This window comes from Bos taurus, chromosome 18 (genome assembly GCF_002263795.3).
Source record: "Bos taurus isolate L1 Dominette 01449 registration number 42190680 breed Hereford chromosome 18, ARS-UCD2.0, whole genome shotgun sequence".
Classification (NCBI taxonomy): domain Eukaryota; kingdom Metazoa; phylum Chordata; class Mammalia; order Artiodactyla; family Bovidae; genus Bos; species Bos taurus.
Genome location: NC_037345.1, coordinates 13,885,226 through 14,159,078, shown reverse-complemented (window position 1 = coordinate 14,159,078; position 273,853 = coordinate 13,885,226). Strand labels below are relative to the sequence as shown.

At 59.1% G+C, this 273,853-nt stretch overlaps 12 protein-coding genes, 2 long non-coding RNA genes and 1 other non-coding gene across 31 annotated transcripts; 10 read left to right on the top strand and 5 right to left on the bottom strand.

Annotated features, from left to right (window-relative positions):
- The first annotated feature begins 31,389 nt into the window (after positions 1–31,389).
- CBFA2T3 (CBFA2/RUNX1 partner transcriptional co-repressor 3) lies at positions 31,390–109,424 on the top strand. 4 transcript variants are annotated; one of them, XM_005218771.5, is made up of 12 exons: positions 31,390–31,673; positions 88,466–88,612; positions 91,569–91,646; positions 95,915–96,156; positions 96,251–96,340; positions 100,498–100,679; positions 101,291–101,514; positions 104,046–104,131; positions 104,678–104,876; positions 105,325–105,393; positions 105,639–105,829; positions 107,192–109,424. In XM_005218771.5, exons 1-12 carry the CDS (start codon positions 31,586–31,588, stop codon positions 107,489–107,491), a joined length of 1,896 nt encoding a protein of 631 aa, XP_005218828.1. In that variant the 5' UTR covers positions 31,390–31,585; the 3' UTR covers positions 107,492–109,424. The 4 variants fall into 4 exon arrangements, with proteins under 4 accessions (XP_005218828.1, XP_010812893.1, XP_005218833.1 ...); XM_005218776.5 differs by lacking the exon at positions 31,390–31,673 and adding an exon at positions 57,091–57,491; XM_005218773.5 differs by lacking the exon at positions 31,390–31,673 and adding an exon at positions 57,409–57,491 and having other exon boundaries at positions 88,469–88,612.
- On the bottom strand, positions 80,104–83,008 carry LOC132342793 (uncharacterized). Its single transcript, XR_009491286.1, has 3 exons — positions 82,704–83,008; positions 81,127–81,229; positions 80,104–80,828 (listed from the first exon to the last, which is right to left on the bottom strand). It is a non-coding gene; the product is annotated as an uncharacterized lncRNA (long non-coding RNA).
- Positions 109,425–112,822: 3,398 nt separating the features above from the next.
- Positions 112,823–118,890, top strand: PABPN1L (PABPN1 like, cytoplasmic). Its single transcript, XM_059877666.1, is given in 7 exon segments — positions 112,823–115,398; positions 115,756–115,960; positions 116,225–116,277; positions 116,683–116,902; positions 117,006–117,125; positions 117,525–117,667; positions 117,767–118,890. Coding segments are annotated over 7 exon segments (1,095 nt in total). The 5' UTR covers positions 112,823–115,149; the 3' UTR covers positions 117,872–118,890.
- A 1,631-nt stretch (positions 118,891–120,521) lies between these two features.
- TRAPPC2L (trafficking protein particle complex subunit 2L) lies at positions 120,522–126,509 on the bottom strand. 3 transcript variants are annotated; one of them, XM_024978098.2, is made up of 5 exons: positions 126,453–126,509; positions 124,180–124,352; positions 123,145–123,232; positions 122,949–123,028; positions 120,522–121,702 (listed from the first exon to the last, which is right to left on the bottom strand). In XM_024978098.2, the coding sequence occupies exons 1-5, from the start codon at positions 126,483–126,485 to the stop codon at positions 121,567–121,569; spliced, it is 510 nt and encodes a 169-aa protein (XP_024833866.1). In that variant the 5' UTR covers positions 126,486–126,509; the 3' UTR covers positions 120,522–121,566.
- Positions 126,510–126,696: 187 nt separating this feature from the next.
- GALNS (galactosamine (N-acetyl)-6-sulfatase) lies at positions 126,697–142,733 on the top strand. Of its 6 annotated transcripts, XM_059876701.1 has the most exons (15): positions 126,790–126,922; positions 127,038–127,381; positions 130,056–130,179; positions 130,764–130,838; positions 131,118–131,220; positions 133,094–133,237; positions 133,869–133,935; positions 134,177–134,304; positions 134,594–134,733; positions 135,816–135,919; positions 136,152–136,288; positions 136,794–136,896; positions 138,509–138,630; positions 139,954–140,071; positions 141,848–142,719. In XM_059876701.1, exons 3-15 carry the CDS (start codon positions 130,056–130,058, stop codon positions 141,932–141,934), a joined length of 1,452 nt encoding a protein of 483 aa, XP_059732684.1. In that variant the 5' UTR covers positions 126,790–126,922; positions 127,038–127,381; the 3' UTR covers positions 141,935–142,719.
- A 679-nt stretch (positions 142,734–143,412) lies between these two features.
- APRT (adenine phosphoribosyltransferase) lies at positions 143,413–146,188 on the top strand. Its single transcript, NM_001025334.2, is given in 5 exon segments — positions 143,413–143,532; positions 143,639–143,745; positions 145,082–145,215; positions 145,470–145,548; positions 145,651–146,188. Coding segments are annotated over 5 exon segments (543 nt in total). The 5' UTR covers positions 143,413–143,452; the 3' UTR covers positions 145,794–146,188.
- Positions 146,174–150,530, bottom strand: CDT1 (chromatin licensing and DNA replication factor 1). The gene is made up of 10 exons (XM_005218769.5): positions 150,204–150,530; positions 149,599–149,724; positions 149,369–149,520; positions 148,702–148,899; positions 148,465–148,610; positions 148,207–148,307; positions 147,661–147,849; positions 147,256–147,408; positions 146,967–147,168; positions 146,174–146,727 (listed from the first exon to the last, which is right to left on the bottom strand). Exons 1-10 carry the CDS (start codon positions 150,432–150,434, stop codon positions 146,564–146,566), a joined length of 1,662 nt encoding a protein of 553 aa, XP_005218826.1. The 5' UTR covers positions 150,435–150,530; the 3' UTR covers positions 146,174–146,563.
- A 12,666-nt stretch (positions 150,531–163,196) lies between these two features.
- On the top strand, positions 163,197–219,303 carry PIEZO1 (piezo type mechanosensitive ion channel component 1). Of its 5 annotated transcripts, none has more exons than XM_059877395.1 (51): positions 163,197–163,643; positions 192,731–192,826; positions 197,300–197,422; positions 198,432–198,489; positions 198,611–198,749; positions 201,451–201,619; positions 201,766–201,979; positions 202,081–202,252; positions 202,336–202,449; positions 202,528–202,618; positions 203,444–203,544; positions 203,816–204,076; positions 204,654–204,765; positions 204,849–205,027; positions 205,133–205,281; positions 205,369–205,551; positions 205,819–205,931; positions 206,032–206,186; positions 206,290–206,466; positions 206,558–206,683; positions 206,759–206,959; positions 207,344–207,548; positions 209,051–209,155; positions 209,734–209,887; positions 209,985–210,228; positions 210,327–210,423; positions 210,514–210,685; positions 211,007–211,096; positions 211,167–211,261; positions 211,561–211,632; positions 212,176–212,276; positions 212,711–212,792; positions 212,863–212,919; positions 213,007–213,179; positions 213,336–213,421; positions 213,617–213,808; positions 213,922–214,180; positions 214,249–214,437; positions 214,627–214,888; positions 215,106–215,244; positions 215,318–215,465; positions 215,545–215,759; positions 215,873–216,031; positions 216,117–216,264; positions 217,512–217,700; positions 217,794–217,886; positions 217,967–218,139; positions 218,255–218,377; positions 218,454–218,533; positions 218,625–218,814; positions 218,904–219,303. In XM_059877395.1, exons 1-51 carry the CDS (start codon positions 163,580–163,582, stop codon positions 219,151–219,153), a joined length of 7,539 nt encoding a protein of 2,512 aa, XP_059733378.1. In that variant the 5' UTR covers positions 163,197–163,579; the 3' UTR covers positions 219,154–219,303. The 5 variants fall into 5 exon arrangements, with proteins under 5 accessions (XP_059733378.1, XP_059733380.1, XP_015331270.2 ...); XM_059877397.1 differs by having other exon boundaries at positions 215,103–215,244; positions 218,625–218,776; XM_015475784.3 differs by having other exon boundaries at positions 215,103–215,244.
- Positions 196,910–196,979, top strand: MIR2327 (microRNA mir-2327). Its single transcript, NR_031122.1, has one exon. It is a non-coding gene; the product is annotated as a microRNA mir-2327 (primary transcript).
- On the bottom strand, positions 219,272–226,620 carry CTU2 (cytosolic thiouridylase subunit 2). The gene is given in 15 exon segments (NM_001035444.2): positions 219,272–219,462; positions 219,541–219,599; positions 219,694–219,760; positions 219,892–220,021; positions 220,119–220,213; positions 220,301–220,392; positions 220,653–220,784; positions 220,899–221,034; positions 221,113–221,378; positions 221,488–221,597; positions 222,002–222,062; positions 223,119–223,178; positions 223,350–223,428; positions 225,379–225,456; positions 226,107–226,620. Coding segments are annotated over 15 exon segments (1,506 nt in total). The 5' UTR covers positions 226,172–226,620; the 3' UTR covers positions 219,272–219,386.
- Positions 226,372–234,705, top strand: RNF166 (ring finger protein 166). Of its 2 annotated transcripts, XM_005218712.4 has the most exons (7): positions 226,501–226,564; positions 230,169–230,398; positions 230,772–230,928; positions 232,232–232,344; positions 232,723–232,837; positions 232,928–233,035; positions 233,710–234,705. In XM_005218712.4, exons 4-7 carry the CDS (start codon positions 232,247–232,249, stop codon positions 233,773–233,775), a joined length of 387 nt encoding a protein of 128 aa, XP_005218769.1. In that variant the 5' UTR covers positions 226,501–226,564; positions 230,169–230,398; positions 230,772–230,928; positions 232,232–232,246; the 3' UTR covers positions 233,776–234,705. The 2 variants fall into 2 exon arrangements, with proteins under 2 accessions (NP_001092604.1, XP_005218769.1); NM_001099134.1 differs by lacking the exon at positions 230,169–230,398 and having other exon boundaries at positions 226,372–226,564.
- Positions 234,706–239,331: 4,626 nt separating this feature from the next.
- Positions 239,332–250,872, top strand: SNAI3 (snail family transcriptional repressor 3). Of its 2 annotated transcripts, XM_005218623.5 has the most exons (4): positions 239,332–239,459; positions 242,760–243,380; positions 244,833–245,057; positions 245,707–250,872. In XM_005218623.5, the coding sequence occupies exons 1-3, from the start codon at positions 239,384–239,386 to the stop codon at positions 245,009–245,011; spliced, it is 876 nt and encodes a 291-aa protein (XP_005218680.1). In that variant the 5' UTR covers positions 239,332–239,383; the 3' UTR covers positions 245,012–245,057; positions 245,707–250,872. The 2 variants fall into 2 exon arrangements, with proteins under 2 accessions (XP_005218680.1, NP_001179562.1); NM_001192633.1 differs by lacking the exon at positions 245,707–250,872 and having other exon boundaries at positions 239,384–239,459; positions 244,833–245,011.
- A 383-nt stretch (positions 250,873–251,255) lies between these two features.
- On the bottom strand, positions 251,256–258,427 carry LOC132342792 (uncharacterized). The gene is made up of 2 exons (XR_009491285.1): positions 257,965–258,427; positions 251,256–257,107 (listed from the first exon to the last, which is right to left on the bottom strand). It is a non-coding gene; the product is annotated as an uncharacterized lncRNA (long non-coding RNA).
- Positions 258,428–258,514: 87 nt separating this feature from the next.
- On the top strand, positions 258,515–265,178 carry MVD (mevalonate diphosphate decarboxylase). Its single transcript, NM_001075424.1, has 10 exons — positions 258,515–258,628; positions 260,576–260,646; positions 261,050–261,164; positions 261,429–261,575; positions 262,274–262,473; positions 262,562–262,636; positions 262,737–262,955; positions 263,139–263,254; positions 264,014–264,122; positions 264,555–265,178. The coding sequence occupies exons 1-10, from the start codon at positions 258,559–258,561 to the stop codon at positions 264,633–264,635; spliced, it is 1,203 nt and encodes a 400-aa protein (NP_001068892.1). The 5' UTR covers positions 258,515–258,558; the 3' UTR covers positions 264,636–265,178.
- A 752-nt stretch (positions 265,179–265,930) lies between these two features.
- CYBA (cytochrome b-245 alpha chain) lies at positions 265,931–272,897 on the top strand. Its single transcript, NM_174034.2, is given in 6 exon segments — positions 265,931–266,022; positions 269,547–269,616; positions 270,049–270,123; positions 270,348–270,431; positions 270,924–271,005; positions 272,588–272,897. Coding segments are annotated over 6 exon segments (576 nt in total). The 5' UTR covers positions 265,931–265,964; the 3' UTR covers positions 272,795–272,897.
- The last annotated feature ends 956 nt before the right edge of the window (positions 272,898–273,853 follow it).

Below are 273,853 nucleotides of genomic sequence, written 5' to 3'. Positions count from 1 at the left end.
TCTCGTGTCATCCTGCCTGAACCCTGTGAGCTAGGGACATACCTGTGCCCTGGGCAGCACCCAGGTATGGGCACCACAGCCTCCTCCTCCCTGCACAGTGAAGGATGGGAGGCCTGCAGACCCAGGCCCACCACCCTGGCTGGCATGTGGTATCTGAGTGGGTCAGTGCAGCCAGGACCTGAAGGCTACTCGGGAGGCTCCACCCCTGGCCTCCTCACCCCGCCTCGAGTGTCTGCTATTTTGTTATTGTTGGTAATTCCTCGCCAGGTGGACCCTGGCGTGCTGTGGGGCTTCATTAAGCTCAGCCAGCTGTCGTGGAGCTCAGGGGACGTGACGCGTGGCAGAGCCAGCCTCAGGCGGGGTGGGGGAGGGGCTGAGGAGGAGGGGTGCCCTGAGCCCCTGGGGAGGGGCCCCAGGATGCTCGCTGGAGGGCTCAGTGTGGGTGTGTGTGTGTGTGTTGTGTGTGCGTGTGTGCGTGCTGTGTCTGTGGTGTGTGCATGTGTATTTGTGTGTGTGGTGGGTGACGTACACATGAGCCTGTCCATGAGTCCTGCTCCAGGTAGGACCAGGCTGGGTCAGCATTTCCCACTCATTTCTCAGAACATACCTCATAGCCTTCTGAGGACGCTCACAGATTCCCTACAGCTGGTCAGTGAGAGCGCGGAGCACCGGGTGGAGCACGGCTGAGCCGGTCTGTTCCCCCAGGACATGTCAGAGCCCCTCTTGTGATCAACAGCTCTGTGTGGTCCCCTGCTCGCTGCGTATGTAGGAGAGGCTGGTGCACAGTGACCTGTGTTGCCTCCTGCCCCATTGCTATGAAATAAGCTGTCTCCTCAGATACATGAAGAACCCTGACACGTCAGTAGGAAAAGAGGCAACGGATCAGACAGACTCTATACAAGGAAGATCTGCAAATGGGTGACACTCAAACAGAAGCCTTGGGGATGCCGCTGTGCCCACCAAGATAGTGCTAGTTAGCCCTGCGGGGCTCACCCTCTTGCCACTGCTCAGCAAAACCCTGCATCACCTGCCAGTGGTGAACACAAATGTGCCCAGGATGGTCTTCACTTCTCTCCTACCCAGCACCCCCACCCCATCCCCTGTTTTAGCCCCTATGACAAGAATACGGCAGACTGGGGGCCTCAAACAACCATCATGGAGCTCCCCCAGTTCTGCAGGCTGGAAGTCCACTCCGGGTCTGGTGAAAGCCCCTTCCTGGCTTGAGGACAGCACCTTCTGTCCGTGCCCTCACCTGCAGGAAGTGGGGAGGGAGCCCATGTGGGGCTCCTCCCCCATGACCTCATCAACCCAAAGGCCCCCTTAATGCCATCACACCAGGGGTCGAGTCTCAAAACGTGAATCTGGGAAGACAGTGTTCAGTCTCCGGCAGCACATTTATTCTCTGCCTGCACGGCCACATTCAGCCTCTGCCTTGGCTGGGCCAAGGGTTGCTCTGACAGACATCTACCAAGGGTAGGGGGGATGGCGGGAAAGGAGGGGCTCCTCCCTCTGATTGTGCACTTATCTCAGCTGTTGGAACAAAGCACCCAGGAAATGAATCCAGATCCCAATCTTTGACCAGAAGGAAAAGAAGAAATGGAGACACTCACGTGTCTCCTGACACAATCTGTAGTTTTCTAAATGCTTTTGCCAACAAAATTCCACTGGACTCTAGGCACCCCTTAGCATGGTAAGCAGAGTTTTCATTACTTGCCCAGGTCACACTGTCAAGAGCAGGTAAGACTAACTGAATGGAGAGAAAATCAGATCCCTGCCGATGTTGATGGTTGCGGAAACACGTTGAGACAATAAGGAAAAGTCTCCTCCCAAATGGAAGCCCACGAACGGGCTGGGTAGCAGAGTCCCCATTCCCTCTCAGCCTTGGCCCTGCACACATCTGCACATCTCACCAGCACAGCTACGGGCATGGGCATCAAACAGGATGCCTGTTTGGCCCATCAAGCGGCCTTGACAGAGAAATCACCCCTCCAAGTGGAGGGCAGGGTGATTTGTTCTCTGAGGTAAGAACAGGCCCATTTACCTGCAGCCCACACGATGCTCTCAGGTTTCCTTGGCTCACCATTCTTAAGGCACCCCGGCATGCACAACACCTACCTGCACCACGTCCAGGGAGGGAAATCAGGGCCGCGAGGAAAGTCCAGCTCCCACTGTGCCGTGGGTGACACAGCCCTCTGGCTCTGGTCCAGGATGCTAGTGTCCTGCCAGCATCTTCGAAACCAGGGTGGAGTAACTGATGACCCTCAGACCCTTTGCAGGTCCCCACAGTGGTTGGGGCTGGTCTGAGAAGCCTCAGCAATCCAGGCATCACATGCAAACATGGGTGACTCACATAGAAAGATGGTGGTCCTCCCAGGACCTCCCTGAAGAGCCAGAAGCACGTTTCCCAGGAGTCTCCCTCTAAAGGATCTCATGCCCGTTTCTGAACCTGCTGTCGAAGACATCCATCCGGAGGGCCCGTGAGCCCCTCAGGACAAAGCAGCTCGCACTTCAGCCCGTGAAAGCCCTCTTTGCTGGCTCTGCCACCTCCCCTCACCACCGTGTCCCAGCAGCCAGACCCTCCTTCTCGAGGGAGCCTCAAGCAGCTCCCGGAACGTCACGAAGCCAGTGGCCCGGCCCCAAGGAGGCGGGAACCCCCAGGCCATTTCTGCTTGCTGGAGACAGAAGGCATCTGACTGGAGGGCGGCGGAGGGGGGCGGGGGGCATCTCCCCAGGGAAGCAGTCAGCCCTGACTCAGGCTGCCCCTGTGCTGAGGAGCCGCTGGGGCTGGGCGCCCCTGCCAGCAGGGCCTGACCTCCCTGTCCCTGTTTTTCCAGCTGTCACCAGCTGGCGGCCCTAGAGCCTTCCTCCGTGGCCCCCTCGCCAGGACGCGCCCTGCACCACCAGGGATGTCTCTGTCAGGCAGCGCTAGCGCGGCAGCTGGACCCCCAGTCGCTTCCCGGAGTCCATCTGAGCCCCTCCCCCACGAAGCTCCTGTGGGGAAAGGAATAGGGTGAGGGCAGGAGTGACTGAAGGACCAGCCCCTCACGTGGCCCAGACCAGGGAGGCCAGTCCCTCTGGGTCCTAACCTTGCTCTGACCACTGGACTCATCTGCCTCGACAACCTGAGGAGATGGGCTCCGTCAGACCTCTCAGCCAATGGCAGCCAGCCCAACTTCCGGTCAGCTTAAGCTCCTCCTCTACCATGTAGATGATTGACACGTGCTGGACCCAATGGGCATCAGGAGACACTGGGCCTGCGCAGGAGTTGCCGTCGCACCTTTCGGGAAATTGTTGCGCAGGTGGAAGAGGGAGATCCAGAGCAACCAGCCATGTGTCCACAGATCTACCTCGGGAGGGCCGCCTCCCTCATAGTCTAGCAAGATGCCTGCATTGTGTTGGGAAGGAAGGCTTGCAGGCGGGGTTGGAAGGCAGGACGTTGGGGAGGTCGGGGTCCACCGGGGGTGCTAGTGGGATCCCAGGTGGCGAGAGGAAGGAAGAGACAGGTGGGAAGAGGGACCCAGAACCCAGAGACCCTCGGCACCGATAACCTGGCCGTCTGGAGACCCGGAGCCAAGCCCCAGTTCCTTTAACCTCCGGGGTGTGAGCTGCCTGCAGAATGGTGGGCAGGGGTCTGAGCATCCTTCCAACACGTGGCAGGGGTGCCATGGAGGCCGGCTTCTCCTCCATGGCCAGCCCTTCGGCTGGAGGAACAGGTCATGAGCCCCAAAACTTAAGTGACCCCGTTCACAGGGTTCTGGCCATTCTGCCCTTGGCTCTGGAGCTCCATTCCTCCACTGGGTCGGTCTTCTCTGGGGGTCTCCTGGAGGGTTAGGGATAAGGGACGCCTTGGGAGCTGCCTGACTTTGCTGGTCATTTGCTTTTGTTCTGGCACTAGTGGTAAAGAACCCACCTGCCAATGCAGGAGATGTAAGAGACATGGGTTCGATCCCTGGTTGGGAAGATCCCCTGGAGAAGGGCATGGCAACCCACTCCAGTTTTCTTCTATGGAGAACCCCATGGAGAGAGGAGTCTGGTGGGCTATAATCCATGGGGTCGCACAGAGTCAGACACGACTGAAACGACAGACACACACACATGTTGCTTTTGGCACATATGTGTTCTCCACTTGCATTACATTTTTTAACAAGAAGGATACCTTCTCCAGACTCTGTCCTCCCTCCAAGCCTGGGATTTCTGGTCAGTGACGGCCTTGGAGCATTATTTGGGGGCAGACAGGCCTCCTCAGCCACCCTCTATGGGATTTCCACCTTGGTCCCCAGGTCTCTAGGGACAGAGGTTCCAGATGTCCCCTCCACAGCCTGTCCTACTGATGACTCTGAGCAGTTCAGTCTCACAGACTGCTGGGCCCCTGGGGAGACAGCCTCGTGGACTCTTGGCCTGGGACTCAGCCCCCACCTGGCAAACAGCTGTGGCCCTGCCTGGAATGCATGAGGCAGGGGAGGGATTCATCAGATTCCTGAGAAAGCCCATCACAGCTGGCTGTTTCCTAGGTGGGGTGTACAGATATAAAGGGCACCCTTGCTCTCCTCACCTGCCCCCACTGGCCGATGCCCTCGATCTCTCCAAATGCATCCTCCCAGACCCACATGCTTCCTGAGAGCCTCAGCCAGGCCCCCTCTCTGGGCCACCAACAAATCTGCTCTGAAGGGAAGGCCCTGGACTAGGGCCACAGTCCAGCACAATCCCTGAGGCTTGGTGTAAACTCAGAGCCCTGAGATTCACCAGCCTGGGCAGGGTGGGGCCGGTGAATCTGCATTTCACCACACTGGGTGGCTCTGAGGATCACAAACCCCGAGAGGCTGGGGCAGCGCTGAACAAATACACTTCTGACACTTCCTTGATGGGCTCCTGACTCGGGAGAAACAGGCTGACCAGGTGGCCAGCAAGAGGCGGGGTGGGCTTTGGGAAGCCAGAGAGGCAGGGAAGGACCAGGCGCATCCTGGGCCCCTGTGAATGTTGGGGGCAGGGGCTTACTTGCTCCTTGGCATGTGGGATCTCAGCTTCTTCCTTCCACCTTAAAACCCAGCCCGGTGAGCACCGGGAAGGCTGCCAAGATAGGGTGGAGGTGGTCTGGGCCTTCACTCGGAAAACAGCCAACAGCAGTGGCAGGAGTCCCCCCAAGGTTCATTTTTAATTGGATTTAATTATTTTCCATTTAATTGCATTTTTTAAAGCTCTCCCTGGTGGTTTCTGGATCTGAGGATATTTCCTCTCTGGGCTGGATGCGTGGCTCATGTGGGAGTGAAGAGACAGAATCGGGTCTCCCTCAGGACCTGGGAAGACCCCATGGGCCAGGAGCAGAGAGAGTTGGAAACACAGTAGGAGACCAGAGCCAGGAGCTGTCCTGCATCCCTCCCTCAGCCAGATGGGTGGATGTCAGCCTTCCCTAAGGCCCCTTACTCTCCCTCCATGGCTCTCCCCAACCTCACTACCCCTCCCACATTAGACTTCCCCCATTGCTCACCTGGCCAGCTCCTAACTGACCACCTTCCCAAATCCACCTCCATCCGCAGCTCCAGCTCACAGAGCCCCTCCAGGTTCCCTTGACCTGTCCTTTCACACCTCTGCACTTCTGCAGGTGTGCGCCTCTCCCCTCTCCCTTCCTGCAACATCCCAGAGCCAGATACTCAGCAAACACCTGTGAGCACTTAGCATACACAGTCCTCGGCACAGAGATACCTGATGATGAAATGTGCCTGCAAAGGATGTGTGGAAACTCCCATGAAGTGGTGCATCTCCCCCACCCTCAGGCCTGGGTGGGCCTCTAATTTGCTTTAGCCAATAGATCGTAGCAAAAGTGATGTTATGTGAGTTTGGAGCCTGGGCCCTAAGAGGTCACACGGCCTCCACTTCACCCTCTTGGAATGCCACTGTGAGCCCACGTGGGAGAAGGCTGGGCAGCGCATGGGGGCTGAGACCCTGGATAGCTGACTCCACCTGCCAGCGTGTAAGCAATACTGTCATGGCCTGTCAAGCCCAGAGATCCTTTACCTGAAGTGATTGCAGCATAAACCCAGGCAGAAGCCACCAACCCACAGTCACAAGAAACAATCAGTTGCCGTTGTCGGAAGCCACTTAGATGAGGGGTGCTTTTGCTACACAGGAAGATTCTGATAGTGACTTCCCTGGTGGTTCAATGGTTGAGAGTCTGTCTTGCAAAGCAGGAGACGTGGGTTTGACCCCTGGCCAGGGAACTAAGATCCCGCATGCAGGGGAGCAAATAAGCCCACACGCCACAACTAGAGGGCATGCACTGCAACAAAAGATCCTGCATGATGCAATGAAGTCCTCACATCCACAACTAAGACCCAACAGCCAAATAAATAATTTTTAAAATAAAGAATCAGCTGATACACAACACAAGCAGACCTGACTCCCCAGACATGGCCTGATCCCCCATCTCCCCCAGCAGGGCCAGCCTCGCTGTCCTCTTGGGGCCCCACAGAGCTTCATGCACATGCTGACGTGGGAGATCTGATTCTGAGGTCCTCGTTAGCAGCTTCTGTCACCCGCTAGGGTGGAGTTCTAGTTGCCTGGCCAACCAGCATCAAAGGCTGAACTGACCCTACCCTGCCCCCTGCTGCTCCCCGGCCCCACACTCAGTAGCCCAAGCAGCTGCCCACTCTGCAGTCCTGTGGTGCCTGCCAGTGTCCAGCCCCTGCTGTGCTGGTTCTGCCTGTGGAACGTTCTTCATCAATTTCTCCACCCCACAGACTCCTCCTCCAAGACCCACGCTTCCTCACCTCCTCTTAGGAGAGCTCCTAGATCTCTGGACACCGCATGTCCTGCAGCTTCACAGCCCTCTCTAGAGGCTCTTCCAGGCTGAGCTGCTGAGTTCATGCTTATCTGGCTGAGTCGCTACTCCCTTGACTGCAGTCCCTGGAGGAGACATGGGCTGAGCACCACCCTCCCTGCAAACAGAGGCACAGACGGAGTTGTTTAAATAATGGGATGGGGACTTCTCTGGTGGTTCAGTGATAAAGAATCCACCTGCCTATGCAGGAGACAAAGGTTCAATCCCTGGTCCAGGAAGATTCCACATGCCACAGGGCAACTAAACCTGTGTGCCACAACTACTGAGCCCGAGCTCACAACTAGAGAAAGCCCACATGCAGCAAGGAAGACCCAGCACAACCAAAAATAAAAGAAGAAAATGTTTTATAAAATAATAATAATGGGATGAGCTCAGATTCATGCAAACAGAGGTGCCTACATCTCCCTCCTTGCAGCCCCCAGGGTGTGTGCACCCCTGCCTGGAGCCCCAACTTAGATTGGGAGATTGATGGTTGGTACCTGGTATTGTCATTGCTCTGCTTCCCAACAGCTGGCACAGCAGCTCACATGGTCCAGCCGGGTGAATGTGGGTGGGTGAGTGAGTGGGTGGGTTGGTGGGTGGGTGAAAGGCTGGATGGGTGGGTATGAGGGTAGATGGATGGCTGGAGATCCATGAGAACAAAGTAGAGGCTTGGCTTCCCACAAGATGTGTTGCTGCAGAGATGGCATCCTCTGACTGACCCTCTCTGTCTGTCTGCCACTGTCTGTGTCTTTCTTCCTCTTCTCTCTCTCCTTACTCTGCTAACTCACTTTTCCTGACACTTTCTTGCCCCTCACCTGGCACAGACTGCATTGGGGAGGTTGGACAGGGTGCCTGGATCTTGAGGTGGAGGAAGCAACTTTTCACACAAGACCTTGGTTCAGGACCACGGACAGAGCAGCACTTCCAGAAGGACCAGTGCAGGCTCATCCGGGGGAGTTTGGGGCTGTGGCCACAATACCAAAAGCTGTGGCTCCATTCGTGCTTGGGTGTGCAGTGTGCACCACCTGTGTCAACTCTTTTAATCTCCACAACTGCCTGTGAGGGCAGCCTTGTCATGTCCACTTTACAGATAAGGAATCTCAGATTCAGAGCAGGAAGTGATTTGCCCCGAGTCTCACAGCTTGAAAGAAGAGGAGTCAGACCCAGACATAGGACCCACAATTTCATGCATTCTCCTTGCAAGGCTGGTGGGATGCCGACTACACCTGGGAACACTGAGGTTACTTGTGCATTGGAGCCAGAAAGAGGAGCTACAGAAGAGGTCAGATCACCATTGACAGCCACAACCCCCAGAAGCAGCCCACAGCTTGGCCTGGGTGCAAGAGTCAGAGCTGGTGACAGGGAGTCAGGGAGAGCCAGGTGCATCAGCCAAGGCTCCCTGTGCCTCCCTGGGTACTGACTATTGAGAAAGACCTTCCTATTATAATTCTCATTTATTTATAGTTCTCATCAGTGATTATTAATGATGCTGAAATTTGCACAGAGCTTTCCAGCTGACTAGCAGCTCTGGATCTGGGTGACTTGGCATTTGCTCATGAATGAAGCCAGATGCGGAAGCAGCCTGGACTTGAGGGAAGGGAAGCAATGGCACTGGCGTTGCCATTGCTCCCTTCAGGAGGTGAAGGGCAACTCTGAGCACAGACGCTGGAGGAGGCAGTGCCTCGGCCCAGAGGATAACTGCCCTCACATGCAGGACTGATGCTTCCCAGACCTGGAGGCTCGCAAGACTAAATATACACTTTGTTGACTAGAAAAATTAGGAGTTTGGCTATTCTTGTGCCCTTGGACTTTCTAAAATATTTCCTCTCTGCATTTCGTACATTTTACTTTGGATGTGCTGGCTGCTATGACCTCAACCAGGAGGTGAGGCCTCGTCCCTTCTGCCTCTGGCACCAGAGGAGGCAGGGGGAGTGGGGATGAGCTGTGTGCAGTGACAGCAGCAGCGCCTATTTACAGATGAGGAAATGGACGCTCAGAGAGGAGAGGAGACTGATCTGGGGGCATCCCACCAGAAGCACACACCCAGCACACCTGCCTCGTCTGTCCACTGCGAAGTTGAGCTGCCCTCATGCAGGCTAACTGCTCCGCACCTCAGTTTCCTTGGCTGTGGACCGGGGTCAGTGAAGGCAGGCTATGAGCCTGGACCAGTGCACATGTGCAAAGCAGAACAGTCCAGGGTGGATGCAAGCAGTCTTGGGCATCCCCAAACTTGGGCATATCTCCCCAAAACCAGCTCTCACAGTGTTTGCTTTTTCCATGAGTGGTGTGTCCTAATTATACTTAGAATAGTGGTCTTCGCCCACAGAGGTAACCCACAGACCTCGGCTCCAGGAAACACTGCTGCTGACATGGGCAGGACCCCTCCTGGAAGGAGACTGTGCCGGGACACAGCCTCCCTCCAGGGTCCTGCTTCATTTTGGGGAAAGGTGCTCCCTCCTGTTGGTGCGCCCCCATGGAAACCTGGTTATGATAAGACTTGATGGAAGAATCCATCCAGATTCTTCCCTGCATGGGCAGGAGAGGGCACTGAGCAGGGGCCGCAGCCCCAGATGGTCAGCCTTGGGGGAGGGGTGCAGGGCAGCTTGAGGCCTCTCCTGAGGTTAGTCAGTAGGACTGGGATTCCACCAGAATCACTGATTCGGAGATGCAGTAGTACCTGGCCAGGTGCAGAGGTGCTGTGTGTGTGCTGGATATGGGTGCAGGGGTGCAGGGTGCCCAGAGGAGCTGGACAAGCTTTCTTGTTGATATTGGGAAGAACCCACCCCTCCGAGTCTTCTCAGCCCGAGGCATGTCTCCTGGCCCACCTGCATCCTCCGCCTCAGCAACCCCCCAACGGCATCAGATTCTACCTCGAGGTCTTCACACAGGGCAGTCCCTCTGCCTGGAGGTCTTTCCTCCTACTCTCCGTTTGTCTACCACTGACGCGTCCATCCACATTCCCACACCCATCTCCCTCCCAGCGTCTGAACCAGGTGCCCCACTTGGCCTCCCTCCTTCTCTCAGTGAGCACCAGCGGACACTCGCTGCATGCCAGCACCGCTCTAGCTCCAGGGTCGGCAGGGTCACAGTGGCACACACACCTGTGCCTGTGACTGTGAGTGCAGTGGGGGAGGGGCACTGAGGCTCAGGGTGGTCAGGAGGGCCTCTGTGAGCGGGCCCAGTGGACATCTCGGGGAGGCAGGTGCACGAGCAGAAACCCTGAGCTCAGTGAGCCCAGCATGCTGAGGACCGGGAAGGAGCCAGGCCTCTGGAGCCCCGGCGGTATGAGCACAAGCCTGGCCGGGTGTCCTCCCAGCTCCTGTCACGCCCAAGTGCCCCTTTCCCGTCATTGTCATCATGTTGCCTGTGTTCCTCTGCTGGCCTGGGTCCCTGCCGGCTGCTGACAGCTTGGGAGGAAAGGGTGGCTCCAGCACACAAAAGACCAGGAGGTGCGGAGCCCTGCCACCGGCTCGCTCTGCGGAACCAACAGGAGTCATTTCCTTCCGGAATCACTGCAGCCCCCCAAGGCTGGGGCAGGTGGGGGGCTACCCTTGCCTGCTCCCTGAAGGTGTGCAGGCGCAGGGACCCCCTTCCCCGCCCCTCTTGGTCCCTCCCCTGCAGCTGAAAACTTCACTTCCCAGTGAACTGCTGTCTCAGAGGCGACACGAAGGAGGGTGGGAGGAGGGACGAGATGGACTCAGGCACTCTCCACCGAGTCTAAACGCCTGTGAGCGGATTAATAGGGGCTTGGCGGCAGGCAGCCGTCTCTGCTCTATCTGAGCGCCAGCGGCCGCGTGTGAATACTGATGGCCGGGCAGGATTGAGCCAGGCAGCACCACGGCTTTATCTCATGGGCACAGGCGGCGGGCCCTTATCAGGCCAGCCCGGCTGTGCAGCTGCGTCTTCAAGGGCCCGCGCCGCCCGCCGCCTGCTTTGTAATCAGAAGAGAAGAAGTTGCTGCCTTGATATTTCCATTTTTATCTCTTTTATTTACTTCATTTTAATGTCTTTCAGGGAATATTTTCTCTGCAACGAGGCAGGGCTGTCGGTGGCTGACATCTTTTTGCTGCCCGTTGGCTGAGTGGGGAGGAGGGCTGAGGATGGGGTGAGGGGCTCCTGACCCCCCACTCTCCACCTGTGCACCCCCATCCTCTCTCCCACCTTCTCCTCCTGCCATGGGATCCTTCCCCAGTGATCTGCACCCTCCAGATCCAAGTCCTCATGCCTCATGCAGCCCAGCTTGATGAGGGGTTCCTGATGAAGAACTCCACCCACAGCCCCTGGGGACCCTGGGCTTTGGTGGGGGTGCCATCCGAGACACGGTCGTCACAGTTGGGGAGCTGGCAGTTCAAGCCTCCCTCCCTTCACGTCCCCACTGATCTGGAGGGACATTGTCTCCCTCTCCCAGACAAGGAAGCAGAGGTTCCGAGAGGTTATCACTGGCTGTCACCTGGCTCCGTGCTGGCGACGCGTGACAGAGACAGGAAGTGCAAAGCCAGAGCCAGAGCATCTGAGCGGCACAGGAAGGCACGGAGGATGCCCACTTGCGGCCTCCCTGTATCCGTGGCACATGCGATCACACCCCTGTCACAACAACTCACCAAGACGGCGCGTGGAACAGCTCGCGGAAATGGCTGGCAGCGGGAGGGCAGAGGGGCTGAGCTCCCTCCAGTCCCTGCTTTAGTCTCACAGATGCCTCTGTCTGTGTTGAAGCGTCTCCCAAAAAGGCACGTCCACATCCGAAGCCTGGGAATGTGACACGTCTGGATCAAGGGCCTTTGCAGGTGGACTGAGTGAAGACTCTCAGGATGAGACCAGCCTGGGCTGAGGGGGTTCTGCACCCAAAGACTGAAATCTTTACAAGACAGATTCAGACACACAGGTGGCAACCACGTGGGGACAGACTGAGATGGGAGGGAGGCGGCCACCAGCCAAGGATGCCTGGAGCCTCAGGAACCAGAAGAGGCAGGAGGGACTTTCCCCAGAACCAACAGAGAGAGAGGTGGACCTGAGCTTCAGACTCTGGCCCCCAGAATGGGGAGGAAGTAGATCTCTGTTGTCTCAGGCCCCTCTCTCTGCCCCCGCCGAACACACACACCATCCCCACCTGGATGAGAGCCCCTTGGGGCATCAAGGCATCAGGGCCCCCTCCCTCCCTCCAGGACACACACCGTCTTCACCTGGACAAGAGCCCCTCGGGGCATGAGGCCTTCAGACACCCCACCCCCCAGGACAAACACACTGTCCCCACCTGGACAAGAGCTCCTAGGGGCATGAGGGCAGCGACCTCTCTCCCAATCCTCAGGAGTTGGCTCCTACAGATGTTTATAAAGAAACCTGAGAGCTCCGGGACTGCCCTGGTGGTCCAATGGCTAAGACTCCATGCTGTCAATGCAGGAGGCCTCGGGTTCAATCCCTGGTCGGGGAACTAGATCCCACATACTACAACTAAAGATCCTGCACATAACAACAGAGATTGATAATCTGTGTGCCACAGCTAAGACCTAGCACAGAAAAAGACATAAAACAAATTAAAATGAATATTAAAAAGGAACTCAACAGCTCCATAATAAAAATACAAACAACCCAACAAAATGTGGCCCTGATACTTAGACACGTCAATAAAAGAAGACACACAAAAATGGCCAATAAGCACACGAAAAGATGCTCAACACCACTGGTCACCAGAGAAAGTATCCAGCGGACTCACAGGCCATCACTGCTCACCTACTAGAAAGACTAAAATTTTTAAAAAACCAAGACACAGATGCCCTCAGCAGCTCCATTCATCCACAGTAGTGACCATGCCGAGTGTAGGTGGTGGACAGTCGTGATGTGGTGTGTCTACACTCGGGGCATTGCTGGTTACTCCACAGCCCCACCAACAGCTGATATTTTCAGTTTTTTGAGTGTGAACTGACAGGTAAACTGTTTCTCCAATGAGGATATATTTCCATCATGTTGCCCCTCCTTAAAATCAACACCCCCCACCCCCAATTCAATCACTGCCCTCCTCCTATTGTTACAACATTGGTTTGGCTGCTTGTGGAACTTTGTCTAAATAGAGCATGCTCTTTGTACCTGCCTTCTCGGGCTCTTACCAGTTCAGGGACACACTGTGTGTGTGTGTGTGTGTGTGTGTGTGTGTGTGTGTGTGTTGGGCTCCCTCTGGTTGCTGAGTGATGCCCCAAGTGTACATACTGAGGGGTAATCCCATCAGAGGAAGGCCTGGGAGGGGATCATCAGAGTTGCACCACCTGCCACACCCCAGGACTCCAGGCTGGACCTGGGTGGCCAGGAGAGAGGGGATCAGACAAGCGAAGCCAAGGGGTGAGGGGCCTTGGGCTGGGGACAGTGGTGGTCACAGCACCTCTTGCCCTGGGCGTTCATTGTGTTTTAACTCCCCAGACCCTTGCCCGGGCCCTTGGGGTGGGCGCTGCCAGGTGAAGGAGCAGGAAACACAGACCAGACAGGCCCTAGGACCTGTCCAAGGTGTGCAGTGAGCAGAAGGGCCAGCGTGAGGCCCAGGGCCTGCCAGTGTGGGACACACTCCACGACAGGTGCTTGGGGTGTAGAAGGCAGAGGTGAGCCGGAGCCAGCCTGGGGGCCCACACACCATGTTGCCAGCCTCCCCTGCCACTTGGGGACGCACTGGACCATGCGGGAGCCACTGGGGCCTGCCCGGCCCACTGCCAGCTGAGGGAGCTGCCAAGCCAGCCAGCTGTGTGCCAGGATGCTGATGGCGGGGCCACCGCTTCCCATCTGTCTCCACTCCCAGGTGGCACCTATTTTTAGAGCCAAGGCTTTGCAGCCGGGATGTAAGCAAGGCTTTGGAGCAGTGGAGTGGGCTCACTTTGGGGAGCCCGCCGCAGGGGAGCAGGCCAGGGCCGCCTGGCCAAAAGGCCAGCAGGCTGGTGAGGATGGGCCTCTGGGCTGGGGCTGGCTCTGGAGGAGGAGGGCCACTAGGGCTGTGCCAGGCGCCTGTGAGACTGCTGTGCCCCTCTTTCCACCAAGCACCCCGCTCTGTGCCTCCCCCACCCTTGCTCCTACCTCTTTCTCTGGAGATGCTTGGCCACCTGGCCTTCCGGCAGGGCCTCTGCTGCACCCACAGCTCTGGTCTCTTTCTCTCATCTGCGGCCACTCCCTCTACGGATCCCCTCTCCCCTCTGGTTCCAAACCTGCAGACTAAACTCCTTCATCTCCTTCGTCTCCTTCCCCGTCGCCTGTCTCTCCTCTGAGAAGCCTACCCTCCCGCACAGTTGGCATCGTCCTATACCAGCTCCCGCCCTTCTGTCAGCAGAATCAGCCTCTCCCCACTGCCTGGCACCAATGGTTTCACCGTGGCCAGCCCTGAGACCCCATGTGACCTCTGACCCTGCGCCCCCAGCCTCCCTCCTCTGCTCTGGCCAGACTGGCCTTGAACACCAAGGCCTTTGCACCTGCCATGCCCCTGCCTGGGCCCCTGATCCCTCCCTTCCTTCGAGTCTGCTCTAAGGAGTCCCCACTAAGAGCCCCTGCACCCCCAGCCCATTCCTGGCTGAATTTCCTCAGGTGGCACACTTCAGAGATGTCCCCAGGGCCTGAAAAAACGCTGACACAGTAGGTGCTCAGTGAGGTGGGTGAGTCACCGTCACGCAGACCAAGGGGGTCACTTCCTCTTAATTTCCCACAAGGCAGGTCTGCTGAGATGAGCTCTCGGTTTCTGCAAAGAAGTCTTTGCTTTTTCTTCACCTTGAAGGATAATTTGCTGATTTCTAGGTGCGGGTCTTCTTGTTTTAACTCCTGAAACGTTCTCTCCACGCCCCTCTGGCTTGTTTGGAGCCTGACAAGAAATCGCTGTGATGCTCGCTCTTGCTCTTCTGTAGGTAAGGTCTCCTCTTCACTGCTTTCGAGATTTCCTCGTTGTCCTTGGCTTCCTGAGGTTGGAATAGAATGTCCCCAGACGTGGGGTTTGCCACACTGCTGTTATCCTGCTGGGTGTCCTCGGATTTCCAGGACCTCTGGTTTGGTGTCGGGCGTTAATTCTTGACAGTTCTTTGTCGTGATTACGTCACGTGGCTCTCCAGCTCTGTTCTCCCTGCCTCTTCCTCCTGGTTCAATCCTGCGTGCTCTACACTTTTCGACACTGTACCACAGTTCTTGGATGTTCTGAGGTTGATTTCTCCCTTTTCCCCTCCTTTTGTTTCAGTTTAGGAATTTTCTGTCGACCTGCCTTTAAGTTGGCAGATTCTCCTTGACCACGTTGGGCTGACTAACCTGCCTGCAGAAGGACATTTTCATCTCTGTTGCACGTTCGTTTCTCACGTTTCCTTTTTCTTCTTTCAGGAAGTTTGCATCTCTCTGCTCACATCACCCATCTGTCCTTCACGCAGTCTGCCTTTCCCATTAGATCCCTTAATGTATTAATCACTGTTGTTTTAAACTTCCTGTGATGACCCCTGTCTCTGCTTCACATTGCACCCCTCCTGTGTCCAGTTTTCACAGGGGTGATGGGCAGCCTCGCCAGGAAGAGCCTGGCAACCGCGGGCCCAGTCCCCCAGGAAGACTCGTGGTGAGGGATCCAGAGTGAGTGGTGTCCTGTGACGGACACAGTCTTCACTTCTCTTAAAATTTCCCTCGAAAACACAACCAACTGCAACTCAATCAGGGAAGATTTTCTGTAAGAAGCAAGTGGACTCAGCAACTCACGGGACAGAAGCTCTGTGCGTCCTCAAAGCCCATCCTCAGCGGTGACACACTCGTCCTCCTGGGGGGACGTTCCTGTTGACACTGCCACAGCATGGAGTGTGTGAGGGTAGGTGACAAAGCCGGGTGTCAGTCCCAGCTCTGAGACCAAGCTAAATGGGCCCTGGGCAGCTGCCTCCACTGTCCAGGCCTCAGTCTTCTCACTGTTAACTGGGCACAACCATGACAGTGCCGCCCACAGGCCCTGAAGATGCACAAACACTCGGAGGCTTTCGAGGGGAGATTTCTCTTATAATCATGAGAGAGAGTTGGCTGAGGAATGATGGCCTGCCTGAGTGACAAGGAATAGAAGGTACTGTAGGGGGCTGGGAGGGGGAGAGAGACAGAAACAGAGAGGGAGAGAGACAGAGTGAGAGAGACAGACAGAGAGAGGGAGAGACAGAGACAGAGGAAGAGAGAGAGACGAGAGAGAGAGGGAGAGAGACAGAGAGAGAGGGAGAGAGAGAGAGGGAGAGACAGAGGGGAAGAGAGAGAGAGACAGAGAGAGAGCGAGAGACAGAGAGAGAGGGAGAGACAGAGACAGAGGGAGAGAGAGAGAGGGAGAGACAGAGAGACAGAGAGACAGAGACAGAGGAAGAGAGAGACAGAGAGAGGGAGAGACAGAGGGAGAGCGAGAGACAAAGAGAGAGAGACAGAGAGAGAGAGGGAGAGACAGAGACAGAGGGAGAGAGACAGAGAGAGAGAGACAGAGAGGGAGAGATACAGAGAGAGAGGGAGAGACACAGAGAGAGAGATACAGAGAGAGAGGGAGAGACAGAGAGAGAGACAGAGGGAGAGTGAGAGACAGAGAGAGAGACAGAGAGAGAGAGGGAGAGACAGGGACAGAGGAAGAGAGAGAGAGGGAGAGACAGAGAGACAGAGACAGAGGGAGAGAGAGACATAGAGAGGGAGAGACAGAGGGAGAGGGAGAGACAGAGAGAGAGGGAGATACAGAGACAGAGGGAGAGAGAGAGGGAGAGACAGAGAGAAAGAGACAGAGGGAGAGAGAGACAGAGAGAGGGACAGACAGAGGGAGAGAGCGAGAGACAGAGAGACAGAGACAGAGGGAGAGAGAGGGAGAGAGACAGAGAGAGAGGGAGATACAGAGGGGGAGAGAGAGACAGACAGAGAGACAGAGACAGAGGGGGAGAGAGAGAGAGGGGGGGAGAGACAGAGAGACAGAGACAGAGAGAAAGGGAGAGACAGAGAGAAAGGGAGAGACAGAGAGAAAGGGAGAGACAGAGAGAAAGAGACAGAGAGAGGGAGAGAGACAGAGAGAGGGAGAGAGACAGAGAGAGAGGGACAGAGAGAGAGAGACAGAGAGAGAGGGACAGAGACAGAGAGAGAGGGACAGAGAGAGAGAGACAGAGAGAGAGCGAGAGACAGAGAGAAAGAGACAGAGAGAGAGAGGGAGAGACAGAGACAGAGGAAGAGAGAGAGAGGGAGAGACAGAGAGAAAGAGACAGAGGGAGAGAGAGAGACAGAGAGAGGGAGAGACAGAGACAGAGGGAGAAAGAGAGACAGAGACAGAGGGAGAGAAAGGGAGAGACAGAGAGAGAGGGAGACAGAGAGGGAGAGACAGAGAGACAGAGACAGAGACAGAGGGAGAGAGAGAGGAAGTGAGAGAGGGCAGGAGGGCTGGGCCACAGCTCACAGGGACTCCAGTCCCCTCCTGCTTGTGGACAGGGGTCTCAACACCCCTGTGAGGCTTTCAGAGAGACTCAGAGGTAGGGAGGCCAGCCTGCCCTCCCAGTTCTTGATCAAGGGCATAAACTCAGGCTGGAGGTCTGTCCCGCAGCAGCCTGTCCACCTCTCTGCTGACTGTGGAGCCTCCTGGGCAGCCTCGGCTAGTCAGGGGAACCTGACTGACACCCTCTCAAATCCTGCCTGCCTGAGCTCCATCTCAGACCCCAGAAGGCCTTGGAAATCAGTCCTTAAACTGAGTGCAAGCAGCCCCAGTAACAGAGAGAAAATTCATCCCCACACGGCCCAGGTGGATCCCACAGGAGGCTGGGCCGCTGGCCCTTCCCACGCTTACAACGGAGAAGAATCATGGTGGCTTGGGGCTGGAGTCTGCCAGGCATGGGCACTGCTGTTGGGGACCGTGTGTGCTGGGCAGCCCGGATGAGCAGCCTGTACAGGGCACCAGTGGGGTGGAAGCAATCAGAGCTCCGCTGACTCAGGCTCAGAGCCCGTATTACTGGCCCAGTGGAGTGTGACCAGCTCCTCCAGGGTCTGTCCAAGCCACCCGAGTGAGACTCACAGGAAAGTTGCAAGCAGGAAGCCACGGCAGGGGGTGGGGACAGGGGCCTCAGGGTGCCCGAGGTGCAGCCCCACCACCCAAGAGCCCAAGCCCCTCACCCCTCAAGATCCTGCTGTATCCCCACACCGTTGACTCTGGGAAGTCGGGTTGGTCTGCGGGAAATTCAGGGAACTTGACAACTCTGGGCTGAACTGAGTCCTCCTGGCACCTGTGAAACAGGGTCCCTGCAGGTGCAGTCAGTTAACCTGAGGTCCTCACAGTGGGTCCTCACCCAGTCTGACTGGTGTCCTTATAAAGAAGGGGAAATCTGGACACAGAGGCAGACATGCACACAGTGAGCTGTAGAACATCAGAGGTGCCAGCAAATGCATGTAACACACAGGAGCAAGTAAGCCTTGGGCAGCATACAAACTGTATTCTCACAATAGATCATACTCAAAAAGGCTTGAAAACCAGGACTTCTCTGGTGGTCCAGTGGTTAAGACTCCATGCTCCCAATGCAGAGGGTCCAGGAAGTCAGGGCACTAAGATCTCTGTGCTACTTACCAAAAAAAAGAAAAAAAGGCTTTAAAGACACAGATCTGGGCAATTCTCAGTAAAACACCAGGACCATTGTTCTGATTCCCATTTGACAGGTGAGGAAACCTAGACTTCTGAGGGGTTGGGGACAGATGGAGCTCCCGGGTCCCTGGGTGGGGAGTCCTTGCTCTGGGTCCCTCCAAGGGAAGTGAGTGACCAGCTGTGAAGGCAGGGCCTCTGGCTTGCAGCTCTGATGTCTGGTCCCCTGCTCAGCGAGGCAGGGCTGGCCTGTGTCCCACATCTCGGCCACCTGGGGACCAGAGGGTGTGGATGTCTGGAGCTTTGAGGAGGCACTGAGTTTGAACTCCAGCTCTGTTGTCTCTGGCCTAGGAGATCATGGCCCTCAGGGACAGAGGAAAGAGCCTTAAAAGATGGCCCTCCTGCCGGCCCACAGCGGAGGGATGGTGGACAGCAGATGGCCTGCCACGCTCTCCCCTACCTAGACCTAGGTCTCCCGCCTGTCCAGTGGGGGACAGATGCCCAGGACTTGGCCTCAACGGCCCATCTCTCTCTGGGCAGGCCCTGGCTCTGACCAGCCATTCAGACCCCTGGGCCTGGGGCTGCCGCTCACCTGGCTGTCGCCTAGCAGGTGTGGACCACAGGGGCACTCGGGATGGGGGCACCACCTCTCATTCCTCAGCTTTCTCCCTGGGCAGTCTTGTTGCTTCTTCCTCTGGCTACATTCCGACTCCAGCACCTTCTCCACCTCTGACACCTCTGCCTCCTGGTCAAGCCCCGTCCTCCAACTTCTGAATCATAGCCTTCTTGCTGGTCCCCCCCGTGTCTGCCACTGTCTTGGGGAGAAGACCTGTGCCTTTCCTGTTCTCGTCCCCTCTTGTGATAAGACCAGTAGAGATGTTCACAATGTGAGGCAGACAGTCTTGATGTGAGTCTCAAAGCAAGACAGAAGCAGTCATACTCATCTGTCTCAGTCCTGTCTGAGCAAAGACCTGCGGGAGGTGGGGAGCGGGCATGCAGCCCCCTGGGGAGAGCTCCGGGGAGAGGCCCTGCAGGTGCATACGCCCTGAGGTAGCCTGCCTGGCGCTTGGCTGCGGCCACCGCCTCTCGGAGGAGCCCTGGGCCTGTCCCTGCTTTAACCCCGCAGTCGGGCTTGCAGGGGCTCAGGGCAAAGGGGCCCAGCTGCACCTGGGGGTCCCTGCTCCCGCTGGTGGGTGAGGCTCTTTGTGGGTTCTGCCCTGGGATGCTCCTCCTGCTCGGTGGGGAGAGCCAGCCCCTTCTGGGAGGGGTTGTTTTGGGCACAGGTTCCTGGGCCCGGGAGGGGCAGCGGAAGGGGGGAACAGGCAGCAGGTGCCACTTCTAACAGCCTTGATGGGCTGCCAGTCGCCTCTGAAATCCAGAGCACATCTGCGCTCATCAGTTGGCCAACAGATGGGTCCCGGTTTAATATTTTTGGATTCGGTTACACTGAGGGGCTGATGTGAACCATACAGAGTGCAGGTGTGCGAGCAAAACATCGTCCTGCAGCAGGCAGGGTGGGAGGAGATTGTCCCAGGGGCGGGGGACGGGGACTGGCTCCAGGCAAGACCCCAGAGCCTGGCTGGAGAGGCTCCAGGTGCCCGTGGGCAAGGAGCCTCATTCTGCACCTTGGGTTTGGTCGCAGATTTTGTTATAAGCTTCTTGCAAACCGCAGGATGCAGTAATTCCCCTGTCCATCCTGGGAGTGAGAGCGGGTGGTCAGCAGGCAGAGAGGGGCCAGGCAGGGCCAGATGGCAGTGTGGTGGCTCATGTTCCCACCAGCAACTGCTTTTGTTACTTAATCATGTCACAGGCAGGAAAGCACCCACCCCCCATGCTGAGTATCTCTGGGGCCACCTTTGCGGCTGGCCCCGGGGGAAGTTCCCAGGGACCCAGATAAGTCTGCCGGATGCAGCCTTGGACTTGGAGCTCCAACCGGGACCCTGCAGACAGTGACCCCATGGCGATGTGATTGTTGCCATGGAGAGACAGTGCTGTCCCGGGTCCTGGGGGACCCTGCAGGAAGATGTCCATCCCGTGGCTGAAGTCCTGAGCCAGGTAGCAGCCACCCACCTGCCCCGCCCGAGCTCTTCCTGCAGAGAACAGCTTGCTTCCTCTGACAACACCTGTTCTCTCGGCTGACCCTGGGGAAACTGAGGCCCAGGGCAGCCAGGGAGCCTGCCCAAACAACAGCTGAGCAGGCCGGGGCTGCAGACCCTGTGGGCTGAGAGCAAAGCTGTGTGCTTCATTGGCTTGTGGTGTTGTGTCCCTCTCAGGCCTGATGGTCTTACAAGAACCAGCTCACTCTGTGCAGATTCCCTTGTCCATAGGCATCAGTCACCTGCCTCCTGGGGCCCCCGAGACTGCAGCTGGGTGTGAGGTCCTCAAGGGGTGGTGCTCAGAGAGGACTCCCTGTCCTCGGGCTCTGTCCAGCTGGGAAGGAAGACTGATATGTTGTACACACATATATACACACAGACATAACGAGAACGAGTGCACGCAGGCCTCCCAGACCTGGTACAGGGGAGGCTGCGGTTGACATGTTCCTTCCTTCATTCATTCAGCGAGCACTTATCGATCACATACTGTATGCCAGACCCAGTTCCAGGGGCATGGGACATCAGTGAAGAGACAGATGCTTGCCCTCCATAGACACAACGTCCCTATGTGGTACGTGAATTAATAGCTAAAGGAATCAGAGGACTCTTCATTTGAAAAGGAAGAATTGAGATTTTCAGGGCAAATAATAAAAGCTAATCTCTTTGGGGCTCTTAGTAGGTGGCAGGCAATAGGAGGAAGGCATCCTTCTGTTGGTCTGAGGGTCCTCATTGTACTGAGAAGGAGCAGGGTCTCCCGAGGATGCCCAGCGGCAGGCAGTGTCCAGCTGGGCAGAGGGAAACACCCCCGGGCATCAGTCAGGGGTGTGCCTCCTCTGGCCCCTTGGCCAGGACAAGAAGAACATGTCTGCTCTGCAGCTGTGAGTTTGCTCCTCGGCCCCTGGAAACAAGAAGCAACTCACATTTTGTCTACATCCCAGCGGAGCTGTCCTGAGCCACTTGCCAGGACAGGGCCCTCGTCAGTTCAGCTGTGTTGTTCACGCCCAGGTCCAGAGAAGGGACCATGCACTGTTGTTGAGGCACCCCTCTACACACCTTTGGCCCCACACAGGCCTGAGTGCTGAGCACCAGCAGGGCCAGCCCTCCTCCCTGCCCTCCTAAACCCACCTCTGTCCCACCCTCGGGGAAGCTCCTCCTCTCCACCCGGTCCTCCGGTCCTGCGAGTCCTGCCTCCTCTGGCCCCTGGCTGCTTTCCCCTCCCTCTCAAGTGCACATGGCCAGATCTTCCCCTCCCAAAGGCAGGGACCTCATGGGATGCTCTCAGCCTCCTTTGCATCTAGGCACAGCCACAGTTTAACCAATAAGCTGGAAGGGAGAACTCTGAAAATTTCTGAAAAAGATTTTTCTCCCTGGCTCCTTTTCTTCTTTGAATGCAGTGTTCACAAGTTGTGATGGTTGGAGCCACAACCACCATTGTAGAACCACGAGGCAGCAAGCCAGAAGCCAACAAGCCAACACTCAGGATGGCAAAGCATGAGGACTGGGAGAGCCGGGGTCCCTGATGATGACATCAACTCACTGCACCTAATCCAGCATCACTTTCTCCAAGTTTCCAGAGAACTAGTGAGTGCGTCTGTTAAACCTCTGTTAGCTGGGCCTCCTGTTACTTGAAGCTGAAAGCATCCCCAGGAAATGCAAAGCATAGTAACTGAATTCCCAGGCTCGACCTGGTCCACTGCCAGCCCTGCTTGGAGGCCAGTGGAGAAGACATAGAACCTGGAGATGAGGCCAGGACAGCCCCGCCACTCACTGCCTGGTGACCTTGGGCCAATACTGAAACCACCCCCACCGGGCTCGCCCATTTTTTAAAAAATTATTTTTGGCTGTGCTGGGTCTTCATTGATCCATGAGGGCTTTAGCTGTGGCGAGTGGGGGCTACTCTCTAGCTGTGGTGCACAAGCTTCTCATTCTGGTGGCTTCTCTCGTTGCAGAGCACAAGTCCTAGGTACATGGGCTTCAGCAGTTGTGGTGCTCAGGCCAGTAGCTGTGGCACACGAGCTTAACTGCCTCGTGTCATGTGGAATCTTCCTGGACCAGGGATTGAATCTTTGTCCCCTGCACTGGCAGGCGGATTCTTAACCACTGGACCACCAGGGAAGTCCTGCTTCCCCATTTGAAACTGGAGGGGGGCCAGCACCCACCCCCTGACCCCAAGCCCCCTCCAGTGTACCCCTGCCTGGAACCACTGCCCTGAGCCTTCTCCAAGGGCTTTGCCAGCTTGAATCAGCCATGACCCCACAACTGTAGCAGAAGAGAGCTGAGCTGGCCATGGGGAGGCAGGTGGTGGCCCCTCTAGGGGAGTGGACTTCCTAAAGACTTCCCAGAGCCATCCTGGAGACAAGCACTAGGCGGCTTAATCAGGGTTGAGAAGGGAGGGGGAGCCAGGGATGAGTCATGAGTGGACACCCCCACCCCCAGTCCAGGCTGAATCCTGGGAGCTCCCTGACTCCCAGGCTGCCCTCGAGCTTTGCTGGAGGAGTCTGCTCTGGTGGTGGGGAGGAGTGTGAATCCCGGGGTCCTCCCTGCAGCCAAGGAGGCAGCCAAGCCCGCCTGCTCCCACGACAGGCCATCTGGTTTACCCACAAGGCTACACCTGGCCGTTCCCCTGTACTAGGTCAGATCCATGAGCGAGGAAAGGTAACCAGGCTGCTGCCCCATCTCACCCTCAGGCCCCCACTGGACAGATGGGGAAAGTGAGGCCGGGGAGGCTCAGATGCCCCGGAGCCAGGTGGAGCCTCCCTCCCCACCGAGTGAGGGAGGGGGGCAGCTGAAGAGGCGCCAGATGGCCCGGATTCCCGGCTTCTGCAGAGACGCCGGGAACAAGACCTCATCTCTCAGCTACTCTCGCAGCTGAAAATATTTACATCCAAATACGTCCCAATGCGTCATATTTTTGCCTCAAGCCAGTCTGGGAGTCTGTCCCCACCACCTGGGAGGCTGTGAGGCCTGCTGAGGAAGGGTCTTGCCTTTCAGGGGAGCTGATGAGTCTTACCAGAGGCCGGCATTAAGGAACAGGGGCCTGGGAGGGGACCCAGAAAGGACCTCAGGGTTCTGAAAAGATGACCTGCCAAGTGCCTTGGCCTCAGGGTCTTTAGAAGCAGCTGGCTCTGCTCGAGAGCACTCCCCACAGAAAAGGTGGGAAGAGCCCATGTGGGTTCGAGGGTCTGCAAAGCTCTTGACTTCCTCCCAGGAGACTTGCCATTCTCGAGACTTCCCTCCCACGAGATTTCCCTCCTGCGAGACAGCCCTTCCCTGAGATTTGTCAACCTCAAGACTTCGAACCCTCGAAGCAAGACTGTTCTCCTCCATGCCTCGCTACATATGACATGTTACTTTTACTGTGGTTTCTTGTTTTGCTGACCTTCCTCTTGAGGTGTCCTCAGACCTGTAAGGGTGGGACCTGGCCTCATTCGCCCCAGCGCAGAGAGCAGCATCCAGCTGCAGTCGGTGCTCGGGAGGTGCGTGTGCAACACGTGGACCACCGAATGTGGGGCAAGCTCCTGCAGACCCTTGGCCTCTGGCTGCAGGGATGACCAATGAGACGGCCTCGCCTTCTAGGCTGTGCAGAAGACTGAGAGTGGCAGAACGCTGTCTCCTCTGAGTGCTGGAGGCAGGGAGGCCAGAATCAAAGTGTCCACAGGCTGCGCTCCACCTAAAGGCTCCAAGAGGCTTCTGGGCCACACTGTGTCCCCCCGCATATTGGTAGGTTGAAGCCCTGAGCCTCAATGATTCAGAATGTGACTGTATTTGAAGATGAGGCTGCTGGGATGGTCCTGATCCAGTCTGACCAGTGTTGTTTTAAGAAGAGGGGACTTGGATGCACAGAGAGACGTGGGGCCTGCAGACACACAAACATGCACCTGGATGGTTACAGCAGCTTTATTCAGTCCCCAAAACTTGGAAGCAACCAAGACATCCTTCAAGGAGAATGGATAAAAAGTCTATGCTTCATCCAGACAGTGCAATATTACTCAACACTAAAAAGAAATGATCTGTCAAGCCGTGAAAAGGCAGGGAGGAGCCTTAAATGCAAGTTACTGAGTGAAGCAGCCAATGTGAAAAGGCTACAGACTGTGTGATTCCAACTCTAAGACACTGTGGACAAGGCAGAACTATGAGACTGTGAAAGGATCAGTGGTGGCTAGGACTTGGGGGAGGTGGGGATGAACAGGTGGAGCACAGAAGATTTCTAGGGCAGTGAAGCTGCTCTGCATGCGACTATAATGGTGCGTACAGGTCATTATCCACTTGTCCAAACCCATGGAATGTACACTACCGGGAGGGACGCTGGTGTAGACTGTGGGCTCTGGGTGATTGTGGTGCAAGTCCATCTGTTGTAATCAAAGTACCACCTGGTGGGATTGATAATGGGAGAGGCTGTGAGTGTGGAGGGACAGGTGCTTGATTTTTCTGTGAACTGAAAATGACTTTAAAAAGTAGTCTATTTTAGAGAAAAAGACCCAGCCCCACAGAGCTGGCCTTCTAGTGGAGGGACAGGCAATAAACAACATGAGTGAGAAAATCTCCTCACCCGGAGATGGTGCCAACCCCAAGGCTGGAGGGAGAGGAGAAAAGGGGGCAAAGGGAGGAAAAATGACATCTGTGCCCAGTGGAGTAAGTTTGATCCCAGAGGAGTAAGGACGCCGCTTCACTGAGGATCCCAGCCCTCCCCGCCCTACCCCTGGTCTCTGCTCCTCACCAGCCCCAACCCTACCTAACGGGGTTGAGCCTGGACAAGGTTGTTCATCTCTAGGGATGGGAAACTGAGGCTCAGAAGGGAAGACTGTCACCTCTGTGTGACCCCAACCCTCCCGGGGACCCGCCCACCTGCCTGCAGAGTGCATCCTCTGAGTCGTGGGGAGCTGCCCACGACTTTAATTCTTTCTGGATCAAACACAGCACCAGATTTGCTGCCTCATGTCTGGTGGGCTCAGAGGAAATGCAGTATGAGCTGAGTGCTGAAATGGGGGCAGACACGGCTTCTCTGTAGGCAGGCAGCTCGGGGCATGGGGCTGAGTGGTGCCCAGGACGCGGGAAACCTCAGCCCACAGTCAGAGAGAAACCAAGACCGGACAGGGCCGACCCCACCCTCCACCTGGGACTCCTCAAAGGGAAAGTGGCCTCCTCAGGGAGGGGCCTTCCCCTTTGCAGCTTGGCTGCTCAAGGGAGCAGAGTGGGCAGCTCCCCATGACTCAGAGGATGCACTCTGCAGGCAGGTGGGCGGGTCCCCAGGAGGGTTGGGGTCACGCAGAGGTGACAGTCTTCCCTTCTGAGCCTCAGTTTCCCATCCCCAGAGATGGACAACCTTGTCCAGGCTCGACCCCATTGGGAAGGATGGGGGCTGATGAGGAGCAGAGACCAGGGGTGGGGCAGGGAGGCTGGGGTCCTTAGTGAAGCGGGTCCTTACCCAACCCGCCCGGCTTCCCCAGCCCCTCTCTGGGTCTGACTGGACCCAGCCTGGTACCAGACCCCAGACTCGTGCACTGCCTGGTGACGTGAGCAGGCTGCTGAGCCTCTGGGTGACAGTGGTGGTGAGGGTGTTTGGGTCAGGTGCGGAGCACACCGGGGAACCATCTCAGCACCAGGTCAGGGGAGCTTGGCTATCACTGCTAGCATCTTATTTCCATCCTCACACTCTGTCCTCACTGAGCTCAGCCCAAAGCCCCCGTCCTGCTTGTTGAGTAGGCAACGGTCAGGGCAAGAGGAGCGGCATGGCTTCCCCCACTCCACACCCACCTCTGAGCTCGGGAGGCCCACGCTGACCCAGCACAGGCTACCGAGCCCTGGTCCCCAAACTCAGGGGACGCTACCCCATGCCTCTACCTCCCGGAACCTGAGCCTGGAGCACCCCTCTAGGGGCCAGGTCTCCAGAGGCAACCCACTCAGGTTCTTGGGCCTCGGGACCCACTTCCCCTGAACTGGTTGGACCACTGGGGTTGGAGGTTGAGGAGAGGTGGTCATTCCTTCTGTCTTCTTCATGAAGGTGGGGAGTGGAGTCCTGAGGGCAGAATTCATGCCTGGGAGGTTATAGAAGGGTGGGGGGCATCCAGAGATGGTGTGTGTGCACACACTCGGCCTTCCACCACACTCAGGTGGATCCTGGGCTGCACGCCAAGGACGCAGCCATCGCCAAGAAGGGTGAGGTCTCCACCCTGGGGCTGCTCTCCTGCTGTCCATGGAGGCTGGCTCACAGCAACCACAATCCAAGGTGCTAATGCTGTGATGGGGCATCCAGGACTGTGGAGGCACAGGAGAGGCGCTTCCTGAGGGCTCTGAGGGACGTGTAGGAGTTTGCCAGGTGAGGACCCGTCTGTGGGAGGAGCTGCGAAAGGTCAGACATAACGAAGGCACTTTGGGGAGAGAAGCAGTTCCTATGAGAGAGACAGCTGTTGAGCGGAGAGGAGTAGAGCAAGGTGGTATCCAGGGTCGCCTTTGGCATCCGTCCTGGGGCCTTGGGCAGCCCCTGAAGGTTTATGAAGAGGAGTTGGTGATGACTGTGTAATTTGGGCAGATGTTTCTGCTGTGGGTGGGGGTAGGGGGCAGGAGCCAGGGGGCTGAGAGGAGGGAGGAGGTCTCTGCAGACAGTGAAAGGGGGGGACAGAGGGAGGGGGAGTAGGGGAGGGGAGCCCTCACTCCCAAAGGGCTTCCCTGGGCAGGGTCCTGAGCTGGACAAGCAGAATTCTCAGGGAATCTGACTGGAACTCTGTTCAGGATGAGCTTTCTGGCGACAGCATGCCCACAGAGACCACAGCCAGCCTCGGCAGAGCAGGATCTCCGCGGAGTGGTTTCACTGAACATGCACCGCACCCTGTGAGGTGTGCCGTGCGGTCCTCTTATTTTCTAGTTGAGGAAACTGAGGCCCAGGGAGGTTCAGTAGCCAGCCCAAGAGTATCCAGCAAAGACAGCTAACGTGACAGTGTGACCCCAGGGGTCTCTGACTCGAGGCCTCCACGTGGCAGGTTCTCCAGGGATGGAAGGCCCTGACTGAAGCACTGGAAGGGAGGGGTCTTCAACATGAGCTAGAACAGTGGTTCTTTATTGAGGGAGAGGGGTCCATGAACTTGGATAAGGAAAAGATTACAGGGACTTCCCTGGTGGTCCAGTGGTTAAGAATCCATATTCAATGAATGGGATGTGTGTTTGATCCCTGTTCGGGAAACTAAGATTCCACCCACCTGCCGTAGATCAATTAAGCCCATGCTCTACATCAAAAGACCTTGTGTGATGCAATGAAGATCCTGCATGCTGCAGCTAAGACCCGGCACAGCCAAGTAAATAAATATTAAAAAAAAAAAAAAGATTACACCTGTACTTCACTAACCTCTAACCAAAGTGTAGCATTTCCTTTTACCACGAACACAGGTGTGTCAGCCATTCCTGTGAGCTCAGCACAGACAGACTCAGCTGCGTTTGTCACATTTGTAGGTCAGCAGCAGTCAAGGAGCAGGAATTTCATGGGGTTCAACCTAGCGTCTTGTATTTCGGCTGTTGTGACATTTGATGTCACAGTTCTCACTCACATCTATGGTAAATAGAGAAGCATGTATATTGCTACATCAGAAAGATCTTAACAGTTTGGCATCTGTATTTGGATGAAAGGAGTTTCCTTTGTACTTCTGTGAATGTATTCGTGTTCCCAACATTGCTTTGAGTCGAGGCTCATGGGTTTCACCAGACACCAGAGGTGCCCGCAGCACCAGAGGGTCGGGACACCTGCTATCAGCTCAGTGTCCTCCTGCTTGTCTGCGTGGGCTCCAGCCTCTGGCCCCAAAAGACAGAACTCCTGCTGCCAGTAAGTGTGCCAACTTCCTCCAGGAGCCCCGGAGCCCTGCCTCATGTGAGGGATTCCCACGTATCAAACCAGGATGCAAGTGGCCCTTCCCTGTGACCCTGAGTTTGCTCTGTGACACTCTGACTGGGGAGTGGTGGGCCAGGAGTCCAGCCCTGGACTGGCTTCGCCTGTCAGTCCTGAGCGAGCACACTATGATCATCAGACAACTTCATTCCAGACCTGGAAGCAGAGGTTAGCCACCCGCCAGGCTGTGGGTTGAAGAGTGCTGGGCTGTCCTGGCTCCCCTGTAGTTCACATCTCCCCATCGGACCTTCTCTGGGGCTGTCCTGTGTCTCATATCCCTCTTTGGGGGGCTGCTTTGTGGTTGGGAATGTCACCCCTGTGAGTCGCAGTCCCTGCTCTCTAAAGCACAGCTTACCTAAGATTTGCATAGAATTGTGTTTCCACTGGTCCATCCACCAGTCACCCATCCCTCTCTCCACCCATCCTCCTGTGAGCCATCCATGCACCACCCACCCATCCCTCCATCCACCCAACCATCCTCCTGTGATCCATTCATCTACCCATCTATACACCTATCCATCATTTATCCACCCCACCCATTCATCCATCCACCCATTAATCCATCTATCCACCTCCATCGAGTCAGTCATTCACTCAGCAATCATGGGGCTCCTACAGAACAGGAAAGGAGGCAGAAATAAGACACCTATCCTAGTGACTTCCCTGCCCCTCTCCGCCTAGTGGCCTCTCACCACTGGCCTCCACTAGCCTCCCTCCAGCACCCTGGCTGTCCTACAGAATCCTGAAAGCCTGGAGCTGTGACCACCTCAGGGCCCTTCTATCTGGAAAGCACTTGCTCTCACCTCCCCAGGGGCAGCTCTGATCCCTGAGACACAGCTTCCAAATCACCTCCCCTGATTGCCCCATGGGCCACATCTCTTAGGGGCTTATTGGTTGAATGTCTGCCTCCCGTGGGAGAAAAGGCCCCTCGCCCCCTCCCCGCCACACGGGGTGCTGGCAGCCGTGGCCTCTGGAGAGAGCGGCCCCACCCCTCCTACTGCAGCCGCTTCCTCCTGGGCGCCTTATCTCCTGGGCCTCCCAGCTCCGAAAGCCACAACCAACGTCTGCTTCCCCACAAGCCCCAACTGCCCGGCCCGGGGGGAGTGGGGAGCAGGCAAACACTCCAGAGATGGCCACCAAGAGCAGTGTGGCACCCGCTCCCCATTCGTGGACAACTTTCTTCTATTTCAACTCAACCTCTGTCAGCCCCGCTGATCAGAAAACCAGGCAGGATGAGAGGCCTCTCACGAAAGTGGAAGTGTCCCATCTGGGGTGCCCCGCAGGTGCAAGGTGCCCTGAACATCTGCCCAGAGCCAGGGTGGGGACTGCCTTCACAGGGGAGGGGCCTGCGCCTCCCTAAGACCCTTTCACTCCCCAGCTTAGAGAGGTCCCATCTGCAGCCTGGAAAATGGGGTGACCCAGGGCTCCAGTAGCAGTGGGGGTCACAGCTGCCCCACGGACCCTGATGCAGGCCGTGCCCGACATCTTCCATAGTCTCCACCCTGAGCGGCCTGGGAGCTGGGACCACGGTGATCAGGGCATCACACACACCGAGGAAACTGGGTTGGGGGGTGGGGGAGCTGGTGGCCAGTGTGACCCTGGATCCCACCCTAACCTGGAGCAGGGCAGACCAGGAGGGGCCGTGAGGAGAGCAGAGACACCGGGGACTGGGCCCTGGCTCCCGTGACCGTCCTCTCCATCTGAACCCTGGGGACTCAGGGCAGCCTGGCCCGCAGGGGACGTGCACGTGGCGGCCCCTTCCAGGAACAGACAGGGTCTGTGCTGCACAGGCTCTAGAAGGATGCCCACCTGTGGAGGCAGTGCCTCTGGGGAAAGACAGAGGCAGGGGCATGGACGGGGTTCTCCCTGGGTGCCCTGCGCCCTCTGCACTGCTGGGACTGCTCCCCACGGGCAGGAATTACCTAGAAATTCAATTCAGCTTGTCAAAATTTATGAGCTCTGGGGCTGCAGGCTGCACACCTCTGGCCAGTCTGAGGCCCTGAGCCTACACCAAGTTTGGGTCCCCAGGGCCTGATTGACAGGCCAGTGGAGGGCAAGGGGCACGCTGTCTCCTTCAAGGGGTCTTCCCATGGTGGTCACCACCTTCACCAAGTGACTGTGTGCCTGTGCACAGCCTCACCTCCTCTGTGCTGGGTGAGGGGTCTCGGACGCCCGTGTCTAGTCTGAGAGGTGACCGAGGGCCCTGGCATGCTTTCTGTCATCCCTCAGACTAGGGAGCAGCCTCAAGCTCAGCAAATTCCACCTGTGAGTCTGAATTGACTGTTCCCCAAGGTGTCCATCAGGAAATGGGATGAGGATCTCCAAGGAGACCCCAGCCAGGAGGACAAGCTCAGAGAGGGGGTTTCCTTGTCCAGCCCAGTGGGCAGCACTTTTCAGGATGGTTGGGGGCCAGGACCTCCAGGCTGCAGGGGAAAGCCTGAGTACAGGGGCTGGCCAGAGTGGCAGGACCAGGATCAGACCAGGGCTGACCCAGAAGTCAGGTTCAAGGTTACGAGTGAGGCCAAGAACAGCTGGCCCTGGGAGGAGGGCCCTGGGAGAAGTCTGGCTGAGGTCAGGAGAGGGTGGAGACCCCCGGACCACCCCAGGCTGCAGGATGAGCCAAGCCAAAGAGGAGATAGGCAGGCGCAACTGGGCTGGGAGGCTTGGCCAGGGTGGACATTGTCCCTCTGTTGTTGATCTGTGCCCTCACGTCCCCCCTGCACCACCCCAGGTCAAGGAAGCACGCCCAGTGGGCCAGGCTCAGGGTGGGTGGAGTGTCACCGGTTGGGCTGGAGGAGGAAGTTGTTGGGAAGTCAGAACGGAATTGCCGTGAGGGGAGGCCGGGCAGGGCCGGGCCCAGATGGTTCCTGTTGAGGAAGCAGTGGGCACAGCTGCACGGCTGCTCCCCGGCCGGCCGCACTATCACGGTGACACAGCTGGCTGCCTCGCCGCAGGCTGCAGGCGACCTCCCCCACCGGCGCCTCCCCAGGCCCGCCCCGCATCACATGAGCCCCTGCGGCTGCCCGCCCCTTCCCCAGGCAGCTGCAAGAAGGCCTGAAGCAGTCTGGGGGACGGAGACCTCTAGTTCAGAGGAGCCTAGGCTGGCTGAGGCCTGTGTCTTTCCCTCGAGGGCCCACGAGGTTGAGAAGGGCACTTAGTGTGCGGCTCACCAGGCTCCACGCTGCTGCCCACCACAGGGCTGCCCACCTCCCACCTCAGCAGGATTCAGATTCCTGAACCCACCCTCCGGCTCCATGTCCCGGGCGTCCCCCGTGCTGGACAGTGGGCCCTCAGCATCCACCAGCTGTTCAACGCCCCGGGGTCCCAGGAAGGGCGGTCCAGGTAAGGGGATGGAACCGGTTTGGGGCGGAAGTGGCGCTGAGCAGGTGGCATGAGGCAGTGACATCTCCTTGCTGTGCTTCCCGGCCTGTTGACTCATGTCCAACATCAGCACAGCCTCCCACCAGGCACAGACCTGTGCAGCTGGGGCAGGTGGCCGGGGAGGGCCAGCAGGTGCCAGGCCTACGGGTGGGCCCCACCCGTGGGCCCCACCCAGAGGCAGACGCTGGAGGTGGAGGCTGCTCAGTGAGCAGGGCCCCAGGAGTCGGCGAGAAAGGTGGTGTGCAGAGCGCTGGGGACCCCTAAGACTTGGAGGTCAGAGGAGGAAACTGAGGCCAGATGGAGAGGGGCTGGTCCAGGGCCCCAGGAGCGAGTGGTGGTCCAGGACCTGCTCCGCCCTCAATGAGGAGTAACCCTCCAGGGCTCCCACCAGCGGAGCCAGTGCCAGGGAGAGGTGGTCGCACAGGGAAGACCTCCAGGGGCTGCTGACTAGGGGGTGCAGGAGGCTGTGGGCCCAAGCTGCAGGATCACCTGCCCGGCTCTCCCGGGACTCAGGGGCCCACAGAACTGCACACAGGAGGCCCCGCTCACCAGCCATAGCCACGTGGCCATGGATTAGGAACACAGATCCGCAAGTCTCATTGCAGTAGCCTGCAGAGTGCAAGCAGGCCTGAGTCACCCCAGCACCCCAACCCCAGACAGCCCATCTCCCCTGCAGAGGGACCACCTGCCCTAAGCGGGTTCCCACCTGCCCCAGCCAGGGACCCGAGGGCCAGCTCCACCTGGCACTCAGCACATCCAGGACTGGGGCCCCAGGGTGTGCAAAGCCTGCCTCTCCACAGTCACTAGCGTGCTGCTGATGATTCTAAGACGTTGCCAGGGAGGCTCCAGTCACTGGCCTGGGATATGGCTGCCCTGCGCTCGGGCTGACCACAGTCTCTGGTCCCGTCCAGCTCTAGCTGCGACCACACAGCTGTTCCTTCTTCCCCAGGGTGGCCCTGCCTGAACCCCACTGTCCTGGGACCACTCATTGCTCCTCACCTGGGACCAGTCCCTCTTCACCTGGGCCTCAGGTTCCTTGTGTGTCAGGCCCCATCCTTCGGCTCCATGAAAGGGTCAAGAAGCTGCTTCTCAAGGCCAGGGGTGGGCAGGGGGTAGCGGGTGAGGGTGTGTGAGCTGCCGGCCGTGGCCGTGTTCAGATGGATGGTGGCATGTCCGCGTGGAAGGGGTCTGAGGCCGGGAAACGTGATGCACCTGAGGCGCTCACAATGTCACTCCAGGGGTTGGGCTGCGGGCCTCTGGAGCTTCCTGGGGCGCTTCACGGACAGGAGGGAAAGCAGTGGGCATTTCACTCATGCATCAAGCTGGGGGCTTGCCTGGGCACGGGGTCCCCGTCCTGGGACTGCGGCTTTTAGGAACTTATGGCCCATCTTCTCTAAATCACCTGGCTCCATGGGACAGACACAGACACGTGGGGAGACGTCCAGCTCCCCATGCCCCCGCAAAGGGGCAGAGGGTCCCCAGGTGCCAGACATCTCCACCATGGGAAGTGGCAGGTGGGGCTGTGCTGGAGTCCATGGGAGCCGGGGGGTCCAGGACAGGCCTTGGGTCAGTGGGTCTGTCCTGCAGCCTTCCCAAGAGTCTGTGAAAAGCTTTGAGATTCCAAACGTCAAGTAGCACCTAAACCACTAAAAGAATAGTTAGTAGTATCTTGTAAAGTTGAGTCTGTCTATCTGAGAACGTGTGTGAACCCTGCGCTGCCCTCCTGCTGGTAGGAAGCGGGGGCAGTGCTGAGGGTGGGGGGACGACAGACCCGTGGACAGACCCACCCCTGCTGGTGCATCCCCGAGGGGTGTGCAGCCGCGGCAGCAGACAGAAAGGAACAGTGCTGGTTAGAGGGTGTTCACTGTACTCAGGCTTATTAGGTGCCCAGCTTCCCTGGCAGCCCAGTGGTAAGACTCTATATTCCACTGTGGGGGCTACGACCTCGCATGCCACAAGGTGTGGGCAAAAATAAAGTGCCAGTCGTGTGTGCTAGGAGCTGAACCCCACAAACAAGAGGTGGAGCCAGCACATTGGCAGGGGTGCCTCGGGCAAAGGAGGCTCAGGGGCAGTGCCTGAAGGGGAAACTGAGTCAGGCCTGTTCAGTGTCACCTGAGAGGGACAGGGGAGTGACAGGGAGACAGGGAGTGTCCCATCACTGGAGGGTCCAAGCGAGACAGCTTCGTGGAGGGCGCCATCTTGCGAACCTTGGGTCACCTGGCCACAGGGGTGGGGTTCAGAGGTCACCACTGTTACCAAGTGGCCTTGACCTCCCTCCCCTGTCCCCCTCCTCCTATCCCCACCCCCCCACCCCCTCCCCACTCCAGCCACAAACATTCTTTGTCTGGAATGCCGATCCCTGCTGTATTAATTTCCTGGGAAGGGTGTAACAAATCACCACAAATGGGTGAATTACAACAGAAATCTCCTTCCGATTCTGGAGGCCAGAGTCTGAAATCAGGAGGGTCGCAGGGCCAGGCTCCCTGCAGAGGCTCCGAGGAAGGGTCCCACCTGCCTCTTCCAGCTCCTGGGGGCTCCAGGCATCCTTGGCTTGTGGCTGCATCCCTCCCATCTCTGCCCCCATCTTAATGCGGCCTCTCCTCCTCTTCTAAAAAGCGGTTTTGGAATCTAGGGCCACCCCATTCCAGGTGACCGAGCTCCAACCATCCTGTCTGCGTTCCAGGTGGCAGGATTGGGGCAAAGGAGCCCATGGCCTGCACAGCTGCCTCCGGCACAGCCAGGCCCAGGGCTTGGGCTCATGGCCTCCAGCTGCCATGGGGGTCACGGAGCCTCAAGGGCTGCACCCTGCAAGAGGGGAGCCAGGTTATCAGAATCCAGTGTGTTCTCTGCCCCACTGCCCGCCTGCCACCCCACTTTCCGATCAGCCGAGGCCCTTGGCCACGCTTTCAGGGCTGTCAGGAGACAGTCAGCTATGGATACTGGGGAGTTCATACTGGGAGGGCCCAGGGCGTCTGGGATTGGCATGTGCCTGGGCGGACGGCAAAGTCCACAGCCCCTCTCTGTAGTGTGGGACTGAGAACCGAGCCCCACAGTGACCGTCCATCTGCATCTCTGTGCAAAGTACTGCAAGCGATTTGTCCTTTGACTCGTGTACCGTTGCCTCACGTGGGACGGCTGTCCTGTCCCTGCTCTGCTCACATCCTGCAAGGCTTCCTTCCCTTCCCCAGGCCCATCTCCACTGCTTGTTGACCACATGGTGCTGGGGGCTCCTGTGTCAGGATATCGGCTCAGGGCTGCCGAGCCCCATGTGAGGTTGTGACTGCCATCTCAGAAGAAGATACCAAGGTTCCGAGGGGCACACAGCAGTCAAGAGCAGAGGCAGGCTTGGACCCGGCTCTACTGACCCTACAGGATGGATGAAGGGCCAGATGGGAGTGGGGGCCCATTACAGTGGAAGGAGCCCTGGACACCTGCCAGATCAGTTGGTCCTGGCAGGAAACTGCTCGCATGACCACTGGGCAACAGTGTGGACAGTTTGAAGAGAAACCACTGACACAGATCAAACAGAGTCGCCCGGCCAGCACAGAAGTCTGGGGGACACTCCTTGACCTGAGGGGTGGGAAGGGAGGAGAGGAATGAGCTAAGAGAGGGGCCAGGAGAGGAACGGAGTGGGAGAACCCTGGAGAGAGGACGGCAGGACAAACGCCCGTGTGTTCCCTCCATGCCCATCTCCTAGGGTCTCCTGACCTGCCCCAGGCCAGCCTTCAGGGGAGCAGGGGTGCAGCTTGCCCCCATCCCCCCATGTCCAGGGTCAGGACCCAGCGTAAGTCTGGGGAGGGAGGGCTGCAGTCCACCCCAGGTCCTGGGAGGAGTGCATTACCCCCGGGGTACATGTGGAGCACTCTTTCCCTGAGACCTGCAGTTTCCACGCTGTCCCATCCCACAGTCCTGGGAGAAAGACTTCCGGGGGCAGCCAGCAGGACTCCAGCCACCCACGTCCTCCCCACCTGTTAGACAACAAATCCAAACTTCAGAAGACAGAGCTGGGGGCAGGAGTGATGCCCAGGGGACAGGGTGCAATCCAGGCCAGCTTCCTGAAGGAAGTGGTCCCTTGGCGGGTAGCTAGAGGAGGCAAAGACTTTCACTTCTCAAAGTGTCTTGACTGAGAAGAAAGGCATTGGTGTTAACCTCTCACATCTTCACTTCCACAACTGCAGTGGCAGAGGAGAGGCCAAGGAAAGGGAAAGAGGGGCCACTGCTGGACTCGGGCTCATTCACACAGGTGATGGGGCCAGAGGTAGGGCTGCAATGACGCTAATCAAAGTCTCAGCATTAAAACCCCTCGTACAGTCTCACCGGCACAGCCAGGGCAGGCAGACATCCTGGGGCAGGCAGTGATCGGCAAAGGGTGGCCCAGAATGGAGGTGGCATCCATGGGGACCCCATCCAAGGGTCTTCTGGGGGTGGGGTGCTGACAGGCTCTTTTCATGGGACTTTGGGGAGTCAATTTGCCATTCCATTGTTTACAAGACTGAATTCAAGAAAAGTCAGGCCGGATCACCTCTCCACTGTGTGCACGCCCTCTGGGGGCTTCCCCTGCCCACCTCCCATGCCCACCCTTCTCCCTCTATCCAGCTGGTACATGGCCACCCCACCAACACCCCAGACACCCTCCCGCCCTGGCACTGTTCCCTCCCCATGGGCTCGTCTTCCGTTTGGCTCCCTCCCACCCCCTCTTTAAGTCTTTGCTCTGGTTACCCTCCCCTCCCCTCCAACTTGTGTGCCCAGTCCTCCTTTCCTGCTGTTTCCCCTTCACTTTTTACTCTATCTGACAAAGGAAGCAGTTCCGTGTCTACTTAACCTGTCTCCCTGGTGTGCTGGCTCCGCTGTCTGCTTGCCATGGCACTCTCAGCACCTGGAGCGGCACTGCCAGGGTGCCCAGCACTGGGTGGAGAGTGCACCCCGTGTCCAGGCGACTCGACCACCCGCAGACAGCGAGTGCGCTGATCAGCACAGGGGCCCTGGTGAGTGGCTTGTGTTGGTCTCTAGATGCTAGATCACAGCTGCTGTCAGACGGGAGCTGAGGCCCAGAGATGGGAGTGACCTGCCAGGGGTCAGACAGCATGTGGCCCCAGGGCTGAGTCGGACCCAGGCCTGGGGGTGAGACCGGGGCAGCCCGTCCCAGCCTCTCCCCACGGGCACCAGCGTTCCCTCCCCCGCAGCCAGAGGCGTGGATGGTGCTGGGCCACCTGCCCTCCCGTCTTCCCTCCCCGTGTCCTCTACAGGGGGGCACAGGGCCCAGAAAGGGAAAGGGACTGCCAAGCCACAGAACACCCAGGCAGGCGGCTTATAAACAGCAGATGAGGAGGCTGGCCATCCAAGATCACGTGCCAGCAGGTTTGATGTGTGATAAGAGCTCCCTGGTCCACTGTGCCCCACCACCACCAAGCAGCACTTCCAGGAAAGGCCCAGGGAGGGATGAGAAGGGACAGTGGCCAGATGGGGATGCTTACTGCAGGGAGGGCAGGCACCTCCCGCCATCCTGGTGGGTCCTGTTGCCTTGCAAACACTGACCTGCTAACCATCCTACATCCCAGGGATGGAGGAACCTTTTTGCTGACCCCCATCCCAGCACCTACTCAGCCACAGAGCCCACCCAGGCCCATTCGTACCTCACCTATCTGGCCCTGGAGGACTGGGTCAGACACCCAGGGTGCACACATTCCTCCCCCAGTTCCTAAGTGGGAGCAGGGTGGGTCAGATGTGGACTCACCCACCCAGGCCAGCGTCTGAGCGGAGAATCCCTCAGTCGTGGCCACCTCTGCTCCGGATGGGAGGGCTTGGGTGACACTGCTGGGGTCTGGGTGATCCTTGGGTGATGACTAGGTTGTGTATTGTAGGCCTGCTCCTTGGACAGCAGAGGCTCAGGGCCTCTGCAGGGACAGAGGAGGGACTGCCAAGGTTGTTCCCCAAGGACAGGCTGCTCCCTGGAGGAGGGGGCAGGGTGGAGGCAGAGGAGAGGGCTGCTCCATTCCAGAGTCCTTCCTGGCCCTGGGCATGGCTTCTGCCCAGTAACCCTTCAAAGGCACCATTGACCTGGCTGCACACATGAAGGCAAATCTGAGGGGCCAAGAAACCTACCCAAGGTCACACAGCAGTCCCCAGGAGGGCTGGAGCTTCCCTGTCTGCCCAGCACCCTCCCTGGGAGGAAATGCACTTGGGTGGGGCCTCAGGAAAGGGACCCCCTTGGCACCCAGCACTCCAGTGTGGGAGCCACACCTGGCAGCCTAGCACCTGGGCTGAGCCCTCTGAAAGCCCATGGTGGGGTCTGCTGGCTCTATGCCAGGGAGCTCCGAGCAGATGCTGCCGGCACCCCAGTTGACAGCTGGACAGAGCACCGCCCCCGCTGATGCCCGAGGGCCGCCCACCCCAGGCCTCAGGGCAAAGCCCTGTGCTCCTTGCTACTCTGCAACTTTTAGAAAACCAGGCCCGGCCAGGTTCCTGCCTGCCCTTGAAATGAGCTTGGGCTTTCTGAGGGCCACTCCATGCAACTGAGGGCTCATGGGGCAAGGGGGACTCTGACTGTGGCTTTCACTCTGTGGGTGCAGCAAGGGGTCCCTTCCTGAGAGGAAGCTCCAGGGGGCTCACAGCCTGGGGGGCTTACGGCCTGGGGGGGCTGGTGGACGAAGGCGCACATGTCAGATGGCAGAGAGTTGGGCCCCACCGGCTCACAGCTGCAGGAGCCACACTGATGGACTGTTGTTGCCCTAGAGAAGTGACCAGTGTCCTTGGTGCCCTTGGTCCGGTGGACAGGGAACCAAGGCCTGGCCCTCATGCTGGCCAGGAGTCAGGGAGGCCACCCTGAAGATGCGCCCTCCAGACCTGTCTGCTCAGGTTGGACCAGGTCAGAACCAGGAGGGGAGGGCCGGGCTGGAAACCAGCTCCATCACTTGCCCAGGACCCCACAGGCCTGTCTTCTCGTCTATGATGTGGGGGTGGCAGCCAGCCCCCGAAAAGCTGGGGATGGAGAGGGAGGACCCCGGCACCCACCCGGCCCAACCCACCCTTCTCAGCCCTTGCAGGATCCTGGCTGTGACCCCCTGTCTGTACCCCCTCCCCGGCCAAGGCCCCTGGTGGGAGTGAAGAAGGGGCCCCGTGGAAGGAAGTAGGGATTCGCCCGCCCTGGGACTCCCAGCGCTTCCTCCTTTCCTCCCAAATCAGGGTGCATTTTGAGTGCATGGAAAGCCCCAACCTCACAGGCCCTGGGAGGGGGCAGCATGGCAGTGGGGAGGCCAAGCAGGAGGGGCACTGGGACGCTTGCCTCCCAGGCCGACAGGGCCCCTCAGAAAGCTCAGGGGCTGTGGCTGTGGGGGTCTCCCCACACCCGGGTCCTCTTTTTAAGACAAAAGGTCTAAGGTTCCAGCCTCGCTGTGAGCAGAGCGACAGCACAGACACAGGAACCCCAACACCCATACCCTAGACCTCAGAGAGATCACCCTTTACTGAGTGGTCCCAGGGCCCACCTCCCCAGGACACTGCCCGCCACCCCAGCCCCACTGCTGACCGCACACCCACTCCTGCCAGGCAGCGCCTCAGCCTCTGGGCCAGGAGCCTCCCCAAGAGGCTCCGTGTGCACAACCCTCGCTTCTCCGCTCCTGTTTCTTAGGAGGCCTGGACAGACGGATGCACGGACAGGCGCCGTTCCACCCCTCCACCACCACAGTGTTTTCTAGACCCAGGGTCAGGACTTGATATTCTAAAGCAGGTGACAAAAAACTGCAAGTCAGAACAGTATCGTTCCAGTTCGCAGCCCCCAGGTGCGTCGCACCCTGCTCCATCCTCTGAGGCCCAGGAGGGAGGGACTCTGCTCAGCTCTGGCCCCTCGACCCGGGCTTCCTCGTCTGCAGCTCGAGGGGCTGTCCCCACCTGGGGGGCTCTCCGGGGGGGCCGCCACTCGAAGCTGCAGGGCAGAGAGCACAGCTGGCTGGAGGGGAGACGGGAGCAGGCAGCTTCCTGTGGAAACTGAAACTGCCAGGTGCTTCCCTCCCTCCCGCGGGGACCAGAGACAGCTGGACGAGGTCCTGCAGCCCTGCCCTGCCCAGCCGCCTCCCTTTCAGGCAAATGTCCGCGGTCCAGACTCTGCTTCTCACCCGTCACTATGGCGACGCACCTCCCTGAGCCCCTGACCCAACCCTCAGCACAGATGAGACCAGCCAGCCCTGAGGCTCTGCCACCCCCTGGGGCTGCCCGTCCAGCCGGAGATACCCTGGCATGGGATTTCAAAGTCTTTGGGCAAAAGCAGGATGCAACAGATACCTGAATAATTTCTAACTTGAATACAAGTGAAAATGATAACGTTTCAGGTAGACCAGATTTAACAGACGATTTAAAGCCGATTTCTCTGCCAGAATATGAAACATTTCACACGCAGGCCACGTCCAGTTTCTACCACACAGGCTGCTGAGCCTGCAGGACCTGGGAGACAGAGGGACCAGCCTGGTCGGCATCTGCGGGGGGCCCCTGACATGCTGCCCGCTCCTGCCATTGGGCCACCTTTCATTTAAATTATGAAATAATCTGCCCACATCAGGAAAGCCCCATCCCAAGCAGGGGAAACAAGCTGTCACTTCGACCCAGAGCTGCTCCCTCATCGCACTTCTTCATAAAAAGGAGTTGCTCATAGATCCAGTGCCCACTGCCCTGGAGGCTGCCCCCCTGCCCCAACCTGGGGATCACTGAAAGCCAGGCTGCAGGTCCCAGACCCAGTTCAGGATGCCCTGTGAGGTCGGTCCCCCAAACTCGGCTCTGAATCCTCAATGTAAAATGGGGCTTGTGTCGCATGTCAACACCAGAGTCGCCCACCTGTGGAACTGTCCAAGGAACTGTTTTATCTGTGTGTCTTTCCCAGATACGTTGTAATTGTCTGTGTTTTAAATTGCTACATAGAAGTGTTGAGTCCGGCGATCTTCCTTTTTCTCCCCATGATGATAGATAACACGGCATCAGCACCGGCGTGGCCATGTTGCCTGGTGGCCCCTTGAGCCAGGCAGCTGGAGGGTGGGGCTGCGAGGTGACCCCTTATAGCTCCTGTTGAGAAGGCCTTTTGTACAGTCACGTGTCCAGCGCAATGTTGGGCATTTCTGTAGGTTGTGAATCCCCGTGGCTGCTGGGGAGGCCCCACCCACGGAAACTAGCGTGGGTGGAGGTGGGGTGGCATCTGAGCACCGAGCCGGTGGAGGCCTCAGCCCACCTGATCCGACCTTTTCTGAACGTGAGCTCAGCGGTCATCTGGGTGAGGCTGTGGCAGGGAGTCTGGCTGTGATGAATAGAGGAGAGGCTGGTGTGGTCTCTCTCGCTCTGCACCTTCCCCTCCCCAACTCAAGCTCTGCTCCAGACCTTCAGTGTGAGGCTTGGGTGGTGGAAAGTCCTGGTGGTGTGGCTGCCAAGCAGCAGGCTTGAGGTCTCCAAGCTGGGAAACCCCACTCCAGGAAGCCAGAAATGGCACTCTGAGTGGCCCCTTGATGATGCTAGAAGGAAGAGGTGGCCAAGGGGACTTTGGTATCTGCCCGTTGGCTGCCTAAGCACCCCTCCCCAGGCCTCCCCCAGACAGCACTGCACAGAGGTGGCCATGGCCAGTCCTGGAGGAGTCAGGAGACTGCTCTACTGAGCAGACACACCCGTGCACCCCTCAGCAAGGCCAGGAATACATGACAGGCTGTGCTGGAGCCCGGGCCTGGCAGGACAGCCCCTGCTGCGGAGGGTGTGCAGATGGGGTATTGCCGTCAGGACAGAGCCCAGAGGCAGGGGGTGGGGCATTTGTAATAGTAGTGGCACCTCGCCGAGCTCTCCCTGTTCCCACAAAGGAGACATGTGAGCACCCCATTTCACTCCCATGGCCCTGCCATGTACTGGATGCCAGGATCTGGCTTCCAAGCCAGGGGATCTGAGGCTGGCTCCGTGACTTTTGGCTGGCATGTTCCTTAAAATGACTTTTAAAAATCAAGTCCCCTGTAAGGTGCTGTTTCTCACAAAGCGGCCTCACCCAGCTCAGTCACACCAGCCCTGGGCTGCTGCTTTTGTGTTGGGTATGACAGGAGCCGTTGCCGCTGCAGAAGCTTTGGACGGTGATGGCTGGCTTCACCCCACATGCTGGCCGCGAAAAGAGTGACCTTAACACTCCTGCTGGCTAATATGTGTGAGATGTGCGGTAGCGAGCAGGTGCCCCAGCCCCTCGGAAGAAAGCAAGATGAGGTCGCAGAGGCCCAACTGGGGCCTCCGAGTGGGCATCTTGCTGCCATTGTTACTGAACCAACTCAGGTCCCCTTGCCCGCAGGCTGCAGAGCCCGTCCCCTGATGCCGCATTGTGATGAAGGAAAGTACCATGTTTATTACAGGTGGCAAGCAAGGAGAGCGAGCAGCGCAAGCTCAAAAGACCCAGACTCGCCAATGGCTTTCAGGGAAGGGGCTTCAGAGGCCAGGTGAGGGAGGGGCTGCAGGATGTCTGCACAGCTGGTGCACAGTTCTCAGATTGGTTGGCATCAAGGTGAAGTTTCGAGCATCATCAGCCTTCTGCTTTCCACCTGGTCTGGGATCTACATGCTTGTATCGGGAGTTTTCACCTAGCGGAGGTCTTGAAAACAACTTCAGAATGTGTGTCAGCGTGCGGTTGTGCATGTGTGTGTGCTCAGTCGTGTTCGACTTTTTGTGACCCTATGGACTGTAGCCCACCCAGCTTCTCTGACCACGGGATTTCCCAGGCAAGAATACTGGAGCGGGTTGCCATTTTCTTCTTCAGGGGATCTTCCCGACCCAGAGATCGAACGTGCCTCTCCTGAATTGGCAGGCGGGTTCTTTACCACTGAGCCACTGGTGAAGCCCACGTGTGTCAGACCTTTATCCAGATTTTTCAGGGAAGTGGGAGTTCAGTGACTCTGCTCTGTGGCTGGTTTATAGTCTAAATTGTAATCGATTTCCAAGCCCAACATGAATTCTTTTCCTCTACATCTTCATATTTCATAATCATTCACTCTTGAGTCAGACTTTTGAGACTCAGGGCGGCCTGGGAGACTAAAGTAAAAGCCGATTATTTCAAGGAGCAGAGATCTTGGGTGATTAGGAAAATGCAGTGATTTCACCAGCATCTTCCTAAGACTGGGCGATGATGCCAACAGTCTGGCTTGCAACATCTAACACTGTGTTTACCATCTAACAGGTCATGTGGTCTAGCGTGTCATATGTTTTATGCTGCACATATGCTCGGGGCTTATTTTCATGGAAACCCTGAGGTTGCAGTTGCAGGTTTACACCTGGATTAGTGGAAGCATTGCCCCAAAACCAAACTTTCCAGGCCCAGACAGGGAAGCCTGGTGTTCTGCAGTCCGTGGGGTCACAAAGGGTCAGACACGACTTAGCAACTGAACAACAAGACTGACATTTGTTAGCTTTAATTCAAATAAGTATGTTATTAAATGACTCAGCTCATCTCACTTTGGAATTCCACTGCTGATGTACATGGATGGATGGCAGACGGGTGGGTGGATGGGGAGAAAACGAAGGAAGCTGGAAGGCAGGTGAAAGCAAACTCTTGAAAAGCTAAAAACACCACTCTTCTATGAAGAGTGTGTCTGTGTTTGTGTGATTGCTGAGGTAGCCAGCTGGGAGGCAAAGGTGACTCAAGGGAGAATGTGGGCGACATTCCATCCCAAGAAGAGAGAATGCCACCCTGAGACCCCTAAACACAGTCGGTAAAGCACAGTCTTCACTGTGAGCATAAATGGTTTGCAACTTGTCGGTTTCCTGCTGCTGCTGCTGCTAAGTCACTTCAGCCATGTCCGACTCTGTGCGACCCCACAGACGGCAGCTCACCAGGTTCCCCCGTCCCTGGGATTCTCCTGCTGCTGCTGCTGCTGCTGAGTCGCTTCAGTCGTGTCCGGTTCTGTGCGACCCCATAGACGGCAGCTCACCAGGCTTCCCCGTCCCTGGGATTCTCCAGGCAAGAACACTGGAGTGGGTTGCCATTTCTCAACTTGTAGCGTCTGGGGCCCAATCAGCGTCAACAGAAAGACATCCAGGCCCGTGGTGGGATGCCCACTGACCGTGGAAGCCTGACTGGACACAGGGACACGAGACTGGCGTTTCTATCAGAGGAAGGTGAGGAGGAGAGGAGTCTGGCTGGGTCTTTATGCCCTGAGGCAGAGCCTCGGGTGTGGTCCAGCCTGCGAAAGAGACTCACTGTTCACTGGAGGAGGGGCTCAGGAGAGGAGAGGTGAGAGGAGGGGGCAGACCACAGGCCTGGAAGGCAAGGACCCCAGGCCTCCGTCACACACCTTTGGCCAGGTCTCTGGAGAATCTTAGACGCCTGCCAGTTGGGAAGACCCCAGCCACAGACCAGACCAGATTGCCTGCTGTTGTGACATCAGGCTCTGCCAGGCGCCCCCAGGGCTAAAGGGCATGCTGAGGGCAACCATGCTCCGTGGGGCCCAGTGAGTGTGATCCCTGAAAGGTGGGTCCTGGAACCTGGACATGTTTCAGTCCTGGCGTGTGGACTTTCGGCAGCTTGGTCCCCTGGCTGACCTGGTTGCAGGTCACCTGGGAGCCTGCGCCCCTCTGTCAGCTCGGGGCAGGCCTGGCTCATCAATCCCAGTAGTTTTCTGTGGAGCATGGATGAGGTCTCGGCATCACTCACAGCAGAGTGCTCCCAGGGCTAGTCCTGACTAGTGGTCACACACTGTCCATGGGGAACAACTGTCCCCTCATCCACAGCTGGCACTTTAGTCAAATGGGATGAAAATGTCATGACCACGTAAAACTGGGGCAGAGGCTTCCACCACCGATCATCGCTTTCTCTTCGAGTCTTGTCTTCGGACCACACTTGGTTTGGATTGCTCTGTCCTGGGCAATGAGTCTCCTTTGTGCATGGTTTTACGGCAGGTTTTAGGAAGTCCTTCGTTAGAAAAGACTCTGATGCTGGGAAAGATTGAGGGCAAAAGGAGAAGAGGGCGGCAGAGGACGAGATGGTTGGATGGCATCATTGACTCAATGGACATGAGCTTGACCAAACACCAGGAGGTGGTGAGGGACAGGGAAGCCTGGCGTGCTGCAGTTCATGGGGTCACAAAGAGTTGGACAGGACTGAGCGACTGAACAACAACAGAATTAGGAAGCCCTAGCGTCCCCAGAGCACAAGGATACAGCTATGTCCCCACCCCCACACCGCTCAGGACAAGCTCTCAGACAAGATGTGAAAGCTCTCTGGGATCCGTTACTTCATCCATGAAAAGTCAAATTTCAGATAAACAATATTTTCACATAAGTATATCCCAAATAATTCCTGGGAGACACTTATACTGATAACTATTCACTGCTTATCTAAAATTCAAATTTAACTGAGTATTAATCTGGCAACCCTCCCCACGAAGGATTTCAACCCTGTCTCCAACAGGATTGCATTCAACTACAAATAGCAGAAAACCCAACAGCAGTAGAAACCGGGTTTGTTCGTCTTTGTCCACGTAACAGAAGCTCAGAAGCAGGTGGTCGAGGCTGGTGTGGCCATCCAGGACACAGGCTGCTTTGCTCTTTCTATTCCACCTCCATTTACTAGTGGCTTCCTAGCTGCAAAGTGGCTGCACCACCTCCAGGCATCACGTCTGCCTTCCAAGCAAGAAGAAAGAGGAAGAGAGAAGATGCAGAGAACAAAACTGGACCAGCCCCTTCATATAAGGAAAAGCAGGCTTCTGCAGAAGCCCCAGGCAGCAGACTTCTGGTTTCGCCCAGGACAGGGGTCCAATCCCCAGTCTGAAGTGCCTTCCCAAACCAGGACTTTTTGACTTCTCATTTCGCACCTTCTCTGCAGTTTTCAAACGGTCTCCGCACTCAAGGCTCCACCCTTTCACAGCCTGTCCGAGTTCACAGCACCTGCCGTGTGCCCTTGGGGCCTGGCACAGAGTCTGCCGCTTTACAGATGGAAAAGGGTGGGCCTCCTTCTCCTCTGGGGCTGCACTGGTCTCTCCCCCAGCCCCCACCCTGGTCTCAGATCTGAGGAATGGAACTCCCCCCTACTCTCTCCGGGTCCTTCCACAAACAAACTAGTGAGTGGTGCCCAGGGGCTCTGGAAATGTGAGTGTTCCCACGAGAGAATCCTTGCTTGTCTACCTCTGCCACCCTCCCCTGCCTCTTCGTTCCAACACCCCCCCAGTAGAACTTCTCCTTTCCCTCGGAGCAGCCCAGTTCCCCATTCACGGCCACCACACTGCCCTCAGCTTCTCCCCGGAGTTTCAGGTTCTGAGAGCTATTTCAGGTCTTCCTCCCACCCGCCTGCACCCCGGCCCTGCCTCTCTGCATGGACCGGCCACATGGAACTCCCTTCCCCGAGCCTCCAGACCCATGGCTGCCTGCCCCACCCGCCATGGTGGAGAGAGGCTGGACCGCGGCCCTCACCTGCCCCCTCTCCTGGGAGCCAGGGGTGACTGTGGTTCAGAAGGTGCCTTAAATCTGGGTCTGCTTTGATTTAAAAACAGCTTTCTTGAGATAACTCACATAGTATACAGTTCACCCATGCAAGGTGCCCAATTGCAGTGGCTTTTAGTCTGGTCACAGAGCTGTGCAACCGTCACTGCCGTCTAATTTTAGAACATTTTCATCTCCCCTAAAAGAACCCCTGTGCCCCTCAGCAGTCACCCTCACCCACCCCTGTCTCCTCCTGTCTCTCCATCCGCCCGCTCTGGACGGTTCACATCAATGGGATGCTGTGATGTGCTGCCTTTGTGTCTGGCTCCTTCACTGAGCGTGATGCTTTCAGGGCTCATCATTCCTCTTTCCGGAGAATCCTATTCCGTTGTTCAGAGTGTGTGGCAGCCTGGTGAGATCCAGCCCACGCCTACACGCTGTGTGTCTCGGGTGGGGAGTGGCTGCCCCTCTCTGGGCCTCAGCTCAGGTGAGGTCTGCTGCCTGGGCCTGGTGTGAGGAATCCGTGGGGGTCACAGGTGAAGTGCCCCATGTGGGTGGGAAATGACCGGCCTGCCCTGCAGTGAGCATCTGTGTTCCGCCCACTGCATTCAGATCCTGCCCACATCCTCCCCTCCCCCAACACCCAACTGTGTCCAGACTCCAGGGTGTGGGTGGGAGGGGGGCTGTCTCTGGAATTTGGCCCATCCTGAGCAGGGGTGTCAAGTAGACTGTGGCTGGGGTTGGGGAGAGGTCTGTGAAGGTTGGGGAGCACTGGTCAGCGCCCCACACGCTAGCTCCAGGGGCTCATCAATCCCCAGCCGGCCTGGGCCCACGCGGGAATGTGGGGACAGTGGCGTGTCCCTGGGCCTGGGCATGGGTTTGCCCCCTTCGCGAGCTGAGGTTTCGTCTCTTACACAAGAGGAGGGGGTGGGGCTGACTGGGGGACCAGGCATGGCCACCTTTGTCTTCCGGCTTCCCCAGGGCAGACCAGGGAGGAGGCAACGTCCCCTCATCTTTGTCAAGAAAGCCCAGCTCTCCCGCAGAGCTAGGGCAGACCTGGCTCCAGCTCCATCCAGCCTCAGAGCTGCTCCCAGACTAGCCCCATGGGCAGGAGAAAAGGTCAGCCACACACCACTCCCCGTCAGACCCCTGCTGGGCTGGCCTCTTGGCAGGAAAAGGCCTTTGGGGGTTACATCCCCGTCAGACTCCTGCAGTCCCAGAAATGAGATGGCCTGGGAAGAAACGGCCAACAACCTGGCCTGGGCATGGTTGTTAAATCAGTGAAATCAGAGCTGTGAAATCAGCTCCGAGGTCTGTCACCTGTATGGGGAGCCCCCCCCCAAGAAGGTCACAAACCGAGGACAATGGGGGGTATCCCCAGACAGACTGAAGGACAGAGAAGATGAAGGGGGATCTGGGGCACCCGGCGGGGGGAACCCCGTCTCCAGACACACCCTCCCTGCCTCCTGCCTCATCTTCTGTTAGTGCCCCTGGGGGAAGGAGGGATTGTTCAAGGGATATTTGAGGCACAAATGGGGAACCAGTAGGGTTTTCTCTGTGGGTGAGGGTGGTCCTCTGTCAGCTGCTCATTCAAGGGCGACACAGAAAAGCAGTGTTGGCAGAGCCCGTGTGCGGGTCCTGCACACTCGTACCCTGGGACAAGCGGGCGCAGGAAGCCACAGCCACGAGTCGAGGGGCACCCTGCCTCCTTGAACACGTGAGCAGCTGCGATGGGACTGTCATGGGGGTACAGCAGGGCATCCCCCTGACTCGGGAAGGCTTCTCGGCAGATTCTGAGGCAGAGAGAAGCTTCAGGCAAGAGGGTCCACGTGGAGGGAGCTGCGGGTATCTGAGGGGCCGCGCAGGAGGTGGACTTGGTCTCTGTCGGGGGTGATGGCACCAGGCCCCCTGCAGGAGAAGGCCTGCGGATGCCCCTGCCCCAGGGGTAATAAACACCCGTTTCAGTGGGAGATGTGTGTGGGCTTGAGATGGCCCAGCTGGGCCTGCCCCGGGTGTGGAGCTGCCGTGGGCGGGCTGTTCTCACCCTGTCAGGCACGGAGTGTGGCTGCCGCCAGCTGCTCCCAAAACAACTCCCAGTGTGCGTGGCCAGGGGCCAGGACCAGTGGAAGCCAGGGCGTGCAGCAAGGGTGCCAGGCTTGCAGGTGACAGAGACCCCGTCCTGGAGCTCAGGCAGGACCCAGGTGTGTTGGCTCAATAACAGGCTTCAGGAAGGATGGGGTGGAACTGGCCTCAGGGGCCCTGGTCCAGCCAGCACACGATCAGGGCAGGCCCTCTTGCCTCTCAGAGCAGATGGCCCTGGGCAGCTCTGAGGGAGCCTCCTGAGCAGAGCAAAGAGAAAGTCCCCTTCTCTGGTCCAGTTCAAAACATCCCAGACAAGGATCGTGACTGGCCCGGCCAGGTCACATGCCTTCCTCGTGGCCCAGTCTGTGCTGCCCACAGGCCTTCTGAGCTGGGTGCAGCCCTGGGGCCTAAGACCAGAGCCAGCAGCGGGGTGGAGGGGTGAGCTGAGAAGCCACAGGCCTGGCATGGGGCAGCCATCCTGATCATGCCCTGAAAGTGCACTGTCAGAACTGCTATTTTCCCCGACTTAACATGCTAAGATAAAATGATAAATCCAAACATGCAGATAAGAGAAAGGAAGGTGAAGATGAAGTGAGAATAATGAAACCTCTCAGAGACTGGCATAAAAGTTAAACAAGGTCACGCAGTCGTTCAACAAATACTCTTTGAGGGTGTGGGCCTTTCGAGGCCCTGGGGACTTGATGGGGAATAGACAGACACTCCCTGCCCCGGGGGAGAGAGACCAGGGAACAGGTAAACCACAGGTAAACATCTGAAAGCGGTAATGAAGGACAGGTGCCTCGCGAGTTCACAGGAGGTCCACGGTGCTCCTGACGGAGGCTGGGCCTGGGCACAGGCCTGAGAGCGGGTAGCAGGGGCGCTGAGACGCAGGCGCGCCCAGTGCAGGGTGCATGCCCCGCAACCTGATGGCTATTCCTGTTTTACTGTGGTCAGACCCTGGGCGATGGAATCTAGTGCTTGGGGAGGGTTAGCAGGAAAACCCTGAAAGTGGAGAAAGTTATTACATGTGCGTATGCTTCTTTCAGGTGGGCTTGGTAACCACTTCTGACTTTCACTGTTGCACTGCGACATTCACGGCGGAAATATCCTCTGGTACACCAATATGCATGTAGGGATTGCTGGGTCTGTTTACAGCTCTGGGTCATTATGGCTGAAATGTCACATGGCCTGTTTACCGGCACCCTCACCCACACTGAACATGTTTTTTTAATACTTTTAAAATTTATTTGTTTGGCTGCACCAGGTCTTAGTAGCGGCATGTGTGTTCAAGTTCCCTGACAAGGGATTGAACCAGGCCCCCTGCATTGGGAGGAGGGAGTCTTAGCCACTAGACCACAGGGGAGTCCCTGGACACCTTCATTTTTCAATGTGGCCCTTTCTCTGGGTGGGGAGCTTATCTGTCTCTTTAGCCAGCAGTCCTGAGGTCACCAGTGAGGGTCCGTGTTTTCCTACAGCCTTGGGGTCTGGGGCACTTCAGAGAAAGTCTATGAAAACCTTCCTTTTCTGACTTCATCGAGAATCGCTCAGAGAACCGGGTGCAGGAAACAAACTGCTGCCGTGACCGGGTCTGACCCCCACAGCAAGAGCCCGCCTTGCAGCTGTGTGGCTATGCTGCGCCCCTGGGCAGGAGCCACATCTGGGTCTTCCTGGGCCTCCCTCAGTGCCCAGCCCTCAAGAGCCACCTCTGTCTTGGTTCCTCCCCACAATCTGGAGGCCCGTGGACTGCCCTTCTACAGCCTCCTTTCCTATGGCTGTCGCCCATGGCATGGCCAGGCTGCTAGATGGGCAGGCCAGGAGGTGGCAGGGTGTGACCAGCCAGATAACAGGGCAGAAGTGAGCAAGGTAGGGCAGTGCAGCAAAGAGGGGCCTAGGCTGGAGTTGGGAGGACCACTCTACCCCAGCCCCACCACCACCTTTGTGGGTTCTCAGCCTCCCTGGGTCTCCTCCTCTGCAGAAAGCTGCCACGGGGGTTGTTCCAGGGTTTGGATGAAAGCGCTTTTGAAGCGCCCAGTACTGCCCTGCACAGGTGGGACACCAGGTGGCTTCTCCCCCGCCATGAGAGAGTGCCTCTGGGGCCACCTAGCCCAGGCTGCACTTGGCCCAGCCAGGAACTGGGGATTTAGCTGCCTGGCTCTGCACACAGAATAATTAATGGCTTTGCCTGGAGAACATGTCTTCCCAATTCTCACAAGGTGGCCACCATCCTGATTTCTGACAAAGGTTGATGTAGATAAAAACAGTGACCTGGAGTCAGTGCTTGCGAGTCCCCAGAGGCATCTCCCAGGACTCCAGGACTCTGAGGAGCTCTGGGCCAAGTGAAGGGAGACCCATGGAAGAGTATGGAGTCCATCCAGCCTGGTAGGGGTCCATCCAGCCTCTCTGCTCAGCAGGCAGCTGTCCTTGCGCCCCGCCCACGTCGTCAGTCCCTGCTCGGCCCCGCCCACTCCCAGCCACGCCCACATCGCCTTATCCCCCGCTTCTGCGCATACCAACTTGCTTGCGACCATCAGCTTTCACCACCCTCATCTGTGTTCCCTCTGAGCCTGCCAGGGAGGACGCAGGCGGGGTGAGGGTCCCTGGAACAACCCCGCAAGAAGGGGCAGGAGCTGCTGCATAAATCTGTGTCCTCCCACCTCTTTGACCCTGGGTGGACTGCTGCTGGTTCCCTCCCTCCCACTCCCCTGCCCTGCCTCCTGGCCTTGACCAGACACCCTCTGGGGGAACCAAATAAGACAGTGCCCCATTTCCCAAAGCCTGTCTCTCATTCCCAGAATCCAGGGAGGAGTTGGTTTAGACAGCCCACCTGCCAAGCTGACTCCACCTAAAGGGAAGGCCTGATCCATGGGAAGCCTGCCTGTGCATGACTTGAGACTGCTTTGGGGTCCTGTTTCCCACAGTGTGGCCTTAGCCCACCCCCAGCCCCCCAGCATCACATGGTGGGAATGGTGGGTTGGTAATTGATTAATGCCCCGCCCTTCTAATCCCACCTTGGGGAAGGAGCCAGCCATGGGGGCTCTGGAGCCTGACCCAAAGGGAGACATGAGTAATGGTGATCTCATCTTTATTTAAAGTTTTGATACTTTGCTCACATGGATTTTGTCATTATTTCTAATATTTTAAAATATTGGGTTAGAATGTGACTTATCGCAACCACTGAGGGGAGTCTTTTGATGCCTCTCAGGTCCCCATCCCAGGAGACTGCGTTTTCACAGTCACTCCAGGTGATCCTAATGTACATTAAATTTCAGACCCTCTGCATCAAGGGTGATACTTAATAAGCCAAAGCAGCCCTCAGATGGCTGAGATCAAGACTGCCTAAAAAGTAAGGCATAAAGTCAGGTGCGTTTCATTGCAAGAAGCAGACTCAGTAAAACCAGCTTAAACAATAGGAAGTGTATTATTGCACTAGAGTTCCAGAACAAGGGTGGGTTTCAGGGACAAAACAGGTTGCAGGTTGATTCAGCAGGTGAACAATGCTCTGACGGGCCCCATCCCCTCCATCTGTCTGCCCCACTCCTGCATCAGCATCACCCTCGGTGCTGGCCACAGGCCCCCTCCAGACACAGCAGTGCCTGGAGCAAGGACACAGCAGCTTCCTCTTGGCACGTGAGAGCCAGGACAGTCCCCAGAACCCCTTCTCTGCACATCCCATTGACTGGAGTGCGTCATAGACTCACATCTGAGCCAAGAATGAGCTTCTTTCTGAACCTGCAGAAAGGCTGGGGCTGGCTGGGCAGGGTCCAGTGCTGGGTGGTATCCTGGAGTCCTGGAGGGATCGTGGGCATGTCAGGATGGAGACCTAAAGCGGGGGCGGGGGAGTTGGTGCTGTGCCTGGAAGGTGGAAGAGGAGGTGAGAGACAGTGGGGTGGTGGGCCAAAGGCCCAGGCAGGCAGTGTTCTCCATGGACACCCCAAGAAGGTGTTTCAGATGTGGTTGACAGAGCCCCTTGGTGATAGGCAGAGCTGTCTTTGGGGTCGTGAAGTCAGGCACCTCTGCCCCCTAATACAGCCTCACCTGCCTTCCCTGCCTGTCTGCTGGGACCCTGCACAGCTGCACTCTGCAGCCCTGATGCCAGGCACACAGGATGACCTCCACGGCGCTCCTGCTTGGCCCTCCTGCTGTGTCTGCCTGGCGCTCTAAGTGAGCCTCCCCTTCTGCAGGAGGAGCCACCCCTAGATCCGGGTGGGTTGGGGAACCGAGAGATGCCCCCGGGTCCAGGCAGCTTCCTGCTGGAGCCTAAGACTCTTTCTGTTTAGGCTCTTTCCCTGCCTTTGTGGTTGACTTAAAGCCACAGAATCTGGTGCCCACACCAGCTCAGTTGATGGCCAGGGCAGGACGCTGCCCACCTGGGCCCTGGTGCAGCCCCTCTTCCCAGCTTTCTTTGCATAGTCACCCCTCTCTCACTTCCCCAAAAAAGGTCAGTACCCCCTGCTGGGCTTACCCATGATGCCTCTCTGTCTCCCAGCTTGCAGCAAACATATCTTCTTGCAATTCAGACCGTTTCCACTCCTTGCCACAAAATTGACAGAGGCCCATGAATTTGTCAGCTGACAGTCCTTAAAAATCATTCTTGTGACTGGTCACCCTGAGGTCCGGGGCAGAAAACTAATGGAAGGAGGCCACGGTGGTGTCACGAGAGCACACGAACCTTTCATTGTTGTTCAGTGGCTCAGTCGTGTCTGACTCTGCTCCCCATGGACTGCAGCACGCCAGGCTTCCCTGTCCTTCACCATCTCCCAGAGTTTGCTTGGATTCATGTCCGCTGTGTCAATGATGCTATCTAACCATCTCATCCTCTGCTGATCTGTTTACTTGTGTAACTGGGACTTCTTACAGTTGCACGGTAAAAATCCGTATAGGAATGGGATTTGTGTTGTACTCCTTCTTTTCTTGGAAATAAGGAATATGTATGGGTGGATACACAAACTACTCCAAAAAACCTGCCCATTTATTAGGAATTTCTAATTAAAAAATTACCTTTTATGTTTAATAATTCTCAAAATGTGTAATAAATTCACATTATTTGTATCAGCTACATACCACTTGTAATTAAAACAATAACCCAATCTAGAAGACAAACTTGAACACAAGAGAATGTTTAAATCTTGAGATCCCGATGTCTTTACATCGTTTTGTGTGATACAGGAATCTAAATAATTTCAAACTGAAACTAGGGCAAAATTCTGTTGGGCAGAATGGAAACACACAGTGAGGGGGAAGGGGCTATGTGAAGTCAGGTGTCAGAGAAGCAGAGGCTTTATACATTTTGGAAAACAGTTCTTTATCCGGTGTGTGTCTTGCAAATATCTTCTCCCATTCTGTGGCTTGTCTTTTCATTCTAATAGTATCTTTCACAGAAGTTTTAAATTTTAATGAAGTCCAACTGACCCAATTTTTCTTTCCTGGATCATGCTTTTGATATTGTATCTAAAAAGCTCATTGTGTCAGCTTGGAAGTTGGTGAAAATTCAGATGTTAAAGAAGATTTAGTTTGTGGATTTTTAAATGGACAAGGATGGCTATCAAAAGGCTATCACTACTAGACCAGCATATTCTCTTTTATTTTGAAATATCCGTGCTTAACGGTGCGGCAGATTTTATCCTCTTGGCAACTATTTAAACTCCTGATGAAGATTTCTACGTACAACAGAAATGTATTTGAGGAAGTCCGTCATCACTCAGAATTACTTTGTCTTCTTCTAATATGTATTTATCTGGCTGCGCGGGGTCTCGGTTGCCACACATGGGATCTTCTATCTTCCTTGTGGCATTCAGGATTTTAGCTGCAGCATGTGGGATCTAGTTCCCTGACCAGGGATGGAACATGGGCCCTCTGCATTGGGAGTGTGGAGTTTTACCCACTGGACTACCAGGGAAGTCCCAGAATTATTTTTACAGACAAGTGGTCTGCAGTGGCTGGACGCCCAGGTTGAACTGGCATGGTGGGACTTCAGCTTTGCCAAAGACCCAGGGGTTGTGCTGAGGCCACTTCCAGCCTGAGAAACCAGCCCAGGGGAGGCAACAGGGAGCCCAAAGGGTAGAGGCTGTAAAGCATTCAGCTTCCCCCCATGCAGCCGCTCGGAGCCTCTGTCCCTCCACCTGTAATATGGGGGCTCCAGGAGCATCTGCCTGATAGCTGAGGGAGAGTTAAGTACTCAGCTCAGTGCCCACCGTCAGCAAACCCTCCTCAGTGTGACAGCTCCTGCCATGACTCACCATGACTGTTGACGAGGTCAAACTGGCCTGGCTGTCCCTGTGACCACTCAGCGCAGGCCTCAATCCTCCCAGGCAGGAACTCAGGAGCCTTTGGGCTGGCTCGGGGCCTGAGCGTGTGGTCGCTGACGATTGCTGTTTTATTCCTGGTGTTTTGAGATCTGCCACATCTCCAGTGGTGTTCAATACCCTGCTTAAATCAGTGACGTTGCAACTGGCAATTTAACACAAAGAACTGACAACCATGTGCTGTTTGCAGGGGATGAGATGCAGCGGGCCCCAGGCTGGGCCCGGCTTCTGCTAATGCTCTGTGAGAATTTGGTGCTTGTCAGTCAGTCCACCTCCCTGCCCCGTTGGGAGCACCAAGGTGGGCTTCAGGGTGTCTGCTTGCTGCTCAGTGCCCCACCTGGTCCACTGGTGGCTTGCTAACATCTCTGAAATCTAGAGGCGTCTTAGGATTATAACCAGGAGAGCATTCTCTTTTCTTAGTGGTGCATGACATGAGGAGAATCTTAACATCAGTGGTGCTTCAGAGTCCATGAAGTAAGGGAGCTGGTATCAATGAACCCTGGTGTGTAAAGTCTGGGACGCTTACTTTTAAATCCACATTCTTCTGTGACCCATCTTTGCATGAAATGTTCCCTCGGTATCTCCAATCTTCTTGAAGAGATCTCTAGTCTTTCCCATTCTATTGTTTTCCTCTGTTACTTTGCATTGTTCACTCGAGAAGGCTTTATCTTTCCTTGCTGTTCTCTGGAACTCTGCATCCCTTTCTCCTTTGCCTTTCCCTTCTCTTCTTTCCTCATCTATTTGTAAGGCCTCCTCAGACAACTACTTTGCCTTCTTGCATTTCATTTTTTGGGGGATGGTTTTGGTCACTGCCTCCTGTACAGTGTTATGAACCTCCGTCCATAGTTCTTCAGGCATTCTGTCTACCAGATCTAATCTCTTAAATCTATTTGTCATCTCCACACACAAGTTCAGGACCGTCTGCTCTCCCCTGGGACAGGAGGGGTCCACACCTGATCACATTCGGAAAGTCAGGGGAAGGGAGATGCCAGAAACTTGTGTTCCAAGTAATCCTTCACCACACTTCTCTTATTTCCACAAGGATAGAGACGCAGGAGGTCAGGGACTGGCAGGGGCCACACACCCAGAGACTCTGTCCAGTGCCCCTGGGAGTGGCCACGAGGGTGAGGCAGGGATGACCCCCTGCCCAGAGCCTTGCATTGTGTTTCCACTGGCTTCCTTTGCCCAACTCGCCCCAGTGACGGGAGTGGGGGTGGGGGTGGGGCTCATTCAAAGAGAAAGGTGTTTTTTGGTATACTGCTGTATTTTTGAACTTGGGAATTGGGGACCTTGGACTTTCACATGCAGATTTATGCCAAATGAGATGTAGATCAGGGCTCTGCTGTTCCGAGGTCTGGACCCTCTGTCTCCTAAGACCCGACCCTGGGACCCCCAGCTTGTCTCGAGGAAACAGTCTGTGTGGGTTGGGGAAGGCGAAAAGGGGGAGTGGCACCGATTTAACCAAAATGTACTAACCGGGTAGATGCATCAGATATACTGCAAAGCACTTTAGGGAAAGAGGCAAACAGGTGCGGGGGATGAGGTACGGTGAGGGCTGCAAGGCAGAGAGAAGGGGGCGCACAGAGGCCAGGGCAGCGGCTGGGGAAGTCCTGCAGACTGAAATTAAGCGAATGGGATGCAGATAACGCAGAGCACATGCAAACGCCCCGGGCCAGAGGCTGTGGGCCCGGGTCCAGTGTCCCCGCACTCCTGCGGGTAACTGGGTCAGCATGGGCCCGAGGCCACAGGCACTGAGAACAGGGCGCGGCGGGAGGACGCCCCCTGCCGGCAGCGCGCGGAGGCGGCCCCGGCTCGGCCCACGCTGCGGGGGTGGAGGGGGTGCGGCGGCCGGAGGAGGGGCGCCTGCTGCTCTCCTCCCTCCCGGACTCCAGACGCCGCGGCCGTAAAACTGCGAGGCGGGCGCCGCCGACTGCTCCGAGGTGGGTGTGCGCGGCGGCGCGCTCTGCTCCGGGCCCCCACCCGGCCGCCCAGGGCGCGGCTTGAAGAGCCGGCGGGGGTGGGCACGGGCGAGGGGCCCGCCGGCGCGCCTCCCGCGCTCCCTGCAAGGCACCCTCACGGCTTTCCTCACGGCACCCCGCGCTCCCCGCCCACGGCACCCACACTAACACCCACCCCCCGCCCCGGCGCCCGTGCGTCCCAGCACGCCACCGCGCTTTCCCGCACCCTCTGCGCTCCCGGCTCCGCGGCCCCCACGCTCCCTTCACGGGCATCCCTCCCCACCGAGCGGCGCGCGTCTCTCTCCACACAGCACAGCGCGCCCACCCCGGCACCCCGCGCACCCGCGCTCTCCCGACTCACACCCGCCCGCGCGGCCCTCACACTCGCACCGGAGCTGCTGGCCGCCGGCTGCGCCCTAGAGCCTCCGGCCCCCGCGGCTGGCCCGCGCCTTCGGCTGAGTTCTCAGGGCGCGCCCCGGGGTCCGCGACCGCCCGAGTGGCTGGGGCGGCGGCGGGCGGAGCCACTCTCCCGCGCCGGCCCCGCACGGAGCCCGGCGCCCCGGGGCGGAGCTGAGCGCGATGGGCGCCGGGCGGGAGGCAGGTGGCGCAGCGGCGGCGGCGGGGGACAGGAGGCGGAGGCGGGGCGCGCGGGGCGGGGGCCGCGGAGCCCCGTGAGACGCTCGGGCGAGCGCGCGGCAGCCGGAGCCGGCGCCCTCGAGCCAAAGGCACGGCGGCTGGACCCGGAGCGGGCAGCGGAGGCCGGAGACCGCCCGGGGCGGCGTGCGCGCTTTGTTCCCGCGCGGGCGGCCGGCGGGCGGAGCGAGCGGCCGGAGACCCGCCTGGGGATGGCCCGAGCGGCCGCCCCGCGCGCCGCGGCCCCGCCTCGCGCCTGAGTGCGGTCGGCGCCAGAAGACAGCGCGCGGATTGCCCCCAAGTTACGGAGGCAGGGACCGAGTTCGAAGGAAAAGCCACTACAAGAACCGGGTCGCGAGAGTGCAATCGCCTCCGGTCTACCAGACCTCTGGACCGTAAGTGCCTCCTCCGTCCGTCCGCGCTGCCGCCGCTGTCACTCGACTCCATCCGTGGCTGCTGTCCCGGGGTCTCCTTGAAGCTGCACAGAGTGCATAGGCCTCCCGGGGACCCCCTCCCCACTTTGCAAAGTTGGAGCCCACAGCGGGGTGGGGCCAGCCCACTCAGCGCCCGCCCACTGACCACCCCCCAGGTGAGCCGGAGCTTGACCTGCTGGGGGTGTGGTCAGACCTAAGGTGGGACCTGCGCGTGGAAGGTGGGGAGTCTTGAAGGTTCCCCTGCTTTGCCTGCGCTTCCTGACAAAGAGGGCCTGGGCCAGGTGTCAGGGGACCAGTCGGGGGGTACAGGAGGTGACCCTAGAAGAGATGGACGTGCCTGTGGCCTGGCTGGGGAGGCGGGCCAGAGCTCCCTCTAGCCCCTCCCCTTCTTGTTTTGGTCCCTGGACATGCCGCCCAGCGCAGAGGCATTGAACATTTTTGGGGGTGAAGACTGCCCTAGGGGATGTCCTGCCCCGGCTCCCAGGGTGGGGAGAAGATCTTAAATAACAGCCCCTGGATCCTGTCAGCTCCCGGGCCTCGGGCAAAGCCCGGTGGCAGCGGTCCCACTCACAGGCTTTGGGAACCGTCCATCTGCATGTTGGGCAGGCCCAGAGCCAGGCTGTGGGAACGGCGGGGAGGGAGGTGTGAGCCGACGTGGAGGGACAGATGGCTGGAAATTCAGCCCTAGACGGGCTTACGTGGAGCAGAAGGCAGCAGGGCTGGTGGCAAGCCACACTCTGAGCCGCCGGCTCTGAACACACAGCCTCAGGCTGTCCCTCCTTCCGGCCCCCCGCAAACTGTGTGTGTGCTCAGAGGAATGCCAGACCCCCCGACCTCCCCTCCAGGATAACTGTATTCCCCAACATCGGAGCTGAGGCTGGCTGACCTCTGGCCTGTTCTAGAGGCCGGGGAGAAAAATATTTCCTTTGAGAACAGAGATCTTGTGCTTCTGTCTGGGGTGATCTGAGCAACGGTCAGGCCCCCACTTTGACCGGCAGCCAGGATGCCAAATCATTATGTCTAACTGGGCGTGTGTTTCCTCCCTGGACCCAGAAACAGGAGGTTCCCAGGGCGGCCGCCCTCAAAGGACAGGGGTTGGCCAGGGGCAGAGGATGGGCAGCTGTTTTGGGTTCCTGCGTTGCTCTCCCAAGTTGTCACAAGGTTTGAGAAACTTCTTCAGGCTGGGGCCCTGGGGGCATCCTTTCTGGGGCAGGGCACATCCACAGAGAGCTGGCACTGTGATGGACAGGAGGGTCTTGTGTGTCACCCAACCCCCACCTCTGTCCTCTGCTTGGAGACCCCCAGGAGGCAGAGAGTTCTGCTCTGTGCAGCCAACAGCCCGGTCCGTAAAGAGCCGGGCTGCGTGGGGCTGTGTGGCTGAGCCACCCTCGTACGTGCGAGGGACAAGGAGGGGAGGGGTGCTGAGTGCAGGAACAGATGTGGCACTCGGGGCTCCCGAGAGCTAGGCGGACTTGGGTGGGAGGGAATGTCACATTAGGACCAGTTTTCTGGCAGAATCTGGCTCTCTCTCGAGCTGCCTCGATCTGTGTGTGACTGGGGGAGGGGACATTTCTCACAGGCCCACCCAGGGCACCTCCCCCCCAGGCCAGCGAGCTGGCGGATGCGGGGCGGAGGTCCTCCTCTGGGACCCCCTGGGGGTGCCCAGGCCACCTGCCAGCCCTCCCTCTGTCACCAGGTGATCCACGTAACTGAGTTACCACCTCCAGGAAATCTCTCTGATTTGGCTGCACATATTTTCATTTCTGCATGACTGGAAGAAATTAATTTTCCTTCCTACGCAAGGATCTGGAGACGCCGGCAGGCTGGGTCAGTAATCCGCAGGATCCAAGCCCGTGAGGCTGCCCTAGGGGCAGAGGGGGCTGGCTCTGAGCGCTACTGGTTCCTGGGCAGTCAAGGAGGGCCGCTGGCATCCAAGGAGGCATTTCCCTACTACCTGGAAGTGCCCTGGCACTCTCGGCGGCCTCCCTCCTCTGTCCAGTTGTGTTTGGGTTGGCTGATTCCTCCCGGGCCTGCGGGATGGTGGTTGAATTCAGCTCTTCTGAATTTCTTCACCAATCAGTGTGTGTGTGTGTGTGTGTGTGTGTGTGTGTGTGTGTGTGCAGACACGTGTGTGCTCAGAATCCAAAACGGGTGTGCTGGAGAGCTCGCACACAGTAGGTGCTAAATGAGTGCTGTTCTGAGGAGGGAACAGGCGCTTCCATGGGGCAGCTCCATCTTGCCTGTGGCGTGGCTCTCAGGCGCATGGTTCCTCTCCAGCCCCCAGCAGCAGAAGTCACCCCGGGGCATTGTCTAGCCAGGCTCTGCGCTTGAACTCACCACCCCGAGTCTGCAGGACAGCCCATGGGGGGACTTCCCTGTTTCACAGATGCCCAGGGAGGTGCAGGCTGTTGATCCCACGAGAGGAGCCCCGGTGCTCCCTCCAGACAGCAGCCTCCTGGCATCCGTGCCTGTGGGCCTGGCCCCCTGCCTGCCTGTAAGGATTCCTCCCACGCCTGCTGGGCACTGACAAGGGGTTAGTGCCCCAGATGTCAGCACTGTCACCTGGACACAGACTCTGGCACGTGGGCACAGTAACTGACACCTAGGGTACTCCCTGGGGCTAGGGACCACGGGGATCAGGGCCAGGAGGATGAACACCTTCTGCCTTGTTTGGGTTGCAGAGGCCTGAGGCCAGCCCCCTCCCCTTCCCACCACCCAGTGTAGGAGCTTAGGGGGTTGGTGTCCTTTCAAGGACCTCTCGTCGGCATTGGCCATTGTCTGGCTGTTTCAGCAGGGTATCCAGGCATAACAGTCTGTTGGGCAGCTAGTGTCACTTCCCAGACCTGGAGGCGTTGGGGTGGGAGGTGGAGGAGGATCCTGAACTCTGAAACTGGTAAATGCAGGAATGTGGCCACGATCAGACTTACTGGACAGGACTGACCTGGAAGGCGCTTGTCACTCATGGCTGTGTCACTGGACACAGGGTCACCCAGGCAGGGGGCAGAGTCATTGTCACGCAGCCCCAACAACAGCTCCCAGGCTGGCTGCAGGCTTTGCCCCTCATTTGACCTCAGGACAACTCTGAAGGTGGGCACCCTTGCCGTCCCATTCTCCACATGGGAACACTGAGGCCAGGAGAGGCTCACGAGAGGTGGGTGCTGCTCCCATGGCACAGGGGGTGGACAGACCCCTGGAGCTGTCTGCTGTGTTCAGAAGGCAGCCTGGCCCTGTTCCAGGACCACAATGGCAGCAAGAGCTTGGTTTCTGGAAGCAAACTCTGGGCTGGTGTCACCCTTGTAGCCTCAGTGGAAAGACCTAGGCAGAGGCCTGGTGCTCAGGATGGAAACTCGGGACAAGGAAAGTGAGTCGTGGGTTCCCAGTTCTTGCTTCTGAGTTCACAGCACGCACGGGGCACGGGCTGATGGCTGAGTGGGGCCTCCGATGACCTTTGGCAATAAAACAGACGTTGGGACTTCTGCTCGCTGTAACCGGGGACGCGCCGGGGGCCAGATGTCGGCAGGAAGGAAAGCAAAGATGCATTTGGCTGTGATAAGAAAGCCGCCTCCTGGGGCCGGGGCGTCCGCAGCCCTGATCGACTGTCCACCCACAGGCTCCCAGCCACCGCTGTCCATCCCACTCCCTGTCCACGGATGCGCCTATCCTCCCCAGGGCCTGGGTTCTCAGACCCCCCACTGCCCCTGAGGCTGGAGCATGGTGGACGTGGCGGGAGGAGGTTTGGGAGGATGTCCGGCCCTGGGTGCCTTCTGTTTACTTGGGCAGAGAAAAGTCCACAGCGGGGGTAGGGCAGGAGTCACAGCTGCCAGGGCAGGGCTGTGGAGCTCCCTATGCACCTGAAGGCCCCAGGCCATGCGTGGGGCCCACAGGAAGTGTTCACCTGGTGGTCCCGACCCGGGAGGACCCAGAAAATCCAGAGTGAAGCCAGGGAGGAAAGGAGAGGCTTCCGGCTGCAGTGGCCCCTCTGACAGGCGGGCGGGGAGCATATTGAGAGGCTGGAGAAGTGGGGGTGTTCAGGACCAGAGGAGGCTGTAGCTCGCATGCAGTTTGGGGAGCTTCTGCCCTGTGTATCCAGGCTGTGGGCAGGGGGAGGGGGAGGGACACCACCTGGCTTCTATGAGCTACTGGGATTTGAAGCCTGATTCCCCTCCTGGTGGTGGCTGTGTGACCCTCAGCACACCACTCACCCTCTCTGAATCTATTTCGATGCTAAACACAGTCTCACTGGCTCCTCCCTCTTGGGGTTGTGAGGAGGGTGGATGGTCCTGTGTATCTGACTGACGGGTGGCTCTAGATGTGGTTGTCACAGGCCTTCTCTGGGGGACACTCAGTGCATCCTGGGTTTCACTGGTGGGTGTGAGTGTCGGGCAGCTCCATGTCACACCCTGTTGCTCTGATTCCAGCCTACCCCCGTGTCCTCCTGCCCCAGGTCCAGAGAGACAGGCTGTGTCCTCAGTGGAGCCCAGACCCCTGTGCCTGCTGACCCCATCCCCATGCTGGGGACACAGCTCAGAGCACAGGACCTGAGTGTCCCCAGGGACCATGCTCCACTCCGCCCCTCCCAGTGGGAAACCGCATCCCACGGCTACTTGGTGGCAGAGGTGGGATTCTGACTCGGGAACCTCTGTCTTCTCCCTATACCTGAGTCCCCAGGTGGCTGTTGTGACTTCTTCTGGGGGCCTTGGGCTTCCCCAGCCTCACCCAGCCCTGCCAGACTCGTGAGCGGAGTGAACCAGGGGCTTTCCTCCCCACCTCCCTGCCTCTGAGGAGTCAGAGTGGGCTGGAGGGCAGCATTCCGCATCCAAGCTGGCTGTGTGCAGGGTGGTGGGAAGGGCAGCGGTTCGTGTGCTGACACTTGCATGCCTGGCTGTGCAAGAGAGGCCCTTCTGCCGCGTGGAGAACATCGGAGGAGAGCGAAGGGCATGCGGTCCCTTTCACTCCCACGAAGAGCACTGCCTTACCCCACCAGGCGCCTGTCTCCAGGCAGGGGACAGGACGACACTGCCCTGCAGTGACCCCGTCTGCCACGCCCCTGGGAGCCCGAACTGGACCGGGCAGCCCTGCAGGTATTACTCTTACCCACGGCAGATCCCCACTTGTGAAGGCTCAGGTTGGGGGTCTGAGACCCTCTCCATATGGCCCACTGACCGCTGGTCTTGTCCCCCCATGTGGTCTTTGCCCAGATAGCTCCCTGGAGTCCAACTGTGTGTAGACAGGGAGTCCCCGTGCTCTGAGACAGACTCTTTACACACGGTGTCATCTTGAACCGTTCAGAGGCTTTCAGCAGTTTGCAGCTTGTTTGCTTGGCTTGTGATCCGAGTAGCTATTACTGGGTGGGACTTGCCATGTGCACCCTGGGACCCTCAAGACTGTGACCACAGGAGATGCTCTGAAGGGCAGCTTCTCCCGGGATGCATCAGCCTACATGGCCTGGTGAGCCGTGCCCATGCAGAGCAGACATGTGCCACTTAGGGTTGTGGCCACGTGGAGAAAAAGGAGAAAAGAAGGAAACCCACATGATTCTAGTGATATGTGTTATTTAACCTGGTGTCTCCAAAATGTTGTTATCTCAGCATGTAGTTGATTTTTTTTAAAGTATTGAGATCTTTTTAAAAAAACTCTTTGAAATTCCACATGTGTTTACATTTGCTTTGAGTCTGAGTTCCGAACAGTCTTGTTGGTTAGCTGGTGACTACTGTGTCAGACAGAGCAGGGTGAGGACACAGGGAGTTCCCCAATGGCGGCTCTGCTGAGGGGCGCTGTGGTGGCCCTGGTGGTGCAGGTGTGCGGCTCTGAGACGTGTAGTTGGGGACGACTGTGTAGAGGTGACCAACCACAAAGAGGAGGGGCCGGGACCAAACCGGAGGACTGTGGGGCTGATGGACCTGGACAGGACTCTGGCCTTCGTCCCTGGAGTCTCCAGGGCCCAGGGAAGGCCCCTAAGTGGAGCTGAGTGGTGGGAGCTAATCAGGTTTGCATTTTGAGAAGATGGTTCTGGGGGACAGGTGAAGGGGGACAGGGCCAGGAAGGCGACATCCAGACACAGGTAGCTCGGAGGGCAAGGCCATGTCTAGGAGAAGCAGGCGCCCCCAGCTCTGAAGACTGAGCCTGAGCCCCCAGGACAGGTGGAGAAGCCCCCCACTGTGTCCAAAGGTCTGGGTGTTGGTAGAATGGTCTGAAGCAAGGGCGCTTAATCATGAAAAGCTGTTCTTCCCAGTGCCCTGCCTTTCCCTCTGCTTGGTGGCAGAGAGGGGGCAGGGCAACTGCAGGGAGGTCCCTGGGAGGAGGGGAGCAGCTCACTCCAGGGACCACAGTGGATATCACCTTCTATGGGAGCCCTGTGTGTGAGTGTGCACGTGAGGGGGTGTACACGGGGCAGGTAAGTATGTGTGCAAGGCTGTGAAAACCAGGCAGAAGGAGGATGTGTGATCTCCCTGACTGTCCCTAGGGCAGCTGCCCAGGACACTCATAGAGGAGCCATGTGACCCGTCTAGATGTCTACACTCTGACGGCTGCAGCAGTGCGTGTTGTACCAGATCCCACCTACGCGTCCCAGCCCAGCTTCACGGTGACCCTGTGAGCACTTGTGAAGGGTGACCCAGCTCACGCATACATAGACAAAGACTATCCCTGAATGCCTGTCACTACACACAGACAAGGACTGTCCCTGGTCACCTGTCTCTACACACAGACAAGGACTGTCCCTGGTCACCTGTCTCTACACACAAACAAGGACTGTCCTTGGCCACCTGTCTCTACACACAGACAAGGACTGTCCCTGATCACCTGTCACTACACACAGACAAGGACTGTCCCTGGTCACCTGTCACTACACACGGACAAGGACTGTCCCTGATCACCTGTCACTACACACAGACAAGGACTGTCCCAGCCACCTGTCACTACACACAGATGAGGACTGTCCCTGGCCACCTGTCTCTACACACAGACAAGGACTGTCCCTGGCCACCTGTCTCTACACACAGACAAGGACTGTCCCTGGCCACCTGTCACTACACACAGACGAGGACTATCCCTGGTCACCTGTCTCTGCACACAGACGAGGACTGTTCCTGGCCACCTGTCTCTGCACACAGACAAGGACTGTTCCTGGTCACCTGTCTCTGCACACAGATGAGGACTGTCCCTGGCCACCTGTCACTACACACAGACAAGGACTTCCCCTGGCCACCTGTTACTATACACAGACAAGGTTGTCCCAGGGCACTTGTCACCACCACCTGCATGGACTGTCCCAGAACACTTGTCAACACCATCTGCACAACTATCCCAGGAAGCCTGTCACTGCACACAGGTAAGGACTGTCCCAGGACACTTGTCACCATCTGCATGGATTGTCCCAGGATGCCTGTCACTACCATCTATAAGGACTTTCCCAGGATGCCTGTAACTTCACACCTGTGTGGCTTTGTCATAGGAGAGCCTCATTTGGGTGTCAGGCACCCAGGTGGAATCTCGGCCCACAGGCTCACCCCCAGCTGCAGTACATTGTGTGGTTTCTTGGAGCCTCGGTTTCCTCTCTGTTAATGTGAAAACTCCTTTTTGAAATCTCCACAATCGTAATCATTCAATCCCTGGTAAGGTACCAGCACAGCTCCTGGCCCTGCTGATCAGCATGGTCCTGGGGGCTTCAGAGTGGAGGGGACAGGTCGGGGTGGTCATGAGGTCCTGGGCCTGACCCTGCGTTCAGGAGGCTTTTCTCTGAGTCTAAAAGTGGCTGAGGTCCCTTCATTGCCGCCCGGACCTCTTTCTGGCTAATAATCCTCACATTACACAGAACATCATCCCAGTTAGACTCCTGGTTCAGGACTTTATTAGGGGAGACCATCTTAAGGTTCCTCTTGGCCTCTGAAGGGTGCACATCTGGATGTGGGGCATGCCTTGGAAGGTAGCGGGTCACCAACCGGTAGGGCTTGTCCTCACCATCTTCCTTCCTGGGCCTGCCAGCCCAGCTGGATTGGGGTCAGCAAGGGAGAAGCTGTCCTGCCCGCTTGTCAGGTGGGGCCCCCAGGTGAACAGATCACCACGCCTGGGAAGACGGGCAGGACCCTTGTAGTTAGCGCTGCCGCAGGCTGGTCCCATGTTTCTGAGGTCCGTCCATGTTGTCACATGTGTCACTGCTCTCCTTCTTTTTAATGACTGAGATTCAGTGACTCAGATCTGCACATTTTGTGTGTCCATCATCAGTCAATGGACGCTGGGCCACTTCACCTTTGGTGAGAGTGGATGATCTGGAGTGAACCTTCCCAAGCACCTTCTTGGGTGGGTGTGTGTTTTCAGTTCTCTTGGGGTCACTCCTGGGACAGCATCTGCTGTGCTGAGCGGTCATCAGTTTAGGTCACTGTCCTCCGGGTTTCAAGGAATGAATTCACATGAAAAGCCTCCTGCCCTGGTCACCTGGCTTCCCTGCATCACGTCCCTGGGTCAGCTCACCCCTTCCACAGGTGACCACACCCTTGCCTGGAGGTGGGGGTGGGGAGCATGCAGTTGTCCAAGTCACTGGCTGGCAGGACGCCCTGCCAGGAGCCTGAGGGTGGTTGGGACAGCAGGGCTCGTCTGCCTACAAGCTGTCCTTGTGTTTGGTTCTACAAACACTTACTGAATCTCCCTGGCACCCGCGTCCCAGGTCCTTGGCATGAACAAGATTCTGCACCTGTTCTCTGGTTTCATTCTCCCCACCCTCCCAAACTCAGAGGAAGTAGTTTGGGGCCACCATGTGTCAACCAGAGAGGCCCCCTCCAGGGACAGAGGCAGATTGCCAGTGACTTCAAGACCACATAGCCCTCCCCCTAACTGTTCATCCTGACCCACCTGCCTTGCTGCGTCCCCAGCACCCCAGGGACTGGAGGGTCCCTCTGCCTGTGTGTCCCGCCCCACATCCACATGGCTCCCACCATACTGCTCCAACCCACCTAGAAGTCCCCTCTGCTCTGAGTGCCCCCCATCCCCACCCCCACCCGTGTCCCCACAGCCCTCAGCGCCCCCTCTTCTTTGCACATTACCACATTTCCTCCCCAGAAGGTCAGCTCTGTGAGGGCAAGACTGCTGTCTGTTGGCCCTGCTGCCTCAGAGCCCAGGCAGGCACCTGACACACAGGAGGCCCGGGGCGGGCAGGAACGTGTGTCACCTGTGAGCGCCCCATCTCCAGGCAGTGATGCCAGGGTCACGGCTGCAGGGACGCCCTCGCTGGGTGCTGGGAGAGTGCTGTTTGAACAGCAGGGCCCGCCTGCCTGCAAGCTGTCGCTGTATTTGGTTCCACAAACAGCTATCTCATCTGCTCTCCAGCCCTGGAGTCGGGTCGTGCATCCTGCCTTCGTAGGGGCACGGAGGGATGGACAGCCAGGGTCCTGCCTATGTGAGGGCATATAGGGAGGCAGCCAGGGTTGTGCCCTCATGGGAGCACAGAGGAGGTGGCCAGGGTTCTGCAGGGCCATTCGCTGAAACCTGACCCCACTCACTCGCAAACAAAAGCTCCTTGAGGGCCCACTCCATGGGCAGCTCGGAGACAGGAGAGGGCACAGCCCTGACTGCCGTGGCCAGGACACCCCAAACTCCACGGCACAGACCACCAGGTGCCGGCTGTCAGATTCTGCCCCTCCATCTGGCTGCCCAGGACTGGGAACTCCTCGTGCATGAGGAGCCCGTGTGGTGGGGCCGGAGCCCCGGTCCTGCAGGAAGAATTATGGAAGGCTTCAGGGTGGAGGGGTCAGGACAGGCCCCTGGGAAAGGAGACCCCACAGAACTGGTCTGGGGCAGAGGAGGGGAGGGCAGTGGAGGTCACCCTGGGTCACCTTTGCTTCAGTCTCCCAAGTTGAGACGTTTCTCCCACCCCCGTGGAGCCGCTAAGAAATTAGGTGTTTCCTTCCCAGCATGCCAGGGAAACCGAGGCTTTGGGGTCACCGCTGAGCCTGGACGGAACCAGGTTGGCACCTGGTGGTGTGCCCATCCCCCATCAGCTGACACAGCTGTTGTCCCCCTGGGCATCCCAGCTGTCACCTCATGGGGGGCCAGGGGACCAGGTAGGGAGGTCCCTGGAGAAGGATAGGTGGACCTGCCCCTCCCCCAGCCTGTCTGGACACAGGCCAGAATTCGAATACCCAGGCGCTGGTGAGGGTATGTGAAATAATCATTTTCCATTTTTCTGCACATCAGAAGACCATGTAGCTCTCGATGTATGGCAGAAATTCAGTTCCTCGCTCTTCCTCTGAGCTCCCTGCTGGTGGGGGTGGGGTGGGACTGATGGAAGCCACACGACCCTCAGCTGCACAGGGCCTGGGGGACCTGCATTCTGACTCCAGAGGCACTGGCCACGCCCCCACACCACTCACATCTGCCCATGGGTGCCCCTCCCAGGATGACCCTCCTTTCCAACTGTTGTTTCCTTCCCGGATGAAGCCCAGGAGGCTGACCCCAGGGTAGGAGTCACTGCTGCCTGGCACAGTGCATGCCCAGCGGCTGTGAGGCACCAGCTCAGAGCTGGGTGACACTTAGATGAGATAAACTGTTGATGAGAACGTAGTTGGTTTAGGCGCTTGTTCCTTTGACAAATAGCGACTGAGGGCCTGCCATGTGTCGGCCGCTATTCCGGAATCCAGCAGATGGACCCGCCCTCGTGTGGCTGCTACTCTGTTTGGGGAGAGATGGACAATAAACGAAGGAAACAAGGAATGGACAGGGCCTGGGTCTGGGAGGTGGGGCCTGTCCTTGCCAGATGCAGCTTTTCTGAGTAGGTGACATTGAGCTGAGGCCTGGAAGGGAGGCAGCCAGGGGGCCACCAGGGCACAGCCCTCTAGCATAGGGGACAGCCAGTGCAAAGGCCCTGGGGCAGGAGCACGCCTGGCACATTTGCGGGCCAGCAAGGCGGCCTTGCAGGTGGAGAGGAGAAGCACAAGGGAGGAGGGCAAGGGGATGGAGGATGGCCTGGGAGCTGCCTGTGGGCATTGAGGGCTTCAGCTGGTGGAGGTGGTGGCATAAATACTAAGGCATGAAAACATCGTGCATTTCCTGTGCACCAGGGGTTTGCACTGAAGACTCGTAGAGCTGATCCAGCAGGCATCCTGGCTTCCCCTGGGGGTCTGCCTGATGCCTCCTCACGACTGCACGGCAGTGGCCAGTTTGTCCCTGGGGGAGATCTCCGCCCGGAGCTGTGCCTTTGTGGCCAGCAGCCAAAGCCTTTGTGTGGGAGCCCAGGGTGAGGGACCCAAAACCGGTCCTGCCGTTCTGCCGGCTATTATGTGGTTCCACCACTGGTGGGCTTGGCGCTCACTCCACCCTCCTGATTGAGCTGACCACCGGTGCTCCAGCTCCATCTGTCCCGAGGCCTCGGGGGTCCCTCATGCGGGAGGAGAGGAAGGAGAGTCGCTTATTCCCTGAACCCTGTGCTGCCTGGAGAGGGTCAGAAGATGGACATTTCAGAGACTAGGAGGCCCCATGGGCATCCTGAGGGGTTTGGCAACCAAGGGGGTGGAGCTGGAATAGCCCACAACTGAGCCTGGTTGCCGCTCGGGTCAAGCCTGCTGGCTCCCTGGAAGCTTGCTGTGCTGGAGAGTTGCAAGTCTGAACTGCCTGAGCTCACACACCTGCACCGCCGTGGGGTATCCCTGGTCAAAGAGGAGCAAGCGAGTCCCGCACACCCTTCTCCACTACTAGGCACGCAGAGGCCGCCCACAGCCTATGGGTGTGGTTGGGGTGAGGCCTCTGGACACGGAGAGATTTTCCATCCAAGGCACCAGGACCTCCTTTGTCGTTCTGTTTTACAATAAATATCCCTGTGAAAATGTTCACACTGACCAGGCAGAAGGTGTCATGTGACTTTGGGCACTCCCCGCGGCCTCTGAAGCCACCATGGTCTCCCCATTTCTATGCCTTGGGAAGATTCCCCCCAGGGGAACACGGGAGATGAGGTGCAGCCCTGGATGAAGTGCTGTGGACTCCACGTGTGCCCCAGGGCTCAGGACAGGCCTGACGGAGCCTCCCTGGGTCAGAAGGGAAACCCCAGGCGCCAGCAGTGGCCTCGGTTTTCCCTGCTGTCAAATGGGGAGATGGCCTTGGAGCTTTCTCAGAGACAAGAGGGGAGACTCCAGGCAGAGCAGGAGGATGCCACGCCCCTCTGCCAAAAACCCCCAAGGCTGTTTTGACTCAGCAGGGCCCCACCCCCAGATCTCCTTGGGGTTCTGGGAGACCATGTGGTGGAATGAGTCAAAACATCCAGAAGGTTCCGCCGGGGAGGGAGGCATGGAGCCGGCTTCCCGCTCGCCTCCCCCAGAGCAGCTGCCACCGCGGCTGCACCAGCGCCGGCCCATCTGCCTGCCTTGGGCCGTCCAAGGCGGGGAGGAGGGGCTGGAAACAGACCCTCTGTCCACCAGGGACACAGCCTGTTCTCCGGGTCAGGGCTGAGGGCTGGCGGGTGAGGCTGCCGCTGTGTGATTCCACTGCTGTGTGACCCCGGGCTGGCTCCCGCTCTCTCTGTGCCCCTCAGAAGTGGCACAGTGATTCCCCCTTGGGGCTGGTGTTGCATGTGGACACTCTGAACCTTGGACTTGATTGACCAGTGAGCTGGCTGGTGGTTTCTGGTTTCTGCGGGACAGCCCCTTGTTATAACTGCCACACACGGCCTTTGTCACCTCTGAGGGGGTGGGTCTTCCATTCGCACAGAGAGGAGGTCACTAAGGTTTAAACTCTGAAGTGCAGCCCTCCCTGGGAAGATACAGCCTCTGGGGTGCAGAGTCCCTGCCCTTGACTCTGGTCATTGTGTGCCCTTGCCACAGACCTGGGTTGGGGGCTGTACCCGAGGATTCCTGTGGCCCTCTTCCTGTGGCCCTTTTCCTGTGGCCACCACCATTCTGAACTCCTGACCGGTGAGTCTGGGCTCCTCCCCACAGCTTGGCGGGCCCTCTCAACCACACAGGGGCTGCCAAGGAGCCCTGGAGCTGGCTTTGCTCCTGGCTGCTCCTCAGTGAGCCCCAGGTGTGGAGACGTGGTCAGGTGGGCCAGCACGCGGCTCCCCACACCAGTCCCAGCTGCCCAGCACGCTGCAGGAGCTACTATTAGACATGTCTTATGGCTGAAAGTGGCTAAAAGGCCCCAGAGAGAATGGCCCAGTATCTGGATGACTGATGGATGTTGAAAGGGACCCCCACCGGGCAAGGCTGAGGTGCAGGCTCCCCAACAGCCTGCAGGGCAGGCCCTGACCCACGCTGGCCTCGGCCTCTAGCAGCTCAGGAGACTGCCCAGCTACATGCTGGTGTTCAGCCTGGTGGCTTGCCTGGAAGGAGAGGCAGGAGGGGAGCGGTGGGCAGAGAGGCTGGCAGGAAAGCCCCAGTATGCTCATGCCAGTGCTGCGAGGCAGGGTGAGCGTCCCCCGTCTTCCAGGGGAAAATGCTGAGACCAAGCCAAGTGGAGGCACTTGCTCACAGCCTATGGCCAGAAACTGGACAATGCCCAACTCAAACCTGGAGGCTATGCCTGCCCCTGGTCGCTTGTCTGGGAGACTGGAAATCTGGAGGGAGTGGGTTGGGTCCAGGCAGCAGGGTGAATTCAGGCCAGACCTGTGCATGTCTGCACGATGGGGTCAGACTCACAGCCCTGCCCTTTCCAGCCATGCGCCCTGCAGTTACTGAACCTGTGAGTTGTTCCACCTGTAACATGGGTGTAATAACATGTTTTACATTTCACTGTTACTATTAAATAACAGAAAAGCCTCATGGGGCTGTTGGAAGGATTAAATGGGCTAATAAACTGTGGATCACTTGGTACTTGCTGTTCCCCAGCCCTGCTCCAAGGTTGGGACAGGATTCTGGGTGGGGACTGTGAGCTGGGACCTGGCCTGGAAGGGGTTGGCCCCTGGACTCTGGCCTGTCCATCTGTGGACTGTTGACCCATGTCTTAGTGAAGGCTGGTGCAGGCAGCCCCCTGAGCAGGTGCCCACAGGCAGTAGGAGAGGCAGACTGTTCTCTGTTCTGGAGCACTGTTTGTGAAAGTGGACTGGATCCTGGTACCTCCCTATTACTCCATATGTGATGCGACTGGCAGACATGGCGAGTCAATCTGCACACTCCAATGGCTGTGGCAGACATCACCAATCAATGTCAGGCACACCTTTCCCTTTGAGCCCACCTCAGGCAGTGGCATCATTCTCACAGAGATGCTCTGCTGCCTACCTCTGATGGGCCAAGTGGAAACCCACCAACCACACCAGCTGGGCAACTGTGAGGGCCAGCCAGCTCTGACCACCTCTGCTTCTGTAAGCCGTGTAACCTGGGAGGGGGTGGGGAGAGCATCTGTGGGAGGTGGGGGAGGGGGCACCCCAGGGCCCAGCAGCTCCAGCCCCTGGAGACAGCATGACTCCTAGCTTGGCCTTGGTGATGTTGACAGTGCAGTAAACGCATCCTGGAAGTAGGGCTCCTGCTGGGTTCAAGTCCAGCCCCTCATGAAGGCTGGTGCAACCATGTGACACTTCAGAGGGTCCTCTCCCAAGCCAACCCCATCTATAGGAATAATGACACCTCCTCTGTGAGCACCCCTGGATAAGGTTCACTCAGAGACTTATGTTCGGGCGCCTCCTGCCTGCCTGCCCTGGGCCGGGTTCAGGGAAGCAAGCAGGAGAGGGGAGAGAAATTACAAACCATGGTGAAGGCTATGGACAAGGAGAGTGGGTGATGGGTCGGCGAGGGGTGCTCCGGGGGTGGCTCCCAGTCCTGGTGCTCAGGGTGCCACCAGGCAGCATTTGTCAGAGCAGTATTCCCCTCCCCCAGCCCCAGGCAGGCCTTCCTGGAGGGGGTGCAGGCCTCCATCTCCAGCTGCCCCCTTTCCCCCAACAAATATGGCCAAGACATGACGGGCCCCCTTAAGGCCCTTCCTTCCTCTCCAGTGATGGGAGGAGAGTGGCTGGAGGAGGTGAGAGTGGGAAGGGGGAGGGCAGAAGGGCCTGCAGGAGGGGGCTCCTCACTCCCTAGAGTGAGCTGGGAGCCCTGGCCGGCCCCCATCCAGGGCCCTTGGAGGAGGTGCCCACCCGGCAGCCCCAGATCAGGGAATCCCGGCTGGCACCGCGCCACCACCTCCCTGCCACCCTCATCCACCAGGAGCCAGACACAGTCCGGATCCTTGCCAACTGGGGGGAGGGCGTGCACTCGACTTCGCCTACTCCCAGCCATCCTTTCTGCTGCCTGCGTGTAATTAACAGAGTAATTAAAAACAGGATGAGTTAATTGGTATTCATTTATGTGGCAGATGTTTTTAATTGAGGCAGGAAACAATTTACCTGTTTACATAAACAATGGCAAAAGCAGGCTTGTAAAACACATTTTTTAAAATATTTTCCTCCCCCTTCCTAAAAAGAAGAATTGAAATCACTCGGTCTCCCCTGTGCCTCCATGTGAGAGCAGTAGGCCCCGCCCGGAGGTGCGTGCCAAGAGGAAACATCTGCTTAAAAGGTTTGCTTCCAGAGGACTCTGTTTGCCTTATATCCAGAGGAAGGAGGTTGTTCCCAGGTTGTGGGGACACCAGCTTAGAGGGATGCCTCTCCAGGGGGTTGCTGTGGTGTCATCCCCAGGGCCCAAGGGGGCTCTGACCTCCTGGGTGGGTGGGCCAAGGCCGGGGAGACCACCCAGCAGGATGGGAGGCAGGGCTGGGAAATAGCAGGGGACCCTGTCCAGCCAAGCCAGGGGCTCCTCTGGGCAGGGAGGGGGGCTTCCTTTCCACCTGCATTTGTGGCAGCTCCATGTTCCTCCATCACGTGGCCAGCTTGGGGACTGTGGTGTCCGGCCAGCAGCCCCTGTCTTCCCGGAGTCCAACCCTTTGGCCATTTTAGGGGATGTCCCTGGGTGGAAGAGCAGAGTCAGCCTTAGAGGGCTCCAAGGAGGACCTCCAAGAAGCGAGTGCTCAGAGTGACTCCTGTCTATAGATTGGCACTCATTTGGCACTTGCTGTATGCCTGGCTGCTGTGTATGCTGGTTATTACTCTCCAGCTCCTATTAACCCTGGGGGGGTGGGGCTCATCTCCCCATTTCACAGATGAGGAACCTGAGGCTGGACTGAGCACACAGCTTCCAGGTCTCGTCGGAAAAACTCGCAGCTTGTAGAGCTGACAGGTATGCGTCGTGGCTGCCCCTTCCTTGCGAGTACACGTACCGAGGGTTATATTCACACGGAAATATCTAGAGGGGTCCATAGACCCGTCAACAGTGGTTACCATGGGTGGGGGCTGGGCGGTTGGGAACATGCCTTTCCCGCGTGACTAAAACCCCAAGCTGGGCCAGCTGCCATGCTCACCACGGGACATGTCGCTGACTCTGAAAGTAGGAAATAGTGGGGTTCCAGGAGTTGTGTGAGGTGACGCGGGTGAAGCACATGGCCCGTGGAACTCAACAAACGTACAGATAGCTCTCTGCAGTGAAAACGGGCAGACCCCAGAGGTCTGGGACCCCAGGGTCCCAGAAAACGTGGGACCCCAGAGGCTCCTGGCCTCCCCTGCAGGGGAGGGTCTGGGCCGTGCCATTGGGGTGACATACGATTGGAATTTCTGGAACATTTCGATGGTTCCTGGGAATATGGATTGTTTGGAATCCTTCTGGGAGAAGGGCCCTGGGAAGATGGCACCCAGAGCTTGGCACCCAGAGCTCCGCACCCAGGACACTAGAGAGGCTGGGGCTTAGTGTTCTCCTTCCACACTGCCAGGCCTCTCTGGCATGGCTGTGATTCAGTCATAAGAGTAACCGCAGGTATCTGAGGTGAGCAGCAGACAGAGTTGCTGCAGCCAGAGGTGCCAGTGGTATTCTCAGGAGCTTCCAGCCTGCACCAGTGCTGTGTGACCTCAGGTGCAGACCTCAACCTCTCTGAGCATCTGGGAAGGGAGGCAGTGATGGTCTCCCCAGTGTTGTGAGCTTTGACTACAATTATGACAATGACATAAATGTAAACATCCGTACAGCCTCCCCTCCCACCTTTACCACGTTCTCTGCCAAAAGAAGCACAAGTTTTTCAGGGGCCCCAGCCTCGCCCATGAAGACAGAGGCAGGAGGATGGGAGGGTCTGGGGCCCTGCAGCGATGAAGTCTCTCCTGGGCCAGTTTTGGTCCCTGGGTATGCGGGTTGGGAGGGCCCTGGGCAGGGCCTTCCATGTCCAGGAACTGAGAGCATAGAAGAGGGGTTGGGTGTCTCTGGGCATCTCGCCAGATCCACGGGGGTCCCGCAGTGGGCACCAAGACACACCACGTCAGGCTGACACTCATCACAGCTGAGCCAAACCAGCTCTCATGTCATCCTTATGAAAGCGGGGCGTGAGAATCGGAGACGCCCCTGGTCCCCTGAGCAAAGCCTGCCCAGACCACCTACTCAGCCCCAACCTCAAACCTGCTCCAGCTGGTGCCTCTCACCACTTGGGGTCCCTCCAGCTTGGGGGCAGCATCCTGCATTGATGTCTCCCATCATGGGTCATCGGGGCCTTCACAGGCCGTGTGTACCGAGGGTGGCGGTTCTGTGGCTTGGAGCTGGTGGGAGGATCATCTCGCTCTCAGGGATGCGCTCAGAGGGGTGTGCATGTGGGATGAACCACCAGCCCTAAATACTGCTTAGTGTTCGCAGGGGCAGCGCAATGAGTTTATATTTTGGCAACATTCCTCTGGGAGTTCAAGGTGACATGCAGCAAGTCTGCATGCTTTCCAACAATGAACATGCTCTGGGACTCAGGTCAGCCTTCCGTGGCGCCTCGATGCCAGCAGGGGAACCCCTAACCATGCGGCCTGGGTCTCCAGAGCCCCCAGCCTCCCCGATCGCTGCCCACCTTCGTGCACAGAGTTCCCGCTGCCCCGACTTCCCCAAGCTGTGCCTCTGCTAGACGCCCTTCCTGGCTTCAGGCGTGCACACAAGTGCAGGTTCTCCTCCTCTCGGGAGGCTCCCTGACTCCGGAGCACCTGATCCAGATGTGTGAGCGCTGACGCGGGACTTTCTGCTTCATGCGAATCTGAGCACTGACTGGCCTCAGAGGCGTCCTGGCCGAGCAGTTCCTTGAGTTTTGTCAATTCCTTCTTGAAAACAAGTGATCTGGATGAGTGTATCTGTTAAGTGAAACTTTGTAGTTGTCTGTCTTGGTCAGAGTTGGGGTGGGCACAGTGCTGGTGGGCAGCAGGCAGTTTAACAATAAATCAGGAATTACTTTAGAAGTGCTGCTGGTACAAGAGGCAGGCCGAGAGGAGGGGGTCCTGCTGCCCCTCTCCAGGGGCTGTTTCTTTTTCCTTCTAGAGACACTCTGTACATATTGGATCATCTTGTATTCCAGGGGCTCCTGTGGTCTTTTTTGGGGTCGCACCCCTCCCCCAGGAAATGCGCTTGCCCACACTCTGCCCCATGTTGCCACAACCCCTCGGGGGACATGTCTTCTGTTCAGACTAACTGTAGGTGGTCCTTGGCTCTAGGAGGACCTCCCCCCAACCCCCATCTGCTGGGGCGCCTCCTGGGGTCTCAGGGTCCCCCGCCCCTCACGTCCCTGCCAGGTGTGTATGTGAGCAAAGCAGAGAGCTGGCTTAACAGGCACTGGCCTGATCCTGACAGTGACGTCAGCCCGAGTGTACAGTTGAGGAGACTCAGAGGAGGAAGCCTGGCCAAGGCCACCCGAGTGATGAGGCTGCGGCTGGACTCAGGCCTGCCAGACCCCAAAGCTGGGTTTTTCCCACTACTACTCGACTTCCTGGGCTGGCCTGTGTACCCACCACTGAGCTCCAGGAGGGGGCTCTGTGTCATGCTTTGGTCAGGATGCAACCCCCCCAACTCATCCACCTACCCATCCACCATCCACCCACCTCCGCTCAGTCACTCGTGACTCTCTCTGTCCACATGCCCACACCCCTCAAGCCCACCCAGGGTCCACCATGTTTCTTGTCACAGCCCATTCACACTCGCTGGGTGTGCCAGCCTGCAGCTGAGCCACGCCCCCTTGGTGGCAGGTGTGCATGGGGGAACAGGAGAGGGCCCCAGAGTGCTGGTCCCAGGTGCTGGGAGAGGGCGGCCCTCCCCTCCACTGGTACCCCACACACACACACACGGCAGGCGGCCCAGATGGTGGGTGCCCCCCGCCCCCCGCCAGCTCTCGGGAGCTGCTCTTGGCAGCGTAGCCCCAGCAGCTGGGTGAGGAATGTGCTCCCTCCGTGCGCCAGCCGCGGGGCGAGCAGGGGACATCTGGATCACGTTTGCGGCCGGCAGAGAGCAGGGAGGGTTTCCATTCCAGCCGCTAAGCGCGCTCCACCCTCCCCACCTCGGAACTCTGCTCAGCACCAGGGCATCCCGGACCCAGCTCCATGACCATCCCAGCTCGTCTGAGAAGGAAGTCCCACCCCTGCCCCACTCGTTTGGAGCGTCTGTACGTGGCTGCAGCTCTGGGCTTCTCGGCCCAACCAAACCCTCAGACCCCTTCTGCAAACACAGGCACAGACATAATGGCTCTGACCGGCCTTCTACCAGGAGCTGTGGTCACCTTTCATTTCTTGTCATTTTCTGCACGTATGTTCATTTGCAAGATGGAGTTACATGTGTTTCTACTTCTTTTGATTTTTCTTTATTTGAAGTACAACACATCACACAGAAAAGTGTTGTGTGCATGAAGGTTCAGAGTGTGCAGGTTAACAGACAGCATTCCCTGACCTGCCCCAGGCCCTGAGCCCCTCTCCCGGGTCACTGCCGGTCGTGGGCCCACCACCTTGACTGTAATGCCCGTAAGTAGAGGCATGTGGCCCATCCTCTCTGGGGTCTGGTGTCATTCACTCAGCCACATGTTGGTGACATTTGACAAATTGGTGTGTGGGGTTGTGTGTGTGCTTTTTCCTTGCTGTGTAGTATTCTGCTGTGTGGATCTGCCCCTTGACCTCCTAATGGACCTCTGTGACAGTGGCCAGTGAGTATTCTTATCCTTTGCTGCCGATGCTGGGCTCTTTGCTCTTCTGTTGATTCCCTGCCTCAGAGCAAATCACTGAGCCATGGGTGCACAATATTTCAGGCTGGTGGGTGCTGAAAAGCAGTTTCCAAAGTGAAGGTACCCACCACGTGATTTCAGGCTCCATAGGGTCCCACTGGGTGGCTCATCTGGGCAGTCCCAGCAGGGCTTGCTCTTGGGTTGAGGTCGGCAGCTCTGCTGAGTGTGGCCGGGCCCTCACACTCCTGGATCCCTAGCTAGGGCAGCTGGGCCAACTCGCCCAAGTGAGCTTTCCCATTCAGCAGGCTCAGCAGGACAGCCAGAGGTACTGACTGCCTCATGTCCAGCTCAGAGCTGACTGCCATCATCCTGCCTCATCCTAATGGCCAGAGCAAGTCCCTGGCCAGCCCGGATCCAAGGGCAGGGAATTGAGCCCATTTCTGAGTGGGAAGCAGAGAAAGCAATGGCACCCCACTCCAGTACTCTTGCCTGGAAAATCCCATGGACGGAGGAGCCTGGAAGGCCACAGTCCATGGGGTCACTGAGGGTCGGACACGACTGAGCGACTTCACTTTCACTTTTCACTTTCATGCATTGGAGAAGGAAATGGCAACCCACTCCAGTGTTCTTGCCTGGAGAATCCCAGGGACAGGGGAGCCTGGTGGGCTGCAGTCTATGGGGTCACACAGAGTCAGACACTATTGAAGTGACTTAGCAGCAGCAACAGCAGCTGGGCGGGAAGAGCTGCAGTCACATTAGAAGGGGTGTATGTGGTTGGGGAGGAGAACTGAGGCCATTTTGTGATGCATCCACCCCCAGGTGAAGGATATCTTAATCCGCCATAACCGAACTTTACTGATGATGGGTAGGCTCAGAGTAGCTCCTTGGTCCCCACGCCCTACACATGGGGGAGCTGCCCACTGAGGCCACCGGGCAGGGGGCAGCTCCTGACCCAAGCTCTGCCCAGGCTCCCGCCACAGCCTCCAAGGCAACAGGCCAGGGTCCCAGACGGCACAGGGGCAGGCGGGGCCTCTCTGGGTTTCTCACAGGCCGGTCAGCACACCTGCATGCAGCGTCTCGATGACCACCAGGTGTCGGCGCTGGTCTGGACTTCGCAGTGCACAGAAAGACAAGGCCCATGTCCTCGGGGAGACAGGACCCACACAGACCGCGATGGCAGGTGCTGACAAGTGCTCCCCAAGAAATTAAGTGGGTGATGCAGTGGGAAGGGCAGGGGTCCTCTGAGGGGGGACATTTGGGCTCGATCCTGAGTGAGGAGGGAACAACCTTGTGGAGCACAGGGGAGCATCCCAGCAGGTGGAGACGCCCCAAGCCCGCCCGGGAGAGTCTAGCCGGGCCTCCCAGACTGGAGGCACAGTCAGGTCAGGAGAGTATGGGCCCTTTCTGAGGGGACCCTGGGCTGGAGGATGGTGGTGAGACTGGGTCTGGCTCACTTTCACCGCACCTCGGTGGCATCTCGATGGTAGGGACCTTCCTGTCCAGGAGGGTGGCTCCCTCCCAGCACTGGCGAGATTCGCAATCCGCTCCTGGTACAGGGGGCAGCCCAGCCACCGCGATGTCCCCTCTGGGGCTGCGAGGGTCTTCCCTGTGCTGCAGGACATCCTCTTGTGGACCCTCCCGGCCACCCTTCTGGCCAGGCTCTGAGGGTCCACAGTGATGACCCTGCCTGAGCCCAGCAGTGGGTCAGCCAGAATGCTGGACACGCATGGGAGCTGCCACGTGACAGCCGTGTGACCCAGGCTTGCATCTTGTGAGCCTCAGTTCCCTGTCTGTAACCCAGGTCTTACTTGTCTGGGCTTTATCAGAATGAGGAGGTCTCAGCACCCAGGCATATACACCACTCCCGGCAGAAGGCAGCCCATCTCAATCAGAGCTGGGCCCCGCTCAGCACCCAGGTCTTTCAGAGGAGCCTCTCGCTGGCTTGTCCCATCCCTCTGTGCCACTGCAGGGGCTCTGCTCTTGTCCCCATCTCACAGGTGACAAAACTGAGTCCTGGGTAGAAAAGTCAGTGACATTCAGGCCAAGAGGCTGAGATAGGGTGGAGGGAGGCCAGTCAGAAGCTCTGTGTCATGGGCACCATGGTGGCCTTTCCCCTTCTGGTCCTTTGTCTAAGACTACCCCCGTCACCTGCCCCCAACCTTGAGAAGCAGGAGTTACGGGCCCATTTTATCAGTGGGTATACTGAGGCTTGGGCCATGCTGGGGTGATTTCCCCAGTTCACAGTCTGTCACAGAGCAGGTTTCCTGGCTTTTGGTCCAGTGATGTTGCCACGGCAACCAGCATCCTTGGTGTTGTCACCCGCAGGCCCAGGGGATCATGGGGTCCCTGGGGGAAGGAGGACCAGAGAGGCCTAGCACTGTGTAGTGGGAAGGGTCACAGCGTTAACAGGCAGAGGAACAGCAGCCCGGTCAGACCCCAGGACTGGGAAGGGCTGGGCAGAGGATCCAGGGGACGTGGCTGGAGCACTCGTGGGGGTGGGAGGGCCGCCTGGACCAAGGGAGGGAAACACTAATCCTTGTGTGTATTATCACTGATTCATCAGGCGGCGGAGGCTGATTGAAACCAGATGTGGGCAGCGGTCCAAGTTCCAGCGCCTGGAACTCGTTAGGGCTGTGGCCCCCCTGAAAATTCTCATTGCTTTGCAGAGCATTGGGGATCAAAGACAAGCCATCCCTGACCTTGGCCTTGGAGGCTGAGGGAGGGGTCAGCCTCCTGGCCAGACCCACCCATCTTGATGTGGGGGGTCAACCCCATGTCCTCAGGGCTCCCTGAGTCCCTCTGCCTCAGCCTGGGAGCCCTGTCCGTCCCTTCTGAGTCATGGCTGCTTCCTGGGGTGCATGCCTGGTTTTTCCCTCCATCCCCAACACACCCACTGGGAGGCTCCAGGAGAGTCCGTGCCCCTCCTTGCCCCAGGAATTTGGCCCTTGGTTGGGGAGATTGCCTGGCTTGCTCCAGATCCCCAGGGTCCAGGAGTACAAGTCCCCATCTACCCTCCAAGAAGCCTTGAGGGGAAGGGAGGGTATTCTGGGGGCAGAAGCTCCCCAAGCAGCGATATGGAGGCTCAGATGCCCCCCAAAATATCTGCCCCGCCTCCTGCTAGCCCCTGTGTGCTGGCAGTGGACCTGTCCCACCTTGCCCAGGCCCTGCAGTGGCTGGTGTGCAGTGTGCGGTGGTCAGTGGCTCAGAGGAGGTGAATCTGTCACCGGGGGTAGGGGTGGAGGCAGTGTAGGGAGGTACTTGGGCTGGGCTGGCCTTCAGGAAAGACTTGCTGCACTACCCACATCTGCTGTGTTGCTCATGACTTCCAAGGTTGGCCCAACAGTTACACCGCCAGAAACCTGCCTGGGACCACATGAGAAGAACAATGTCCACCCCTCACGTGGACGCAGGAGGATCCCATTGACGCTCAGAGCTCAGGAGGGCCATCTGCGAGCCAGGGGAGCCGGCTCCTGCCTCCACGTGCTGTCACTGCCAGGGGACCACGCCCATGCTGGAGCGCACTGCGCTGGGGTCCAAGGGCCCCACAGGGTCCACCCCTGACATGTGGGGGTGTCTTCCAGCGGGTCCTGCCCAGGAGGGATGCCCTGAAGCTGCCCCTCCCTGAGCGCTGTGAGGCCTGAATCCCCTCAGACACACCCACCTTCTGTCTCTTCCACAAATGTGGCATTGGGCTTCTGGAGGTTCCGGAGCTGTCGTAATTAGGAGGGGGCTCTGGGGCTCATGGCAGTGCTGTAATAGAAGGTCTTGGAAGAAAGAGTGGGAGAAAAGAGGAAATCTGTAGTCAGGGCTCTGCAGCCTCACCGAGCTGCGGCCTTGGAGGAAGCCTGACCTCTGCCCCCTCGATCTCCTCACTGCTTCAGTGGGCAGTCATGCCCACCTGGCCTGGGGCTTGGACCCATGGAGGAGCCTGGAAGGTGCTGGCTCTGGAGGCCATTGTGGAGGACATGGGATGAGGCTGTGTGAGGCCCCGAGTACCGCACAGGGAGCTGGGACACTGTGGGAGGCACGGTGGTCTCTGGACCCTGGAGGCCCGTAGCTCTCTGCGACTCTCAGTGTTGGGGTCCCATCTGTAAACCCAGTGGTAGTGCGTCTTCCTCCAGGACCGGCGAGGGCTGCCAGCGGAGTCCCCGATCATGGTCAGGATCCTAGAAGCCCAGGTGCGGCCTTCACAGAGGGGCACCTCCCACGGGCAGCTGTACCCTGCCCCGGGCAGAGTGTCTGCAGGCCAGGACGCCGCGATCCTCCCGGGAGAGTCTGGCCTGAGCAGGACAGAGTGTGCCTGGAGGCGCCGGGGACAGGTGGTGCCTGCCGTCGCTCCCGACACCTGACACCAGCCCGCTGCTGTCCCACCCCCGGACCTTTGGAGGACGGGGACGGGGCTCCAGGGGACACCTGACCTGACCAGGGAGGTTCCCTCCAGTCCCTGGCCGATGTACAGGGCAGAGGAATCGGGGCTGTCCTCGGCGAAAGAGCGCCTGTGGAGCTGGGAGGCGGGACTGTCCTGCCATCCACGGGCCATCTCCCTTCTTGGTCCTGACTCCACAGCGTTTATGCAGCACCTGCTGTGTGCCTGGCCCTGCCCTGCACACTGTTTCACTGAGGAAGACAGTCACATTCAGACAAAGACGTGGGAGATGAGGGCAGGGAGGGGACGGCCAGTCACAAAAGTCCCTGAGGGCACTCAGGATGCCCGCCAAGAGGCAGGGGCCACCCGGTAATGGTTTCAGGTGACGTGTCTTAGGGGCCAGCTCGCCCCTCTGCCTCCAGGAAAGTCCAGCGTTCTGCCCGCCTTGGTAGGAGCTTCTGGACCTCGGCCTGCTCCCCAGCACGGGGCGGAGGCCAGGACGTCAGGGCCTGGGCCACTGGTGCTCTGTCCTCGTCCCCACCTGCAGCTGTGGAAGCTGCGGCTGGGCAGTGTGCCCAGGGGCACCCGCTCACTGGGGCCGGGGAGCAGGGCCCCTCCTTGGGGTGCAGGGCTCCCTGCCAAGCCTCCACGGGCCTGGGGAACCCTGCCTGCCTGCAGGTCAGTGCCAGGAACAGGGTCTGGGCATGTCACAGGTCACAGCCCGAGACTCCGCAGAGAGTGGCCTCTGGGCCCTGGGCTTCCTTGTTGGCCACCTAGCAGGCTAGGGGCTGTGTGGGGTGCACAGGTCGAGGCCGGGCTCACAGTCAGGGCCCTGCCCCTGGAGCAGGGTTACCTGTTGGTACTGGGCCTACCTGGCCACTTCTGTGAGGGTCAGATGAGATGAAGGAAGAGTCAGACCACGAGAGGCCAAAGTGAGCCCTGATTCCGCAACAGCACCAGTGGGGGATGGGCTGTGTTGATGCTAAGGGCCCCCTCCCATGGAGGGTTCTAGAACCCCAGGGCTGGGAGCGCGGGGCTGTGGTCAGTTCTCAGCCGCGCAGGGCGGGCTGGGAACACAGGCGGACAGGGACAATGATGGATGGGGTGGCTTGTTCCGGCACATTCCGTGTTCTTTCCCACCGGCTCCGCCCGGCCCCGGAGAGCGGCTTCCTCTGACGATGGGTTAGTGACATTTAGTGGGAACTGGAGCCACTGTCTGGGAAACACGCAGGGTCCCCAGGGACCTGGGGAGCACCGCCCAGGTCTGGGAATGTTCTCGAGGGCTTGGAGCCGGGGCCAGTGGTGGGGCTGCGACCAAGTAGGCTGTCCCCTCTCACCCTCTGGCTCCTGCACTGCAGCCAGACATCAGGACACCATGGGGGCCCCCACCCTCCAGGATTGAGGGATGGACAGTTCAAAGAGGAGCGAATGAGGGAGCAGCAGGCCTCGGGTGGGTAGGACTCTGGGCCACCTCCAGCCCCCTGTCAGCTGTGTGAGCTCGGCGGGTCACCCATCCTCTCTGTGCCTGTTTCCTGTGTGTCAGATGGAGCAGAGCCGGGCTGCCTGCCATGTTGTGGGACGGTCAGACTCCTGGCTGGGCCCCCGGCACACTCCTGCCCCCTGAGCACACGGGGAGGGGACCACAGGGAAGGGGCCAGCACCCCGAGAGTTCCCCCCACCACACACCAGCATAAGGGCCGCTGTTCTGGCAAGGCACTCTACGGGCTCCAGGGGAGCTGACAGGGACCCTGGTCAGGGAGAAGCCCAGACATGTCTTCTCCAATTCCGCCCCATCTCCCACTTTTTTCTCCATGGGGTCCTGTGGACGCCATGGCCCCTGACTGCTGATGGGGCCAGCGGAGGCCCAGGGATGCCAAGGCTGCTCCAATTTCCCCCCTCCCCCGGAACATCTAGGAAGAGCCCAGGGAGTTGGGAAGATGGTCCTCGCACTTAACCTGCTGCAAAGCTGGGGCACCCAGGGCATCACCCACTGACTCAGAGCAGCAAACCCACCCTAGCCTCAAACCCCAGGCAGCCACCCTTTCTATGTCTGGTCAGCCCACATGATGTTCCCCAGGGAGCATGAGGTGGCTACAGAACTTTCTAATCTCCCAGGTGGTGGTGGGGCCTGGTGCTTGAGGCACCCCTGGAGAGTCCCGGGCTCAGGCCCTGCTGTCTGTCAGGCTCTGAGACCCTGAACACTTGTCCTCCCCGAGCCTCAGTTTCCCCATCCACAAATGGGCCTGATGGGGGCCCCTGTGGAGACGCATTGAATCCTCCCTCAGGGCGTGGCATTCCGGGTCACAGTCGTGCCTGGGACCCTCAGTGGGCACACTGATGTGCATGGGACACGTGCCAAGCCCTCGCCTGGGGAGCTGTTATTTATATGTTAATCTTATAAAAGTGAAAGAACTTAAAGCTAGACATAGGTTCAGCTGCCAGGGCCCCCTCACTGACCTGCTAAGTCAGAGCTCCCTAAAAGGGGGCTTGTGCAGGGGATATCCTGATTTTGGGTGGGGGCATATGTGGGACTGAGGGTCCCCAATGACTTCAGAATCAGGAGTCGGGAAACAGACCCAGAGTGGGTATGGGGGGACCATTCGAGCTGGGGGGGTGTCCCACAGACGTGTCTAATGTCTCTCACAGGCAGGCACAGGGACTGACGGCGCTTTCTGGGGAGGGCATGAGGGTGTAATGAGAGGTTGCGTGGACGTGCAGGGCACAGGACCCAGCTCCCCCGGGGCTGGGACACCTGGGAGTGGACCCCGGAGGGCAGAGGACCTAAGAATGGGGGAGGGGAGAGAGCGGCCCCACACGGCCAGCTCAGGCTTCTGGGTGGAGTCTGGACCTCACCGGGAGCTGTGCCCAGCTGACCATGCTGGCACCCTCAGGAGTCTTCACGGCGGTGGGAGCTGCCCCCCTCCTGGCCCTCAGCACCACTCAGTGGGCCCCTCCCCAGCCCCCACGACCTGGCCAGCTCCTGCTCACGCTGGTTTGTGAGCTCAGGGTCCCCCCTGGGTGGCCCTATAGGGCGGCCAGACAGGCAGTCAGGTTGTGCCAGAACCCTTGGGGGTTGTGGGCCTTAGAAGGAGCTAGGGGCTGGTCAGGAGGCCGGTGCTCAGGAGACTGAGGCTGCCCATCTGGCAGCTTGTTAGCCATGTGCCCTCAGACCATGCAGGCTGGCAGACGGGCAGGCCTGGCCTCCACACGCAGGCAGGGCTGCAGAGGTGGAGAGAGGGCAGTAATTAATAACAGCAATTAACAGCTGCCACCATGATGGTGCGACCATGGTGGGTGCCCTGCCCTCTGCTAAGCACACTTCTCCATCTCATTTGACCCATGTTGCACCCCGGGAGGTGGGTGACAAGTGTGCCCATGTAGACACGAGGAGCCCAGCTTAGAGGCGGCCGCTCGTCTGGAGGGTGGGCCTCTAGCCCCCTCACACCCTACTGTCCTCGCTTGGCCAGCCCTGAGGAGGCAAGTGTCCAGGGTGAGCTATGGTTGCATCCACAGCCCCCCAGGTCGGTCCACCTTGGGGCTGGGGCAGCCAGGACCCTTGACCTGCCCCATCCAGGCTCTGAGCAGGGAGCCCCTCCTCTCAGAGGGCTGCCCAGCAGTGACCTCACTCTTGAGTCCTCCCCTGGCCTCCGGCATGTGCACGGGCAGCCTTCTGGAAGTGCCAGCCCAGCCAGAGACCCTGGGCCCGGGGGGCAGCGGTCAGGAAGCAGGGTCGTCTCAGAGGGGATCACGTTCCAGGGGAGCCAAAGACCCTCATATGGGGCACCTCTCCTGAGGACGTGAGGTCAGAGCTGAAGACCCAGGAGGGAAGGGGAGATGGGGGGAGGTGGGGGCTCGGAACCACAGCTCTGGGTGTAGGGGTGGGTGAGGAGATGGGTGTGGTGGGAGGAGGGCTGGGGGTAGGCCCCGGGGAGCCCCATGTGCAGTGGAAGCTGCTGAGGGTTCAGGCGGCAGAGGCGATGCCTGTGCACACCCTCACGGGCTCCCTACTACCCGCCAGCTTCGTCTGGATTCTTTGCACGACTAGAGAGAGGCCCGTGCACTCTGTTCCTTGCAGTCGTCACACCACCCTTGCTCTTCCCTGAGGCCTCCGGCACGCTCTGCTTTGGATCTAGGCCGAGGCCAACCTCAAGAGCAGGGTTCTAGCACTTGCATTGCTTCATAAACTGTTCTTGATTGCATTGAGAGCTCACCATCATCCATTACAGAGGAGTAGAAAGGCTCAGAGAGGTGAAGTGACTTGCCCTACATCACACAGCCAGCAGGCAATAGAGCCAGACTCAAACAAGATTCAACATATGTGAGGCTTCCTGCACCCGTGGCCCCACTGTGTGCAGCCCAGGGACCCAAGGCCCAGTGTGGGAGGTGGGGATGCACCCCCACTAACCTGCAGCCTCCATCCACCTGGGTTTGATTCCTCTCCTGCAAGGAGAGTTCGCATTGATGCAAACCAGTCCTTGAAACCCTGCGGACTTGCATGCCCTGCAGGGACGCACCCATACATGCTGTGTGCCCTTAGCAGATGGCTGCACCTCTCTGTGCCTGTAAAATGGGGCTGGAAGCAGCATTCCCCGTGCTGGGTTTCCTGAGGATAACAGGAGCCATGACTCATCTGCCAAGTGCAGGCATGTCTCCTCCATAGGTAGGCAGCCTGGAGCTTCGCCCTCAGGGTCCGTGGACACCTGAGGGATGGGTGAGAGGCTCCATGAGACACAGGCACACTCAGTCCACCCCTCCCCTATGCCCCCTGAGCCAGGGTCTCTGGTCTGCTTCACCTGTGACACTCCAGCGAAGCCCCAGTGTGGAAGGGCTTGGAAAGGTCAAAACAGGCCATGTCCCCAGCGTCCCAGCCTGGCGTCCTGAGTACCCTCCCTGGACAGCCTGCTGGCGGGACTGCCTGCCCCAGGGTGGCCTGGTCAGATGAAGGGCTGGCCAGGACAGGCAGGACTGCACCCCACAGGGGTGGCCCAGGGCCTGTGGCGCTGGCCACGTTTGCCTTCTTTGGTTGTCACTGGGGACTGGCCACCGGCCCTGCAGCCAGGCATGGTGTTGACAGGCCCGCACAGCTGCAGCGCACGTGTGCCCGGCCGTCAGCTCTTGACAGGCGGCGGCGGGGGGCAGGGCGCCTGGCGGCGGGGGGACAGCTGAGGGCACAGCAGGTGCTGTGCGGCCCGGTGGCTGCCGGTGACCGCCTGCTTCCCCCTCTGTGGGGCCAGCGAGGAGGGGGCTTTCTGCTCCAACCCCAGGGGCCCCGGGGTGCTGTGGGTGTCTCCTTCCGGTATGGAGGATGTGGGGGCAATGAAGGAGGTCTGCTCAGTCTGGGACACAAACATTTTATTGTTGCAGTCACTGTCCATGGAGGCAGGTGGCCCAGATCACATGGGGCCCCTGGGAGGAGGAGGGGAAGAAGTGAATGGGTTGACAGGTGTCCAGCCCAGCCCCGTCACCCCCTGGCTCCCGGTGAGACCCCATCAGGGTTAGCAGGATGGGCAGTGGCGGGGGTGAAGGGCGGGCAGCACAGGCTTGGCCAGTTTGTAATGGGCGGGGACGCCCACCTGTAGTCCCAGCTGCCCTCCCAGGTCTCTGTGGTCGCCTGATGCTGGCTGACGCTGAGCTGGGGTGGGAGCGGGTAGGGTGGGGGGCGGCCCAGAGGCTCGCTCCCTCCCCCAGCTGAGAATACCTAGGCAGCTGCTGCCTCGGGATCGTGTGGACGGTCAGTCACCCAGAGGCCTTTTCCCAGGGCCTGCTCTGTGGGCCCAGGGGCTCGGGGGCACGTCAGGCCGGGGTCTTTCCATGTCTCCACCCTGTCTCCACACCCCTGACTCCTAGCAGAGCATCCGAATCTTTGACACAGCGGGATTCTGTGGAATCTTTGACACAGCGTCCGGGGCAGGACCTGCTGCTCTGTGGACCACACTTGGATGGCCAGGCCTAGAATGGCCTGAAACCGAATGTGTCCTTGGCCTGGCTGGTCCCCAGGGGTTGCCTGGGCCAGGAAATGGTGAAAATACAGGTTCCCGCCTCCCAGTCTTCTCCCCGGGGAAGACCCCCAGACGTGCCTTTTAGCCTCTGCTCTAGAATGGATAATGCTAGGGTGTCTCTGAGCGGGGGTTCCCCTGGGATCCTATTAGGAATGCAGAGTCTCAGGCCAGCCCCGCACCTGCAAAATCAGAAATGGGGGTGGGGAGGTCGTCCACACAGGCCCTCCAGGAGCTTCTAATTGAGGAAGTGGGGGCACCACAGCCTCAGGGGGTGCCCCCAACTCCCTGGTCTGCAGTTGAGAAAACCCAAGCTCCCAAGGGCCACCCCCACAATGAGAACCCCAGGCCTGTTCTAGCTGCCCGGGTTCTTGAAGCTATGCCCTCCAGTGCCTGAAATCGGCTGACCCATCCTGCTGTCTGATCCCAGGTGGGTGGGATGCCAGCCACCTGTGAGCACACCTGAGGCTTCTCCAGGGCGGGCTGTGGGCAGAGTGTCCCCTGCCCGGTCTCCAGCTGCTTGAGGCCTCACCCACGAACCAGGTGGGCCTGGGCTGTGCCAACCCCTCTACCCCTTGGCCTGACTAACCTGTTCTCTGTCTCTTTCTTCCGTCCCCCACCCCCGGTGGTGCCCACAGCAGACAGGAAGGAGAAGGCCACCGCGATGCCCGACTCCCCGGCCGAGGTGAAGACGCAGCCCCGGGCCACGCCCCCCAGCATGCCGCCCCCACCGCCTGCCGCATCCCAGGGGGCCACACGACACCCCTCCTTCACGCCCCACACAAGTGAGTAACCCCAGGGCTGGGTCTCAAGGGGGCACTGGGGTGAGTCACCTCTGGGGGATCCCTTGAGTCGTTTGAGGTCCGACCTTTCACCTGGACCTGTAAACGCCCCCTCGTTGGGCCTTTGAGAGGGAGGATCTCATTATGGTTCAGACCCAGCTCTTCTACTTGGTAGCTGTATGGCTTTGGGCAAAGTTCTTAACCTCTCTGGGCCTGGCGTTTCTCACTGGGAAAGCAGGGCTGGCTGTGGCCCTGCCTCACTGAGCTGCTGTGAGGATGAGTGAGTTAATAGTTCTCAGCAGGGTGGGCACACAGTAAACCTTCCATCAAGGTTAGCTGCTATACCGGTGCTCAGACAGGGACGAGGACTTCTCCGTGGTCACACAGCAGACTACTTGCATGTGGGCGAATCCTGTTTGGCCTGCACCCCCTGAAGGGGCAATTGGAGGCATCTCTGGCCTTGGAAGAGCTCTGCGGCCAGTCCTGAGCCAGGTGTGTGGGTGGGCCAGGAACTGGGTCTGCAGGGCCTTAGCTGCCAGCAACATGATAGGCAGACCATACCCCAAGGTGGTGCCTCACTGGCACTGGGCCATGGTTGAGCATCTTGGTGCATACAGCAGGTATAGGTGGGCTTGCGGAGTCCACAGCCACCCCTGAAGCCCTGGGCCTTTGAGTCGGAGCAGTTGGGAAGGAGACCCCCGGCTTGTGCTTGTGTGGGGGACAATGTTCCCTGTCCCTAAGACCAGGGGCTCAGCAATGTGTCCTAAGTGTTTCTGGGCGTTCCGCGTGCCTTCCCACCCACACATTCAGAGGACAGAAAGCCCTGCACTGGGGCTCCCTTCCCCAGGCTTTGGACCCAAATGAAGCCCCTCCCTGGAGCAGGAATCTCAGTTCCTCAGCCTGGTGGCCCCTGGCCACCCCCAGGTTCCTCAGGCCCCACCCCGCTCACTGGGGTCCATGTCTCTTCCCAGAGCCCAGGCCCTGGCCTGGCTCCATCTGTTCCTGGTTGTGAATGGTGCTGGTCCTGCCATCAGAGGCTGGGCAGTGGCCCCCATCTGGACGAGGGGTCCAGCTAGGTCCCTTGCTGCAGGATGCTGGTCTCTGCTGGTAAACAGGAAAATGCCACCTGCTCCCAGGTGCGGCCAGCTGAACACAGGACTGTCTGGCACAAACAGTTCCAGCACCTCTCCCCAGTGGGGTCAGTCTGAGCCAGGGGCCCCACACATGATGGACACTGGGATGAGCCCGTGTCCCCACACTTGCCTCCTGCCTCAAGACAGGGCCCTGCCATCCACCCCTAGGTGCCCGGCCTGCACTGGCCACACAGGAGGGGCCAGAGGTGGCCAGACTTGGCTCACTCACTGTTCTCACCTGGGGACTCTGGCCATCCGGTCACCCCTCCCTCTTCTTCAGAAGAGTCAGTCCTCACCTCGGGCTGAACTGCGGGCCGATCTCTGTCTACTGACTACAGCTGCCCTGTCCAGCCTCACTGGTAGAGAGGTGAGGCTCCGGCCTGGCCGAGTTTCACCCGCATCCATGCAGCCCAGGGTGTCCGTGCAGCCCAGGCGGGAAAAGGAATTTTCCTGACGGGGCAGCAGCAGGTCCCTCTGGGATGATGACGCCCCACTCTGTTGTCTGGTTCCAAGTGGGAGAGACCAGTGGACCCTTGGAGGGTCTGGCCAAGGGCTCTGAGCCAGGGTCTCCGATCCTCATGGGCGTGGCTCTGTGGCCTGCTTTTCTTCTCAGTCCAGGAGCCCATGTTCCGGAAGGCGCTGGTCTGGGAACCAGATGTTCCAGGTTGTGGATGGGGCTGGGGTGGGCTGCCACCGGGCTTGGTGAACAGATATGCAGTGGCAGGCCCGTGTGTGGCGTGGGGTCCATCCCCTCTGGCCGGGGTCCTGGCTCTGTTCAGAACATGCAGGTTGTGAGAGAACGGGTCTTTCTTCTCTAAGCCGACACCTAGTTCCCTCTGGCCGCTGGGAGCTTTTGTCTGAGTGTCAGGCTGCCTCTGGGGTGGCCTCAGGTTTGTTCCCTAACCCTTGGAATTCCCTGAAAGCAGGATGTTAACGTGAGGTTAACATCTCATCTCATCTGTGCACCTGGCTGGTGGTGCCCAGCGTAGATGGATCCTCTGCACTCCGCGTAGATTCCTGCCAAGAACCTCCCCCGCTGCCCCAGGACCGACCTGCAAGCCAAGCTGACCAGGGACTGACTGGGAGCCACAGCTTGAGGGCTGTGGTTTTTTTCTTGCCCAGTGACTGCCCTGGGCACAAATTTATTTTGGAGTTGAAGCTGTGGCGTGGCCACAGGAAGGTGGCAGGAGTGCCAAGAGAACTCTGGGGAGGGATGTGAGGAGCCATTCTGCAGCTGGGAGGACCCTTAAGGGGCAAACACTCCATCTTGCCCTTACCCCCTGCGACAGGGGGCACACTCTCTGTTTTTGGTGGTACGGCTTTTCTCCTTGTGGCTTTTGTCCACTGACCTCAGCTCAGACAAATCAAATCTCTCTTCCTGTTTGGTGCTTCCACCCTTCACGGCAGCTCAGACCTGGCCTTTGTTTTGGAACCACCATTGGCTTGTCTGTCGATGGAAACCCCAAGCCCCTCAGCCTGGGCTCCAGGTCCCTGAGGATGGTGCCAAGTGGGATCACCAGGCACCTTCCAGAAACAGATGTTTAAGAGCCAGGGTGTCCCCTCATGCCCACGAGGAGCCAGAATTCCGGTTGAGCCCCAGAAGTTCCCACCAAAAGTGGCCCCAGGAGATCCCTGATCCACCCATTTCACAGATGAGGAAGCTGAGGCCCAGAGAAGGGAGTGGACTGGCCCTAGGTGATGACAGAGGCCCAACCCCCAAAACGCTGTCGAGAAGCAGGGGAGGGGCTGGCTGCAGACACCCCCCCGGGCAGGGTCTGGAGCCCAGCCTCCTTCCTCACAGCGTGTTTTTCTTATTTTGCTTACAGATCGAGAGGACGGGCCTGCGATGTCTCTGCCCCATGGCCGTTTTCATGGCTGCTTAAAATGGTCTATGGTCTGTCTCTGTAAGTAAAATAACAAAAACCACTGGTCTCCCAGAGGTCCTTGCCCAGTGCCCACTGCCCTGTCTGCGCCCCCTGCATCTGCCATGCTAGGCCTGCCTCCCTTAGGGAACAAGGGCCCAGGGGCAGACCAGGAGGACTGAGCAGTGGGGTCTGCAGCCCACAGACCGGGTTCACACCCAGCCCTGCCGCCCACACACTGTGACCTTGGGCAGGTGGATGGCCTCTCTGAGCCCCCATCTCCCTGACTCAGAACTGGGCGAATCAGGCGGGTCCCAGAGTTGCAGAATGGTTGAATGCCAGTAGCAAGTCTGCACCCTCTCCCAGGGTGGACCCCGCTCTTACCCTTCCAGGCACTATGTCCTCGGGCAGGGAACCCCACCTGTAGAAAAGGAGTCATGGGCCCAGCGCTGAGGCAATGACACGGAGCCCCAGGGTGCTGCTGGTCATGTCATGGGAGTCCCTGGCACATGCAGGGTGCTCCACGGGTATTGGTCACCAGTGGACATTCCCATCACAGAGCTTGGGCTGCAGCTGGTGCCATAGGGGAGGCTCGTGCAGGGTGATGCTGGGAGTGTATCAGCCTGCACGTGCAGCTATGTAAGCCCAGGTGTGTGACCTCATTTGGGGCCCGGCGCGTCCATGCAGCTGCGGTACTGCCAGGCCTGGGTGCTTTGTGTGGCCAGGAGGATGGTGCCCGAAGGAGGGTGGGGGGCTGGCGGGAGGGGCTGTTTTCGATGCCTCATCCTAAGCTCCCCCTCACCCCGCCCAGGCTCTGGGCCTGGGGGAGCCATGGGGGTGCTGCTCCATGCCCCCAAAAACCTCGGCTGGGACACGTGTGGTCTATCTTAGTAACACACCTGTTGTGGGAATGAAAGCACTTGTGGCCGGGGGTTATTTTCGGCGTCTCTTTAGCAAGCTGCTGAGACTGCCCGGCAGCCCGGGAGGGAACTCGGCGAGCGAGGGCAGGCCAGCCACGGGAGGACCAGGCACCGAAGGCCAGCGGGTAAGGGCGCCACAGAGAGGCTGGGCCAGGGGCCACCGGGGGGGTGCCCAGGCGGCGGGGCCAGCCACAGGTCTTTGAAGCCCCTGGAAGGCCAGACCCCAAGTGACGGCCCAGCTCTGCTGCGACTGACCAGGAGGCCCTGCTGCGGTGAGGTCCCCATGCAGCAGGCCACCCCCAGCCTGTCTGGGTGACCGCCAGTGGCTGTCATCAGTCCCAGTCGGGGTGTGTGTGTGTCTTGGTGTCCACCAAGGGGATCAGTGGAGCTCTGAAGGGACAGAGAAAAGTAGCACAACTGTGGGGTCTTCTGGTCCCCGGATCCTGGGAGAGGATGAGGGACGGGGCCCTTCTTGTCTGTGTCTGGAGCTTACCCATCCCCGGGCAAGAGGGACCCCCGGAATGAGGCACAATGTCCTCAGGGTTGTCCCCGAGCCAGGGTGTCACCTGTGGGTTCTAGAAAGGGCTCCTAGGGTCCCCCAGCCCATCGGGAGCAAACAGAGTTCAACCCGTACTGCATCTCCAGGGGAGGGAGCAGCAGCACCAAGGGCCAAGTGGAAGATGGGGCCGAGGGGTAGAGCAGGCCCCCTGCCTACAGCCAGCCCTCCTCAGGACATGCAGGGGGCACGTCTGTTTTGGTGCTGAACCTGGCCTTCAATCAGTGGTTCCCAGACATCTGTCAAGTGGGGGCCAGTTCTGGATGAGCGATCACCCAGCACGTGAAAGCAGTCAGGTCAAGCATTTCCAGCCCCTTCTGGTGGGAGAAGGATGACCTGTGTTCTACAAGCAGGGGCATGAGACAGAGGAGGCCAGAAACCGTCCTCCCGGCCCCGAGACCCCACCTCTGGCTCGGGCCAAGGGCCATTTGCAGATGAAGAAACTGAGGCCAGGACCAAGTCTCACCCCCACAGCACATCTGGGCTGGTTCGGGACGTCCACTCCTGACCAGGGCACTTGGGGGGCAGGGCCATGTCAGCCTGCCGCTGAGGAGCGGCACGGTGCCGGGGCACCTGAGGGCAAAAGGCAACCTTAAACAACGCATTCAGGGTGCAGGGACCGTGAGGCCCACCGTCTGTGGATTAGGGGGTGGTCCCTGACCTGCTGCTCAGTGAGGGGAGGAGGGTGTTTGCGGGTGTCGCTGCAGGCAAGGGGTCATGGAAGCTGGAGATGTGGGCAGAGCCAACCAGACAGCAGACTCGGGGTTAACAGGGTGGGCCAGTTCCAGAGCCCAGGGGGGCTGGAGACAGCGGGAACTCTGTCCCCTGGGCCTGCAGGGGCGGTTGGAGCCGGTAACAGGGACCTGGAGAGCCAAGCCCTGGGAGAGCCGAGGCCCGGGGCAGGGGGGCAGGCGTGTGGCCCCACCTCACGTGCTCCCGCCCTTCCAGGCTGGCAAGGCCAAGACGGTCCGCAGAGGTCACCCCCAGAGCCAGGGCAGGATGGCAGGGCTGTGTGGTCTGGAGGGGCAAACTGACACTCCTGCCATCCAAGGTGGCCAAGTAAACAATGATTGTAGGTGGTTGTTCTGGAGGGGCCACTTCCCAGAGCCCAGCTCAGCAACGTCCCAATCGTGAAGGAAAGGGTTCCTGCTCCCTCATCACCAGGGGATGCTGGAGCCTCAGAGAAATGCAGCCCTGAGGGAGCAGCGGCTCTGAGCACCCCCAGAATCCCCGCCATGAGGTGTGAGCGCACGGCCTCTGCACAGACCCAGCCAGACAAGGCCCGGGGAGGGTTGGGGACAGGGTAGGGGCAGGGCCAGCCTGGGAACCACAGCAGAGCGAGTGAGAGGTATGCGTGTGCACATATACGTGTGCTGTGTAGGCACGCACATGCGTGCACTCTGTGGGCATGTATGTGTGTGTGCACCATGCGGGTGCATGTGTACTGTGTTGGTGCATGTGTGTGCACCATGTGGGTGTGTGTGCATCATGTTGGTGCATGTGTGTGTGCTGTGCAGGTGTGTGCATGTATGCATCATGCTGACATGCACGTGTTCACTGTGCAGGTGTGCACAGGTGTGTGCTGTGTGTGCACGTGCATGCGTGTGTGCTGTGGGGCTGCACTGCATCATGCCTATGTGCACACACAGGTGTACATGTGTGCAGGTGTGTATGGGGGTGTATGCTTGTGGTGTCTGTGTGCCTGTGTGTGAACATACATACATCTTTGTGCATGTGGGGTGTGCACTATGTCCATGTGCACTTACATGTGTGTGTGTGTGTGGTGCATATAGGCCTGTGTGCAAGCATGTGTGTGTTGTGTGTACGTGTATGTATATGTATACGAGCATGAGTGCACGTGTATTTGGTATGTTGTAAGAGTGTGCGTGCAAAGATGCTAAGGGAGGGAGGGCATGGGGAATGAAGGGCATGTGTGAGGGGGAGGGTCACGTAGGGAGGAGCTGGCGGGCAAGCACACTCAGGCCGAGTGTGCAAACTTGAAGGAGCAGATTGCAGAGGTGTGAGTGACCGCTGAGTTTATGAGCTGCGCTGCAGGACTCCCAGAGGTGTCCATGTCCAGAGCCCCCTCCCCTGTCATCAAGGACCCTGGAAGCCCTCTACCCCTGACCTCTGTGCAGGCTCTGAGGCCAGGAGACAGGTTGCATGTGGCCAGGCATGGGAGGACTCCCTGCCCCTGGGGATAGGCTCCCCTGAGCTTATGGTCCTGCCCCAGGACCACTTCACAGCACCCTAGTGTCTGTCACCCTGGGACCCACTGTGCTGCTCCCGGAGCTCTGCACAAGCTCATCTAAGACCCCTCGGGTCACCAGCCTGTCCTCCACACACAGCAGGGCCCATGGGCACACATGTCCGCCATGCAGCAGCCCCTGCCAGCATCCAGCCCAGCTTGTCCTGGGGTCCGGGCTCCTCTGGCCCACCCTGAGCCCCGTCAGCCTGGCACTGGGGCCCTCATGCAGGCAGTGGGGCCTGTGTAGGCACTGGGACACAGCCTGGGGCCATCATGGCGGGTATGAGGGTCACTGACCTTCAGGGGAATGAGAAGATGGGCCAGCAGAGCCTGATGGAAGGGAAGCCCCTCCACCTGTTCACGGAGATGCATGGGTGCCAGGCAGTGGGAGGGCCCAGGCCCCTCCGGGTATGGAGGGCCTGACTACACAGCCCAGAGCAAGGCCAAAGGACAGCTGAGCGGGGGCACGTCTGGAGGGTGGCCACTCTCGGCTCCTCCCTGCACCGGAGCCCCAGTCTGCATGTATGTAAAGGGTGTCTGTGGAGTCCATGGCGCTCTGCTGCATCCTCACCCCCTCCCCCCGCAGTGATGAATGGCAGCAGCCACTCGCCCACAGCCATCAGCGGCGCCCCGTCCACACCCAACGGCTTCAGCAATGGCCCGGCCACCTCATGCACAGCCGCACTATCCACGCAGCAGCTGCCCCCAGCCTGCGGGGCCCGGCAGCTCAGCAAGCTCAAGCGCTTCCTGGCCACCCTGCAACAGTTCGGCAGCGACATCTCCCCAGAGATTGGGGAGCGCGTGCGCACGCTGGTGCTGGGGCTCGTGGTGAGTCGGGTGGGGATGCGGTGGCCCTAGGCCGGGCCAGCCTCGGTCTCTGCCCTCCCCTCCCCAGGCTGAAGCCAAGCGTCTTCTTCCCCAGAACTCTACGCTGACCATCGAGGAGTTCCACTCCAAGCTCCAGGAGGCCACCAACTTCCCACTGCGGCCATTTGTCATCCCTTTCCTGAAGGTAGGGACCAAACCTCCTCCCCACCCTGAGGCCCCAGGAGGCCTGAGTCTGTCCTCAGCCAGCTTAGATCAGCCCCACCCTCAAAACTCTAATCCCCCACCCCCCAGGGAGAGCAGTGCTAACCCGTCGGCTGATTGCTTCAAACCTGCTGCTGGGCTGGAGCCGTCCTCCCCTGACCCCAGGCTCTGACATACAGCTCCCAGGACCAGTCCTGCAGTTAGTGGCCAGGACACTCAGCCTCTCAACAGCTATGTTCTGAGCAACTGCTGTGTGCTAGCCAACCTGTCATAGATTCTGTGGAGCTGCGGGCAGGGGGCATTTCAATGAAGGAGGAGAGCGGGGAGCAGAACCTTCCAGGGAGCAGGGAGCATGGCTGCAAAGGCCCTGAGGCAGGGGTAGGCCTGCAAAGGCCCTGAGGTGGGGGATGGGGGGGTGTGTGTGCCTGCTGTGTTGCGATCCTGTGCCTGGAACAGTGAGGGGATCAGGACAGTGGACAGACCGCAGGCTTGTAAGTGAGCAGACAGATGGGTAAGACTGGGTGTCAGTTGGGAAGCCACCTGATGTGGTCATCAGGGAAGATGAACAGTGGCCCAGGGCCTCTCGGCAGGAGCAGTTGATGTTGGGTTGGTGGCAGCTACACCAGGGCATGTGAGCAATGCATGCTTCTGGGCCCCCACCCAGACGCCCCGAGTCAGAATCTGCATTGAACAAAGCATCGAGCAAAGCTTTTGCACAAAACCAGGAGTGTGCGTGCAGACAGCATCAGACCCAAGTCTGCCCTGCAGGACTTCTCAGGGCCTTCACTCCCCTGTGAGCACCGCACATCCCCCAGAGTGGATAGAGACAAGGTGCTCCCCAAAAGTATTTGATCACAGGCGCCTCTGCTCTCTCACCTCCCCAGGTCAGGTTCCACAGCGCACTTGGGAAGCGTCCGCCCTGAGTGTGGCTGACATCCCCGCCTCGGGCTCTTGTTTCCTGGGCCACAGTGATGCTCACAGCCGTGGGTTCATCCCTCCATGTGCGCTGTGCCCTGGTGGGGCCTGCCTTCCAGGGGACAGGCCAGAGCAGATGTACTCAGGTTCAAGCCCTGATCCTGCCACTTAGCCCCTGTGATCCTGGGCCCAGCGAGTCCCACTAATGGAGTGCCTCCGTGTCTGTGGTTGGAACTTGGGAGCCATTCTTTGGCTGTTGGGAAGGTGGTAGGGAGCGATCAGGCAAAGAATTTGACATGTGCTCCATTCATCTGGGGATTTCAGGGGTTCCACAGACAGGTGTCCCCTGCAAGACTCTTCTGCAGCTGCCCCCACCAAGCCCCCAGGAGCCCTCAGGGGGCGACACAGACGCTGCCACTGTGCCCAGTTAACAAGCAGGGAAACTGAGGCCCCCGCCTGTGGAGGGGTACTAGGATCCATTGACTCCAAGCCCCCCGGCCCGCACAGGGTGTGCCCCAGGCCCGCACCTTGCTCCGAAGGGACCCCACATCATGCCCCCACATCCGCTGCCTCTACTCGCCTTCCTGTCCTCCGCCCACACCCTGCTGAGCTCACGCTGAGCTGGGTCCAGGCTTCCCCATCTGGCAGTCGTTTGCATTCATCAGGAGCCCTTCCCGCTCCTCCTTTCAACTTACTGCTGACTCCTCGCTCCCCATCTTTGGGGACACCGTGCGCCTGCTTCTGTCAGATCAGATATTTACAGCAGATGTCGCCCCCCCATGTCAGCTGCCCACATTTATCCAGGAGCAGGGAAAACACGACACATCCCCGCTCTCACCCAACCAGGCCCACAGCCTCCTGCCCCTTGAGCTCGGCCACCCCCTGCCTCCTCTCAGGGACACACCCAACCTGGCACCGCCTGCCTCGGTGTCCCCTCTGCCCACAGCACAGCCATGGGGCTGTCAGGACTCTGGTGCCCTGACTGCCCTCCCAGTAACGGGCAACTGGGGTGAGGGAAGTGCTGGCCACACTGAATGCCCATGGCCCTGCCCAGGGCCCTAGACCAAGGTGCTGTCAGGGACAGAGTCTACTCGCCTGCCTGACATGGGGCTTCTGGGCAGATCAGGCCTGTTCCCTGGTCTTGTGGACAAGGCACCAGCCAGAGCCCTGCCCAGGGAGTGCCCCTCCCCTGACCCCCATTCACTGTAGAACACTGGCCTCTTCAGAATGCAGAGTGCCTTGGGGAGCCTGCAGGGTGTGCCGGCCTGCTGTGCGGGGGGCTCAGTTTTCCCGCCTGTGACCTGGAGCAGCAGGGACAGTGCCTTCCAGTGAATTGATGGCCCCCCAGGCCCACCATGGTGCACCTGCATGGTGGCTCCCCGGGCCATTTCCCAGGAAAGAGGCAGGAGCTGCATCCGGTCCACCAGGCTCACAACCAGCTCTGCCCTTGGGTAACTGAAACCCCCATTTCCCAGTTCCCTCCCGGGTCCCTTGGGTGTGACCACCCACCTCCCCAGGTGGGACTGGTCTTAACTCACACGAGGAATGGGAGGAGCCACAGCTTCTCGAAGCTCCAGCTGCAGGTGAGGCAGGAATCAGAGAAGTTAAGTGACCTGCCCACAGTCACACAGCATAGCCAGGGTGGGCTGACACAGGGCCCCCAGTCACGCAGGCTGTGTGTGCAGTGGAGATGATGGAAACATCATAAACCCTCGTTACATGAGAGACATCTGCTCAACTGACACCGGCCTGAGTTCCCCTCTGGGAAGAGGGCAGGGTGGAGCCTTTGATCAAGGGGCAGAGCAGCGTTCACATCTCAGTGAGGCATCCCAGGCATCCTGAGTTCTGGAGACAGCACTCGGGCTGCTGTCTTGGAGGGACATGAGGCTCCCCAATCTCTACCCATTTCTTCCGGCCTGGGGTCCCTGTTCCCCCAGCCTGGGGCCCCAGGAGCCCTGCATCCTCTCCTGAGCCTGACACTCTGCGTGGCTGTGTGGTGGGCTTTCCAGAAGCCAGGAGATGCCACCCACCCGGCCGGCCCTCTGCCCAGGGCCCCCGCTCCCAGCTGGCCCCAGCCGGCCAGGAATCCAGATGTTTCCATGGGTGGCGGGCAGCCAGTGGCCAGCCGTGCTGTCCCCGCCCTGCTGTGCCGGGAGAGGAGCGGGAGGGAGGAGGTTTGGCGTCTTCCGATCTCCCGGGACCTCCTTTCCCAGCTCATGCTCCTAACGTGTTCAACAGATGGCGGGCTGGCCCTTGTTCAGCTATCCAAATAGAAAAACAGGCCTGGCAGCCGGTGCTGCTTCACAAAAACGCATCGGCTGCTTGATCCGTCCGGGTGGATGGCGGGCGGGGGCTGGGGAGGCGGAGGTGGGAGGGGCCACGAGGCAGCTTGGAAACACCATGAGAAAGTTGAGGAACTGCATTTATTTACAAATACTCAGAACTCTGGCTGTCCCCAGCGACCTGCCGCTGGGCCCCCATCCAGCCTGCACCCCTCACCCAGTGGTGGTTCTGGGAAGACCACAGAGCCCCCTGCGGCCCAGCTGGCAGGCCCAGAGCCTGGTGAGGGCAGAGGCTGGAGGGCACAGCGGTCACGTCTGGTTGTCGCAGGCCAGATCTGCATTCGAATCCTGTACCCACCCCACACACACCACGCCCTCCTGTGCTGTGGTGCCCTAACCCACAAATGTGGAGCCAAGTGGTCATGTCCAGACCCCCCCTCCCCCGGGAGGTGACCACATGTCACCTCAGTGATGTGGGCACACAGAGCCTTCATTCCAGGCCGGGCTGGGGACCCACAGGAAGTGGGAAGGCAGGGGCCAGCCATCTGGGGCAGGCATGCTGGAGTCCTGCTCCTCCATGGTGCAAGTCGAGTTGGGGGCCGCCCCTCCGCTCTGAGCCTCACCCCCTCCTCCGAGAGGGGTTCACCCAAGACCTGCTCCCACGGGTACAGGCAGTGGGTCCTGAGGAGGAGCCCTCCTCACCTCCTGATGCCGGAGCAGAAGGGAGTTTAGTGATTGGAAGAAAAACCCACATCCCCTAGGGGCATGGTCTTGCCCTCATTCCCAAGCTGTAGCAGAGGAATTCGAGGCCCAGAGAGGTCGTGCATCTTGCCCAAAGTCACACAGCAAGGCTGGCCATTGGCCTCCCTGCCTCACATCTGAGCACACTCGTGCCCTGACCTCAGCCAGCAGCCAATCCAAGCCGGTCCCACCCTCCCCGCAGGCTAACCTGCCCCTGCTGCAGCGGGAGCTCCTGCACTGTGCCCGTCTGGCCAAGCAGAGCCCTGCACAGTACCTGGCCCAGCACGAGCAAGCCCTGCTGGATGCTGACGCCTCTTCCCCTGTCGACTCCTCGGAGCTCCTGCTGGAGGTTAACGACAACGGCAAGAGGAGGACCCCCGACAGGTACCTAGGGGCGCAACAGGCAGCGCCCTCCCCTTCTGACTCCTGAGAGCTGCCCTCCTGCCAAGGCTCAGCGGGCGCCCAGTGCCAGGGCTGAGAACGCAGGTGGAAACCGTGTTGTGTTCTGTGGCTGCAGCCACTGGGCTGGTCAAGTTCAGCCTTAACTGCACAGGCTGACCACCGGGAGGCCATGCTATCCGGCCGTGGCGAGGCCTCCTGAGGACTCAGATGCCCCTCACCCCACCCCGGGGGGACAAGGGAGGAGGCAGGAGAGTCTACCTGGCAGGAGTTCCCTGCAGGTGTGCCTGAGCGTCCAACAACCCAAGGTCCCCAGATGCCTGGGCTGATGCCCACTGCTGGGTCACAGCGCGGGTGTGTGTCCTGCTGCCAGGAAGGCTGTCTCTCCCTGCTCTCTCCAAGAAGACCCAAGAACCCTGACTCCCAAGTCCCAGGAGCCCACACCCCTGAGAAGGAGGGGAGAGGGGGAGCCAGGCCCCCAGTGGGCAGGTCTGTCTCCCGCTCGCTCACACTGTCCACGCCCCTGCCTCCCTCTCTCCCCTGGGTCCGTGGCTCGTGGTCCCTTGACCACTATCCCCACCTGCTCTCTGGACCAGGACCAAAGAGAATGGGTCAGACCGGGACCCACTGCACCCAGACCACCTCAGCAAACGGCCGTGCACCCTGAGCCCCGCCCAGCGCTACAGCCCCAGCAATGGGCTGCCCCATCCGCCACCGCCCCCACACTACCGCCTGGAGGACATGGCCATGGCCCACCACTTCCGGGACTCCTACCGCCACCTTGACCCCCGGGAGCTGCGGGAGCGCCATCGGCAGCTGGGTGAGTGGTGTGGGCAGGGGCGGCCCGGGCGGCTGTGTGTACCTGCAGGCGGGCGCCACCTGGACATGTCTGTCTGGAAGGATGGACGTGAGAATACGGTGCAGAGGAAGGATCTGCGCCCCACCCCAGCTGGGCTGCGCCTGGAAGCCTGAGAGACAGTCATCTTTTGAGACTCTGTCCTGGGGGCAACCCAACATCCCCCAGGCCCAGGAAGACCCTTCCCCATGGAGGGAGGGGCACCATGGCTGCAGGGGTACCTGTCCTGGGGGACTTAGAGCCTCTCGGGGTGCATGGTAACCAGGAAATACCTGGCACGTGGGGGTCCCCAAGTCATAGGAGCTGTGGCCTCGCCTCCAAGGCCTGGGTGCCCCAAGGGAACATGAAGGCACCGCTGATCACACACAGCCAGTTCTGCCCTCTAACGGGATGGGCATCAACACCAAAACACCAGATCCGTAGGGGGTGGTCCCTGAGCAGAGGAGGGAGATGAGAGAGACTGGGCACTGGGGCCACACCCCTAGGGGCAGGACTGCCTGGTCCTCTGAGCTCTGAGATTCCCTAGGTGTGCCCCTGGGCAAGTCACAGCCCCCCCAACCCCTGCACACCTGCAGCCTCTCTGCTGATTAGCAGCCCTGCCCTTGGGGCATGAGGGGTTAATAGAGGGCTGGGTCCAGAGTGGGTGCCATAGGGCCCAGCTGTGCTGGCGGCAGGGTGACAGCTCTTGGTGGAAGTCTGGTTGGCACTGTATGCTTTACTGGGCTCCAGAAGGCGGCATCCCCAACGTGTTCTGATACACCTGTGTCATGTGTTAGCCTGCCCACATCACAGATGGGCAGACTGAGGCCCGGAGGGATAATGGACATGCCCAAAGTTGCCTAGCAACGACGACTGGCCTTCTGAGCCTCCTCTGTGCTGGTCAAAGAGATGAATAAGACCAGCCTGCAAAGGCTGCCCCTGAGACGGAGGCCCAGCACACCAACCGGGGGCCCGGAGGCAGGGTCAGCAGAGGCCTTGCCCCTTATCAGGCCGTCTCCCCTCCTCCTCCCTATGGGAGCTGCCAGGGCCTGGGCCCAGGCAGCAGGTGACAGTGTCTGGCTCCCCACAGCAGGGTCAGGCAGGTGCTAATTCCCATCCGCTTCTGCTAACGCAAAAATAAACGCCAGCTGTCAGGCAGATCTCAGCCACTATTTTGGTTGGGGCGTTGGCGCGGGCCCCAGCTCTGCGGGCAGCAGGGCAGGGCGGTGGGTGGACAGCGGCCTGTGGCTACCACCTCCCACCTCAGCTGCAATTTGAGGAGGCATTTCAGGTTTGGGGACCAAGAAAGGCCTAAGTAGACCCCAGCCCAGGAAGCATGGAGCATGCTGGGTCACAGTGAGGGTGATCGTGTTCGGTATTTCAAGTAGTATAAGAGGAGAAGCTGTGAGAACGCCAGATGCTGCCCTTCTGGCATGAATTTCTCAGCTCATGGTTGTTTTGTTTCTGACTATGGGGTGGGGGCATCCCATTGTTTCAGTCCCTGGAGCTGTACCAGCCAGTGGCTAAGAGCACAGCCCCAGCGCCAGTCGACCTTGCTTGACCTTGATCAACATGTCCCCTTAACCAGCCTCAGTTTCCTCATCTGTTAAGTGGAAATAATGGCAGGAACCCCTCCCCCAGAGGATGAAGCAGGGATGAATGGATAAAGCCCTAAGTACAGAGCCCTCCTCCATCCACACCAGGGACTCTCCCCTCCCACTAGGGAGGCAGGGAGGCTGGGAAACTGAGGCCACGGGTAAGACAAGGGGCCTAGGCCCCATGGGGAATGAGTGCCAGGGCTTTTGACTTTTCCAAGCCCCACTGTTTCCCAGGAGAGCACACTTGGAGCTGCTCATTTGAGGCCCAGCAGATTAAGCCATGCACCCCTCTTACCAAGCAGGAGCTCAGCCCAGGAGCTCAACCCACAGAGGGGAACAGGCCTTGCCAGCCCTGCCCTGTGGACTGACACAGTCTGCTGGGTGATTGAGAATAAACAAGGAAGCACCTGTGATTACTAAACAACCAGAGATATATAGGGCTCAAGGAAATCTGGGAGCCCAAGGCTGCTGAGGAGGAAGGAGCCTGCCACCTGGGCTTTGGAGGGCGCATAGGAGTTCAGCTAGCTCAGAAAAAGCAGTAAAGTGTGAGTTGAAGCCAGGAAGCCACAAGGAGACCCTGAGCAGTGGAGACACCCCTTAAGTGAGGTTCACGGACACTTCTCTGGCAGCAGGGGGCAGAAAGAGAGAGTGGCTGGATTTGGGGGAGAAGGAGTAGTCAAAGCGAGGGATGGGGACACTGGTTTCTTCCTCTCAAGCATGAGTAGAGGAGAGGCCTGTTCCTGACCCACCCCACCCAGGGCGGTGGGCAGAGAGAGGCTCAGAGCCCTGGATTCCCTTCCTCACCTCCCCACTTTCCCTAGGAGGGCACAGCCCGTGGGCGGGACCTGGGGTGGGGGCGTGAGCAGGGGCGTGGCTTGATTAGCAGGAGCCGGGCCTGAGCTTCCTCTCCCTCCTCAGCAATGCACGGATCCCGGCCTGAGGAAGTGATTGACCACAGGCTCACGGAGCGCGAGTGGGCGGAAGAGTGGAAGCACCTCAATAACGTGAGTGTCCAGGCTCAGGCCACGGGGTGCCACAGCCACTCCCAGGCGCTCTGCCCAATCTGCAGGGGCTACAGGGGCAGGCCGCTGTGCCCACACCTCTGCTTCCCCTGCACTCCTGGCCAGCCCTCAGAACACTCCCCCCTGGGCCACCATGAACTGTCTCCCTTGACCATAAGGGTTGGACCTCTTCAACACCATTTTCAGGTCATGCCTGCCCCGCGTCCTTTTGGGGAGGGGAGCCCAAGAAAAGGGCGGTCCCCAGAGCAGCGCTGACCCCTCTGCTCCACAGGGCAGACCGCGACTCCAGGGCTGCAAGGAGAGCTCCAGCTCTGGGTCCTGGACAGTCTCCCCACCAGTGGGAGCCCTGGGTGCCTCCCCAGTCCTTGTCCAGGTGCTCAGGGATCTTTCACAGCAGCAGAAATGGGTTTTCCAGCCAATGCGTCAAGAGCCGTGGGCAGGTCACACGGTCGGGTGGACCGGGCCGGAGTGTGGGACAGTGTCCCAGCTGTCCTCTGCGCACGGCTTACTCACCTTGGGCGCCCACAGCTCCTGAACTGCATCATGGACATGGCCGAGAAGACGCGCCGGTCGCTGACCGTGCTGCGCCGCTGCCAGGAGGCTGACCGCGAGGAGCTCAACCACTGGATCCGGCGCTGCAGCGACGTGGCAGAGGACAGCAAGAAGGGCCCTGGGCCAACTGCCAGGCCCCTCGGCAGCTCCGTGGGCACAGAGGGTGCTCAGCTAGGTGTGCTGGGGGGCACGTGTGGGGCCGAAGCAGGGGGATCAGGGGCCAGGCCATCACTGGTCATGGCCCTGCAGGGAAATAGCACCCAAATCGCCCCACCTGAAGAAGAAAGGTCTTCTGTTGCACACACACTGCCTGACCTGCAGGGAGGACCAGTTCTTGGTTCCCATGGGACAGGGTCTCGGCACTGGGAGGCCCCCGGGGGGCCTGATGACCGTGGAACCTGAGAGAGGCCATCTCGGCCCAGCTCCCAGTCAAATCCAAGGCCCGTTGACCCCGACAGTCTCCCTTCATGACATTGCTCTGTTCCCGCCTCCACCAGCTGCAGAGACAGGGTTTCCCCCTTGTGTACCTCAGGGACCCCCAAGATCACTCCCACACCCTGCCCCCAGGGCCCAAGAGGGCGTGGCCCTGTCTTGTGTGTGACGCTGGTGCCCCTGTGTTTCAGATGTCCACCGGGAGTTCATGCCTCGGACCCTGTCCGGCTACATGCCCGAGGAGATCTGGAGGAAGGCAGGTGAGTGTGGATGGCCTGGAGCCCCAGACTCCCGCCCTCCCCGTATGCTGGAGGGGCCCAGCAGGGCCTTCCCAGGCCTGCTGACCGACTCTCCACCCTCTAGGGTGTGGTGCTCTGCACACAGTAGAGGGCAGGCTTTGGAGATTCCCCCATAACCATGCCTGCCTGCCCCCTCTGGGGTTGTGGGCAGGGGAGACCCAGCTGGGCTGGCGCACGAGACGAACAGCCCAAGGTGTCCTTTTCAGAGGAGGCGGTGAACGAGGTGAAGCGGCAGGCAATGTCAGAGCTGCAGAAAGCCGTGTCTGACGCTGAGCGCAAGGCCCACGAGCTCATCAGCACAGAGCGGGCCAAGATGGAGCGGGCCCTGGCCGAGGCGCGGCGGCAGGCATCCGAGGACGCCCTCACTGTGGTCAACCAGCAGGAGGACTCCAGCGAGGTAGGGCCGCCCCCCACCCCTGCCCCCAGTTCGGGGCGCCACCCCGGCTCCACCACCTCCCAGCCACGTGACCTTGTGCAGCCCCAGGGCCTCTTGACTCCACGTGGCCTGGTGAGCTGGATCCTGTGGGTGTTCCCATTGTACAGATGTGGAAACTGAGGCCTCCAGAGAGAGTCTGGCTCACCCCAGGTCACTGCCCAGGAAGTGGCAGGACCATTGTTCAAACCCAGGCTGGCTGACACCAAAGCCCATGATCTCTCTGACCCATGAAAGCAGAAGGGTGCACAAGTCACCGTCCTGGCACCTGTGTGTCTGGGGGCTGGACTGGTCCAGAAGGGCGGGTGGGAACCCTGAGTGACCAAGTACATTCTCTGTTTGTCTGAGAATGGCTCGGAAGGCAGAGAGGTGAAGAGAAGGGTGCGGCCCTCTTCAGGGGCCCCTGGACTCTCTTCAAGGAGGGCACTTCTCCAAAATCCCCTGGGCCTGTCTGTGCTGGGCCGGCCCTGAGAGGGAATGAGGAGATGACTTCCGGTCAGGTGGTGCCCATCTGCATCTCTTTTCCACTGCGCTCTCAGCTGGAGCAGAAAGACCTGACGGTCTGAGGGGCCAAGGGAGTGGGGACGCAGGAGTATGGCCTGTGCTGCTTCAGGCCATGGACGTGCATGGGGGGGACGGTGGGTGTCAGGGAAGCCCATAAGCAGGGTCGTCCGTCCGGGCAGTCCTGGAGGGAGTGAGCCTGCAGGAATGCAGGGAGCAGCGAGGGCGGGAGCTGGGGGCACACCTGCAGAGGGTGGCCAGCAGGAGGCTCGGGAGGCTGCCTGGGCACGTGGTCCTTCCTCCTAGGGTGGCTTGGCTTCCCCACCCTACAGCCCACGCTGCTGCCTCCGGCCTTTTGAAGGTAGAATCCCTGCCCACCTTCTGCTCACGTGGGTGGCTGGGGTCATTGCTTGTTCCAAAAAAAAGCAGAGGCCCAGTGGTAGGGAAAGGACTCCAGCAGCTGTGGGCACTCACCGCCCCTTTACTCTGCCCAGACTGTGACATTCTGGTATCAAAGCCCTGTCAGTGCTAGGAGGGATTACTGAAAGATCCCCTTTGGAAGGGGCCATGGCACACCATGAACCTGTCTGGGGTGGGCTGGGGTGGTGGGAACCTGTCCCCCAAGAGTGGCCCAGCCAAGGGGCCTTGTCTGCAGAGGATCACCTGCGAGCCTGGGAGCGGAGTTTTTTTCTCTTCTTGCTTGGTGATGCCTTGGCTGGGTTTGAGCCGGTGTGTTTGGAGTGTGTGCCTGGTCTGCAGCTGGGTGGGTGCTTGGGGGAAACGGGGCAAGCCCAGGCCACCCTGATCGTCCCCCCTCACCTCCAGAGCTGCTGGAATTGTGGGCGCAAGGCCAGCGAGACGTGCAGCGGTTGCAACGCGGCCCGCTACTGCGGCTCCTTCTGCCAGCACAAGGACTGGGAGAAGCACCACCATGTGTGCGGACAGAGCCTGCAGGGCCCCGCGGCCGCCGTGGCTGAGCCTGTGCCCGGACAGTCCGACACTGCCACAGGCCTGGGCCCCTGCCTGCCCCCAGCCGCTGCCAGCCCCAGCGAGGCGGGCTCCACTGGGCCTTCCCGCCCCGGCTCCCCTGGCCCACCTGGCCCCCTGGACGCAGCGCCCCGCTGACCTGCCAGGACCTGATGTCCATCAAACTGCCCAGCCCCGCCCGGCCCAGCAGGATGCGCACCCAGCCCTGGGAGCCGACCATGGGAGTCACCGCTGCTACTGCTTCTCTCCAAAAGAAAACAGAACCAACAAGACTGCATCCACACGACTTCCTCAGCTACCTGACGATCACACCTCGACCTCTTCCGAATCCTCAGAAGCCCCCAGCTGAACTTTAGGTGGCGGATGGATGCTGGCCAGAGGTGACCAGCTCGTCTACAACCGCCTCTCCCTCCTTGTCTCGCTCTCTGTCTTGTTTTTATCTCTTTATGACTTTCACATACTTTCTCTTCAATGAAAAAATCGAATTGTTTGGTGGCTTATATTTTCATTGAAGAATTTTGGGGGACTTTGTGGCAAGAGAGCTACTCAGAAATGGACAAAGAAAACTGGGGTTTTCTCCCCTTGCCTGATTCAAAAGGGAAAAGGAAAACTGTTCTTTCATAGCCGGAGATCCGAGCCGCCAGTTCATGGAAACCGCCCCAGGGGTGTGTGGCCAGTGCGGTGAGGCTGGTGAGAAAGATGTCAGACTCAAGTCGTAATTTTTCATTTCAGATTTTTTTCTCCTTTAATGTCAAATTCTTTGGCTTTAAGTAGAAACCCAAAAAGTTTTTTTAAAAAAAGAAAAAAAAAAGGTAAAGGAAGCATGCTGCAGTCCATGGGGTCGCAAAGAGTCAGAGATGACTGAGCGACGGAAATGAACTGAACTGAAAGGAAGCATACCTGTAAACTACCTTGCCAGCTAGCTAGCCAAGGATGCCGGACACACCTCTGCTCCAAAGGAAATCCAAAAAACATACACAAGAAGTCAAAATCCAAAATTTTGTTGTCACTGCCAAAGGATGTTTTTCACTGTTTTCCTCCACGCCTGGGCTTGTTCCAATGTCCGTCTTTTCTCTTGCTTTGATTCTGTTTGGGGGGCGATGGGGTATTGGGGTTTGGAGTGTTTTGTCCAACAGGAAGCAACTTCTTTCTTTTCAACTCCATGGCAGCGCCTCCGCTGGGGCCAGGTGGGGTGGGCAGTGAGGCCCTCGGCACCCACACGTGTGTGCAAGCGTGTGTGTGCATGTCCACTGGGGCACACCCAGCATGTATCTGCACACGCTCAGGAAGGGTATCTTGTCCGTCCTCACACCCTCTGTGAATTTCCATCACATTTCATCCTTTCCACTTGTGAAAAAAGTGCTAATGTGTCCTTCCGAGAAAGAATATAATTCCGAGACAAAACTGTGACAATCTTTCGGGTTGATTCTCGACTGCTTTTCTGAGTGTGAGGAGACAGCCACCACGCCTTCCACTGCTGCTCCTCCTCGTCCTCCTCTACCTCTACTGCCCGCTACACAAGCCTGCCGCCCAGCCCGTCTCTCCATCCCAGCCCCCGTGTTTCCTGCAGCCCCTCTCTTGTCTTCACACTTTTGCAGAAAAAGGAAAAAAAAAAACCCACAAAGAAAAGCAATTTGCCCTCCCTGCACCTTCTGGAGACTTGACCAGCTGTATATAAACCTGCATTTTTGTCCAGCTCTTCCTCAGGGGATGGTCTCTCTGAAGTCCCCGCCCCATGCCTCACCCTGACCCCCATCCCACTCGCTCCCCCAGCGATCTCAAGGAGGAAATAAAGGAATAAGGAAATTCTGATCTGTACTCAGTGGGAGAATAAACAGCAGACACGGTCTCTGATCGGGATTTTACTGCATGGCTGTAAGAAGTTCCAGGACTGGAGTGCAATAGTGACCAGCTACTGAAACCCAGAGCCCAGGGGCCTGCCGAGAGGCAAGAAGTCAATGGTATACGATAATGTGAATGTATATAGTCCTTGCAGAGGTCCAAATGATGATATTCATGATGATGATAATAAAGAAGAGATGTTTGCCAAATAAAAAATTAAGAGAAACCATGGAAGTATGTAAAGAATAGGAATTAGGTTTTCAGAGAAATCCGAACTGTGGTCCACCAGGCAGCGATGTGTGTGTTGATCACTGTTACTTTCCAGAGTTGTGAGAACTTATCCTTTGAGTACTGAGAGGAAGGACTCCATCCGATCGCCACAGACCAGGTGCTGTTCAAATCCCACCTGGCAGGAGCCCTAACTCTGACCGCCCAGCTAGACCTCTCACCCTCCAAGAAGCCTGTGAGCTGCACAGGGCTGCCAGCCTCTCAGAGGCTTGCTTCTGTGGGTTTCAGAAGAGCAGGGGCTGTGTGGGCTTCAGGCTCTCGTGAGGCACCTGTCACATGGGCAGTCTGCTCTCTTACAAGCGCTGAACCTGTTGAAATGGCAGTTTCGCACATGCTATGATGTAGGCCCACCTTCCCTTGGCCTCTGTTCCTATGAGGTTGCAGGTAGGCAGGAGCGGGTGGTGCCCAGGGCAGCCCGGGGTCTGGTTGGGGGGTCCGAGGCCCTGACGTCAGGACTACTGCAGCCCCGCAGGTGGGCTTGGCTGGCCTCTGCTCCTCTTCAAGGACAGGCAGGCACACCAGGGGTGGTGGCACATTGGCCAGATGGTGGCCTCAGTCCAGACCAGCCTGGGGGACCAGACCACAGGCTGAGGGTCTGAGCTGGGGTGGCCCCTCCCACCCCAGTGGTTGGGAAGAGGTCGCTGCAAGCCCGCCGGGGAAGGCTCTCTTCCTGGTGTGGCCCCCACACCCGTATCTCATACACTAAGACCTGCCGCTGGCCGGGGCTGCAGAAGCCTCACGTGAGGGGCCGGCCATAGGCCGACGGATGGAGCCCCTGCCGGCAGCGAGTGGCCGCAGGGTCAGAGGGTGGTGGCTGGGTGGGCAGCACAGTTGAAGGCTGAGGCCCAGAGCGGGAGGGAGGGGGCGTCCCAGTGGGTGCCGTGTCAGCAGATCCCAAAGGTGTGGGCCGGGTCACACAGGCAGGCCTCCTCTGTGCCCTGGGAGCCTGTTTCTGTTAGTCACTGCGTTCAGGCCCTGCTTGAAGAGGCAAACTCAGAATGAGTAGCCCTGGTGGGAGGGGGACTGGGGGTCCGTGTTTTCCCACAGTTTGCTTCTACAGCAGCTAACTTTCTTAAGCCAAGAGGACGTCTGGACAGAAGGGGTCCCCCTCCTCTCTGTGCCCCGAGGCCGTCCTGCCCTGCTACCCCTAGGCTCTCCGGTGGTTGGTGCGTGTGTGGGGATCTCTTCCCAGGAGGCCCAGGTTGGACACACTGGTGACCCCAAAGCTCTGTGGGATGCGGCTGCTGGCAGTCTCCCTCCCCGCAAGTCAGACCGAAACAGCAGCTTTACCCCCATTCTGAGGCCAAAGCGAGGACAGGAGGGCAGAGAGAGGCAGGCGGCAGCCACAGCTGCCAGGGAGGATGGCAAGGCCAGGGTGGCAGATGCTGGCCTGGGCCCCCTGACTCCCATGCGGAAAGCCCCTGGTGTGAGGCCCTTTGACCTTGCCCACCCCCTGTGCTCTCTGGCCGTTCTCCTAGGATGTGTCACTGTCCCCAGGTGGTGTCTGGGGGTATTCTGTTGGCAAAGACCAATGTCCCCCGTTCCCTGTGTAGGCAGGCTGGCACACCCCAGACCCCATCGGAATCAAGAGGCTTCCTGTCCCCATGGCCCACCAGGACCAAAGGAAAGCCTTAGATGCTACAGGGCAGAGAGGAGAGCTGGAGAAAGCCTCAGGGCCAGGAGGGTACGGGCCGTAGGACAGAGGAGCCGGCCTTCCGGGAAGGGGCCAGGAGAGGGGCCTTCTGGTTTCATCCCAATGACATTGTGGAGAGAGGTCAGGACCGGCTCTGACTCCCTCCTGTTTGCCAGTTCTTCCAATATATCCTCAAAAGGACACCAGAGTCCAGGCCCTGGCACCACTCACCTTGCCTGACCCAGTTCTATAGCACGTGTGTCTGCCCATTGTTTTGCCCATCTCTTCAGGCTATCTGTAAATTATCTATTGATCCTTTTATCAGTTCATCCCTCCAGCCAATCTGGTCACCTCTCTGGCCATCCAGTCTCTCACCCATCCGTCCATCCATCTGTCCGTCTGTCCATTACTCTTTGTCACCTGAGCCCCCATTCATCCTTCCACCATCCGCCCGTCTGCACTCCATGCATGTGTCTCCATCTAACCCACACAACCACGCCTCAGTCCATCCCCAGCCAGGACCCAGTGTAGCATCAACACCCTCAGTGACCCAAAGCCATCTTGGCCATCCCCTCCCAGTGCCCCTCCCATGGATCCAGGCCTGCTCCAGGGACAGACCATGTTCCACTACAGGCATTGTGGGCAGATTGGACCGACACTGTAGCAACAGCTCTGGCCATTCTGGGCCCGCCTGGCAAGTGTGGTGGCTTTGGGCCAGGAGAGGTGCTGGAGGTGGCCCACACAGCTGCTCAGGGGCCCTGTGATCAGGGCCGTCCGTCAGGGAGTCACATTCCCTGACAAGACTTGGACACTGCAGGGGGCGGTGCCTGCTGCTTTCCTTGTCATCAGGGTCACTGCCCGGAGGCGTCTCCAGGAAGGGAGGGAGACAGAGCCCCAAGCTGGCTGGCACCAGACACCAGGGCTCCCAGAGCCCCGTCTCTGGGTGCTCATTGTTGGCTCCACCTTTCCCCCTTGCCTGTCTTCCATCTGGGGGTCCCAGAGCTGGGAGTGAGCCCCTCAGAGCTGGAGAGTGGAGAAGGCACCCCGCCCAGGCTGATGAGGCCGGAGTTCCCAGGACCCTGGAGGCCTAGTGCAGCCCCCACCCCATCTCTCCCTGGCCCCTGCGGCCCCATACCTGCCTCCAGGCCCCCACAGCCCACAGGTGTCTTCCAGTACCCCCTCCCTCCACCAGATTTGTCCTGCTGGCCGAGGAGGAGGCGGAGGAGTCGAGGGGCCTGGACGCCCCACACAGAGGTGGCCTGGGGAGCCGGCTGTCTGGAGCAACCCATACAGTCCGAAGTGTTCCAGAAAACTCTGTCTGCCTGCTTCCTGTTCTTTTCATTTCAATTAAGTCGGCCCCTTGGGGCGCCTCACCAGAGACCCCTACAGCAGTAACGCAACATCAGGGATTCAGTGGGAGCCTGACCTTAAACGTCTGAATGCAGGGCTAGGGGCCCAGCCAGGCCAGCCTCCGTGGGTGAGGGGCTCAGGCAGTGGGAGCCCAGCCAGGCATAGCCACACACAGCCTGGTGGGGAAGGACTGACTGTCCACTTCCTCTTCTTTTTATGTCACGCTATGTTTTAATTCTCCCAAAGGGGTCAGGCTGTCTTCCTCAGTCCTGGGCAGGGTCCTGGCAGCCGCCCTCCCACGCCCCCCATCTCTCTGTTCGAGGCCCCGTGGGTTCTGTGTCATGGAATAAAGCCACCATTCACCAACACGGGCTCCGCGTCTCCTTGAGTGTCTGGCAACTCCATCTACACCCATTTCACACAGATTTGTGTGGGGGCCTTCTCGGGACCAGGCAAGAGGGACAAGACCCTGACCCATGAGGATGGGCGAACATGTGACACAGGGTGGGAGTGTCCACAGGACAGGGCAGATGACTTGCCTCCTGAGTTCTGGCCAAGGGTTGGGGGAGGACAGTGCACGCTCAAAGGTGTGTCCTCGAGGTGGTTGGGACGACCTTGACTTCAAGGCTTCAAGGGCCCGAACACCCCTCCCTGTGGCCGTGTGGGCACCATCCACAAGCTCTGAGGGTGGACACCAAGGGAAGGGACACCTTGACCCCAAAGAGCCGGGGTGTCCCTGCCGTAGTGTCCCGGCTCACAGGGCAGGTCCTGCCCAGAGCGGGTGTCCCGGGCTAGGGCTCCGAGCTCCGGGGCGGTCCTGGGAGGAGGCTGTTATTAATACTCCAGCCCAGCCTGGAACATGGTGTATTCTGAACGGCACCACTGGAAAGGCCAGCGTGGGGGCGAGTCTGTCCCCACGCCAGGCGGCTGGCGGGAGCCCCAGCGGGCCTGGTGCGTCAGCAGTGCCGGCACAGAGGGGATGACAGCAATTTTCCATTGCAGAGATCTGAGTTCAGAGGAGCCTGCCGGGCCAGGCCGGAGTCCAGCCGGCCCTTGGCTCGGACACAGCCGCCATGCTGTCGCTTAGCCATGTGGAGGTAGAGGGAGGCGCCCGGGCCAGAACCCCTCCATGGAGTCTCGGCCTGCAAGTGAGGGGAGCTGACTGCCCTGAGCTGTGAGAGAGACCTGCGGCAGCGACACTTCTGTCCTCGTCCACCACCCTCAGGCCGGGGCCACGTCCTCAGTGCTGCCCTTGAGGTGCTCTGGCCAGCCGGGGTTGGGGGGACCTGGGGATGTGTGCCTGACACAGGACCAGCAGAGGCCTGGGCACTGTGGCCACAGAGGGAGCAATCAGGAGGGCTTCCTGGAAGCAGCAACACAGTGGCAGTAGTGCCCCGGGGACCTCAGACATGCAAATGCATAAAACCATGTGAAGCCAAGGGGAGAAGAGCAGGCAGGAGGGCTGGGAGCTAGCAGGCCATGCCTAAAGGCTGGTAGCCAGCTCAGGCCGGCTCCTTTCCCTCCAGGGCCCCGGGGGATGGAGGGGGGATGATGCAGGCTTAGTTCAGCTTCCCCAGAGGTGAGAACAGAGCCAAGAGGAGAAAGGCAGCCACCGCGAGCCCCACAGCACATGCCTCACCCTCCCACCAGTGGCCCCCCAAGGTCCACAGGCTTCAGCTGTCCCATCCCCCAGCTCCACATCCCAGGGAAGAGACCCCAACTGGTCCAAGGGGACCTACCAGCTACAGCCTAGAGGGTGCAATATGGGCTGGGTGAGCAAACACTCAGGAGGATGCCATACCAGGGCGAGAAAGAGGCCAGAGCAGCTGCTGGGAGGGGAGACCGGAAACCAGGGCACCCAGGGACACAGGTCTGCAGCCGTCCTTGAGGAGAGTGCGGGGAAGAGGCCAGGATTTGACAAGCTGCCGTCAAGCCCCCGGTATCCAGGCCTGATCTGCACAGGCCTGCAGTTTTGTCAAGGGTTCCCACCTAAGAGCTAGGGTTGAGGGGGGAGGGTCCGTGGGGGATCCAGGGGGGTCAAGAGGAGGGATGTCTCTCCTCTGGCCCAGTACCCCACTCTGCAAGACCTCTGACCCCGTGGCACCCAACCCCCACCCCTAGACCTTTGTTCAAGCTGTTCCCTCCACCCAGGCCACACTCGCCTCGGCTCTGCCTGACCCAATCTGTGAAGGCTGGCTCGAATGCCACCTTCTCCGGGAAGCCTGCTCTGACCCCCATGCCCCAATTTCGCTTCTGCACACTCAGACAACTTGCTTGTGCCTGTGTCATCCTGACGGTGGTCGACCACTGGAGGCCTGACACAGCAAGGCGTGTAGACAACAACCCCATAGACAACCCCATGGACAACAACTCCTGCATCCTGGCAGGTGAGGCTGAGCTGTGGGGGGATGGACCTCCCAGCCCCACCCCCCACCTCAGCTGCACCCTCTCCATCTCATGTGTCCCGGAGGGGCCACCCTGCGAGGAAGAAAGGCCTGGGACTGGGGTCTGGCCTCTGATCCCTCAGGGCCCAGAAGCCAGAGGGGAGGCTTGGCCCCAGCCAGGAGACCGCTGAAGCCTCTAGTGAGAACACCTGGCCTGGGAAGGCAGGCTTAAAACCCAGGAGGGTGCGGGCAGGTGCTGGCGTGGAGTGAGCCCGGAAGCCTGGCCTGCCCCTGCTGCCATGTGGCCCTTCCTCAGCCGCACCCTCTTCCCTCCCCCTACTGAGGCCTGGCTCCAGAGGGCTTCCTCAGACCCTGAGGCCCAGGGCTGGGGGGCCTGGAGCCCAGCCGAGAAGACCCATCTGGACCCGGGGGCTGGCGGGGAGGAGGAGGAGACGGGGGAAGCTGAGGAAGACAATGAGGAAGATGCCGGCTTCCTGCTGTCTCTCTTGGAGAGGGAGGGCCTGGCTGAGTGCCCAGTGCCTGACCAGGTAACCACTGAGCAGAACGCCTGGGGGAAGCCAGTGGGATCTTGGGAACTGGAAGAACCCGGTGCCTGGGGCCGGGGGATAGACCGCTGCAGCTCTGCCTCCAGGGGTTAGAAGGCCACTGTCCCCCGCCTGGAGGAGGGTGTAGGGACACCCGCCACACATAAGCTGGAGAGGGCTCTGTGTGTTGGGGTGTCAAAAAGGGGCTTTCTGCAGGCCCGGGTCCTCACGGCTTCCCTCGCCCCTCCGGGGAGCCCCAGCATGACCTGAGGACAGGCAGGCCCATCCCCTCTGTCCTTGCTCCAGGGAAGCCTGGGGGCCGTCCCACCTCGAGGCTCAGCCTGGGCCATGTGCTGGCAGGAGCTGGAGGCCATCAAACTGAAGCTGTGGGCCATGGAGCAGGCCCAGGGGCCGGAGCCGCCCAGGGTGCAGAACCTGGATGAAGGAGAGGAAGCCGCCGGGGCCCTGCTGGCCAGGCAGCTACTGAGTCCCGAGACAGGTAGGAGCCGGCAGGCCAGGCTGACTGCTGTCCTGGGCCGTGGGGCTGAGTCCTCGGTTGCATGGCTCTGAGCACCCCTTTCCTGGTAAATTGGGATGACTGCAAACTCCCAGGGAGAGGCCGGGGTTTCCATGAGGTCCAGCCTGGCAGTGGGGCCTTCTGGATAAGCCCCAAGAGGTGGTCTTCCCCAAGAGCCCCCGAGAGATGCGGGTGCACCTCTTCTCAGAGGAGTGAGGACTGAGCCACCCAGGTGGGGCGCCTGCCCTTAGCAGCTGCCAGGAGCCCCCTGCCCAAGACAAGCCCCTGGTCCTGAAGCCCCTCTCTCCACAGACAGCCCCCTGGAGAAGGCAGAGGCTGACCACAGATCCATCTACGTGGGCAATGTGAGTGAGGGGAGGAAGGCAACTGCAGCCCCCTCCTGGCTGAGAGGATTAAAGGAAGGGCGAAGGGCCGCATTTCAGGGGCAGACTCCAAAGCCACACAGGCCTGCAAGGGAGAAACAGGAGGGGCGTCTGATGAAGGGGCATCCCCAAGAGGGAACGGAGACCCTCTGTGGTCAGACCCACTGTGGCCTGGGTTGGGGGTCCGATGAGGGGGCATCCCCAAGAGGGAGTGTGGACCCTTTGTGGTCAGACCCACTGTAGCCTGGGATTCAGGGTTTCCACATGCAGTCTCCCAGTGAGCAAATCACTGGCAACGAATTCCACTGGGAAAAGCCACACAACCCCTGCCTAGGCCAGTGAACTTGGGGAGCGTTCCTCTGGGTATCCAGTCCCCTCCTCCAACAGGGGTGGAGGACAGAGGCCCAAGCTACTACCCCCCACCCCGGGGCCCGATCAACCCCTCTCTACCAAGAAAACGTGCTGCAGGAGCCCCTGGGAGGGGGAGGCCAGTGCACGAGGCCCCCCACCATGGCCCATGCCTGGCAGGTGGACTATGGGGGCACGGCCCAGGAGCTGGAGGCCTATTTCAACCACTGTGGGGAGATCCACCGGGTCACCATCCTGTGTGACAAGTTCTCTGGACACCCCAAGGGGTCAGTGTGGGGCCTTGGGGAGGGGACCTCGAGGAAGGGTCCGGTGCCCGGGGAGAACAGCTGTGCCTGGGTAAGCATTGCCCTCACTGGCCCCTGCTCCATCCCAGCTATGCCTACATAGAGTTTGCCACGGAGAGCTCGGCCCAGGCCGCCGTGGAGCTGGACAAGAGCATCTTTCGAGGCCGGGTCATCAAGGTGTGTGTCACTGCAAGGCGAGGGGGTGGGGGTAGGGCGAGTGGCAAGGACACACAGCTGCCCCAGCCTGGCCCTTTGCCAGTCTCTGGTGTTTGGGCACATCAGCTGGACTGCTGGGGGAGGCTTCCTTCCTGATCCAGACCCCACCTGCAGGGGGAGATACTGGCTTGACTGAGGCTGTGGCTGTACTCTTGTGGCCTAAGTGGAGATCTTGAGAGGACTGGGACCAGGCTAGGGTCTGATGCCTCAGGCAGCCTCATGCCCTGGGGCCTATGTTCACCTGCTTAAGAGCCTTCAGCAGGGAAACCCAGGAAGGCAGCTTTAGCCTTCCTCTCGGCTAGGGGTGGGGAGGAGGATATGAGAACAGAGGTCTTAGGCGGACTTGGCCTTTGTTTCCAGGTGCTGCCCAAAAGGACCAATTTACCAGGGATCAGTTCCACGGACCGCGGGGGCCTTCGGGGACACCCAGGCGCCAGAGTGGGATCCTTCCCCTACGGCGGCCTTCAAGGCGGGGCCCGTTTCAGGCCACGAGGGCGGAGCCGGTGGGCGGGGCCCTGGGAGGGCGGTAACCTACTGGGGCGGGGCGGGGCTCGGTGGGCGGAGCTCTGGAGGCCGCTCACCTCCCATTCTCCTTCCTGCAGGGGACGCGGAAGATTCTCACCGTGGTTTTCTCCATATTGAAGTGAGGACCGGATTTTGACAGTGGGGTTTGCCGCTGGGTCAGGAATCAACAGCGGTGCTCCTAAGAATAACTTCCCCGCCCCCTTCATTCCTCTGGAGGACTGCCGGACCCCACCGAGGCCACCGTGCACGGAGCGGGGCACAGGGTGGGCCTGGCGCGGATGCCAGTCCGGGCTCTGGAGGGCATGGGACGAAGCTGTGGGCAGGTGAGGTCCGGGCACCACGGGGTCAGCGCTGGCTTGACTTAATCAGGGATGTTCCACTAACGCCTTTTATAGAAAAGTAGAAATATGTATCTTATTGGTAAAGCATAAATTATTAAACTTGAATATTTTTTAAAAGCACATGGCAAGAGTGTCCCCTTTAATTCGCCTCACTTGGACGTTGTTTCCTCAGGTGCAGAGAAAGCAGTTGATGGGTGTCTCACTCTGAGACACACGCTAACAGCCAACGGGCAGCCTCCTCACACCGTAGGGGCAAGCTGTCATGTGTCTTCACCCCAGGTCTGGTGGCCTCTGGACACGTGCTTGCCCCATGACGAGGGGCAGAGGGATGGTACACCTGGCACAGGCCCAGCCCTGGTGAGACCTGAATACAGAGGTTTCCATGCTGGGCCCCTGCCTGTGCCCCGCACCACCACCCCCACCCCCAGACAGATGCCCCACTCTCTCCCTGAAGGGGCAGTGTGCACTGATTACGCTCAGCTCAGAGCTGAGGAAGGAAGCTGTGGGTCTGGGCTGCAGACACACTCGGTCACGGCCTTAAGTAACTAAAAAACCTCTCCGTGGGCTTCTCTAAAGCAACCCTCTTTGCCTTGTAATCTTTCAGTTATCAGCTCAAGTTTCGAACACAGCTGCTCTGGGGCTCCAAGCCCCAAAGGTCCCCAGTCCCTGGTGTCTTTACAGCACCAGTGAAGATAGCATTCTCTCAGGAGGGCCAGTAGGCCTCTACTCTCCATCCACCTGTCCATCAGGCCAGGTTGACATTCCCCTGCTGATCTGGGGTCAGCAATGGTCCTTATAGAGGAGTGAATGACAAACCTCCCCCCACATATGTCTGCATCGTAATCTCTGGTGCTTGTAGATGTGATCTTATTTGGAAAAGGGGTCTTTGCAGATGCAACTAAGCATCAGCTGGGTGGCCCTAAACCCAGTGACACAAACTGGGTATGAGACACACGGAGAAAGCAATGTGGAGACAGCAGAAGTTGCAGTGATGTGTCCATAAACCAAGGAGCCATGATGATTGCTGGCCATCATCAGAAGCTGGAGAGGCTGAAAAGACCCTCCCTCAGAGCCTCTGGAGAAGGCAATGGCACCCCACTCCAGTACTCTTGCCTGGAAAATCCCATGGACGCAGGAGCCCGGTAGGTTGCAGTTCACGGGGTCGCTAAGAGTCAGACATGACTGAGCGACTTCCCTTTCACTTTTCACTTTCATGCATTGGAGAAGGAAATGGCAACCCACTCCGGTGTTCTTGCCTTGAGAATCCCAGGGACGGGGGAGCCTGGTGGGCTGCTGTCTATGGGGTCGCACAGAGTCCGACACAACTGAAGCAACTTAGCAGCAGAGCCTCCAGGATGAACCAGCCCTGCTGACCCCTAGGTTTCTGACTCTGCCCCCCAGAACCGTGTGACAGAATTAGATTCTATTTCTACACACGCACCAGCATGCTCACACATACACACCACTACCCACTTCTGGAGATGGGTGGGAGGGGCTGAGTGGCAAGGCCCTTGCCAGGACCATGTGCACTTAGGGGGCTGCAGGAGAGACAGGCTGCCTGCACCACACTCTGGAGCTGAACTTCGTGAAGCACCAGCTCCTGCTGCTCCACACTTGAGGTCAGTACCCTCCTTGGCAAGCAGGCTACACACTGTCACTGTGCACATTGCTTTTCTTTTTAGAAAACGTATTTCTTTCGCTGTGCTGGGTCTCAGTTGTGGCATGTGGGATCTGTTAGTTGCAACTTGCAGGATCTTTAGTTATCACCAACTCTCAGTTGCAGTGTGTGGGATCTAGCTCCCTGACCAGGTATTGAACCTCAGCCCCCTGCAGTGGGAGTGTGGAGCCTTAGCCACTGGGATGACCAAGGAAGTCCCTGCATGTTACTTTTCTGTAAGTACCTGCTGACAAGCCATCTACCCCAAGGAACTGGTCCCTTTTCAGAAGTACCTTCTTAATCCCTTCTGTATGGCCACTTCAAGGAGAATGGATCCGGGAGGCCCTCCTTTCCCTTGGATTTCAGGTCTGAGAAGCCCACATGGGCGGCCAGGGCTCCGACCCACACTTCTTAGCTGTGCCCAGAGGAAGCCAAGACACGCAGCATCCTCTTGGTCCATCTGGCCTGGCACAGAAGGGAGAAGGACTCCTGATGGGGAGGGAAGACCAACTTCAACAGAAATCACTGGTGCAACAGCCAAGGGCTGAGTAGGGGCTGCATCTGACAGGGCTCAGCCCCTGGAGGGAGGATGGGCCTGGGACAGGTGGGGACGAACAGGCAGGCGGGCTCTGTTGAGGCCAGCCTCATGGTACAAAGAAAAAAAAAGTTAAGGTGAAAGTGCTATCTGAGAGTTCTGCTGGCAAAGGCAAGCACATTACTTCTAACCCTTATTTTCTCAGGCTGAAAATGGAAATGCATGTGAAAACCCATAAATATAAAGCAATTTATGGGTTGATCTGGCTCCACCCAAAGAAAAACCCAAACAGCAGTAGCTTCAACAAGATAGGGGTTTTATTTTTTAATTTAAAAAAAATGCTGAACATTCAGGACTGATATGTCAGCAAAGACCCAGACACTGCCTAGTTTTCTGCTCCCTATCTTTAGAGGATGAATCTTGTCTGCATGCTCTCAAGATAGTTTCCTAAGCTTCAGCCATCACATCCAGTTCCAGGATAGAAGAGGAAACGTGAAGGTACTGCCAGCTAAATCCCTCTTTTAAGTATCTTTCCTGCAAGTGCCTCCCAACACCATGCACTTACATGCCACAATGACCTACCCGTTTGAGGACAGGAAGTATATTTTGTCTGACCAATTGTCCCCAATAACACTGGGGACCTATTAGTAAAGAAACAAGACAAAATGGATGTCAGCTTAGCAAACTGCAATCCCTGCTTCGGTCATTTCCTCAGGCAGGACAGATTACTAGTAACAGCTCAACCAGAGTTCTGACGATGGACTGGGGAGAAAGCCCACATGAAGATGGCTGCATCAGCCCCATACCTGCTGATCACACTTCTCGGCCCTCGTCTAGGTCCTATGATCCCACCTTTGTGTGTGTGTGTGTGTGTGTGTGTGTGGAGGGTGGGGGGGGGGGGGTGACCTGGGACTTGTGTCTTTCACACACACTCTGAGCTAATTTTTTTTATTTCTGTAATTATAAAAAAATCTCATCTGTGCTAGTAAACCCAAAGATAAGCGGAGCAGAATGCACCCCAGATCTAGCCCTGGGCTGCCAACACTCACAGATCACAGCTTTCCCACTCCCAATGAGTCTAAACCACCCTTCTCCTGGCCAAAGACCCCCTCCAGAGTGACTGAGGAGGCAGAAGGGGACTCTCAGAGTTTGCTCATTTGATGCCCACCAGCAGTTGATGAGATGCTAGCTACACGGTCTCTGGAAGGCAGCCTTCAGGGTGGAGCAAAACCAAAAAGGGCAAGCCCCACCCCCAGGGGAAGGTGTGCAGGCCATCCCACGTGCCCCTCTAATTGGGCTCTGGGCACAGGAGGCTGACCCCTCCAGACAAGCCCACCTTCTCAGTCACTGGGGGGTGCAGCCACGGCATTGATGCAGCAGGGTGGCCGGTCTACAGGTCTTCTGCCCCTCCCTTCGCAGCCTCTTCAGGGCTCCAAGCTCCAGGAGCTCTTGCCACCAGGCTTTCCTTGCCCCTTCGTGCCTAGTGGGGACAAGAGTTCCTGTTCCATCTGGTCCCTGATCAGCTCTGTCCCCTGTAAAGTCCCACATAAACTCTTTTTTGGGGTGTAGTACATAGATTGCAGGATCTTAGTTCCCCCACCAGGGATCAAACCTGGGCTTCCTGCAGTGGAAGCTCAGAGTCCTAATCACTGGACCAGTAGGGGAGTCCCTAAACTCTCTTTAATTCAAGCCTCTGCTGTCTCAGAAGGAAAAACCCAAAGCTGATCTCACAAGACCTTTAGTCAACATGCCCCGAGCATGAGGCCCTGCCCCCAGCAACCCCCAGGAGAGGCAAGTGAGATGAACAGACATTTGGACAATGCGGTTATGTACAGAACCCTTCTTTCCAGCCAGGGGCTGCAGAGCTCTGCTCAGCAGACCTGGATCATCATGGAGGTCACCATGCCATCGAAGGCCCTGGAGAGAAAAATGGACCAATCAAAGAGGCAGACCTACGCCCGCCCTCCATCCCCGGCTGGCAGAGACATCAGTCTCCCAGGTCCGGGTAAGTGAAGCTGGCTGAGGCCCACGTGTGCATCCTCCCACACTGGGTGGTGAGAATCTGAGTCTCCTGCTTCACTCCTGCGCGACTTTCCACAGAGCTGCCCTGGCTGGGTCTCCAGTCAGGGGTGGGAACCCGGATGACCCAAGACACCGTGTCACCACTGACGGGAGGTGCCACAGGAAGGGTCTGGCTGGAGTCACCTGTTGGGAACGCAGGGAATTCCCAGGAGCAGTTCTGGAGCACATACGCATGAACAGTTCTTTAGAAAACATCTTTTTTGACATTCCAGTGCTTTGTCTGTGTTTAACTGAAGACTATTTGGAAGATATCTGTAATCTAATTTTCTAATCATCCAAGTTCAATGTCAAAGACAAAATCAGCACTGGCAAGAGAACCTTTTCTGCCAGAAGGCTCCTGTCCATATGCCTGGGCCCTCACTGGGATCTGGGGAAGTGCCCCAGTACCTGCTGGGCGCACCTGGAAGACCAGATGGACAAGCTCTGCCCCCGCCCTGCTCCCCAACTCCCCTTCCGTTTCACGTGTTGGAGATCCTTGTAAGCATTTCCAAACCCTGTTTGGAAAAACAGGGTTCTGCCATTTCAGAACAGCTGCCTTAGAGGCACAGTGCCTGTTGCTTAAAAAGGCCTTCCCTCTCTCCATCCCTCTCAGAACTGCTGCCTCTCAGCAGGTCAGGGGTTACCAGAGAAGGTGCCACGCCCACCTGGACTGAATGCGATCCCCCGGGTTATAGAAGGGGTTGCACATCACGTCTGTGTAGGAGTTGTGCAGCTTCCGGAACATCTGAAACAAGAAGCAACATGTTTACTTCACATGGACACACAGCTGCTGCCACGTTGGGGGCTTCTCAGCATTTCTAAAGAAACAGGGAAAATCAAGTCACTAGTCCCCACACTCACACTGCGGATCTCGTTGTCTCTGAGCGCCGTGTTGGAGGAATCCACCACCATGACAAACTTCACCTTGGAGTTGGTCACGTAGCCGTATCTGCACAGCTGGTTAGGGAATTCGCTCTTAACACAGGGACTCATCACTGCAGAGTCTGTGAGTGCAGGGCCATCTGCACATGTCTCCCAGCTCCTCAGCTGCTCTGGAGGTGCATGACAACCTGCATCACAGCACCAGCCCTGGGCTGAGCCTGTCTTGCAGTGCCAGGAGGTCACAGGGCCACGCCAGGTGTGACCGGACACATCCTTATACAGCTTCCGGTGTTTGCTGGAGGAGCAGAGGGCAGGCAACTAAGGCCTGTCACAACTCAAGTCCTGGGGCAACCTGCCCAAACCCTGGGGCACCTAACCCTCTCTCTGCACCAATTCCTGGCCCCAGAGAGTTAACTGCAAAACCAGAGGTTGCACAAATGAGGTGCAGTCAGCCTAAGGTACCCACACCTCAAAAGGCTACTTTGTCTTGTGGACCAGTGGCTCCCAGGCAGTGACACCGGGCAAGGTCATTACTATGAAATATTTGTTGGAATGTCTTTGAACTCCATGGGTTTTGGAATAATATGTCCTGAGGACTGGTCAAGATCTTACAGTGACAGGTGGGGCTGAGCCTAAAAAAGAGATTAGTGAACAAAGACCCCTGGCTCAGGAGGTGGTGGCCCTGCTGGGACGGCACAGGAAGGCATCCTTGCAGGCATGATGCTAGAGAGTCCCCAGTCCCTCCACAAACCCCAGGGACAAGTGAGGACTGTCACAATTCTCCAGGCAACTCAAGCCTGGCTGTTCCCACATCATCCTCCTAACTGAAGGAAAAGGGGTATGAGGTCGTAATTGGTCTCAAGCTGCTCTAATTCCCCATTGATCAAAAGCCCACATCTTTTTTCCTTTCCAAGTGACGTTATAAGATGCTTTTCAAAGGGACCTGACGCTACAGTGCACTCTGAGACTGCAGAAAATCCTCAGACTTGAAGTCGCTGACAGACACAAGGATACACCTTGTAGTCTTCTGTAGGATAGAGCAGGCCCAGGTAGAGCTCCCTCTGGTCCACAAGGGCCTTCCCCATGGCAGAAATCTTCTCATCCACCACGTCCAGGGATGTGTGCACCATGTAGTGGAACTTGAGCTCATTCTCCGTGGGGATGCTGCGGATGTAAAGAGGATAATTCTGCAAGAAAAGGATGATGGTGGCTGAAGTGACAAGGATCCACCCTGGGTGCACTGGCCCAGAAAACAAGGCCCCACCCTAGCGGGTGCCCTTCTCCTAACGCCATGATACTGGCTGTTTCCCAACATGCCAACTCCTGCAATTGTCACCTGGGCAGAGGCGCTGGCAGACTCATTCTAGATCCTTCAAGGGTCAGCTCAGACCTCCATCTCTGCAGAGCCATTTTGGAGCAACCTGACCCTGGAGTTAAAACTGGACATGGAGCAACAGACTGGTTCCAAACAGGAAAAAGAGTATGTCAAGGCTGTATATTGTCACCCTGCTTATTTAACTTATATGCAGAGTGCATCATGAGAAACGCTGGGCTGGAAGAAGCACAAGATGGAATCAAGATTGCCAGGAGAAATATCAATAACCTCAGATATGCAGATGACACCACCCTTATGGCAGAAAGTGAAGAGGAACTAAAAAGCCTCTTGATCAAAGTGAAAGAGGAGAGTGAAAAAGTTGGCTTAAAGCTCAACATTCAGAAAATGAAGATCATGGCATCTGGTCCCATCACTTCATGGGAAATAGATGGGGAAACAGTATCAGACTTTATTTTTTGGGGCTCCAAAATCGCTGCAGATGGTGACTGCAGCCATGAAATTAAAAGACGCTTACTCCTTGGAAGAAAAGTTATGACCAGCCTAGATAGCATACTGAAGAGCAGAGACGTTACTTTGCCAACAAAGGTCCATCTAGTCAAGGCTATGGTTTTTCCTGTGGTCATGTGTGGATTCAAGAGTTGGACTGTGAAGAAAGCTGAGCGCCAAAGAATTGATGCTTTTGAACTGTGGTGTTGGAGAAGACTCTTGAGAGTCACCTGGACTGCAAGGAGACCAACCAGTCCATTCTAAAGGAGATCAGCCCTGGGTGTTCTTTGGAAGGAATGATGCTAAAGCTGAAACTCCGGTACTTTGGCCACCTCATGAGAAGAGTTGACTCATTGGAAAACACTCTGATGCTGGGAGGGATTGGGGGCAGAAGGAAAAGGGGACGACAGAGAATGAGACAGCTGGATGGCATCACCGACTCGATGGACGTGAGTTTGAGTGAACTCTGGGAGTTGGTGATGGACGGGGAGGCCTGGCGTGCTGCGATTCATGGGGTCGCAGAGAGTCGGACACGACTGAGCCACTGAACTGAACTGACCCTAGAGTTTAAACAGCATCTTTCCAGGCTGCCACAGGCCTGGTGCTGCACAAATATAGTGTGCACAACACTGCCCCTACCCTGACTGATAGGGATGACATCGGGTGAAGGAGACAGTCCACAAACCCACCGACAAATAACGCAGCACGTGCTAACACAGAACCCAGCGTAACAAGAGCTTCACGGGAGAACTGCCTCAGAAACCTTGTCTTAACAAAAGGTTGTGAGGCTACCAAGGTTCCCTGCAGTATACTGTGGCGGGTGGATGGCCACGCAACTCTATCGTAGGATTTAGAAAGAGCTTTCTAGAGAAAGTGAAATCTATGGTGGCCAGTGGAGGGAACGCGAGTGGAGGAGGGCAGGGTGGGGTTTCAGGTCCAAAGGCCCAGTGAGAGAGCACAGCCTGGCAGGGGAGCTGCAAGTAATTCCGTCGGCTGGAGTGCAGGATGTCACTGGTATGGGAGGAAGGTTATTCAGACGTGATTCCAATGAGAAGCCACTGTTGAGATTTTAGGCACGGGTGTGTCACGGTACATTTGTGGCTGCCGAGCGGAGAAAAGCGAGTCAGTCGTCTGGGGTGGAAAGGTAAGCGATGGCCCGGCCAGTGGGAGCGCGCGGTGGAGCACGACGGACCGAAGTGGACGGCTAGACTCCAGAGCAGGAAACCACAGAGCCCGCCGACGACGGCTGGGCGGAGCAGGGGCCGGGACGGAAGAGGAGGACCCGGTCTGTGACGCTCCGGCAGCGGCAGGTGTAGGTCTGCGCGGCGCCTACCCCGGGCCCGCCCCGGCCACCTAGGCTCGGCAAAGTCCCGGAGCCCACCCTCTGGAGTCCCCGAGGCAGGGAAGGAGGGAAGGCGGAGAAAGAGGGTGACGGTGGAACACGCCTTGCAGCCCGCATACGCACCTCCTTGGCGATCACCGCTACACACACCGCCATCTTGGGAGCCCGACCGGCCGCGTCACATGACGACGACGCCGGTCACGAGGCCGGCCAGGCCCCGCCCCGTTCGCCAGTCTTTCAGTCGGCCGCGACCCCGCCTTTCCTGTCACTCAGCCGGCCTTGCCCCGCCTCTTCTGGTATTCAGTGGGCCTGACCCCGCCCTACCCCCCCCCCAACTCTAGTGTAAGAGCCTTGACCCCGCCCCTCCTGTCACTCAGACATTATGGCCTCGCCCCATCGCCAGGCCGGAAGGACAGCTTGCTTCGCCGGTCAGGTTCCTGCAGCTTCCGGGGTCCGTGGCACTTGGCCTGGTTGCCATGGCGGCGGTTGCTGTGGCGACCAGGTGGTGGCTGCTTCTGGTGCTAAGCGCCGCGGAGCTGGGGGTCGCGCGCGCCCTTCAGCCCCCCAACATCCTGCTCTTGCTCATGGACGACGTGAGTGTCCGCGCGAGCCGGGCTCCGGGGAGGGCTGCTGCGCTCGGCGCGGGGTCGGGGGCAGGGGAAGGGCGGCCAGCGGTGTGGGGGTCATGCCTGGTTCTGCCGTCCGCAGCGTGGCTCTTGAGTGAAGCTGAAGTGAGGTGGGCGTTTGCGGGCCGGACCAGAAGACCTTTCTGCCCTGTGCCTCCACTGCCCCATCCCTGCCCCACACCGCACAGGAAGGTCTGAGCGGCAGCCCAGACCAACTGTGGTGCTGGCCACGTGAGGACCAGATCTCCAGGACCTCTGCTCACCTGTTGCCCTCCAATTCTCCGGGCGTTGGTAGCAGAAAAAGAGTGCAGAGCTGACTGAGACTCCGGCCTGCCTGTTCTGAAAGTCCCTTCTGCTGTCTTTGCCCTACTGGACCAGAGTTCCTTGATCTGGCTGCTCTGCCTCTGCTGGGATTTCTGGCCAAAGGTCTGGTCTTTGTGGGGTGGTAAAGAACTGAACCAGAGGAATGTCCCCTGTTGAGCATGTGTGTGGCCCCAGGTCACCCTGGTCACTCTGGTGAGCCAAGTCTGGGGATAAACCGAGCTGTTCCCAGCTTCTTTATGACTTGGTCCTCATCCTCCTTCCCAAGAAAGCCAGGAATGTATTTTGGATGAGTGAAATGGAGGTTCCCACACACATTTAGTGTCAGAAGAGTTGCGAGTAAAAATATCTCAAAGTTCCCCCAAAAGGCCAGCAAAGACTCCCAGTAGTCTTTGGACTGAGGCCATGAGCCTCACATTGCTGCTCTACGCTCCTGGCTTGTCAGAATTGCAAGGTTCTGTGTGTGTAAAACCCTCAGATTTCGAACATCTACTATAAGACAAAAACGTAAAATATATTTCATGCAACATTTTTTATTATCAAAGTAATTCTTTGGAATGGGTAGCTTATCCCTTCTGTGGATCTTCCCAACCCAGGAATCAAACCAGGATCTCCTGCATTGCAGGCGGATCCTTTACCAGCTGAGCTACCAGGGAATCCCTAATTCTTTCTTACAAAAAGCTAACAACATTCAGATAAGCTAGAAAAGATCGCAGAGCCACCAATATGTAGTGGCTCCTCTCAGAGGTGAGATAGAATGTGTTTCAGTTCAGTCACAGCTGTTCAGACACCTTGGCTCCCGAAGGGGCCCCAAAGCTCCTCTCTTTGGGAGCCCGTCTGATGGCTGGTTAGGAAACTTTGCTTCATAACCAATACGTGGGTCTTGGAAATGCTTGCTGTGTCAGGGTCAGCCTTCTCAGAGCTGAGGTTCCCAGGCAGGAAGGCTGTTTAAGTACTTAAATCATCGAGGCTGAATCAAGCTGAGCCCTTAGCCTCTCCCACTTCTGCCTCTCCTCTCCCCAAGGTGACGGTTCATTAGGAAAGACTGACGCTGCAGGCTTGTTGAGATGGTCGTTTCCTGGATTTATGGAGCTAAAAAAAAACCTGGAAACTTCCCTGGTGGTCCAGTGGCTAAGATTCTGCACTACCAATGCAGGAGGCCTGGGGCTCAATCTCTGGTCAGAGAACTAGATCCCACTTGCCGCAACTAAGAGTTCACATGCCACAGTGAAGACTGAAGATCCTGGGTGCGGCAACTAAGACCTGGCACAGCCAAATAAATAGTTGTTTTTTTTTTAAGAGTTCGAATTCTGCAACAAAGATGGAAGGTCCCATGTACAGCAACTAAGGCCCTGCTCAGCTAAAGCAACAAAACAAAACCTGTGCCCACACCAAGTGTTTCTCTTTGCTTGTTACTGGGGCTGCTGGGTGACAGGCCTAGCGGGTGGCTTCCTGGTCTCTCTTGCATTCTTTGAGTGGTGGAGGGGGACCAATGCTGGGCGCATCTTACTCAAGGGGGCTGACCGGGGGACTGTCCACCTGGGTGCCCAGGGTGGGCCCCAGGAACCAGGAACAGTAGGCCAAAAGACCCTGGTGCCCCCACCTCTCCGGTGTCATCTCCTCCTGTGACTCTGGCAGCTGAAGCCCAGAGAAGTTGGGGAGACCTCTGTCCTGGTCAGTGAATGTTAGAAAACAGACTCAAAGCAACTTGAGCATTAGTGGGGAACACGGCTCTCCAGACCAGACAGGCTTCAGGCCCCCAACAGTGCTGTGTCCTCACCCGGCCTCACCCCTACGGTCATCAGGCCTGGGGGTGCCCCCCCGCAGGTCCTCAGACCCAGTGCAGGCCCAGTAGGTATCAGCTCATGGAAGTTCTTAGAAGATGCTGAGTAGCTTTTTTCAGTGGTTCTGGCTCACCTCCGTTCTCTGTGGCTTGTGGGCCGGGGCACAGAGCTCCCTCTTGCCCACCTGGACCCTAGCGCCGTGTGTGTCTCTGTTCTTTACTCGTAAAACAGGACTAAGGAGGCCCCCATGACTCCTGGGAGGTGTGAGGCCGAGCTGTACAAACACCAGCTCTGGGTCCCCACAGTGTCCTGAATCTCCAGGGCCTCCTCCCAAATGTGTCGACGTGGACACATACGTGCGCGCGCACGTGATCATTCCTCATAGCCACGTGTGGCACCTGTACTGCCCAGAAGCCCTGAACGTCCCACTAAGGAAAGCAAGGTGGAGGGCAGGAGGGGAACCACAGGGCCGGGGTCCGGTTGCTTTCTGCACAGGTGCAGGCAGGCTGATACGTTTGTGTTCCAGATACAGTTACGTTCACAGGTTCTGAATGGAAAGAAGCTTGCGGGGGGCCTCTGTTCACCCCGGTACTAGGTGGACAGCCCACATTCTGTCCACTGTTGATGAGTGATGGACTCGGGTGTTTTCCTAGGGCTGTTGGGAGTCCTGCTGCTGTGGACATCTGCCCCGTGTCTGGGTGCCGGCCGGCTCGGTTCTCCAGGTGGCAAGCTCAGGAGGGACTGCGGGTCTCGGGGCCTCACTGGGTTGGCTTTGTGGGCCCTCACCGCTGTTTTCAAATCTGAGTTTGCTCCATGGAGTAGGACGGTCTCTGTGTCTGTGTGGAGGACAGAGGAGTCTTGATGCTGGTGCCCTGTGAGCACGTGGGATGGCATCTGCACCGGGGAAGCGGCAGACTGTGTCCTGGCCGTACTTGGGGTACCAGGAGCGGCTCCGGCTGTGTTCTCACCCGACCTCCACATGCTCCTTCCTGCAGATGGGGTGGGGCGACCTGGGGGTGTATGGAGAACCTTCCAGAGAGACCCCGAATTTGGACCGGATGGCCGTGGAGGGGATGCTCTTCCCGAACTTCTACACGGCCAACCCCCTGTGCTCCCCATGTAAGTCAGGGCCGGCTCAGGCCACTGGGGCGTGGGGGCAGGGGGCACACATGGAACAGGGAGACAGCAGTGAAGTGAGGCAGGGTGGGGGGACCTGCAGACCGGGAGGTGGGATACAGGGGGCAGGCATGAGACGGGGCGGGGGTGTGGAGGGGCAGCCTCGACTCAGGTGTCCATCGAACCCTGATGCTGGGGAGCTCCCAGGATCCACCCCCTGGCGGACATGGGGCCACCAGAGCTGTCAGAGGTCACCAAGGGCTTGGAGCCTGTGGGGACCTTGGCAGCAGCTGTTCATTCACGGAGCTGAGTTCAGCGGCTCGTTCAGGGGAGGCACTGGGCTGGGGAAGTGGTTGTCAGCCAGAAGTGTGGGGGCCCTACAGGTGAGGAGAATCTCTGATCTCAGGATGAGAAGTAATCCTGGTGGGGCTGGCCATGACCCACAGGCTGTCCCAGGAGCTGGAGAGCATGAGGCGGGAGGCTGTGCGCCCACCCGGCTCTCTAGGGGCTTCCGGGACTCAGGTACTGCAGGGCCAGCCTCAGGCTGGACATGTGACACGTGTTTCTGTTGTGTCCCTTCTGTGTAGCCAGGGCAGCTCTGCTCACCGGACGTCTGCCCATCCGCAGCGGCTTCTATACTACCAATGGGCACGCCAGGAACGGTAGGCTCCAGGGCGGGCTCCCTGACCTGGTGGGGTTTCCCATGGTCCTTGGAGGAGGGTGTGTTCCAGAGACCCCGGGGTGGGCCCTCTCCTGAGGTCCAGACCCCCCTCGGGGGGCACATTTGCCTGTCCTACCCCGGTAACAGTGCTGACAGTGAGGTATAGCTGGAAGACCCAAAAAGTGCCCGGGCGGTGCCACCCCCACCAGGGCTATGCCCCTCGATCCTCACGGTGCGTGGCCTCCCTTGCGCGCAGCTCACGGGGTGTGTTGCTCTGCAGCCTACACTCCACAGGAGATAGTGGGGGGCATCCCGGACTCGGAGCTCCTGCTGCCGGCACTGCTGAAGGGAGCTGGCTACGCCAGCAAGATCGTGGGCAAGTGGTGAGTCCCACACCCCGCCAGCCAGCTCTGTGACAAGGCTGGGGTGTTGGCTGCACAGCACCACCAAAGCAGCCCCATTATTGCACACACATGCCATCACGGAGGACACGTCAGGAGGCTCTGTCTCATGGTGAAACCAGGAAGCAGGCAGGGGTGGAAGGTCATGTGGTTGGGTCATCGGGGTGATGATTAGAGGGCTGTGAGGTGTCTCCTCTCCTGCTCCCCGGGGACACCCCCATGCATGGCCCTGGAGGTTGATGCAGAGGTCGGATGTCCTCTCTTCCCTCTCCTGACCGTTGGACCCCTCAGAGACCAGGCCTGTCTACCTACAGGAAGCCTCCCTTGCTTTTCCAGACCTGACTGTGTCTCCTTTGCTGCTGCTGTGCTTCAGACCCTCTCCCCTTCAGCCCCCTGGCACGCACCTTCTCAAGCACCTCATCTGTACCTCTTGGGGGCCCCTGCTCCACCTGCTTGTTGTGGCGGCAGGGGGATCTGCAGAAGCCAGGAGAGGAGACTCAGCGAGTCGGGGAGTCTGGAGGCTTCAGGAGCACTTCCTCACTCCTGAGACCAGGCGGAAGCCGTCCTGCTGAGTTGACGAGCTGGGAGAGGGTGGTGGCTGCAGCGCGAAGCCGAAGAGGGCACGAGGGTTGTAGAAGCCTGCATGGCTCCGGCAGAGACGGGAAGGCCCAGGGAGACAGTGGCTGGGCTGCGCCAGGGCTGTACCCACAGAGAGGGAGTGCCTGTGATGACTGGTGCTCCCTGCCCAGCCTGGCAGCTCCACCCTGGTCCAGCAGTCTTCTGTTCATGGTCAGTGACTCCGGGCTGCCCCAGCTGGAGGGGGAACCTGTCCCCATGAGCTCTGGAGGCAGGCGGACTCTGGGGCAGGAAAGGGCATGGCAGGGCCTAGAGAAGCAGCCGGCGTGGACTCAGGGAGGTGGACGGGCTGGGGTCAGGATGGCCCTGGCCAGGATTAGGATGGGCTCTGAGACCTGCAGACAGTGCTGACCCCACAGCTACTCTGGGACCAGCTCTTTGAATCAACAGCTTCACACGAGCTGGACCTTCATGGGTGTTTCTGTTCCGTGAAGGCCGTTTGGGCTGAAGGACTCAGGCCCAGCCCTGCTGTGTAGCTGCGGCCCAGAGAGGAAGCACCTCTAAAGAGAGCTCAGGGCAGAGCCGGTGCGGTGTCCCCTACCCTGCTCCACACAAGGGCTGCAGAGGCCGGCAGCCATCCCTGAGAGGCAGAGTGGGTCAGGACCCACATTGGGGGACCGAGAGGTTTGCTTATAGGCACCCAGACTCCGCTGCTGGCCAGCTCAGCTCTGGCCCTGTCCTGCCCTGGTGCCCTGGCCACATCCATCCTGGCCGAGTGACCAAGCAGCGCGGCGAGCTCATGGTCACCTGGGGTCGGCCTGTGCCAGCGACCCTGTAGACGTGACTCTAGAAGACCTGTCCACTTCCCAGGGTGGGGGCACCTTGCCCGGACGCTGCTTTCCTAAGCCATACCTTCTCAAGAGTCTCTGGCAGAAGGACCCGACGTGGGAAGGGGCCCCTGGGTGGGACCAGGGGGTGGGTCCGAGCACAGCCTCAGGAAACAGCTGGGCTGTCGCCCTGCAGGCATCTCGACATGTTCTCTTGTCTCCACTGGCTCCTGCCCAGGCATTGAGCACAATCACCAGACCTGGTCCAGGCAGCCCCAGGGTGTGCTCCCCTCTGCTGTTCCTGGGTGGCCAAGGAGGGAGGGGCTGTGGCCTCCGGGTGCCAGACTCAGGGCACCCTGGGCTGGCAGGACCTCGTCTCCTGAGCCTTTCTCCAAAGGCGAGGGTGGTTGCTCTGCGGAGCTCCCTGAAGTGCCCTGGGTTCCTGTCTCCAGGCACCTGGGCCACCGACCTCAGTTCCACCCCCTTAAGCACGGATTCGATGAGTGGTTTGGATCCCCCAACTGTCACTTTGGACCTTACGACAACAAGGCGAGGCCCAACATTCCGGTGTACCGGGATCAGGAGATGGTCGGCAGGTATTGAGTCCTGAGCTCCACTCCACCAGCTCCTGCACACGCCCAGACTTGTCCTGTAAGCCATGGCTGATAAGCGCCCCACCTCAGGGGGCTTCTAACAGTCTCAGGAAATGTGCTGAGAGCCCCAGACGCTTTACTCGGCTTCTAGGGTTCAGGCCCGACCCCTGAAGCGGCCAGGGGGCTGTGTTCCAAATGATCAGCCTCATTCTAATCCACTGTCCAGGGGCCATCAGCTGCAGGACCACCTGTTCTGACCATCGGGCGGCTGCGGGGCGGGGTTTGGGTTAACTTCCCTTTCTTTGTTCCTTTTTATTATTTGTATTTTGCTGGAGCTTATTACACGTCAGTGCACCACAGAGTTGGGTAGCTCACCCAGCACCACTCCCCTGCACCCCAGAGAAAGGCCCTGTGCCCTCCACAGCCCCGGGGACCCACCCCTTCCTCTCCCAGTCCTGCCTGTCCGCCGGGCAGGGGCGCAGCCTCAGCCCCACCCCGACCTGGTCCCCCAGGACCTGGGACCTTCCAGGCTCTGACTTCCTCCAGGAGAGGAAGGGAGACTTATCCAGGAGATAAGGGAGGGGGCTTCCCTGCAGTGAAGGCTGATCTTTGTTTGGGTCTGTACTGTTTTCAGATTTTATGAAGAATTTCCAATTAACCTGAAGACCGGAGAAGCGAACCTCACCCAGATCTATCTGCAGGTGACGGCTGCCAGTGCCACACAGGCTCTGGGCCCGGGAGGGGGTGGTCTTGGGCAGGACGACAGGGCTGGGTGGGCTCCGGGCTGGGGAGTGGGATGGTCTTGGGTGGGGATATTGGGGCTGGGTGGGCTCTGGGCCAGGGAGTAGGGTGGTCTCGGGCAGGGATGATGGTGCTGGGTGGGCCCCGGGCCAGGGATTGGGGTGGTCTCCGGTGGAGATGACCGTCATCCCTTCTCCTTAGGAGGCACTGGAATTCATTCAGAGGCAGCAGGCAGCCCACCGCCCCTTCTTTCTCTACTGGGCTGTCGACGCTACACATGCGCCCATTTACGCCTCCAAGCCTTTCCTGGGCACCAGCCAACGAGGGCGGTGAGCCCTTTGCCCCAGAGACCTGGACCCCTGGGGCGGGAGTGGCGAGGGGGGTGGTCAGCCATGTCTGATCATCTGCAGGGCAGAGTCACTGTCACAAGTGACCATCAGCTGTGGGTGATGAAGCATCTGTGCCTCTTCCAGGGGGTGGACGGAGGGCTTGGCGCTACCCTGATTCCACCTGAGACTGACCCACGTGCCCCTTCCTCTCCATCCCTGAGGTTAGGCTCTGACCGCCCTTGGGTCCTGACGCCGCTGGCCCCCACTGATTGCCCCATTCTTCCCGCAGGTATGGGGACGCCATCCGTGAGCTGGACGATAGCGTCGGGAGGATCCTGCGTCTCCTCCGGGACCTGAGCATCGCAGAGAACACCTTTGTTTTCTTCACGTCTGACAATGGTGCCGCCCTCATTTCTGCGCCCAGACAAGGCAGGTGCCCCAGCAGATGGGGTCCACTTGGGGCCTCTCAGTTCCTGGCCCACTGCAGGCCTGCTCAGAACCCTGAACTCCAGGCCGCTCAGATCTGAGGCTTTTCCACATCGTGGAGGGAGGTTGTTATACCTGGCTTTTCATGGTCCCATAAGGGTTTCACACCCCTGTGGTGACGTGTCTCTAAAAACGCTGGGGGCCCCAGGAGGGCCTGAGTCATTCAGCTCTGTAAGGAGCTGGAAACCCTCCGGGGCTGCGCCTGCATGGGGAGGCCCTGGGAGACCCTGCAGCTGTGAGTCCTGGGCAGAGAGGGGCCCGGGGATGTTCAGCGACAGGACCAGAGCAACTGGCCGAGAAGGAGCTGCAGGGGGGGGGACAGTACGGTGACGACCCGTGTACGCACCTGCAGCTGGAGAAACACGAGGAACAGCTCTTGTCGGCCACTGGCCAGTGACCCTTGCTGGCCCTGTGCCAACCAGCAAGGTGGGCTTTGGGCTGCAGGGAAGGGATGAGCCATGGGGTCGCTGCTGAACATTGCACTACTGCGTTCATCTCCCTGTCCCCCAGGTCCCCAGGGGGCAGGAACCCTCCCTCTGTCACGGGCACTGTTAGCCAGAGCCGGGCTGACCGCCCTCTGCCCAGAGATTCAAGGATCGCCTGCTCAGAGTGGGGCATATCAGAAAGACGGGGTCTGCTCCCCTAGAGCCCAGCGCACAGGAACTGCTTATGCACACTGGTGTTTGAGGGTCCAGCACCTGCCACGCTTGGGGTTCTAACTGTCTCACATTTCACGTCTCACCAACAGTCTACATGCTCTGTGCATCCATGGTCGCTGTCCACAGGGGCACAGCCTTACAACCACAGCTCTAGGTCACAGCCATCTCCAGTCATTCCGACCTTGAACTTGAGGCCTGAACCCCAGGGTTGGTCCTTTGTCTCCAAGGTGGCCTTGGTGCTCAGCACCTCTGAAGGGCCGGGCAGGGAGCCAGGCGGACAGTCATGTCACAAGGTCGAGTGCCCGGCAGGGCATGTGTGACCCTGGGCACTCAGGCACATGGGCTGATGGGCAGCTGTCTCCCCAGGTGGCAGCAACGGGCCCTTTCTGTGCGGGAAGCAGACCACATTTGAAGGTGGGATGCGGGAGCCTGCGATAGCCTGGTGGCCCGGACACATCCCTGCCGGCCAGGTGAGTCAGAGCGGGCCTTGTGCCAGGCCTGTGGTCATCCTGGGGCAAGAAGGCTCTGTCCCCTCCTGGGCTTCTCCCTGTGCTCACCAGGGCACATGTATGTGTCATCGGTCAGGGACTACCTCTGTTCTCCGTGTGGGATGTAACTGCATGTGTGTGTGTGTGTGTGCACGCGTGTATGTGTGCATCTCACTGTGCGCATCTGGGCAGCACAGAACCACATGCATTGCAGGTGAGCCACCAGCTGGGCAGCATCATGGACCTCTTCACCACCAGCCTGTCCCTCGCAGGCCTGGAGCCGCCCAGGGACAGGGCCATCGATGGCCTGGACCTCCTGCCCGCCATGCTGCAGGGCCGCCTGACAGATAGGTAGATATCCTTGCCCAGAGGGAGGTGAGATACAGGGGACTTGGGCGTGAGATGCGTGGTGGGGCCAAGAGGCCTTGCTCCTCCCCACGGTGTCCCTCACCACCCTCTGCTCATGTCCAGCTCCTCCCGGGCGCTGTCCAGTCATTTTCTCCAGCTCAAGACCAACTACTGTTGTGCTCAAACAAAATCAGTTCTCCTGGGTGCTGTGAACAAGTGCAGTTTCTAAAGTGTGAACAGCATAGCTGGAGCAGGTTTACAGCTGGGAGCAGACAGCTTGCTCCCTTTTTTCTGTCTTAAAACCTGCCATGAGAGCTTGTTACTGCAGGGTCAGGGGTTGGGGAGGTGCCGGCCACCATGGCCCTCCCTGCCAGGCCACCTGCCAAGCCCAGGCACCACCCCCTCACTCTGCTGCCAGCCTCCCCAGAACCAAGGATCATGGGCCTGCCGGGGGACCTCCCCTGAAGCCCAGGGACCGTTTCTCCTGACCCTGCTGGTCCCCCAACAGGCCGATATTCTATTACCGCGGCAACACGCTGATGGCAGTGACGCTCGGCCAGTACAAGGCCCACTTCTGGACCTGGACTAATTCCTGGGAGGAGTTCAAACAGGTGAGAGGTCTCAGCCCCATGGAGCCTCTTGGGGAGGGCTCCGTGCCCCTGGCCTGGTATCCTGGGAGCCACCTGAGGGTGTCCTGGGTCAGGTACTGGGTGCCAGACTGAGGGAGGAGAAGGGCTGTGCCATGCCTGTCCCCACCAAGTCCCTGACCTCCCCTTGTAGGGTGTCTGATGCCTAGGGGTTGAGGCAGGAAGGAGGGTCTGTGTGTCCACGTGACCTTCTGCGTTTATGGACTAAACCCACAAGGTCAGCTCAAGGGCACAACTCTGCTCCCTCTCTCCCTCCTTCTACCCTGCCCTCCAGAAGCCAGCGCTGTGCTGGGCGGGCCTCTCCGCACCCCTCTCTGCCTGGCTGGGCTGCGGTGGTGGCGCTCAGCTGCAATGCCCCTGGGGCAAGGCCTCCCTCCCGTGAGCAGTCGTAAGAGAAAAATCCAGTGCTAATTAGTGGGCTCTTAATTAAATAGCTTATTTGATTTGCATCCAAATTATAATTTGTGTCTTCTATCTAGACTTGGATTCTTCTCCATTAACTGCTCATCTTTTTTACGCTGAACGTAGTTGTTTCTCCCACCATTAAATCCGTTTTGTTCTCCAGCTGGGCTGCTCCCAGAAGGTCAGAGAGTCACCCACTTGGGAACCACCTGGGTGTCCATTCTCGCCGCCCTCAGCAGCTTAGACGGACTTTGGGGTCTATAGCTTGGTGCAGACAATGGAATTTCCCAGGCTCCTCGGCTCCTGCTTTACTGAACAGCAGAATACTTGCTGACTGGCTGGCCAGGAGAGACACATGGGTATTGGGAGGATCGCCTGTCAGAAGGAGCAGGGAGCACCACTGTGTCCCCAGCCCTGGTCAGGATTAACGTGCCCAGTCAGGGCTCCATTCCAGATCCTGTAAACGATGTCCAATGGTGGCTGGAGACCTCTGTCCAGCTGTTTATGGGGCCCTGGGGTCCCAGTCCTTCCGGAGGGTTGCCCTAGCCTCACCTGACTCACCCAGGATAGCAGCAGGCAGTTCCCTGAACTAAGTCAGGGAGCCCCGGGGGGCATCTTCTAGCCTGGGGGCCTCACTGGCACAGGAACCCCATCTCACACGAGCATCAAAGGCTGAACCCAAGGGCAGAGGCCACCCGGAGGGCATGGAGCAGGGCTGGACCCTAAGCCTGGTGGAACAGATGCTCCAACTCCTGTTAAAGGCGGGCGTTGGGATCACCTGTATTTCCTCTGGCTTCAGGTCCGTAGTCCTTCCTCCTTAGCCAGCCAAGGGGTCTCGGACGAATGCTGGTCGCCGTGTACCGCATCACTACAAGGCTCACAGGGTGGACGTGAGAAGCTTTGTTCTAGAAATTAGAATGTAAAAAAAAAAAAAAAAAAAAAGGTAGAATGTGGACTAAAGTATTTTAAAGAGACTCACCCCTCCCCACAGAAAAGTACTGAAACCCTAGGGGACGGTGCTCAGGGCAGGTGGTGCAGCTCTGGGCCGGGTGTGAGAAGGCTCCGTCTGCGGTTCCTGCTGGGCTCGCCGGCTGCTGCCGTCCTGTGACCTGCTCCGCCTCAAGGAGCCCCATAGATCGAGCATTCACTTGCACCCCCCCACCTTTCATTTCAGGGCATTGATTTCTGTCCTGGGCAGAATGTCTCAGGGGTCACCACCCACTCACAGGAGGAGCACACGAAGCTGCCCCTCATCTTCCACCTGGGCCGAGACCCCGGAGAGAGGTTCCCCCTCAGGTGAGCCTGGGGCTTGTGGGGCCCAGGACGCTTGCACAGGTCGGGGAGACTGAGGCTGGAGGTTACAACCAGGCTGAGGCAGCCTGGGAGTCAGTGTGGAGCTGAGACCTGGCAAGAGCAGACCACAGGCCCTGTGCCTACAGGGCCCCAGCAGCCTGATTGCCCCCTGGGGCCACCCAGAGGTCAAGGCCAGTGAGTCACTGGCCCTGCTCTCTTGCACCCCATAGTTTTCCATCTCCTGGGTTTTCCCCTGAGTCACCTCCCAGCACCTGCTTGTTGCTCCCGATGTTTGTTCCGGCCAGGCCATGGTGGAGGTGGGGCACATGATCCCACCCCCGGCAGCCCCAAGGCCTTTAGCCCGCCTCACAGATGAGTAGTGTGGGCCTCCAGGTCTCCAGGTGGGGAATAAGGAGAGACATCGTCTGACCCCACCCTGGATGGCAGGTGTGTGTGTGTGTGTGTGTGTGTGTGTGTGTGAGAGAGAGAGAGGGAGATACGTGACTTCCAATACAAGTGCCTATTAGACGGCAGCGGCGGCAGCAGCGAGCCCTGCCCCTGGCTGTGAGCTAGCTGTGAGCTGGCCAGATGGTGTCTCCTGAAATTCGAGGTCCCAAGGAACATACCTGCCAGTGCCCCCAGGAGACCCCACCATCACTGTCAGGGTCACTGGCCCAAGAAGAGGGCCCAGCGTGGATACCAGGCTCCCCCGGTGGGGAGACCACATGACTTGCATGGGGTGATTTGGGGGACAGAGCTCTGGGCAAGAAGCCCTTGGAGCTGCCACCTGTCTGGGAAGTGTGCAGGGCTGAGCACGAGGTCTCCCAGGTGTCTCCCCCGATGCCGTCACACAGGATCCTGGGGAGACTAGCTGGTAGGACGAGTGCAGCCAACAGAGCAGGACGCCGAGGGCCCAGGAGCCAAGTGGGCTCGGTCAAATCCGCCAGGACCAGTTGCTCCAAGAAAAAGGAGCCTGGGCCAGAGGATTAAAAGGGACCCCGAGAGAGGAAAGAGCCCCCCAGTTCTGGGCAGCACTCCAGGGCTTCCAGCTGAGGAGCAGGTTGAAGAGTCACAGCCACTGTCCTGGGCCCCTGGCTCTGCCTGAACCCTCATTTGCTGGATGGTTTCCTGAGTGCCCACCTCAGGGTGGGCAGGCAGGACAAGGGGGGACCACAGCCCCAGCCTGTCTTCCTGGCAGGTTGCCATATGGTGGCACCTGGAGCAGGACTGTCCCCTCAGTCTCCCCACACCCTGGTCTACCTGAGCGGGCTGCCAGGCTCGCTCTGCCCTTCCCCCACCTCGTGACCTGGTGCCGCTTGCCTGCAGTGTTGCCAGCATCGAGTACCTGGACGCCCTTCGCAGGATCACCCCAGTCGTCCAGCAGCACCAGGAGGCCTTGGTCCCCGGACAGCCCCAGCTCAATGTGTGCAACCGGGCAGTCATGGTGAGTGGTCTGTACGTGGACTGTGGGGGCAGCCCAGGGCTGCGTGTGTGCTGAGCTGTCTGCCTCAGACATGAGCCCCGCTTCCCTCCTGCCGCTCTGGCCCCAACCTCACAGGAGCGGCAGAGGGTCTCTTGGCCTCTCTGCAGGAGCAAGACGAGCCAAACCTGTGTGGGATGTGGGTGTGGACCGGCTGGGTGGATGGCTTGGGGTACGGCCAGCCTGTGAGCCCCTCTCCTCACCCACCCCCACCAAACCCTGCTGGAGTTGTGAGGATGGATGTGCAGCCCGAGCTGCTGCCTTGAGCTGGGTGGAGGAGCGGGGACAAGAACTAAAGGACATTGGATGTATTCCCTGGGGGTGAGGAGTGCCGGGGGCAGCTGTCCTTGGGGGTGTCCTGGTCACTGTGGTCCACATCCAGGGCTCACAGGGAAAGATTCGGGGCAGGGGCCAGCAGGGCCTCCCTGTCCCTTAGAAGGACACCAGGCTGGCATTCTGGCCCCTGGACTTAGCAATGGAGCAGAAGGGCCCCGTCTCGGGACCACCGAGGTCCCTCAGGTCCCAGTGGCTGAGAGACCTCCACCCGGGGAAGAGCCCCCGGTGCCCCCTCCAAGCCCATCTTGTCGTCTTGGACATGGTGCTGTCCCCACCCCAGCACACCATCTCCTGTGGGCTGAGTCTCCAGGTAGCGGCCAGGTGGCTCAGAGAATGACAGTACAGCAGATGGGGAGGGGCCAACCTGACAGGCGCTGCCGCCACCTCCTGGGCGTGGCAGGAACTGCCACGGCTCCCAAGTGAGTGAACAGTGGGGGTTGGGCTCAGACTCTGAAGCAAGAGGTTCAGCAAGAGGTTCAGCCACAAGAGGTTCAGCGGCTTACACACATGTGGGCAGCTATATGTGCGCGCCAGTGTGCAAAGCACTCCCCAGCCTCCGTGCTTTGCTCCGCCCAGCTCCTCTGGACCAGCGCGTAGACTCTGGATCGTGTCCTTCGCTCTCAGGACAAGAGCAGCTTGCAGCCCGTCTCCCTAGGGCCTCAACAGACACCCTCCCTGACCCCCAGGCGCACAGGCTTTTGCGTGCACCCAACCCCTTTCTCTGCCCTGCCTCAAAGGTTGGGAACTGCTCCCTTTCCTAAACCTGGCTCTGCCAGGTGGCTGTGCATCCAGAGAGCCACCTGATGGTGTTCAGGGCAGGGGAGACTTGAGCCGTGGTTCTCACAGGCACTGATGCTCCAATTCAGACTCAAGGTCTGAGGGGGGCGAGAGTGGGTGGAGTGACTCTGGGGAGGGCACACTTCCTGTGTTGGGGGACCCAGCAAAGCCACGAAGGCTCCTTCTCAGGGATGTGAGTGTCCTGTTGCCAGGAAATCATGGCCACACAAAGCAAGTCTGCGCACGAAGGTGCAGCTGGGCAAGCCTGCAGAGGCACCAAGGCCACCACCTACATAGCTTATGGGGAGAGAGGAGTCTGTCCCACCCCCTCCACCACCTGGGGGCCTGCAGAGGCCATGGTGCTGGGCAGTTAGCAGACTGTCCCCTTCAGTGACAAGCAGGCCATGTTAATTCCGGGTCGCCGCAGGGCAGTGTCTCCTGTGCCAGCCTCGGGCGCAGAGCTGCTTCCAGGCCAGGTGGAGATGAGACAGGTGGTTCCACACCGTGGCATCCATCTGTTGGGATGGGGCAGGTCACAGGCCTGGGCAGGGCATGAGTCTGGATAGTACCTAGTCTGAAAGTGCTTGGAGTAACTGCATGTCCTCTTTCTGAACTTTCATTACCTAGAACTGGGCGCCCCCAGGCTGTGAAAAGTTAGGGAAGTGCCTGACACCCCCGGAGTCTGTCCCGGAGAAGTGCTCCTGGCCCCACTAGCGACAGCCTGGGTTCAGGCCAGGCCCAAGCCCCGGGCTAGGAAGGCTCTGGCCTCAGGGCCCTCGGCTAGAAGAGCACCAACTCCCTCTGCCCTGCCAGCCTGCCAGACGGACGTCGCCTGTAGCCAGCAGCGGTACTTGCCCAAGCCCAGCCCTGGAGTCTCTCGCCAGCTGTCCTGGCCCGCCTGACTGCTGCCTGAGGCCCACAGCAGCCCCTGAACTGGAGGCTACCCGCCTCGTGTTCCCACCCTGCTCCAGCTACCTCATGGCCGCCTCGTCTAGGGTCTGAGTTCTGTCCCTGGACCCAGAGGCTGAGATGCAGCCCCTCGAGGACTGTGGTCCTGGTGTTGAGGCTGCCTTCCCATCCTGTTGCTCCTTGGCGCTGTGCACAGGGCCTCCCCCAGCACCTCCCCCGTGTACCCCACCCCCATGGTGCAGGGGTGTGGTGTGAACATGATGGGGGTGGCCAAGGGCCTTTCTGACCCAGAGCCTCCCTAGTCCAGTGGGGACTGCTGATGCCAGCACCTCCCTTAGACATCTTAGACACTGGGGTTTGTCTGTGCCTCAGAGGTTCCCTGCCTGCCCTCCTTTTGTGGAGTCCAGGGTGGCAAAGCTTGAAGATGAGCCTGAGCCAGCCTGTGCATAGCTTCCAGGGGACCCACCCTAAGGGCCTGTGGGCTACTCCCATGGGGTGGTTTCCGCTCTGCAGGCTGCCCTGCCAACTCTACTGTTAAGATTTGGGGAATGGTGAAGAAAACGGGTTTAGAATAAAGTAACAGGCATTTAGCTTTTTCAAAAAACAAATTCTATTTAGGGAAGGTGGCCCCCTGGGTGCCATGGTGGGGGCTGGAATGGGCCAAATGCCTGGGCTTCCACTTCTGGCTCGCCCCTCTCTCAGCCCTGAGTCTTCTGAACTGCTCCCCTTCAGGCCCTGCTCCGAACCCCTTCTTGCTCCGGTCCTCAGGCACCGGGGACAGGCGGGGAGGCGGGGGTCCTGGGGGGAAGGCCCTCTCGTATGGTTCTGCCAGAGCTCAGCCGAGACCCGCTGGGAGGGAAGGCGAGTGGGCAAGGCCGGTCGGTGCGCGCCACCCAAGGCCTGGGGTCTCGGCCACAGCTGTGCCGAAGACCTGCGGGCACTCTCGGCTCGGCTGAAACTGGGCGAGTATTTCCCCGAAACTCTGGTTGGGCCTGCGTAGACGCTGTACTTCATCAACCCAGACTCACATCTGGGCCCTGCGCGAACGTCCTCGAGGCGGGGACGCTTGTGTTCTGGGCACCAGAAACAAGCGAGCGTCTTAAAACCGACCGTACTTAAGACTCGATGAAATACGGTACCTCCTGCGGGAGGAAGTGGCCCCGCTCCTTGGGGTCCCGCCCCGCCCCCCCCCACCGCGCCGGCGCGGAGCTGCTGAGCCTGCCCCTGGCGTCCGGCCCCACCCCCTGGACTCCGCTGCCACTCCGCGCAGGCGCGGAGCCGCCGAGCCGGCCCGTCGTGCCAGCGACACGCGCGGAAGTGGCGATGGCGGATCCTGAGCTGCAGCTGGTGGCGCGGCGCATCCGCAGTTTCCCCAACTTCCCCATCCCGGGCGTGCTGTTCAGGTAACGGGCGGCGGGAGGGACTGACGGGTCCGCGCGGCCAGGGCTGTCGGGACGCGGTGGCCTCTGCGTGGGTCCGGCAGTCACCAAGCCTGTCCTCGCGTGCCAGGGACATCTCGCCCGTCCTGAAGGACCCCACCTCTTTCCGCGCCTCCATCAACCTCCTGGCGAATCACCTGAAAAAGGCCCACGGCGGCAGGATCGACTACATCGCGGGCAAGTGGAGCGGCGGGCGTTCGCTGGGTCCCCGGACCCTCCCCGAGGCTGCGCGTGTCCGCCACGAGGGCGCGGTGTCGAGGGTCCTTTACTCTGGGCAGGGCAGGCTTTGGGAGGGCGGCCGCATTCTGCTTAGGGGAGGGCTTTGATGAGGGGGGAGGGGGGACCTACCAGACGCCCCCAATGAAGTTGTAAGAACAGACCCGTTGCCCTACGCCCACTTAACAATCCAAAGTGGGGCAATAGGCCCCTTCAGCCTGGGAACGGCTTCTTCGGTGGCTGCCGGCGGCGGGCTGAGGACTGCACCCCAGTTTCCTGCCCCAGCCCTGGACAGATGGGGCTCCCAGGCTGACTCCCCAGGGCCAAACATGCTTGCTTGTTCTTGTACTGCTGCCTATAGAGCGCCTGCCCTGTGCCAGGCCTTGTACCAAGTGGAGGGTTTTAGGAAAACCCAGAAGATCCGAGGGAGAAGGCAATGGCAACCCATGGGTGAAGGAGCCTGGTAGGCTGCAGTCCATGGGGTTGGGAAGAGTCGGATACGATTGAGCAACTTCACTTTCACTTTCACTCATTGGAGAAGGAAATGGCAACCCACTCCAGTGTTCTTGCCTGGAGAATCCCAGGGATGGGGGAGCCTGGTGGGCTGCCGTCTATGGGGTCGCAGAGTCGGACACAACTGAAGTGACTTAGCAGCAGCAGCAGCAGCAGATCCGAGAAGACCCTGTCAGGTCATGTGTCTTCTTGAGAGCCCCATGTCTAACCGTCACTAGATTCCTGAATACCCCGAGGGGCCAACTGCTGGGCCCTGGAACTGGGAGGGGCTCTGGCTAGCAGAGGTGGTCTTTCCTCCAGAAGCCTCCCTCCCTAGCCAAAACTCCCACGTGGGGAGGAGACCCTGAGCTCCCCCAGAAGGGCTCAGTTCATCCCCGAGGTGGCCCGTGCAGTCACAGCCTCTCCTGGACTTGAAGTTCCTAGGGCAGATGCTGAGCCATCTGCAAAGGGCATTTCAGGTACCACCAGCCAGTGGTGAGCAGCTGAACTTTGGAGAGAGGTCAGGTGACTTACCCCAGGCCACAGGGCTATTTACATGGCTGTATGGAGTGGCCCCTGCCCAGCTCCTGACCTCTTGCTCTCCAGCACACAGCAGTCCTGGGGTGATAGGGGAATCTGTCAACGTCCCCGAAGTGGATGGGTGGTGTTGGTCTTTCACCTGGAGCCCATGAGGCCATGTGTCCTGTGTCACGATGGTTACGTGTCACTGTCCAGCCCTAACTACGGGGACTGCAATGCTGCTGTAGTACACGGCTTTCCCCAACACCCCAGGTCTCGCCAACAGGCCTAGACTCACGCGGTTTCCTGTTTGGTCCATCCCTGGCCCAGGAGCTGGGTTTGGGCTGCATTCTCATCCGCAAGCGAGGGAAGCTGCCAGGCCCCACCGTGTGCGCCTCATATGCGTTGGAATACGGGAAGGTGAGAAGGCCGGGGGGTGCCTCTGTGGACCGTGCATTTCCAAAAGGAAAGCCATGGACTCCAGTGGAGCCACTGTGGTTGTAGTGAACATGGGAGCTCAGAGAGGCTGAGGAGCTGGGCCAGATTGACACAGCCAAGAGATAGGGTGGGTTAGAACTGGGCCTAGGAGGTGGCGCTTATTAGTTCCCCAGCTCTGTGTACCAAGGCCGTTTTTTGGGGACACTTGTAGGTCACATGTCCACTTTACTTTGCAGGGTGAACTGGAGATCCAGAGAGATGCCCTGGAACCAGGGCAGAAGGTGGTGGTTGTGGACGACCTGCTTGCCACTGGTGGTGAGGGTCTTTCCCAGCAGTGGGCCTGGTGTCTGGGTGGGAACAGGCTTCAGCTCTAGTCTCCTAGGGGCTGTCTCCATGGTCCCTTTCTTCCCCCACCAGGAACCATGTGCGCAGCCTGTGAGCTGCTGGGCCAGCTGCGGGCTGAGGTGCTGGAGTGTGTAAGCCTGGTGGAGCTGACCTCACTGAAGGGCAGGGAGAAGCTGGGGGCTGTGCCCTTCTTCTCCCTCCTGCAGTACGAGTGACCCCAGCCCCAAGCCACCTGAAAGAAGAGAGGACCAGCATGGGCAGATGCAGCAACCCCCACTGGCCACCAGGGGGCACTGGCTTCTCACCTGGTCTGTGGCTGAGTGACTTTCTTCAGGGTGGGGCTGCCCCGGAGGCCCTGCTGAGGCTCTGGAACCCCCGAGGCCAGGAGCTGCCTGCTGATTGATAATGGAATGAGAATAAACAACTTTCTAGAGCAGAGTTTACTTCCCAGCGACGGGGTGAAACGGCCCAGTAAGCAGGCTGGGCACTTTCTGATGTTAGCATTTGGTGGTTCTCAAGCCCTGTGAGCTGTCTGCACGCACAGGGGCACCCCAACTTGCCTTCCCCTGTTGCTGTAACTCATCACACAAACATGCTTACTTCCAACAACTTTATCTGACAGTCTAGAGACCAAATACAAGATCCGGGGCATGGGAGGGCACAGCTGCTTCCTCCTGGAGGCTGCAGGGAGACTCAATCTCAGATTCTGCATAGGCCTCCCTCTGTGGGAACATGTGTGATACTGGGTCCTCCAGGAGCCCCTGTGGGCCCCCAAGAGGGTAACTCTGGCTGTCACACTACCCTCCCCCACCCCCCCTTTTCCCTGCATCCTGTATACAAGGCAAGGGGCCTCCACCAGAGACCCTCTAGCTCAGCAGCCTGAGCCCAGGCCAGCCTGGCCCTCATGAGACTCAGGACAGGGACAGCAAAGTGCATCATTTTCCAAAAGGGAGTAAGACACAGGCCAGGCACATGTCCACCGGGCTCACAGTGTCTCCTCTGCACGGGCCAGGTGGGCCAGCTGCTCCATGACACCTGCCAGGTCGGCGGCCTTGTCCAGTTTGACGTAAGTGTCCGTGCGGATGCGGTGGAGGCTGAGCCAGTCAGGCAGCAGCTCAGAGAGGAGCTGCAGGTGCTTCTCCATCTCCCCTGCAGAGAGAGGGGAGCATGAGGCTGCGTGCCAGGACCCTGTCAAACCTCCCATAACAAGACAGGAGAAGATGCCACAGTGACCCCGCAGCCTCACCCAGCAGCTCGTGCTCCCACAGAGACCCCACCATGGGCTGCCCTGCCTCGAGGGACCAGAGGCCTTGAAAGAACAGGCAAGTCCCGTGGGGCCTCAGGAGGTAACCCCAAGGGTACGGTGCCCACCCTCACTCCACACTCACCAGGGCTCATGGCTGCTCGGTAGCTGCCCACCATCCTGGCACAGGCCACCTCCATGGTAAGCGCTGGCTTGCGCTCCGACACAAACACGCCGCGCAGCACCCGAGCCAGCTCGGGCAGCCGCTCGAGCCGCTGCAGCCGCTGCTCCTGCTCTGGGCGCCGTGTCATCTGTGCCAGCTGCTTCTGCGCCTCCTTGGCCCGGATCTGAGGTGGGCATGGGTGTTCAGGGGCCTGTTCCTCTCTTACACACACACCCCACACCCATCCACCATAGAAACGCTGAACACTCACTCGCTCCAGCAGGGCCTGGGACACCCCTTTCAGGGCAGAAGGCGGGGCAGCAGGTGGAGTGGCTGGCGGGGTGGCTGGCTGTGCCAGGCTGGGGGACCTGGGGCTGCTAGGCTCAGCTGTGCGCTGGGCCAGGTCACTCAGGGCCTTCTCCATCTGGGACAAATACGAAGGGAGAGGTCAGAAGCCTCCCCCGTCCAGCTGCAGGGGAGCCCGCAGGAGCCCTGTATCCAGCCCAGGTTCATTCCAGCACATCCAGGGCCCATGCTCGCCTGCGCAGGGCAGTGCCTGCTGGTGGGTGGTGCTCCACAGTGGGAAGGGCACGTCCGCCCACTCTGAGGCCTATGGCCAAAGGTGGAGCCTGTCACACACCAACATGGGGGTCAGGCCGTTCCACCCCAGCCTTACCCTGGGTGACATCAGGCTACGGGCACGGGCCAGGACCTCCTGGGCGGTGGTCAGCTTCTCCACAGCGGGCGGCTGGGGCAGCTCAGCTGGCTCGATGTCAGGCACCCCATCCACATTGAAGCGGGGGTGCCAGCGTGTCAGCTGGTCCTCTGGCACCTCCATGGGGGGGTTCAGGGAGGCCAGGAAGGCCTATGTGAGAAGAGGGGCCAGCTGGTGACCCTGGGCACATCTGCCCAGTTCCTGTCCCAGCTAAGCAATGGGCAAGTTACTTCACCTCTGAGCTGCAGGGGCTCAGCTAGGCTGGGGGCAAAGCAAAGAGCACCCAGAAGCATCTCTGGGACTCTTCCCAAGCCTCCGGGGGCCAGAGGCTGCAGCCCTGAGTTCCCAGTTTGCCCAGCCCTACAGCCACCCATGTGTAGAAGACAGCCAGGGAGAACAGTTATAAGAACTCTAGGATTCAGCCTTGGGAGGAGCCCATTGCCTGTGGATCTGATGCGACTGCAATAGCAGGGACAACTGAGCACTGAAGCTGGGGCACCTGCTCACCCTGTGATGCTCCCGAACTCGGGCCACCAGGTTCTGGCTGAAGACCTGGCGCCGCTGCAGCAGGCGCGACGCTGTGAGCTGGGGGGCTGCACTGCCAGCCTCTGCAGGAAGAGTCAGGGCCTGAGCCCCGGGGCCAGGCCTACCCAGTCACCCAGCCCACACCTGCGGGTCTCAGATGAGGCCCAGTGCCTGCCACCTCACACCCATGCTCAAAGCAGGCAGTGTCCCAGTCAGGAACCTGAGGCCTGGTACACTCACGCTGGTCCAGCAGCGGCTCGATGGTGAGCTGGTAATCGGACCTTTTGATGCCATCCTTGAAAGTGGGGACGAAGCGCTCCTGGCGGAAGTGGTAGGAGCCGGGGTACACAGTTTTGATCTGGCCCACATTGCGCTCCTCAAAGCGTCTGTGGGATGAGGGTGCAGGGGTCAGAAAGCCGGGGCCAGAGGGCACACAGACTTCAAGGGCAGGACGAGGCCCTGGCCCACCCCGCTCACTTGCGCATCATGTCCTGGACGCCCTGCTTGACTTTGGCGAAGGTCACGGTCTCAGAGCGATTGTAGAGCATGCCCACGATGGTGTCCATGCTGCGGAACATCTCGGACAGCACCTGGTACTTGTAGGGCAGCACAAGGCCCGGGAGCCCCGGCTGGGCCAGGGCATGGAAGCGCTGGTAGGCTGGCATCTGCTCTCCACTGCCAGGGAGGGAGCAGGGCTGTGAGAGAAGCACCAGACCCACCCCCTCCAGCGCTCAACGGCGGGCAGAATGGTGGGGGAGAACCCAGAGCTGCCCCAGGATACACTATACTCCAGTTTACAAAGCCCCAACATGCCTCCCTGGCACGACGAAGGGACAGAGACAAAAGCATGGCTTCAAACCCAGCTGTCACCCAGGGAGGTCCGCGACCACCTCCAGCCCTGGCTTCCTTGCCTCTAAGAGGCATATGATAACCACATGACCTGGGGGTGGAAGACAGCATGCAGCCGGGCAAAAGGTACCCAGTAACTTTTGCCCGGCTCTGACAGACAGAAGCTGAGACCTGTGGACTATGCTGACCCCCTTGGAAGGAGCAATCCTGTCCCCCTACACCCAGCTCAGCCCAGCTTCATCAGGCCTCCCATCAGCTTACCCTTTCCTGGGGTGCCTAGCCACTCAGGACTCACCATGGCTCCTCCAGGCGTCCCTCATCCTCTGGAGCGCTGGGTTCCCCAGCATCCTTCTGTGCACTTGCTTTCAGCTCCTGGAACCGTGCCCCCAGCTCCTGTGCCCGCTGCAGGCACGACTTGAGCTCAGATAAGGTGACCTTTGAAGGGACCTGTGGACACAGGGTTCCTCAGCCCGCCTGTCAGCCCACTCTAGTCCACCTACCCTCCCCTCGGTCCAGCCTCCTCACCTTGTTTTCCTGGGCTGCCAAGCAGGGTCGCCCACCAGCTGAGCGGGCAGCCTTCTTTGTCTCCTTGCTCTGGGGAGAAGGGTGCTCTGGGGAGCCACGGGCAGCCGGGGAACTGGGGCCAGAGACCTGATGGGAAGGACCCCAAAGGTGATGAAACCACAAGACCCTGGGGTGCACCGTCTCCCAGAAAGCGTCTCTCCAGTCCCCTCAATTAACCAGTAAACACCCACTCACAGACAGGTCGAATCATCCAGGCCCGACCCCTGGCCAGTCTTGCAGACGAGCCTGGTGTTAACCAGCCCGCTGGCCCTCTTCCAACATCGGTCAGACCCGGCCGGCATCCCCGCATCTCGGACGTCCTCTGGAAGGGAGGACCCCGCCTGCCAGGTGCACGTGACCTGGCCCAGCCCCTCCTCCCACTGGGGGTGGATCTAGGTTCACCCCGGGCTTCCAGGCCACCTGTCGGTGCCCTCCTCCAGGGCTGCTCTCTCCAGCAGCCCCGCCTCCTTCCCGCCCGGCACCAATCCCCTCTCCACGGGTTCCCTCCCGTCTGTCCGTCACCCCGGCCTCAGTTTCCCCCTCCCCTCCGCGCCCCGCGCTCTTACCGCGTCAGCCGACAGCTTCAGCCTCTTGCGCGCGGGCGGCACACGCTCGTCGCGCGTGGGCTCGGCAGGCGGGCGGGTGCGTTTGCGGCTGCTGCCGGGACCTGGAGCCGCGGCGCAGGGCGCGGACTTGGCGGGGCTCGGGGTGCGCCACGCCGGCTTGGCGCGCGGCAGCGTGGCGCTGCCCCCGGGACGGCGGCGCGCAAAGAAGTCGGTGAGGCGGCGCTGCGCCATGGCGGGAGCGGCGGGATCTGGAGCAGCAGGAGCACCGTGGTGGGCCGGCGGACGGAAGTGGAGCTGCGCTTCCCGCGGATTTTCGCGCCGCGCCCTGGCTCCGCCCCCGCCATGGGCGGGACCATCGGCACCTCGGCCGGGGGAGTTGGCGCGAAATAGACGCTCCGGGGCGCATGCGCGGTGGTTCTCTCGCGCCGCTCTGGCTTGGGCTGCGCCTCCCGCGCATGCGCCACTGGGAGGGCCTGGGGACGTTGGCTGTCCCCCTGCTATCTTCCAGGCCGTGGCCGGGTCTGCGCGAGTGGGCGCCAAGCTAGTGCTGTCCTGGCAAAGAGGGAAATGGTACGCTGCTTCCAGCGGAAATTTAAGCTAATACGGTGCAGTAAAGCTGGCATCAGGCTGCTCGGACCTGGAGGGTGCTGTGCATGTGGGAGGCGCATCCTGGGCCAGGCCTGAGGCTCAGTGTGTGGACCCGGACCCTGAGGCAGCGGGGGTGCGCCTCTCTGACCGAAACCACTGAATTGCACACTTCTTTAAGGGTGAACGTGATTATCGGGCTATCTGGCAGGTTCCGTGTCTGTGGAATTCCCATCATAGAAGAATGCAGTTAGCCCGGTCCTGAAGTCTGACCGCAGGTCTGGGAGGAAACTAAATCACAAGGGTTGTCTTTGGGAGGGGGTGAAAACTGAGACTAGACTGGCGTTTTACTTTGCCATCTTTGCCAAGTTTTGTGTAAAGAGTGTGAATTGTGCCTTTAGAAAAGTTAAAGGAACAGAAACATCTGTCGGGCTGCTGTTTGCAAAATGACGAGATTGATAAAGTTGGGAGCCCCCGAGACAGGTGGATATAGAAGCATCGTTTCCCGTATGTAATAAAGGGTGTCCGCAACTAGATCCGTAGTTTGTTAACAGACAGGAGCAAGCTATTCGTGGGCCGAGGCTATAAGGCTACATTTTGCTACACGTTTGTTTTGGTGTGTGTATTCGTGTCACCCAGTAAAAATTTTTTAATTTACTTTATTGAAATACAGTTGCTTTACAGTGTTGAGTTAATGTCTGCTGTATAGCACGGTGATATTTTACACACACACACACACACATATATATATACACCCTGGAGAGTAGGCATTTGGGGGTGACTTTAACCCTGGGGCCAGTTACTTCTCAAGAGAACTGCCCACCCACCTGCAGTGATGGAGTGTGTCAGCCCTCCCCTACATGGCCCTCTGGTCTGAGGGGCAGCTGAGCCAATCAGAACCTCTTCTGGGACCCAGGACTCTGGAGTTGGAATCCCCTCTGTCTTCTCTGGTGGCAAAAAGTGAGATGGAGGAGGACCGCCACCTTCACCATGTGCGTAGAGACAGAGTAAGGGCCTTGTGGCCCCAGAGAAGAACTAACTCAGATTGTTATTCTTTTCATTTTGATCTCTTGTGAGGCCCACGTTTTCTGAGGTAGCCTCGATTCCGTCCCACACACCCGCCTCTTTAGCTTAAAGTGCCAGGTGGATTTCTATTTCTCCCAACCCAAGGAGTCTTGGGGCTTCCCAGGTGGCGCAGTGGTAAAGAATCCACCTGCCAATGCAGGAGATGCGGATTCAGTCCCTGGGTTGGGAAGATCCCCTTCTGTGACAAGGTTCCTCTGACATGTCAGGTTAGTTTGTAGGTGTGGAATGCTCAGAGAGGACAGTCTGGCTGAAATGCTTGGGCAAGAGAGACCAAATGGCAGAGGGGCCAGGGTCCTTGTCTGTGGATGTTTACCCTGCAGAAACTTGGAGATCTGGGACTGTGCCTTCAGTCATTTGGTCAACCAGTGTTTATTGAGTGACGAAGGACCACAAGGAGAAGGGACTCAGGCATTGAATATTAACGACCAAAGTGTGTGTGATTACCACGTGCCGGGTCTAGTCCTGAGAGCTTTATATATACTGCTACATCTGACGCACACAGCTACCTAGGACATAGATTCTACAGATATGCCCATTTCATGGATATGAAGACTGAGATCAGAGAGGCTGAGCCACTTGTTTCAGGTCACAGACCCTGCAAGAGACCGAACTGAAATTCAAACCCATGCCCCCACTGCTGGCCAGCCCACCCATCTGAGGTGAGCCAGAGCCTGTGCCCACCCAGGTGACCCCCATCCCTGACTGGAATGACTTAGTTTGGTCCCTCCACCAGCTCCTTGAGAGGCCTGTGGGCTTAATCTCTGTCAGCCAGGCCTGTTCTGGATCTACATACAGGAACATCACTGGTTGTGGGCTGACCTAAACTTTCAACCTGGAGGTTGGCCAAGGGGACTGCTGTGGTCTCCAGTTTGCTTTTCCTGCAGAATTCCTCAGCCCAGGGTTTGGTCTCATCAGGCCACAAGCTGAAGTTTACAGACTCCGGCAATCTGGTGCTTCACTCCCTCCATCACTGTGCCCTGGTCCCAGACAGCATCCCCAATGTGAGGCTGGATGTTCTTCATATGCTTTGACCAAAACAGCTCATCACAGCAAATTGGACGTGGAGCAGCTGTAAGAATCCAGCCACCTCCTATTCAACCAGACTTTAAAGTGACTGACAAAAAGCAAAAGAATGCCACTCTTCCACTAACATTTTTTGTCTTGGGAAGTACAACTCATTTTCATTTTTTTAAAGTGTGGGTCCATCACTGTTATTTTTAATGATTTAATACGTAGGCTTTTAAAGCCTCTTTTAATATGGCAAATATTGATAGCTATAACCCACATCAACAAAAGCCCCTAGGGGGTCCTCAGTAATTTTTAGGGGTGTACAGCTGGGGTCTGAATGGGTGAAGGATCTTCAGTCAAACAGCCCAAGTGGAATCTGGCTATGTGACTCCACACAGGTGGCTGCATCACCCTAGCCACAGTCTTCTCATCTGTAACAAGGGATGGTAATACTACTTGGCCCATGAGGATTAGTGTGGGTGAAGTGCCCAGCACAGTGCTCGGACCACAGCCAGTCCAAGCAGATGGGGCTTGCCATCATCACCATCACCACCATCACTTTAGCCACACTGCAAAATACGAAGAGTTGCAGTAGGTTCCGAGTTTGGACCACAGCCATGTCTGACCTCCCTAGGGTCCACCCAGCCCCACTGCTGCTCCTGCCAGTCTTGCCACCTTAGTACCTGTGTCTCTGATCCCCAGTTCTGTACCTTGGCACCATTTACACGTCACAGCAACTACCCAGGGTGTGTAGCCACTTACAGATTTTACACAGTTTCAGAAAACAAAACTAGCTGGCCTCTGCTGGGGTGTGCTGTGTGCAGGCCCTGGCCCCTGTGAGTGGAATGCCTTATCTGTCTCACCCTATAAGTGGTCTCCCATTTTGGGTGAAGAAACCGACTCTCCCGGCACACAGAGCAGGTGCACTGGGAAGCTGTGTCTGTATCCCTACCTCTGCCTCTCAGTCTGCTGCTCTTTATTCTGCAGTCAGAGACTTGTGGTGGAATTCAGGCTTCTGGGGACTCCCATGGACCTGACCAAAAGCCCCCACTGGCAGCCACCAGGGTGCATTTAGTGGTCTTGGCTTGTCACACGAGGTCCGTGGCCAAGTATGGAGGTGGTTTTTCACCTTCAGTGAAGACATTTGGATCTCAGCCAGGATCCATCTGCACTTCGCTCACTGTCCACCAGGCAACCTTGGGCTCCATAACAGGATGGGACAAAGTGGAAGCCACTGGCTCCAGTGTGAGTGACCCAAGAAGTCTCCCCTTCCCCCCTCCCCAGGCCTGAGTCTCCTCGTCCATACCAGGGGGACCTAAAGGGAACCTGGTGTCAGCAGGCTACTGTGAGAATCATGGAAAAGGGAACTGAGCCTGAGACTCTTACGTGATGATGACAGATACTGTCACCAGCCCTCTTAGTTTCAGAGCAGGTTGGGGTGGGGGTGGGGGACTGTCTTGCTCCAATGTCAGTGTCTACCACAGTGCTGTCCAAAAGAAATGTAGCTGGAGCCACAAGTGTAGTTTAAATTTTTTAGTAGCTGCATTAAAAAGGTATAAAGGATAAGGTGACAGTTGTGAGATAAATTACCCGTATTTCCAAAATGTTATTTCAACAAGTCAATATAAAATTTACTATTACCATCATCATCACGAAGTACTAATCACTAGTACCAATCATATGAAGTGAAGCCTGTATTTTACACTGACTGCTGCTGCTACTGCTAAGTCACTTCAGTCATGTCTGACTCTGTGCGACCCCATAGACGGCAGCCTACCAGGCTCCCCCGCCCCTGGGATTCTCCAGGCAAGAACACTGGAGTGGGTTGCCATTTCCTTCTCCAATGCAGGAAAGTGAAAATTGAGAGTGAAGTCGCTCAGTCGTTTCCGACTCTTAGCGACCCCATGGACTACAGCCCACCAGGCTCCTCTATCCATGGGATTTTCCAGGCAAGAGTACTGGAGTGGGGTGCCATGGCCTTCTCAGATTTTACACTGACAGCACATCTCAATTTGGAGCGTGCTAAACTGTCATGGAAATACTCGATCTTTATTTTGAAATCATGAAATTGGAAGAGTGGAATCACGTGCCCAAGTTATTCTAAGTAGACTTAAATTTTTCCAATAAGGGCAAAAAGTGTTAAAATTAGCTAAAGGCAAATGCAAGAGCAGGCCAGAGGCCCCCCACTGCGCACCGGCCTGTGGAGCCAGGAGCAGGCAGAAGCGGTGTGGACGACCAGGGACCTGACACAAAGAAGAGACGGTGCGAGGGCCCTGCGACGCAAGAAGAGGCGGCCGGAGGTGAGGGCCAATCCTGGGTGCAGCCCTCGAGTGGACGCGCACCACCCGGGGCATGAGAGCGACGCACCCTGGAGCTGCCAATCTCGCAGGCCCGGGACTAGTGGGGGCTAGGCTAGGGGCCTGGTTGTCCGTCACGTGGCGTTGCCCACCCAGGCGGTGGGGAACCACGTGATGGGCGGGGCGAGCCCTCAGGGGCGTGGCTGCCTCCAGGGGCGGGGCCGCGCGCCAAAGCGGGAGAGTTCCAGGAGTTGCCGCCGGACAGGGTACCTCAGTCACGGCATCTGCCGCCAGGGGGCGCCGGGCTACCTGGTCACCACAGTCCCAGGGTCCTGTCACGCTCCGGCTTGCCTGCCCTGACCACCCCGAGTCCTGTCACCTGCTGCCCTCCCGGCGCACCGTTTGCCCACAGGGTGGCCCCACGTGGCGAGACGTCCTAAACCTGCGTGAACAACCTGAGACAACAGAGACGTTCCTGAGACCGAGGGGCTTGTCTCCGGAAGCCAGATGACACCAGCGTCTGCCCAGCGGGGTTCCTTCCCTCCCCCGGAGGGTGGCGGTGGGCACCCCTCCTGAGGTAGCCGCGGCCCGTGGACTACCCCCGAGGCTCTGTAAACGTCCCTCTGACGCCCTGACGGCCTGCCGCCTGTGAGCAGGGGGGTGTCTGGCCTCTGAGGGCTCAAGACCGGCCGAGTGGAAGGTGAGCTGGTGCTGAGAACTGGGGCTGGAGTGAGGCCGCCGTTCGTCCAGCATTCGCGGAGCGCCGACTGTGCTCCGAGCAGGGGACCTCAGGGAGCCGCCAGGGCAGAAACATACCTTGAACAAGTGTATAAAGGGGAGCAGGACCCAGCCGAGGTGGACTGGGTGCAGTGACACCCGGGGGGGCGCCGCCGTGGGCTCTGACTGGGCTAGGGGCCCCCGGAGCCCAGGCAGTGAGGGCTATCTGCTGGTGGGAGGGGGCGGGCTTGGCCTCAGAGGGCATCTGGTCTCTCCTGAGGGCAGTGGAAGCCGCATGCTGGCAGGATTTTCAGACACTGTCCTGGCTGGGCAGGAAGCCTGGGCAGGAAGGCAGGGGTTGCTGCAGGCACCTGGGCACAAGCCCCTGGCTTTGGATGAGAGGAGTGGGCAGGCCCAAGATCAGGCCACAGGCCGACTCTCCCACACGATGCTGTGTGCCCTCGTGCGGGTGAGTGCACCGCCCAGGAGGGCATCCTGTGTGTCCGCAGGGCCAGCATACAGGTTGCTGCCTCTAGGGCAGTGCTTGGGTGCGAGAACTGATTGGTCACCAGCACGGGGCAAAGCTGGCACATCCAAGGACTGGATAAGGAGGGCCCAGCCCACGACTTCGGGAGTTGAAGGCAGGACGGACAGTGTGGCCAGGGCAGGTGTGACCACCAGCCCACAGAGGACGCAGAATACTGTGATCAAGCTTGAACTTTCTCCAAGGCTGGTGGGGAGGAAAGCGGCAGGCAAATCCGTGTTAACAATAGACCAGTCCACTGCTGTGCAGAGGGTGTTGTGGGGTGAGAGGCCTGGAGGAGGCTGCGGCAGGCTGGCTACTGAGATCGGACAGTGTCGGAAGGGAGGAGGGGTGAGTGTGACCCAGCAGGACCATGAGCTGACCTGCTCACCTGGTGATGCCCACCTTGTCCTGCCAGGCTTGGGTTGGAGTGCCTGGTCGCTGAGGCTGCTGCATCCTGGGTAGCATCTGCCTGCTGCTCTGCCCAGGGGTGGGGGGAGCTGCCCTGGGACACCCTGGTGGTCTGCCCTGGGTTCCTTCAGCATATTGCTGGGGCAATGGGAGCTCAGAACACCACCATCTCCCCAAAAACCAAGGTGAAGAAGATGCAGAAGTGATGAAAGACACTGCTGTCTGCCTGTCACGCCTTACTCGGTGTAGCCTGAGTGGGATCTGAGGGGGCAGGGGTCCTCTGCTCAGAGAGGCCCTGGAGTCCTCAAAGCCAGCCCGAGCCTCTGCTACATCTGGGACCCGGCAGAGGGGCAGGTCAGTTTGGACTGTCCTTGGGCCTGGCAACCCCTTCTCTGAGCTCAGTTTCTTCAGGTGTTAGAAACAAACACATGTGTTACTCTCTTTTTTAAGATTTATTTATTTATTCAGCTGTGCCAGGTCTTAGTTGTGACCTGTGGAATCTTTAGTTGGGACATGTGGGATCTAGTTCCCAGACCAGAATTGAACACGGGCCCCCTGCATTGGGAGCATGGACTCTTAGCCATTGGACCACCAGGGAGTCCCCAGTTTTCTTTAGAACCACGGGTGAAATGTTGACTCCAGGCCCCCAGGCGCTAATCGATGAAGGGGTGACAGGCCATCTCACTCTTGCCCACAGTCACCTGCCTCCTCTGTTCCCTCATTCACCTGCTTTGTGCAAGTTTAGTGCTGGACGTTTTTCACAGCATCCCTACCCTCATAATCCCAAGAAATATCTGATGGCGGAAACGACCCCAGTTCACAGGGATGGTGGAAATGACCCCAGTTCGTGTGGAGGGCTGTGCTTCAGCCTTGTCTCCGCCCCTGGCCACCCCCTCTCCTTTGCCAGTGCCCCCTGCTGTGGGCATAGTCTCCCTCCACCGCCCTCCCAGGCAGAGCGGGGGGCTGGGCAGAGCCATGAGTCTCAGCTGTGCCCGTCACCTCTGTGAGGCCCCTCAGCCTACTGTCCCTGTTGGCCTGTCAGCCACAGGATGCTGGGCGCTGGCCCGCTTTGTTGCTGCAGCTGGGAAGTATCTGCCGCCTGGGACCGGGCCATCAGCACCACAAGGCCATTCTGGCCCGGTCCCTCTGTCATCCTGTCCAGCTGGAGTCCTGTTTGGCTGCTGAGATGGGGGTAGGGAAACCACTGACCAACTTCTGAACGTTGGCTTCACATGGAAAACTCAGTTACTCAGCAGGCCACCTTTCCCACAGTGTGGGTTTAGTGCCCACGCCATTCCTGGTGATGGCTCGTGAAGAGCTTGCGGCCACAGGCCCCATAGGCATGTTTCTGTGTTGTAGGCGCCGATTTCCAGCCTCTGGACTCAGCTGGCCCGTGCGGTCAGCGGGCAGATTCCAGACCAGCTGGGAGCATTGAGTGCAGAACCAAGCACCAGTGTTGACTCTGGTCCAGTCACGTCCTGAGCAGGGACAGGGCCAAGGGCTAGGCCTTCATGGGCAGCTGGATGGGAGGGGGCTCTTGGGGGGACGTGTCCTGTAGAAGGAGCCTGGCCTGGGATCCACTGACAGGAGCACGACTTGGGCTTATTCTCTGCTGGATTGATTCCTGGTCTTGTTTCCAGGAAAGGGGGTCTGGGGAGACTCAGTGGGAATGTACTCGGGGAAATTAAAAAATAATCCCCAATTTCATCAAGTCTCTGGGCAGGAATCAGGAAGACAGCATCCGGAAGAAACAGACAACTTGGTAGCCTCTAGGGAAGCTCCTTGGAGAAGGCAATGGCACCCTACTCCAGCACTCTTGCCTGGGGAGGCAGAGGAGCCTGGTAGGCTGCAGTCCATGGGGTCACTAAGAATCGAACATGACTGAGCGACTTCACTTTCACTTTTCACTTTCATGCATTGGAGAAGGAAGTGGCAACCCACTCCAGTGTTCTTGCCTGGAGAATCCCAGGGACGGGGGAGCCTGGTGGGCTGCCGCCTATGGGGTCACGTCTATGGGGTCACACAGAGTCGGACACGACTGAAGTGACTTAGCAACAGCAGCAGCAGGGAGGCTCCTGGTGTAGGCTACAGGGAAACCTTAGCTACATGCAAATCCCCCACATTAATTTTTTAAAGTGGGAAAAATCCATAATACAAGATGAATTATTTTAACCATTTTTAAGCATGCAATTGAGTGGCATTAAGTACGTTCACGTTGTTGTGTAATTACCACCACTATTTCCTGAACTTCCTCATCATCCCAAAAGGAAGACCCATACCTGTTAAGTAATAACTCCCCACTCCCTCCTCCTCTCAGCCCCAGGAACCCTTAATCTAGCTTCTGCTTTTATGAATTTGTCTATTTTAGATCTAAGTGGGACTGTGTAATACTTGTCCGTTTGTATCTGACTTCTTTCACTGAGCAGAATGTTCCCAGAGTTTATCCAGGTTGTAGTAGCAATAGGACTTTCCTTTTTATGGCCAAATAATGTTTCATTGTGTGGAGGGATCACATTTGCTTTACTCATTCATCTGTTCATGAGTATCTGGGTTCATTCAGAAATAATTTGTAAGTATAGAGACAGGTAAGGATAACTGTGATCTCCTTGGGGAAAAGTTAGGCCTGAATGATGAAATCCCCTCTGATGACGCTCTTGCCCTGGCCCTTCCTCTCTCCGTGGGGGACCTGACAGTTCCTGCTCTTCCACGACTAAAGTACTATTTTTGTAATTTAATTTTTATTTTATGTTGAAGTGTAGTTGATTTACAATGTTGTGTTAGTTTCAGGTGTACAGTTGCCAGTTGTACATACATATACCCATTCTTTTCCATGTTCTTTTCCCATATAGGTTATTACAGAATTTTGAGTAGAGTTCCCTCTCCTGTACAGTTGGTCCCTGTTGTTTATCTGTTTTACATACAGCAGTGTGTATACATTAATCCCAAACTCCTCAAATTTATCCCCCCTACTCTTGTTTCCCCTTTGGTAACCGTGAGTTTGTTTTCAAAGTCTGTGAGTCTGTTTCTTCAAATAGTCTTTTTAAATAAGTAAATAAGTTGTAACTTATTTAAATAAGTTCACTTGTATTTTTTAAGTGATACCATATGATATTTCGGAGAAGGCAATGGCACCCCACTCCAGTACTCTTGCCTGGAAAATCCCATGGACCGAGGAGCCTGGTAGGCTGCAGTCCATGGGGTTGATAAGAGTCGGACACGACTGAGTGACTTGACTTTCACTTTTCACTTTCATACATTGGAGAAGGAAATGGCAACCCACTCCAGTGTTCTTGCCTGGAGAATCCCAGGGACAGGGGAGCCTGGTGGGCTGCCGTCTCTGAGGTCGCACAGAGTCGGACATGACTGAATCGACTTAGCAGCTTAGCAGCATATGATATTTATCTTTTTCTGTCTTAGTATGATCATCTCTAGGTCCATTCATGTTGCTGCAAATGGCATTATTTCACTCTTTTTATGGCTGAGTAGTATTCCACTGTATATATGGACCACATCTTCTTTATCCATTTCTCTGTTGATGGACACTTAGGTTGCTTCCATGTCTTGGCTGTTGTGAATAGTGCTGCAGTGAACACTGGGGTGCCTGTGTCTTTTTGAATTGTGGTTTTCTCTGGACATACGCCCGAGAGTGAGATTGCTAGATCATATGGTAGCTCTATTTTTAGATTTTAAGGAACCTTAATACTGTTCTCCATAGTGGTTAAATTTCTGTTTTAATTAACAAATGTGGTAGGACGCCAAGCCATGGGGTGGTGGGGCAGAAATGGCTTTGGACTTGGAATCAGGAACCCTCAAGGCCTGGCCTGGCCTTTGGCAGCAGACGTCCCCCTGTCAGGCCCCTGTGTCCTCCTCTGCAAAGGATTAGAATCTGTGTTACTGAACAGCCAGGATTCCCCCCACCTGATACTTGGCAAGTTGGCAGGTGGGGAAGTTCTTCTGCTGAGGATCTGTCCCCACTGTGCTCATATAGAATTTATTATGTGAATAGATGATACATGTGTGCAGCCAAAAAAAAAAAAAAACCCAAAACATAAAAGGGCATTTCAGCGACCTTTGTTCCTGCTGCTGCTGCTAAGTTGCTTCAGTCATGTCCGACTCTGTGCGACCCCATAGGCGGCAGCCCACCAGGCTCCCCCGTCCCTGGGATTCTCCAGGCAAGAACACTGGAGTGGGCTGCCGTTTCCTCCTCCAACGCATGAAAGTGAAAAGTGAAAGGGAAGTCGCTCAGTCGTGTCCGACTCTTAGTGTCCCCATGGACTGCAGCCTACCAGGCTCCTCCGTCCATGGGATTTTTCCAGGCAAGAGTATTGGAGTGGGGTGCCATTGCCTTCTCCGCTGTTCCTCCTATCTGATAATATCCCCCAAAGCTTGGTTAAGGCTTGTGTGCCTCCCAGAGAGTGGAATATCTGCAGCAGGCTGGATCCAAGGGGGTTGCTTTCCCCAGTTGTAACACTGTATCTTAGGAATTGTTCCATATTGATACACAGAGAGTTGCTTGGGTCTCTAACTGCTTTGAAGCCTCCACTGCAGGATACACTGTGATTTCTTTAAGGGCTCCTAACTTGGCCAGAACAGTTAGTTTTTTTCCAATCATGCTGCTCACAATTCTTGGAAGCATACCTTGTGCTCCTTTGCAGGGAGAGTTCTCGCTCTGTTCTGGAGCCGGACTGGAAGGTGGGAAGCGCTGTGAGCCAGGTCCCTGAAGCCATGGTGGGTCTGGGGGCTTGCTCGCCCGGGGCTCTCCTCCCCTCGTCTTCATTTTCTGAGTCCTCCTGCTTCTCTCTCAGGCTTTGCTCTTGGGACAGAGTCTAGAACCTTGTACCCCAGGCCTTAGATGGACTCAGCTTAAGAAGTGATTTTTAAGCTTTTTGTTGTTTTTGCATTTAAACTGTTTATGCAGACAAGGCCCTGTGTCCCATGTCCTGAGAGGGGCCCTCGGCTGCCCCAGTCATGCCAAGGGCAGGCCAGGCAGAGGACAGGGCTCAGGGAGCCCTGACCCTGATGCTGAGTCTGTTCTGCCCATTTCTCTGGGTGAGCCCCGCTCCCTCTGCCCCCTTCTCTCCAGCCCATACCCCAGGAAAGAAGGATGATGGAAGGTCACCTAGGGGACTGATGGTGACCCCTCAGGGGGGTGTGTCACTTCACATCACTTTTACATGGCTTTGTCTGAAGTCTTCACAGTTTTGCAGCTGAGCCCCCACCCCATCTCACAGATGTCCCCTGAGGCTTGGAGAGGCAGGTGGCCTCCTGGGCAGAAGGCCGGCACCCAGGGGAGCCGCTGTGAGCTGTCCTGCAGTTTTCTCTGTTGATGCTGGTGCTGCTCAGAGACTCTGGCCACGTCCTTGCGAAGGGATGGCTCCGGTGGCCAGGTTCCAGCCATCTCTAGAGGCTGGGAATAGGTAGCATTTACAGGCAGTCCTGGGCCTCTCAGTGAGCTCAACCCCATGTCCCCAGACTCCTTTGGGTTCTGACCTGGGGAGGAACCCTGAAGCTAAAGTCTCAAGGGGTCCAGAAAAAGTCCGGGGTCAGACATGACTCCAGGAACGAGCAAGCAGAGAGGCAAGGAGAAACACGATCAGCACTGAAATCCTAGCTTTCGTGAAAGTCCACTGAAAGTTTCTGACTTGAAGAGTGGGAGGGTCTGGGCCTGTGTTGGAGCTGGTCAGGCAGCGCCGGCTTCCTCAGGTGTCCTTGGGCCCTGAGTCCTGCCACCTCCGTGCGCTCTGCCTTGCACACTGGGCGGCTCTTTTTTTCTCCTTTCCCAGCCCAACTCAAGGTGGAGAAGGCCAAACTGGGGTGGCCAAGTGAAGTGCCCAGTGCAGCCTGGATTCAGACCCTGGCCTGTTGACCCAAGGGAAGTTCTCATTTCCTTCCTACGGCAGGGCCCGTGGTGGTGCTGGTGGCAGGCGGAGGCACCGGTGGAAGCCTCCGAGCCACTCCACGGTCCCAGGGGGCGCTGCGGGCCGGGGGAGCAAGGTTTCGGCTGCTCCTGCCACGCGGGGCGCACTTGTGAGTGGGGTGCTGTCCGAGAAGCCCGGGGTTGGGGCACCTTTACCGAGCGCTCCTGGCTGCGACGGCCGGGGAGGAAGCTGTCCCCGCCCGCACCCACGCGACTCCGAAAGGCCCCGCCAAGGCTACTGAGGGTGGGGGATCTTCTAGGGAAGTGCGCCGAGCGGGGGTCTCCGGCCCCTACTGGCCACCCCGTACCGTGAGGGCCAGTACCGGGCGCGGGCCGCGTGGAGCCGCAGAGTGGGTGCCGGGGCGCGCCGGGCAGTCGGGGAGGCGCGGGGGCGGGCACGCCGGGAGGGCGGAGGCCGAGCTTATAAAGGCCCACGGGCTGGCCGAGGGAGGAGGGAGCCGCCGAGCCGCGTCCCGCCCTGCTCGGCCTCCGCGAGCCGCCGAGAGAGTCGCGAGCCGCCGAGAGAGTCGCGAGCCGCCGAGAGAGTCGCGAGCCGCGCGCGGCGCTTCGCCACGGGGCAGGGCTGACACCGGAGCGAGCGCGGACCCCGGCCGTCGGCACCGGCGGGGCGCTGCGGACCCCGGCCCTGGGAGAAGGAGCAGGAGGAAGCGGAGGCGCTCAGGTCCCTGCTGACCAGCCGGGGTCCTGGCCGCGGCGCGCGGCACGTGCGGCCACCCGCCCTGTGCGCCATGCGCCGGCCGGGGCTCCCCGGCACCGCCCCTTAGCGCCGCGCCGGCCGAGAGACCCTGGCCGGCCCCCGGGCCCCTCGGGCATGGAGCCGCACGTGCTCGGCGCCGTCCTGTACTGGCTGCTGCTGCCCTTCGCGCTTCTGGCCGGTGAGTGGGGGCGTGCGTGGAGGGCTCTGGACTGGGACAGGGTCTGCGTCCCCGCTCCCGGCATTCCGGCCGGGCCACCCGGCGAGAATGGTCGGGCCAAGGATGGTGCGCGGGCGGGCGCGGAGATTCCCCGGGACGCACGGCCCTGGGCGCCCGCATTCCAGAAGCATGAGAGCGCCGGGCCCGCCGGGAAGGCCGGGGCCCCGTCCGAGCGCCAGGCTGGGAGGGCGGCGGCGGCGGGGTGGCGGGCAGATGGCACTCTGGCGCCCACGAAGGCCGGCGGCGAGCGCCCCCCGGAGAGGGCGGCGGGTGCCTCGGCCCGCGGCGCTGGGGATAGGGACACGGGGACAGGGGGAGGAATGTGGGCCCTCTTGGGAGGGGCTGGGGTGTCGGTGAGTGGGGCACGAATCTCTTTTTCTCTTTCGTGTTAAAAAAAAAAAAAAAAAAGCGCAAACTTGCATCACGACTTCCTGACCAATCTGGGAGAAGGCGGGCTTCCTGCCTGGAGCTGTTTAATCTGGAGCCTCTGGAGCAGAACTAACGTCGTTGTGCCCTGGGCTCGGCCCCCCTCACTCTTCCCCTTCCCGTCCCCACCCCCGGCCGGACTAGGGCAGGCCCTTGCTCTGGAAAAAATAGTTCGGGTTCCTCCCTGCCTTCCCGGTGCCTGGGCTCCTCCGCTGGGCTCTAGAGCTGCGGGAGGGGCCGGGGGTGGCTCTGATCTGGGCTGGGGGAGAGGGTGCCCCCAGAAGACTCTGGTCTTGGTCCCAGAGCTGAGGTCCCCACCCTGGCATCAGTGTCTCCAGCTTGAGCTGTCATCTGCGCCCCTTCCGGAAAGCTCTAGCTGTGGTTCTTGTTGTTCAAGGCCCCTCCCCTTTGCACCCCTCCTGGCCTCCCTGTGCCCAGGGCAGAGTGCCGGAGCCTCCTTTCACCCTTCACACGCCAGCCCTCTGTCCCCAGCTCCCTCCTCTGGGGCTGCTGCCTCTACTGGGTGTGAACTGAAGAGTGGTCTGATTAATTCAGAGAAACAGGGAATGGTTTGCACTGTGAGTCTGCCTGTTGGGTGGAAATCCGTCAGACCGTGGTGGGTGTTGGTGGTTTTACTCTGAAAGCCTTTGCAGAGCCTCTTAAATCTCTCCAGGTGGACTCTGCCCACTTCTGTCATAGGTGGGTGTGGGCTCCAGTGGGCCAGGAATATGGGGGCCCAGAGCAGCCGGCACCAACTCCCACACAGACTGTGTTTTGATTTGTAGCAGAGAAAGGTGGTGAAACTTGGGGAAATTTTCAGGACAGGAATCAATGAAAACCATTGAGGTCAGGGAGGAGGGTCTGAGTCAGCCTTGTGTGGACAGAACAGCCCAGGATGTGCTGGGAAGAGCGCAGGGTCAGCCGGCCTGTCCTTCTCCTCTCGCCTTGGGAAAACACACGTTACCAAGCCAGGAGAAGAGACCCAGCTGGAGGTTGGGCTCAAAAGTCCGTAACCTTCTCACTGCAGGCTTGCCTCTGACGGCCTGCAGCACACCTGCATTCTCCTTAGACTCCGAAGACACGAGGGGAATCGGGTTGGCCTGTGCGAGAGGGGCCTCCCTCCTGAAGGGGCATGCCTCCCTCCACGGTGCAGTCTCCTTGTTCAGGGTCAGCAGACTTTTCTCTGATGAGCTGGATGGTAAATATTTTCACATCATCAACTCTTCTGATATTTTTTCCAGCTATTAAAAAATGTAAACACCACTCCTAGCTTGTGGGCTGCAGCAAAACAAGTGGTGGAGCCAGGCTCAGACTGAGAGCTGAGGTTTGTTGACCCCGAGAATTAATCTGTGTTCTTCGGGCCCTTGGCTGTAACTCAAGTGGGTGATGGAGTAGGGGGGAGGGTAGGTCTCTAGTTCTCTGGATGCCGGGTGGAGCTACTCAGGGTTCCCACCTGGGGTGTATTGGAGTCTCCTGGGAGCTTTTCACATCCTGATGACTAATTTTTTGTGTCCTTTGCTTAGTTTTTCTGTAAACCTGAAACTGTCCCCCCAAATAATCTATTAATTAAAGCCTGGATACCCAGGCCATACCCCGCACGGATTCTGTGTCTGGGTGTAGGATTTGGACTTCCATGTTTTTTCTTGAGCTTCAGGTGAGGGTGATGTAGAGCTGGCCAAGAGCCCTGCCCAGTGACACCTGAGAGGGTGGAGGCCAGAGGCCAGCTCTCAGGGCCGGGTAGCTCCAGAGGGATCTTGCTGTGCTGCTGGCTCGAGGCGGGATGGTCACTGTTCTGCCTTCTGAGCACCCCTTGCTCTGTGATGAGCTTTGGTAGAAATGGTTAGTTCGGCAGAGTTTTCAAAGTGAGTAGTGGGTGCTGGATGAGGCCATCTGAGGCTTTGGGTTATCCTAGGGCACCTCTAGCCTCCCAAAATCCCACTTCCACTTCCTTAGTACGTCAGAGGCTCCCCAGTCCCCCATCCCAGGACTGCCTTCATCATTTCACCTGTTGTCCCTGCAGCCCTGCGGGGGTCAGGACCCAGAGCCGAAAGCTTCTAGAGAGACGTCAGGACAGAACGCTTTGTGACTTCCCCAGGAACGGCCCCGCCCCCAACTCTTGACCTAACGGGGCAGGGGCAGCCTGAAGGTAGCACTGTAGCAGCGAGGCAGGTGGTGAGAAGGTGGTAACTGTATCGCTGACCGGCAGACATGTGCAGGGTGGCAACATGGCTTCCTCCTGTGGAATGGGGCTCCGGCCTCTCGGGCACGCCCACCGCACGCCACGTCACCTGCCAGCCTGTCACTGCTGTGTCACCGTTTAGAATGGGGATGCTTCCTCCTCTACGTAGGGTATTCACCGTTACTGTTTCAACGCTGCCGTGAGGAAGGCAGTGAGAAGGCAGTCCTAAGACAGGGGCCCCTGTTAGGAATGCAGCCCCAAGAGTCCACCTCAGCTCCCGGGCTGCCAGGCTCTTGGAGTCAGCAGCAAGCCCAGGCTGTCCCGTTCAGAGACCCCCCCAGAGCTAGGGGTGGGTCTTGCTCTCCTCTGCCACCTTAGGGAGGAGACTCAGCCTTGGCAGCCCCTGCCTGCTCCCAGGACTGATTATGTTGCAGGACTCAGGTGTCTGGCTGATGGGCCCTGAGGAATCAGTGTGATCAGGGAGGGGCCGGGGTCAGCCCGGGAGCTGAGAATGGCCACCCCACCGGCATCTGTACCAGTCGGAAGGGTCCTGCAGAGGAAGTGCTGATGGAGCGGTGGGCAACGTCTTGGGTCCTGGCTTTGAGGCTGCTTCCTGGGCGGTGTCACTCCTCTAACACTTTCAGTGCTCAGAGATGGAGAGGGAAAGGGGCCCTCTGCTCTGTGTGCAGCTGCAGGGGACTGCCTTCTGTGGCGGGGCCACTGCAAGGGTTGAGGGTATCCCCTGGGCCTGCCCCTTATCTTTAGGGCCCAGTGTGAGCTGCCTCTTACAGGAAGCCACTCTTGACCACCCTCGTCCGATGAAGTATTGGTCTTTTCTGTGTTTTCTATTTTTAGAAATATATAAACTTAAAAAAAAAAAACACTTAAGTCTTTTATTTGCCCAAGGCCAGCTGTTGCAGGCACTGAGGCCCCAAGACTTCCAGAAGGGATGGTGGGGGTGAGCCATCCTGCCCCCTGGTGCTGCCTGCCCCATCCTGCTTCCTACAGGAGATGGGAGAATAGATAAAGTATACACTTGTGCCACCAAGTATCTCCTCAACTTTGTGTGTGTGTCAGTAGCTCAGTCGTGTTCGACTCTGTGACCACATGGACTGTAGCCCGCCCAGCTCCTCTGTCCAAGGGATTCTCCAGGCAAGAGTGCTGGAGTGGGTTGCCATTTCCTTCTCCTAGACATTTTTTATGTAGACTCTTTTGTATGTAGACTTCTCCCTTCTGGTTTCCAAAGCAGTTTTCCTTCCTCCTTGGGGTACAGGCTCCAGGTGTTATAGAAGCAGGTGAGAAGGCTGCCCTGAGTGCCGCCAGGAGGTAGGTCAGTGCCCTCTGTGTGAGCTCCTCCCACTCTTGACCTTTGAACCCCTCTGAGTTGAGCCTGCTCTCTGGATGAGGGTGGGCGGGGGCTTGGGGGATGAGAACACAAGCGGGTTTTCCTTCCCAGGGCAAGTGAGTTGCATACCTGTTGGCAGGTGTTACCTGTAGAAGAGCCCAGGGTGGGCAGCCTCAGGGAGGCCAGGGGCTGGCTTTGCGGGACGAGCTCAAGGTGGTGCCAGCCTCTGCCTTGCTTTGACTTGCCAGGCCCTCGCCCCTCTCTCTGGGCCTCAGTTTCCTCACCTGTAAACAAGACAGTAAAAGCTTGAAGGCCAATGCCAGGTCTCTGATCTCTTGGCCTCTGGACGGGGCAGGGCCGGGCAGCCCTCCCTTGCACAGTGCTGGGGGTGCCGAGTGGGTCCGCGACACTCGCGAACCCTCTCGGCTGCCCACTGGCCACAGGTGGTTTCCAGGGCAGGAGGTGTGGTATCCAGGGCCAGCCGGGCTACCCTGCCTGACACCTGCCTGCCCAGATTCCTGTGCTCACGTGGAACGTGTTCCCAAGTTCATTCAAGCATTGTCTCACCAGGTCTCCTGAGACGGAGCTCCGGGCAGCCTCCTAGGCTCTGGTTCAGGGCCCGTGGCGGTGGGATGGAAGGACCTGGGCCTGCTCTCCTCTGTAACTGGGCCAAGGTTTCCTTGGGTATAAAGGGAGGTGTGGATCCCCCCAGCTTCCGGCACCTTGGTTCTGTAAGGGCCTTTGCCGTGTTTGTTCACGCTGTGCTGAGTCCAGATGGGAGAGAAACATGGTGCTGTCAGTGACGCCGTCCCCGGGGATGTCCCCTAGTAAATGTCATACAGATCGAGGTCTGGGCTGGAGGGGGCTGGCGGACGCAGTGGGGGTGGGCACCGGGCAAGACCAGTCTGCCGGAGGGAGAGAGGTTGTCCACCATGCTGGGCAGGGGGCAGAAAGGCAGATCCAAGGCTCCAGACCAGTGCAGCCAGGGTCAGGCCGTCTGTGGAAGGAGGTCAGTGAATGGCCTCCAGATGGGGGCTCCAGTCCCCCGAGTGGCCAGTCGGAGGGTTGAGGTGGGGTGGAGAGGAAGGGGCAGCACCCAGTGGACAGTCAGGCAGGAGGGACTTGATCCCTCCCCACGTTTTGATCTGTATTAACTGTTCACTACAAAAGTAACGTATGAATACTTGTCTTAAAATAGCCAAGAGTTAAATCAGATGAGAGTAAGTTTCTTCTTCTTTCATCCTTTCTTCTCCCTTTTGTCCAAAGCAAGGCCCTGGTCGGTGGTGAGGGCCTGAGGTTGCTGTGTCCCCCTCCTGAGGTTAGGTGGCTCCAGCATTTGGAGCCATGGCAGTGCCCTGTGGCTGGGGTTCTGCGGGTGCCTGGGGTCGCCAGCCTCTGCCCTGGGGAGGAGGCTGCGAGGCTGAGGCCCGGCACTCGGGCAGCCCTGGAAAGCCACCAGCATGCGATGGGCAGTGCTGGCCCAGACCAGCCGCCCCGGGTACCTCAGGCCGACGTGCGTGGCCTCCCACTTCCATGCACCGTCTCGGGCCTTTGCCGAGTGGGGCGGGTCGATTTTTCTGGTGTGTTTTAATCACATAATTATAGGGAGTATTTTTAGTTCCCTGTAACGGCCGGCTGTTTACCAGGCTCAGACCTGCGCTGTTTGTCTCCCAGAGTATATATAGTTGGGCCTCCTCTCCTTCCCTGGGGTCAGGCTAAAGCGGGACCGTGGCCACCTCAGCCGCCTCCTGTGGTTTCCTTTGCCAGTGAACAGGCGGCTGAACCAGGCCCCGTAGCTTCCGCAGAGCGGGAGGGGCCTGGGGGCTTCTGTCCTCGAGAGCAGGTGGGGGTCTGTCCCTAGTCCGGAACCGCTGACCGCGTGGTGGGCTGTGAGGGACGCGCCTCTTGGGCCCTGTCCAGGCTCGGCTGTGACTGTGGCAGTGCCCAGGTGTACCGGCGGCCATTCCCTGGCTCTCCCCACCTCCCCTGCCCTTCGGTGGCCTCTGGTGGATCCTCTGAGGGAAAACAAAAGAACAGAACTGCTATGTGCACAGATTCCTTGGGCCCGCATGAGCAGCCAAAGGCCTGTGATTGTGGCCAGGATCACAGCCCAGTCTGGAGGGACCAACCGAGAGAGCACACGGCCTGGGCTCCTGGGCAGGGGCCTCGGAGCAGAAGCCTCACCAGCCTTAGGCCTGAGTCTCAGTCTCTCTCACCTCCTGGAGCCACCAGGCCTGTGACCTGTCGGTTAGGCCCTGTCATACCCCAGCCTCCCCTTGGGGCTCAGGCTCCTGTTCTGCCTTCATTCCCGCTCCCCCCAGTCCCTCCCCTTCATTCACCCCCATCCCTCCCCCTCATCCACCACCCTCCCAATTCCGTCCTCTCATTCACTTGATTCATATTTATGGTTAAAACACTGAAACAACACATCATTACAACAGCATTAAAGGATGCTTTTCAAAGGGAAGCACACTCTCCTATTCCACTCCCCCTTTCAGCTGCTTCATCCTCCCCTTTTGCTCCTCCCTGTCAATGGCCAGGGGTCATAGTGACCACGGGGTGCTCCCAGGAGCCCTCAGAGGCTGTGCAGCATGTACCTGGCTCCCCTGCTGGGGGAGTATCCCTAGGTTGCTTCATGGGGGAACGAGTCAGTCTCATGGCAGAGACCCTAGCGGGCTCCCATGGGCCCAGGGGCAGCTGGGACAAGGTTTGCACAAGTTGCCTTTGTGATGTTGCCGGGCAGGTCCCCAGGCCCCTAACCGTCATGTGCCTGTGTGGGCAGCCGGCACTGACCATCTCCTCCAGTCATGTGGGCACACAGCTCTGCATCATGTCTCTGCCTCAGTGTCCACTCACCCCTCAACCCCAACCCTGCAGCCTCCATCCACGTCCACTGGCATCACAGCCTCTGCTTGGACACTCGGGGGCCCCAGGCTCCCAGCTCTGCTCCCAGATGCATCCCATGGCAAGGTGACCTTCCCAGTCATTCGAGAACTGCCTGCTGCCCACCATGCCGTCTCTGCTGCATTCACCTGGCACAGGGCCCCCCAGCTTTCTAGTCTCCCCTCAGGATGAGTCTCCACTCACTTTTCTACTCCTGAGGGTGGGCAGTAGTGGCCCCGTGTCACAGATGAGCACTCAGGGCCAGAGTTCTGGCCGTGACACCCCTGCCTCCTGGGAGCCGCCCGCCCCGGCGCCTGTCAGCACATGGGAGGCTCCTTGGTTCCTTCCTCTGGCTGCAGCTCTTTGCCTGCAGAACTTCCATCTGGCCCACCAACTCCCCGAACCTGTCCTCACCCTGGAACCTGCCAGCTGTCCCCCTGCCACCACCTCCCACGGCCACCCCTCTGGCCCCCCTGACACTCGCTTGGCCCAGGTTTAGGAGTCTCTGGGGTCCCCACAGAGCCCCCAGGGGAGGACAGCACAGCCCACACATCAAGCTCTCCATGGGGACAGCTGGAGCTCGGGGTGGAGGGCAGGCCTCACAGTTGAGGCTGGGTTAACAGTCCAGTGCAGCCACGTACCACCTTCCCCAAGGACTTGGAAAACGTTTCCACCTCTTGCACTGCCCCCCCGCCGCCCCGCCCTCAACTTGGTTTTCCCTGCTCTGGGGGTCCATGCTTAAGGGACCCCTGGGGGCGTGTACTGCTGTGTCTGCTGTCTCCTCAGTACTGAGTTTGTGTGATTGTGACCGCGTGGCGGTGGTCCCTTCTGGCGCTGGCTTGTCCCCTGAAAGTACCGCCACATTTGCTTATCCCGTCACCCACCCTCCTGGCGAGTCGGCGTAGGCTGCGAGCGGGTGCATCTCCACGGACACACATGTGTTTCATTCACTCCTGGGCATCGGTTGCCGGGTCACGGGCCTCGATTGTCCACTGCAAGTATGCTCCAATCTGTCCTCCTGGTTGTCATTTGGGGATGTTCCAGGGCGCCCCACACGTGGTGTTGGCCTCTGATTCCAGCTGGTCTGTGGGCGTGAGGTGGCATCTCCTGAGACTTCAGGCTGCATTACTTTGATGCCAATGATGCTAATCACCTTGGTATCTTCTCTGGCATGTGTCTCTAAGAATCTTGCACCCATTAAAAAAAAATGGATTGTTTATCTTCTTATTTCTGACTCGGGGGGTTCTTTGTGGATGTGAGACTGTAAGCTCTTTATCACCCTTCTGTACTGCGTGTGGTTTTCCCTGCCTGTGGCTTACAATCCTGATTGTCATCTTTATGGTGCCCAGTTACGAGCTAATCGTCATCTTTATGGTGTCCGGTTAAGGGCAAGTGTCTCTAGTTCAAAGTCCCGTGAACTCAGATGTTACTGGCTGGGACATCCTCTCCTGCTCCCCCGAGCTGGTGGCGGGGTCTCTGAGTGTTCCCTGGTGGGTGGGCCCCCCACTCACTGGGCTGGGCCTGCCCGCTTCCGCCGCACCCTGCCCTTGCCCTTCCTGCACCCTCCACTCGCCCTCCCATCCCACCCGCCTCTGCTGCCCACCCAGGGCTCTGCCGGCTCTCAGACCTCCTCCGGGGCCTCTGTCCTGCCACGGCAGGCTCTTGTCCTGGTGTCAGTCCTGCCGCTGGGACCCTCACTCTGCCTGTCATGACGTGTGACCTCCCACAGCCGCTGATGGCATGAAGTGGGTCCATTTCAAGCGCTGCAGAGATGGTCTTGGCCTCCTGACCTCAATTACTGTGGTCCCCATGGACACGTGACCAGCTCTTGTTCACTGGCTTTCCCTCCTGACTGTTCCCCACCCCCAAGCATAAGCCCCCCCAGAGTCGGACCCCCAAGTCCGAGGACAGGACAGCCTTGCTGTTGGATGCACACTCTGGGGTGTGAGTCTCATGTGAGCCTCTGGGGAGGTGGTTGGTCCCGGGGGCCAGTCCACGTCCAGGGTGGCCGGCACCCTGCCTCCTGCCTGCTCCTGTCTCCTCTGGGCCCTGCCCAGCTCGGCACACGCTTAGCCCGTCTCTCCACCCTGTGCGGAGGCGCCCTCACGGTTCATCTCCACCCTTGCTGTCGGGGTGGTGCCCATTTGTCCCTGGGCGCTTGTTTCCTTGTCACTGTTGCTGTGGCCCGGCCAGGGTGGGCCCGTGCCCAGCCCTGCGAGTGGGAAGTGGTTGAGGCAGAGGCCTGCGGGCTCTGAGCCCTGCCTGCTCCAGGAGCGTTCTGCTGCTTATCAGTGGTGCAGACCTTCCCCGCCGGGGAGAATTGGCCTGTCAGGCCCTAATCTCTGGAGGTCAGGGGCCGGGGACACTGGCAGGGGTGTGGGTGATCCAGAGACAGGGTCTTGACACCCTGTGGGGCCCCCTGAGTGGTCCCAGAGGGGGCCCTGGGGTGGGCAACGTCACAGGTGACCCCAGCCAGAGCCTCTCTTGCCTCTGAAACCTCGTCCTGACAAACGGGCAGATAATGTGACCTCAGGAAGATGGAGTAGCTCTGAAAGCAAAGTGCTGGGGCATCTTTTGGCTTGGAGGCAGCTCTGGGGTCGGGGGAGGGCCTGGGCCCTGGATCCTCTGTCCTGGTGTTCCCTGCTCCCCTGGGGGCTGCACCCTGGCTCTGTGGGGCCGTCAGCAGCTGCCCCATCAGACTCCGGTCCTTAGGAACTGGGGCCTCTGGTTGGGGGGTGGCTTCTGTCGCAGGGTTGCAGGTGGAGTCTCTAGCTGGGGGGTCCTCTGTCCAGGCTTTCGCTGAATGAACGAAACCTGGGCTACACAGGGAGGGAGAAGCCTGTGCTCCACTCCCCGGGGGGTGCACCTCCCACCTCACCCCTACGCGGCCCCTTTGCCCTCACCATCGCCTCCCTCACACCATGAAGACTAGAAGGGTGACCACACCAGGGGGGCAGTGCCCACCCCACCTCGTCTGCTCCCTTCCTCGCAAAAGTGAGGCATGAAAGGCTGGAGGCCAAGAGTTGTTGGGGAGGAGGGTGCCCACGCTGAATGGAGGAGCCCTCTGACCTCAGGGGCCTGGAAGGCACACGAGGCAGACAGAGAAGGAATGGCTGCCTCTGGAGGCGGCTCCCGGAAGCTTCTGGGCTGGACAGGCTGTGTCACATTCCAGAGCCTGAGACACTTCCAGGCATTTGGGGGGGTGTGTGGAGGGTGGGCAGGGGGAGCCCATTCGTGTCTTCAGGAAGTGAAGGGTGCCTACAGGGGCTGGGCCGTAGGCCGGGGTGCTGGGACTTGGGAGATGAAGGGGCCCCGGGGATGGTGCTGCTGCAGAGGGGCGGGCTGGGAGCAGGTGCGCCCTCGCAGGGGTGACCTGAGGCCATGGGCCGGGGCGCCAGTGCCACCCTTCAAGCGAGGAGGCGGCAGGCTCTGGAGCCACGGAGGGGGATGGAGCTGAGGCTGTTCTGTCTCTCCTGTCTGCGGGCGAGGGGCCTCGCGCTGTGAGCAAGGCCACCAGGAGTTAGGCATCCAGCGCCCGTCTGCTGGTTCCTTGTAACCTGAAGCTGCTTTCCTCTCTGCCCTGCATTCTCTCCGGTGGCTCCTGTGATGGCCAGGCCACCACAGTCCACTGGGCTCTCCGTGTGGGAAAGGGCATATCATCAGCTTCCTCACTTGCTGCCTGGCACGGGGTCCTGGAGTCACGTTACTTCTTCCTCGTTCTGACCACAGACCTGGATTGTCAGGTCTGGAGACACAGATGCTGGACCCAGAGGTAGCGGATGGTTGTGCCAGCACCCTGCTTGGAATCCACCTCCCGCCGGGATGGTCCCGGGGCTTCGGGGGTGTTTATGAACGGGTGTTTGGATGTCGTAACCCCGTGTCACTCCTGCACATCGGTGCCCTGCCCGGTCCTGTTCTGCATGCGGGGCGTGGGGGCCCACCAGGCCTGTCCTGGGACCTCAGGCGGTCCCTGCCTGGCCCTGAGTGCTGTCACAGGCGCCACTGGGCCAGGACTCAGGCCCCAGTGAGTGTGGCCGCAGCGTGCCCAGCACCTGCCGGCGGGACTTCAGCACCCGTACTTTGAGGCCGCACATTCCTCCCTCTGCCTGCTGGGTGGCGGGTACCTTCGGAGCAGAGGAGTGGGGTGGAAAGGCTCCCGGGACAAGCTTCTGTCACCTTTCCACTCCCAGTCTCCAGCTGGGCCAAGCCCTGGCTCTGCTGCTGGGCACCCTGGGGAAAGTGACGCAGCCTCTCTGGGCCTTGCACGCCTCACCTTTAGAAGCAGGACACACTGGGTTGCGGGGAGGCCGTCCGGAGCGGAGCCAGGGTGCGGAGCCTGCTCTGCGCCAGGCTCCCGCATCTCTGCGCCTGCTTGTCGTAACCTCTAGCTGTGAGACTAGCACCTACCCTGCTTGGCCCCACAGCCCTCGGGGTGACCTGCCAGGTGACGTGGGTGGAAATATTCAGTTGAGTCGCTGAGTGTGAGGCTGCTGTGCTGCCGCGCCCACACCCCCAGGCGCCTCTCAGGAAGCCTGGCCGCCCAGTGCTTTAATCAAGGTGCCCTGAGCCTCAGGACATGCGGCGGTCTCACCGGGGGGGAATCTGGGGCAGGGTTGCTGGTGACATCCCGGCTGAGGCGAGGGCGGTGGGGTGAGGACACCTCACTCAGGCAAGCGCAGTGGAACCAGCTGGGTCTGAATAAGTCACGGCGGCCAGGCACTCCCCTGGGACAGCAGCTTGGACACCACGTGGCCGGCCCTGGGCTGCTGGCGGAGGCCGGGAGAGAATGGAGGATGTTGCCTGGAGCCCAGGCCTGGGTGGGGGTGCCAGGGGCTCCTGGGGCTGTGGCAGCTGGCCATGTTTCCTGGCGCCCCCCCCCGCAACACCCCCACAAGAGTCTGTCTGCCTCAGCCTGACTCTGAGGGAGCAGAAGAGAGTCTTGCAGCCCAGAGAAGCTGAGCTGGTTCCCAGTCCCAAACTGGATCCTCAGAACCAGAAGTCAGTGGGGCTGTGACCCATCCAGGGGGATGGGTGTGCGGTTGGCATCAGGGTGCACAAGGACGGGAAGTCCTGGGGTCAGGTTCCTGCCCAGGCTTCCCAGGGATTCGTCTGATGAGGGTGCGAGGATGGAATCACATGCTCAGCTGGCAAAGGGAGTGAGAAGGCTCCCCGCTTGTAGGCATGTCTGTATGGGGGACCTCTCAGGCCTCGGGAGCCCCTCTGGGTGGAGAGACATTCTGCGGGGCGTTGGGAGCGGGTTTCTGTGGGCCTCCTCCAGTTTTCTGGCCTTCCTGGTCTCCCGCCACTGGCTGCAGCAGCTGGATGGAACATAGACCATGTGGCCTGTCCCTGTGTAGCGAGTACCCCACGGGGACCCAACGGCAGCCAGGTCTGGATGTGGCCTCCTCCCTGTGATGACTGGAGCCTGCATGTTCCCGAAGGCTTGGCACTGACCCTTAGGAGCAGGTGGGCCTGGGAGGGAGTCCAGGGCCAGGTGGCAGTGGTGGAGGTGACCTGAGGCTGGGTTCCGGGCCCAGGGCCCCTGGGCTCTGGGCAGGTGGACCAAGCACAGGCCAGGCTTCCGGCAGGCATTAGCGAGCTCTCTCCCTGCTGCCAGAGAACCACCAGCTGATAACCACCCATGAGCCAGCCTCTAGGATGGATGGTCTTGGTGTCCCCACCTCACAGCCCCCCAGCCCAGGCTACTGGACTCCTGAGCCAGAGTCCTGTGGCCATGAGGCTGCCCCACCTGGGAGCTTGTTCTCGCAGCTCAGGGCGTCCTCATCTTTCATGACCCATCCATTGTGGGTGGCAGCCCTGTGGTGACCATTGTCTGTGTGCTGACCAGCCAAGGCCCTCTGGAGTAGGGCCAGCTGAGACTAGGGGGAAGTAGACAGGAGCTGGCCTGCCCCTCACTGCCAAAGAAGGTCTGTCAATCCCGGCCTCCCTGGGGAGTCAGGGATGCTAGATGGGGGCTCTGACCCTGGGTGTGGGGCTGCTCAGGGCGGGGGGTGGGCGCTGGCTCCACCTCACGCCTTATGGGGGCCTATCCATCAGGTCCCTGGGGACCCCCGCGGATGTCTGCTGCTTGCTTTGCTGTCAGGAATTAGATTAGTTTTCCATAAAAACAGGATGTGGTGGGTGAGAGGCAGTGTTCGATCTTTTTTGTCACGCCTCTTTTTCCAGGAACTGAATGTATGGCTTTGGCCAGGACTGCCCTGTCCTCACCCACTGCCTCCCCCTGGGGTGCGGGGACAGTGCTCTCTGCTCTTAAGTGGTTGCTTCTTCTGTCTGGGGAGCTGACTCCATCATCAGGAGCTGGCAGGGACACTCCCACCATGTGGTCTGAGAGCTGGGCAAGTTGGAGGGGGACACCTCTCAGCCACTGATGCTGGACAGGGGGAGATGGCCTGGCCTTGGCCTCTCGCCTGACAGCACAGACCCTTGGGGGTTTCAGCCTCAGTCTGGAGGGTCCATTGTCCACAAGAGGTGGTGAAGAGCTCAGCCAGGGGTTGGGCAGGTCCTCTGTGCATGGGGAAGTGTGTGAATCTCATGGCTAGTTCAGGGAAGAGCCCATGGGTGGTGGAGCTGTGGGCACAGCTTGGAGGGGCTGGGGGCACAGTAAGGAGTGTGGACTTGTCTGTAGGCAACAGGAGCTACACAGAGGAGCTTGTGGAGTAGACCTCGTCCCAAGAGGACCTCCACGAGAGGGCTGCTGCTTCCCGCTGCGGAGAGGCTGCCCCGTACGCAGTGAGAGGCCCGGCTTGGTCACTCACTGGCCCAGCGACCATGGTCGCTTGTGACCTGCAAGACCTCCCTCCTCCATGAGCAGATAGCAGTGGGCTTGTCTTGGCGCCCTGGGTGAGCGCTGATAGCATTGCACTTGCAGAATCTGAGAACATGGAGCGGAGGGGCAGGGGTTTCCAGCAAAGCTGATCATTGCCCCTGACCCCCACCCTTCCCCAGCCCCTTCTCCACAGGCTCAAAATTCATGCCTCAGGAAGTTTCAGCACAGATTTAAAAGGGGAGAAAGCCCCAGACCGGCTCAACCTTTGTCGGGCAGGCTGGCAGGGTCCTCTGGGTTCTGGTCTTCTGGGAGACAGGAGGGGAGGGGCTGAGACAGGCCCCTGGGAGCCTGGGTGAGGGTGGCCCACCCTCCATGGTGGGCCTGGGGCTTGGCCAGGGGGCCCCTCATGCCCAGGGCTCTTTTTTTCTTTCCGGCTCAACACACAGCAGCTGCAGGCCCAGATGCCCCCTTGGAAACCACCCCAGATGGAATTCCAGAGCCCAGAAGTGCCTCTTTCCTGGAAGGATATCCTGAAATTCATGCGCGTTTTTTTCTCAGGGAGGGGAGAGGAGGCCTGGGGAGATAAGCAAAGGACACTCGGGCTGAGTGTGACGACCGAGGGTGACGTGTGACCTGGAGGGACGTGCTTTGGCAGGAGGACTGTGTGACAGCCAGACCACAGGAGCGGGAGGAGTGGAACTCACTTGTTTGTTATTTCTGTGCTTCTCCGCATCTAAAAAACTTCTGAAAAGGAAGGAAAGGAAAGTGAATGTTCTGTGAGCTGGTCAGCACCCTTTCTTGCCCAGGGGAAGAGATCGCCCACTCCTGGCCTGACGGAACCAGAGTTCAGGCCTGGGGAGGCCCTGCCCCCGGCCATCCTGCCCTTGGGGGTGGGTGCACAGAGCAGCATGGGCTGCTTCTCTGCCCCAGGGGCTGGTGCCCTGGGGGAGAAGCCAGGCTGAGCCACCCTGCCCAGGCTGGTTGTTAGGACTAGATGGTGTTGGTTTCTCCCTCAGTAACTCTGAGCTTGTTGCAGTCCCAGAGCCCAAGTAGGGCCCCGACACCCTTTCTGCCCCAGCCCTGCAGCCACCAGGGCCCAGACCTCAGAGACGGGCAGGTCAGCCAGTGGCTCACAGTGTAGAATCCCCGAGAGCCGGTGGATCAGTCAGGGTTCTCCAGAGAAACAGAGCCAGTAATAGAGGGATAGAGTGGGTGTGGTGTCTTACAGAAGAGGCATATATATACACTCATGAGGGAGAGAAGGATTTGTGTTAAAGAATTGGCTTGCACAATTGTGAGACAAGTCTGAAATTTGCAGGGAGCCCAGCAGGCTGGAAATTCGAACAAGCCTTGGTGTTGCAGTTTGGTGTCCAGACTCTGAAGGGGCTGGAGAATTCGTCCTTCCCTGGGGGTCTCAGGCTTTACTATGAGGAAGTATCCACCGTCCTCCAGCTTCTGATGGACACGGGATGAAGCACCTCACAGGCCTGAGGCCCGTTGCAGAAGCTCTCAGCCCGTCTGCCTCTCTAGGAAAAGAAATCTGCATGAGCTGGTTGGCATGTGATGTCTCTGGTCACACCTCCAGGCTCTCAGACCATCCCCTGACCTTAGCACCCTCACCCGAGTGAAGAGGGTGGCCAGGTTCTCCAGCTGCTCCCTGCTGTTGGCACCCACTCAGTCACATACTTGTGGGGTACCTTCTGGGGTCAGCACCGTGCTGGGGCAGGCACCTCCTCAAAAGCAGGATGGTCGTGGGGCAGAGGGCCATGAATGTCCCCTTTCATCTCCTGATCTCACACACACACACACACACAAACAGGGCCTCCTCCCTAAATGCCCAGGCATGCCCCAGTGTGGACAGCAGCGCTATTTACAACTGTCAGACCACGGAGACATCCTAAATGTCCAATGACAGATGAATGGATGAAGAAGATGCAGTGCGTATATATACGGTGGATTACTACTTATCCATAAAAAGGAATGGAACTGGGTCATTTACAGAGATGTGGATGACCTAGAGTCTGTCATACAGAGCAAAGTAGGTCAGAGAAAGACAAATGTATATGAACGCATAATGTGTAATCTCGAAAGATGGTACTGATGAACCTGTTTGCAACACAGGAATAGAGACGCAGACGTAGGAATGGACCTGCAGACGCAGCAGGGAAGGGGCAGGTGAGCTGAACTGGGAGAGGAGCATTGCCATATATACACCACCATGTGTAAAACAGACAGCTAGTGGGAAGCTGCTGTGTAGCCCAGGGAGCTCAGCTTGGTGCTCTGTGGTGACCTAGAGGGGTGGGAGGAAGGCCCCTGAGGGACGGGATTATGTATTGGTGTTGTTCAGTTGCTAAGTCATCTCTGACTCTTTGTGATCCCATGGACTGCAGCACGCCAGGCTTCCCTGTCCTTCACCATCTCCCAGAATTTGGTCAAACTCATGTCCTTTGAGTCAGTGAGGCCATCCAACCATCTCATCCTCTGTCACCCCCTTCTCCTCCTGCCTTCAGTCTTTTCCAGCATCAGGGTCTTTTCCAATGAGTCGGCTTCATATAAGGTGGCCAAAGTATTGGTGCTTCAGCATCAGTCCTTCCAGTGAATATTCAAGGTTGATTTCTTTTAAGATTGACTAGTTTGATCTCCTTTCAGTCCAAGGAACTCTCAAGAATTTTCTCCAGCACCACAACTTGAAAGCATCAGTTCTTCCGCACTCTGCCTTCTTTATGGTCCAACTCTCACATCCATATATGACTATTGGAAAAACCATAGCTTTGACTATATGGACTGTTGTCGGCAAGTAATGTCTTTGCTTTTTAATATGCTGTCTAGGTTTGTCACAGTTTTTCTTCCAAGGAGCAAGTGTCTTTTAGTTTCATGGCTGCAGTCACCATCTGCAGTGATTTTGGAGCCCAAGAAGATAAAATCTGCCACTGTTTCCATTGTTTCCCCATCTATTTGCCATGAAGTGATGGGACTGGTTGCCATTTATCTGAGTTTTCTGAATGTTGAGTTTTAAGCCAGCTTTTTTACTCTTTTACCTTCATCAGGAGGCTCTTTAGTTCCTCTTCACTTTCTGCCATTAGGATGGTATCATCTGCATATCTGAGGTTATTGAAATTTCTCCTGGAAATCTTGATTCCAGCTTGTGACTCACCCAGCCCAGGATTTTGCATGATGTACTCTGTGTAAAGTTAAATGAGCAGGGTGACAATATACAGCCTTGACGTACTCCTTTCCCAATTTGGAACCAGTCTGTTTTCCCGTGTCTGATTCTAATGGTTGCTTCTTGACCTGCATACAGATTTCTCAGGAGGCAGGTAAGGTGGTTTGGTATTCTCATCTCTTTAAGAATTTTCCACATTTTGTTGTGATCCACTCCTGCTTATTTAACTTATATGCAGAGTGCTGCTGCTGCTGCTAAGTCACTTCAGTCGTATCTGACTCTGTGTGACCCCATAGATGGCAGCCCACCAGGCTCCTCCCTCCATGGGATTTTCCAGGCAAGAGTACTTATATGCATAGTACATCATACAAAGTGCCAGGCTGGATGAAGCACAAGCTGGAATCAAGATTGTCGGGAGAAATATCAGTAACTTCAGATATGCAGATGACACCACCCTTATGACAGGAAGTGAAGAGGAACTAAAGAACCTCCTGATGAAAGTGAAAGAGGAGAGTGAAAAAGTTGGCTTAAAACTCAACATTTCAGAAAACCAAGATCATGGCTTCCAGTCCCATCGCTTCATGCAAATAGATGGGGAAACAATGCAAAGAGTGAGAGACTATTTTCTTGGGCTCCAAAATCACTGCAGATGGTGACTGTAGCCATGAAATTAAAAGATGCTTGCTCCTTGGAAGAAAAACTATGACAAACCGGCAAAGGTCTGTATAGTCAAAGTTATGGTTTTTCCAGTAGTCATTTATGGATGTGAGAGTTAGACCATAATGAAAGCTGAGCATTGAAGAATTGATGCATTTGAACTGTGGTGTTGGACAAGACTCTTCAAAGTCTCTTGGACTGCAAGGAGATCAAACCAGTCAATCAGTCCTGAATATTCATTGGAAGAACTGATGTTAAAACCGAAGCTCCAATACTTTGGCCACCTGATGCAAAGAACTGACTCATTATAAAAGACCCTGATGCTGGGAAAGATTGAAAACAGGAGGAGAAGGGGACTATAGAGGGATGAGACAGTTGGATGGCATCACCGACTTGATGGACATGAGTTTGAGCAAGCTCTGGGAGTTGGTGATGGACAGGGAAGCCTGAGGTGCTGCAGTCCATGGGGTCCAGAGTCAGACATGACTGAGCGACTGAACTGAACTGACATAGTCAAAGACTTCAGCATAGTCAACGAGGCAGAAGTTGACGTTTTCCTGGTACTCTCTTGCTTTTTCTATGATCCAGTGGATGTTGGCAATTTGATCTCTGGTTCCTCTGCCTTTTCTAAATCCAGCTTATGCATCTGAAAGTTCTCAGTTCACATACTGTTGAAGCCTAGCTTGAAGGATTTTGAGCATTACCTTACTGGCATGTGAAATGAGTGCATTTGTACGGTAGTCTGAACATTCTTTGGCATTGTCCTTCTTTAGGATTGAAATTAAAATTGATGTTTTCCAGTCCTGTGGCCACTGCTGAGTTTTCCAAATTTGCTGGCATATTGAGTGTAGCACTTTTAACAGCATCATGTTTTAGGATTTTAAATAGCTCAGCTGGAATTCCATTACCTCCACTAGCTTTGTTTGTAGGAATGCTTCCTAAGGCCCACTTGACTTCACACTCCCGGCTGTCTGACTCTAGGTGAGTGACCACACCATTGTGGTTATCCGGGTCATTAAGACCTTTTTTGTACAATTCTTCTGTGTATTCTTGCCACCCCTTCTTAATCTCTTCTGCTTCTGTTAGCTCCTTACTATTTCTGTCCTTTACTGTGCCCATCTTTGCATGAAATGTTCCTTTGGTATCTCCAGTTTTCTTGAAGAGATCTCTAGTCTTTCCCATTCTATTGTTTTCCTCTGTTTCTTTGCATTGTTCACTTAAGAAGGCTTTCTTATCTCTTCTTGCTATTCTTTGGAATTCTGCATTCAGTTGGGTATATCTTTCCTTTTCTCCTTTGCCTTTCACTTCTCTTCTTTTCTCAGCCATTTGTAAGGCCTCCTCAGACAACCATTTTGCCTTCTTCATTTCTTTTTCTTTGGGATGGTTTTGGTCACTGCCTCCTTTACAGTGTTACCAACCTCCATCCATAGTTCTTCAGGCACCATATCAGATCTAATCCCTTGAATCTATTCATCACTTCCACTGTATAATCATAAGGAATTTGATTTAGGTCAAACCTGAATGGCCTAGTGGTTTTCCCTGCTTTCTTCAGTGTAAGGCTGAATTTTGCAATAAGGAGCTCATGATATGAGTCAGCTCCAGGTCTTATTTTGTCCAACTGTATAAGAGCTTTTCCATCTTTGACTGCAAAGAATATAATCAATTTGATTCCAGTATTGACCGTCTGGTGATTTCCATGTGTAGAGTTGTCTCTTGTGTTGTTGGAAGACGGTGTTTAATTATGTATATGTATAGCTGATTCACGTGGTTGTACAGTAGAAACCAATATGTCATACAGCAGCTTTATCCCAATTTAAAATATAAACTGATTGAAAATAAATAAATGCCCAGGCAAGGACACTGTTCTCCCCCAGGTCCCACCTCATGGGGAGGGCAGAGCTCTGAAGGCACTTGCAGACCTTCTCTTGCTGGCCAGCCTGCCTCCCTCAGCCAGTGAGCCCGCCCCCACCTGCCAGCCGAGGCGGCTGGGTGGCATTCCTCACTAGATGCCAGGAAGGGCCCTGGAGAGTGGGGGGACCGTGACCAGGCTCTGGGGCTGTTTGCACTAGCCAGACCGGAGAGGCTGAGGGACTGGGGTGCTGAATCACAGGGCGGGCGCTCTGAGTCAGCACCTCAGCCTTCAGAGGCCTCAGCCCCGGCTGCTGAGGCCAGCCTCACAGTGGACATCACCTCCACTTGCGGGAGATGAAGGACTCAGGGAGGCAGCTTGTTCTCCTGGGGGCACTTGGGGGTCACTGTTTGCCAAGATGCCGCAGGTCAGGCTAGGCTGTAGCAGGGGGTCCCACAAGTAACTGTTTTGTTGGGAGAACCACGCACCTGCTTCTTTCCATGTCTGGGTAACCTTCTGTCTGCAGGCAAGTCCCGCAGGGCTGTGTCACAACATGCAGGGCTGGGCAAGCTGGGCCTCGCTGCCAGATCCACAGGGGATGCGATGGGGTGGCCTGGGAACCCACTGGGAGGACCACGGCTCTGTAGGACGGGTTCTGCCACATCTGGTCACAGTGAAGAACTTTGGGGAGGATCTGGGCCGCTGGCTGGAGAGCCCTGTCTGTGCAGGAGGCCCGGGTCCAGGGCCTGCCCACCCCGGAGGGGAGGCTCTGTCCAGACTCGTGTGAGCAGCACCTCCCGTGGCTTCACGTCTCCTCCCCGTTCTCCCCGCATTCTCCATGACCTTGTGACCTGTTCACATTGCTCGGGGATGGGAGGCCCTGGCTGAGGCTGTGGGAGGCATGCTGGTGGCTGAGGCTACCTCAGGCCCCAGGGCTGACATGCCTCAGTGCTGGCTCAGGAGGGTCCCCTATATGGCACTGCCCTTCCTCACCCCGCTCCTGACACTGTGGACAGGGCATCTCAAGGGGACCCCATGCTGGGGCCACCCCCGTAGGAACCCCATCATATCAATTGGCTTGAGGTTTGGGGTGGGGTGGGAGTGCCCGGGTCGTGAGCATCCTTGTTTACGCAGAGCTGAGCACCTGGGCTGCTGTCTGTCACCACGGCCGCTTCTGTCTGCATCCGCCAGGCAGGCACCTTGTTGCGGGGGGCACATGGGCACTCTGGTTGTTGGGGGCTGCCTGTCCATCCCCTGTGAGCTGATACACGGGGTTTGGGGGGCTCCTGGGGGCATGGAACGACAGACTGGTTCCAAATAGGAAAAGGAGTTCGTCAAGGCTGTATATTGTCACCCTGTTTATTTAACTTATATGCAGAGTACATCATGAGAAATGCTGGACTGGAAGAAACACAAGCTGGAATCAAGATTGCCAGGAGAAATATCAATAACCTCAGATATGCAGATGACACCACCCTTATGGCAGAAAGTGAAGAGGAACTCAAAAGCCTCTTGATGAAAGTGAAAGTGGATAGTGAAAAAGTTGGCTTAAAGCTCAACATTCAGAAAACGAAGATCATGGCATCTGGTCCCACCACTTCATGGGATATAGATGGGGAAACAGTGGAAACAGTGTCAGACTTTATTTTTCTGGGCTCCAAAATCACTACAGATGGTGACTGCAGCCATGAAATTAAAAGACGCTTACTCCTTGGAAGAAAAGTTATGACCAACCTAGATAGCATATTCAGAAGCAGAGACATTACCTTGCCAACAAAGGTTCGTCTAGTCAAGGCTATGGTTTTTCCTGTGGTCATGTATGGATGTGAGAGTTGGACTGTGAAGAAGGCTGAGCGCCGAAGAATTGATGCTTTTGAACTGTGGTGTTGGAGAAGACTCTTGAGAGTCCCTTGGACTGCAAGGAGATCCAACCAGTCCATTCTGAAGGAGATCAGCTCTGGGATTTCTGAAGCTGAAACTCCAGTACTTTGGCCACCTCATGTGAAGAGTTGACTCATTGGAAAAGACCCTGATGCTGGGAGGGATTGGGGGTGGGAGGAGAAGGGGACAACAGAGGATGAGATGGCTGGATGGCATCACCGACTCGATGGACGTGAGTCTGAGTGAACTCTGGGAGTTGGTGATGGACAGGGAGGCCTGGCGTGCTGCGATTCATGGGGTCGCAAAGAGTCGAACACGACTGAGCGACTGATCTGATCTGATCTGATCTGGGGGGCTGGGGACAGGGTCTGGGGGAGAGCAGGTGGGACCTGCCGAGTGAGGCTGGTGCCTGGAGGAGGTGGTCAGAACTTGGTCACCGGAAAAGCAGCGGGCTGTGGGAGGCCCTGAGGTCTAAATGTGGACCCTGCCGGGCCTCAGCTTCTGCTCCTGACTAATGGCCAGCAGGAGCCCCTTGCTGGCACAGAGCCTGGAGTTGGGGGTGGCGGTGTGCAACGGTGTGCAGTGGGGTGTACTCCCCTCAGTCTGGGGGTGCAGCTCAGCTGGAAGCCCCTTTCCTTGAGGCTGGAGAGGGTCCTGCCTGTCCCTGGGGAGTCCAGGAGGGCAGGAGCCATGCCCAGAGCCGACCCGCGTGGAGAGGCCGGTGGACCCTGTCTGCCCTTGTGGAGGGTGGGTTCCTCTTGCTGGGTGCTGGCCTTGGGGACGTGGCTGACTGTCACCTGCTCACTGTGGCCCTCCGTGAAGCCCCAGCAGTGACCCATGTGTCTGCCAGGCCCTGGGCTCCAGGTGCTGGGGAGGGCCGCATGGTCAAGCCGCATCCGGGCAGGGGTGGGAGGGGCGTGTCTGTCCTCCCTTAGTCCCACCTGCAGAGACTGAGATAAGTGCTGTCTCCTCCTGCCCCGGGGAGGCTGGGGGCCCGGCAGGGGTTCTCTGTCCCTCCCTGTGGAATGTGGTTCCCACCCCAGGCTTGGAATCCAGCCTCTCCATTGTGGAGGGCTAGCTGGGGTGGGAGCCCTGACCCTTTCGGACCACAGCGAATACCTGAAGCTCCAGACACAGGCCTGGGGGGCAGCTATTTTTCGGGACAGCAGTGCGGCCCTGGTCTGGGGAGACCGGCTCATTCCCAGCAGTGCTTGAGGGTCTTCAGGGAAGGCTGAGCTCTGGGGGAAGGGGTCTGAGCAGCCTTGGGGGGGACAGGTGCCAAAGTTCCCCTCCCCTACGTCTCCCTGGCAGAGCATGGGCTGCGGGCGGCTCTCCTTTGAATTAGGAGGCCTGTGAACAGCCCCGAAGCCCATGCCTGACCCCAGGAGCAGCTCTCTCAGCACCCCTGGCCCCCGCCGTGTCCCCTGGCCTGGGCCGCGCTGTTTGGAACTTTGATCACCATGCTTCCTGGAGCCCGTGCTGTGGGGAAGGGGCGGCCACCTGTGTGCACTCAGGCAAGTTGTGGAACCTGGTTTCCTGGACACCGAGCTCATTAAACCTGGACGCGGTGGTGGTTAAACCCTCCGCCCGCCCTGGGCGCCCAGGCTGCTGGCAGGGCTCCAAGTAGGTAGCCGTGTCCCTTGGCCTCTCCTGTCCCCTGACTCCGTCCTGCACCCCTACGAGCCTGCGGCCGTGTCTGTGGCCTCCTTTCGCCTGTGGCCTCAGCTTCTACTGTGGAGGGAAGGGGACTCCTGTGAAGGTCACTGAGGCTCCAGGGCATTGTGGGCCCATCCTCCTTGGTCCCTGAGCTGGAGGAGGCTACCCTGCACTGCCCTCGTCCCTCCTGCCGTGCAGTGTACCCCCGCCACCCCAAGGGTGGCCATGGAGGGAGCCTCTGGACGCCTGTGTGCGACCCTCAGCTGGGTGGGCTCCAGTGGAGGTGGTACCCCAGTGGGACGGGGTCTCAGGCGGGCACGAGCTGGATGGAGCACGGGGTAGGCAGCAGGCAGTGGAGGAAGTGCAGCTGAAGAGCTAGGTGTCTTGGCCGCAGGCAGGTCTGGGCAGCAGGGCCTTCACTCCCCTCTCCCCCAGCCACCTGCACGCCCTCTGAGGGGCCCTGAGGTGCCACCCGCACTGCCTGTGCTGGCCCCGGGCTCCTGTCCCCTGAGGTAGGAGGCACTGGGGGGCCCTCAGCCCATCTCCTTGCCCTCTTCTTCAGAAAGTCGGGTCTGATCTGAGTCTTGGTTTTCTCTGGGTCGGGGCCTGGTTGGTGTGGGTGGGAGTGGTGGCAGGTGCAGCAACCGAGTGCTGTGGGCGCTGCCATGCGCGCTCCGAGGCCGTGTGGCCCCACAGATGGCAGGGGATGGCTGGTCCCACTGTGTCTGTCTCCCCTCTTCTGTCTTCCTCTTCCTCCCTCGCCCCACCCACCGGCCCCTGGCCGAAGTGAGCAGGGAAGTGTTTATGGGTTTCTCCTCCAGGCCAAATAAGGCAGGGTGAACAAGCTGGCGGGAGATGCAGCAGGCTGGGGGAGGGCAGGCTCGGACGGGACCCCCGCCCTGGCTGCTGCTGTGGCCTGGCAGCGGGCCCCTGGGGACTCGGAGCCTCTGGGCCCCGCCCGGCTCTGCCCGGAAGAGCTGGCACAGAGGTGGCCCAAGGGTGCCTGTTGTCGGGTCAGGAGACCCCGGGCCTAGTCCTGCCACCGCCTGGGGACTCCAGTGACGCACATCCTCCCCAGCCTCCCGCCACGTCTGTGACCGGGAAGCCTGGGCCTGGGGACCCACGGCTCTGTGGTGTGTCCTGCAGTCTCACCCTCTTTGTCACACTGCCAACAAGCCCAGTAACACACCCCCAAGGAGGAAACTCCTGGGCAAGCAAGGTCCCTCCTGTGCAGGTAAACACTGGCTCCGCTGGCATGGCTCTTCTGGGCAATTGTGATGTTTACACGTGCGTGTGTCTGTTCTCACTTAAGTTTTACACAAGGAGTGGTGGTGGGCGTGGCTGCCAGCTGCGGCCTCCATCCTGCATGATACCTTGGGGATTGGCTAGTTCTCTCTGCTGCCCGTCTGGCGCTGTCCCCATGGCAGCAGCCCCTCAGGGTGGTTATGAGCCCTCCAACCCCACCCAGCGGCTGGGGAGACAGCGGCCTGGAGCGGCCTGTCTCCTGCAGGACTGGGTCTCCTCCAGTCATTTCTCAAGGAAGAATTTCGTGGTCTGGGGTCCAGGTTCTGGACTCCTGAGCCGCCTCACACCAGAAGTGATCCCCAAGCGGAGGCCCACAGCTCTTCTCCCCTTGACCTCGAGCAGGACCAGTGGGGAGAGTAGGAAGGGCCAGGGAGCTGCAGCTGCCCCGGACTCTGGGCCCCACGCCCATGCATCCTCCTCCCTGTTTCTCCGGGTGCCATGGTGCTGGCCGCCCTGGAAGGGGCCTGGTGTCCCTAGCCTGGTGGAGGGTGTGGCAGCTCTTCCCGGGGCCTGGTTTCCCACGTCGGGCCCCTGTCCGCAGCTGACCCCACAGGTCTGCCAGTCCTGGTCCAGCCCTCCTGCCCCATCTGTCCACTGCCGGCTGTTCTCCAGAGCTGGTTCAGCAGGTCCTAATGCCTGGCCTGGAAGTGACCCTCACCCACCCGCTTCTACACCCTGGGCCACCTAGACCCACACCACTTCCCCGGCGGGAACGTTAGCCCCTGTTACTGGGACTCTCTTTGTCTCCCTATCTACGAAGAGGAGGTGCCAGGACAGTCATGGTGGTGGCCGCTGTGCGTCCCCCACTCCTGACCTCTGCGCTCTCCCGGAGTCTCTCCCAGTTCCTCCGTCCTTCCAGCTTGGATGCTGATGCAGGTCTGACATGACCTCTGAGCCTCCTCCTGCCATCCCTGCTGACCCTGGGGTCACCCACCTGTGCCACCCTGTGTGTGGGTCCCACCAGCCAGGTGGTATGGTGCTCAGGCCTCCCTGCAAATGGGCTGAAAGACCCCTCAGAGGGTAACGATGAGGACCCCGAGGGCACGGGCAGAGCTGCAGCCCCCACCCACCTCACAGGCAGGGAAATCAGGGCTGGGCGTGGGAGCAGAGGATGGGGCCTCACTGTCCACATGTCTCCCATCTGGTGGGGTGGCACACGCAAGCCAGACTCGGGGTTGTGTCATGGCACCACGTGCAGGCCTGGGGTCTCTAGAGTCCAGCCCCCAGCAAGGGACCCCGTCTCCCTGCAGGCCAGGCGGTGGGGTCCAGCTCTGCACGCAGTGTCCGGGTGTCTGTACCCTCCATGCCGCCTCCCTTCCTGGCCAGGCACCAGCGAGACCAGGACTCCGTCTCTCCCCGCAGGCCTCACTTGCCTCACCTGCAGGACAGGGGCAGGGAGGCTCTGAAGGGTTAAGCATTCGGGGAGGGGTTGCAGGGCCTTTCCTGCCAGCAGAGCCCTGCAGGCACAGCCCTCCCCCACCCCATTGTTCCTGCTCAGGAAAAGGCATATCTCCCCCATGAGGTCACCAGCCACCGGCAGCTCTCTTGGGGAGGTGGGAGCTGCCTGGGCAGAGCAGCCTGTCCCCCTGTCTCAGAATGTCCCCACTGCCTCCCCAGCTGAGCATCTTCCTTCTCTGTGGGAGCTGGGGCCGACCCAAACCTCCTGAGTCTTAGTTGGCCTTCAAGACCAAAAGCTGTGCCTCCTCCTCCAGGCAGCCTGCTCAGATGCCCTGAGTCTCCTGGTCCTGCAGAGTCACAGTGAGTCCATGTCCTTGGCATTTAGACCAGTGACTCCAAGGGCAGGTATGCAGCCAGGAGTCTACACCAAAGTCCCGGTCTCCCATCCGAACCCCTTGCCCCCAGGCACCTGATTCTAGCCACCCTGGCTTCCCCCAAGAGGCCAGTTTGCCTCTAGTCTCTGTGTCCAGGCCGGCCCCTGTCACTCTTGCTCTGCTAGCCTCTCGCCCCAGGCCCTGATAACAGGAAGGGAAGGTGGTCTGGGAATGTGACCTCAGCCTCTCTCATCCTGGCCCAGGGCTGCCCTGCTGGGGCTGGAGGCCAGTGGGCCCACAACCCCTGGGCTACGTTCCCAGCTCACGTCCCCTGGGTCAAGTCCAGGGCTTGTCCGGGCACCAACTGCCTGTGGTGCCAGTTTCCTGGTCGGGGGGCCATCTCTCAGCCTGTCTCTGTGGGGCCAGCAGCTGGGCTGCACTCCTGGACACCCCAGGGTCTCTGTTTCCTCATCTGTGTTGGCAGTGCATGCATGCATGTGAAGTCACTTCAGTTGTGTCTGATTCTTTGCGACCCTATGAACTGGCCAGGTACCTCTGTCCATGGGATTCTCCAGGCAAGAATACTGGAGTGGGTTGCCGTGCCCTCCTCCAGGGGATCTTTCTGATCAGGGTGGAAGCTGCATCTCTTACATCTCCTGCATTGGCAGGAGGGTTCTTCACCACTAGCACCACCTGGGACACTCTCTCTAGCTCTCTGCCGTATCCTCATGGGGACAGGACTCCCGTTGGGCCGACAGCTCTGCGTCTAATGAATGAATGACTGAGGGGTCCTTGTTCCCCCCTTCCAGGGCAGGCCCTATGTGGACTCTGGTGCCTGGCAACCATCTCGGTAGGGCAGTGCCCGGCAGCACCCACATGGGGTGACTGTGTCTGTCCTGTCTTCCCACGCCCTCCCTTCTGACCCTTCATCTCTGATTTCCTGCTTTTGGCAGAAGGAGCTTCTAGAGTCTTTTCCTAGAGGCCCAGCTCCGCATGCCTTGTGGCCCCACTAGTGGCAGAGGAGGGGGCTTGGGTGGCCCCTGCCCTTCCGGTTCTGGTCTGAGATCCTTCACTGATTTCTGGGACCATTTATTCTTTTATTTTGGTAAAATACACGTAAAATGAAGTTCACCATCCTAACCATTTAACTGATTTAGTTACTTGACCGCACCATGCAGCATGCAGAGTCTTAGTTCCCCAAGCAGGGATGGAACCCTTGTGCCCTGGGAGTGTGGAGTCTTGACCAGTGGACCACCAGAGAAGTCCCCTCCTTAACCATTTTCAAGTGGATGGTTCGGTGACATTAATTACATTCTCAGCATCGTGCAGCCGGCACCATCACCTCCAGAACCTTGCGTCTTCCAGGCTGCAGCCCTCATCATGAAACTCTGACTCCGCCTCTCTCCACACCATCCCTCCAGCTCAGGGTTGGTGTCAGAGCCAGGAGCTCCCCAGGGCTGCACTGAGCTAGCCTCCCTATCACGGGCCTGTGCACACTGTCAAAGGGGCTCAAGTGCTTGTCCAGCGCTGTTGTCCCTGGCGGATCAGAACAGGAACACCTCAGTACAGAGACCAGCAGGATGCACCCTTAGGAGGAAATTTACCTGGTCAGATGGGTGGACATCACCTGGCTGGTGCTGTGGGTGCAGGGGGCAGAGCCCAGAGGGTAAAAGTGCGGCCCTGGAGAACAGAACAGAACGTTAGAAGCCTTTGCCATAAATGCTCTTCCCTGGTCTTCTCGGGCCAAATCAGATTGATTTTTTGTTTGTTTTTTATGCAACTGTGTAAGTGTGAGCAGTTTTAGGCTTTGACTGAGCCGGTCGCTATGGCTAGTATACCTCATGGAAGGAGGCAGCTTCATGTCAGGGTGCTCCGTGGAGCAGGAGAGCATGGTGGTGTCCAGAAAGGAAGACTGCTGATCAGAGTTCAGGGTCGCAGCTCTTCCCATATGGTTCTCCAGGTTACCTTGATGCTGGGGTGGTTGGAGGACTTGGGGACTGAACACCCAATCTGGCCCTGCTGACTGCTCTGGGGAGATGGTGTGGCCAGGTTCAGGTCAGCTTGTCTTGGCCCAGGACGTCCAGAGGGCTGTTAAGCGGAGGTCCAGCTATTGCTGGGTTCACGGTCCCCACCTGGGAGCCTGAGGGGTGAGAGTGGAAGTGGGATAGCACCCCTGGGAGGCCAGTCTGAGGTGGGGGGTTACCCTTGTGCCACTCTGCTCAGTCACGATGACAGGGCCAAGACGCTGGACTGTCTAGGGGTGAGATTGGGTCTGTGGTGGGTACTGGCACCCGCATCTGTCCACTCTGTCCTGGGCTGGTTGGGGGGTGGGTGGGCAGGGCCAGGTCACTGGGGCCACTTGCTGGCCGTGGATTGAGGAGTGGAATGGGCAGAGGTGGCTCCAGGCCAGGGGCCGCTTTCAGGGATACCAGTACCCTCTGGGCTGGTAGCCTGGCTTTCCTGGCCCAGCTCCCTCTCAGGCCCCTGGGAAAGGCTGAGAGGGCTGGTTTCTGGGTGATGAGCCCCGAGCTGGGACACTTGGCATTTCCCCAGCCTCCCCAGTCCCAGCATCCGCTGCACTCTGTCAGGATGGCGCTGGGGAGGCTTCCGGGAGTGAGTTGTGGATGCACGCATGGCTTGAAGGGGTCATGCCGTGGTTCCCCTGGGAGACGTGATGGGGGACATGGCCACGGCCCCAGTGGGTGCACCAGGGTGTCCAGGAAGTGGAGGTCGGGCAGGAGGGAGGAGATTTAGAGAGCTAGACCCCAAAGTCAGCCATGCTGTATGTTGCCTGGGGACGTAAAGTCTTACAAAGGAGAGAAAACAAGCGGGGAGGTTGTCATGACCTCCGTGTTGGCCCTGGGGGCAGGGGGCAGCTCTGCAGAGCGAGTCCTGCTACATGTGCAGCATGAGGGCCCCCTGCTCAGTGTAAACAGAGCCTGTCGTAGGTCAGACACAGGGCTCCCGGGGCAGGTGACTCGTCCTGTACCCAGTGTGGTCTCTCACATGTGGAGGGAGGTGGGCAGCCTCCTGGGGTGACAAGCACCGCACCTGTGGCAGGGAGGCTCAGGGCAGCGGCTGGGGTGTGGGGCTGGCTGTCCTCCCTTGCCGAGCAGCCCTGATGACTGTCCCGTCTCCTCCGCAGCCTGCCTGTTCCGGGTCAACGCGCTCTCCCTGGTCTACCTGCTGTTCCTGCTGCTGCTGCCCTGGTTCCCGGGCCCCTCCCGGCACAGCATCCGAGGTAAGGGTGGGTGGGGCTCGGTGGGGGTGGGGGTGTGGATTCAGGGGTCTCAGAGCTCTTTCTCCAGATGCCCGGGGCAGGGGAGAGTTGGGCCATGGCTGAACCAGGCAGGGGTTATGTTCTCTGTGGTTGAAGAGCCACTGGTGAAGGATGAGTGGTCCTAGGTTCGTTTTTCATGGTGGACCCTTGGCTGTTTCAGATCTCTGTTGTGACCTCATATTGCAGGGCCGATGCCGTGTTCCTCCGGCCATGGGCTGGGCCACCTTCCTGCCAGGTCCCTCCCCTGACTCCTACCCGGTCCCAGCACTGACCTTGCAGCCCATCTGCCCTGAGCGGCTCTGGCCAACCCTTAAGTCCAGCCACCTCACCAGCGCCCCTGCCCCACTGTGGACTCAGGCTCCATCCATGTGTGCTCGGTGCTCTGTGGGGCAGTGCTTTCCTCTGACCACCTTGTTGTCAGGGTAACTGGGTGCCCGGCAGTCCCCACCTAGTTCTGAGCTCCTGGAGGGTGGCCTCTGAGTCCACCAGGCGGACAAGATGTGTGGGAAAGCCTGTCAGGGTGCCTTTGCCCCCAGGGCAGTCTGCACAGTGAGGCCCAGAGAACCGGCTTATCTGAGAGGGGCTGAGAGTGGAGAGGATCCCAGAGTAGGAGGGCGCCCTGCCCCCTGTCCTGTGGAGCACAGACAGGTCCCTGTGAAGGGGAACGCAGACCTGCAGGCTGACAGCACGAGGCGCGTGGTTGAGGAGCCCCTTCAGGCCGGAGTCCCACCAGCCACTCTCGGGGTGCTTCCGGGTCAGTTTTTGTCCTGGCTTTTCAGTAAGGACAGGTGCTGTGGATGGCTCTGTGCCCCATGGGCAGGGAGGCCCTTAGGTTTCCCAGGGTGAAGAGAGATGCCCAGGCTTAAAAGAGGGTTCCCAGGGAGCACATTGTCAGTGGTGTGACCCCCATCCCATTCCGGACAGAGGTCATGGAAGAATAGCCTGGCAGGGATCACCAAGACTGCCGCAGGGAGCCAGGCCCACACCTGCTGCCCCTGGGAGGTGCTGGCGGCAGGCTGGCCGCCCAGGGCCTCAGGTGTGTCCTGTGGCTGCAGAGACCACCTCACACCCAGCAGCCACCTGCAGGTCCCTGCTCACAGTCTGGGGGTCAGAGTCCAGCATGGGCTTCTTGGAGTGAAAACCCAGGTGTCACCGGGCTGGTCCCTCCTGGGGGGATCTGGGGAGAATCTGGTTCCCGTTTCCAGCTCCTCAGCTCGGCGCTCCTTCCCCATCATCCAGGTTGGCAATGGCCAGTTGAACATCACCCCCCATCACTCTGATTGGGCCCTCCTGCCCTGTCTCCATGGTTGGGACCCTGGAGTGAGACTGGGCCTGCCCTGGGTGGGGGTGGTCAGGAGCAGCCCTTGTTTAAGGTTAGCTGCTTGGCACTCCTGGTTCCCCTTTGTTGCATCAGGGAATGTTCACAGGGTCCCAGGATTGGGGCATGGGTCCTCCTGGAGGGGTGTCAACCTGCTTCCCACAGGGTCACAGGTCCCCCTCCCCGGCCTGTGGTGTCTGGTCAGACTCTCTGCTCCCATGGGCACTGGTATGGGGGGGCCCTGACCTTGGAGTGCAGGGAGAATTCAGGGAGGGGTCCCACACAGGTGTAGGGCTGGGAGCCACGGGGATCTCCAGGCCACAACCCTGTACAGCTGGCTGTCCCAGCCCTTCCCCAATCCGCAGCTCGGGCCAACCTGGGGAGACTGCGGGCAGTCCAGGCCCTCCCCTCCTCTCCGTGGACCCCGTTCCCAGGGTCTCAGCTCTCAGCTGTTTGTTCCATTGTATTTCATGCCCTGCAGTGATGGGGAACACTTTCTTCTAATTGGCGCTGGGAGAAGCACAGGCTCTCAGCCAGGGCAGGAGTCCAGGGTGGGGAAGGGTCAGGGCACTGGGAAGACTCGCCTGCCTGACCTCCCTCTGTCCATCTGTCTGGCCTCAGAGGCCCTCAGGGTCAGAGAGCCTGCTGGGTTTTTCCGGGTGGGAGAGAGGAAAATGTGAGGCCCATCCATGCCTGAGTGCCTGGCCACAGGGTCACAGTCGTGTTGCAGCTGGGCCTTGGCGCCAGCTCTGGGTGGAAGGTCTGAGGCTGCCCGGGTCCCCTGTGGGTGCTGATTCCTGGCTCTATTCTCACGTGGGTGTCAGCTTGACCCCAGCTCCCTGTGCTGGCCAGAGACATGTCCATTTCAGTGCATCCTCAGGAACCTTCCAGCATTTCCTCGGTCATTTTGCTGGCACTGTGGGCCATGTGCCCCAGCAGAGCACAGCTGCAGCAGAAGTTTCAGGGAAACCTGAGGGTCAGCTCCTGTGACCTGATTAACAGGGACTTGAGGGGCCAGGCCCTGCAACTGCTGTCCGGAGAGGGTGACTTCCCTGGAGCCCTGGGCTCTGCTCGGACTTGGGGGCCGTGGACGGGAGGGTCTGGAGGGCAGACCTCGTTCACGTCACAGAACGGCGCCCCAGGAGAACCCAGTGCTCTTTGGAAGAGGGGATGAGAGGCTCTGTTGTCCTCCCGAGACCTGTGCCCTCCTGCCTTTGGGCGGACAATGTGCCAGGCGTGGCATAGCAGATTCCCAGGGCCTCGAGCTCAGGCTCTGACCTTCTCTGGCCCTGTCCCTCCATGCCCCCCACCTCTGGACCATCCTCCCTGTGATAGGGCCTCGGATGAGTAGGGGACTCCCCTTCCCTTAGCACCCTTCACCCAGTTCATGTTGGGAGGGTGAGGTCGACCAGCAGCTCACCATGGTACCAGAGCTGGGCCCAGGTGGGCACCACACTCACAGGGGTCCCAGGCTGCCCCAGAACAGGGTCATGGGAGTGGGGCTGTCCTGGAGTGTTTGAGTACTGAGCGGTCAGATCAGGGAGGTTTGGGGCTTGAGCCCCAGTGCCCACTCTGGTCAAATGCTCTCTGCACCCCCACAAGCTCCCTCTCCTCCACGCCTGAAGCCCCAGCCTCCCAGCCCCATTTCCTGCTTCTCCAGAGATTCTGGCCTGAGCGGCATCCTGGATCCTTCAGAAGGAAACACTTCTGTGTGACCCCTCCCCTGCACGACAGAGGTGGGGGTCGCCTGCCCACCAAGGCAGGGCGCCATCCTTCCACCACGCTCCTTGTGCCCTGCAGGCCTCACAAGACCAAACGAGTGACCCCAGATCTAGGGGAGAGGCAGGCAGGGCTTCCAGCAACTGCAGTGGGTGGCCCAGGACCCACACACACCGCCCCACCCTCTCAGGATCCCCACACCAGCCTGACTGCCCTCCACCCTCTGAAGTTAGAGCTGCCTCCCGGCCTCACCCAACTCTGCTGTCAGCCATCCTGCTACCCTCTCATCCTCCATCCATCATTCCATTTATCCACCCATCCTCCCACCCACCCATTCACTTATATATCCATCCTCCACCTGTTGATCCATCCTTCCATCCATTCACCCACTGCTCTATCCATCCATCCATCCATCCCCATCCATTAACCTCTCTGTCCTCCTATCTATCCATCCCATCTTTCCCACTATCCTTCTTCCCATTCATCCATCTCTCCATCCTTCCATCAATTCCTCATTTACCCATCCATCCATCTTCTCATACATCCAATCCATTCATATGTCCATAATCACAGCTGCCCATCCATTTATCCAACTTCCCATCCTCTGTCTTCTCATCGACCTTCTGCCATCCATCCCTTCTCTAATCTATTCATTCATCCATCTATCATCTCCCATCCATTCCCATGGTACATCCTCTCATCCATCCAGTGTATCCTCTTCTCCATCCAGCCATCATCCATCCCTCCGTCTGTCCCTCCATCTGTCCCCCATCCATCATGTGAATTCCTGGGGTACAGTCACCTCTGGAAATCTGAGGCTTTGTTCTGTGGGCAGGTTTGATAAGTCATGTGGTTGAGTGTCAGACAGGGTCTTCCCTGCATGGTGCATGTTTTCAGCCCACATTGGGGGTGAGGCAGTACCATGCTGCCAGGGTCAAGTAGCAACACAGATGTTTGCTGGATACGTGACCAGACCTGAAGGTGGCCTCCGGCCTGAGGGGACCTTTCCTCCTGGTGCTGGCTCTGCCCCCCATGTCCCATGCCCCAAGTAGGGGGCGAGACTCAAGCACTGGCAGGCTGGGTGTGCTGTGCTCCACTGATTCCTTGTTGTATAACTGTGGGCAAGTGACTTCACCTCTCTGTGCCCATTTCTTTGTAAAGTGAGGTCACAATAGCTCAGGACCATGGGGCGGCTGTGAGTGATCAGTGGGATGGTGTAGGAGGGGTGTGCTGCCTGAGTTCTCTGCTGACAGACCCTGGGTCCATGCTAGGCTGGTGGACACAGCCTGGCTCAGGGCTGACAGCCAGGGCTAACTGGCCTTCACTGGTCTCCGCCTCCCTGTACTCCCACAGGCTCAGCTGCATGCTGGCCTTACCCCTGCCCACTCTGCCTGCAGGTCACACTGGTCGCCTCCTCCGAGCCCTGCTGGGCTTCAGCCTCCTCTTCTTGGCAGCCCACATCACCTTCCAGATATGCCTGCATACTGTGCCCCGCCTGGACCAGCTTCTGGAGCCAAACTGTGAGTCACCAGGGGGCCTGGGGGGATGCTTGAGGGCAGCAGGCCTGGGGGAGAGCCAATGGTCTCCCTGAGCTACCAGAGGGCCTGGGCAGGGTTGGGGAGCCTCACACTCTTCAGCAAGGTCAGCCAGCCTCAGGGGCCACCCTGCCTCACCCAGGCTTTGTCTACCTCTGAGTGTCTATCCACTATTTATATCCAGTGCAAATGGGCCCAGGTTAACTGCCCCAGTAACAGGTGGCCATGGGGCTGGGCTGAACATCAGCAACACCAAACTGAGCCTGGCGTCTGGCTCACTGGACAGCCCTGGTCTTCTCAGGCCCCACCTGCTCACATCTTCCTCCTGAGCCTTTGGAGGCATAGAGACTAGGCTGGGGGGACAGGGATGCCAGCAGACCAGGTGAGCTGCCCGCCCACCATCCTGCACCCTTTCAACCTGTGGACAGAATCTCCAGCTGGCACCCAGCCCTCCCACCTCCACTGACTCCAGCACCCCAGTGTGCAGATGACGGAGCCCTGGGGTCCCATCCCCACTGCTCGGAGGAGGGGTTTCCCACCTCCATGTCCCGCCTGGATTGTGGAGGGCAGGATGTCCCACCTGGCTTCCCATTTTCATTCTGTGAAGATCGTGTGTCTCCTGCAGCTTAGACACTGGAAGTCAGGTGCCTTGAGGGCTCTCTGGTCCTGGTGGCTCTGAGACCAGGTTTCCCATGTGTGCCCCCTCCGGCTCCTAAGGAGCAGTCAGCCTTGGCCAACAGACCTGAGAGCCCTGCCACGGCCACACAGCGCCCAGCTGGGCTGTGAGCCCCATTCCACTAGGCAGAACTAATATGCCTCTGACCTACCAGACTTTCCCTGGCTGGGCCTGTTTCCCCACCAGCATAAGCAGCATTCTTGAGCATCCCTGGAAACCTGGGGGCCTGTGGCTTAAGGGCTTCTGAGGGCCTCTTGGCAACGAGAGGGTTTCTTGGCGCCCACCTGCCTGACCTGGTTCCCCCGCCTCTCTCTGCAGGCAGCACCGGGGACGCCATCACCTGGGATGCCATCTCCCAGCTCATTGGGGTCACGAGGTGAGAGTCCTCAGTCTCCCTCAGGGTTTCCTGGGCCTGAGGTGGGGGCCTCCAGCTCCGGGGTGCCCCCACTGGCCCCAGCCCCACTAAGCCCACCATGGGCTCTCCCTGCCCTCTACAGGCTGGACCTGAAGGACATTCCCAATGCCATCCGCCTGGTGGCCCCTGACCTGGGCATCCTAGTAGTCTCCTCCCTGTGCCTTGGGGTCTGCAGGCGCCTCACGAGGACAGCCCGGCGCAGCCAGCACGTCCAGGAGCCGGTGAGGGCTATGGGGCACCCCAGGTCCCAGCCGTTTGAGGACTGTTGTACGTCCTCTTTCTTTCTTTCTTTTCTTTTCTTAAACAAACGTGGACATTTTAGTTGTAAAAGCCTATATGTGCCCACCGTGGAGAGACGTGACAGCAGCGGAGAGGTCAAGTGTGTGTCCCGCGGGGCACTGGCATCGCAGCGCACGGTCCCAGAACGTGCGGGGGCTGCAGGCAGCATCTGCCCCAAGAGCTGCTCCTGAGGAGGGTCTTCAGGGATGCAGGCCACAGGGAATCAGTGGTGCTGGGAGGCCGTGTGTGTGGCCGTCAAGGAGCACCTGGGGACTGACGGATGGACAGACAGACGGATGTTTGAGGATCACCACCCACAGCAAGGGCATCGATGGGCTTGTGGACAAGGCAGAGGCTGTGTCGGCAGGAGGCCTAGAGCAGGGCCCTGCATCAGAGTCCCACCCTGGGTCTTTCCTCCGTGTCCTCTGGTTAAAGGCTCAGCTCTCCTGTCCCTGCATGAGGGCTGTAGTCTTGAGCCCCGTTTGGGTCCCACACTCGGCCTCGGCCTCTGTCAGTAGGACCTGGTTTCCAGGGCTGGGTCAGGTCTGTGATATCCAGGGAGGGTCCCTGCCCAGGAGGCGGTGGGGGACACAGGCTCACACCCTTAGCCCCAGTGTCCTCTGGTCAGGCTGCTGATGCTAGTGGAAATGAGGGCCTCAGTCCCCAGAGAGGGGGCCCTTCCTGTCACGGACTGGGGTGGGGCTCAGCCTGCAACTGACTGCCCATCCCCTGAGTCCTGGGGGACAAGGCTGGCACCCCCATTTCACAGAGGACATGGGGCCTGGAGATCAAGCAGCTCTTCCAGGTACTTGTAGGGGTCAAGTGGGGGCTGGGGCAGCCCCTTGACTGGCTGGCTCCCTCCATCCCTATGGCGTGTGGCACTGGCAGGCACAGGGCAGCCTCTGGTTTCCTCGTTAGCAGAGCCAGGGCTTCCAGGAACAGCTCTGACGGGAAGGAGCTAGCTGGTTCCCCATGCCAGCCCCCCACTCCACCCTGCCCATCGCCCCTCGGACCTCAGAGCAAGGCATTACAGGCACCCAGCATTTAAGGCCTGAGCCAGAAGCAGGCACAGCACCCCTTGCGGACGACCCCACCTGGCAGGGCCATAGTACATGCGTCTGCATACATGCACCCATCCCAACTTGGCACACGTGTATCCATGCCTGCCCTGCATTTCAGACGGGCTGCAGTGGGGGGTGCGGCCTGGGGGACTGGCCAAGGCAGGCTGGACGCTGCTAGCGGCCCCCAGCACCTGTTCTTTCGCCCAGCAGCTGCTTCTGTTCTTCCCACACCCAGAAGCGCTCATTTTCCACGGCAGCTTTCCCAGAGCTGGGGCCAGGCTGTGGGTGGAGTGAGCTCAGGCCTGGCTGCTGTGCCTTCTAGGGCTGACCCCCCACTCCCATTCCCGGACATAACGAGGGGTATGTCCCTGGGCACCACTCTGACCCCAAGGCTGGGCCTCCTGCCCTGCCCTGTCCCCTCCACACTAACAGATATGGCCCAGCAGCACTCCCTGGGGCCTGCCCAGCTCCCCACCTACGTTTGACAGGCAGAAGACAGATTCAGAGAGGTTAGGGGGCTTGCCGAGGCTGCCCAGTTGGGAGATGTGGAGCTGGGGTGTGACCAGGGCTCCTGGCTCCCCCACGCTCTCAGCCTGGACACCGAGGGCTGCCTTGGCCAGGACAGATGAGGCACAGGCCAGCGCCCACATCTCAGGTGGAGACCCAGGGCCTGGGCTTCTGACACAGAGGCTGTTCTTTCTGCCTCCCTCCGGCTCCCCAATTCCACGAAATAGTCTGTTCTGGGAAACCTTGAGGCAGGGCCAAGGAGACAGACCCTGGTGGGTCTCCGTGCCTGCGGACAGGTGAGGCCAGTAGGGCTGGCCAGGGACACCCAGGAGGCCCACCTCACTCTCCAGATGCCCCATGGGCAGCAGAATGAGAGCAGGCTGTCCCCTGGCGCAGTCTCCCCTGACAGTGTGACCTGAGTCCCCCCACCCCCAAGCCTCCATTGCCGTTCTTATAAGGAAGGTGCTGTGGGCCAGGAGTAGGGTGTGGAGCTGCTCTGTGACCATAGAATAAGGAGCACCTGTGGTCCTGGCATGCGTCCACTGGGGACACCCACTGGGGCGCTCTCAGGCCAGGGGCCTGGGGCACAGATGCATGAGCCTGTGGGCTGCCCTGTCCTCAGGGCCCCTGGAGCAGGTGGGAGATAAAGAAGACACACCTGAGGGGCACCTGGGTCATCTGAGTGCCAGGCCTTGGCAGGAAGGTGTCACTGCTGCAGTGGGCCACCTCCAGGAAGGCCTCCAGGGCTGCGAGGCCATGGGAAGGTGGTGGGCAGACCAGGCATGGAGGGCAGCACTGGTGCACACAGGCTAGTGGCCCTGTGACCTCAGAGGGCCAGCAGTGGGTGTGAAGGGGGGCCAGGGAGATGGCCACAGGGGTGGGCTCCTCCCTCCTCCCTCTCCCTCCCTCCTCCTCCCTTTCCCTCCTCCCTCTCCCTCCCTGCCCCCACCTCCCTCTCCCTCCCTGCCCCCTCCTCCCCACTTCCTTCTTTCCCCCTCCCGCTCTCTACTCCCTCCTCCCTCCTCCCCCTCCCCCACCATGTGCCTGACCTCTGCTCTTCCCATGACCTTGGCAGGATGATGACAGTGAGGAACTGGACACTGGCTCACTGGGGGAGCTGCGGGAAGCCCCTGAACTGTCCCCCACGCGGAGATCTCGGCTGGCCGCCCGGTTCCGGATCACAGCTCACTGGCTGCTCGTGGCAGCTGGGCGGACTCTGGCCATCATGCTGCTCGCACTGGCAGGTACTCACTGGGCAGGGGGCTGGGACCCCACCTCTGACCATCACGCTGGGAGGGGTCTCAGCAGCCAAGCTCCCCACTGACCAGTGAGACGGTGGTCACACCACCCCAGCCAGGAGTGACCCTGTGTGCCCCTGCCTGGCCCGCAGGCATTGCCCACCCCTCAGCCTTCTCCAGTGTCTACTTCCTGCTCTTCCTGGCCATTGGCACTTGGTGGGCCTGTCACTTCCCCATCAGCCTGTTGGGCTTCAACACACTCTGCGTCATGGTGAGCTGCATTGGCACCGGCCATCTCATCTGCCTCTATTGCTACCAGACACCTCTCGCCCAGGCCACTCTCCCACCTGCTGGCATCTGGGCCAGGTGAGGGCTCGCCCCAGGCACCGCCCTGCCCTCGCCCCAGCCCTGCCCACCCGGCACCCATGACCCCTCGCCGCAGTCACCAACACGCCTTCTCTGGGCAGGGTGTTTGGTCTCAAGGACTTTTTGGCCCCCACCAACTGCTCCAGCCCCAACGTGCTGGTCATCAATGCTAACCACGACTGGCCCGTGTACGTGAGCCCCGGCATCCTGCTGCTGCTCTGCTACACGGTGACCTCGCTCTTGAAGCTCCATGCCCACCAGCCTGTGGACCAGGTGAGCACCCAGGCCAGCGCCCTGCGTCCCCTACCCCCTTGGGCCAGGGCAAGGGGGCTGAGCCTCACCTCTGGTCTCCACAGAGGAAGGAGGCGGCCGGGGACGATGACACACGGGAGGTGGAGTTGACAGAGGTGGACCAGTGGCCCCAGGGTCAGGCCAGAGTTGTGGCCATCAAGGAGGAAGGGGCTGCCCAGGTGAGCAGTCGGGACTGAGAGGTGGGGCTGGCACCCCTCTGCCCACGGGCTTGGCTCATGGGCTTGGCTTGTCTACAGCACACAATGCCTACTCCCACAACACCAGACCCCGAGGACAACTGCATCATACACGACCTCACTGGCCACAGCGCCGTCCAGCAGCGAACCTGTAAGTATATGTAGCCGTGCAGTGCTGCCCCCTGGCGGCCTTGCCGTATCGGCCTCTCTAGCTTCACCCTTCTTTGGGGCTGCCCACGGACCTTCATGGCTTGGGTGGTAAAGAATCCGCCTGCAATGCGGGAGACCTGGGTTCGATCCCTGGGATGGGAAGATCCCCTGGAGGAGGGAAAGGCTACCCATTCCAGTATTCTGGCCTGGAGAATTCCATGGACTGTATAGTCCATGGGGTCAAAAAGAGTCGGACACGACTGAGCGACTTTCACTCACTTACTCACGGACCCAAGACCCTGCAGGGATCTCCCTTGCCTGTCCGCTTGCCTCTCAGTCCCAGAGTTATTCACTGCTTTGTCTTGGGCTGGCTCTGTGTCTCCAGGGCAGGTCTGGGCTTTTTTCCTTGGTGCTTTTTCTTTCTTTTCTTTTGCCGTAAGCCTCGATTTCCATCTCACAAAGGGGATGAAGTTGCTGGCCTCGGGGGATGTGGGCACTCACAGAGCTGGAAGGACTGAGGCCATCTCGTCCACCCTGTCCCTCTAGAGTCTTGGAAACCAAAGCTGGGAGGGGGGGTGAGAATGGGCCAGGGTCCCACGACACATTGGGAACAGGGTCAGACAGGAGCCTGGACCCTTTTCTGCCCCCAGAGCCCCTATGAGACTGTGCTAAGCATGGCTCCCCCCGCCCCCGCCCCAGACTGCAGCTCCAGCACTGTCTGCACTTGGGGGCTGAGTCAGGTATGGGTGAGGGGCTTTGCCCTATTGATTTTGGAGCCTCCCCAGCAGGCATCCTGCTTCACCTGTGACCCCTACCCTCACCCTAGCATGCCCCCGGCTGGCTGAGCCAAAGGAGACGTCTCCGCTGCACGGCCTGGGCCACCTCATCATGGACCAGAGCTACGTGTGTGCCCTCATCGCCATGATGGTAAGGGCACTGGCCCAGACCAGCCGAGGGCTGGGCCTTCCCACGGGCTCTCACGGCATTCCAGGAGAGGATGGTGGCCTGGTGCCTTGTCGCCAGAAGTGGGTGGGACTGTGGCCTGCCTGCTGGGCCACAAGCCGTCCAGGCCAGCCAGCAGCTGCGTGGTTGTGTGTGCACGTTTGTGCGGTGGGTGTGTGGGTGGGCCAGCAGGGCGGGTTTGCTTTCCTGTTGGCCTGGGGAGCGTGCGTGCAGCCCTGCCCCGCCCGGCCCGCAGGTGTGGAGCATCACCTACCACAGCTGGCTGACCTTCGTGCTGCTGCTCTGGGCCTGCCTCATCTGGACGGTACGCAGCCGCCACCAGCTGGCCATGCTCTGCTCGCCCTTCATCCTGCTCTATGGGCTGGCACTCTGCTGCCTGCGTTACGTGTGGGCCATGGACCTGCGGCCCGAGCTGCCCACCGCCCTGGGCCCCGTCAGCCTGCGCCAGCTGGGGCTGGAGCACACCCGCTACCCCTGCCTGGACCTGGGTGCCATGGTGAGTCCGCCCGGCCCTCCCCCGGCTCCCAGTGTGGTGGGCGTGCTACAGCCCAGGGCCTGTGTCTGGGTGTCTGGGTGTGTGGGTGTCTGGGTGTCACCTGGACCCCTGGCCAAGCCCAGCATAGTTGCTCAATCGGTGTTTGTCGAGTGAATGTGTGACAACCTCACGTTGCTGGGGGCACCATCCTATCTGCCTGAGACAGGCTCTGTGAGCACTGCATGTGGTCCCAGGTCCCAGTGAGTTTCTGTGCCCTCATGGTGCCCCTTGTGAGACAGGTCACTGCACCTGGGCATCCATGCCACCGGTGGCCATGTGGGGGGTGTGGGTTACACCTCACCATGTGAGTCCACGGGCATGCAAGCATGCAAACACATGTGAGCCCGTGTTCACCTGTGGGTCTGTGTGCACACAAGATCATGTGTGAGTAGGAGCCACTGTGTGGGAGTGTGTGCGCGTTTGTTTGTGAACTTGTGCCTGTGAGGAGGATGGCAGGTTGGGGGACACCTTCCTGCTCTAGTCTCGCCTCCGGCTCCCCTGCCTGGGCCCCTCAGTGATGCCGCCCCCGTCTCCCCAGCTGCTGTGCACCCTGACCTTCTGGCTCCTGCTGCGCCAGTTTGTGAAGGAGAAGCTGCTGAGGAGGGCACGGGCCCCTGTGGCGCTGACGGAGGTCACCGTGGCCGCCACGGGTGAGCGGGTGGGAGGGCTGGGTGACTGGGGGGCAGCTCCTTCCCACCTGCCTGGTCCTGATGCCGTGCCCCACCCGCTGCAGAGCCCACGCGGACGCAGATGCTGCTGCGGAGCCTGGGGGAGCTGGTCAGGGGCATCTACGCCAAGTACTGGATCTACGTGTGCGCAGGCATGTTCATCGTGGTCAGCTTTGCTGGCCGCCTGGTGGTCTACAAGATCGTCTACATGTTGCTCTTCCTGCTCTGTCTCATCCTCTTCCAGGTGTGGGGGCATGGGGCACAGAGAGGTGGAGGTGGGGGCACAGAGGGGCACGGAGTCAGGCGGTTGGGCCTCACAGCCGGCTTCACTGCGCCCGTTGGCCGGCAGGTCTACTACAGCCTGTGGCGGAAGCTGCTCAAGGCATTCTGGTGGCTGGTGGTGGCCTACACCATGCTGGTGTTGGTGGCCGTCTACACCTTCCAGTTCCAGGACTTCCCGGCCTACTGGCGCAACCTGACGGGCCTCACCGATGAGCAGTGAGTCTGGGATGGGGCTGGGGGCAGTGGGATGCCACCATAGGGGCCATGCAACCATGCTGACCCCTACCCCGCCCCCCCACCCAGGCTGGGGGACTTGGGCCTGGAGCAGTTCAGCGTGTCCGAGCTCTTCTCCAGCATCCTGGTCCCCGGCTTCTTCCTGCTTGCCTGCATTCTGCAGCTGCACTACTTCCACCGGCCCTTCATGCAGCTCACCGACCCCGAGCACCGGCCCCTACCTGGTGCCTGCACCCCACGCTGGGTTCCCGGGTAGGCCTGGCCCCTGGGGCTGGGGTCTGCAGAGGCTGGTGGTATTGGGCAGGAGACCTGGAATGGGGGTAGGGCCTCAGCCATAGCCTTCAGTGCCCCAATGGGGTCACAGGGGTCAGGAGATCAGCAGGCCCCATGCTCCCACCTGGTGGCTGCAGCACCCACAGCCAGGGTCCCAGAGCTGGGGAGGGGGAGGCAGGAGAGGAAGGGGCTGCAGGGCCGCCTGAGGAGCGCGGGTGGGAAGGACACTCCGGGGCCCTGTCCTAGGCGGGACGCGGTGAGCCGGACCCCCCTGCTGCAGCAGGAGGAAGAGGAGGAGGTACCCAGGGACGAGGGGCTGGGCACGGCCAGCCCCCACCAGGTCACACAGGTCCCAGAGGGTAAGTTCAAGGTGCCCAGACTTGAGCCCCGGAGCCCCATCTGCATGGGACAGGATGGCCCAGGCCCCTCCTCCTCACTGTCCCCCCAATGCCCCCCCAGCCAGCAAGTGGGGCCTGGTGGCTGAGCGGCTGCTGGACCTGGCCACCGGCTTCTCGGACGTCATCACCCGCGTGCAGGTGCTGGTGCGGCGCCTGCTGGAGCTGCACGTCTTCAAGCTGGTGGCCCTGTACACCGTGTGGGTGGCCCTGAAGGAGGTGAGTGTGGACATTCTCGCATACCCGCCTGGGCCCCCTGGGTGCTGTTAGGGGGGCAAGGGGCCTGTGGGGAGGGCACTGATCCGGCCGCCGCCACCCATAGGTGTCGGTGCTGAACTTCCTGCTGGTCGTGCTCTGGGCCTTCGCCCTGCCCTACCCACGCTTCCGGCCCATGGCCTCATGCCTGGCCACTGTGTGGACCTGCATCATCATCGTGTGCAAGATGCTGTACCAGCTCAAGGTGGTCAACCCCCACGAGTACGCCAGCAACTGCACGGAGGTACGTGTCACAGTGGAAGGGCGGGCACAGAGGGCCTGGGTGGGGGTCCATCCCTGGGGTCAGCATGCAGTGCCCGCCGCTCCTCTCCCAGCCCTTCCCCAATAGTACGAACCTGCAGAAGACGGAGATCCGCCAGTCCTTGCTGTATCGCGGGCCTGTTGACCCTGCCAACTGGTTTGGGGTGCGGAAGGGCTTCCCCAACCTGGGCTACATCCAGGTGAGTGCAGCAGGCAGGTGGGCCGGGTAGGGGGCGCTGTGGGGCAGGTGGGGCCTGACTGCCCTTGCCCCTCAGAACCACCTGCAGATCCTGCTGCTGCTGGTGTTTGAGGCCATGGTGTACCGGAGCCAGGACTACCACCACCGCCGGCACCAGCTGGCCCCGCTGCCTGCCCAGGCTGTCTGCGCCGAGGGCACCCGCCAGCGGCTGGACCGCGACCTGCCCAGCTGCCTCAAGTACTACGTGAACTTCTTCTTCTACAAATTTGGGCTGGAGGTGAGGCGGGGGTCAACTCTTGCCCCTTCCATGGGGTTGGGCTCAGCCGCAGGGGTCCTTGCCACCCTCTGTGGGGCCTTTGCTGAGCAAAGGCTAGAGGGGATGGGGGGGTGCAGACCAAGGGGGCCAGGTGCCCCAGCTGGAGGTGGGCTTGGGCTTGGGCTCAACTCTGTCGTGGGACACCCACCTTGATTCCCCCAGCATGGAGACGTGTTTAGCCTCTCTTCTCATCCAGGAGAGTGGTCTGGGCCGCTGCCCCCGTCCTGGGCACAACACCCTCTGCCCCCCAAGGCCACCCAGAGGCAGAGTCAGGAGGACCCCCCACCCCCACCGCCGGCTCAATGTCCTCACCCTGGCCACCCCTTTCCTCTCTGCCACCCCCAGGTCTGCTTCCTGGCAGCCGTGAACGTGATCGGGCAGCGCATGAACTTCATGGTCATCCTGCACGGCTGCTGGCTGGTGGCCATCCTTACCCGCCGACGCCGGGAGGCCATCGCCCGCCTCTGGCCCAATTACTGCCTGTTCCTGGCGCTCTTCCTGCTGTACCAGTACCTGCTGTGCCTGGGTGTTCCCCCCGCCCTGTGCATTGGTGAGTGGGCCGCTGGCTGGGCACACGCTGGGTGCCTTGGCCACTGGTGTGGCGTCAGGCCCCTCCCACCTGCACCCCCTCCCCCTCCGTGGGCTCTGTGGGCTGCAGCCGTGCCAGCTCTAGCGGGCAGTGCTGGCCCCTCATTCACTGGTCTCCCTGAATCCGTTGTTTACTTTTTGCCAAGAATTTTATTTTGAAAAGTTTCAAATGATCAGAGAGGTTGAGAGTTTGAAAAATAGTCTGGGCGTGCGCTCCTCTTGGCTAGTGGGGGCTGTCTGGAGTCCATGTCCAGTATGCCCAGGGTGGAGGCCTCTGTGTGCAGGGCGGTGACCATGCTCGGCCGCCCATCCCTGGACGACACCTTGGTCTGGTGTGCCATCCAAGCTCAGTGGCCGCATCCTCAAGGCCGTGTCCCTGGTGGCTGCTGGCTCTGAGCAGGACCTGACAGGAGCGCTTGGCCATCTCCTTCCGTCACCTTTCTGTTGTGACCTTTCCGGGGTCAGGCCACGGGCTGGCAGAAAGCCCTGATCTTGGAATTGTGGGCTGTGCCCCAGGCTTAGAGGCTGGTGAACACGTGGGCAGGAACGGCCCACAGCTGGGGGAGTGAGCGGCCATCAGCCCTGCGTGCTGAGGGGCTGGCGCGCAGTCTTGTGTGTGCACATCCACACCTGCAGACTCCCTGCTGGGGGCAGACCTGCGTGCGGTGCACATCGGTTCCGACTTCCGTTACTCCTGGCGCACTCGTTAGTTGTCCTCTCTGTGAGAGGAGTTGGGGTTTCTCCCCCTCCTGCTGTTTCCTGTGGTCTGCAGGTACAGGGGTTTCTCTGGACGCCTTGTGATGTCCTGTGCTCCCTTTCACATTCGGAGCGTCTCGGCGGTGCCTGGAGCCCCCAGGCAGGCCCTTCCTCCCTCAGTGTCTGTGGAAGGCAGATCCCTGGCCCGGGAAATGCCGCTTTTGGTTGACAGTCTGTGAGTTTTGACAGAGAGCAGCAGAAGCACAACAGAGCTTGTAAACACGCTTCACGTAGTTGTGAAGCGTCAGCCTCTGACTCGACCTGGCACAGCGACCCAAGTTAGGAACCAGAAGAGGTGCAGGAGATGTCGGGGATGAGGTGCTGCAGAGGTCTGCTGTTCACCAGTGTGCAGGTGTCTGTGGGGCCGTGGTTTCTGTTTCTCTGGGGTGATCACCCCCGGTAGTCCTGCCAGTTCCCCTCTGCTCCGTTACTGGGCGTCCACACTGTTTTAGCGATTCTGACAGGTGTGCAGTGAAGCCTCATTTGGGTCTATCTGGGCTGTGGCCCACACGCAGGGCTCCGGCCCCACCCCCCTCAACCCCTGTGCCCCACCCACATCCCCCCGCCCACCCAGGGCGTCTGGAGCGCATGTCTGTGAGAACTGGGCTCCCTGGGCCTGTGTGCAAGAGGGTGTGTATGTGCGACTCCTGGGGTTACTGGGGTTGGAGGTGGGTTGGGACAGTGGGTGACCACACCCTCTGCCTACAGACTACCCATGGCGCTGGAGCCGGGCCGTCCCCATGAACTCCGCGCTCATCAAGTGGCTATACCTGCCTGATTTCTTCAGCACCCCCAATGCCACCAACCTCATCAGTGAGTCCCCAGCCCCTCACACACACGTGCCACTGCCAGCCATGCTGAGACCTTGCAGATGCCCATGGGATGGTCAGCGGGTGGGCACCAACCCTCCTCTCCAGCCAGCAAGGGGCCCATTGTCCAGGCCTCACCAGGCAGTCCAGTCCTGCCATCCCTGTGGGGTCTGTGTTCCATGAATGTACCCCGTCCCACAGGCCCATCTCCCATGTACACAGTCCACCACACAGACACATGTCTGCTCACTGGTGTGGGCACAGGTGTGCATGCAGGAGTGGACATGGGCGGACACGGGTGTGGAGACTGATGCCACATGGCATACAGTTAGGCTCGCATTGGCCTATTTCCTGATGTGTGTGTGTGTGTATGTAGATCTACATGTACACACAGAAAATGCACACAGGTATGTTCTCTGACACCCGTGTGCACATCCACACGGTGAGTAGATGCTGGCGTAAATACGCATGGGCGTTTCTGCCCAGCTGCCCACACAACCCATCACCCCAGGATAAGGGCCAAGCTGGCAGGAAGTGGACTGCACTTCCAGGGCGTGACAGTGGCCTCTCATTTGCCCACAGGTGACTTCCTGCTGCTGCTCTGCGCCTCCCAGCAGTGGCAGGTGTTCTCGGCCGAGCGCATGGAGGAGTGGCGGCACATGGCTGGCGTCAATACTGACCGCCTGGAGCCTCTGCGGGGGGAGCCCAACCCCGTGCCCAACTTCATCCACTGCAGGTGGGGGTCTTAGAGGCTGTGGGACTCCTGGGGCCGTGGTCCCGGGCTGCTGGGGAAGTGGTGGTGACCTGGGTCCACGGTGACATCCACTCGGCAGGTCCTACCTCGACATGCTGAAGGTGGCTGTCTTCCGCTACTTCTTCTGGCTGGTGCTGGTGGTGGTGTTCATCACGGGGGCCACGCGCATCAGCGTCTTTGGGCTGGGCTACCTACTGGCCTGCTTCTACTTGCTGCTCTTCGGCACCAGCCTGCAGCAGAAGGACACGCGTGCCCGCCTCGTGCTGTGGGACTGCCTCATCCTTTACAATGTCACTGTCATCGTCTCCAAGAACATGCTCTCTGTGAGCCCGGCCCCGCCCCGTCCCATCTCGCCTGGCCCCGCCCCACCCCCTGGCTCCGCCCCGCCCTGCCACCCAGACTGACCCTCCTCCACCCGCAGCTCCTGTCCTGCGTCTTCGTGGAGCAGATGCAGAGCAGCTTCTGCTGGGTCATCCAGCTCTTCAGCCTCGTATGCACCGTCAAGGGCTACTACGACCGTGAGTGGGCGAAGCAGGCGGCCGGGGCTCCGGGGGTGCTCCGGGATAGCCGGCGTACAGGACCCTGACCTGGACCCTATCTGTACGCAGCCAAGGAGATGCTGGGCCGCGACCAGGACTGCCTGCTGCCCGTGGAGGAGGCGGGCGTCCTGTGGGACAGCGTCTGCTTCCTGTTTCTGCTGCTGCAGCGCAGGGTGTTCCTCAGCTACTACTTCCTGCACGTTCAGGCCGAGCTCCGCGCCACCGCCCTGCAGGCCTCCAGGTGTGCCGCCCCTCTGTGACTTGACTTGTCACCTAGAGGGAGAACCAAGGAGACAGAACCCCTGGGACCTTCTCAGGACCTTGGCGAGGCGCGGTCTCGCCCCCCTCTTGGTTGTTGGCTGGACTGAGGTTGCGTCCCCACTGGGAGGCCTTCCTCCCCAGCCCTGCGCTTTGGCTGCTCCTGTTCCCTCCCTCCCTGTGATACTGGAGGTTCTAGGAGGGTTTCCCTCTCCCCACAGCAGGACAAGGAGGGGTGTGGGCGGCTAGGACCTGAGCCCCCTGGGCCAGGCCATAGCTAATACGCAGCTTTGCTGCCCTACAGGGGCTTTGCCCTCTACAATGCTGCCAATCTCAAGACCATCGAGCTCCACCGCAGAGCGGAGGAGAAGTCACTGGCCCAGCTGAAAAGACAGTAGGTGCCATGTGGGCAAGGCCAGGGCTTTCCCGACTTGCCCAATGCTGAGCCACCTCCCCTTCTGCAGGATGGAGCGGATCCGGGCCAAGCAAGAGAAGCACAGGCAGGGCCGGGCCAACCGAGGCTGCCTTCAGGGCTCCCCGGATCCCGGCCAAGAGCCAGGTGAGTGTGGACAGAGCCTCGGCGCCCACATCCCATGTGTCCATGCCCGCTGGAGCCATGTCCGTGCTGTGTGATGTCCCATGGGGCTTCTGGCCCATCCACCCTGTGCTGTGTGGTCATTCTGTCCCTGCAGGCCACATGGCCGGACCATGACTATCCGTCTGCACTTGTGGGCTGTCCTCCACCCACCGTGGCCCTTCATGTAGCCCCTTCATTGCCCAGGGGCTCCGAGTCTGTGTCTGCTGAGGGGCCGCCTGCGCCCCTTCCCACTGGCTCATGCGCACCCTGCCCCTCCACAGGGCCCAGCAGCCCAGGGGGCTCCTCCCCGCCACAACAACAGTGGTGGCGGCCCTGGCTGGACCACGCCACAGGTACTGCTCCCACCTGGCCTTCCCTGACCACCCTTTCAGAGCCGCTGTGCGCTAGGCAGGCTTCCCTCTTGCCCTGCACTGACCTGGCCGGCACCTCCCAGGAGCCCTGCTCTCAGGCTTCACACTGAGCCTCTGGGTCATCAGGGGCCACATCCCTACAACAGGCTCTGTGTGTCTTCTGCTTTCTAACTCTTGGACTCAGAAGTATGAGTCTTGGCTGCTGGCTGGCAGTGTCCCTCCTTCCCAGTCCTGCTCGCTCGTGTTCCTCTCGTCCAGTCTGGTCTCGTCCCCCCCTGCTCTTGCTTGTGTCCTGTGCATGTGCTGCTGTCCCCCGGCCTGCCACTCCCTGGTTCTTGCCCGTGGCCGTCCCTCTGAGGAGGGTGGCTTGCGGGCCTTTGCCCCAGGGTCACGGGCTGCTGAGGGTCCCAAGCTGGCCAGAATAGCCAGACTGTTACCGGACCCATCCCAAACCAAAGAGATGAACTTGAGGGTCTGGCGGGAGGAGGGAGGGTGGCTGGCTCTCAGTGCCCCCCTTGCCCGCAGTTATCCACTCTGGGGACTATTTCCTGTTCGAGTCGGACAGTGAGGAGGAGGAGGAAGCCCAGCCCGAGGACCCCAGGCCATCGTCACAGAGCGCCTTTCAGGTGAGCATGTGGGCCTGACACTCCCTAGGCCTAGGGCACCTACTCAGCCCATTCAGACCTCCTGCACTCACATATGGGGGGGAAGGCAGGATCTAGGGGTAAAGGTCATGGGCAGCTGTGTGCCTCTCTGCCCACCTCCCCGGGCCCTGACTGACCACCCTGGTCTCTTGAGAAGGCTCACTGTTTGCTAGACACACCCTTCCTGTCCACCTTTGGGCTCCTGTTCTCAGCATGGGGACTGGCACTGAGTGGAAGCCAGGATGTGCTGGGTGGCTCATGTACCACCCCCGTCTTCCCACCACAGCCCCCCAGGGATCTGATGGCCCCCACTCTGGCCTCCTGACCCCAGGCTGCTCCTGGACGGGAGGCAGAGGTGGGTAAATGGGATCCCATGGCAGGAGTGGAGGGGTGCTAACCCAGGGCCCTGCCTGCAGATGGCCTACCAGGCGTGGGTGACCAACGCGCAGACGGTGCTTCGGCAGCAGCGGCAGCAGAGGGCCGAGCAGCTGCGCACAGGTGAGTCTGGCTATGGGCAGGTTGTGGGGTGGTGGGGAGGCAAAGCGCTGATCAGGTCCCCTGTGCCTAGGAGGCGACCCAAGCCAGGAAGCAGGGCCGGCAGAGGGCTTGGAGGACGAGGTGACCGGTGAGTTGGTGCCAAGGGCTGGGGTCAGGGAGTGGGGGTTACCCGCTGACCGCTCCTTTATGCCCTCCTGCCCAACCCTCACCGCAGGCCGCAGCCATGTGATGCAGAGAGTCCTGAGCGCCGTGCAGTTCCTGTGGGTGCTGGGCCAGGCGCTGGTGGACGGGCTGACGCGCTGGCTGCACGACTTCACGCGGCACCACCGCGCCATAAGCGACGTACTGCGCGCAGAGCGCTACCTGCTCACGCAGGAGCTGCTCCGGGTGAGCGGGCTGCCCCGGCCCCGCCTTGCCACTCCCCGGGGTCCGCCCCCTACACCGACGCCCCGCCCACCACCACATGCCCCGCCCCTGCACAGACGCCTGCCACGCCCCCCATTTGCCCAAGTCGGTTGACCTGAGACCCTGGCTGCCCTGCAGGGCGGAGAGGTGCGCCGGGACGTGCTGGACCAGCTGTACGCCAACGAAGCTGAGGCAGCCCGTGATGCGCTGAGCACAGCATCGAGGTAGGAGCGGGGGCGGGCGGCTCAGGACAGTGGGGACTCACCTCACGCGGCCTGTCCAGCCCCAGCGCCTGAGCTGCTGCACAGGGGGCGGTAGCCGGCTGGGCCCTTGTCCACCAGAGACCCAGAAGCCCTCCAGGACTGCCCCCAGAGCCCGGGCAGAGCACAGGCCGCCTTGTGAGCTGCCTTCTCCCGCAGCGGGCTGGGGGTGGAGGAGCCGCTGAGCAGCGTGACCGAGGACACCAGCAGCCCCCTGAGCACTGGCTACAATACCCGCAGCAGCAGCGAAGAGGTGGTCACCGAGCCTGGGGCTTCTCTGCGCAGCTCTGGGGAGCTTCCCGCTGGCGGCCGCGCCCGAATGCGCACGGCCAGCGAGCTGCTGGTGGACAGGTGAGCAGGGAGGGGTGCACAGCAGGTGGCCCCCGAGGCTCCGAGCGGGTGCCGGTGCTGGGTGCTGGTGCCGTCCAGGCCTCTGCGCCAGGCCTGAGCCCGGTCCCCCGCAGGCGCGTGCACATTCCGGAGCTGGAGGAGGCGGAGCAGTTCGCGGCGGGGCGGGGCCGGGCGCTTCGGCTGCTGGAGGCCCTGTACCAGTGCGTGGCTGCCCACTCGGAGCTGCTGTGCTACTTCGTGATCGTCCTCAACCACATGGTCACTGCCTCAGCTACCTCCCTTGTGCTGCCCGTGCTGGTCTTCCTGTGGGCCATGCTCTCCATCCCGCGGCCCAGCAAGCGCTTCTGGATGACGGCCATCATCTTCACGGAGGTGGGCGTCGCTGGAGGGGTGGGGATGGGGGAGGGTGCGGGCGCCACGCTGACCTCTCACCCCTGCAGGTCACAGTGGTCGCCAAGTATCTGTTCCAGTTTGGCTTCTTCCCCTGGAACAGCCACGCTGTGCTGCGGCGCTATGAAAACAAGCCCTACTTCCCGCCGCGCATCCTGGGCCTGGAGAAGAGCGACAGCTACGTCAAGTACGACCTGCTGCAGCTCATGGCGCTATTCTTCCACCGCGCACAGCTGCTGGTGAGTACTCATACACACACCTGCACACGTAGGTCGACACACACACACACACACACGCACACACACGCACACACACAGCCAGTTTGTTTCAGGAAGCAGGCGGGACATACTGGGGCCCAGGGTGGGCCTGGCCATCTCACCCAGCCCAGGGTGGCCATGCCAGCCTCACCAGCCTGCCTCACTCCACAGTGCTACGGCCTCTGGGACCATGAGGACCCCCCATTGTCCAAGGAGCACGATAGGGGCAGTGCAAAGGAGAAGGGGGCTGAGGAGGAGCCAGCCCTGCCTGCGCCCCAGGAGGAGCCAGGAGGGGCGGCCAGGCCCCCTGCTGAGGACAATGTCCAGGCGGAAGCGAAGGGTGGGCCCCTAGAGCCCGGCGGCAAGAGGCGCATCAGCCTCCGTTTCAGGAGGAGGAGGAAGGAGAGCACGGAAACCAGAGGACAGGCCATTGGTACGAGGGCCCACCCGGTGGAGCCGCTCACATCCCACAGCCCTCACACCCTCTGCTGGTGACCCTGGGGAGGTCCCTGCACTCGGTTTGGTTTGTACAAAGTGGGCTGGTTGCACTGGCAGCCCCTTCGGGGTTTCCTGGGATGGTCAGGAGTCTGAGCTGGGCCAGCCGGTGCCGTGCAGGCTCCACCGTCAGTGGCGGTTGCTCCTCACAGAAGGCGAGGAAGAGGAGGAGGAGGCAGCAGTGGCGGTGGTGGCGGCGGGGGCAGCGACCTTGCGGAGAGAGAAGAGGCGGAGTCGCCCCCAGGAAAGAGTGAGGGTGCTGGGGGTCCGGCTGCAGAGCTTCTGCCTGTCCCTGTGAGTGCCCTGCTGGGAGCGCCCAGGCGAGGGTGGGAGGAGCAGGGCCTGGACTGAGCCCGCCCGCCCGCAGGGCCCGGAGCATGTACTGGCCCGTGCGGCGCTTCTTCCAGGACATCCTGCACACGAAGTACCGGGCCGCGACCGACGTCTACGCGCTCATGTTCTTGGCCGACGTCATCGACTTCATCATCATCATCTTCGGATTCTGGGCCTTTGGGGTGAGCTGGGTCTCTGCCCTGGTGAGCCCAGGCCCCACGGCCTCCCCAGCACCTCTGACCTCTGCTCTCCCGGCCACAGAAGCACTCGGCAGCCACGGACATCACGTCCTCCTTGTCAGATGACCAGGTGCCCGAGGCCTTCCTGGTCATGCTGCTGATCCAGTTCAGCACCATGGTCATTGACCGCGCCCTCTACCTGCGCAAGACCGTGCTGGGCAAGCTGGCCTTCCAGGTCGTCCTGGTGCTGGCCGTCCACCTCTGGATGTTCTTCATCCTGCCCGCTGTCACTGAGCGGTGCGTGCCAGGGTGCAGGCCCTGCCCAGACACAGGCTTTGTGGTGCCTGGTGGAGGTAGGGTTGGGGGCATGGGCACCCTGACCTCTGACCTGGCCTCCCGGTCCCATCCAGGATGTTCAGCCAGAACGCGGTGGCCCAGCTGTGGTACTTTGTGAAATGCATCTACTTCGCTCTGTCCGCCTACCAGATCCGCTGTGGCTACCCCACCCGCATCCTTGGCAACTTCCTCACCAAGAAGTACAACCACCTCAACCTTTTCCTCTTCCAGGGGTGAGTGTGGCCAGCCTGGGGTGCTGGTCTGGGGGTAGGGGGCATCATCCCTCCGGCCCTCCTGATGGTGCCCCACCTTGGGCAGGTTCCGGCTGGTGCCATTCCTGGTGGAGCTGCGGGCAGTGATGGACTGGGTGTGGACGGACACCACGCTGTCCCTGTCCAACTGGATGTGCGTGGAGGACATCTATGCCAACATCTTCATCATCAAGTGCAGCCGAGAGACTGAGAAGGTGCCGGGGCCCCAGGGGGCACTGGCCACTCACCCCCACTGGGGTCCCGCCTGGGGTTCACTGCCCACACAGCAGAAGTCGAGAGGGCACTGTCCTAAAATCCTCCTGGTGGCCAGAAAGGGCTCCTCCCAGGGGACGGTGACTGAGGCTGCCTCAGGGGTGGCCCAACCACAGAGGGGCCAGAGCCAACACTGAGCAGGAGGCCTGGCCTCTGGGCCCTGGCTCACTGTTGTGGGTCACAGTGTGAGCACTGATCTGTTAACTGGGCTTTTGTGCTTTCTCATCAGTTTTATTGATAACATTCACACATCACCAGGTGGATGGTTTCTAGTATATTCAAATCTCCACAAACATCAGAACAGTTAAGACCACACTCATCATCCAGAAACCTCAGCCCCACAAGCAGTTGGCCCCCGGCCCCCATCCACCCCTACATAGGTGTACCTGTTCCTGTCACGCCAGCTGCATGGACCCACAATGCATGGCCTTCCACAACTGGCTTCTCGCAGCGCAGTGTGGTCCAAGCTTATCCATACAGCTGTACCACAGTTTCTTCTCAAGGCTAAGTAGTAGTCCATTGTGGTTAAGACTTGTATATGTCCTAAAAAAAAAAAAGCCTCCACAGCCTTTCACATCTCCTGGGTGTGCGCTTAGGAAAGAACCGTGTCTCTGGGGGCCCCTGCCGAGCCCTGTGGCTGTGGCATGGCAGGGACGCCAGCCTGCTTGCGCCACGCCCTGGCAGGGAGGTGTCGCACTGTGCTTCTCCTTCTGTTTCACCTGCTGACTTCTGTTTCCCATCAAGCATCTTTCCCTGTGCTTGTTGGTCACCTGTGTATCGTTGTCTTTGGAGAGACAGTGTCCAGGTTTCTCTCTGGTTCTTACTTGGGTGGTTTTTGGTCATTGTGAGGGTTCCTTATGCATCCCGGAAGTCAGACCCTTATCAGGCAGATCTGCCCTGAAAGCATCTACTGCTTTAGGTCTCCCATGAGTTCATCTTTGTCAAGGATGTGGGTGACCAGTACCCTCTGTGGCAAAGGCTTTCCTTCCCCACGGCCTCAAGGTGAGGGTCTGGTTCTGGCTTTGGGCTCTACTCCCTGGTCATCTGTCTTCACCGCTATGGCTTCAGTTTCAATGTATAGTCAAGGCTTGACTTTGTGGGGTCACAGGGGAGCCTGAGACCACGATGCCTGCTGTCAGGGGCTGGCACAGGGCCAGGTGGGTGACCTGTGTTTACCCCCCACCCCCAGAAATACCCGCAGCCCAAGGGGCAGAAGAAGAAAAAGATTGTCAAGTACGGCATGGGCGGCCTCATCATCCTGTTCCTCGTGGCCATCATCTGGTTCCCGCTGCTCTTCATGTCCCTGGTGCGCTCTGTGGTCGGCGTCGTCAACCAGCCCATCGACGTCACCGTCACCCTCAAGCTGGGCGGCTATGAGGTGAGCATCATAAGGGGGTCTGGCTGCACGTTGCTGCTGTGGCGGGGCTGGGGGGCCTCTCCGGGCGCCAGGTCACCATGTCCCCACCACCAGCCCCTGTTCACCATGAGCGCCCAGCAGCCATCCATCGTGCCCTTCACGCACCACGCCTACGAGGAGCTGTCCAAGCAGTTTGACCCCCACCCAGTGAGTGGCCCCCCGTGCGTCTGCCTGTGGTGGGAGGGAGGGTCCGGCTGCTCCCCACTGAGATGCTGCCCTGCACCCAGCTGGCCATGCAGTTCATCAGCCAGTACAGCCCTGAGGATATCGTCACAGTGCACATCGAGGGCAGCTCCGGGGCACTGTGGCGCATCAGCCCGCCAAGCCGGGCACAGATGAAGCGGGAGCTGTATAACGGCACGGCCGACATCACCCTGCGCTTCACCTGGAACTTCCAGAGGTGCGTCCGGGGGGGCACCCCACCCTTCACCTGGAACTTCAGAGGTGCGTCCTGGGCAGAGGGCAACCTCAAAGGGTCACACACCCCACCAGGTCACACTGTGCCCCCGCTGTAGGGACCTGGCCAAGGGCGGCAGCGTGGAGTACACCAACGAGAAGCACACCCTGGACCTGGCCCCTAACAGCACTGCCCGGCGGCAGCTGGCCAGCCTGCTGGAAGGCACCTCGGACCAGTCCGTGTGAGTGGGTGGGGGGACCGGGCGTGGAGGCCACAGGAGGGCTGGACCAGGCCTGACTCACCACTTCTCCCCACAGGGTCATCCCCCACCTCTTCCCCAAGTACATCCGTGCCCCCAGTGGGCCTGAAGCCAACCCCGTGAAGCAGCTGCAGCCCAGTGAGCGGGGCAGGGGTTCTGGGTGGGGGTGCTGGCTGTGGCCGTGGCCCTGGACAGCCGGGGGCCCTGACACCTCCCGGTTCCCACCTAGACGAGGAGGCTGACTATCTCGGCGTGCGTATCCAGCTGCGCAGGGAGCGTGTGGGCACAGGGGCAGCTGGCTTCCTCGAGTGGTGGGTCATTGAGCTGCAGGACTGCCAGGCCAACTGCAACCTACTGCCCATGGTCATCTTCAGTGACAAGGTCAGCCCGCCCAGCCTGGGCTTCCTGGCCGGCTATGGGTGAGTGTGGTGGTGCTGGGGGGCAGGTTGGAGCAGGGTGCAGGCCAGCAGCAGCCCCGAGGCTCACTTGCCCTCCCACCTGCCCCCAGCATCATGGGGCTGTACGTGTCCATCGTGCTGGTCATCGGCAAGTTCGTGCGCGGCTTCTTCAGCGAGATCTCGCACTCCATCATGTTTGAGGAGCTGCCTTGCGTGGACCGCATCCTCAAGCTATGCCAGGACATCTTCCTGGTGCGGGAGACGCGGGAGCTGGAGCTGGAGGAGGAGCTCTACGCCAAGCTCATCTTCCTGTACCGCTCACCCGAGACCATGATCAAGTGGACGCGCGACAAGGAATAGAGCCACCATGGGTGGAGTCGAGGCCCCAGCCTGATGCTGCTGTCACAGGAAGCCGCGGCCCGCTCGGCGCAGGACTGCTGGCCCTTCATGTTGTCCCCCACCCCCATGCGTACTGTAGTTTTCTAATTAAAACGTTTTTATTTATACAAAGGGGCAATCACATGCCGACTGCCCAGCCTTGCCTGCCTTCTTGCTCCCGGGGGGTCTCTTGTCCCAGGTGCTGGTCCGCGAGCTCAGCTCTCGCCAGTCCCGGCCTCGTCTTCGCTGTCCCCCAGCAGGTACTCCCGGATCTCCTGCTCGGCTGTGGCCCTGGGGGAACTGCATGGTAGGAACGGACACCCAGAAGGACCCCTCCTATGCTCCCTTCCCCAGCAGAACAGGCAGTACCTCTGGCTGCGGAGCTGGGCCTCGGACAGGATATAGGGTGGCAAGAGCTCCAAGGAGGGCTGCAACAGAGCGTTAGCACAGGCGAGGGGCTGAAAGGCACGAGGCTGGCCAGTGCCCACCTGTCCCTCACCCGGGAGAGAGGTGGCCGCTCACCAAGTCCTTCATGTTCACTCGGCAGCCGTAGCACAGCTGCTCCATGACCTGGGCCCGGGGGTCCTCCCTGCAGAGCACGCTGGACTGAGCGCCTGGCCTGGTCCTCAGTGAGGACCCCAGGGCGCACCCACACTGTGCAACCACGAGGTACCGACCACAGCAGGGTGGGGGGCACGACAGGTCGAGGCAGGGACTCACCTCTTGCAGCAGCCGGGGGCCCCACCCATTCCGGCACAGCAGCAGGGCCCGGCAGCCGCCCTAGCCTGTGTGACAGGGGTCTGCATCTGGGGGAGATGTGAGGTCTGAGCCCCAAAAGCCGTGGCGCTATCTGCAAACAGAGAGGAGCTGAGGGGACCTCGGGGGCCACAAAACCCCAAGAGCACTCGCGGGTGCTCCGCCCCAGCACCGCACGGGTGAGGACAGACCAGCAGTGTCGACGTCCAGCGTGCACATGCAGAGCAGGCAGCGGGGGCCGGCGGCACAGCCAGCCCTGGGGGCCTTGACCAGCTTCTCGCTTGTCCTGGGGTGGGAACAGGGCTCTAAGACACTGCTGGCCGGGGGCTCCACCCCCCCAGCGCCCCCACCCCCAGTGCCTACACGCACCCACCTGTACACGGTGCTGACCGTGGAGGGGAACTGGGCCTGCAGCCTGAGGATGAAGGCCTCCATCAGCCGGTGGATGCTGGCCTTCTCGGGTGCCTGGGGCAGTGAGACAAGGGGGCAGCTGTGGGAGGGGCCCCACCTGAGAGGAGCGTGGACCCCGGACTTCACAGCATCAGCCCTGAGAGTCTGCTGTGCAGCAAACCAGGCGCCCCACTTCTAGAGCGCCCCCCCGTTCAATCAGGCACCCTGACAGAGCCCGTCCTGCCCCTCACCCCACCCCCACAAACCCCCACTCCGGGAGCACAGGGATGCCCCACGCGGGTTCCACTACGACAAGGGGCATGCACGCTGCCCACCTTGGTGTCCAGGGCCGGCGTGCAGATGGAGGGCACGGCAAACAGACGGTTGTAGAAGGCAACCTCCTTCAGCGTGTGCTCACGCATGGGCCGTACCACTACCACGTCACCATGTCGCTCGTCTGAGAAGCCCTGGGGGTGGTGAGGGGGACAGTGTTCCTCACTATACTCGGCTGTCCCTGCCTGCTGGGGGGTCCCGACCTCTGCCCGCCTCCTGGGTGACCCCTGGGCAGCTTGCAGGCGCACCGTGTCCCAGGCAAGGAAGGCCCCTCTCCCCAGTGCCAGGCTGGTCATAAGCTTGATGGCCAGGCGGGTGCAGCTGTCCCCCGTCATGACCTTGGAGTAGCCGTGGTTCCGGGCCACATGGAGAATCAAGTGGGTCCTGTGGATCGAGGCGGGAGGTCTCAGGAGCGCAGGGAGACAGGCCCAGAACTCGGGGGGCAGGGCGAGACAGACTCACCGCAGGGTCTGCAGAAGCTCCTCCTTGGCCGTCAGCGTCTTCACTGAGTCAAACAACCTGGACAGTGCCTGGGTCTGGGCGGTCGTGGGTGGCCCAGTGGGGCTCTGGGGGTCCTGGGCACAGTGCTGGCTCTGCCGCTCTACCCCGTTGGTGCCCAGTGCATGCTGCTGCTGCAGGAAGCTGTCCACGGCTGCCTTGTAGGCTCCCTCCGTCCCCGCTGCCTCCTGGGCAGAGCAGCGCAGTGCAGAGGGTGGCAGGCTGAACACCTGCAGGAGGGCAGAGCTGTGAGACCCACCCAACGTGGGGGAAGCAGACCGTGCCCCTCAGGCACCCAGTGCTCGCCCCCAGGCCCTCGAACAGGGACGGCCCGCCCACCTCCTCCAAGGCCACAGCATGCCATGGGAAGCCAGTGGTCTGCAGGGCCAGCTTCACCTCCGCCAGAGTTCTCGCTCTGTCCTCGGGGCTCTGGCCGCAGGCGGCTCCCTCTGAGACCCGCAGGCAGAAAAAGAGAGTCAGGCTTCAAGAGATGTGGGCAGTGGTCAGGACCAACAGCCCTGTGGGGGCAGCAGTCTCTGAATGCTGACCTGTCTCCTCGGGGGGCATTTTCAGAGTGGCTGGTGAGTTCTCTGGGGATGGGGTGGAGGCCGGAAGGGCAGGTCCCCTCAGGCAATGAACTCGCCCTTCTCACTCAGTGCCCTGGACCCCGTGGTGGACACTCAGTAGACGTTTCTGCCCAACCCTGGATGGTCTGAGACTTAGGACAGCAGCAGTGCTGTCTGCCGAACACGCTCACTGTCTCCAGAGAAACGCCCCCAGGAGGGCTTCCTATGGGCACAGCGCCAGCAGTCAGCAGGCCCATCTGAACACCAGGGCCCAGGAGGAGACGTACCATCAATGTAGACAACCCCTGGCACGAAACGCAGCCTCTTGGCAGAATCTCGACTCAGGCCCTGGGGAGATGTGACAGGGCCTCAGCTCCAAGGCCAGAAGCCACCAGGCACTTTGCTGCAGACTCTGCTCCTTCCAGACCAAGGGCCCCAGGAGAGGGCAGCAGTGTCCCCTGTGCTGTGCCGGACTCCACGCAGGCCCACAGGGCAGAGGCACAGCCCAGCGTGCTTCAGAGTGGCACTCCCTGGGGTACCTCTGTCCCCCTCCAAGCAAAACCCGCTCTCAAAGCCTGTCTGTGCCTCCTGGCAACACCCGAGAAGCCCCTGCCAAGCCCTTCAGACCACTCAGAGCAAGAAGAGACCATGACAGCAAGGCATCTCTGGTCATGGGGAAGAGCACCGCCAGGCGAGGGTGGGGAGGGGGCTGGTCTCACCCCCTCTGGCCAGGTTGAGGAGACCAGGAGGCAAGGGCAGAAAACCAAGCGCAGAAGTGCCGCCTCCGGGAAGCCCTGGTACAGGCCACACCACCGTCCCTTAGAGGGTGCGCAGGGGTACAGGTATGTGCCACGCGAGTCAAGGCCTCCCAAGTGCCCCAGGGCTACCAGGAGTCCCACTGCCTCCAGTGCCCAAAGTAGGCCTGTGGATGGGCCAGCACAGCCCCCATGCCCCTTGTCTCTCCACTGAACCCCTGAGACCCTGACCCTGCCTCTCCAAGCCCCCCTTTAAACTGCTCAAGGAAGCCACCCTGAACCCCCAAGCCCTCAGGTCCCTGGGGCACCTGCTCTTGCTTTACTGTCTTGTTCTGACACCGTCCCTGGACCAGGGGAACGCCCCTGGACGCCTTGAGGGGCGCTTTGCCCTGGTGCCACCCTGGTGCCTGGTGCTGTCCAGCAACACATGTCTGCATTCGAGCAAAGGGACAGGGCACTAAACCCAGACATGGCTGGGCACTCCCCATACCACTCCAGGGCCAGCGTCCACGTGCCCGCATCTAGGAGCCCCGAGCATCCTGGCTGGGAATAGGACCTTTCTCTCCAGCCCCAAGCAAGAGTCCCTTGGTGTCAGCCCCCCACACTGGATCCTGGCTAGGCGTGGCAGGAGGATGGTGTGGAGACATACCTCAAGGACCTGCCAGACCATGGAGCTGGACGAAGGCCCCCCAGACCACGCCAAGAGCACCTGCGGAAGAAGGAACATCACTGGGGGCACCGCACCTCCAACATGGCCCCCTACTCCGCCCAGGGATGTCTCCAGACGTGAGTCCCCCAGGAGTCCGGGTGTGCGCCCGTAGGAGGGGCTGGCACGATGCGGCTGGGACGGGCCGCCTGCGAGGGGGGCGCCACAGCCTACCTTCTCTCCTGGGAAGATCAGCCTGCTCTTCCCCAGCATGGCTCTGAACTTGTGCACGTACAACGCCTTGAAACAGTCCCTGCAACACAGACACTGGCAGCCGCGGCAACACAGCCCAGGCCACCCACCAACACCTCGCAGGCACAGCCTGAGAGTCCACCAGGTTACACTTTCTTTTAGCAACTTCCACCCTTAAAGCAATGTCTTGACAGTAAGAGCTGCACCCAAAGATGTATGAGGGTAGAAACGAGAAAAAAAAAATGCAAGTAAAGAAAGGAAAAAGGAAGAGAAAGAGACAGAAAGGAAAAAGGGGAAAGAAGGGAGGAAAGAGAAGAAAGAGAGAAGAGAGACAAGCAGAGAGAAAGCAAGCTCCCTCCCCAGCAACCCAGAAGGCAGGCAGGTGGAGCAGAGGGGTCCAAGCAGAGGGGTCCAAGCAGAGGGACCCAAGCAGAGGGACCTGAGCAGAGGTGAGCAGCGCTGCCCCAGACAGCAGCCAAGCCTGGGGCTGTGCCCCACAGCATTTACTTCTTGCTGGTCAGACGATCTAGTGTCACAACAGCCCCCAACACAGAGCAGGCCCTGCTTATGAATAGCTGACCAAACACCCCATGGAGGCATTGTGGACAGTAACTCAACAGCAGAACACTGAGGCTCCAGGGACCCCAGGGGATCCGCCACGGGGTGGCTCCTGGAAGGTCAGGGCCCCGGGAGGTTCCTTGGGCAGACACGGATGATCACAGTGGCAGAGAGGACCCTGCAGCTGCCACAGCCGTGCCCCCCACAGCACCATGAGGCCCCAGAAACCACGTTCTCCCTCTGGTCAGGCAAGGCAAGGGCTTCCTACATGCTGACCTTCTCCACCAATGAGGAACTTGCTCAAAACCCAGACTGCCAAAATCTGCAACCTGGAAGATCAGCCTATCACCTCTTTCCAGACTAAGCGAGCAGGGGAGGGGAGCCCTGGGCCCAGAAGGAGTCGCTGTGGCCTCTCTCCTCTTCATCGGGGAGCTCTCCAAGCAGACTGGAGAGACCGTCATTTCCAGATGCTCTTATGTGGTTAAAGCAGTGACTTTCGTATCTAAAACATATTTCCTGACAGCACACAGCAAATCTACCCAGCCCCGCAAAAATGGGCAACTGTGAGAAAGTTTGGGAGAAAACAACTTATTCTATTCCTTTAGCTTCTTTTTCAGAAACTTAACAAGTAGAGTCTGATACTTTGGGAGACCAATTTAAAAATGTGAGCTGGTCAAATAATTCAACGTGTTTGTTTGCCATGCATGTCACGTCACCTAAATTTCATAAAGCAGGTGACGAGCCTGACCCCTGTGGACCCACGGATCCCATAAACATGACCAGACACTGAAAGTTATGATTCATGGCCAACGTGACAGGGCCATAGACAGCTTCAGATCAGACGGAACATGCTAGGCCTCTCTGGGACCAGGGATCAGCCCCTGCTCCTGTCCAGAGGTCCCCCCATGGATTGCCCCAGGTGGTCCAGTGGCTAAGAGTCTGTGCTCCCAATGCAGGGGCCTGGGGTCCATCCCTGGTCAAGAAACTAGATCCCACATGTCTCAAATAAGACCTGATAGAGCCAAATAAATAAAACAAAAAATCCCCAGAGATGCCCCCACAGCTGGGAGGTTAGAACTCCCCCTTTCATCCCTCTCTCACAAGTAATACAGGCAACACACAGAGCGCCTGCCAGAGAGCCCAGGGTGCTCCAAGCTGCCCCTGAATACGTTCCAGCTGCCCTGAGGAGCTCTTCTCGCCTGCACCACACTCCTCTTCACCTTCGCTCCCAACTCTCTGTAAGCGCCACTCGGACCTTCCTGCCTCCTGATGCACACCTGGGAGAACGCACTCACACAAAAACCGACACCCACAGCCATACACACACACTCACCCACCCCTGGACATTAGGAGTAAAATGCTTTCAAAAGCAAGAAATAAAGCCGCAGAAATGGAGGCAGTCCTGGTTACTGAGACTGTGTGTGCCGGGTCACCTCCCACCTCCAGGCCTCACCTGCAGAAGGCGTCTCCAGCCCGGATCACCACCACAGGCAGGCCTTCCTTGCACTTCACACACTTCTGATCCCCAGTTCTGAGGCATTGGGAGAAGAGAGACCAGGACACTGATTACATGCGCTCAGGGGCTTCAGGGAGGCGGCAGCCGGTTTCTCATCCCAAGCTGTTGTACCAGAGAGACCGTGGTGGGGGTCGGGGTGGGGAGGAAGGAGCCTGCACCTCACAGACCGGACCTAGTATTCTTCTCCAGACTACCCCGCTGAGGAAATACCAGGGCCCTAAGGGGATTTCAGTTCGTCAAAGCCAGCTCAGTGGGCTCTGTCTCTTAGGACTGGCACGAGAAAAGAGACAGCTAGCTCTGGGAGGCGCTGGAGGGGAGAACTGGAACCAGAGTGCAGAAGCGGCCGGCAGGTCGACTTTCCTCGCCAAGTAAGGACAGCTTGGTCAGAGGCGGAACCATTCCACTGGCTACAAAAATTAGAGGTGCGAGCGCGCCAAGTGTTTACCACGGGCTTGCCAGGCACTCCCCGGATGCTGAGGAGCGAGGTCCACCCCACACCAGAGATTCCTGGACTCCCAGGACCCGCCCTGGGCGGTCTCCGGGCTTCCCGGAGCGTGGCCCCCGAGACTGAGCGCAAAGCGCGTACGGGCTGGCCCTCGGGGCAGGGCTCGCCGCCTGCCGGAGGATCGGAAAGGAAGTGGCGGGTGCAGCTGCCCAACTTTTACCCAAGCCGTGGCGGCGGCGGCCCTTTGGGGGCGGACTCCCGGTACTCCTCAGACATCTCGCACATGGCTGCGCTGTGTCGCTTAGCAGACAGCTTCGACGGCAGAGGCGGGGCGCATCCTGATACGTCACCTAGGCGCCGCCGCGAGGGGCGGTCGCTCTCTATGACGTCAACACGACGCCGGCGCAGCCGTGACTCTAGAGCTGGGGGCGGGCGCGCCTTCTGATGTCAACTCGGCGCCGGCGCGGCCGTGACGCGCAGGCCGAGCCGGGACAGGGGCGGCGGCGGCTGGCCGGGCCCCGGGATGGCGATGTTCCGCAGCCTGGTGGGCTCGGCTCAGCAGCGACAGCCGCCGGGCGGGCCCGCTGGCGGCGACAGCGCCCTGGAGGCGCAGTACAGCTGCCCTATCTGCTTGGAAGTCTACCACCGGCCCGTGGCCATCGGCAGCTGCGGCCACACGTGAGTGCGCTGGCCTCCGGGAGGCCGCGGGGTCGGGCGCCGCCGTGGGGAGGTCTGAGGCCACCCCAGCGCAGTCCCAGCGCGCGAGAACTTGCGGGGCGAGGGGTTCCACGCGCAGCGCCGTTTCTGCCCTCTGGGCACGTCCATCCGCCTCAGCCCAGCGTCCTGCCCGCCCGCCCCGGGCGCTCGACCCCGATCACCCCGTCGGCAGACAGGGCCGACCTGCAGCTCTGCCCGGTCTCGTGTGCCAGGAGCCGCTGACGGCCTCGGCGGGCCTCCCTGGGAACTCAAAGGGCAGCGGGTGCGACCTCTGTGCCGGTCGCCTTCCCTCTGGTCTAATGGAGACTGGGGTGGGCAATTGTAAATAAATGCTTTGTGGCTTTTGCTGTCAACTATTTTTTGGATCTGCTGTCAGCTTGTCGTGACTGCAGAGGAGAGGAGTTCCCTAAAGTTTGGACAAAGGCTTTCTTGGAGTCTGGTGCTGTTTTGTTTTGATGGAGAACTTGGGTCACCATGGGTCACTGAGCAGTCAGGCAGGCTGGCCCTCGGTGGACCACATGCCACACACATTGCTAGGGTTTCAAGCTGCGCCAGGGCCAGTTGTTTCCGGAACACAAACCTGAGGATGTAGCTCTTCTCCCAGCAGAGAGCTGCACTCCTGTCTTCTGGGAGCTGCCAGCCTGATTGGGAGGGGCCTGAGATCAGAGTGTGTGGTCTCCAACTCTCCAGAAGGCTGAATAACACAGCTCTTGAGTGAAAATAGCAGGGTGGGAGAGGGGACAGGAGGGCTTGGCTGCCCGCAGAGCTGCTGAGGAGGTGGGGCCAAGGTGCACCCAGGATAGTAGGAGGCCCCAGAACATTTTGCAAACAAAGGCAGCTGGCCCAGGAGGTTCTTGATGCAGAGAGGGAACTGGAACTGCTAGGTGTGTATGCTGTGTATCCTTGTGCTGCAGGACGGTGTCAGGAGTCGGGAAGCCTACACACACACACACACACACACACACACACACACACACACACATACACACACATACACGGCACAGACACACAGACACACACACACACGGCACAGACACACACACACACACACACACACACACACACGGCACAGACACCCACCTGCGCATCCTGGGGGAGCGTTGCTGACGAGTCCTGAAGGCGCTGCACCTCACTTTTTCATGCCATTTGTGACATTTTGGCAGGGGCAGCCTTTGAACAGCACCTCTCTCATCAACACACATCAGTGGGTGTTGTCACAGTGTGTTCAGCTTCTTCCAGCCAATCGTTGAGACAGCTGCAGAGCTTGTCTTGGGGCCCAATTTTAGAAAGCCTTTCCTGGGCTTAGGATTTCTATCAACACTCACCCAGCCCTAGACACAAGCCTTTTTTCCCAAATAAGTCTTTTTAGAATACAGAACTACACAAACTGCTGTGAAAGCATATTCTTCTCTAATACCCTCTCCCCACACTTTTCTCGGCAGAATCAGACTCCTCTGCTCCTGTTCCTGAGCTGGTCCTGCAGCAGCCTCTTCTTTAGCTTCTGCCTTAGAAATATTTCCTTCCTGACCCTACTGCTGATGTAAACTTCCTGGCTGGTTATCTCTGCTGCCTACTTTCTATAAGTTTCTTGTCCGATGTTTTGAAGGCGTGTGTGCAAACAAACAGGAGAAGGCAATGGCACCCCACTCCAGTACTCTTGCCTGGAAAATCCCATGGACGGAGGAGCCTGGTGGGCTGCAGTCCATGGGGTCGCAAAGAGTCGGACACGACTGAGCGACTTCATTTTCACTTTTCACTTTCATGCATTGGAGGAGGAAATGGCAACCCACTCCAGTGTTCTTGCCTGGAGAATCCCAGGGACGGGGGAGCCTGGTGGGCTGCCGTCTATGGGGTCGCACAGAGTCGGACATGACTGAAGCGACTTAGCAGCAGCAGCAGCAGCAGCACAAACGAACATGAAAGATTTAAAGACACACCTTTCCTTTTAAAAAGTCTGCTGGTGGTCTGGTTATCTGCCTCACCCCACAGCTACCTAACTAAGCAGTTTCCTTCCACAAAATAGGTTTTCTGGAGGTGACAGCAGCCCTGCCTGGGCCTGGACTCCTGCTCTAGCACCCGACAGAAGGGGCAGGTCATAGGGAGGGCTTTCCAGCAGGAGCCCAGAGGCAAGGGGGCTCCTCGGTGGAGACTGTGAAAGCGCTCCCAGGAAGTCCCCAGATAAGCCAGTAATCTGTCACACTCAGGGGATGCCCTGGGCAGTAAGCCGCATCTGGAACCAGAAGCCACCTCCTGTTTCTAATGCTCTGACAAAGCCTCCCCTAGTGCCAGTGTATTCGGGCCAGAGTTCTGCCTGGGCTGCCTCCAGCCACTGTGCCTCTTCTGTCGCCCTCTCCGGTCAGTGCCGTCACATTGTCCCCCGCTTAAGTGTCCCCACGTGCAGTCTGTTAATGAACAGAAGTTGTAGAAAACTGGCACACTTATGCGTCAGGAGATGTGTAGAGAATGGTGGTAACAGACATTTTCTGAGTCCTCCCTGCTTGCAGAGCCCTGGGAGACAGGTGCTGTTACTCTTCCAGCACAAGGGAAAGGAGATCGGGGCAGCCGAGGGCAATCCCCAGGCGTTCAGCAAAGCCGAGGCTGGAGCTCAGGCTACTGGGCCAGGCCAGCCTCTCACCCTGTCACTGAGGCCCCTTCTGTGGCCACAGCCCCCAGCGCCCGTGGTCCAGTGCCTGCAGAGACCCGGGACTGCTGAGCATTTACCAGCCTGGGGCGGGCTTCTCTGCTCAGTTTGCAAGGCTTCTGTCCACAGGCTCAGTGGCCTCTCAGGGTCCCAGGTGGCTCCCCTGTGTCTGTGCAGGGGTTCACCAGTGGGGGCAGCACTTGAGCGATGGGCCCACGCAGAAGAGGCTCCGGCCAGCTGACGGGCCGCGCCCCCACCCCCTAACCAGGCCTCCGTGCACCTGCGAGGGCAGGGGCCGTGCTGCACCTCCTTCTGCCCCCGGCTCCTTAGGGAGTAAGATGAGCTGGCAGTGTGGCGGGCGGGTCAGGCGGGGCTCATCCTGCTTCTGGAACTGCAGCTTCCCTGCCTCCCATCCCTACCAGGCACCCCTCCCCTGACCCAAGACCGGTTTGTCCTGAGTACACCCTCAGCCTGGCGCTCTGCAAGCTTCCTCCAGCTGCTTGTGGCTCAGGGGACACATCCCTCACTGAAAGCACACAGAGGTGGCTGCACGGAAGCCAGCATGCAGGAGAAGGGCCTCTGGATCGCCTGAGGTGCCTCTTCCTGAGAAGAGGTGAAAGTCTGAGGCAGAAGGATGGGGACCCTGCGCTCAGCTGGGCCCCTAGAAATGCCCGCAGCCCCACCTGCCTGACCCGTGGGGAACAGTACAAACCCCAGTGCCCAGCAGGGTTTGTGCAGGCCGCCAAGCTGCCACCTTTCTTGCGGGGCTGAGCTTGTGGGCTGTGGACGAGGCCCCAGTCTCTGCTGAGCAGACCCCTCAGCACTTCCTACAAGGCCAGACCAAGCTGGTCCTGAGATCAGGCTCTCAGTCCCTCTTGTCTCCCAGCTGAGAATGTTTGACCTGCGGCGTGTGCTCTTCCACAGCACAGGGCTGGTTGTGAACACGAGCTGCTGTGGCCAAGCACCTGAGGGTGTAGGACATGGGACCTCCAGAGACGTGGCTAAGAGCTCAGAGCCGAGAGGAGCCTGGGCACCTGGGCACAGCCCCTCTGCCACCCTGCCTCTGCTCAGGGCCTGAGCCCTGCTTGCCTGGGGACAGGGCATGTCCCAAGACTGGTGACGCTTCCTGGCCAGCCTTGGCCCTGCTCAGTCCAGTGAGTGCTGGGCCCTGGGGCCCTGTGGTTTCCTCTCAGCACTGGGGGTTAGTGATTTTACCCCCAGACTTAGTGGGTGGAGGGCCTCCTGGGTCTCCCACGCTGTCCTGGAGCCCCCGAGGTGTTGTCATCACCCGTGGCAGTGAGATGGGCAGGGTGGGCCCTGGCCCTCCCGCAGCCAGTGCTCTTGCTGGGACCAAGTCTGGGAGCCAGCACAGGACAGGGGGTCATGGCTGCAGCTCAGGAGCCCATGATGGGGCAGGGACAGTGGTCATCTTTCAGCCAGACAGTGCCCACTCCGCCCTCAGGCCCCGCACAGAAGCACCTGCTGACGTAGGGGTGCGCAGCCCTCAGGCCCGTGTCCCCCCTGCAGGTTCTGTGGGGAGTGCCTCCAGCCCTGCCTGCAGGTGCCGTCCCCGCTGTGCCCGCTGTGCCGCCTGCCCTTTGACCCCAAGAAGGTGGACAAGGCTGCCCACGTGGAGAAGCAGCTCGCGTCCTACAAGGCGCCCTGCCGAGGCTGCAGTAAGAAGGTATTGGCTGGGCTCCTGGCGGGTGCATGGGGGAACCAGGTGCAGGCCACCCCCCAGTCCTGTTGAGCAACCTACCATTCCACTCACTTCCCGAGCGTGGCCCAGGCTCTGGGCTGTGGCCAATGCGGGGATGGGGGCTGAGCTGAGCCCGCCCTAGATGCAGCCTAACACCCCAGTGACCCTCACGCTGCAGGCGGTGACTGAGGCAGGCCCAGGCCCACCATCCCTCCAGCACCCGAGCCCCCCCAGTCCGCCCGACACCTGCTGTTCCTGCAGGCAGGTGTACCAGCTCTCAAGGGACCCAGCCTGGGAGCAAAACGTGAAGTGAGGTTTTCAGATTCCGCCATTGCTCAGGTTAACAGGTTAACTCTCCTGAGTTACCACAGTAGGAAGTGGCCCTGGTTGCTCTGTCCTCAGGGTCACAGGTCTGAATGTCCAGGGGCCTCCTTCAGGCTCTCGCGCCCCTCCCTCCCAGCCCAGGAGCAGCATGAGGTGCCCCCGCGCTCGGTCTGTGTCGTGGTTCTTTCCACACAGGTGGGATCAGAGGGGCAGGCCTCATGCAGTGTCCCCAGCCCTGGGCAGAGGGGGGCCAGGCCGGTGTCAAGAGGCCCTCCCCCTGTACCGCAGGCTCTGGGTGGGCGCTCCTGGAGGTTCCCGTTTGTGCCACCTGGGAGTGCTGCCCGGGCCTCTTTCTCTCCACTCATTCCTGCCTGCCCCGGGCAGCCAGTGCGCCCTGCCCTGCCCTGTTGAGCCGGTTCCACCTCTGGCCGGAGCGGGCAACCTGGTGATTGAGAAGGCTGTGTCACATTAGCTTTTCTGCTTCTTAGTAAGGAGTTTTCAGCACATCTGACTGCCTAGAATTTTGTCTGCTGGCTCCCGTTATGAGGGGTAACTTTTCACAAGTAAATACCCTCCCATGGGACTTCCCTGGTGGTCCAGTGGCCAAGACTCCACGCTCCTGATGCAGGGGGCCCGGGTTTGGCCCCTGGTCAGGAAACTAGACCCTACAAGGCTCAGCTGACAATCCCAAGTGGGGCAACTAAGACCCAGAGCAGCCAAATCAATCAACCAGTTAAACGAATAACCCTCCCATGTCTCCCAGCTCCCCAGGGGCCCCGTCAGGGCTGCTCCCTGGAGGCCCCCTGCCCCCTGCATGACCACAGCGTGAGCTGTGAGCACCTGCTTCTGGGTGCGGCTCTGCAGCCCTGGGTGCACTGGCCTCCTTCTCCAGCCACGGTGCTGGCCGGGGTGTCAGTAGCCAGGGCCTCAGCCCCCGCCCCGACCCTCCCCTCTCTCTTCCCAGGTGACGCTGGCCAAGATGAGAGTGCACGTGTCCTCCTGCATGAAGGTCCAGGAGCAGATGGCCAACTGTCCCAAGTTCGTCCCCGTGGTGCCCACGTCCCAGCCCATCCCCAGGTAGGCCCCGCGCAGGTCATCCTCTGGGGCAGTTTCTGGCCTACGTCACAGGATGGGCAGCGTGGCTCAACCCTGAGGAGGTGGGAGGGCTCTGAAGGGCCTCAACCCCTGCAGGTGGGGACCCAGGAGGGCCTGGCCTGGCCTACCTGTCACCCCCTAATGGGAGCGCAGTCCTTAGGCTGGGGCCAGACAGACACCACTCTGGGCGGGCAGCCACGTCGAGGAAGGAGAGACTGGGAGTTACCAGGTGGGAGGTCCTGGTGGAATGTGCAGAGGAGGACGGGCTCCACGACCACAGGGCCCACAGTGCGGGGGAGGGCGAGCCGGCTAGGCCGTAGGAAGAGGGGCAGCGCCACTCACCCCTCGCCCCCGCCCCAGCGCCGTCCCCAATAGGTCCACCTTCGCTTGCCCTTACTGTGGCGCCCGCAACCTGGACCAGCAGGAGCTGGTGAAGCACTGCGTGGACAACCACCGCAGCGACCCCAACCGCGTGGTAAGCCTGCCTGCGCCCCAGACCCTGCTCCCCGCACGCACAGCCTCCCAGGCCCCGTGGGCTCACCCCCCACCCCCGGCTCTGTCCCAGGTATGTCCCATCTGCTCGGCCATGCCCTGGGGTGACCCCAGCTACAAGAGCGCCAACTTCCTGCAACACCTGCTGCACAGGCACAAGTTCTCCTACGACACCTTTGTGGTGGGTGACCCGCCCCCCCCTGCCCTCCCAGCGCTGGTGGTGGGTGGGTCTGCAGGGCCAGCAGAGGCCTGGGGACCCTGGGCTGTGCAGAGTGGGCCTCTCACCCACGGGCCAACCAGCTCTCCTCACTCGGGGGGTCCTCTGGGGGAGGCGCCATCGCAGGGGGACCGTCTCCCCGGGTTTGCACTGAGGCCTGGGGACACAGACCCTCCTTGGGGACAGGCCCCTCCAGTGCCCACTGGGAAAGAGCCACATCCCGCCTGCAGACGCTCCCCTCCTGTGCGCCCCGAGGTCTGCTCTTCCCGTCCCCTGCCAGCCTGCGGGCACCCAGCCTTGTAGGCTCCCGCCTCCACTCTGCCCGCACCTGGTCCTGATGGTAGAAACACGGGGGTGCTGGTTTCCCCCACCCTGCCGTCCTTGAATCTGGGGGGAAAGGACAGCTTTCGTTCCTCGCGTCCACCGCGCACAGTCTGTCCAGCCCTCCGTCACTGGGCGCAGTGTCCTCAGGGCAGCCAGACCATCCCCTACTAGTTGCCATGAGGTGCCCAGGACCCGTGACTGTGAGGCTGAACAGCGGCAGGGCGGGGGGACTGCACTCCAGTCTGTCTGAGGTGACCGGGCAGGGGTGGCCCTGAGTGACCACGCGTCCCGCCCAGCTCCGTCCCGTCTTCCAGGACTATAGCATCGACGAGGAGGCTGCCTTCCAGGCCGCCCTGGCCCTGTCTCTCTCCGAGAACTGACGGTGCCACCACCGGCTGAGCCTTCCCACCTCCAAGGACAGAGCCCGCCAGCTCCTGCGCCCAAACCCGCCTGGGAAGGCGCCTCGAGGGCCGGGCAGAACCGCATTGCTGCCAGAGGAGAGGCCACGTCCCCACCACCTGCGCTCCTGCTGAGCGCTGCTGGCTCCTCGGTGCTCGGGCTGAGCACATGGCCTCGTGGGGTGGCGAGTGCGGCCCCTGTCCGTGTCTCAAAGCCATGCTGTCCTCCCTGCCAAGAGGACCCTTCAGGCCCCTCCACCCAGCAGGGACACGCAGGGGCCCAGCCCAGCACCTGGCAACGCTTCCCACTCGCGCGCTCGGTACTGGCTTTTGTGATACCTAGAGGTTCCGCACTTTTCTATATTATCCGGTGTGATGACCTTTTCACATTTTCTAGAGCAAAGACAGAGCAGTTACCCTTCATATTGCAATATCTGTGTTTGACTAGGAACAATAGTATTTTTATGGAACATTTACAAAATTATATTTTTTAAAAAAAACAATCAAAAATGAACGGTTGTGGGATAGGTGGGGGAAGGAAGGGAGAGACGGGACAACGGCTGTGCCTGGGGACCAAGGTGACTACTTGCCCAGGTCACCTCGCCGTTCCCCAGGGGCCCTGTGATAACAGCCAGAAGAAATCCCAATGTCTGGCCACTTGCGGAGGCAGCTGGGTCTGCTCCTGGCCCCCCGCCTGGGTCCCGGCCTCAGCCCCGCAGTCACTGTTCTGAAGCTGACAGCCTCCCGGCCCAGGCAGGGCCATCCCCAAGGGTGGCAGAACGCGGGGCCGGGGCAGTGGCTGGTCAGGCCAGAAAATGCTCACTGGCACCTTCGTTTGGTTCCTGGAGTAAATTATTGCTGTCTTTAAAAAAAAAAAAATAAATTTAAATAAAACGTTTCAAAGCATCTCAAGCGGCCTGACCAGTGCGTTTCTTTCAGCAAACATTAACAGCAGAGGGCTGGAGTGGGGTCAGGAGGCCATCCTCTGCTGCAGGCCTGCGGTCACGTGTCCTTCCCAAGGAGTTCCACCTTTGAGGCTCCCACAGCCTCCCCAGGCAGCCTGCTAGGCTGTGCCCTCAGCATGTGCCCTCACTCCAGCCCAGGAGCCAGCCCTCCTCTCAGACATCCATCCAGGGACGGTGGTCTCAGGCCAACATCAATGCCAGGAGCCCCCTGCTGTTTCCAAGTCACCACAGGCCTTTAAAACGCGACGAGAACCCCGTGTGGTCAGGGTCCTGGTGCGCTGCTGAGCTGTCCCTGCCTGCCTCCCCTACCTGTGCCCTGGACCTTGCCCCTCAGGAGAAGGTGAGGCTCCCGCTGACCATGGCAGGGCTGACAAGCAGAGGCCTCCACGAGAGGACCGTCCTGCCTGGGGCTCAGCCGCTATAGAAAGCCTTCCTCAGGAGCCACCAGCACCCCGCCCCCCACTGGCCACAGATGCCACCTGCCAGCCCGTCCTTCCTGCTACCTTCCAAAAGAGGCTGTGACATGATCCGGGGGCCACCCAGGCCCAGCATCAGCTTCCCCAGGGCTGGAGGGAAAGGAAGCGTGTGGCTGAAGTCCCCCTCCTGCAGGAGGCTGAGGGGCTGGGATTCAGGCCCCCGTGTGCAGGTAGGGGAGCCTCGGGGTGGCCCTGGCAGGTCACCCAGGGCCTGGAGCCAGCAGGGGCAGCGTGGGGACCGCCCGGCTCCAGAAGACAGGTGCAGACGCTGCCCTGCGTCCTCCCCCCACCAGCCCAGCACCTCACTCCGCCACGACCTCCCCTGCCCCCGGCAGTCATCACTGCTGACTCCTCCGGGGCTGGCCACCCTGCCCCCATCCAGGACCTGTCGCTTTCTCCCCCTGCCACCCCGGAGCTGCCAGCACGTCGTGTCTGGGATACATGGGGTTCTGGGGTCATTGGGCCCGTGTCCCAGCCCCAGTTCAGCCTCCAGCCCTGGGAGCGGGGCTGGTGGCAGCTATGTTCTCCCCTCTTGGACACAGCCAGGCTGGTCAGCCACCCACAGGCCACCTGGGGAGGATGGAGCTGTTCTCATGTGCCTGTCACAACCCTTGGTGCCCAGAGAGTCCCAGGGGTAGCCTTAGGGCAGCCTCAGCAGGTCCTGACCTCACAGTGCCCTCGAGGAGGCGATGCCCGGGTGTCTGTCCCCGAGTCTCGCCCTGTAGAGGCCTCAGCACCCACCATGTCAGCATTCGACCAAGGGCTCCTGGCCACAGCAGGCTGGCAGTCCCGGGGGGTGATGCCCAGGCTGCAGCGCCTCCTCTGGACTCTGACATACCTGAGCACCACGCATCTGCCCACAAAACGTACTCCCTGGAAGGAGCCTTGAACTCCCTCATGACAAGGCAGTGCAGACTAACGGGCCCAAAGACACCTCCACACCGTGGGCCTGATAACACATCCCCAGCAGCGTGTGATCAGCACCAGCCGACAGCGAGCTTCCGCGCCCAGAACCCATGGTGAGCCCTGTTCTCCAGCCCAGCCAGCTGCCAGGGCCGGGACCCCACCAGGAGGAGCTGCCTTCACAATCACAGAGAAGAGAGCCACGCCCCGTGGCCCTCTGGTCTCTCCCACAAGCCACCAGGAACGAGGGCCCAGACAGGGAAGGGGCCCTGAGAGGGTGCCATGGGGCCCAGAGTTGGGAATTCGGCTGTGCACCAGCAGACACTCCCCTGCAAACCCCGGCGTACCTGCGGAAGCCCAACCACAGTGACACCTGGAACAGCTCCTGCGGCATTGCTTGTGTGCGCGCCAGAGTGCAGGCCTGCACACCCCCGAGCACTGATGCATGCACACCTATGCATCCCTCCTCAGCCCTGCATCACCCGCGAGGCTCAGTGCCTGGTGATACACCCACTGTGGGTCACAGCTGTGGGTGAAGGTCAGGGTCCCCTCCCAGAAACCCCATGTCACACAGCATGTGAACCCCTCCCCCCATTTAAGAACCAGTATCACCTCTAACAACCAGCCCTCTAGAGCGATCCTGCAGCTGTCAGCAGCTGTGAGCCCCTTCTGGGGGTGACCACACACACACTGGCCACCAGCCTGAGCCAGAGCACTGTGTCCATGACTTTGGACCCAGCCACAAGGATGCTCCAAGCCAGGCTGTCACAGCCACGCCCTCATGACAAATACACCACACACCCACACAGGGGCCACGCCACCAGGGCAAGTGCCCCGAGTCCTGGGACAGCTGAGCCCCAGCTGCAAGGCCAGGTTCTGAGTGCCATTCTGAGCCCCAGAGCCAGGCCCACCGCGGGGCCAGGTCCCTTCACCCACGTGTCTACACTTGAGAGATCCCTGGGGAGGGGCATGCCTGGACCACACCTGACACTTTTCCATCTAATCTGACAGGTACTGCTGAGCCCCAACCACAGACCCAACCTCGCCCAGGCGCTGTGGGGGAGGGCGAGAGCGTCCCACCTCTCCAGCCCTTGGGCTGCATCTAACAGAGACGGGCTTTACACATTGGGCCAGGAAGCCCAGGCAGTAGAAAATCCAGGCTTAACAGAATACAGGTGCACAAGCCCAGAGCCACATTGTAAAGCACAGAAAAGAACAAAACATACCTGTAAAAGAAAGAGAACACCAGTGTAGGAGGAATTGTAACAATCTTACCTGGCCTCTGCTGGCTCAGTGTCTGATAGAGGCAAGCGGGCATGTGACCACAAGCAGAAGTCACCAGGTGTCAAGGGCAGACGCTGGGGTCCCTGAACGTCCTGCTCTGATGGGGAGCACCATTCCAGGAGGCCGGGGGGAGTGAGCTTCCGACAGCATAGCATGGGGCCTAGCTGTAAGGCAAGGTGGTCATACTGAAGACAGAGGACACAGAGCAGGGTGAGGGGGCACTGCCACCGACCTCCCAGCGCTGCCCGGGTGCGAACAGGGCAGACACTCGGGTTTTCCTCTGTGAATCCTACTCCAGCCTGGCCCGGACACAACCCTGTGAGTCACAGCTGAACAGGGAGTCTGCGTGACCACAGGAGGGCAGTTCTGAGCAGTAGGCAGGGACCTCAAACTTCCCTTTGGGTCACTGCTCATGGCAGCCCTCGGAAAGGAGCACCCCACCCCAGAGGTGATCTAGGGTCCTCGAAATCCCTGGGGTGTTTCCTGGATGAGATCAGCTGGTTCTCCATGGGAGTGCGCGAGTCCCTCTGGGGACTAAAGTCAACCTGGGGTGGCCACACAGTGGCTTACTGGGCGAAGAAGGACGGTGTGGGTGCAGGGCTGGCCTGGGTATCTGCAAGTGTTATCTACATCTGGGAAGAAGAAAAGGAAGGGAAGGTACACATGGAAAGCTCGAGGCCACGGGAGAAACACACAAGCAGAAGGCAGCCACATGTTCTCTGAAATGCAAGCGAGTGGCAACCGGTGGTAAGCCAGGTGATGGGAGACACAGACATCTTCTCCCATCTGTGCCCCACCTGTCTGTTCTTCCATGAGCCCTAACCAAGCAACAGACACCCTGAATGAGGCTGGAAGTGCCGGCCCCAGTCCCAGTCCCACTGTAGCCTACCTTGGCACGTTTTCTTTTCTGCAAAACTGAAGGCATATAAGACCCGATGTGACTCAGGCCTCCCTCCCCTCGTCTCTCTGAGGCTCCTCTGTGGACTCCTCACCACCTCCACTCACCCCCAGGCTCCTGGCTGGCAAAGCATCAGGCTGCACATGGTGCCTGTGTCTCTCAAGGCAGGCCTGCTGCACAGCCAGGGAAGTGCCTGGTGGTTCTTAGGGGCCTGGCAGTGTGTTCCTCCACCCCCGCCAGAGAGGGACCCCTGAACTCATAAAATGTCCACATCAGAAGGTACCAGACATGCAGGCATGGCCGGCTGTTGGTGGCACTGAAAATTCCAAAAGACACAGAAGGTGAGGCTGCCTGGGTCACACAGACTAGGCTGCGGCAGCGGGTGCACGCACACTGCCCTCTCACACCACTTCCCACAACTGCCTGTCTGAACCCTCGGAATTCCGGAATGTCAGGTGGTGTCCTTTCTCCAAATGAGCTTTCTGGAGCCAACTGCTAAAGTACTGTCTCTTTTGGGTCCCCTCCCACTGGGAGAGGGCCACTCTCCCCAAGGCCGGTCGAGCCCCTGGTCACCACTCTAGCGGGTCAACAGGGTCAGCTCTGCAGTTCAGGGCTGGCGCTCATCAAACCTACCTTTGAGGGTTTGCGCAGGAGGCGGGGCGGGCTTATAACTGGCTGGAGCAGGTTCTCCGAAGCTGGACTCTGCTCACGCTCCCACCACAGGGTGGACTGAGCCCAGCTCGGCTTCCGCCCAGCCCTGACCTCCTCCTTTCAGTCCACGGCGAGTGGGCGCGCCAGGTCTCGGGGTCGGCGTGACTCATGGCGCGCGCCAGGGAAGTCCCGTGGGCTGGACACGCAGCCACGCGCTCCCTCCCCCGCGGCCCGCGCACCTGTCCTGGGCGTGGCCCGAGGCCCCGCCCCGCGGCCCCGCCCAGGCCCGGCCGCGCCGCGCGCTGGTTGGCCGAGGCGGCGCGCTATGCTAATAACCTGACCCTCCAGGCACCTGCGGGACGCGCAGCCCGCGGGCCCCGGCGGACGCTGAGCGCCACCCGCGCGAGGGCACCATGCCGCGCTCCTTCCTCGTGAAGACGCACTCCAGCCACAGGGTCCCCAACTACGGGCAGCTGGAGACGCAGAGAGGTAGGGGCTGCTCGCTTCCCTGCCCCGCCCAGAGCTCGACTCCCGCGGGGCAAGAGGGGAGACGCCTCGTCCCCGCCCGCCCGCGCCCCCCGGGAGCCGGGACACCTGTCCCAGGTGGGAGGAGGGACCACGGAGCTGAAGGTAGGAAGGTGTCCCGCGGGCGCCTTGTGCACTCCAGGGACCTCGGCCTCGCGTCAGGCAGAGTGGGTGAGGATTCTCTGTCCACTTAGATAAGTTTCCAGGCCCCTAGTCACTCTGAGGCTCTTCGCTATGGCCTGGCATGTTCATCCTAGAAAAAGGACCCCAGGGCCATCTTCCTGGGACAAGATATTTGAGAGAGCCCCACAGATATTGCGGAGAGAGACGACGTGACCCCAGGCTGCTCTCCAAAGGCCCCCAGAGCATCCTGGCGTCGGTGGTGAGCAGAGGGAATGGGAAGAGTGACCCAGGGGGCCCTTGGTGCCAAGCCCCAGCTCGCCCAGTAGTTTGCTGGGCCCCCTCCAATGCCTCCTCACCCCTTCTGGGGGTCTCCTTCCTTCCCACCTCCCTTCACCCTAGAGAAGGTTGCCCAGGGTAGGTTGGACTAAGGGAGGACAGTCCTCACCCAGGTGGGGAAACGGGCGTCCAGCAACCAGGCCTGTGCACTCATCTCCACTCCCTTTAGGGTCAGAACACGTGGAGGTGCCAGGGCAAAGGCCTCTCCGGAGTGGTCAGAGCTGCCCCCAGCTCCACAGCTTCTTGGGGTGAAGACCCTCTGGGGTACTGCTGTCTCAGAGCGGGGTGGAGGGACATTGTGGAGACTAGAGCACAGAGTCGGTGCCCACTCAGGACTGGCAGCAGGGAGACAGTCCAGGCTGGGGGAGCGGGTGCTGTCACCAGTGGGCAGAGTCTAGGACTGGGATTCTCAACTTCACATTTAGAAATCCAGTTGAGTCACCACCAGCAATTTTATAAAATAAAAAAGAACAGAAACCATCAGAATACAATGCAGATGGTAAAGGAAACTTTTCTTTTGGATATACATGTATGACAGGACACATAATTCACATGGGTCGTGGCTTTACAGGCTGAAAAACCATTGTCTAGAGTCCAGTGTCACAGGCACCCCACTCATCTGTGCAGACCCCACAGTCGCCCAAGGCCCAGTGGCTGATGGTCAGGGAGCAGCCTTGGGGCCACCAGTGTTCTGCTCCCTACCCCTCTCCCTCAGCCTTGAGCACCAGCTTCCTGAGGCCAAATGGCTGTGGTGACTCTCTTTCTGTCAGGCAGTTACCCTAGCATAGACCTGAGATGCTGGATTTGGGGTCCCCCATTCTGCACTTTTGGAGAAGACAATGGCACCCCACTCCAGTACTCTTGCCTGGAAAATCCCATGGACGGAGGAGCCTGGTGGGCTGCCATCCATGGGGTCGCTAAGAGTCGGACACGACTGAGCGACTTCACTTTCACTTTTCACTTTCATGCATTGGAGAAGGAAATGGCGACCCACTCCAGTGTTCTTGCCTGGAGAATCCCAGGGACGGGGGAGCCTGGTGGGCTGCCGTCTATGGGGTCGCACGGAGTCGGACACGACTGAAGCGACTTAGCAGCAGCAGCAGCAGCAGCATTCTTCACTTTTCAATAAGTGCCCTTTTGGGCCTCCCCAGGGAACCCCTGAAGCCAGAAGGGAATTTAAAAGTCTATTCTCCCAGGAATCTGAGCTACAGGATGAATAAAACAATCTAGCTAACCCAGGATGTATGGGGAAACATTTAAAGTATTAGCAGAGGTACTCCTCTGTGGTCCAGTGGCTAAGACTCTGTGCTCCCAATGCATGGGGCCTGGGTTCAATCCCTGGTCAGGGAACTAGATCCCACATGCCACAACTAAGACCCAGCGCAGCCAAAGTAATTAATTAACTAAAAAGAAAAGTATTAACAGAAGCATGCAGTCACAAGCACCCAGCAGATGGCTGCCTCTCCCCTGCCCTCCCAGTGGGGTCAACACCGGCCCCCAGATAGGGTTTGGCTCCATGGTGGCACCTGGGGCCTGGGTAGTAGCTGAGCCTCAGAGACTTAAGGTGACTCTCTTCCTATACAAGGGCCCTTAGACTCTCTGGGCACCCCAGTGCTGTCTCCAGAAATTCCTTGGACTTCATCCCTTAGCTAGTCACTGTCCAGCCTCCACTTCTGGAAGGACAGGAAACTGGTGTGTTGATGTTATCACTGGGAAGACTGCAGTGGGAAACAGTGAAGTCAGGAGAGGGTGGAGAAAGGGAAAACTTCCTTCACTTATCCATTTCTCTGCATCCTCGTCAACACATCTAATTGCCTATTTTTAATTCTAGCCATCCTAGATGGGTATGATGTGGCACCTCACTATGGCTTTAACCTGCATCTCCCTGCAGGCTAAGGACACTGAGCATCTTTTCCGGTGCTTATTGGCTGTGTGTATGTCTTCCTTGGAAAAATGTCTATTCAGATTCTTTACCCATTTAAAAATTGGATTATTTGTTGTTTCATTGTTGAGTGCAAAGTTTCCCTATATATTCTTGACTCTAATTCCTTATCAGATATCTGATTTGCAAATATTTTCCCCATTCTATGGTCTGTCTTTCTCAACCCAGAGCAATAGTGCGGACACAGAAATGGGGCCAGAGATTTATTTTGACACATGAAATAAGAAATAGATTGAGAGCTGTTTGGAGATTTGATCTTGGGGAAGTGCAGAACTGAACTTGCCTAACTTGTTTACTCTGGGGGCTTCTGCCCCCTGGGTCAAGCATGAGGCATGCTGGCCCACAGCCTGAGGGAAGGCCAACCCAGAAGGCAGTAGACACCAGCTGGAACAACCTGTTTTGACCTGGGAGCATCTGCAGGAGGCTGTGTGCACCCATGTTGTGATGGGCAAGCGGGGTCGGAGGTGACTGGAGGCCAATTAGCTATTTTACATACATCGGCCTGCTGCCAAGTGCTGTGAATTAATGCTGTGTGGGAGCCCGCAGGACGGAGCTCTGAGCTGGCCCTGAGCTGGGGTAGGGGCTCAGAGACAGGGCCTGTCCTGCCCAGGGGGTCAGGGGGTCTCCCTTGGCCCCTGAGGGCTGCTCTGGGACCCTGTGAGATGTTTCTCTGTCCTTGTTTTTAAAGAGGAGCTGAGATTCCTGCTCTGACCCAGTGGCCCACACTTCTGTCTGGTGAGGACCTCCTTTGCACAGGGCTGCCGAAGGCCTGGTTGTGGGATTGGGCCAGGAAGGCGGGTTGGAGCACTCCCAGCACTGGGACTCAGACTTCACCGTGCCCTGTCTCCCTGCCCTGCTTCTAGATACCAGTGGTGCCTGTGCAGCCTGTGGGGGGCTGGTGGTGCCTTTCGTCCTCCCAGACAAGGCAGCCCCGTCCACATCTGGCGACCCTCCCCAGCCCTGGGACTTCACCTCCGTCGTTGCCCACGTCTCCCTGCCCCTCCCCACATTCCTGGGTAATGAGGAAGCTGGCAGGGCCTTGGGGCCAGGCCCCCTGGAAGTCAGCCTGGAGGACCCCCGGGCTGGCCGGGCCCCCAGCGCACCTCTCAGAGACAGCGTGAACCACCTCAACCTGCCCCCGCTGCTGGCTCTGCCCACGCGCTGGCCCTCGATCCTGAACGCAGATGGGGCCCAGGCTCCGGGCTGCTGCCTGCCGGGGGCCGAGCGGGCCCCCTGCAGCCCGGGGGGCTTCCCCTGCCACAGGCCCTTCCACGCGCCGGCCGCCCTGGCCGGGCATCAGCAGCTGCACTGCCACCTGCAGGCCCAGCGCTGCTTCACCTGCAAGTTCTGTGACAAGGAGTACGGCAGCCTGGGCGCCCTCAAGATGCACATCCGCACGCACACGCTGCCCTGCCTCTGCGCCATCTGCGGCAAGGCCTTCTCCAGGCCCTGGCTGCTCCAGGGCCACCTCCGGACCCACACAGGTAGACGCGGGCCCCCAAGGAGCTAGCTGGGGGCGGGGTGAGGCCTGGCTCTCAAAGCGGGAGGTGCAGGGAGAGGGGTGGTTTCATAAGCAAGAGGACAGATGCACACACTGCTTCTACTTCCTGGTGTCCTGAGGCTGCGGCTCAAAGGCCCACACCCCCAGGCTCACAGGTACCCGGGTTTAGGACACACAGGCATCCTTTTGGGGACATTCCTGTCTCCAGTATCAACTCATACACCTGGTGGGATGCACAGGGCGTCTGCAGGGGCTGACTTCTCACATTCCGTGGCCTTTCCAGATTCTGGAGGAGAAGGAAAGGAGAGGAGCCAGAAGGGCCTGGCTTGGGCAGGAGGACCCCAGGGGATCGCACAGTCTGTCTGAGGGACAGAGACGGGGGCTGGGAGTTACTCTGGAGCAAACCCATCGTTGGGTGAGAGGGTGGCCGCGGAGTGCCAAGTGCTGCAGAAGAGGGGCAGATGGGAGGGGAATGTGGGGCAGGGAGCCGCATCTTAGTGGTAAACTAAACAGCCCAGAAAGACTGCAAGGGCCCAGCCTTGCCCTGCCCTCGGGGACTCTTCATCTCGAGTCCTGGGCTTTGTGAAGCACTTGGTGATTGAGAGACAGGCACGGAGAGGCAGCTCCGGGCCTTACAACACACACTTTCCATAACTGGACCCTCCCTTACACCTCGGTCACAGCCCTGTGAGTCGTACTGAATGAGGGACGGGAAGGAGGGTTTCATAGGAGCCTTTCTTCAGGTCAGGTTTTCCCTGACCACTCACTGAGGATGTCCCCCTCCGGGCGCCCGATCACACCGTCAGGGGTCAGCGCCCTGTTCTGGGAACACAAGGGCCGGGCAGCGGGAACGTGATGCTCAGGGCCCTGCAGGACTCTCCACACAGGCAGAGCTGAACAGAGGACTCTCACTGACCTTCCTTTTACACCTGTTGGGTCGGCCTAACAGAAGGTCCCAGCAGAAGGACTCTGTCCAAATCCCCGCTTGCCCTGACTGGAGGCGGCCTGGAGGACACGGGTGCACTCCAGGGCCTGTATGCTGCCCGCGCATGGCCACTCTCAAGGCTTGGGGGGAGGTGGGGGTGGGCACAGCTGCCAGAAGGCTCGCAGCGCCTCTCCTGCCCAGGGCTGGTGGCAGGGGCCCTGGGGAGCTCCAGCAGAAGAGCCATCTCACCAAAGTCTGTGTTTTAGCTGCTGAGGTCTTGCCCAGGTTACTGGGCACGTGACCCCTCGGCTGAGGGCAGGCGTGGAGAGGACCCCCCCATCAGTTATCCGGAGGGAGGGGGCGATGGGGAGGAAGGCGTTGGAGTCCCTGTTGGGGGGCTGAGCGAGCCTCTGGATGGGGCAGTTATTCACTCACAAGGCGGGGGCTTCCCCCTCAGTGTTCTGACTGCTGCAAGTGGGTCCCTCACCGGTGTCCCCTCTGCTCCCCTAGGTGAGAAGCCCTACACCTGCCCTCACTGCAGCAGGGCCTTCGCTGACCGTTCCAACCTGCGGGCCCACCTACAGACACACTCGGACACAAAGAAGTATCGGTGTAAGCGCTGCGCCAAGACCTTCTCCCGCATGGCGCTCCTGGCGCGGCATGAGGAGGCTGGCTGCTGCGCCCCCTGAGAGGGGAGGGGTGTCCTTGAGGAGCCCGGCGCCCTCCCCTGCCCAGGTGAGGGGCTTCTCTCCAGGGAAGACGCTCATCCTGACTAGAACCTCCGTGCTCAGCCGACACAGGCAACCCCTGAGCGAGGCTGACAAAGCCGGGGCTACCCTGGGTGCCCTCCGCTCCTGACTGACAGGTTGACCTGGGCCAAGCACATCCCTGGGGGCCACCCGCGGGCAGAGCTACCTCGAGGCTCACCTCCACCTGCCTGGGGGTGGGCCAAGCTGTCTCATGTCACGTGTGCACAGGCGCACACTCACGACACGCATCCCCCTGCCTCCTCACTAGGCTGTCCTGAGGAGGGAGCAGCAGGAGGCCCCGAGGCGGGTGGATTCAGGGTGATAAAGAGCCTGCACTCCCGGTGCGCTGGCCTCTGAGGCTCGCCCAGTCCCCCAGGTCCACGGAAGAGGCTGAGCTCTGACAGGCTGCTGCAGCTGCAGGGCACCTGGATGATCCGGGCTTCTGGCCAGAGTAGGGGAAACCGAGGGTCAAGGGCCTTGAGCTGTGCGGTCCTTCTGGGCTGGCAGCCCCAGGTGAGCAGGGCACCTTCCCTTGGAAGGACGTGGGGACAGTTCAACGCAGACGAGGGACGAGGTGAGGGTGTGAGAGAGCACCCGAGGCCGGCTGTCTGTGATGGGCGTTTATCTCCTCAAAGCCTAACTCAGAGGACAGTCCATGCTGTGCCTGCAGCATCTGTACTGACCACCACGGACACAGCTTCACTACAGTGCCCCCTGCCCGCGGCCCAAGCCCATCACTCAGCGTCCAGCCTCCTTCCTGCACGCGCCCTCCTGAGGCTGCAGCGCCCTCCTGAGGCTGCAGCACCCTCAAACCAGCAGCACCCTCAAACCAGCGAACAGCCCATCTTTGATCCCACCCAGAACACAGCTTTCCAAGCTAACTCAGACGCTGAGACCCCATTTCCTTGTTATGGGCAGTCACCTGCTGGGCTGGCCCGGCTTCTTGGCAGCGTGTCTGAGTCGTCTGCACTGGACCCTGTGGGGTGGCGTTCAGGAACCAGGAAGGAAGCCTGAGTCTGGCAGAGATGGGTTGAGTCCTTGACACCAGGAGGGGACGCCTGTTCCACTCTGCAGGAGGGCTGGTCCTGGCCAAGGGACAGAGTTAGGCACCTCGGTCCCGCTTCCAGGGTGAAGTCACATGGCAAGTGGCAGAGGCCCCCGCTCTCAGCCTTGAGCCACTGGACCTGCTGACCCCCTTCCTGTGTCCTGTGTGACAGGACCACACCGTCCCCGGCTCTGCACACACAGACCCTGAGGGACACGTCAGGGGGCCAACAGGCCCCGGGTGGCTGGTTTGATCCGGCCGTCAGAAGGGACCCGGGGACATGCCAGAGGAAACTGGACCTTGGGCTTCTTTGGACCGAGGGTGACCCTGATGAAACTAACCACCCAGGAGAGCCCCTGATCCAGCCTGAACCAGACTGCATCTGCTGACAACACAGACCCTGAGGAGGAAGCCACACTCGCGTTCCCAGGCCCGCTGCCCCCCTCACAGGAGTCAGCCTCTCTCGAGGACAGATGGCAGGAACCGGACGTTTCCCTTGAAGGAAATGTGCCCTTTGCTGGGGTGGCCGTTACAAACCCACAGAGCGGGGCCCTCAGACCACAGAGAATGACTCCCCCACAAGCCTGGAGGCCGGAAGTCTGAGGCTGAGGTGCCCGCCAGGCTGGTCCCTTCTGGGGCCCCAGGCCTCTCTTAGCTCCTGTTTTGCTGGCTCCTCTGACATTCTGTGGCTCATGGAAGCATCACCCCCATCTCTGCCTCCATCTCCCCGCGTGTGTGTCTGTCTCTGTGTCCAGATCTCCCCTTTATATAAGGACACCCGTCAGACTGGGCGAGGACCCACCCTGATGACCTCCTCTTGACAACATCCGCAAAGACCCGGTTTCCAAATGAGGCCACATTCGGAGGTTCCTTGGGGTCAGGACCTCAGTATATGAATGGGGGCACTGTTCACCCTGTAACAGCTGACGACAACACACATTTGCCCAGAGATGTCGGGTGGGTCCCTGTTCCCCTCAGGCACGAAGGGTCGAGGCGGCAGCCATCTCACAAGAAACACCTCGCCAAAGGCAGCATGAGCCCACCCCCACAGCCCCCTCTGGAGTTTGCTGGTGCCTGACCCCACCTCCTCTCCGCTGTCCTGGTCAGGGCCCCACTGCGGGTAAGAAGGGGCCTCTGGCCTACAGGGACACCCCACCCCCACCCCGCACCGTCTCCTGAAGTGCCTGGGCCGCTGCTGGGTGGGGTGGGCAGCCCAGGGCTCGGGAGCCTCTGCTGGTTCCTGGCAAAGGCTGAGCTCCAACTGCACTTGTGTTTGTGTCCGACCACCGCGCTGGACGGCTTTTTTAAAATGGCATCCAGATGCCTGAAGGAAGCTATATTGTAAATTGTGTTCTATTTCTGAGCACCAATATCTAAATGAAGCCGATGCACCTGTTGGGGATGGAGGAAGGGAATTTCACAAGCCTAAAATAAAGTCCCATGTTTGCCCTTCTGTGCTGGCCCATGGAAAATGCTCTTATATTTATATCTGGGCTGGCGGAGGGTGGGTTGGCAGGCAGGGTGAAGACAGGCCCGGGCACCTGCCAGGGAGCCAATGTGGAATGAATGGGGGAGACATTCCCCTCCGAGCAGGGTGGCCGCAGTCAGCACACCGCGTCCCTGCCATGGGGCCACGTCCCCGCTGGCCACTCAGGCCTCACAGCTTCCCACCTCTCTGTTCCTCGTGGTTCTGCCTAGTCAGCAGCAGCACTGACCCAGGACACTCGCTTAGTGTTCGGGTTTCTGGAGCCCACTCCCAACACCCACGGGTGGGGATCAAGAAGGGGTCCAACCCTCACTCACATTTGACCCCACGTGAGGAATGGCACTGCTATCTGGGTCTCCTGCCCTGCAACTACAGGCTTTCTTTTCTCTACCCAGATTTTTATGTGTCACACTTTCTCTTTTCTCCCGTCGGAAGGCCTTTTGATCACACTGCTCCACGCATACTGTCAGTGCCTCTCTCCAGGGCAAGAGACTGGGTTGGGGGACAGGAGCCCCAGGACCTGAGGAATAGGAAGCAGGTGTTTCGGAGGCAGTGGGCTAAGTCTGGGCAAAAGCAGGAGCCTAAGAAATCCGCAGGATTCTGGACAAGAGAACTGGGGTGGGGGCGGCATCTGCACCATATGAAAAGTGCTCCCGGGAGGCGCGTGAGGGGCGGCAGACAAAAAACCCCTGGGGCCGCCTTCTGACTGGGACGCTCGCGCCCGGCTTATGGCTCAGATCCCAGGACAGGTGTGGGAGGGATGCCCGGCCTCCTGGGGGCCCAGCTGCCCCCTACTCCCTGTTGAGACCTCTCTCCTGAATCTGTAGACGCACTAGGGAGCCCAGAGGCTTCCATAAATATCGGGTTGGCCCAGAATATTCCGGGGGTTCTCTGGAAGTTTGAAAATAGCCCACTGGTTACTATATATACTCAGAGAGCCCACTCCTGGCCTCCACTTGGTGGCTAAGTATAGCTCCCTGGCAAAGTTCAGTGGAACAAAAGTTTCCAGCCTCCATCACCTTGCAGATGGTGGAGCATTCCAGGGAGAGCACCATGGCAGCCAAAACCGAGAGGTGCTAGGGAGAGGCTGGGACCTGGGCGCAGCGGGCAGCACCCCCTCTACAAGTCGGGGGTCTGCAGGCCTCTGCCGGCAAACACAGAGTCCTTGCCAGGTGAGCAGTGAGGCATGCTGGCTCCAGCCTCGTGGCTCTGCTGAGCTTCACTCTACTGCGACGCCTCGGTGTCTGCGAGAAAGTAGGTGAGCTTCTGCTGCAGAACTCAAGAGGGGCCAGGGGGACATGGCAGCCAAGGAGACAGGAGACGCCAAAAACACAACACAACTGCTCATTCTAGGGAGACCCTCCACCCTTAACCTCTCCCGGATGCTCTGTCCATTCTTGACCACCAAGTTCCAGCTCCAGTGTACCTCTCCTCCCAGCTGCCTCCGCCTGGCCCATTGAGCTGCTGGAGAGGTGGTCTGGCAGCTGCCCAAGCATCCATCCCCAGGTGCCCGCAGAGCACTGGGCAGAGCTGGAGGACAGGAGGGCAGAGGGCAAGAGTGGAGGGGGCTCCCACCAGGGTCCATCCTTGGGTATCATGTAGAACAGATGACGGTCCTCCCGTGGGTCAGTCAGAGCCTCCGACTGGGTTTCACAGCCCGCTCTCCCCAGGATGACCCCTCCCACGCCTCTGCCCCTCAGGGCTGCTCTTTTGTCCCCCATAAGGATGGCCTGCAACTAGTGCTCAGGAAGATGCAGAATCACTTCAGTTCTTGCTTGCAGCTCAAACACCTGCCACCTGTCCTCCCCTTGGGAACAGGTCTGGGGCCCAGGACACAGTCACACCTGTGCTTCAGAAATGGGAGGCTGCAGGAAGGCGGGTCATAGAGCCCAGGGGCTCTTCTGTGAGCGCTGCAGGGCAGCCTCTGAGATGTAGCGGCTTGGGACCAGTCAGAAAGAGCCCGAGACTGAGGACAGTCAGGTGACCCCGCTGGCATTGGGGAGGCACGGCCAGCTAGCCGCTCAGCTCTGGTCACCTCAGGGGTCATCTACCTCCTTCTCTTGCAGAACTTAACCCACACTCCTACACCAGCAGTTCTTCAGGTGGTCAGCAGACCAGGGGCTGCGCTGGGGGGGGCTGGTTACGGCCACCACACCCATGGACAGTGCAGAAGCTGGGGGGCCGCACTGCCAGAGGCTCCACACACACCAGGGCACCACAGTTCACCACCACCTACCCACACAAAGCACATCAGCTTCAGGACATCTTCAGTCCCTGAGTCCTGGTCCCTCTGAGCTTCTGAGTGAAGAACTACACTTGCCAGTGACAAGCATTTGTGCTTTCGAGAAAAAAATGGCAATTTTGGAAACGTCTGTCTTCCCTAGAAGCTTGGCAGTTTCCCAAGTTTAAGGACTTTTCGGATGAGAGTTTTTGATACTATAAAATGAAACTCGTCGGCATTTGGAAGCTCTGCTTAGTCAGTGAAGCAGTATTTTCCAAATGACCAACGTAGATGCCACAAAGCCCTGCCTGCACCAAAGACAAAGCAGCAGACAGACGAGCAGCGCACAGGAAGCTCACTGCCCAGTGCCAGGATCAGAGTGCACCTGGAGGAGATCTCGTCCTTTCCAACCAGAGCAGTGTTGTCTAAAAGCGGTTACAGTACAGCCCACCCATCAGGCAGAGTGTTACAAGGAGGATGTTCATGGGGCCAAAGGCGGAGATGTGCAGAAACGCCAAACACTGCCACTCTCCTCATTACAGCTTTGTCTCAGAAAACAGCTATTGTTCACAAAATGTTAAGGTGTGATGAGTTTATTGTGATTTTTTTAATAAACTTAATAAACAAAATCTTTAAGAAACTTAGCACATTTAACTTCTGAAGCAGGTAAAAATAAATAGGAGTCCCCCCACACACACATTCACTCTTTGGGGTCCTCAATCGTCTGTGAGGGTGTGAGGGTCCGAGATGCACAGCGTGGCAACCCCTGTCCCTTGTGTGACCCTGACATGTGAACGTGAGCTCTTGGGGCTGGAGCAGCAGGTGGGCAGCCCCAGGAGGAGCTGGGCGGTGGGCCCATCGCTCCAGGGGAGACACTGGCTGGTCACGTGGGGGTGACTCTGCCTAGATGCTTTCTGCTTTATTCACTGACTCTGGGAACAACTCTGAGGCCATGTGACTTCCTCACCCCTGTATTCACCTTCCTGACCCCACAGTCACCCAATTCCACCTCCCAAGCCTTTCTCAGACCAGCATCTTCACCTCAACCCTCATAGCCTGCACCACAGTCCACATTCTCGTAATTTCTCAGGCTGACAGCGGAAGAATCTTCCTGGCCCCCAGGTCCATCTTGCATCCATCCTCCACCCTGCACGCCGGTGCAGCTCCACCACCCACTCACCCAGCGCTGCTCCAACCTCAGATGGGCTGTCTATCTGTCCTGCAGCCTCAGATGGGCTGTCTATCTGTCCTGCAGCCTTGAGTTCAAGCCTGACATCCTCAGCAGCACATATGAAGCCACTCTCCCCCATGACCTCTGCCGCGCAGTGGCAGCCTGCATATCCATGCCTGACCTCCACCAGATCCTGGACAGACACCTGAAAACCATCAAGAGAAGGAGGGAATAAACGGAACAAGGCGATCTCGACGTAACCAGACTTTCCTCCCCTTTTAATCCAGATATCAGGGCTTTTCCCAGCCTTGGAGAGGGGTCTGCTCTCTTTAGCACAAATGAAATACCATCATCAGCCCCAGGAGGCCTGCAAAGCAGTCTCCTGGTTTATCCAGGCCACAGGAATCAAGCCCCAGATCTATTTACAGGGGTGGCTGGGGTGCTGGAGCACACGTGCGGGCGTCTGAAAGCAGGTGAGCTGGGTGCACGTGTCCCTGGATGAGGGGAATAGTTTCCACAGTCGGTGGCTCTGGCGGGAAGGCAGGAGTGTGGGCAGATGCCAGCTGCAGGTCCCGGCTGGCCAGGCGTCCCCACCTCGTGCATACAGTACGTGATGCCATGTCTGGAGCTCTTGCTTGGGGGAGCTGGAAGTGACGGACTCCGTGTAACTTACTCCTGATTTAACCAAATTAACAGTTTTTCTGAAGAGCGACTGGACTTACCTGAGAGCTCCTTTGGGGACGAAGAGTGACCAGCAGTTACTGCAGATGCACGTGGCGCGGCACTGACATGACCTCTCTCGTGTTTTTATCCCCTATAAGGGAGGGTGCTGGCACAGAGAGCCTGAAGCAGCTTTCCCAGAGTCACACAGCAGGCCTGTGGCAGAACTGGGATTTCCAGCTCCAGGGTCCTGGCTCCTAAACCACACTGCTCTTCAGTAAGCAATTTTGAATTTCCTTTTACTTGGAAATCAGAAATAACACACTAGATCAGAACGGCAGATACTGTTTTTAACCCGGGGCCACGGCGTGGGGTGAGATGGTCTTAAGGGGCTGGGAGGATGTGCAGGGAGGGGAGCTCTGGAAGCCATGTGGGCAGGGACCCTCATGCCTGGCTGAGGGAGGAGGAAGGGCTTGCAGATGGAAGCAGGCCGGAAGGAAGCCACTCAGAGCTGACCAGAGTTTGGGAAACAAGACAGAGAGGCAGAGGAAAAAGAGGAGAGGGAGGTCGGAGTGATGGGTCCGTGTGTGCGTGTGTGTGTGTATGTGCGTGTGTGTTAGTCGCTCAGTCGTATCTGACTCTTTTCAGCCCCATGAACTGTAGCCCACTAGGCTTCTCTGTCCATGGAATTCTCCAGGCAAGAACACTGGAGTGGATTGCCATTCTCTTCTCCAGAGGATTTTCCTGATCCAGGGATCCAACCCTGGTTTCCTGCATTGCAGGCAGATTCTTTAGCGTTTGAGCTACAGGGAAGTCGTAATTCACAGGAACACTTTGTAATTAAAAAGGGTGATGGGTCCATAGAAGAGCTTGAAAAGATTCTGAGTCAGGTGACCGTGGGCTGCTCACAGCGGGCATGGGGCTAAAGGGGATGCAAGGAAGCAGCCCGCGGTACGGTGCGCACAACGGGGGCTGCCTGTAGACATGGTCAGCCCTCGGCTCTGGGCCACTCCACCCAGAGCCTTTCCTCTGGATGGGAATGTCCCCAGGGACTCACAGAAAGACCCAAAGCTGAGCACAGAACGTGATCGGGGATGATTATGTTTGCAAGCAGGGTCAGTGAGCCATGGCCCAGAGACCAAACCCAGCTCTTCCCACCTACTTCTGGACAGCCCATGAGCTGAGGATGGTTGTGTCCGAAAAAAGCAGAAGACACAGCAGCATTATTCACAGTGGTTAACAGGTGGATGAATAAAGCATGGTCCATCCGTACAAAGGGACATTCCTTAGCAATAAAACGGGAGGAAATCGTGACACACACCACATGGGGGTGTCCCAAGGACATGATGCTCAGTGACATAAACCAGAAACAAAAAGGCATGTGCTGTACAATTCCACTGATACAGGGACCTAAAGGAGTCACAGTCACAGAGACAGCAAGTAGATGGTGGCTGTAGGGGGCTGGGGAAGGAGGGGTGGGGGTAGGGAGGGGCTTAGTGGGAAGAGAGTCTCAGCTTGAGAAGGTGAGGGAGTTCTGGAAGCAGACGGAAGTGATGGCCATACCACAACGTGAATGCTCCTAAAGCATCTGAACTGTACACTTAAAAATGGTTACAATGGAAATTTTTAAAAATTCTGTTAAAAAAAGAAGTACCAAACAATCAAAAGATTTTGTGGCCAGGAAATATTCTAAGTGTCATGCCTCCGTGTCTCTGTCATGACCCATGGAGACCTGCTTGCTGTGCGGGCACAGAGTACAAGTCCTGGGTCTTTAGAGATCACCAAGTTCAAGGCCTTAATCCCCAAGGCCAAGATACTAAGTCCTGAGGAGTTTAGGAGATAATGAAAAGGACAAGAAAATGAGATGGTGGGGAGGTGAAGTCTGGGGCTCTGGGCCCTTCTCACTCTGAACAGGTGCTCCCAACCAGTGCACAGGAGGGTTTGGCCGCCTGCTGGCTCCCAGCTTGGCCTGAGGAAGAGATGGACTTCCTCCTGGAGGGATGGCGCGCTCCTGTTCAGTCCGCTCCCCTCTGCCTGCGTCCCCAGAACGTCCCTCCCACCTTTCGCTGGCACACCGCCCCGCCTGCGTCACTCCTTGGTGCCCCGGCCACCTCAGCTCCCACTGCCGACTCCTCTTACATACTCACCGCAGCCCATGCTGTGGGCCTCACCCGAGTTACCGCACGGTGGAGTCTCCTGCACCTCTGCACCGCCACCTCTTCTGTAAGTGTCAGATTGCCCCCGCCCCCGCAGTCATCTCCCAGGAGAGAAGACTCCTTCCCTTATTGTCTCTCACTGCCACGCTCTGTGATGTTTCACCCCCAGATTCCAAAAAAAACCTCGCTGCTGAGCGTCTCCAGGGTGGACTGAATTGAAATGAAAGGGCAATAAAGAAAACTCTACACATCATCTTTTCAAGTCACCTCCTGTCCATTAAGTCCCTGGAGGGAGAATTGCTCTGCTGTAGGAAACACTTCTCCGTGGCTTGCAAAGTTACGTACACACGGGGTTGGTCTGACTGCAGAGCCCCTGTGTGTCCTGGGCTCTTTGTTACTCATGGTGTGGCCCTCGACCAGCAAGCTTCTGCCCTGAACACCCGGGACACTGGCTACATAGGCAGTCTTCCAGACCTCCTGACTCAGAATCAGCATTTCAACACGCTCCCTGGGTGACTGGTATTCACACTAATGTTTGGGCAACGCCACACCACGCGCTGGCTTAGCAACACTGAGAAATCACTGCAAATGAAAGGAAATCTGGGAATGCACATCAAAACCACAAGGAGACATGGCTTCACACCTCACGGCCGTTAGGGAGTCTGCGCAAAAAAGGAAGGAAGGGAAAGAACAAGTGTCAGTGAGGACACAGGAAATGGAAGCTGGGGACTTTGGTGGGGAGGTAACATGGGGCAGCAGCGTGGAAAAAAACTGGAGGTTCCTCAGAAAATTAAACACAGAACTACCGCATGACTCAGAAACTCTACCTCTGGGTGTGTACCCCAAAGAACCAAATAAGAGGAACTATAACAAGAGACAGTGGACACCCACGTTCACAGCAGCGCTACTCGCCAACAGCCAAGGGGTGGAAGCAACACAAATACCCACAACAGATGACTGGATAAACAACATGTGGTCCATCCATACAATGGAATATTACTCAGCCTTAAAAAGCAGGGAAGTTCTGGCATCTGCTACAACATGGATGAACCTTGAGGACATTATACGCAGTGAAATAAGCCAGACACAGGATTCCACTTACATGGGTCCCTGGTGCAGACAGATTCAGACACAGAGAGTAGAAGAGTAGCTGCCAGGGGCTGGAGGAGGAGATTCACACTCAGTTTACTGAGCATAGAGTCTCAGTTTGGGAAGAGGAAAAAGTTCTGGAGACGGACCTGGGGATGACTGCACATCGATGTCAGTGCACTTACTGCCACTGAACTGCACACTTGAAAATGGTTAAGGACTTCCCTGGTGGGTCCAGGGGTAGGACTCTGTGCTCTCAAGGCAGGGGACTTGGGTTCAATCCCTGGTCAGGGAACTAGATCCCACATGTTGCAACTAAGACCCAGTGCAGCCAAATTTTTTTTTTTAAAGGAAAAGGTTAAGAAGGTAAATTTCATGTTATATATTTTACATTTAAAAAATGCTTTGAAATAAGACAGGAAGTCTGAAGAAGGCTGTGAGAAATGCTCCAGGCTCTGTTCTTGTCCTGCAGCCTTGACACTTCAGGCTGACTCCCTGAGGTGTCAAGGCACCTACCACATCACCATGAAATACATTTTAATGGAGCAAATCAGAACACGTGACCATCTGTAAAAGCTTCTGTCCTTTGGTTTATCACTCCCACTATGGCAGAACAGGCATTAACCCACATCTAGTTAACAAAAAGCCCCAGAAATAGAGGCCCTGTGATGAGCTTATCTTCTACATGCTTGAAGGCTGACTGTTCGGAAGAGCAAGGGCTGATGGTGTCAACCTGGGGTCTATGCCCAGCCCTCTTTCAGGGGGCTTGTTTGTTCAAGGTTCCCCACTACACAAATGCACAGTCAGGCACTTAATACCTATATGTTCAACTGTGAACATGGTTCACACGATCATAACACTGAGAACATTACCTGTATGGGGGAGGATGGATTGTGGCGGGGATAGAAAACAATTCCTCATTTCTGCTTGGTGACAATCAAAAGATGCCATCAAAAATGATAATAAAGGAAGGAGAAAAAGAAAGAAGGAAACAAGTAGGCTGTTTAGAAACATGGAGGAAGGGGCTTCCCTGTGGTTGAGAATCTGTTTGTCAATGCAGGGGATGCGTGTTCAATCGCTGGTCCAAGAAGATCCCACATGCCACGGGGCAACTAAGCCCATGTGCCACAACTACTGAGCTGGCACTCTAGGGCCCATGCTTCACAAGAGAAGCCACAGCAATGAGAAGCCCATGCACCGCAACTGGACAGCAGCCCTCGCCAGATGCAACTAGAGAAAGCCCACATGCAGCAATGAAGACCCAGTGCAGCCAGAACAATCAATTAAGAAAGAAAAGTAACACGGAGGAAAATAACAGATGTAAAAGTGGCTGCCTTTGGACTTCCCTGGCAGTCCAGTGCAGGAGGACACAGTGTCCCTTCCATCCCTGGTCTGGGAAGATCCCACCATGGGGCAACTAGATCCGTGCTCCGCAACAAGAGAAGCCACCAAAATAAGAAGCCTGCACACCGCGACCAAGAGTGGCCCCTGCTCGCTGCAACTAGAGAAAGCCCGCGCCCAGCAATGGAGACCCAGTGCAGCCAAAATAAGTTAAAAAATAAAGTGGCTGCCGAACCTGGGGTTAAGCATAGAAGAGTGTCTGGTAATTCTCTCTTTAAATCAAGTACATATAATACTGTCTTTGTCTTAGTTTGTTCAGGACGCTGTAACAAACAATACCACAGACTTGGGGCCTTAAACAACCACCTCTGAGTTCTCACAGTTTGGAAACTGGAAGTATGAGAGATCAAGGTGCTGGCAGGCTTGGTGTCTGACGAGAGCCCCTTCCTGGATCATGATGGTACCCTCACCTGGAGAAAGGGTGAGGAACTCTGTGGGATCTGTTATGAGGGCCCCACCCCCATAACCTCATCATTCCCAGAGGCCCCCTCCTAACGCCATCATACTGGGGGCTAGGTTTCAACATATGAACGTGGGGTGACACATTTCACTCTATAGTCAATACTTACATTATAAACAATAAAATGAAGTCCCCCAGGTGAAGTCCCCCAGAGTGGGACACCTGGCACAGTACTTGATGCAAAACAGATGGCATCATGAACGTGTGAGAGGTCGCTTCATCACTGCCACACACTGTACAAATCACTGATATTCATAGGCGACCTTGCTTCTATAGTTCAGAGAATACACTGTGACCACTGTCCAGAGAAATGCACCAACGGCTCTTCAAAGGAAGTTTTAATGGGTCTGCATGAAACAAAACAGTGATTCCAAGAAAAATGTAACAACCATCAGAAACACAACTGAAAACAGTGAGATACCATTTTTCACCAGTCAGGTTGACGGGGAGCTGCTGTGCTGGGGAACGTTCCAGATCCCTTACTTTGGCGGCTGGGATCAATGGAACTTCCAGAGGGAACTTGCCAAGAGCTATCAGCTTTACTTCAGGTACATCCTGCTAGGGCCAGCAATTCCAATTTCAGGGATTTATCCTAAAAAAGGACTCAACACTTGCACAAGAAAGCTGCTTGTGTCCAAAAACTGATAAGAACTTCATTGTCAACCAACAGGGGACCAGTTGGACAAGTTATGGCAAATGGAGATCTTCAGGATGGTCTCCAAAAAACACCTAATCAGAAGAAAGCTATTTGCTATACTTGTAGGAACAGAACTGGGGCGGGGGTGGGGGGTGGGGGGGTGGGTGCGGGCTGCGCTCCTATCTTCACTGAAAACCGAATCATTTTAAAGCCAAAAATAAATTCTTACAAACGGAAGGGGGAAACTGGGAGTTGTTGTGTAAGGAATAGAATTTGACCTTAGGAAAACGAAAAAGTTCTAGAGTTGGAGAGTGGTGATGGTTGCCCAACAATGTGAAGGTATTTAATGCCACAGAATTGCAAGCTTCAAAGTGGTTAAAATGGTACGTTTTACACCAATAAGAGTCATTATAAATGTGGCAACCCACTTCAAAAGGGAAGCCTGGCGTGCTGCAGTCCATGGTGTCGCAGAGAGTCGGACACGACTGAGCGACTGAACTTTAACCCTGAAAAGAGAATCCCGGCTGGTACGGAGCTTTAAAAGACGGGGGTAGGGCTGGAAAGTACCTATTCCGAAGAAGTTCCTCCCTTAGCAGCCCCTCACCCAGGAACTGGTTGGTGAGGGGGTGGGGAGCCTGTGGGAATCCCGGGCAGCCGGGCTGAGGAAAACTCGGGCGACGGAATCTCAGGGCGGCCGGGTGAGGGGAATTTCGGGCGGCTCGGTGAGGGAAACCCAGGGCGGCGAGGCGTGAGGGACCTCGGGAGGCGGAGCGCATGTCTTACGGCGCTGACAGCGTCATTCACCCAGAGTCTTCACCTGGAAACCTCCGCGCAGATTGGGGAACGGCACCGCCAGGCGCCTGCGCAGAGCTCGCGCCTGCGCGGACTTCGCGTGAGTGTGCGGGGCGGGGGGCGGAGGCGAACCAATCCCTGCGCCTGCGCAGAGTCAGACCGCGTCTTCGGGCTAGCGGGGGCGGGCTCAGGGTCGCCAGCCTATCTTCCGATGCCACTCATTGGCTGAGAGGCGGAGCATGGGCCAGATCCGTCTTTGATTGGGCAACACGCGAGCAGGTGGGGCGTTGAGGACCAATCGCCGGTCCCGCTGCGGCGCGGGTCTGGAAGGCCGGCTGCCGTGGGTTGGGGTCCCTCTGTTCTTCGGCCATGGCCTCAGAGAAGCCGATCGTGGTGGTGACTTGCACCGCGCCCGTCAACATCGCTGTCGTCAAGTACTGTGAGTGGTGGGCTCGTGAGGCGCAGGATCTAGGGGCCCTGCGGACAGGGAAACTGAGGCTGGGAGGAGCTTGTTTGGGCGGTGGACCGGGTCCCCGGCCAGCGGCAGGTGGGCTGGGCCCTCGTGTGGACGTGGTTGTGGGTACGCGTGCAGATGTGGGGACCCTCCCGCGGTGCGATCGCGGAGCTGGGCACCACGTGCAGCCAGGAGACCTGGGGACGTGTTTCATACAGGACGCCGGTCCCCGTGGGGGCTTGATTCCCACGGCCACGCCCACCCTGCCACCTCCACCTGCTCTCGGTGTCTGTCTTGTTCAGGTCTCAAGAATGCTCCCGGGACTGGCTCCTCTCCCTCACTAGTTTCTGGAGAGTCACCCGCGTGAATCTTGGAGTCCCCTGGGGGAGGGGCCACAATTTGCTTGGCAATATGCCTTTGCAAGGCAACTGGGCTGTTTCCAGTTGGGATCAATTATGGAAAAAGCTGCTGTAAACTTTTGTGTTCAGGTTTTTGTGTCAATGTAAGTTTTCATTCTTCTGGATAAATGCCCCAGGAGTACACTTGCTAGGCCATAGAGTGGTTGCATATTTGGTTTTTTAAAGAAACAAACTTCCCATTTGGCTGTACCATTTTTCATCCCCGCCAACCACATATAACGGTATGGGTGATCCAGCTTTCTGGCACGCATTGTTGTCACCAGATGTTATTTTGGCCATTCTGATGGTGACATCACACTATGGCTTTAGCCTGTTTCTTCTGTTGCTCGGTGATGTTGAACAGCGTTCTGTGTGCTCATTTCCTCTCCGTGAGTCTTAGGTGAAATCTCTCTTCAGGACTTTCGTCCACATTCTAACTGAACTGTCTGCTTTTTACCATTGAGTTTTGAGAGTTTGTTTTGTATTTTAGATAATAATCCTTGCTACATACAAGGTTTGCAAATATTTTCTCCCACCGTGTAGCTTCTCTTTTCATCGTCCTAACAGAGCCTTTCAAAGGGTTGAAGTTGTTAAATGGTGGTGAGGGCCAATGTGTCATCTTCTCCATCCTTGGTAGCAAGTCAGAGACGTCTTGATTCTAGCCCTTCATCCTGAGGAGTGTTTACTATGTTTTTTCCTAAAAGTTTTAGGCTTTTACATTTTAAGTTGAAGTCTGATCTATTTTGAGTACTTTTGTTCAAGACATGAGACTGAGGCGTGGCTGTGTTGGGCCATGGATGTCCAGTCACCCAGCGGCATTTTCAGAAGAGGCCGCACGCCTCCTCCAAGGAACTGCTTTTGCACTTTTGTCAGCAAGCAACTGGGCATGTTTATGCGGGATCGTTCTGGGTTCTCCTGGGTTACCTACCAGGATCGTTCTCCTCATGTCCTGTAACTGTCCGCCACCCCAAAGACGAAGGTGGGGACCCTTTCGTCCCCACCTGTGCCTAACAGTGGATCTGAGATTTTGGACTTTCTGGAAGGTTTTCCGTATTTGCTGTGATATGCAGGAGTGGAAGAGCTCAGCAGAAGTGGGGGTAATTCCAGAGTGTCTCCCGGGGTATAAGCAGGGAGATTTAAGAAATTTTCAGTAAATGGGGCTTCTTCTGTTTGGGAGGGAAAGGGAACAGACTTAAATCAGAGCACTCAGCACCCAGCAGGCACTCCAAGAATACTTGCTGAATGAGTGAAAAACAAAACAGAAGCAGTGAAGCAAAGGGATGGACTGGCCTCCAGCTCTGCTCTCAGGAGCTAAGTGAAGTGCGGAGCAATCGACGAGGGATTCCTGAAGGCAGGGGCACAACAGGAGGGGGACTTAGATTGTGCAGTGAAAGAGCAAGATCCAGGCAACTTGGGGATCTATGAGATGGCGGTGGTGGTGGGGAGGGGCAGGGAATTGGTGGGCGAGAGCAACAGGGTGCTGGTACACTGGGCTGGGACACTGACTGGCTTTGCGGCGGGCTGTCTGTTCCAGGGGGAAAGCGAGATGAGGAGCTGATCCTGCCCATCAATTCCTCTCTGAGCGTCACATTGCACCAGGATCAGGTGAGCATGGGTTGATGCTACACATTGAAAAAATATTTACAAAACCCCTGTTTACAGATGGTAGCAGTACATCTCCAGCCAACGAACGCCATCCGTCCCATCGCCCACTGTGAGGTGTGCTCAGCACACGGGCACGTACATGCTGAGCCCTCCTAGGAGGTCCCTGCCCTGCATTCTCTGCTGGGAGATGGGCGTGTGGGCCCTGCCCTGTGTAGTGGACACCCACGGGGCATCCCCACCACTTGAGCCTGGCCTGCCTTGGCCTCCACCTCCATGTCCCTGTTCTCTAGCAAAGCCACTGCCCTGAGCCGGCGACTAAGAGGGACCAGGGGAGGAAAGGCCCCACAGAGAGGGGGGCTTGGCCGGTACCCATCACTGAGGTGCCCTGAACTTTCTTTCCCAGTTGAAAACCACCACGACGGCCGCCATCAGCAGGGACTTCACAGAGGACCGGATTTGGCTGAATGGCCGGGAGGAGGATATGGGGCACCCTCGCCTCCAGGCCTGCCTGAGGGAGAGTGAGTAGGGTCCTTGGGGATGCTGGGGTTAGGACAAGCCTGCCTCTACCCCTGTGCCGCTTCCTCGCGCTGGGTGGGTCTGAGCGCACAGAAGCCGCTGCTGTCACCTGCCCCTTCCCACCTCACATCTCAGGGGCCGCCGATGCTTGTCAGCCTGGCCAGGTCTGGGCCTGGGGTCTCCCGAGAAGGGGGAGGTCTGTGTAAGGAGCTCGGGCAGAGGCCAGTCCCCCTGTGCTGACCCAGGCGTCATCTCCCTCCTCGCAGTCCGCCGCCTGGCCCGTAAGCGGAGGAGCGACGGCCATGAAGACCCACTGCCTCTCAGCCTCAGCTACAAGGTTCATGTGGCCTCGGAGAACAACTTCCCCACGGCTGCAGGCCTGGCCTCCTCGGCTGCAGGCTATGCCTGCTTAGGTGGGTGCCCCAGGACAGGTCCCAGTGCTTGCCCTGCATGCAAGGCCACGGCCTCAGCCATGTCGCACCTCTGAATGCTGAGATATTCTGGGGGCTCTGAAGGGAGGACCTGGCACATGACAAAATCCCCCTCAAACTGGCTTAAACTAAGTGAGGGTGATTTCTTGGCTTACGTAGCAGAACCCCAGGGCTGTGGCTCCAGGCTCCAGGCTCTCAGACGGCCTATTAGGAGCCCATCTTGCTCCTTCGGAATCCCTGCTCTGCCCTGCCCTCATGTGGCTCAGTCTCTAGCAGGACCCCCCACCCCAAAGCTGGGGGCAAAGCCGGTCACCACAGCGGTGGGTGGTTGGGTCACGTCCTCCACGTAGCCCTGAGACCAGTGAACCAGGGCAGACAGCTTGCCTTGTGGACACCCCAGGGCCGCATCCCGGCATCATGCCCTTAAGAAGTCCTGGCCTACGCCCAGCACTGCCAGCAGCCCCAGGCCTCCTGGTCCCCAGAGGGCTCCTCCTCCCAGCAGCTCATGTACCCTGAGAGCCCTCTGTGGAGGCTAAGCCTGTGAGCACATGGGTGCTGAATGCCAGCCACGGAGCTGAGGGCCGAGGCTCCATCCCCCAGGTGCCCCCCTTCTCTGTCACTGAGCACAGACCACTCCCCTACCCCCAGCCTATCTGAGCCTCCCCCACCTCCACCTGCAGCCTACACCCTGGCCCGGGTCTATGGGGTGGACAGCGATCTGTCGGAAGTGGCCCGCAGGGGCTCAGGCAGCGCCTGCCGCAGCCTGTACGGTGGCTTTGTGGAGTGGCAGATGGGTGAGCGCCCTGATGGGAAGGACAGCGTCGCCTGTCAGGTGGCCCCCGAGTCACACTGGCCGGAGCTCCGAGTCCTGATCCTCGTGGTGAGTGGGGGGCCCAGCCGGGGTCGAGAGGGCCTTCCCAGGCTCCCTGGGCCGCGGGCATGGTGAAAGCCTCCCTCCCTCACCGCAGGTGAGCGCTGAGAGGAAGCCGATGGGCAGCACGGCAGGCATGCAGACCAGCGTGGAGACCAGTGCCCTGCTCAAGGTGAGGCCAGTGGGCAGCTGGGCGGGCGGCTCCTCAGGGGTGCTCGGAAACCAGGCTCCACGGCTCCACGCAGCTCACGGGCTGGCCATCTGCCTTGCAGTTCCGGGCAGAGGCACTGGTGCCGCCGCGCATGGCCGAGATGACCCGCTGCATCAGGGAGCGCAACTTCCAGGCCTTTGGCCAGCTGACCATGAAGGACAGCAACCAGTTCCACGCCACCTGCCTGGACACCTTCCCGCCCATCTCCTACCTCAGTGACACATCCCGGCGCATCATCCAGCTGGTGCACCGCTTCAACGCTCACCATGGGCAGACCAAGGCAGGTGTGGGGCTGGGCGTCCCAGGCGGGCTTCAAGGAGCCTGCTTTGCTGGGGGCTGCGTCTCCATCTCACTCTCATTGGTGGCACAGCCACCATGTTGGAAAAACTCCACTCCCCATCCTGAGTGGGTGGCCCTTGGGTCCTGGAAGCTGGTTTGAGCCCATCTGACTGCCCGGTTCCAGGTGGCGTACACTTTTGATGCGGGTCCCAACGCTGTGGTCTTCACTCTGGATGACACCGTGGCTGAGTTTGTGGCTGCCGTGAGGCACAGCTTCCCCCCTGAGTCGAACGGAGACAAGTGAGTTGCAGGCCCCCATCCAGGAGGCCGTGGCAGGCAGCAGCCATGAGGACCACAGGCAGTGTCCCCACATGTGTCCCCATGTGGCTGTGGATGCTCGTCCACTTGGCCCAGCCTCAGGGGCACATACGTGCCTGTCTCCAGCGGCCCCTGTGATGACGAAGGTATCTGGATTTCTCCCTCCCAGCTGTTTAAGGGGCCCTGTTCTCAGTGTGGGGACACTTGACCCACTAGGGATGTGAGAAGCGTGTGTGGGTTCTTTTTATCTGTCACCCTAAGGAGGCAGTGAAGCTTCTGGTAGGTGGAGCTGAGTACTGCTCCCATACTGCGTAGGATGGGCCCCACAATTGAGGATGTGGGGGCTCTGGACTCATCACCCTGGTTACCGCGGGGGTGGTTTGTGAGATTAAGCTTGAACTGAGGCCGTTTCTTAAGCTGTGTCCCCACGGGGCATGGCAGCATGGTGGGCCAGGGCGAGGGGCAGTACTATAGCCTCGTGGAGGTCTCCTGAAGCCCTCCCCTCAGAGACAGCTAGGCCTTGGCTTTCTCACTCCGTGTGTGCCTGTACCCACCATTTAACCACCTCGAGGTGTGCAGCCCAGTGGCGTTAAGAACAGGCTGAGCACCCTTGTTCATCAGCCCCAAAGCCCCAACCCCGCTGACAGTCACGACCCCCAGCAGTCCTGCATCTGCCTGTGCTGCACACGTCCCACCCCTGCCGTCCTTGGACTGCAGTCCAGCCCTGCCTTCTTACCCCAGGTTTCTGAAGGGGCTGCCCGTGGAGCCCGTCCTGCTCTCAGATGAGCTTAAAGCTGTGCTGGGCATGGACCCCGTCCCTGGCAGCATCAGATACATCATTGCCACCCAGGTGAGTCCTGGCTGCACACCGCACGTGCCCTGCAGGCTTGCCCCAGGGCATCCACAGGAGGGTCAGTGAGGTAGCTGTGACCCTGCTCCTTGGTTTCACAGCACCTAGTGTTCCCCTCAGTCACTCATGAAGGATATTTAAGGACTGATGGATGCCTGTGGTATGCAGGGGTGGGGCTGGACTGTAGGGTACCCTCCAGAGCAAGTCAGGGTCCCATTTGACTCCCAGACCTGTGACCTATGCTCCCCAGGCCTTGGCCTCTGCCGACCGCCCTGGACTTGCTGTCCACTCCATGTCTTCCCAGAGGGACTGAGGCTCTGCCTGAGGATTGGGCCCTGGGCCCAGCATCACCAGGGTGTCTGACCTGCCTGCGTTTCCTGGAAGGGCAGGTGCACTCTGTCCCTCCCTGATAATAATTTCTTAACCCCACAGGTGGGACCCGGGCCTCAGGTCCTGGATGACCCTGGCGCTCATCTCCTGGGTCCTGACGGTCTGCCAAAGCCAGCTGCCTGAGCACCTCTTTGATGGGGCCCGGCCGCCGCTGGGAGAAGGGGCCGCTTCGCTGGGACTGGGAGCTGGGTGTGGTGGTCAACAGGCCACGCTTTTTGGGATTTGTGGGTGACTGCCTGCTCTGGGCCGGGCCATGTGCTGTGGCCGAACTGGGCGATGGAATGACGCCTGCAGCCACCCAGGTGATCAGGGGCAGCCCCCTAAGTGCCTCACCTTTCCCTGACCTGCACCCAGTGCTTGCTGAGATGGGGACCTGGACCCCAATCCAAGACTAGGGGACTGAGCCGGCAGGGAGCTGCTGGTGCATCGATCATGAAGGGCTCTAGGGCCCTGGACTCACGGCCACCCCACTGCCACAGGAGGTGATGGCATGTCGGGGTACCCCTCAGAGCTGGAAGCCGGGTCACCGTGCAGGGGACGACCTCAGGACAGCTCCATGAGGTGCTCCCCCAACTCTGAGCCCAGGCCCCTGAGCGGGTGCAGTGTTGTGTCTGCGGGACCGGGGAGCAGTGCCAAGGCCAGAGTAAAGACAGTTCGAGGACTCCACCTGGCCTGGTGTGCTTTCTGCAGCCCTCACCCAGGGAGCTGGGTGGCCATTGTAGGGGGCGGGGCTGGGGCCTCCCTGCCATGGGTGGGATGCTCAGCACAGGCCACAGCCACACAGTGCTGGGTGGACGTGGTCACTAAGGCCAACAGGCTGGGGAAATGATTCGGGTTTGGCTTTAAGCTCGGTCCATGTCCCCCTTCCAAGTGAGTTCCATTCTTCTCCTCTGTCCTAACCCAGCTGGGGGAAGTAGGGGGAGGGCTTCTGAGCCCTCTGACCTTGACCCAAAAGGGAGTCCAAGGAGGGAGGTGACAAAGGACAGGGCCCAGCACTACTACATTCTGGGTTTTCCCAGAAGCTTCCCATGCTCACCCGCCCTTCCCCCCAAGTTAGTCCAGGGTTACCAATGGGGCCAAGGCCACCACACCTGCACTAGCGCAGGGCCGGATGCGGCCGGCCTCCCAGGAGGCTCCCCACGAGGTCAGGGGCTGGCCTGAAGCCCTGCTTCCCCTCCAGGAGTCCAGCTTCCCCTCCAGGAGTCCACTGAGGCTGGGCTGGCTGGGCCTGCAGGGGAGGAAGACCTGAGGTCCCGTGGAGGGAGTGGGGGCAAGGCTCCAGGGACCCCATCTGCCGCCGGCCTGTCACCTGGGGAACCGGGTTGGGGCGGAGCCAGCGGCGGGGCGGGGCGGCGCCGGAACTTGGGGAACTTGGGCGGGGCGGGAGGCTTGCTGAGCTCTGGGGCCGCGGGGTCTGAAGAGTCCGAGCCGCGTTCGAGCAGATCTGCCGCCATGGGGCAGATCGAGTGGGCCATGTGGGCCAACGAGCAGGCGCTGGCGTCCGGTCTAAGTGAGTGGGGAGCGCTCGCACTTTGGGCGGGGGCTGCAGAGGGAATGCTGAGCCTGGGGGCGGAGCGCCTCGGCAGTGCAGGGGGGCGCTGGGGCTGGGGAAGTAGGGGCCTGGAGACCCCAGGCTGCGAGAGGTAAAGGGGGAAGGACAGGCTGGAGAAGGGACGGGAGCAGGGGCCCTGAGGAGCCACAGACACCCGGCTGGAGCCTGGGGTTGGGCTCCGGGCCCGGAGGCTCCAGTGGGCGACCTGCAGCGCCGGTGGGAAGGGGGCTGGAGGCCTCTGTTGGGAGCAGGCTGCAGCCGCCAAGAGGAGCCTTGGGGCTGGGGAGGGGGATTCGGGGCCCTCCTGCCCCTGCACCCCGTGCACACCCACACCCCCATCCTCTGCCCTCCTCCTCCCCCGCCCCCCCACACACACACAAAAGAGGAAGTTCAGTCTGGGGAAGAAGCGCTTGCCCCCGTGGTTTCCGGAGAACTCACCGCCCAGCAGGGCTGGGAAAACCCAGCATGACCCACCCTTGCCTGGAGTGACCCTCCTGCCCTCGGATGGAAGCTCCTGGGCTGCGGAGGTGGGCTCCTCCTGCCTCCTGGCCAGGGGCTTGGTCCATGGAACTGGGTGACCGCTCTGTCTCCCGGGGCGCAACCCTGAGTCTGCTCAGAAGGACATTGCACAAGGCAGCTGGGGACGACCCATGTGACCCCTCCCACCCAGCTCCCAGGGCCTGCTTCTGGGTAGGAAGGCGGCCGTCCCCCCTGCTTCCCTGTGCTCAACTGCGGTACGCACTTGGACTCAACTTCTCAGGAGAGGGTGGGGCCTGAGGCTTGAGGAAGCCGCCCGTGGCTCCGCCCCTCCCAGGAAGGCCCCGCCCCCAGTGGGAGTGGGCGGGCGAGAGGACCCGGGGATAAAGTGTTGAGGAGGGTCTCAGCCACCGCATCTCACCTGGGACCCACCCTGAGGCCCCCACCACCAACCTGGGGACTGAAGGAAGGAGCCTGCGAAGCTGGGCTGCGTGTGGGGAGGGAGTACTTTAAGGTCACATTTTGGGGGGTGGGCAACTTTGGGGTGCCAGGCAGGGCAGCCCCCTTCTGGCTTCTAGATGGTGTAGAACCCAGTGGGTCAGTACATGACTGTCCTTGCTTCTGCCCAGAGCTGTCTTCTCCCTCTGCTCTCCACCCCTCCCCATCACCACCGCAATGACTACTGCTCGTCTTCCTTCACAACCTTCTGGCTCTAAATTCCTCCTCTTGCTAACTCCTGACTCAGTACCAACTACAGGCCCCATGAGCATCTCAGCCCACCGGCCCTTTATGTTGTAGAGAATTGCATCTAATCAGATCACGGTCCCTCTATCTCCCACCACTCTGCCCCTACCCCTCTGGCCTCGGGGGCCCACCACCCTGGTGTTTGCCACAGGGCTGGCTCCCCCCACTTCACCTCTCTGCCCACATCCACCTGCTCAGAGAAGTGTTTCCAGAGTTCCCAGCCTGACAGCCACGCCACCCACCTCATTCTCCATGATCTGAAGTGTCTGTCCCCATCGAGAGACCACAGCCCCCTCTGAGAGCTGAGGCTACTGCTAATGACGCAGGCTCAGGCCAAGGAAATTGCATGCCCAGGTTGAGTGGACGAGCCACTGCCTGAACACAGGAGCAATGGCTCTTCCCTCCTCCAGCACAGCAAGTGTGAATGAACGTGACACCAGCAGAAGGCCAGGGTTCAGGGGCTGAAGGGAGGGACGGGGGGTCAGAGCTTTTACCTCGTGGGGCTCTGAGGCCAGACCGGGAAAGGCTGCCTGAACTAGAAACAGACCAAAAGATCGTCCCCTCCAAGGAGTTGTGTTATCTGCCACCACAGCCTGGATGAAGAACGTCACAAGGAAGACAAAACTGCTGGAAACTCAGGCCTGTGCTACACACGGGACAGGGGCTGCCCTCTCCCACTGTGCTGCAGGGACCACCAGCGAAGTTCAGGTCATCAGAAAGGAGTGCTGAAGGGCGTGCTCCAGCGAGGGCGAAGCTGGATCCAGAGGGAAGATGGCTATGCCACTGTGAAGACACTGACTGTAAATAATTAATAATTGTGGCTAATTTGGGGTGAGATTAAAGATAAACCTTCTAAAGTCCACATTTAGTTCAGGAAGAGGAATTTTAAAATTACAGTTTGATCAAGTCAGTAGAAGGCAGGAGAAGCAACAAGAAAAGCTTGTTCAAAAAAAAAAAAAAGAAAGAAAGAAAAGCTTGTTCAAGAGGAAACCCAAGTAAGATAACAAAGTAAGTTATTTGTGATCACAGTCAATAAAATGTGTCAAATTCACTATCAGATTGCTTAAAGGGTGAAGAATTTAACTCCATCAGCTGATTCATAAAGGGCCAACACTGGAAGCAACTGACATGTCCCAAAGGCTGCTGGTGTTGCTGCTAAGTCGCTTCAGTCGTGTCCGACTCTGTGCGACCCCAGAGACTGCAGCCCACCAGGCCCCCCGTCCCTGGGATTCTCCAGGCAAGAACACTGGAGTGGGTTGCCATTTCCTTCTCCAATGCATGAAAGTGAAAAGTGAAAGGGAAGTCGCTCAGTCGTGTCCGACTCTTAGCAACCCCATGGACTGCAGCCTACCAGGCTCCTCCATCCATGGGACTTTCCAGGCAAGAGTACTGCAGGAGAATGCATAAATAAATTGTGGAAAACTACCCGATGAGACAAACAGCGAGCTGAAGCTCTGTGCAAACCACCCCAGGAAGGGCCTGGACCAACCTTCTGTCAGCAAAAGAAGAGCCCCCAGGAAACCTGGGGTGGGGGAGAATCTTGATATGGGTGGAGGTCACATGATGGGGGTCACACGTGTTAAAAGTCTGTGCACTTTAGGTAATTGTGATACCTCGGTAAGTGACTGAAACCCTGAGGATGGGTGGCCGTGACGGAGTGACAAGTGTGAGTGTGCATCACGCCTCTGAGCGGTACGCTGAAGCTACCACTGTAGAAGAAAATCACTGGGGAGGAACGGGGGCGATGCACATGCTCACAGCAGGTGGGCTGTGATCAGGTGCACACAGGGCCAGAGAGACCAGGCCCACCGACCCGGCATCACACAGAGCACACGAACAGGACCAGTCCACACACCCGGGCCGGGAGAGAGGGTCCATGCAGCTGGTACAAAGTCAACCTTAAATGGTTGGTGGTCCTTAAATGCACTGAGCAAACGCTCAGGGTGCCGCGGCTCACAGGCCTCGGGGGTGTGTCCAGGCTGGAGCCAGGCCCTGCCTCCCTCTCAGCAGCTCCTCAGCCCCCTCCCTGCCTCAAATGCTGCTCTTGGGGAAGGGTCCCAACGCCCATGCCTACAGCCACCCCCATCATCTACCAAGGTCTCCCCCGCCTGGGTCCCCTTCCTGGGCTAACACGGGGGCGGACAGGGCAGCTCTGTGGTAGACTGGTGGCCCCCCTTGGGGAGGGAGCCCTGGGGAGGTGGCCAGAGCCCCTGCAGGGATGGGGTATGGCACCTACTAACCTCCTTCTCCTCTGCCCACAGTCCTTATCACCGGGGGCATCGTGGCCACGGCCGGTCAGTTCACCCAGTGGTACCTGGGCGCCTACTCCATGTATCCTCTTGCTGCAGACCCAGATCGGGGTTGGGGCCAGAGAGGCTGCTGCCCCTTGAAGGCAGGAGGGGCTCCGAGCAGGGAGGTGACAGAGCCTGGGGACCTGGGCCCTGGCAAGGGAGGGAGGTGTCCGCGGCACCTGAGGGCTGACACTGAGGCCCGAGAATGCTCGGGGTCCCTCCGCATTCCCTTCTATCAGTCACCCTCCCCAGCTGGCCGGGCCTCCCCAGGGGACCGAGCCCCTCTTGTCCCGGCCAGTCCAGCTGTTACAAGCCGTCCAGACGCCAAGGCAGGCATTGGGGAGGGAGGCTGCCCTGTTGGAATCCTGTGGACCTCAGGCAGTGGCCACACCTCTCTGTTCTCTCATCAAAAGAGCTGACTCCCTGGGGCCTCTCAGGCTTGATCTGGGCTGTTCCTTAACCTCCGCTTCAGAGCAGCAGGCGTATTGGTCTGCCTGCTGGAATACCCTCGAGGGAAGAGGAGCAAGGGCTCCACCATGGAGAGGTGGTGAGTTTCCTTCCGGGCTCTGGGCACCACCCCCCCACCCCCACCAGCTGTCACTACGAGGAGCCTGTCACTCCTGTCTCTCCGAGGCTCCAGCACTAGCCCACTCAGGATCTGCCCTGCCACTGAGCCTGAGACCCGCTCCCCTCCCCGGGACGAAGAACCGGGTGGTCTGAGAGGCTGCGGCAGGTGGAGGGTGACATGGCCTGTCTCCCCCTCCCGCCTAGTGGACAGAAGTACCTGACCAGAGTGGTGAAGCTGTTTGGGCCCCTCACCAGGAACTACTACATCCGGGCCTTCTTGCACCTCGGGTGAGCCTGCACCCACTTGGGACCCCCCAGCACCACAGGCAGAGGACTGCTGGGGTCAATCAGGCCCCTCCCAGCCCAGAACCCGTTCCAAACAAAAACCCATGTCCCAGGCTCTGCCAGGGGTTCCCCAAACCTGTATCTGCCATTAACACTTCACCCCAGCCTGATAGCTTAACTCAGGGGTAATCGGTGCCCCGGGCTCAGCTGCCCCCGGTGAGTCTGTTGGAGAAACCGCCATGCTGCCGAGACCTCTTCCCAGGGTGGTGGCCAGGGGCCAAGAGCCCTGTCCTAAGACTCGGGAAGGTGCAGACCAGGTAGAGAACAGCTCGGGGTGGAGTTAGAAGTCCAGCCGTAGCACTGGGCCTCCCCTCCATTCAGGGTCCTACGATCCTGTGCTGTCTGACCCGGGCCGGGGGCGGGGGAGCTGCGGACCCCCTCTGACCATCCTCTGTCTCCCCTGTCCCTTCTGACTGCCCTCCACCCCTACTCCAGGCTGGCGGTACCTGCTGGCTTCCTGCTCGCCACCATCCTGGGGACAGCCTGCTTGGCCATCGCAAGCGGCATCTATCTGCTGGTGGGTAGCATCCTTGCAGTCAGCCTCAGCCTCATTGCTGGTCCTGCAAGCCGAGCCCGTGTCCTGGCTTACGTTGTGGGGACAGTGACACTGTGGCCTCCATGTGTGGCCCATCTAATGTGCTAGCCACTCCCCTACATCCTCCTGTAACCCATGCCACAGAGCCTCGACAGGGGAGGGGGGAACCCCACTTTACAGACAAGCGGCAAAAATTCGGAGAGGGGACTTGGCTGGCCCGCCGAGCCCTGCTTGAAGTGGGATCCATTGCTGAGTTTTCTATCTAGTTCAGGGTGCTGCCAGGAGCACTTCCCTGGGACTCATGAGCCTGGGTGGTGCCATAAGCCACGCGGGGCTGGGTTTGCCTGGAGTCCAGGTTATGCAAAAGGCCCCTTAAGGCCATCTTTATAGCAGGGTGGGGAGGCTGGGAGGTGGGGAGGAGGGGGCGGGGAGCTACAACAGTGGAGGGGGGAGGGACGAGGATCCCTGCCAGGCACAGGTTGCTGAACGCCCACTGTTCGCATGCTGCCTGCCGCTGTCAGCCCACAGGCATGGGTTCCAACCCAGACACAGCCTCCAGCCTCCCAGAGTCAGTTTTGACTCGATTGCTCTACTAATTCCAACTCCAGGCGCCCACCTCGTACATCGCAGCTGAGTCCTGTGCCGCTTGTTCCAATCTTTCCCCCATGTTTTCTGTTGGGGTTTTGTCTTCTTGTTAGTTTGCAGGAACCGTGAGTGTGCTTTCATTGTGAACCCTTTGTAGGTTTTAGCTTTTGAGGATACTTCCTCTCTGTTAGGGATCCTTGGATTCTTCACTGAGCAGAACACAAGTTTGTCATCTAAGTTGTTTTTCTACTTTATGGTTTGTGCTTTTCTCCCCCTGCTGCCTGTCTGCTGTATTTCCCTGCATTATCTTCCTTTAATTTTCTAGCTTTAGCTTCTGGGATAGAGTGTTCTAGTCTTTAACTTAGGAGGTGTGATTATAGAACCTCTTTTCATTCTTATACTTCATAAATTATATGTCGTCACTTTTTTTTTTAATCAACTATTATGGGATACAAAGTTAGAGATATACATTTCTAGGTCCACTTGGCCTATGGCTGTGGGGCAGGCCCAGGATTCTGCATTTCGGCAACTTCCCTGGGCTGCAGTCTCCCCCCTTGACATGCCTGGGCCCCTGGCCTCCCACACTGTTCCTGCCACCCCACCCCCGACCCCCACCCAGAGCTGCTGGCCTCAGTTCATCATCATGCCCCTTAGGCCTGGGCTCCTGTCCTGCTCCCAGCCCTTAGTCCCTGGGAGGAAGCCTGGTCTTGGGCTGTGCGCCTGGCAGTGGCCTCCAGGGGTCATTCAGAAGCCCCAGAGTTCCACTGTCCCCCTCTCGAGTTGAGGTGTCTCCTGGCTGGTGAGACAGCTGGGTTCTGACCATGTAGCCTCAGGCCTGGCACATAACCTCACTGAGCTACAGCCCCTCAGGTCTTGCTGAGCTCAGTCCTTTTCTGGACCCTGGCGGGGGTAGGGGAGCGCAGGGACTGGGTAAGGGGGCGGCCCAGGAGGACCCACGCCCAGCCTGTGTGTCCTGCAGGCAGCCATCCGTGGGGAGCAGTGGAGCCCCATTGAGCCCAAGCCCAAGGAGCGGCCGCAGATTGGGGGCACCATCAAGCAGCCGCCCAGCAACCCTCCACCCCGGCCCCCGGCTGAGGCCCGCAAGAAGCCGAGTGAGGAGGCGGCGGGGGTCCCCACGGGTGGCCCCCAGGAAAACCCCATGCCAGTGAATGACGAGGTCGTGTGACCAGAACCTCAAGCCGCTCTGGCCCGCTGAAGCTTTGAAGGTCCTTCCTCCTGTGGGCAGGCTAGTGGGTGGGTGGGGGTGTGTGGCGCCCAGCCAGGGGTGTCCCCTTTCCTGCAGCCTCCTTGGGGTTCCTTGACAGCAGGGCTGGGGTCTCGGTGCCTCGCCTGTTCCATGAATCATGTACCTGGAATTCCCTGTGTTTGTGTTTCTGCTCTGGAAATGAATGTCTCGGGTCTGGGGGGAGGGCCTGTGTCCTCCCAGATCCCCCATCTGCCAGGGCTCACCTGCTGGAGCACCCCTCAGACCACCCCAGGGTTGATGTGCCATAGGCAAGACGCCCGCACAAGAACTTCTGCCCACTCTGGGTCGCCAAAACTGTTACCAAACCAAATGCAGGTCCTCTTACCCCCGTGCAGCAAAGCGAACCTACTGACTTGGGTCGTGGTGAAGGAAAGGGTAGCATTATCGCAGGTGCTGAGCTAGGAGGCCAAGCGGCTCATGCTCAGAAGACCCCCAGCCCCCTCATGGCTTTCAGGGAAAGGTTTTTAAGGACAGTGAGGGAGGGTGGTGGGTAATCAACAGACAAGAGACCCAAATTTGGTTCCACAACACACACACACACCACACATGTCCCCTGCTTACTCCAACACACCACACAGACACCATACAAGCCATGGCAGGGGCCCCAAAGCTCATCAGCTCACACCCAGCCTGCGAGGCCCTTCCTTCCTGGATACTCAGTCCCCCAAAGTCTGGGAAAATCCTTCAGTCACTGGCCTCCTGCTCTCACAGTTTCAGAACCGGGGTCTCTGGGACCTCTGTCCCGGAGGGCACCCTGCCCATCAACCAACACTCTGTCTTCAGCATAAATCCAGTGGGCTCACCGTTCCCCACCCCCTGGCTACTCCCAGCACTACCTGGGCCTGCCCAGTGCCCGGCTCAGAGCCCAGAGACACACAGGGCAGACCCCACCCTACCCCCAGCCCCACTGCTCTGGACCCCATCACCCTGCCCACTGGCCTCCAGCCACCCTGACCTCCCAGACACAGCCTCTGCATG

Bases quoted from the DNA above. Each gene is read 5' to 3' on its own strand.
- CBFA2T3 (XM_005218771.5), top strand. From the start codon at position 31,586: ATGTCCCGGGCGTCCCCCGTGCTGGACAGTGGGCCCTCAGCATCCACC. The intron at 91,647-95,914 runs GTAAGTAAAATA...CTCCCCCCGCAG, and splicing joins ATGGTCTATGGTCTGTCTCT to TGATGAATGGCAGCAGCCAC. The intron at 96,157-96,250 runs GTGAGTCGGGTG...CTTCTTCCCCAG, and splicing joins CGCTGGTGCTGGGGCTCGTG to AACTCTACGCTGACCATCGA.
- TRAPPC2L (XM_024978098.2), bottom strand. From the start codon at position 126,485: ATGGCGGTGTGTGTAGCGGTGATCGCCAAGGAG. The intron at 123,233-124,179 runs GTATCCTTGTGT...CCAGCTGTGCAG, and splicing joins CCTACAGAAGACTACAAGGT to ATACGGCTACGTGACCAACT. The intron at 123,029-123,144 runs GTGAGTGTGGGG...TTCTTGTTTCAG, and splicing joins GAGACAACGAGATCCGCAGT to ATGTTCCGGAAGCTGCACAA.
- GALNS (XM_059876700.1), top strand. From the start codon at position 126,712: ATGGCCTCGCCCCATCGCCAGGCCGGAAGGACAGCTTGCTTCGCCGGT. The intron at 130,180-130,763 runs GTAAGTCAGGGC...CCTTCTGTGTAG, and splicing joins CAACCCCCTGTGCTCCCCAT to CCAGGGCAGCTCTGCTCACC. The intron at 136,897-138,508 runs GTGAGAGGTCTC...CTTTCATTTCAG, and splicing joins CCTGGGAGGAGTTCAAACAG to GGCATTGATTTCTGTCCTGG.
- CDT1 (XM_005218769.5), bottom strand. From the start codon at position 150,434: ATGGCGCAGCGCCGCCTCACCGACTTCTTTGCGCGCCGCCGTCCCGGG. The intron at 147,850-148,206 runs GTGAGCAGGTGC...CTTCTCACATAG, and splicing joins GAGTTCGGGAGCATCACAGG to GCCTTCCTGGCCTCCCTGAA. The intron at 147,409-147,660 runs GTAAGGCTGGGG...TATTTGTCCCAG, and splicing joins GTAGCCTGATGTCACCCAGG to ATGGAGAAGGCCCTGAGTGA.
- PIEZO1 (XM_015475784.3), top strand. From the start codon at position 163,580: ATGGAGCCGCACGTGCTCGGCGCCGTCCTGTACTGGCTGCTGCTGCCC. The intron at 197,423-198,431 runs GTGAGTCACCAG...CTCTCTCTGCAG, and splicing joins CCAGCTTCTGGAGCCAAACT to GCAGCACCGGGGACGCCATC. The intron at 215,245-215,317 runs GTGAGTGCCCTG...GCCCGCCCGCAG, and splicing joins CAGAGCTTCTGCCTGTCCCT to GGCCCGGAGCATGTACTGGC.
- RNF166 (NM_001099134.1), top strand. From the start codon at position 226,410: ATGGCGATGTTCCGCAGCCTGGTGGGCTCGGCTCAGCAGCGACAGCCG. The intron at 226,565-230,771 runs GTGAGTGCGCTG...TCCCCCCTGCAG, and splicing joins ATCGGCAGCTGCGGCCACAC to GTTCTGTGGGGAGTGCCTCC. The intron at 233,036-233,709 runs GTGGGTGACCCG...CCCGTCTTCCAG, and splicing joins TCTCCTACGACACCTTTGTG to GACTATAGCATCGACGAGGA.
- SNAI3 (XM_005218623.5), top strand. From the start codon at position 239,384: ATGCCGCGCTCCTTCCTCGTGAAGACGCACTCCAGCCACAGGGTCCCC. The intron at 239,460-242,759 runs GTAGGGGCTGCT...CCCTGCTTCTAG, and splicing joins GCAGCTGGAGACGCAGAGAG to ATACCAGTGGTGCCTGTGCA. The intron at 243,381-244,832 runs GTAGACGCGGGC...CTGCTCCCCTAG, and splicing joins CCACCTCCGGACCCACACAG to GTGAGAAGCCCTACACCTGC.
- MVD (NM_001075424.1), top strand. From the start codon at position 258,559: ATGGCCTCAGAGAAGCCGATCGTGGTGGTGACTTGCACCGCGCCCGTC. The intron at 261,165-261,428 runs GTGAGTAGGGTC...CCCTCCTCGCAG, and splicing joins CCAGGCCTGCCTGAGGGAGA to TCCGCCGCCTGGCCCGTAAG. The intron at 263,255-264,013 runs GTGAGTTGCAGG...TTCTTACCCCAG, and splicing joins CCTGAGTCGAACGGAGACAA to GTTTCTGAAGGGGCTGCCCG.